Genomic DNA, 288,358 nt, shown 5'->3' on the forward strand with positions numbered 1-288,358 from the left:
AAAAGTGGAGAACCAAAACACATCTATTATATCTTCATCATGGACCAATGAGAGTTTAAAGGTGTTTAACAGCCAGTGCAAAGCTTTCTGGAAAGAAACAGTAACACAGAAGTAACAAAACTATTTGAAGGACAGCCAGACCATCTGACTCTGTCAACACTTCAGTTTCTCCTTGACAGTGACATGTTTGTGATGGCAGGTAGGTTGGTCACAACAATCAACAGCATGTTGGTTATCAAAAAAATATATATAACTTTGCAGGGGTAATAATGTTAGAGTGAGATTATCCTGCATGTTGTAATGTCACAATATATTAAATGATTTTATACATAGTGGCTATATTTTTGAAATGAATATAAACATTTATGGATTGATCCCAATGAATGTAAGTGCCTCACTGTAACCCAGATTTATTTAGTTTAATTTCATTCAGGATGATTGGACACTCATTTCTACATGTTGACCTTGTGTTACTGGATCATTCCTGCCATTATCATGTTCTTTTGCAGGATCCCCAGAGACTGATCTCAGTTCAGATTGAAGATGCTGTGTCACTGATATTCACAACACCATCAATTCAATATGAACCAGAATGGCAGAGCATCTTTTTTAATAACAGATTATATTTTCATAGCAGAACATTTCAATGTAAATTGACTGTAGCTTTAAAAGTAACATGAATAATAACAGTTCTGTGTTTCTACTTTCTCCCAGCATGATGGAGACTCTGAAGTGTCTGCAGAGGAGAAAGAGGAGGGCAGTCCTGGGTTTATCACTGTCCTGAGACCTGCCAGGAGTCACAGAGAGGAATCAGAGATGCTTACATGAGCAGCTTTCCTTCATGCTGGAAGCAATTAATATAATGCATTCGTGATATTATGCATACACAATTCTGACAATCCACTGTAATAATTTAGAAAATATTATCTCAAATATAATTTCAGTTCTGGGTCATTAGTATTGTTTATCAAATTCAAATAAACAGACCGGTAAAATTAATAAATCAAATCTTAACAGTTCAGGAATTCACTTACTAGTGTAAATTACAGTATTCCTGTGTTATGGATTAAAGCATTAAAATTGCAGGTAATTGGAGGTTCTTCACATTACGTAAAGCAGGTAAGAAGAGGTTATGAGACCATGAGGACTTCTGAAAGAGAGGAAAGATGTCATTCATCTGCTGTTTCCTGGTACTTTTCTGTCTGGTACAGATGAAATTGACTGTATTTAAGCAGTTACAGTGTAATCAGTACTGCACCTCATGTGATCATCTGACTGTCAGAGTGAGTATACATCATTGAATTAACCAATACCTTGCTCAGCATTGCATCACCTCTGGAGCAAAAATCAGAAAGTAACAATTTCATTGCAACTTAAATTTTAAAGTTGCATTTTTTTTATGATTGAAATAAATGTATTATTACAGATGATCTTGGAATGAATTATTTGGCCAGATGATCTGGACGATGATGATGATGAAGAGGAGTGCAGCCTTGAAGACAAATGTAGAGTTTCTGGATAAATGAGGACCACTGTTGCCAAGTTACATTATTATTATTATTATTTTTACCTAGGAAATTCATATTTACAATAATTCAAAGAGCATGGCAGCATTATATTACATCTTGTAAAAAGGGACATAATAGATATCATTTAATGCATTAACTAACATGAAGCAACAATGAACAATATATTTTATTAGACTTTGTTCATGTTAATTAAAGAAAATGTTTATATTCATTTTCAGTGTATTAACTAATGTTAACAAATATACAAACTTTGATTGGAAAATGTATTAATAAATGAAGAGTTTATTTGCAAATACAGATAACTCCATTTTTATGAATTCTCACAAATCATGTTTTTTTTTTTTTTTTTTTTTATTGTGCATTCCAAGTAATAACAATCAAACTGCAGTTGGGCTGTTTTGATTAAGTAATGATAAATCTAAAAAATACAGGTAAATTAAAAAATTAAAATTCATTGAAAGTATGTTTTATATATATATATATATATATATATATATATATATATATATATATATATATATATATATATATAATTAAAAGTTTGTTTTTTAGCAAAAGCATATAACTCCAACAGTCTTTTTTTTTGTTTTGCAAAAGCAGATAACTCCACATTTCATGTTTCATAGTTAAACAAAACCCAAGTAATTGCATTTAAAAAACTCTCAAACACACATGTGCACACAAACAAACCCACCCACCCACGCGCGCACGCACACATGCACACACACACACACAGCTCTCTCTCGCTCTCTCTCTCTCAAACACACACACACACAGATCGGCACACAAGTACACACACACGCATGTGCGCGCACATACATACAAGCAAAAGGACAATCAATTTTTCAGCATGTAAGTCGTGTATGGTGTACAAGGACTTACAGGAGTCGAAATCATAAATCCTCGATCCCTTTTAGTGAGCTTTGATAAAACTTCCCTCAGCTAGCGCGTCTTTTTGAAGTGACTAGAAGCCTTGTCACCTGACCTGAATACTGCGCGCTGATTCGCTAAAACGGACTTATCGGTTTCTGTCATAAACAGTAATGGACACAGCGACCCCATAGGCCAATTTCACACTTCCGGGTTTTTGGCTTCCGGAACGATCCACGCAGTGTAAAAGCTTTTCCGGTTACAGTGATAGATAGCCTCGATCAAAACCAGCTCGGGAATCAAAGTCGTTTTACGAATTAAATGTCATGAAAATTTTTGAACGTTCTTGGTAAATTATTGGTGAGACTACAGAGCTCTCATTAAGAGCTAAATTTAATAAATAATTTGAAGTGATGGCGGTTAAACTGGTTGTTCTTCGTGTATGTTTGGCGCGGCTGTGCATTATCGCGCTCCATGTGCTGTACAGACGGTGCCTGCGTCTCAACGTGCACACTATCCATCCTAAATAGTAGTCTATGTGTAATATTAAGTGCTATTTAGGGTGGATAGTATGCACATTGGGATGTATAGAGTGCTTTTAGCGACGTGCTGGGGAAATGATCAGCTGGAAGCTCCCTTATCACGCAAGATCCTCTGATTCGTGAAGCAGGACCACTCGCACCCTGATATTTCTGGATATAAACCTTACAGTCTGATAAACACTTCAGTCTCTCACTCATTTTCCTGTCGTCATTATCTTAAAGTGTGTATTATGCACAGTATTATTGTGCTGTTGCAACATTAATGCAAAGACTGATAGTTGTACAATGTGGTGTTGGAAATTAATTAGGTCTTAGTTTAATCATTTTAATCGATCAGGATTAGTTATAACATGCTTGAATGTGGGATGATGCCATATGAGATTACATGCTATATATATATATATATATATATTTAAAACATATTAAACTCACGACAATATTATGTATGTCGATGTTATATCCCCCATTAAAGTATATATTGGGAGTTTTTTTTTTTTTTTTTATTAAAAAATTATATAATGTTCGTCGTACGTAATGCGATCGGGGAAATTGCTGAATGAGTAGCTGCGTAGCCTTTACTGTATGACAGCTGGTAATATAATCCACACGCCGGTAAATTCAACGGTCTTAGCGGCCGTACAAGCTACAAACCAGTAGAAAATAATTTCTTTGTAGATTATACAAAAGCGACTTGGAAAACAGACAAAACAGAAAAGGTAAGAAGCGATATTTGAGAAAAGAGCATATCAATCTAATAGCCGTAGACGCATAGCGGAACTAACTTTACACTGCATCACGTGATTTCCGATTCTTGTGAAAAAGGCCCATTGGAACTCAATTGAGTCAAGTGAAGCCCATTTTTTGCGATTTTTAGCACTTCCCTTTCTGACACAGACTCACACTAAGCTTGATGACGTCAGCAACCTGTCTGACAGATGTAAATCTTCTAGTAGCTGTGCGTGAAAACTGCCATCGTTAATCTTGCAGAGACGGCAAGCTTGAGCGGTTCTTTGGCGTGAGTGAGCAGGAGTAAGTATTCTGATTAATTATTTTGTATATCATTTTAAAATGTAAAGCCAGTACGCCATATTAAGATAATCTCCCCGATTGTCTGCGAGCTTCTCCTCCTGTCTGTACGGTAATTTCTCTACTGTGCGACAGAGAGTCGAGTGGTTATGACGCAATCGTTAGCTTATTTTTACAAAAACTGTTTCTATGGGGCCATAATGTAACATAGAAGGTAATGGAGCCCTTTATACATTGTCGTGTATCTTTGGAAATAAATAATGGACAAATGGAGTCTTTAAACGCCTCAGGTGTAAAGTTATTCGCTGTCAAAGTGACGCCAAAATGAATGGGAGTCAATGGGGATGCTAACGCAAGTGAAGTTCTGCTACAAGATGGCGGCACCCGGCCGACTTCAACTTCCGGTCGACTTCCTTGGGCACTGGTTTCTGGAGAAGGGCGCTTGTCGGCTTCTGCTGTAAAACGTGAACTTGCGATGCCTGAAAGTGGGCAAAACCGGCTCTTCTGACAAAATGGATTTAGGGTACAGAACGTGCTATATATGGAGAATAATGCACAGCACTTAGTTCATTTTTTTTAAAAATGGCGTTTATCGGTTTTTGCAAATGAACTCTTCAAATGTTGGGATTAACTAAGATTAATAAATGCTGTGTTTGTTTGTTCATGTCTGAAGGGATAGTTTACCCAAAAATGAAAATTCTGCCATCATTGACATTATTACATTATTTATTTTTCTAAACCAACTTGAGGGCAAGAGAAGAAGTTGAAGAATAATAGAAGTAATTTTTGAGTGAACTATCACTTTAAAAAATGTAGTTAATAATGTAAACAAATTAAACCTTACTGTAAAGTGAACCAATGTCTTTTAAATGAGAAGTACATATTGCACTTTTTTAATGTAATGTTTATTTTGAATTTTAAAATAAAAATATATTTGACAAATATCCATAATCTTTTGAATGAACATATCGTGAATGTTATCTCATAAAAGCCTAGTCATATGGAAAAATAAGGTGTTAGATGGGATGAAATCTCCACGTCATAAACATGAAATCCCGGACACCGGATCTTGTCAAAAGAAGATGGAAAATGACTGCTTCACAACATCGTGTGATGATAAAAACCTTGAAATTAAGACATTCTCTTATCTCCTACCCGTGAAGACAAACATCCCTTTAGACCACACAATCATAAGAGTTAACAGCAAAATAAAAAAAATGAGAAGTAATTTAAAATATAAAATATAAAATGACATCAATTAATAATAATAATGAAATGATTAAAAGATAAAATGGAAAATGATGTAAATCAATAATATTATAAATAAATGATAAATCAATGACAACTACATAAATGACTAATGATTATAAATGATTATGAAATTAAACATAAAAACAAAAAAAATAATCTTTAAAATAAGAAAATAAAAGACCATATGGTTGAGTTCTTAAAGTAAAACAGGTTATTGGAAACCCTTATCCTTCAAGTGTTACGTTATTGAACTACACTGATCAAAATTAATATCAATAAATCATCAGATCATGTATTTTTAGTGATTAAGGTATTATATCTTATATTAATATATATTATATTTCACATTTAGCTGATGATTAATACAGTATTCAGATATTTCAAATATTCATCATTAATTCAAATCTGATCTCAAATTAATTTGATGCGTTTTATTATTTAAGCAGAAACACCTGAAAAATCACATGAATTATGACAATAACATGTTCTTCATGAATCATGTTTGTGAAAGACACTTTTCAACTGAAAGATAATTTTGACAGTAATAGAGATTGATGTGACACTACTATAAAAACTGATTTCCATCAGAGTAGAGGCAGAGAAAAGAACAGATACACACACACACACAAACACACACACACACACACACACACACACACACCTGACTCACACATTTATTCTGACATGATATTTCAGTGACAGTATTAACCCTTTCACACGTAAGTTTCAAATATTCTGTCTGACCCCCCAGAGTTTTTTAAGGCGACCGTTATTTAGAACATATCGCTTTATGGTTTCCATGGTGACACGTCATTGCTTGTTACGTGACACACCGCAGCACTGTATGAATGATGATCCGCTTTCATTTAATTTTTCCTTTTTTATTCAAAATATTCACAAATTTGTTAACTATAGAATGAAATATGTAATATTCCGATTGCCAAATATGTGCAAGTGTATGTGTTTTGCAACCCTCTACCGCACGCATTATGATAAATTTATAAAAAAAAATATTTGACTCTTTTTCTTTTCTTAGAATGGCTTAACTTGAAGTGCTGTAAAAAAAATTTTGGAAAAAAATATTATTTTAAGATACTTTATGATATGTTGCCATATGGCAACAACGCGCAATAGTGGAAATAACTTAAAATAAGTGTAAGTGTATATAGGCTAGTTCATTTTTTCTCAGAAATGTTGTTTGTATTGAATAAATTGGTGCTATTATAAGCTTTAGCAGTAAATATAAACAACGCCTTATACTTATTTTCCAACATCTTGTGCTTTTATTTATGAAATTTATTCTTTTGCTGAATAATGATTTATATTCTTTGAATTTCAATACATTTTTCGTGAATATTATTTAAATTGCAAATGTAGACAAAACAAATCTAATACTGTTCATCATGTATCATAAAATATTGACATAAAACCAAAAATATTGTAGCCTAGTTCATGAAAATTCAACATTACGCAATCTTACGAGAGGAAGGTTATGAACATGAACCCCCCATAATCCTTGAAACTTCACCTTTTTTCTGTATGAAACTTCAAAAAGCATTTTTTTTTTCAGAGGTGAGACACATGTAGACATCACATTTGGTGCTCTTCACCCTAACAATACACTTACAGCCACTTGCACCTGCCTTTTTGAGATACCATGGTAGGACAGTGGTAGATCTGGGCCAGTATATTGGCTGTGATGGCAGATCTCTGATGTTGATTTAATACATAATATAAATGCCATGGCAGTCCTTAACATACGACTAATCAACATTATATCACTAGCATTAATGTTGTTATTTACATCTTAACAGACTGCAGCTAACTTTTGCTAGCTATCTAACCTATTATAATAATGCCATTCCATTATTGCGCAGTGTTGCCATATGGCCATATGTAAATGTGACATGGGCGGGTCCTTGTTTGTTACTGACGTTTTAGTTTGCTTTCAGCAACTACATACAAGAGACGGCAGTCTGTCAGAAAATTGCGCCACAGAAAAAAATTGCATGTCATGTGACTTAACCAAAGCACATCATTGGCTAAACTAAGGTCTTCTCTTACCAACAAAAAAACGAGAATGTTCTGTTAAAGAAACAGTGGCAAGGAAATGAACACAAAGTGTATGTTGCCATATGGCAACACTATGTGGTAGAGGGTTAATCACGTTAGATGAGCCATATGCTCGATGGGCGCCGCCATGTTAGTTTGCGCCGCACAGAGAATCGGATCTGTTGGATTTACAACCCGTGAATTTATCCACTTCTCCCGAAATACATGAAAGTAAGTGAGTCGGTGAACAGGGGAAGAATAGAGTAAGCTTTAAAGTTACTTTCATAATGTGTATCTGATAAGAATTAAACGTGTCGTCTAATTACAATGGAAAGGGTTGTTATTTCCGCTTCTATAGACATCATTGTGTATTTTACAAACTCTAAATATATTGTTTTGTTAGTACTCATATGTATTTAAATGTCTGAAACCTAAAATAAACATTATTTGGTTGAAAACACTGCATGTATGTAATATATGAAAAGCGCTGTGCACGTCCGTCTCTGGTTTAGCACCAATCAAAGCGCGCACGCACATTTGAATTTGGCAGTTGATCACGTGATGCACTGAACGTTCTAATCACACCGGTGTGATTGTATGCTCCAGGGACCAGCCAAGACTGATCACACTGGTGTGATCGTACGTGTCAAAGGGTTAATGTAATAAGGAGACTCTATAACATCTCACTGTTACTGATTCATCATGAGCTCAAAGCATTATGGGTAGAGTCTCTACAGTCTGTTCTGATTCATCAACACAGTTTCACTGATGAGCCATAATAAACCCTAAACCCAGGATAGAGCGGTTGAGTGAATGTGGTCTGGACTGTGTGGATGAGGATCATTGTGTCTCCAGAGACGCTGTAGAAGGACAGAGTTCCTGCACTGTGATCCACAAACACTCCTATTCTACTGCTGATGGGCTTTACAGGGAGTTCAGTCTGTATCTTATTGTGTATGAATGAGTAACTGGAGGAAGAGCAGATCAAACTCCAGGACTGATCATTAGATCCAAACACACACTCATAGCCCCATCCCTTCCTGCTGATGCTCTTATATGACACTGATATATACACATCTTCTCCACTCCACTCAATCTCCCAGTAACAGCGTCGATCACACACACTCTCTACACACAACACCTGAGGAAGATCAAATCTGTCTGGATGATCAGGATACAACTGCAGTGTGCCAGTGCGTGTAATCACTCTGTTGCTCTCAGACAGGAGGAGGTCTTTATTCACTGTGTTCAGATCCAGAGTGAGCTGATGGGAATCTGATGGAGATCAAACACATCACAATCAGGAATTATCAATCTATCTGATCTTTAATCTACACTATGAAAATGATTTGGTCTGCTTGTTAAATATATGTAATTAAAATATGTTAAAACCACACAATTATGAACATTTTGTCCTAATTTAAAGGTCCCGTTCTTCGTGATCCCATGTTTCAAACTTTAGTTAGTGTGTAATGTTGTAGTTAGAGTATAAATAAAATCTGTAAAATTTTAAAGCTCAAAGTTCAATGCCAAGCGAGATATTTTATTTAACAGAAGTCGCCTACATCGAACGGCCAGTTTGGACTACATCCCTCTACTTCCTTCTTTAATGACGTCACTAAAACAGTTTTTTGACTAACCTCCGCCCACTGGAATACACAAGAGTTGCGTTTGTAGAGTGTGTTTGTCGCCATGTCGTCGAAACGCTGTTATTTTCATCCCACAGTCCAATCACCGGGTCTGATTCCGGCTCAAATTGATAGGGTAAAATCAAAGACATGTTTACAATAACACTGAGCGTGTGCATCTCCACGTTATGGTAAGAGGCGTGACCTTTCCGGGCACGGTGCGCTCAGAGCTGTCGAATCACAACACAGGAACCGCTGGCACAATCAGAACTCGTTACGTATTTCTGAAGGGGGGACTTCATAGAACAAGGAAGTCATCAGCCCGTTTTTATGACAGTGGAAACAGATAAGTAAATTATGTGAAAAATCTTTTTTACACGCGAATTACAGAAACTTTCTATCCCAAGTTCAGATCTGACTAATTAATTCAGGGTTTTTCACAAATTCGTATTACAGAAGCAAATCTGAACTTGATTTAGGATTCTTATCCTATCTTACAGAATCTCATCTGTAGTTCAGACATCTTAAAGCTCTATCAGTTCAGAAATCAACTCTCAGGTGTCTGCCAATCAATAAATGATGTGCTTGATAGAAAAAGTTTTGATAATGTTGATAGAAAAGGCAAAGTCTATCACTGTATTTCATTTATCAGTGTTCTGTCAAAGTGATGATCTACCTCTTTGAAAACTATATCATTTTTAAAGTTAACACCTAATTCATGCAAGACACTGATATCACTTTCATGAGTTTCTCAGTGAATTAATATTTTACTTCCATTAAATTTCCTTAGAACTATTAAAAAGTTAAAAAACATTAAAAAAAAATAAAAGTTTTGTCCTTAATTCATGGGATTCAGGCTTTAAAGCTATTTAAATTATCCTTTTTATTTGCCTTCTGCAGTTTCCAACAAGAATGTTTGGTTACGATGTAACCTTTTTTTCTCTGAGTGAAGAGACTATCTCTCCATTACATATTCCATATGTATGGGAATTTGATTCTCCATATTTGGTAACGTGGATACTCTTTAAGACAATCCGGCTGTGCCGGTCACGCCCTAATTAGTGCCCTATAAAACACTCATAGTGGCGTGCATTCATTGCTATCCTTTGATCGGAACTGTTCCCAGAGTTACCTTGAGGTGGAGAGATAGTCTCTTTACTCAAGGTTACATCATAACCGAAAGTTCTCTATCGTATCGAGACTATCTTTCCATTACATATTCCATATGTATGGGAAACTCTGTAAGACACCCCACGAAGGGACGGTGCAGCGACCAATGAACTATTTACAATATTTACATATTTGCAAACTTGAGCCAGGCGCCGATGCTACCAGAGGCTCACCTCCCCTGACTTATTCAGGAATGGAGGGCAGAGACCTTGCTAATGCACAAATGACTATTCATCTGGACCTTAAGACCAGTTTAGATGGCATGTTCCTTTCTAGTTGCTCCCAGCATCAACTCCCCAAAGGAGGGGCTAACTGCAACATTCAGTCTATAAAACTTAGTGAAAGTGGAGAAAACCACGTGGCTGCCTCTCAGATTTCCTTCAAAGAGGCTCCCCACCACAAAGCCCATGAGGTAGCAAGACTTCGAGTCAATTGTGCCCTCAGTCCTGGCAGTGATGGTCCATCATGAAATGATGCTTTCGATAGTGGCTTGCTTTGACACTCTGGTTTAAAACATACAAACATCTGATCCGTTTGTATAATTGCCTTAGTCCACTGTAAATATATCGACAGTGTCCTCACTGGGCAAATTAGTGACTTCCTTCTTCCCGTTTCCTCGTGTTCTTGTGGGAGACAGAGTGTGTGAAGTTCGACGGACTGGTTGAGGTGTAGATCAGACAGCACTTTAGGCAGAAAAGCTGGGTTGGGTCGCAATATAACTCCTGCACCCTCTGGCATAAATCTACAGCAGCTTTCATGCACTGATAGCGTAGGAGTTCCCCAATCCTTTTGGCAGAGGTTATTGCCAGGAGGAAGGCAGTCTTTAAGGACAGCAATTTTAGGTCTGCAGATTCAAGGGGCTCAAATGGGGGTTGCTGAAATACACTTAGGACTCGATCTAAGTCCCACTGAGGTACAACACGCCTAGTACTGCTTGCTGTACATCTTAGCGCACCTTTGAGAAATTAAGAAATTAGGCTAACACAGCTCTCTGATAGTTTGTAATTCCCCACTCGAGCAGCCTTAATTGCAGCCACGATACCTCTGAGAGTGGAAGCCGATTTGCCTGCATCCAACTGTTCCTGCAGAAACTGTAGGATATCACGGGCTGTAGATGTGGAAGGATTTATATTGTGCCCCTCGCACCAGGATTGAAACATACCCCACCTAAATGAATAGGCTGCCCTTGTAGAGGGAGCACAAGCTTCTTCCAGTGTCTTAACCACTCTGTCTGATAATCCCATAGCAACTAACCCAGCCCTCTCAGGGGCCACGCCCAAAGCTTGAGACCCTGAGGGAAGGGGTGGAACAATTTGCCCTGTGCCTGGGATAGTAGATCCCTCCTGATTGGGAGTTCTCATGGTGTCGCGTGAAGGAGGGGTGGAATGTCTGAGAACCATATTATCTGAGGCCAATTTTGCATAATACTGCCCTAAGTGACAGAAACTGCTTCTGAGCCCATACCCACAGTTTGTGTGCCAATCGACATAGTACAGGAGATCCGAGGCCCCCTTGTCTGTTGACATAAGCTGCCGCTACAGTACTGTCTGTCTGGACTAGTACATGATACCCCCGAAGACGTGGCCAGAAGTGTTGAAGCGTGAGATGTACTGCCTTAAATTCTAGCACATTGACGTGCTGACTTGTCCAGTGACTGCTCCAGCATCCTTTTGATGCCCCATCCTGCATGGACTGCCCCCCAGCCTAGCTGGGAAGCATCCGTTGACACCAGCTGTTGATGGCATACTGGCCCCATAAGAATGAGACAGATTGGGTAGAACCACAGCCATAAGACCCATTAGGCGAAGACACAGTCCCCAGGTAACTCTCCTTCCTACTCGGAATTGAGAGATGCGCTCTTTTATTGCCTGTTGTCTTTCTAAGGTTAAAGTCACAATTGTTTTCCTGGAGTCTAAAATCAGCCCCAAAAACTGTGTGACCTGTGATGGCTCCAGCCTTCTCTTCTGCATATTTATGCAAATACCCAAGCTTTGGATATGATTTACAAGGACAGACATATGCTGCCTGCACATTTCTTTCGTCTGGGCACAAACCAACCAATCGTCTAGATAGTTCAGAACCCTGATACCTACACGACGAAGAGGTGCCAGGACAGCATCCATACACCTTGTGAATGTCCGGGGGGCCAAGGCAATGCCGAAAGGGAGGACTCTCAACTCGTAGGTCCTGTCTCTGAACCGGAATCTCAGAAACTGCCAATGACCTTTCCAGATTGGTATCTGAAAACAGGAGTCTTTGAGGTCTAAAGTGGCAAACCAATCGCCTTTGTTCATTGCTCGTCGTACCCTTGGAACTGTGAGCATTTCGCATTTCAGAGGTCGAAGATACTTGTTTAGACCCCTGAGGTCCAAGATTGGGCGTAGACCCCCATCTCGTTTGGGTATGAGGAAATAACAAGAGAAAAACCCAGTTTGATGGTCACTTTTTTCCACCTCCCTGATGGCCCCTTTTTAGATGAGACCAATTATCTCTGCCCACAGAATCTCTCTGTGGTGAGGGTTTATGACTGTTGGCCGTGGAGGAATTCTTGTCACAGGAGGTACACTGGAAAATTGCAACCGGTACCCCTGAGTCATAGTCGAAAAGACCCAGGGGCTTGGTTTCAGGGCTGCCCATGCTGCGACCCTTGCTGATTGGGAGCTGGGGCAGCCTGAGGCCAATACACCATCAGGAGCGAGATGGTGGGTGCCACTGATACCCTCCACCATCTCTCTTCTTATATTTTTTAGCCCTTCCCCTTCAAGATGCCTCCAGCTGAGACCTCAGATCCATGGGACCCCACTGAGACTGATCTGGGGAATGCCTAGGCTGAGTCTGTTTTGGTCTGAAGCTTCTACGCTGACCAAGTGTGCTAGAAAACTCCTTAGCATAACGGCAGGCCTCCTGGGCCTGCTGTAGCATACGGAGAGCATCTGGTCCGAACATGGCAGAAGGATCGACGGGCAGTCAAGAGAGACAATCACGATCCTCCTGCTGGAGTCTTGATTGTAACAGCCACAAGTGACGCCTTGCTACCCAAAAAGCTGACATGGATTTTCCTGCTGCCTCTGCCTGTTCTTCCATAATTACAGCTATCACAGAGGAGACTTGCTTAATCTCATCCAATCCAGTTGACAAATCCTCCTCATCTTGAGTCTTCCGACTCAGCTCTCGCAGATATAATGAAAGAATGGCACCTGTGTTCGCTAATTTAGTCTGAACTGCCATGGCTTTATGCATTTTAGATAACAAACCATCCATTATTCTGCAGTTTTTACGGAGACCGCCAACCTTGCCCAAAACCAATTTGTTGGAAGATCATGTATTGGTCTATTAAGGGCAAAGACCCACAACTGATTTTTTCTGCACCGGACACATTCACCAGCTTTCTGCTAGTCCCTGACCACCTGTGAGGGGCTGTTGGTGTGCCAAATTGTAAAAGTCTGTGAGAAGGGGGACTTTGACTGGACCAGGCTGAGCCTCCACCTCCTCTTCAAATTTTGAGAGAGGGTTGGACAGATTCACTGGCATAGGGATATCTAACGCTTTGTCTGCTCTACCAATGATATCCTTTAATCTAGCAGCCATAGATGTTTCTGCTACTGCTGCTTCAGCTGGTCTCTCCTCCACAAAATCATCCTCCTCATCTGAGGGGAACAGATTAAGGACATCCACATCATCATCTTCTGCTGCCTCAGAGGGGAAAAGATCTCCCATCTGAGAACTTGTCTGAGACGAGCCCTCACTGGGAGGGTCACTTCTCATACGTTTAACTTGAAGAGAAGTATGAGACTGTGGCTGTTTGGTTCCAAAGAAATGCAAACGAGCCTCTCTTGTATGCAAGGGCATAATAAAACAGTCCATGCATGTTGAGGGATCCTCACGAGCCTTAAATGCATGATCATATCCCAGACATGCAATACATGTATCATGCCCATCTTCAACAGGCAGAGCAACAGCACACGTCCTGCAGATATGAGTGCTGCTTGCCATTTTTTTATAATTTTTTTCCCTGCTGGAATTTCGCGATTTCTTGACTGTACCCGCTCTGACGTCGCCCAGGAAAATCTGAGAATGTTTACACCCTGTTGTAGAATCACTTTGCAGCACACCAGAGACACTGAGTATTAGATGACAGAAGTTCGCTGAGATCTTACTACGGACAGTAAAAAAACCAGGCTGCTCCTAGGCGTGTTAGCTTCCGCCACCGCATGCAATACGCCTCCCAGAGCACTATAATCAGTGTAACATATGAGAAACTTACAACAACCATCCCGAGAGACTGCCCGAAGACAGACGCCCAACCTTACGGTAAGTTGATTAAATGTTGAACGAAGTATAGAGCTTCCACATCCTGCACCAAAGTGGAGATCAAAGAAGCAATGAATGCACGCCACTATGAGTGTTTTATAGGGCACTAATTAAACACTGGCACAGCCGGATTGTCTTAAAGAGTATCCATGTCACCAAATATGGAGAATCAAATTCCCATACATATGGAACATGTAATGGAGAGATAGTCTCGATACGATAAAGAACACCTGGCTGCAGATTGGGGGCGGGGCTATATGTGTCGCCTCGCCCTACACATACTCTGATTGGTTCAGTAGTCTTTCATAGAGATTCATGATAGAAAATGTGTTGAAAAAGATAGAAAAAGTTGGTCTAGGTCAGAGCAGTGCATGAATTAATGAGCAAATGTCATCAATCTAGTTAGAAAACTGTAAAAGGGAGGTGTGCTGCACAAATAAGATCTAGAGCACACTTAATCTGAGACAAATTCAGCTGTTTTTTCTTAATGTAACTTGCTGTCAGTATCACTGAATCACTGAGTTGTTACTCCAAGTTAAATCTTCTAGAATAAATCAGTTGAATTCACAAAGGAATCATTCAATGTTATTTATTGTGAATGAGTTGATTTAAAAGATTCAGTCAGAATGTGATGTTTTCTAACTTTAATGTTGGTTGCACCTGAAACAGAAGTAAAACATCGCTTATTCAAGGACATTCATTTATTGCATGATGTTAAGCTGAATTTATGAACTGTTTGCTGAAATAACCACAGCATTAACAGTGTTAAATGTGATGGTCTATTTCCCTCATGCTTTTGTTTCTTAGTCTCCATGTTGCTTATTGTTTGTATATTATTTTATCCATTAAAAAACCTACATAGTTCTGCACCTCAGCCTGCTTTCTCCAGACGTTACACCTACTTCATTTTACAAGACCAGCTTTTTCAGAGCAAAACAAAATGGTACAAACTTTATACTAATGTTCTTTGTCACCATTAACATTTTCAACTCAAAGGAGCAAGAGGAGGAGAGGAGCAAGTTGGTTCAAATAAAGTGGCCATTTCCAATCTTTAATGGAGTTTCACGAGTTCACACTTCCAAATAATCAGATAATAATGTGTAATATATGTGTATTTGGCAACTGTCCGAGGAGAGGACTCTGAGCTTGGTATTTGTCCCAAACCCAGAGTATTGCCCCCATATTTCAGGTTATGGAAGTAAGGTGAGTGTGAGGAGACGGGGTGGTGGAGGGATGCTGAAAAACTGTTGAGGAATATGAGTGAATCAAATGTGTTCATATATATATGCCTTCACTCATGATGATTGGGTAGATATGTTGATTAATAATTGTTGACAGCTGGCTAAAATGAGGTAGTGATTAGTCAGATTATTTGAATGTTGTTGAAGATTTGCGAAGCAATCATGAAAATGTTATTCTGCTGTTGAATCGCTGTGGTAATTTTAACCACCGACTCTTCACATCCTCATCCTTTGGGAGTGTTTACAAAGAGAATTTGCTTTGCTGAGCAGAAAACAGCATCTTCTCAACATGTACATGTATACAACACAAACAGTTACAGTGTTTGAGTGTGTGTGTGTGTGTGTGTGTGGACTTACATTTGTGCATTCCTGCTCTAATCCTGATCTCTCCTCCATGATCCACACTAGAAAACACACACAGTGTCACATTCACACCCAGACACAAGTAAGTTTTTTAGATTTCTGAGGTAATTTCTGAATTTTCTGTTAAAATTCATCAAAATGGTAGTGAAAATATAATGTGGAATTAGGTGGAAATGTCCTAACAGTAGGAAAACACAAGCGTATACCCAGACAGCATGGTAACATTGATACACTGTTGAGTTTTGATCCAAACCATCACTTTAGTTGAGATTGACATTTCAATGTTTAAAGTGTGTAGGATCAGCATTGAAATTGTGATGAAAGTCGACAGAACACATGGGTGGAGACCAGTGCTTTAAGTGGCCTAAAAGAGGTGCCGGTACTCTATTATAGCCTATATATTTATATATATAATTTTTTTTTTTTTTTTGATGACTCTTTTCATCCCCTGAGGTAACAACAACTATATTGAAGAGGTTTTATATACAGCAGTCAACAGACAACCTTATAAAAAATAATAAATCCTTTTATTAGTTTGTGGATTTGCTTGAGCTAGAAAGAGCTACTGAACATAAACAAGATGTGCGAAAGGATTTTGAAAAAATTACCCATAGAAAGAGCTACTGAACATAAATAAAATGTGCAAAAGGGTATCGAATTTTTTTTAACAAAATGTACATAAAACAAATTATAAAACATAACATAACCATAGAACAGTAGCTGCAGCGATATCATTCTGGCTTGGAGGGGCCCACATGGAAAGTACCTATGTGGATATATGCGCATATATGAAGCCTATATGCAGTGTATATGCACATATATGCTGCATATATGCACATATATGATAATATATATGCTGCATATATGTTGCATATATGCGTAGCCTATATGCCACATATAGGCAAAATTGAGGTGCATATACAGGAAATATAGGTCTCCTGTATTGCTTCTTGATATCCACATATAAGCCCTATACATACAAGATATGTCTTCTATATTAGCTAATGGCAGGATCTGGTCATTTTGTAGCTCATATCTCATTTTTGACTGTCATACATGATGCCTAGCTCATACTTTCTAATAAATTAATTAACGAAACAAATTATGCAAGAACTTATGTATGTGCGAACACGTGAAATTGGTATCACATGTAATTGTCATGTTATGGAATTTAACTATGGCAATATATTAACATGATATATTAACTATGATATCTACACGTTTTCCAGAAACATTTACAAGGTCAATTCTTTCTTGTATGAAGATAGTGGAAAAGAAGGAAGTGTATAACAAAATATATGTAACATATATATATATGTGTACATATATGTGTACATATGTATATATGTACATATAATATAGGAAAACGGCCAATTTTATATATTTCACGTATATTAAAAACCTATATCAAAACCTATATTGAAACATATATGTTTATATAGGTTTTTTCCATGTGGGGGTGTCAGCCAGCGAGTCATCTGATTCTGACCGTGTTCATTTAGTACTCAAGAGTCTGAAGCCAGGAGAGCATATTAAGTGTTGTTCACTGTATTTGTATTTTTACCGAGCCCAGTCCTCCATACAAAATAGAAGTATCTAAAAATAAAATATCTAAAAACAAATAAATTGTTATTCATCTGGTGCACTAAACCAACAACAACCAAAAAAAAAAAAAAATGAATTACAGGCACAAGCATAGACAGAGTTTTGATTTATAACATGTTTTTGCAGCGTTGAGCAATGTAGCCAATCACAGAAATATCTTTTGATTTCTTGAACACAGTGAACACAGGGGTTTTTGCTCAGTGCTGCATTCTGCTGGGAATCCTCAAATTATAACAAATTGTAGACATTATGAAAGATTAATTGTGCAGTCAGCTTCATTGATTATAACATAGTTTTGTGAGATTGTAATGCACCGATGTCAGCTTTTTAGGGATTATAAAGGGAGAGCTCTTTGTGCGCATTCTGCCAATGCCAAACAATGTACATTTTATATAGCCGATGCTTGCTTTTATGGTAAATTAACAGTGGTTTGTGAATGTTTATGCTTTAATAACTATAACAATTAATAACAACTTTTCTGCCTCATTCAGAAGATGTGTGTACGCACACAAATTTGTTCTTAACCATGTTTTAATGTTGATGAATTCAGAGTATTCTAAATTAGAGACCTCCTGTCTAAGGTAAGTAATTTACATAAAACTAGGGCTGACCGATATATCGCATACGATTGTTACGCACATTTCATCAGTAAAGCCGGTTCCCTGATTACTGCTAAATCGCCATCACCTGCTTTCAAATGGAGCGGCATTTCATAGACAGAGCCATAGATCACTGACAAGCCACGCAATATCGCGTTCATTATTGAAGGCGATTCATCTGCGATAATGAACGTGATATTGCGTGGTGATGGCAATTTAGCGGTAATCAGGGAACCGGCTTTACTGACGAAATGCACGTGACAATCACATGCGATATATCGGTCAGCCCTACATAAAACACACCCAAACCATGTCCATATAAGGGCTTTCCGAACACTCATTTCTTTCGTCACTCTCAGCAAACATGATGCTCTACAAGGATGGATTCATGCAACAAGATCCTCAAGCCATCTGCCCCCAAGAATATGTGATTTTGTAGGTTGTAAACACATTATATATATATTTTTCAATATTTTTGCAAAGTGATTTTGAACTATAAAAGCGGTCAAGACCTGCTAATAACAACTTTAGCTGTGTGTTTACTGGAAAATAATTGCACACCTTAGAATGTTAGTCAACCAATCCGATTCAAGCATTGAATATCTCTAAAGTATAACTAAAGCTAAGCTTGTTACAAAACTCTTCCAGCTTGACATACTTGAGTTTGTCCAGTCTGTAGTTTGGATGGTTGAGTTTATCGGAGAGAAGCTTGACTCCTGAATCTCCTGGGTGATTGTAGCTCAGATCCAGCTCTTTCAGGTGTGAGGGGTTTGAATTTAGAGCTGAAGACACATAACCACAACCTTCCTCTGTCACCATACAGCCAGACAGCCTACAAACACACACAGCAACAGCAAACATGACATTAGTTTGACAATCAGATCAGTCACAATTACACACTGACCTGTGCACTTTGCATTTGCAGGTATTTTCTGGAGATACAGTCACAAAACTAACAAAAGTGTCTGTGGAACTGAACTAGAGTAAAAGTATTAATTTACTTTTATTAATGTAGTGAAGTCAACAGACATTTATACTTGTGTCTATTATAGAATTTTCAATCATTTATATCTATTTCAGCCATTCAGTAGGCATTATTTATGTTTAACCATTTAAAAAAAAATAATAATCTCCCGTTATTTCCAGTGGCTACTTTTTTTTCTTTCTTTTTTTCAAATGTCATGGTTTTAATTGAAAATACAGTTTCAACGCAACATTTCAGAATGTATATTTATCGAAATACCTTCATAATTTGATAGTCAAAATAAGCCATATGTCATTCTCTCAGCCATGCATTGTTAGAATTCTTAAAAATATTGCCATCCAACTGACAAGTGACACCATTTCATATAATTGCCATTTGAGGTGTGGTGGTAATTTTGGACCTTGGCTAAGATGCTATGGGTGTCTCGCACACACCCACTAAATGGTGTTACCCGTTTGTACAGCTTTCCTGTAGCTCAGTGGTTAGAGCATGGCACTAACAATGCCAAGGTCATGGGTTCGATCCCAGGGATTGCACATACTCAGATACAAATGTATAGTATAATGCAATGTAAGTCGCTTTGGATAAAAGCGTCTGCCAAATGCATAAATGTAAATGTAAATGTATGTCTGAAGCAATCCGTGCATTAAATACATTTATTTGAAATACAGCATTTTGCAGTATCTTTAGTAATTGTTTCAGGCCATGTCATGATTTCCACCATCATCCCCACCCTAAACACATCTTTTGAGACACTTATCAGGTTGAGGAATGCAGATATTATTGGAGGGGGAGGGCCTGCAAATTTTGTTTTGTCTCTTGTTCTGGCAATTCATTGAGAACAGATGTCACATTTTGTGAACTTTTATTTATTGTGATTTCATGGAAATCTGTTTACCTCAGTATCAGTAATTGACAGTTTAGACTCTTCAGTCCATCAGAAAGAAGCTTCACTCCTGAATCCTGCAGGTCATTGTTACTCAGGTCCAGCTCTCCCAGGAACATGTCTGAGGATTGTAGAGCTGAAGACAAACTCTTACAGGCATGAGCGGTGAGATTACAGGACTGTAGCCTGTGTAGAGTACAAAATGAAGTTATATAATGGGTTTATCAGGTAGGGTTCTGAAGTACAGATGACCTTTGACTTTATCTTTGACTGTAGTGATGTAGGTGAGGAAATCAAAACCATCAGATATATTCAATGATTATTGAATTTAAGAATTTAAGGCTATAAAACAAAATGTCTTCCTTTAGATGATATAAGTGTAAAATGCTTCAATGATTCAACTCTTCATAAAGCATCAAACCAGGGCAGTTTACTCACTATTTTATGTAAAGATCAGATGATTCAGTCGATGATCCAGATTATCAAATCTGGATTACCAGTGCTCTGAATGGAACTACATATCATAATGTAGGCCACTAGTTATATAAAGAATAACAGGTAAAACAGTTATCATTGGGTCACTTGAAGGTTACTTTAGCATCCTGTTACATTTTCAAGTCTAATGACTGATATTTTGTTGTGCACTACCAACCCTGTGATACTACAGCATGAAATCCAACAGTATTGTGACAATCAGGAATGCAGAACAATGTTAAAAACATGCAAAGTGCAGAAGTTATTAGCTAGTGTATTATTTAGACTCACTGACATCAACAAACAGCACATGAAACTCATCAATGGTAACAATCAATTAAAAGCTTTATGCTGCAGTGCATGCTGGGTAACAGCATAGTACAAAACTCATTCATGGCTCCCAGCATGCACTGCATCAATAATAATGATGAAGCTGAATTGTCTTTTTTTCTGCTTTTATTTTTGCTGTCATTTTTCTTGTGACTTTTTAAGAGCTTGTTTTGTGATGTTGAGTTGATCGTTTTATCTGAATATTTTGTTGATTGTCACCATTGTTGTGGTTTGTATGATGACTGTTTATATCTAAATGTGTAAGGTTTAAAAAATATATTTGTACAAATTAATCACCTTGTCTAATTTTGAATGCATCACACTAATATTTTTATTACAAACAACTGCATTTTACAAATTTTCACATTTAATACAACAACCACTCTTCTATTTGCTTTATCATCAAACTACAAAACAGCACACACTAAATTCATATATGTGATCATGTTTTGAAAGTGGAGTGATTGTTGTCAGTGTTTCTTACTGGGCTGATCTGGATTCTTTAACCACAGGCAGCAGCTTCTGAAGAACTTCATCTGCTGTATTTTGTTCTCCAATAAACTGTTTTAGATCAAAAACATCCATTATCTGCTCTGATGTCAGCAACACATAAACCAGAGCTGACCACTGTGAATAGGAGAGTTTGGTTTCTTTTATTTCTCCATATTTCAGATAACGTTGGATCTCCTGCATCAGTGAATCATCACCCAGTTCATTCAGACAGTGGAACAGATTAATGGATCTCTCTGGAGAGTGAATCTCCCTGATCTTCTGTTTGATGTACTGAACTGTTTCCTCTTTGTTGTAGGAGCAGCTTCCTGTCTGTGTCAGTAGTTCTCGTAAGAGAGTCTGATTGGACGCCAATGAAAGACCCAGAAGAAAACGCAGGAAAAGATCCAGATCTCCATTCTTTCTCTTTAAGGCCTTATTTACAGCTATCTGATGTAGCTCAGATAATGAAACATATTTCCTCTGATTTATAATTTTAGAAAAGAGACTTTGTTTAGCTTTCTCAAACACATTTCTTTTCTTGTTTGTACAGTAAATGTGTACATATAGAGCTGCCAGATTTTCCTGGATGCTCAGATGAACAAAGCAGAAGACTTTCCCCTGATACAAGCCCAACTCCTCTCTGAAGATCTGAGTGCACAATCCTGAGTACACTGATGCTTCTGTCACATCAATGCCACATTCTCTCAGGTCTTCCTCATAGAAGATCAGGTTGCCTTTCATAAGCTGCTGAAAAGCCAGTTTCCCCAGTTTGAGAATCAGGTCTTCATCTTTCACTTTCTTCTCATAGTCCTTCTCATGTTTGATGTTGGACTGAATGATCAGGAAGTGTGTGTACATTTGAGTGAGAGTCTTGGGAATCTCTCCTCTCTCTGCTTCACTCAACATCTTCTCTAGAACAGTGGCTGAGATCCAGCAGAACACTGGGATGTGGCACATGATGTGGAGGCTCCTTGATGACTTTAGGTGTGAGATGATCCTGTCGGCCAGACTCTGATCACGGATTCTCTTCCTGAAGTATTCCTCCTTCTGTGGCTCACTGAAGCCTCGTACCTCTGTCACTTGATGGACACACTCAGACGGGACGAGATCAGCTGCTGCTGGTCTGGAGGTGATCCAGATGAGAGCAGAGGGAAGCATATTCCCTACAATGAGGTTCATCAGCAGCTCATCCACTGAGGCCGATTCAGATATATTACACAGTTTCACTTTGCTCTTGAAGTTCAGAGACAGACGACACTCATCCAGACCATCAAAGATGAACAACACTTTATATTCATCACTGGATATTTCCATTTCTTTGGTTTCAGTGAAAAAGACATGAAGAAGATCTGAAAGACTGAGTGTTTTGTCCTTCATCAAGTTGAGCTCTCTGAAAGGAAGTGGAAATATGAGCTGGACATCCTGATTCTCTTTCCTTTCAGCCCAGTCCAGGATGAACTTCTGCACAGAGACTGTTTTTCCAATGCCAGCGACTCCCTTTGTGAGCACAGTTCTGATGGGTTTGTCTTGTCCAGGTAAAGGTCTAAAGATGTCACTACATTTGATCGGTGTGTCCTCGGTTTCTGCTCTCCTGGATTGTATCTCAATCTGTCTCACCTCATGCTCATTATTGATCTCTCCACTCTCACTCTCTGTGATGTAGAGTTCAGTGTAGATCTCATTCAGGAGTGTTGGGTTTCCCTGCTTTGCTGTTCCTTCATTCAGACACTGAAACTTCTTCCTCAGGTTTGATCTAAATGTGTTGAGGCTGGAGGCTTTATTACTGTAAAATAAAATCTCCACATTATTACATGGTTTAATAAGCACAATGCCTAGTTCTGTATCATATATTCTAATTTAAATATCTGTTATAGAAATGTTTACCTGAGGCCAGTCTGTGTATCTCCACTCCTTAAACGTACTGAACGACCCTTAGACATCTTCATAGACACAAAGCTGGACTCTGATTCTCTCTGATTCTGGTTCTGATCTCCTCTGATGAACTGAGCTAAAACAGAGGGAGATTAATGTGAATACTTCAAACCACTGTGTTCATCAACTGAATTATTTACTTAATAAAGAAATCACTTTAAAGTGTGTGTTACATAATAAAGATAAAAACACCCACAAAAAAGCACAACCATGTAATCTCTTGTAGAAAATACATGATAATAAAACATGACATACTATAATCATATTTTTATAGAAATGTTTACCTGAGGCCAGTCAGTGTATCTCCACTCTTAAAGTTTTCTGGCTGATCCATAGACATGTCACTCTTCATAGACACACAGCTGGACTCTGGTTCTGATCTCTTCTGATGAACTGAGCTAAAACAGAGAGAGATTAATGTGAATACTTTAAATTACTGTATTTAACCACTCAATTATTTATCACTTGAACATTTACAGTCTACAAGTTACAGGTTAAAGAGCACCTCTACAACCATTTCCTTCCATATATAGGCCTGTGTGTGTGTGTGTGTGTGTGTGTGTGTGTGTGTGTGTGTGTGTGTGTGTGTGTGTGTGTGTGTTACATTATAAAGTAAACATAAAAATACCCACAAAAAACAGCACAGCAACAATATTGTAATGAAGGGTCGGTAGAGAGTGGATCCATTTGCAGCTTTTATTAAAAATACAATAATGCAGCAGGGCAAAGACAATACCGTGGTCAGGGACAGGCTAGAGGTCAGGGCTGGCGGCAGATAACAGAATCAGGTCACAGGCAATGGTCGTGGCAGGCGGCAAGCAAACAGAGTCCAGGCAGAGATCAGGGCAGGTGGCAACGGATCAGGCAGAGATAAACAGTAACAGAGAATCAGTCCATAGAATAAACGCTCAGAAATGATCACCTAGGCAAATCAAGACTTCGCGAGGTATGAGAGCGTGAGCGTCTCTTAAATAGTGTGTGAGTGACATGGTGCAGGTGCATGTGTAATCAGTCCCAGGAATGAGGGCCTATGGGAAACGGAGTCCAAATGGTGACAGTCAGAATTCTGGTGATGGCTCCCTCCGGTGGCCCGGAGGATGAGTCGAGGGAACCTCATTCATGACAAATATAATCTCTTGTAGAAAATACATGATAATATAAAATGCCATACATGTCACTCTTCATAGACACACAGCTGGACTCTGGTTCTGATCTATTCTGATGAACTGAGCTAAAACAGAACATCCTTTATGATTACAATCATCTTAAAATAATAATAATAATAATAAAAAGCACTTAAGGAGGCAAATTCTTATCAATAAATGTTACATTTTCTTTTTTTCTTTTTTTGTAGACAGTCATTTCATCTAAAACATTAAAAGATTAATGTTAGTCAAAGTACCTGCATCCTGGAAAACAATCTTCATTTCTGGTTCTGTGTGTGTCATCCATGATGGATCTGATCAGGAAGTGACAAACAATCATAAAAACTAAAGTAATCGAGTAGCCATGTAAAGACAATAACTAAATCAGCATATTATCATCTCAAAAATATTGCAAGAATGAAATGATTTTCAATTCAATAAATTTATTGCCATCAACACAATAAATTTATTGAATTGAAAATCATTTCATTCTTGCAATATTTTTGAGATGATAATATGCTGATTTAGTTATTGTCTTTACATGGCTACTGAAACTCAGGTCTGACTCCAAAATCACACCAAGATTCCTGGATTGATTTTTAGTTGTTTGACCCCTAGAGTGAAGGTATGCATTCACTTTGAGAACTTCATCTTTGTCTCCAGTCAAGACTTAGAGAAACTTGTTCATGCTTTCATCACCAGCAGGGTGGATTATCGTAATGGGCTCCTCACTGGCCTTCCTAAAAAGACCATAAGACAGCTGCAACTCATACAGAACGCTGCTGCCAGGATTCTGAGCAGAACCCGAAAACATGAACACATCACACCAGTCCTCAGGTCCTTGCACTGGCTTCCAATTGCATTTAGAATTGATTTTAAAGTACTGTTACTTGTTTATAAATCACTCAATGGCCTAGGACCTCAATACATTGCAGATATGCTCACAGAATATAAACCTAACATATCACTAAGATCAATAGGATCACATCAGTTAGAAATACCAAGGGTTCACTCAAAGCAAGAAGAGTCTGCTTTTAGCTGTTACGCCAGCCGCAACTGAACCAGCTTCCAGAAGAGATCAGGTGATCACATTCAAATCCAGACTCAAAACATATCTTTTTATCTATGCATTTACTGATTGAGCACTGTGCTATGTCCAAACTGATTGCACTTTATTTTATACGTGTTATCTTTTTATTCTTTTAATTATTTTTCTTGTTTTTATTTAATTTTTAATGCATTTTATATCAATCTTTTATGCATCATCTTTTTATTTCTGACTTAATGCATTTTAAATCTCGCTGTCTGGTTGAAAGAACTGGGAGAATTAGGAAGTAAGCACTTGTTATCTCTGGATGGAGCTCTGACAGAGTTAGTCCATGAAGATTTGTCTGTAAGGGTACTGTTTAAACGCACAGCTACCTGACAAATATTTTTAGATTTATCCCTCTGCATGAGGAAGATCCATTTAGATCCGCTCTGATGGACAACAAAAAACTCCCTGGAACTTTCTATAACTCTTCCATCCAGATAGCGGTATTCTCTGTTTTTACTGTTATTTTTTATTTCTTATGCATTCCATTTTTATTATTATGTATTTGGTTCTTCTTTATGTAAAATATGTAAAGTGAATTACCATTGTGCATGAAATGTGCTATACAAATAAAATTGCCTTGCCTAAAAATACCCACAAAAAGCACAAGAAGAATGTAATCTCTTGTAGAAAATACATGATAATATAAATTGCCTTACTCTAATCATTTTTATAGAAATGTTTACCTGAGGCCAGTCCGTGTATCTCCACTATTAAACTTTACTGGCTGATCCATAGATGCGTCACTCTTCATAGACACACAGCTGGACTCTGGTTCTGATCTCTTCTGATGAACTGAGCTAAAACACAGAGAGATTAATGTGAATACTTCAAATGTATTTAACCACTCAATTATTTATCACTTAAACATTTACAGGCTACAAGTTACAGGTTAAAGAGCACCTCTACAACCATTTCCTTCCATATATAGGCCTACAATATGTGTGTGTGTGTGTGTGTGTGTGTGTGTGTGTGTGTGTGTGTGTGTGTGTGTGTGTGTGTGTGTGTTACGTTATAAAGTAAACATAAAAATACTCACAAAAAAATCACAACAAGCATGTAATCTCTTGTAGAAAATACAGATAATATAAAATTTCATACTATAATCATATTTTTATAGAAATGTTATACCTGAGGCCAGTCCGTGTATCTCCACTCTTAAACTTTACTGGCTGATCCATAGACATGTCACTCTTCATAGACACACAGCTGGACTCTGGTTCTGATCTCTTCTGATGAACTGAGCTAAAACAGAACATCCTTTATGATTACAATCATCTTAAAAAAAACAAATAATAATAATAATAAAAAGCACTTAAGGAGGCAAATTCTTATCAATAAATGTTACATTTTCTTTTTTTCTTTTTTTGTAGACAGTCATTTCATCTAAAACATTAAAAGATTAATGTTAGTCAAAGTACCTGCATCCTGGAAAATAATCTTCATTTCTGGTTCTGTGTGTGTCATCCATGATGGATCTGATCAGGAAGTGACAAACAATCAAAAAAACTAAAGTAATCGAACAGCCTTTATAACTCAGCTGAATGATCTTGATAGCTGGAGAAACAGATCACGATCACTCAAACACATAAGGTTAGTCAAATAAACACAAATGATCTTTAGACTTTTGAAGAATCACAGTCTGCAGAAGCACCTACAACGGGGACATTTTAGGATGAAAAATATCATACCGATTCACAGAAATCCTACAGCTTTTCCATCGACTAGCAATTCCTGCTTAAACTTTTATAAACGACTCTATTACAGTTTTAAACATATTCTGTCTGGTTAATGATCAATTCTGGCTGTTTAAAATGGCGAAACATCAAAAAGATTTGCTTTCACTTTCATTTATGACGAGGTGAGGTGACTAGTAGAGGGCGTGGCCAGGTAGGTAGTTGGAGTATGAGAAGCCAAACGCACCAAATGTAGGACGAGACAGCGCGGTTTCACAGAGCTCGCGCCGCGCTAACATGTCATCTGCGCGGTTCAATGGACCGAGCCGCGCGAGCGACACTGCATTCGCGCGCGGTGGGCTTCATGTGTGAGACGAGAGCCCAGCGAACGCTTTTACAGACTATCCATGTGGACAGATTCATTGTGCTGCTGTCTGCAGGGTTTTCCTGCTGCTTCACACGCGTCATTTACTCCAAGATCCATTCATAGCGAGACTGATCACGATCCACAGGGAAAACTGGAGTCCATGATGTTTATGTAACCGAGTGGATAATTAGGATGGTGTACGGGGTGGGGCATATGTTTACTTCGCTCTATAAATGGTGCAAAGTTCGGCAGGTGGCGTGACTTCCTGACGTTTGATTCTTTTCCGTCTCCTTCCGGTGTTGTGATCCTGAAGCGCCATAGCGAGAGAGAACCCCTCCCGATGCAAGACGGTGAGCGCGTGGGTGGTATACGATAGTAAGCAAGTTGGTGATGCCGTGTTTGCAGCGACGAACTGTATCATGCAGTGTTTTTAGTCTACTCTACTGCGCCACGTTTCTAGTCCACTGTTGGATTACGGCAGAGATCTTCCTTTGTGGATTTCTATGTATATGGACCTTTGATGTCTAGGCCCTGCTGTTTTGCTTATTTTGTTTTTCGTATGTTTTATGTTGATTGTTATAAATTTATGTTTGGTTTGAACTGATTTTTGTTTTCTACTATTTTGTTAATTAAGTTTTGACTGTACCAACCGCTAGAAGGTCTATTTGTGTGCATAAAAGGGGAGTTTTTAACCCATTTTTCTATCTTCCAGGAGCCAGCCTGTGGGGGAGTGCAATCTTTGGGGTCACCTGGGTCTTTCCTCCACTGCATGTGGCATGAGGTTTCCCGCACTGCATGGGTATTGAGAGTGTAGAGTTATTTGTATTATCCACTACACCCTTTGTAAATTTGTTGGTTGTGTACATCTGTGCACGTATGGTGTGTGCTCTTGAGGTTGTGGGTCTTTGGCCTAGTGACTTCTCTGTTCTTCCCGCAGGCTTGGTTAACTTTATATCTACAAATCAGGGGGGACTGTTTTAATAATTTAAAGTCTAGACATTTTTAAATTGTGATCCTCCCTCTTTTTGGGGTTTACAGATGTTTTGCTTAAAGATTTCAGTACTGCTTGTTAATAAAGATTTTTGTATTTGAAGGTCACGTCTCTGTTCTTTATTTATTAGCGATAGAACTTGTGTTGCTGTTAAGTTATGTCCGTGGGTACCAAGGCCCCGGTGGCGTAGTCGGACCAACTGTGATTCTATACCTGGCTCCGGGTTACATTTATATGAAGCATTTTATTTGTGTGTTCGAGAACTGACTCGTGTATGATCTTCTCATTTATCGAGTTATTTTATACCGTTTTTATAGTAACTTCTCATCGTTTGCATTCTTCTTTTTGTTTTGTTCTTTGTCTGTTTTGAATTCATCATCATGACCTGAAGGTCGTCATCTTTATGATTGTGCAGGGTGAGGGCATTTTTGATCATTTTGATTTGTATTTAAGTTAAATGATTTTAAATAATAAGTATTAAAAAACAAACACAAACATCCGTCACCGAACTGAACTCATGTGGAAAGATTGAACTTTTCAAGGAGCCAAATCATCTTTTTAACAATGCTGTGATTTTGAAAACTTTGTAGAAATTGCATGACTTTATACGAGGATGAGACGCCCCGTCCTGACCAGCATCATGTGACACAGCTGTCAGTGGCGGCCGAGAGATTTCAGCAATAAAACTGACCTTATTTACAGCAACTGTGTGTGTGTGTGTGAGAGAGAGAACACCAAAAATTATAAAGATCCAAATACTAGTTTACAGCATCATCCAGGTGTTTTATGTATTTTCATTTTTAGAAATGTGTAGAAATATTTTACCAAGAGTCAACCAAATGTACGAGCAGATTGGCATTGATCATGTGACCTTCGATGAAACATTCTGAAATCACACTGGATAACATGATCATCATCACTCATGGTCTATACAGAAAAATATGGAAATGACTGTAAACTTCTGAAAACAACTGCATTAGCTTAGGAAATAGAGTTCAGTTTATTACAAAGTGTTTATTGAATTTACAGATTTTAGTAATTAGAGTAATTAAAACTTATTTAATAAGCTAAGGATGTTTTCCTTGCTTTATTTTTTTAAATTATTATTAAATGCTTGGAAAAAAACAGTAACAATAATTATCATCGTCGTATCATAACATTAACAATAAGCCAGTGTATGGTCTCGGCTTTATTTAATTTTCTTATATTTATTGAAGAAAATATCAAAAACAAATATTAATAAAATACAACATTTCAAATAAGAATTCTTGCTTGTAAAATTCAAATAGTTTTTTGTTTGAGGGCAATATTGATTAATAGAACACTTCACTTCGTTTTTAAATGCTATAAAACATATTTTCCCCCTGAAAAGCATAAGCTTTTTGAAGAATACAGAAACCAGAAGTACGTTCAAGGCGATATTTTGCTTATAAAGCATATACAGTTGTATTTTTTTCATCTGGTATCGTTTAAAGCCCTTTGAAGCTGCATTAAAACTAATTTTGACCTTCAACCGTCTGGAGGCCAGTGAAGTCCACTATATGGAGATAAATCCTGGAATGTTTTTATCAAAAACTTTCATTTCTTTTCGACTTAAGAAAGACATGAACATCCTATATGACATGGAGGTGAGTAAATGATCAGGAAATTTTTATTTGAAAGTGAACTAATCCTTTAAAGACATTTAGAAGTTTGCCTCACACTTTCTGTTTTGCAACCAATGCAGATCTAGAGTTCCATCATAGGTCTAAGCTGTGGGTTCTTCAGTGTACAGACGTTACTGGAGTGGAGTGGTGGAGAAGTTGAAGGAGAAATACTCCCAGTGGACTTCTAGAGACATCTCGAACCCTAGATTTCATTTTGAGGTTGTTACCGAAGATTACAAGTATCTTCTCCACTTCTGTGCCCTGTAAGTGAACTCTTACTTTCAGTTCCCAAAGCTGAACACAGACAGAGATCTTTTCAGGACTGACACTTGAGTGAGTAACACATTTCAACTCTAGGGGGCAGCACTCTCTAACATCACAAGATTTAATTCTCCACAAGTCACTAATATATCAGATTATTTGAATAAAATAAGTATTAATAATCTCTCTTGTTTCCATCATGAACTCTGGGACAGCGATGAGCTGCTGGAGATCTTTCAGGTGGACTGTTCTCCTGAGCAGCGCAGAGCGATGTTTGACGCTGCAGACACTCATCAGTGCGGCGCCATCAACTTTGAGGGGTTTCTTCAGGTTATTAACTTTTACATTATGAATTTTTGCAGAATTCTTTAACATCTATATGTCAGTTTGACTAGTAAGTGCAGATCAGAAGTATTCAGCAGATGTTTGTTTGGTCTCTCTCTTTTAGCTGATGAACAATATGAACTTGAGGACTCCTGTACCGAGGCCTACTGGGATTGAAGAGAACAGAGATGAGATTATGGTGGCATTGTCTGATGTAGCAGAAGCTCACTTCACATATTTATCTCACCCACTGATCCTCAACGCTCGCACAAACCTTCTTCTTGTTTATTGATGAAGAAACTTGGAGAGAAAAGTTATGAAATTTAATTTTTTTGGAGACAAACCAATGATGGCAAAACTGTTTTATTTTCTTCTGAAGGTATACTGTAAAACATGATATGATCATGAGCATGGCCACATATATTTTTACATTACTTCAACCCATCAAAATAATTTACGCAATTTTTATAAGTTTTACGAGATTAAACTCTTTTAATTAAGCTCTTTTTTCAAGTCTGTTTAATATAACTTAAGTTGAATTGACTAGCAAAGCTGATATAATTATTAAAAATGTAAGGCAGCAACTGAACTTAAGTTTTTAAGTTTAAATGTGGAAATATTTTATTTTGTGATTATTATTTGACATCACAGTTGTCAGTTTTCATTTTTGTAAATATACTGTAGTAGTGATCAAAAGTCTTCTAATTTAAATAATTTATATATTGTGCATTACTTTTCAAAAGTATTTTTAAAAGAAATTAATACTTTTATTACTACTTACAAGTTTTAATATTGATCAAAACTTGACAGTAAAGACATTTACAATATTACAAAATATTTCTAATTGAAATAATTTATCAAAGTATACTGAATGTATCATGTTTTCCACAAAAAAGTTTAAGCAGCACAACTGTTTTCAACATTCATAATAAGAAAAAATTTCATTAAGAAAATGTCAATGAATGTAACTCTGCATGCTTGCCTCGCTGTGCTATTAAATGAAAGATAAAATAAGATTTTTGATTCTTACTTATTCTAATTTCTTAAATCCCAAGACTTGATCTTTTAGTCTATGCTTTGTAGCAGACCTCCTATCCAATAAATCATATTAAGTTTTGTGCTTTGTTACTTCTGATATGACAATGTCACGGAGGCGACACCATCTGCCACACACTCCTTCACAGTCACCATAATTATAACTGGACACACCTGCTAATCACCTCACCATATATGAGCAGCCCTCTTCACTCACCTCATTGTCTGGTCTCGTTGATACTCACCTGTTCACATACCGGACTCTCCATGTTCCTGACCCATCTTCATCGGCTGCTTCATTCTCCAGACTGCAACTCATCCTCTCCTGTGAAGACAAAGAGACTGTTACTGAAAAGATAAGTTCCAGCAAACCATCTCTCTCTCATCAACTCACCTGCATAATGCATCTGTCCTCTGCTACCATTGTAAATATACTTTGTGAAAGATCATACCCATGTTGTCTTCTGTACATGACAGAAACAAAGTCTTAGCTTTCAAATTTCCTTCCATTTTATTATGAAATTCCAACAGTAATCACAGTTTTGGCGCTCTTTAATGTGTGACAGATCACCGTTCAGTTCAAGCGAAGCAGCAGCGAGAAGCACATGTGAACCGATCATCTCTTCTGCTTTACTACTAGCTACAGAATTAAATAAACATGAATGAACATCAGAAGGAATGTTAAATAATAAGAAATCCATATCATGTCTCATGTAATCAGTTTTTCAACCATGTCAAAACATCAATAAAACAGCTTGTGAATCAGGGGTGCCCAATCCTGTTCCTGGAGATCTACCTTCCTGCACAGTTCAGCTCTAACCATGATCAAACACAACTGAACAGACTAATTAAGTTCTTCATGAGCACTTGATAATTACAGACAGGTGTGTTGGATCTGAATAAAATACTGTGTTTTCATAGTAAAAATTTGGTGATTGTTTGATTGTTGAACACAACTTACTGAATGAATTATTTACCATAAGCGAGTCTCTTTGAACTTCACTAAATTTAATGTATGTGTGGAACTCAAACCAGCAACAGATAAGAGAGCAATGATCTAAATCAGACTGTACTTTGCTGTTTGGTGATCATGCAACATCAGGACAAATTTACTGTATCAAAGTCATGTGTCAGAGGTGAATATATGCAGGTTGTTTTAGGTTTCTTCTTATCATGTAAGCCCATGTTATCATTTTGAGAAAACTAATGAAAAACAGAAAATAAAAATATTACACATGACTGTGCTATTTATCAAAAATAATTCTGAATGAACAATATATGTTAAATATGGTCTGAAAAATCATTTGGAGGGAGGTCTGGAAATTTGGGTCTGGAAAAGTATGGAATTTTGAAATGGAAAATGTATAGGAACCCTGTCATTAAAATGTATTGTCACATGTCAAATTCATGGGACAATAACTTCAAAATGTTACAGTAAAAAGGTCTAAATGTTTGCATGGTGATAACCAATGACACTAGGAATACACCCCCAGTGAAACTTTCAACACACTATCAAGAACAGCTGAGATATAGCGCCTCCATATGGGTCAATAATGCAATGGCTCTTTCAACTGTCACATGTCAACTTCATGGGACCATAACTTCAAAACGGTACAGTATAAATGTCTGAAAATTGCATGCTGATAGATAAGAACACTGGGTATAAGCCACTAGTGAAGCTCAATCAATTCAATTCACATTTATTTGTATAGCGCTTTTCACAATAAATATTGTTTCAAAGCAGCTTTACAGAAAATGCATGTTTCTATGTTACAAAACCAGAATAGTCTCTAATAATAGATAATATCAGAAAGTACAGTTAAGATCAAATTATAGCATTTACAAATATCATATATGCATTTAAGCAAAATTTGTGTGAATTTTAAAGCAATGATAATGTGATCATTTGGTATGATGGTCCAGATCTGATGTCATCTGGAGTCCTCACAGGGGTATCTTCATCTTTTCATAGGTGTTGGTCATCTGAAGTCTTCATTAGAGTCTGGATCTGGCGTAATCTCTAGTTACTTCAGGATAGGCATTCCGAAACGCAGATAGAGAATAATTAGCGTAGCTGCTGTTCATAATTCAAACAAAGATAATCATTTGAGTTAAATCTGATATAACTGGAGTACAAGGATTGAGATGCTTTAATGAGATGTCTTTAATAGTTTAAACTGGGAGGGCGTGCCTGAGCCCTGAACAGTGTCAAGAGGGCTATTCCAGAGTTTAGGAGCCAAATGTGAAAACGCTCTACTCTACCTCCCCTTTTATGTAGGCCTGCCGGCCCTAACCCGAACCCAACCCATAACTTAACATAATCTTGAAGCTAAATGGTCAGAAAATGCAGTAGGTGACTCAATGTTTTATGTACCAAATGATACAATAAAAAAGTGATGAAGTGATGCAAAAAGAAGTGATGTGAGTGCTTAGTATGCGAGAAAAAAAAATGGAGCAAGAGATGCAGGGGGAGTGGCTTTATTGCATCAGATACATGTCACTTTACTCACAGCTGATTGGTCCAGTTTGGTTTTGCGATCTCTAAACCAGAATAAAACCTGCTCCGGAGCAGGTTAGGCATGTTGTGTAAGTTACCATAGCAATGAAGACCGCTTAAAACCAGTCCAACTTCTTGAGCCCAAAAAAACTTACCTGGAAAGAAACTGAAAATAAACTTAAAAATAAAACTAAAGACATGAAACCTTACTGTAAAGTGTTACCAATGACTTTTATATGAGAAGTATGTGTTGCACTTTAATGTTTATTTTGAATTTTAAAATAAAAAGTATATTTGACATTAAATATCCATACTCTTTTGTTACAGAATGAACATGAATTGAATATTATCTCATAAAAGCCTACAGTCAAATGGAAACACTATAATGTTACATTAGTGAACTACATTGATCAAAAATAATATAAATAATCAGATCATGTATTTTTTAGTAATTAAGGTATTATTAAATGTCAGAAATGGATCATATTTCACATGCAGTTGATGAATCATAGTATTCAGACATTTCAAATATTCATCAATTAAAATCTGATCTCAAGTTAATTTGTCATGTTTTATTATTTGAGCAGAAACACTAGAGAATAATCGCATGAATTATGACAATAACATGTTCTTCATGAATCATGTTTGTGAAAGACACTTTTCAACTGAAGGTAATTTTGACAGTAATAAGAGATTGATGTGTCTCTTACACATTTATTCTGACGTGATATTTCACTGACAGTATTAATGTAATGAATAGACTCTATAACATCTCACTGTCACTGATTCATCATGAGCTCAAAGCATTATGGGTAGAGTCTTTCTACAGTCTGTTCTGATTCATCTACACAGTTTCACTGATGATTCATAATAATAAACCCAAAACCCAGGATAGAGCGGTTGAGTGAATGTGGTCTGGACTGTGTGGATGAGGATCATTGTGTCTCCAGAGACGCTGTAGAAGGACAGAGTTCCTGCACTGTGATCCACAAACACTCCTGTTCTATAGTGATCCTCTTCATTCACTACTGTTCTCCTGCTGCTGATGGGCTTTACAGGGAGATCAGTCTTTATCTTATTATGCCAGAATGAGTAACTGGAGGAAGAGCAGGTCAAACTCCAGGACTGATCATTATATCCAAACCAACACTCATAACCCCGTCCCTTCCTGCTGATGTTCTTATATGACACTGATATATGCACATGTCCACTCCACTCAATCTCCCAGTAACAGCGTCGATCACACACACTCTCTCTACACAACACCTGATGATAATTAAATCTGTCTGAATGATCAGGATACGACTGTGGTGTGACAGTGCGTGTAATCACTCTTTTGCTCTCAGACAGAAGGAGGAGTTTATTCACTGTGTTCAGATCCAGAGTGAGCCGATGGGAATCTGATGGAGAAAAAACACATCACAATCAGGAATTATCAATCTGTCTGATCTTTAATCTACACTGTGAAAATGATTTCTGCTGCTTGTTAAATGTACTTAATTAGTCAAAACCACACAGTTATGAACATTTTGTCCTAATTTAATTGTGTAAAATCCAGTTAAATATGTGAAACTGAAGTTCATCCATTTGTGTTGAATGAACTGAAACTGGGCAGGGGATTTTTAGTTCCCAGCATGCTTTGCAATCGTCTGGATCTATTACAGAAACTTAAGTTCAGGTCTGACAAATTAATTTAGGATTTTTCACAAATTCGTATTACAGAAGCAAATCTGAACTTGATTTATTATTCTTATCCTGTCATACAGAATCTCATCTGTGGTTCGGAAATCTTAAAGCTCCAATGATGCGCTTGATAGAAAAGTCGAAGTCTATCACTGTTTTTGATGGTCTGTAATTATTTATCAGTGTTTTCTCGTCAAAGTAATGAACTACCCCTTTAAAAGCATTATCATTTTTAAAGTTAACACCCAATTCATGCAAGACACTGATATCACTTTCATGAGTTTCTTAGTGAATTAATTTTACTTCCATTAAAATTCCTTAGAACTATTAAAAAGTTCAAAAACATATTTAAAGGTGCCCTAGAATTAAAAATTGAATTTACCTTGGCATAGTTAAATAACAAGAGTTCAGTACATGGAAATGACATACAGTGAGTCTCAAACTCCATTGCTTCCTCCTTCTTATATAAATCTCATTTGTTTAAAAGACCTCCGAAGAACAGGCGAATCTCAACATAACACCGACTGTTATGTAACAGTCAGGATCATTAATATGTATGACCCCAATATTTGCATATGCCAGCCCATGTTCAAGGCATTACACAAGGGCAGCCAGTATTAACGTCTGGATCTGTGCACAGCTGAATCATCAGACTAGATAAGCAAGCAAGAACAATAGCGAAAAATGGCAGATGGAGTGATAATAACTGACATGATCCATGATTACATGATATTTTTAGTGATATTTGTAAATTGTCTTTCTAAATGTTTCGTTAGCATGTTGCTAATGTACTGTTAAATGTGGTTAAAGTTACCATCATTTCTTACTATATTCACGGAGACAAGAGTGTCGCTATTTTCATTTTTTAAACACTTGCAGTCTGTATAATTCATAAACAACTTCATTCTTTATAAATCTCTCCAACAGTACAGTGTGTAATGTTAGCTTTAGCCACGGAGCATAGCCTCAAATTCATTCAGAATCAAATGTAAACATCCAAATAAATACTATACTTACGCGATTAGACATGCTGCAAGACGAACACTTTGTAAATATCCATTTTGAGGGTTATATTAGCTGTGTAAACTTTGTTTATGCACTGTTCAAGGCAAGCGCGAGCTCCGTGGGCGGGGAGCAGGAGAATTTAAAGGGGCCGCGCAGCCTGAATCGGCGCATATTTAATGACGCCCCAAAACAGGCAGTTCAAAAAATTAATAAAAAAAAAATCTATGGGGTATTTTGAGCTGAAACTTCACAGACACATTCAGGGGACACCTTAGACTTATATTACATCTTTTAAAAAGACGTTCTACGGCACCTTTAAAGAGAAAAAAGCTTTGTCCTTAATTTATGGGATCCAGGCTTTAAAGCTATTTTTTAAATTATCCTTTTTATTTGCCTTCTGCAGTTTCCCACAAGAACACATACACATGTTCATAATTGGTCTACGTGAGAGCAGTGCATGAATTAATGAGCAAATGTCATCAATCCAGTTATAAAACTAAAAGAGAGGTGTGCTGCACAAATAAGATCTAGAGCACACTTACTAAAACAGTACTTATTCAAGGACCTGCATTTATTGCATGCTGTTAAGCTGAATTTACAAACTGTTTGCTGAAATAACCACAACATTAACAGTTGTTGAATGTGATGGTCTGTTTCCCTCATGCTTTTGTTTATTAGTCTCCATGTTGCTTATTGTTTGTATATTAGTTTCTTTATTAAAAAACCCTACGTAGATCCGTATCTCAGCCTGCTTTCTCCAGACGTTACACCTACTTCATTTTACTGGACCAGCTTTTTCAGAGCAAAACGAAATGGTACAAACCAACTTCACACTCATGTTATTTGTCACCATTAACATTTTCAACTCAAATCCCACCCAATCCTAGGATCATCACCACCCAGTAGAAAATATATACATTCATAATTATAATGATCAAAATAATAATGATTCTGAGGAGCAAGTTGGTCCAAATAAAGTGGCTATTGTCCAATCTTTAATGGTGTTTTGTAAATCTCATTTAGACCTCACAGAGATTTGAAAAGCAATCATTTAAATCATTAAAAAGAGAATTTGCTTTTGCAGAGCAGAAAACAGTGTCTTCAACATGTACGTTGAGAAGACGCACAAGCCAGCTACAGTGTTTGAATGTACGTGTGTGTGTGTGTGTGTTTGTGTACTTACATTTGCGTATTCCTGCTCTAATCCTGATCTCTCCTCCATGATCCACACTAGAAAACACACACAGTGTCACATTCACACACAGACACAAGTTTTCAAGTTTTTTAGATTTCTGAGGTAATTTTTGAATTTTCTGTTAAAATTCATCAAAATGGTAGTGAATATATGAGGTAGAATTAGGTGGAAATGTCCTAACAGTAGGAAAACACAAGTGTATACTTTGCACTTGGGACAACCCTTGTTGTGTTTTTATATTTGCACATTAACTGTTTTCTTCTCACTTCAGATGTTGGAACAATAAACATCCAGGCCACAGCATCCAAAGTGGAAACTTCTATTAAATCATGACTCTGTAATGCTGGAGACCGTGATGATGGAAAGAGAATAGGATCCAGAAGTTCAAAGATCATGCAGAGATCTACTGATGTATCCCAGAGGATTGATTTATGGTCTATTTAATGTCCTGATGCAGTCGTATCCAGGATGCATTGTTCTGTTTTATAAAACATTTCATTATATTCTACCATTCAATGGTTCAGAATGTATAAAATGTTTACAGCAAGGATGCATCAAATTGATCAAAGATTATGTTCATTTAAATAATGTGTTTGGATAATACTTGAGACATGCAAGTTAAATTCTTTATTCTTTATTCTCTTTCTATTGTAGACCAAACACACACATACACAAACCCATATATATTCCTGCATATGTATATGCACAATGTGTTGTGTACAGCCTGGATAAAAATTAGCATTGTGTTAAGAACAAATAAACCTCCAATAGATGAAGCTGATTGGATTACTGTGTTTTGACCAACACCCCCTTAAGGAGAGCTAGAAATCAGTGAAATCAGTCACTTTTTCAATCATACTAAATAAGTTGGGGAACTATTTTAATTAAATCTCGCTGCGGCTCCGTCGCGGCCACCTGGATCTTCGTCATCTCTCCACCACCTCGGCTCTTCAGCTGTGCGGTGGGCTCCATCCTCGCCGTCATTGCTTCCTGTCATCCCCTTGTTACCATCTGGACTCCATCCATCATGGCTCCTCCCTCCAGCAATGCCACCGTGGAGCACAGTTCTGGCTGTGGCCTGGGTCACCACCTGCCTGTTCCTGTTCAAGGCCATCACCTGTCCATCACCACCTCGTGCACCACCCTGGACTTTTTGTTTCCGCCCACTCCCGGTTGGCCGTCCTCCTCCAGAACCACCACCTGCTTCATCTGCTGACCTGCCTGCTTTTGCCATCCTGCCACCTCCCCTTCTCTCCAGTCCTTCTTCACATCCTCATCCTCCTCCAGAACCTCCATCATCTATCATTCTGTATGTCTTCATCTTTCCACGGCGCAAAGACACGCCTTCCCGGAGGGGGCGTAATGTCACGGTTCTGTTCAGTTAGTTTCCTTTTCACTGAGTTTTAGTTTGATATCTTCAGTCACATGTGTTTCCTTTGTCCATGGTAACTGATTGTGGCGGGAAACAAGACACTCATCACGTTCCTCACAGCTGTTCGTCAGTATTAGTTAATTCATCTGTGTATTTAGTTCTCTTGTTTCTGTTAATTTGTTGTCGGGTCTTGTCTATGTATGGATGTGTGTTATGTTCCGGTTCCTATGCCTGTGGATTTATTAAAGACTGCCTTATCTTCATTCCCTTCTTGTTTGTGTGAGATCTACCAACACAGTCTGTGACAAGCACATCACCACACGTCACTCCTGGATAACTGAAAATGTGCAAAGAGGCGGGACATGGTTGGAACTGCCAGAGGTGTAAAAAGTACCTGAAAACCAGAGTACAGATACCTTACATCGAAAATGACTCCACTATAAGTTACAAAGTCACCAATTCCAATTCCACCAATTTACTCATGCTGAAAATAAGAAACAACTGATTTGTAAGATGAGAAATCAAGTTTATTTTCTAAAATCAAAATAAAACTGAACACATTGATATTGCAATAAATCAAGGTCGACAACTTTTTAAACGTCTACAAACTCTCAAGTCTCAGTTAAGCTCAAGTGCACAAAGAGGCCATAAGAAAACTAATATCCTTGAAAAAGTTCTTGTCAATATAGTGAATAAATAAAACGATGTTAAGTCAAATTAAATAGTCAAAGTCTACTGTATGTGCTGGTTTGTGCCTCATCACCAGCTGCAGTCATTTCCTCATCTCAAAAATCAAACACCTGTGATCAGCAACTACCTGCTAATGCACTCACATTCACGTAAAGTATCCTTGTTGACAAGTTTGGGTGAGTAAAAGCAAAGCGTACAAGATACACCCTTAGATGGTGATATCGCTTCTTTATATCAGAAACAAACTGCTGCAGAAAAAGTTAGGTGCCATGAAAAATGTAGTGTGTAATTGCATTACTCATCACAAATGTAGTGGAGTAAAAAGTACATTTACTTGTTCAAAAATGTAGTCAAGAAGAGAGTAAAAGTTGCCAATATCTTTAATACTCAGTACAACTACAAAGTAGCCAAAAAGATACTTGAGTACAGTAACTAATTACACTTACTCAAATACTTTACACTTCTTCTGAATGATCTGCTCTCCATCATCGTTCTTCAAGAAATTATGCAACCTGAGCAGTGCTTATTTTGTAAACCTGTATATGATAGTATATATCTAACAAACAAATGAGCCCAAATCCAAAGTACAATTTTAATATGCATGTAAGTTAGGATCCATCCACTGCTCAAAACACCAGAGTTTTTGCTCAGTGCTGCATTCTGCTGGTGAATCCTCAAATCAGAATCAGAATCAGAATCAGAAAGAGCTTTATTGCCAGGTATGTTGTTTACACATACTAGGAATTTGTTTTAGTGACAGAAGCTCCACAGTGCAACAGAGTGACAGCGACAAGACAAGACACGTAATAAAGAGAATAAAATAATAATATACAAATTTACAAGATAGACAAAGTGCAAAAAAAGCAAAAAACAATATATAATATAGACAATTTGTATGTACAGTTAGGTGTGCAAATTTGAAATATAAATAAGCGTTTTAAGTAAATAATGTGTAATAGTGTTGTGTGTTCCGTGTTTGTCAAGTGTTCATGAGATGGATTGCTTGAGGGAAGAAACTGTTCCTGTGTCTGGTCGTTCTGGTGCTCAGAGCTCTGTAGCGTCGACCAGATGGCAACAGTTCAAAGAGGGAGTGTGCTGGATGTGAGGGGTCCAGAGTGATCTTCTTTGCCCTTTTTCTCACTCTGGAGACAGCCAGCTGTTCAACCTCCAGTCTGTAAGCAGACTCGTCACCGTTCTGGATGAGGCCGATCAGTGTGGTGTCATCCACAAACTTCAGGAGCTTGACAAAGGAGTCTTTAGAGGTGCAGTCGTTGTACAGGGAGAAGAGCAGTGGGGAGAGAACACAGCCCTGAGGGGCGCCGGTGCTGATGGTGAGGGTGCTGGATGAGAATTTTCCCAGCCTCACTAGCTGCTGCCTGTCTGTCAGGAAGCTGGTGATCCACTGACAGACAGAGGTGGGCATGGAGAGCTGAGTTAGTTTGGGCTGGAGGAGTGATGGGATGATGGTGTTAAAAGCAGAACTGAAGTCCACAAACAGGATCCTCACATAGGTCCCTGGTCTGTCCAGATGCTGGAGAACATAATGCAGTCCCATATTGACTGCATCATCCACAGACTTGTTTGCTCGGTAAGCAAACTGCAGGGGGTCCAGTAAGGGTCCAGTGATGTCCTTCAGATAAGCCAGAACCAGTCTTTCAAATGACTTCATGGCCACAGACATTAGAGCCACAGGTCTGTAGTCATTTAGTCCAGTAATTTTGGGTTTCTTTGGGACGGGGATGATGGTGGAGCGTTTGAAGCATGAGGGGACTTTGCACAGCTCCAGTGATCTGTTGAAGATCTGTGTGAAGATGGGGGCCAGCTGGTCAGCGCAGGTTTTCAGACAGGCTGGTGAAACACTGTCTGGGCCTGTTGCCTTTCTTCTCTTGTTCTTTCTGAAGACCTGGCACATGTCATCTTCACTGAACTGAAGTGGAGGAGTGGGGGAGAGGGGGGTTGTTGGAGGTGTGAATGGTGATTTTGAGGTATGAGATGAACTAGACAGTGATCAGAGACCCCCAAAGCTGCCCGTGAGACAGAGTGATATGCATCCTTTATTGCTGTGTAACAATGGTCTATTGGTATATTACTGTCTCTGGTGGGACAAGTAAAGCCGAGTTCAGACTGCACGATTTTAGCCCCGATTTTGGCTCGCTGACAGGTTTTGAGAAATCGCCGACAAATGCCCAAAATCACAGGCAAATCGGTTCTCGTTCACGCGAGTGACAATCACACAGTGTGAATGAGCAAAGACGCGATCTGAGAGAATCGCCGACTAGTCGCCAACACCCGTGAGATATTTGGCATGCTAAATATCTGGACCTGTCGGCGATTCAAAATCCTTCTGTGTGTGAAAAGTGTTCTGACTGAAAACTAGATCGGCGATGACTAACAGCCAATGAGAGAGCAAGATACAGAGCAGCGGGGAGTTCGGGGAGGAGTTATAGACCAAAATATCAGCAAGCATGGCTTCGTACACACATAAACATTACAATTCTATCATACAGAAGCAAAGCACAAACATTTGCTTGACCATCCGCAACAGCAGCACATTGAAAAGTTATGTATTTAGCTCCAACTGTCATTGCAGAACACACAATCCTTGTTCTTCGCGTCTCCCCAAACATTTCCTCCTCCATATTCTTCTTTTCTTTGTATTGTTTTCGCTGCAAATCAGCGCACAGGCAATTTGTATTTCAAGCTTCATGCGGGCTACTATTTTTAATAATAATCCCACCGTGTGTCTCAATCAGCTCCCTAGTTCAGTAGTCAGGGCACTAATCAGAGTATCAGCCACATTCGCTTTCATTATGTACTGATTCACTACCTAGGGAGCTAGGGAGCTGATTGAGACGCAGGGCCAGTCTCACGTGAGAACTCTGGTCTTGCGCGCGTTGTTTCCTTGTCAGGTCTCGCGTGTGTTTGGTTGTGAAATGTAGTTTGCGTGCCAGACAGAGAGTTGTCGGCGATTCTTCCTATTGTAAAGTCATGCAATGTGAAACCTTCTGTCGCCGATCAATCGTGCAGTTTGAACACAGCAGCGACTGAATGCTGGCCAAGATAGTCATGCAGTGTGAAAAGAACAGTGACCCGACTACTTTGAAAATCGTGTTCACAGAGAGAGAATCGCTTTATTAAAGTCCCCGAGAATGATTAAAACAGAGTCCGGGTGTTGTTACTCGCTCTCTGTGATCATATCAGCGAGTAACTGTAAAGCCGAGCTCACGTGCGCTTGCGGAGGAATGTAGACGCTCACCAGAATGAACGAGCAAAACTCCCGCGGCGAATAGAGCGGTTTGCAGTTAATGAAGAGTGTTTCAAGATCTGGACAGCACATCTTCTTTAACACAGTTAAATCTGAACACCACCTTTCGTTGATGTAAAAGCACGTCCCGCCACAGCATGATTTCCCCGTTGATTCTGCGTCGTGATCTGATCTAAACAGCTGAAAGCCCGGCAGGCTTAAACACGCTGTCCGGAATGGCGTCGTTCAGCCAGGTTTCCGTGAAGCACAGAGCAGCCAAGTTCGAAAAATCCTTATTTGTCCGGGAGAGCAGAAGGAGTTTGTCTGTTTTGTTGGGCAGAGAGCGGAGATTCACCAGATGGATGCTAGGCAGCGGTGTTCTTAATCTGCGCTGTCTGAGCTTCACGAGGGCGCCGGCGACTACAACATTCAACAAAACGTCTGAATAATCGAAATCCGGTAAAAGATTTTGTGGTGTGTACTGCTGAATGTTCAGCAGTTCATCCCTGGTAAAACTGATTGTGTTTGAAAAACAGGAAAAACTAACAAAAACAGTACAAACACTGAAGAGCTAAGCACTGTGGCTGCTATGCGCGGCGCCATCTTGTTCGAAAGTTAATTATAACAAAGTGTAGACATTATAAATGATTCATTGTTCAGTCAGCTTCATTGATTATAACGAAGTTTTGTGAGATTGCAGTGAACTCAGATGTCAGCTTTTTTATAAAGGGAGAGATCTTTGTGTACATTCTGCCATGCCAAACCATGTACACATAGCCTATGCTTGCTTTTATGTTAAATTAACAATGGTTTGTGAATGTTTATTCTTTATTAACAAATAAAGTATTGGAAGCGTTATAGATTGTGGCTAGGTGACACTTCAAACTATTTCATGTATTTCAAGGACATATATACTGAAAAAATATATTAATACATTTATGCAGGTGGGAGCTGGACAAAACATGAATGTTGTGTTGTGGAGAAGGTAACATATCTGTCCCGCTTAGGTCAGGTACAGAGGCACCATAGATTTGCACTGAACAAGCCTAAATAGACAGAGATTTCGATGAGCATTTGCGAATACCTTCATCTGTCCTTCTTCAGGTCAAGTCACATATTTATGAATGTGATTTTTGCATTTCACATTTTTTCATAAATTTAGAATTCATTTAAGAGCAAATGTTGATGAATCATGATTTGTTTGTGTAAACATTCGTACGCAGATTTCACACACAAATTTTTGCATATGCATGCTTAGTGAATGAGACCCCTTGTTTCATTCATAAATGAATCAGTGTTTTATTATAAATATTGTGATGTTGAGCCACACAAAATCCCTGCAAAGGAAATTCCTTCACTGCGACAGCCCTAAGAAAAAGTGTATGTTTTCCACAGAAAATAAAACATAATTATATGGTAAAATCATGGAAATAATTTGTAATTTTAACCTGTTGTTTGTTAGATTATTTGTGTGATCATTTTCTTTGTGGGTTTTAGTTGTTTTGTTGTAGGTTGTAAGGACATTTGATATCATTTTTCAATATTTTTGCAAAGTGATATTGAACTGTAAAAGCGGTCAAGACCTGCTTAGAACAACTGTAGCTGTGTGTTTACTGGAAAGTAACTGCACACCTTAGAACGTTTGTCAACCAATCAGATTCAAGCATTGAATATCTCCAAGTATAACTAAAGCTAAGCTTGTTACAAAATTCCTCCAGCTTGACATACTTGAGTTTGTCCAGTCTGTAGTTTGGATGGTTGAGTTTGTCAGAGAGCAGCTTGACTCCTGAATCTCCTGGGTGATTGTAGCTCAGATCCAGCTCTCTCAGGTGTGAGGGGTTTGAACTCAGAGCTGAAGAAACATAACCACAGCCTTCCTCTGTCACCATACAGCCAGAGAGCCTACAAACACACACAGCAACAGCAAACATGATATTAGTTTGACAATCAGATCAGTCACTATCAAACACTTTTGCATTTGCAGGTATTTTCTGTAAATTCAGTCACAAAATTAACAAAAGTGTCTGTGGAAATGTACTAGAGTAAAGGTATTCATTTACTTTTATTAAGGTAGTAAATTTAACAGACATTTATACTTGTGTGCATTATATATATTTTTCAATCATTTATATCTATTTCAGCCATTCAGTAGGCATCATATATGTTTAACCATTTAAGAAACTTAAATAACCTAACTTTTTTCAAATTTCATTGTTTTTTTCAATTGAAAATACAGTTTATGTGATTCATTCAATTTTTAATTGAATATGATGACAACAAAATTGACAAAGTCCTTTGAGGGAATTTGTGCATATTTTACAATAAAATATTATTTATAAATAGTTCAAATGCAGTGAATTCTAGTTGCTAATAAAATCTTTATTCATTTCTCTTAAATACCTTTAAAAACTTTATTAAATAACTTTTAAATTTAAAATAAATAAAGCTTTTTTTTTTTTAGCAGAAAACCACAGAGAGCTAATAACAAATAGTGACACAAATTAATGCTTCACAATTGCTTAGAAGACAAAATTGGAAAAATGGAAAAATTGGAAAAAAGTTTTTTTTTGTTTTTTTTGTTTTTTTCACGTCCATGTTATAAGTGGCCCAAACTCCCTTGCAGGAGTTTGCAGTATTTACTGTGAATTGAGCTGCTCTGAAATGCTGAAAACAGGATCACGAGATTCTTGTGTGTAAATGAATACAGAGCCTTGCTTGAGCCAAAGTCCAACATTTCAGACATGCAACATTTCAGACTGTATATTTATAAAAATACATAGCAACCTTCATAATTTGATAATCATAATAAACCATATCCCATTCTCTCAGCCATGCATTGTTAGAATTCTTAAAAGAAGGCCATCCAACTGACAGATAACACCATTTCATATAATTGCCATTTGGGGTGTGGTGGTAATTTTGGACTTTGGCTAAGATGCTATGGGTGTCTCGCACACAGCCTAGATTGTGTTACCAGTTTGTATGTCGGAAGCAATCCATGCATTTAATAAATGTATTTGAAACACATAATTTTGCAGTATCTTTAGTAACTATTTCAGGCCATGTCATGATTTCCATCATCATACTGTCCACTCATCTCCCCACCCTAAACAATGTTTTGAGTCACTTATCATTTTTTTAGAATGCAAACATTAGGGGGGGGGGGGAAGAGATCACATTCCTGCAAATTTGGTTTTGTCTCTTGTTATGGCAATTAATTGAGAGCAGATGTCACATATAGTGACAAAATTTAATGGTCATTTATTGTGATTTCATGGAAAAGCATTAACCTCAGTATCTGCAGTTGACAGTTTGGAGTCTTCAGTCCATCAGAAAGAAGCTTCACTCCTGAATCCTGCAGGTCATTGTTACTCAGGTCCAGCTCTCTCAGGAACATGTTTGAGGATTGTAGAGCTGAAGACAAACTCTTACAGGACTGAGCGGTGAGATTACAGAACTGTAGCCTGTGTAGTGTACAAAACAAACATTCATATAATGGGTTTATCAGGTAGGGTTCTGAAGCACAGATGACCTTTGACAGTATCTTTGACTGTAGTGATGCAGGTGAGGCAATCAAAACCATCAGATATATTCAATGATTATTGAATTTAACCTCTTAACCCGCACTGGCCCGTGGGCGGGCCGCAGTGTGACGTCATAACGTTTACACTTAATTTTCTAACACATTTGGCATTAATATAACTCCATATATGGTACCATTTGAAAGCTTAGATTCTCAGCTTTACGTAGAATATAATGACTTTTGTTTTTATGTTACACAAAGTAATAAATTAAAGTTTAAATATATAGTCATCCCACATCGCCCCCCTGCTGTGATGAGGGGGAAGAAATATGAATATGAATATGTATTTTATATGCTTTTCACAAAACGGATAAGTCACATGTCATAAGAAAGCTCTCATTCTCAGGAATTCAGCTATATAGTTTATTATAATGTTTTAACATAGTAGTTCCAATTATCTTCGAAATAAACACACATTGAAATATGATCACTGCGATCACTGATTATCTACAGTAAAATCAGCCACAAACTCTATATCATCTTTTACCTTAGGATGTCTTCTTTCAAATAAGCTAATTTACATTTCTGTGAGCTTTTGTTGCTAAATAATCCACTGTTGAGTCGGCGTATGTCTGCAATGAGAAAATCCCCTCAAATGATGAAACCGGACCTCTATCAGATCTTCATACCATATGCCAAACTTGCCTGAGTCCTGGGATGATGCGGATGATATACAAATCAGGCACAGCCATGAAGAGGAAGTTGTCAGCATTAAAAAGAGATGTCAATCAACTTCATAGTCCAATCAGTTGCTGAGATATTCGACAAATCATTGTCCTCGAAACTGACGCACGCACTGCTGCCCTGCGAGTCTGAGGCAAAACGCGACTTACAACAGGACATGTTTTGAAGAAAGATTTCCGAGTGGATATAAAATTTGTGTATCGTTTTGGTTTCTAAAATGGTATATGAAGAGGACTGTGCACCAGTGACACGGAATGAAGCGGTTTGGAACAACTTTAAAAGTGAAAGTATGATGCTGCTCTTGCCAGGAGCGCTCTAATGGAAACGAGATCAGCCATCAATGGTTCCTTTGGTCGAGAGAGAGACTGCATTTGACAGGTAAGCTCTTATATTTCTACATGTACAAGGCTAATACATATTTCTTGATATAATTATTATTTAGAAGTGGGAAAACACAGCAAATAAGCAGTTATTTGACAAAACATGTAGAAACAGTGTCTTGTATAATCAACGCTGCATGCGCAACAGCCTACTCATGCAAACTCAAATAAAATTATGCAGTTGTAGTAAATCTGCATGTTGATGTTGTGAATTGTATATTATTACAAATACAACAACCAGAGGTGTCAAGTAACGAAGTACAAATACTTCGTTACCTTACTTAAGTAGAAATTTCGGGTATCTATACTTTACTGGAGTAATTATTTTTCAGACGACTTTTTACTTCTACTCCTTACATTTTCACGCAATTATCTGTACTTTCTACTCCTTACATTTTAAAAATAGCCTCGTTACTCCTATTTCATTTCGGCTTGTTTTCATTCCGGCTTGAAAAAAAAACTATCCAGGTAAATCGCGCCATCCGGATAGAGTGGATTTGATTGTGGTTGGATGAGAATAAACATATACAATTCTGATACCCTATTGGATTGTACGCAATCCATCACACCTGCACGTCACAAATCACGTCACACTCCAGCAAGGACAACAGAGTTGGGGGTCGTTACTCGAAAAAGATTATTTCTTAAAAGTTATTATTTCTCTACTACTGGCTCATTTAGGCTATCAAACGGGTGCTTTCTCTTCGTCCTCTGCAAATTAAGCTAGGTAGTTCGGTAGAGAGACGTTTGAATAAATTAGCGTATACACCGGTTTTTAAACTTTTTTTTTAACGCAACCCTTTTTATTTATGTGACCCATAGTCATATACAACCATGTAGCTAAACAAGCCAAAACTAATTAATATAAAACGAAACTGAAGGTAAACCTGCGTTGCTCTCATGGTGTTATACCTCTCTCTTTCGGTGAAGTGGAGCAGTGCTCTTGCTGAATGGCACGGATTGCACTATGGACTATTGTTCCTTTTATATGTTTTTTTTTAAACTGTATTTTATTTTTTGTAACGAACAAGCTGCGATGTCACGTTTCCAGTGCTTTGTTGTGTGCGCGTGAGGCGCGGGCGCGATCAAACAGCTGTCTTTGCAGGGGACTTGCCTCATCGTCATGGCAACGGTTCGTGGCCAGGTCAGATTACGTCAGACCCTGCGTTCCATTCGGAGGGGCTCATCCCTATGCCCTAATCCCTTCAAAGGGTTTACCCTCCAGAGTGAGATCTTCGAAGGGATGAAGGGTGTAACTTAGAGGTCAAAAATACTCCTTTTTTGGAACGCACTTCTGCGTCATCTTAACGAGACAGTCAAGGAGGATAGATTGCGCAAGCTGCGCCCTTTGTTTAACGTTAGTTTCTTTATTTATTTTTGGTTTATCGCACCATAATGTATATTGTGTCTATGTATTTGAAACATTTGAATGGACTGATAAAGGGAGCTGTAAAGTATTTTTGTTGAAGTACAATGTCGTTTTGACCATAATAATGTACTAAATCTAACTCGTATAAATATTAAAGTAGTAGCCTATAGAAAAATACTATACATACATTTATAGGTAAAATCGAACTCCGAGCCTCCTGTACCCATTCTGTGTCGACAAACAACTTCACTGTGCAAAGGATCATGGGGGTCTGAAGTGTCCATCAGTTATACCCTTTGAAATCCTTCATTCCGAAGGGCCCTTTAAAGTGGCCAGTTTTGAACACTTCGGTTTGGAACGACCCTTCAATATGGCGGCCATGATTGTTTTCACTCCGAAGTGCCCTTCGGAGGGCGATATATCCCATTTGGAACGCACCGAGAGTTTGTTGCCGTTTGTTGGATGCTCAGACGACCAAACAAACGCCGATTAAACATGTTCAGTCTGGTAAAAACAGACTCCAACCAACGCCTACACCTATCCAACAAACTCTAACAGACAAGTTTGTTGGCGTTTGTCGGTGCGGTGTGAACTGAAACAGCTGAAAACTTTGGCGGGTTGGCGGGTGTTAATGTCAAGCCCTGATTGTTACTAAGCCTGCCCTGGGTACACCAAAACTACCCACATTTTTCTTGTCCGCTGCCCTCACAGATTCCTGCAGTTAAGCTTGGATGTACATTTACATTCCAATAAAGGTTATTGATGACATTTTGAGGAGGTGGAGTGCACAATAGACCCCTGTGACACGGCCTAAGCTTTTGTCCATTACTTTTACTTTTATACTTTAAGTAGTTTTAAAACCAGTACTTTTACACTTTTACTTGAGTAAAAAGCTTGAGTTGATACTTCAACTTCTACAGAAGTATTTTTAAACCCTAGTATCTATACTTCTACTTGAGTATTGAATGTGAATACTTTTGACACCGTTGACAACAACTAAGTATGAGCATAAACACTGGTTTCTTCGTTTCAGATTGTGAAATGGATCACCAGCACACCATGGCACAGACGGGCTCACATCAGCTGGAAGCAGGTCAGATGAAGGTGACGCACAAGACCACATATCCAAGTGATGCACAGCAGTGAAATAATATATATGTGGTGGATGTGAACACTGTTCTAAACTGCAATGACTACATTTGATAAGTTATAGAGTCTTGTGTCTCCTGAAAGGAAAATTAAATAAAAGTATAGTGGGTCTCATTCTTTTATCACATTTTTCATTTTACTTGTTCTGAATGTCAGAGACAAAGATCAAGGTCTCTACTTTGTCCTACTCAATACTCTGTATTGTGATTAGTACAGAGGCACCCTAGATTTGCACTGAACAAGCCTAAATAGACAGAGAGATATCGATTGAGCATTTGCGAATACCTTCATCTGTCCTTCTTCAGGTCAAGTCACATATTTATAATTGTGATTTTTGCATTTCACATTTTTTTCATAAATTTAGAATTCATTTAAGAGCTAATGTTGATGAATCATGGTTTGTTTGTGAAAACATTCGTATGCAGATTTCACACACAAATTTTTGCGTATGCATGCTTAGTGAATGTGTGTCCTTTCCACATAAACGAATCAGTGTTTTATTATAAATATTGTGATGTTGAGCCACACAAAATCCCTGCAAAGGAAATTCCTTCACTGCGACAGCCATAGGAGAAAGTGTGTCCTTTCCACAGAAAAAAAAAAAAAATTGTGGTAAAATTATGGAAATAATTTGTAAATTTTATCCTGTTGTTTGTAAGATTATTTGCTTGATCATTTTCTTTGTGGGTTTTAGTTGTTTTGTTGTAGGTTGTAAGGACATTTGATATCATTTTTCAATATTTTTGCAATGTGATATTGAACTGTAATAGGGGTCAAGACCTGCTTAGAACAACTGTAGCTGTGTGTTTACTGGAAAATAATTGCACACCTTAGAATGTTGGTCAACCAATCAGATTCAAGCATTGAATATCTCCAAGTATAACTAAAACTAAGCTTGTTACAAAACTCCTCCAGCTTGACTTACTTGAGTTTGTCCAGTCTGTAGTTTGGATGGTTGAGTTTGTCAGAGAGCAGCTTGACTCCTGAATCTCCTGGGTGATTGTAGCTCAGATCCAGCTCTCTCAGGTGTGAGGGATTTGAACTCAGAGCTGAAGACAAATAACCACAGCCTTTCTCTGTCACCATACAGCCAGAGAGCCTACAAACACACACAGCAATAGCAAACATGATATTAGTTTGACAATCAGATCAGTCACTATCAAACACTTTTGCATTTGCAGGTATTTTCTGTAAATTCAGTCACAAAAATTAAGCGTCAGCGTTAGTTCAGGCAGGCCTCGTAGTCAAGCTCCGCTATCAGCTGATTCTCAAATTTCAACCCCACCCATATCAGCTGATCCAATTTCTATGGACTCCATTGACAACTCTAAAATAAGGCGCATTACTTAAACGCAGCTTCCGTCTCTCTGCCTGCTTGGCTGCTTCCGCTGCACGCTGCTTGCAACCCACCTCCTCCCCAGCTCCTCAAACTTGTGTATAACTTAATCAGTGTCATTCTGTTGTCATTGATGCTCTGTTCTAAATAGGGGGATTTTCTGCTGCTCTCCTAGTTAAAAAATGGGAGGTTGTCCCCAGAAGCTGCTGCTGTTCCCAGTCTTGGCTTTCATGGAGCTCATGAAAGGACGGGGAATTTAGAACAGAGCCATACCGCCAAATTGTAACTTTAGCAAATATGCCAATAAAAAATTGACTAAATTTTGTCTCTTGTAATTTTTGACTTAAGTGGTCCTGACTGAATTAACAAAAGTGTCTGTGGAAATGTACTAGAGTAAACATATTCATTTACTTTTATTAATGTAGTAAATTCAACAGACATTTATACTCGTGTGCTTTATCGAATTTTTTTTTCAATCATTTATATCTATTTCAGCATTTCAGTAGGCATTATTTATGTTTAACCATTTAAAAAATGTAACCTACTTTTTTCAAATGTCATTGTTGTTTTTTTTCCAATAGAAAATACACTATGTGATTCATTCAATTTTTAATCGAAAAATTGACAAAGTCCTTTGAGGGAATTTGTGCATATTTTATAATAAAATATTATTTACAATTAGTTCAAATGCAGTGAATTCTAGTTGCTAATAAATTATTTATTAATTCCTCTTAAATACCTTTAAAAACTTCATTACATAACTTTTAATTTAAAATATCTAAAGCTTTTTTTTCTTTTTTTTTTAGTAGAAAACCACAGGGAGCTAAAAACAAATAGTGACACACATTAATGCTTCACAAGACAAAATTGGAAAATTGGAAAAATTGGAAAAATGTGACCTGATCCAGCAAAATGAGTCAGTGACCCAAATTTCAAAATTGAGATTTTGGTATCAAGATGAGACAATAAGCTTTAAAATATCCTAGTCAAAGTCATACCTTGAATGGTTTTAAAGATATACCCATTTGAATTATGGTCGTCTGCCCTCTTTTTCCAATTGAAAACCTGAGAAAATCGCTTTTAAAGTTTTTTGCCCGTTTTTTTGTTGATATCTTTCAAAATCCATTGCATTTAAAGGGATAAACTATTTATTTTACAACTTAATTTGACCAAAGACATTTTTAGATATATAAATGCTATTAAATGTCCCCACAATGTAATATAAACCTGAGTTCACCTACATTGTGGGGACCAGCCAGCGGTAAATGGATTTATAAACATACTAAATTATGTTTTTGTGAGAAAGTAAAAGTGTGCACAGTTTCCTGTGATGGGTAGGTTTACGGGTAGTGTAGGGGTATAGAAAATACAGTTTGTATAGTATAAAATGCATTACGCCCATAGGCGAGGAAATGGTCAAGCACCCACGGAAAAATACGAGATATTCTCCACTGATTTTAACCAATATAAAAAAATCGATTGGATCTTTTAGACACGATCCCTGTTTTATAGTTTATTTAAGGCCGTTTCTACTGCGATATTTTAATGGCAAACGTCGAGAGAGCATCCAAGTGATGCGTGAGCACAAATGGTCTAGATCAGATGCATGTGCACGCTCAAACTCAAACTCTTCTTGCATCAGATATCAGCGAGAGCTTGACTCGCGACAACACTCGTGAAAAGTGTGCTTTTGGGTCGAAATTGTCATCTTGCTGCACGGATATAATGCAAATAAAACATCCAGTTTATGTTGATTTGAGTTAAATAAGAAGTGAACTGGTGCTGAAACAAGTTGTTTTTGAAATCATGCCGAGGAATGTTATGGCTTGTGTAAGTTAGTCTTCAGACATCGCTTGACTCTTCTGTCCAGGGAAATCACTAGCAAAATGCACACAAACATGATATACAAACATTTATGATAATTCGAGCACGGCTGGACCTCTCACTCTAATGACAAATATTCTACCACGAGACCATTAGGAAATACGAAAATTGAGCGCGTATTTATCTAAATCTAGATGTAATGGGGGGGGGGGGGGGGGTGGGGTCTGCGGTCTGGGCACCCACCAGCAGAAACATAAATTGGCGCCTATGATTACGCCTATGGAAAATCCCCACAATTCACAAAAACCTAACATGTGTGTGTGTGTGTGTGTGAGTGAGTGAGAGAGAGAGAGAGAGAGAGAGAGAAAGAGAGAGGCCATAGACAGACGTGTCTCGTAAATGAAATCTTCATCAAATGGCAGAAAACACGGCTCTCCATCGTTGAGTTTACACCCTTTACACCAAAAGTTTTTGGCTAACTTGACATCTCGATCACCGCTAACTGATTCACAACTAGACATTGAGGAGATCTGCTACCTTGTTTACACAGAGCGCGCGCTAGTCTGACAGGAGGATGGCTTGACCGATTGCGTGCCTGTCAGTCGAAAAGGGGCTTCGGATTGATAAAAATCAGCGTTTATGTCAGTGTGTTTACATTTCTAAGCTTTTTGATTGGTTCTATACAACGTGTAACACCATATTTGGAGAGCAGAGATGTTTCAGGGGATACCGGGAAATGCTCATAAGTGATGAGAGGAGTTCCATGTCAAATTTAATAGCCATTTAAATACCTTTACTCAATTATCTGGACTACGAAACTTTGGAAGATTATTTTTGAAAGTCTGTTCTTTGAAATTAGCTTAATTAGCTCGATTTTTTCATTGTTTTTTCACATTATTGGTCCATATCTTAAAATAGAATGTTGCGACTTCCAACTCATGTCGCCAGAGCGGGTCACAAATGTTTATTTTTTTTTCACGTACATATTATAAGTGGCCCAAAAATTTGCCGTTCTACTGACAGATATCACCATTTCATTTAATTTTTGCTGTCGTTTTTCTTGTGACTTTTTAACAGCTTGTTTTGTGATGTTGAGTTGATCTGTTTATCTGAATTTTTTGTTGTCACCATTGCTGAGGTTTGTATGATGGGTGTTTATATCTAAATGTGTAATGTTTTAAAAAAAAAATGCATGGTCTAAAGCGCACGCCTTAAGTGCACTTAGGGTGTGTCTGAATCTGTTTTTGCTAGTTTAACGACGGGAAAAATGGCCCCATTCTCCTAATAAGTCATGGGTGTGTTTTTGGCGTAACGTGCAATATACCAATCAGAGGGCGATCTCCCATTCTCTTTAAAAGCTAGTTGCGCTCGCACCATGGCGTATTTGCTATTTACAAGGCTTTCCAGGCAGAAATACTAAATGCTTCTCTAGTGAGGAAACAGATCTGCTCGTGTTCGTGAAAATGATAACTATTTCTATTTCTATCACAACAACAGCATTTAACATTAAATACCACTAACACTCTTCTATTTGCCTTATTATCAAACTACAAAACAGCACATGCTAAATACATAAATGAGATCATGTTGTGAAAGTGGAGTGATTGTTGTCAGTGTTTCTTACTGAGCTGATCTGGATTCTTTAACCACAGGCAGCAGCTTCTGAAGAACTTCATCTGCTGTATTTTCTTCTCCAATAAACTGTTTTAGATAAAAAACATCCATCGTCTGCTCTGATGTCAGCAACACATAAACCAGAGCTGACCACTGTGAAGAGGAGAGTTTGGTTTCTCTTATTTTTCCAGATGTCAGATAACGTTGGATCTCCTGCATCAGTAAATCATCTCCCAGTTCATTCAGACAGTGGAACAGATTGATGGATCTCTCTGGTGAGAGATTCTCCGTGATCTTCTGTTTGATGTACTGAACTGTTTCCTCGTTGTAGGAGCAGCTTCCTGTCTGTTTCAGTAGTTTTCGTAAGAGAGTCTGATTGGACTTCAATGAGAGGCCCAGAAGGAAACGCAGGAAAAGGTCCAGATGTCCATTCTTACTCTGTAAAGTCTCATCCACAGCTCTCTGATGTAGCTTAGATAATGAATAATATTTCTTCTGGTTTGAAATTTTAGAAAAGAGATTTTGTTTGGCTTTTTCAAACACATTTCTTTTCTTGTTTGTACAGTAAATGTGTGCATATAGAGCTGCTAGATGTTCCTGGATGCTCAGATGAACAAAGCAGAAGACTTTCCCCTGATGCAAACCCAACTCCTCTCTGAAGATCTGAGTGCACAATCCTGAGTACACTGATGCTTCTGTCACATCAATACCACACTCTCTCAGGTCTTCCTCATAGAAGATCAGGTTTCCTTTCACAAGCTGCCGAAAAGCCAGATTCCCCAGTTTGAGAATCATGTCTTCATCTTTCACTTTCTTCTTATAGTCCTTCTCATGTTTGATGTTGGTCTGAATGATCAGGAAGTGTGTGTACATTTGAGTGAGTGTCTTGGGAATCTCTCCTCTCTCTGCTTCACTCAACATCTTCTCTAGAACAGTGGCTGAGATCCAGCAGAACACTGGGATGTGACACATAATAAAGAGGCTCCTTGATGACTTCAGGTGTGAGATGACTGTATTGGCCAGACTCTGATCACTGATTTTCTTCCTGAAGTATTCCTCCTTCTGTGGCTCATTGAATCCTCGTACCTCTGTCACTCGATGGACACACTCAGAGGGGACGAGATCAGCTGCTGCTGGTCTGGAGGTGATCCAGATGAGAGCAGAGGGAAGCAGATTCCCAACAATGAGGTTCATCAGCAGCTCGTCCACTGAGGCTGATTCAGATATATTACACAGTTTCACTTTGCTCTTAAAGTTCACAGACAGACGACACTCATCCAGACCATCAAAGATGAACAGCACTTTATATTCATCACTAGATATTTCCATTTCTTTTGTTTCAGGGAAAAAGACATGAAGAAGATCTGAAAGACTGAGTGTTTTGTCCTTCATCAAGTTGAGCTCTCTGAAAGGAAGTGGAAATATGAGCTGGATGTCCTGATTCTCTTTCCCTTCAGCCCAGTCCAGGATGAACTTCTGCACAGAGACTGTTTTTCCAATGCCAGCGACTCCCTTTGTCAGCACAGTTCTGATGGGTTTGTCTTGTCCAGGTAAAGGTCTAAAGATGTCATTGCATTTGATTGGTGTGTCCTCTGTTGCTTCTCTCCTGGATTGTGTCTCAATCTGTCTCACCTCATGCTCATTATTGATCTCTCCACTTTCACTCTCTGTGATGTAGAGCTCTGTGTAGATCTCATTCAGGAGTGTTGCGTTTCCCTGCGTTGCTGTTCCTTCATTCAGACACTGAAACTTCTTCCTCAGGTTTGATCTAAATGTGTTGAGGCTGGAGGCTTTATGACTGTAAAATCAAAACTCCACATTATTACATGGTTTAATGAATCATATATTCAAATTCAAATATCTGTTATAGAAATGTTTTACCTGAGGCCAGTCTGTGAATTTCCACTCTTTATATGTATTGGCTGATCTATAGACATGTCACTCTTCATAGACACACAGCTGGGCTCTGGTCCTGATCTCCTCTGATGAACTGAGCTAAAACAGAGGGAGATTAATGTGAATACTTAAAATTACTGTATTCATCAACTCAATTATTTATATATAATTAAAGAAATCACTTTAAAGTGTGTTTGTTACACTATAAAATATAGATAAATACCCACCAAAAAGCACAAGAAGAATGTAATAACTTACATTCTACTAAAATACATGACAACATAAAATGCCATAATATAGCCATATTTTTATAGAAATGATATACCTGAGGCCAGTCTGTGTATCTCCACTCTTAAAATGTATTGGATGACCCATAGACGCATCACTCTTCATAGACACACAGCTGGACTCTGGTTCTGATCTCTTCTGAAGAACTGAGCTAAAACAGAGGGAGATTAATGTAAATATTTCAAATCACTCTATTAAGGGCCATACCCACCATTGAGGTCCGGACCTTGGTATTTTTTCGAGGTGTATATAATAAAAGTTGTGAAATAATTGCCTAATATCCTTTCTACTTTGGTGTTGCAAGGATATTGCAAAATGCCAAGATAACCAAATTATCATTTGAGCTGCCTCAGCAGTCTAACAGCTTTCGTCAATGTCAAAATGTTTTAGATGACCAATCAAATCAATGTAGGTGGGGTTTATGTTCACAGGCGCTGAACGCAAATTCCAGTGCAACGCTTCAGTTAACAGTTATGAACGATGTAAGTAGCTAAAGTAGCTTTAGCCTGTTTTACGATATAAATATTAAACGACTGACAGAAATACTCAGTGATGCAAACTAATAAGCTTTTGTCAAATTTCGCCATTTAGAATTATAATTTACGTTATTACTTTATACTAGGCATAAGATTAACAGTGCACATATTGTGAATGAATTTAGGAAGGTCTTTCAGGGTTGCCTGGAGAGGTATCCAAAGCTCATCAACTGACCACAGGGGTTCCTCAGAGTTCAGTTCTTGGACCCCTCCTCTTCTCCATTTACACTACATCACATGGACCCATCATACAGGCACATGGTTTCTCCAACCATTGCTATGCTGATGACACACAACTCTTCCTTTCATTCCAACTAGATGATCCCACAGTAGCTGCATGAATCTCAAGCTGTCTGGTGGACATCTCAGCATGGATGAAAGAACATCATCTGCAGCTCAACCTGGGAAAAACTGCCAATCCGACTCTAAATCACACTGTTAATTATTTCCCTGTTAAATAACAGGAAATTACTGGCAGCAGGGTTACCATTATTTTCCTGTTATTTTAACAGTTAATTCCTGTCAAAGGTGATACAGAGGATCTTTTCATCGACTGAGAAACCAAAGACTGTTAGTGAGTTTTTGAAATGAGCGTATGCGTAAGAACAGCCCCCCTCCTTCACAGCTCATTTTGAGGGAACGCCTCCCAAAACTCGTGCAGGAATATTGGAACACGAGTGTTTACCACCAGCATTCGCTGTGTCGTGTTAGTGGATTCATTATGTCGGACTCACAGCAGGTAACTCATAATCTGCAGTTGTTACTCCTGACAAAACATTGCATGCGGCGCCTGTGGAAAGTTACTGGAGCGCGCAGCCGCACACGTCTCTCACAAAGGAAGGTAATGGCAGTGATTGACAAGCCAGAGGGCCAATCGTTTACATGATCATCGCTGAACTGATGTTTTTAAAGGTGCCATCGAATTGAAAATTGATAGTTGAATAACAAGAGTTCAGTACATGGAAATGACATACAGTGAGTCTCAAACTCCATTGTTTCCTACTTCTTATATAAATCTCATTTGTTTAAAAGACCTCAGAAGAACAGGCGAATCTCAACATAACACCGACTGTTATGTAACAGTCAGGATCATTAATATGTACACCCCCAATATTTGCATATGCCAGCCCATGATCAAGCCATTAGACACGGGCAGGACATCTGGATGTGCACAGCTGAATCATCAGACTAGGTAAGCAAGCAAGGACAACAGCGAAAAATGGCAGATGGAGCGATAATAACTGACATGATTCATGATAACATGATATTTTTAGTGATATTTGCAAATTGTCTTTCTGAATGTTTCGTTAGCATATTGCTAATGTACTGTTAAATGTGGTTAAAGTTACCATCGTTTCTTACTGTATTCACGAAGACAAGAGCGTTGCTATTTTCATTATTAAACACTTGCAGCCTGTATAATGCATAAACACAGTGTAGCATTAGCCGTTAGCCACGGAGCACTATCAAACTCATTCAGAATCAAATGTAAACATCAAATTAAATCCAATACTCACATAATCCGATGTATGCATGCATGAGAGCTCGGGAGGGGGCAGAGAGCGCGCGATTTAAAGGGGCTGCAGCATGAATCGGCGCATTTCTAATTATGCCTCAAAATAGGCAGTTAAAAATATTAATTAAAAAAAAAATCTATGGGGTATTTTGACCTGCAACTTCAAAGACACATTCAGGGGACACCTTAGACTTATATTACATCTTGTAAAAAAACGTTTGATGGCACCTTTAAGGCCCTACCTCGTGCACAGATGATGTATATTAATATTATTCCTTTCAGTGCACCTAATAAATTGTCTTTTATCAGTTAGTAAAGACAGTTTCAAGTAATATTGCAAAAATGTATAAAACAAAATAACAACTGTGTCTTTCTTAAACTAGCAAAGACACTTGCATTTGGCTTTGCTCTGCGTTGGTGCAAGATAGGGCCCTAAACCTCAACATTTAATGTTCCCTGAACAGCTAAAATTCAACTAAAAAGACTCAAACCAAGGATATACACTGTGACTCCTGGTTACATACACAGCAAAATCCTGTGTTAAATTAACACTCAAAGTGTACATATGAGTCCATCTTGCTGGGTGTTAAAAATTAACACTGAAGCAGTGTTAAAGTTAATGAGATAATTGATGGATGATTGAGTGATGATTGACAATAAGTGGTGACCCCTGATGTTAATAAGCAGAATCATTGAAGAAGCAACAAGAGAAAAAGAGAGAGACACAACATCTACAACTGAATTCCAGCTATTAAACATTATTTAACTTATTATTAACCAGTTTGATTTGATTTCTGTCATACATCAACAAAAGTTCTTATTGAGAATTAACAGATGTTTAGATGTTAATGTTTTAATGAAAGTTTAGTTTGAAGTCACCATGATGGTGAAAAGCATTTCCTTTAGTTGGGCTCTTGACTCTATTTATTAACATTAATTTATCTCTGGTTGCTCCAACTTTGTGTTTGTAGAGCACATTTGTTATGGTCAGAGAAATTATAATCTGGGCTGTGTTTCCCATTAGTGATGTAAGCCAAAGGTTATTAATTTAGGTTTACAATGTTTTGGGAAGCACAGTCATAATGGTTTTGTTTTGATGATGATATTCTCTTAGTGAAATGGTCAGATTAATTGGTGACATCCAGTATTGACGGGTCATATAGACGTTATATTACTTCTTTCTAGTAAATCCAGAAGAGCTTTTATAATCTGAAGATTTAAAAAAATAAATAAATAACACACACACAGACATCAAGAATCAGCATATGACCCTCAACAATGGTGAAAATCAAACAAAGTGCTTCATGTTGCAGTGCATGATGGGAGCCACCAATCAAAACTCATCCATGGCTCCCATCATGCATTGCTGCATGAATAAATTATGCAGCTGAATTGTCCTGTAATTTTCGTAGATTGTTCATGTTTGCTTTTATTTTTCTGTTGTTTTGTTGTGACTAGGTTGTTTTGTGATGTTCAGAGTTGATCTGTTTGTCAGTATTTTGTATTTATTTATTGTCACCGTTCTTGAGAATCATATGCTGATTCTTGATGTCTGTGTGTGTTTAAACACTGAAGCTTCAGTTCATAATGTATTATTCTTAAAAAAAGGACATCCTGCTGTTGGATCTCAAACTGTAAAATCACAGGACTACAATCATTAATACTAAAGCTACACATCAAGCATATGGTCAGAGATTTAGACTATAATAGACATCAGGCCATGATGACAATATCATCATCAAATTATGTTGTGACTGGATCACATTTTCTCTGACTATAACAAATGTGATTTACAAACACAAAGTTGGAGCAATCAGAGAAAAAATTAATAATAAAAGGTAAAGAGTCAAGAGCCCAACTAAAGCAAACGCTGGCCTCTTTCATGGTGACTTGAAATGAAACATTCCATAAAACATTAATTAACACCTTTTTTCTCTCTTTCCTTCAATGATTCTGCTTAACATCAGGTGTCTCCACTAATTGTCAATTATTGCTCAATCATCAATCAATTATCTCATTAACTTTAACGCTGCTTCAGTGTTACTTTTTAAAACCCGGTAAGATGGACTCATATGTACACTTTGGGTGTTAATTTAACACTGGGGATTTTGCTGTGTATTAATAGGGTAATAAAAGGCTATTACACTCACGATAACAAACACATTTGCGCATGCACAGAAAACACAGCAAACTTTCTTATTTCTGTCTGTGGAACAGGCTATGCAAGATTATATTATAGAGGTGTTATTTAACAATGAGGTGTTAAATAACAAAAATGAAGTGTTATTTAACATATATTTCCTAAAATTAACAGTAAGGCGCAGTTATTAAAAATAACAGGTTAATCATGTTGAAATTTGGGTGTAAATTAACAGAAACATTTAACAGTTCATGATTTCAACATCCTGCTAGGTACATCCTCAATTACCCCATCAAATTCAGCCAAAAATCTTGGAGTAATCCTTGATGACCAACTGACCTTCAAAGACCACATTGCAAAGACAGCTTGGTCATGCATATTTGCACTACACAACATCAGGAAAATCAGGCCCTTTCTAACAGAACATGCAACGCAACTTCTCGTCCAGGCCCTGGTCATTTCTAGGCTTGATTACTGCAATGCTCTTCTGGCTGGACTGCCATCATGCATAATCAAACCTCTACAATTGATTCAGAATGCTGCAGCACGTCTCATCTTTAACAAGCCCAAAAGAGCCCACATCACGCCTCTCTTCATCTCTCTGCACTGGCTACCACTTGCTGCTCGCATCAATTCAAGGCATTGACGTTTGCTCACAGATCTACCACAGGCTCAGCACCCTCCTACTTCCACTCACTCTTACGAGTCTACATCCCACCAGAAGCCTACGCTCAGTAAATGAGCGAAGGCTCGTGGTACCATCACAGAGAGGCACAAAATCACTCTACAGGGCAGAGTTTCCCAAAAGCATCGTAAGCCTAAGTTGATTGTAGCTCCATTGGTTTCAATGGAGCTACGATCAACTTAAGCTTACGATGCTTTTGGGAAACGCAGCCCAGAACATTTTCGTTCAGTTCCTTGCTGGTGGAACAATCTTCCTTCCAATGCAGAATCCCTTGCAATATTCAAAAGACAGCTGAAAACTCATCTCTTTCGTGAGCAAATCCTCATCCTAAAAAAAAAAAAAAAAAAAAAAAAAAAATCCTTTGAGTTTCAGAGTATCAAATCCTTATGATACTCTGAGCACTGCCTAAAACTTGTATTGTGAGAACTTCTATTTGCACATGTCTATTTGCCTCATCATGACTATTCACTTGTTGTATTCCTCACTTGTAAGTCGCTTTGGATAAAAGCGTCTGCCAAATGAATAAATGTAAATGTAAATGCACAGCTGTCCTGGTAGATTTTAGTAAATTCACTAGTCTAATAAAATGACTCATAAAATGAAAATCAGTTGACCCTATGTTAACTTTCTTCACGGACAGATGAAAATGAAAAGACTGTCAGTCAGAGCTCAGCTTTGGCAAGGGAAGAGATACAGGTCAAGGTAAGGAGACTGAGAGAAAGAGAAAGAGAAAGAGAAAGAGAAAGAGAGAAGGTGATGGAGATGAGAGAGGAAGAGCAGGTACACCTATTGCCCACCGTGCCCAGGATGGGATTAGCGTTATTATAACATATTCCTAATTACCACAGAGATATATTTTCTTTGCAGTGGAAACTATAGGCTCAATTTAACACAAACACCTAGCATAAACACAGTGTGTATGGAAAGTGGACCCCCTTAAATTTTTCACTCTTTGTTATATTGCAGCCATTTGCTGAAATCATTTAAGTTCATTTTTTTCCTCATTAATGTACACACAGCACCCCATATTGACAGAAAAACACAGAATTGTTGACATTTTTGCAGATTTATTAAAAAAGAAAAACTGAAATATCACATGGTCCTAAGTATTCAGACCCTTTGCTCAGTATTTAGTAGAAGCACCCTTTTGATCTAATACAGCCATCAGTCTTTTTTGGGAAAGATGCAACAAGTTTTTCACACCTGGATTTGGGGATCCTCTGCCATTCCTCCTTGCAGATCCTCTCCAGTTCTGTCAGGTTGGATGGTAAACATTGGTGGACAGCCACTTTTAGGTCTATCCAGAGATGCTCAATTGGGTTTAAGTCAGGGCTCTGGCTGGGCCATTCAAGAACAGTCACGGAGTTGTTGTGAAGCCACTCCTTCATTATTTTAGCTGTGTGCTTAGGGTCATTGTCTTGTTGGAAGGTAAACCTTTGGCCCAGTCTGAGGTCCTGAGCACTCTGGAGAAGGTTTTCGTCCAGGATATCCCTGTACTTGGCCGCATTCATCTTTCCGTCGATTGCAACCAGTCGTCCTGTCCCTGCAGCTGAAAAACACCCCCACAGCATGATGCTGCCACCACCATGCTTCACTGTTGGGACTGTATTGGACAGGTGATGAGCAGTGCCTGGTTTTCTCCACACATACCGCTTAGAATTAAGGCCAAAAAGTTCTATCTTGGTCTCATCAGACCAGAGAATCTTATTTCTCACCATCTTAGCAAACTCCATGCAGGCTTTCATGTGTCTTGCACTGAGGAGAGGCTTCCGTCGGGCCACTCTGCCATAAAGCCCCGACTGGTGGAGGGCTGCAGTGATGGTTGACTTTCTACAACTTTCTCCCATCTCCCGACTGCATCTCTGGAGCTCAGTCACAGTGATCTTTGGGTTCTTCTTTACCTCTCTCACCAAGGCTCTTCTCCCCCGATAGCTCAGTTTGGCCGGACGGCTAGCTCTAGGAAGGGTTCTAGTCGTCCCAAACGTCTTCCATTTAAGGATTATGGAGGCCACTGTGCTCTTAGGAACCATAAGTGCAGCAGAAATTTTTTTGTAACCTTGGCCAGATCTTTGCCTTGCCACTAGACTTGTGCCGATATTCGGTAATGCAATAAATCGCGATAATGAATATGCACGATATTGTAATCATGGGCACTTAAGAATACCGTAAATAATAATTTATTACCAATTATTTTTTTATAATGCAATTAAGAATACTTTACCCATCACTCGTATAAAATGCACAACACCGCTGTATTCTGCGTCAAATGGACATGCGCTCAGATGTAAACAAGCCCATCGTGCACGAGAAGCACATGGCGGAAGGGCGGAACGAGTGAAGGAGACGTGCTGAATGAAAGTGCGCGTTCACTCTCTGACAGCAGAGGGCGCTGATGGAACAGCAGAGTGCAACGGTTACCACGGAAACCGCGCAAACAAAGCAACTGCGCTAGTGAAGTTTTTAAAATGCTTCAAACAGCCATTAATTTTTTTGTAATCTCAGTGTTGTTCATCACAGCACCAAAAACTGAATAATTAAAAAAGACTTAAAAGGATATTTATTTTCAGACCTAAACATTTTTATATTTTAATCTGGACTACAACATGCCCTAATGATTAGAAATGTTCTGATTATTTGTTATTGTTCAGTAAAACTTAAAGTCATACGGCTTCATTAGTTAACATGTTAATTCATTATTACCAAACTGACAATGAAAAATACTTATAAAGCATGAATTATTCTTAGTTAATGTTAATTTCTGTTAGTTACTGTTTAATAACATTACTCAAATCAAAAGAACTTATTTAATGGACCTGAGATAAAACTAACAATGATCAGTTGGGTTTCTAAACTAACATTAACAAAAAAATAAAACTTTCTGTAACATATGTAGCTGTTGCTCAATCTTAGTTAATGCATTACAATGAGACCTTATTGTAAAGTGTTATCTGTTGTTCTTTATAGCCTAATTCTTTTGCATTTTAATGTTTGAAAATTTCACTTTATATATATTTTTTGTAGTGTATTATTGTATTTAAACATTCAGAGTTGTTTCTGTTTTATTTCAAAAAGAGTTCTTAAACCTGTTAAACTATGACATTTTTTTTGCAACTTATTTTAATATCGTGATAATACCGTATACCGTGACAAAAGCTTCAGCAATTAATCGCAACATGAAAATTTGATACCATCACATGCCTACTTGCCACAATTCTGTCTTTAAGCTCTTCAGGCAGATCCTTTGACCTCATGATTCTCATTTGATCTGACATGCACTGTGGGCTGTAAGGTCTTATATAGACAGATGTGTGGCTTTCCTAATCAAGTCCAATAGTATAATCAAACACAGCTGGACTCAAATGAAGGTGTAGAACTATCTCAAGGATGATCAGAAGAAATGGACAGCACAGCAAAGGGTCTGAATACTTAGGACCATGTGATATTTCAGTTTTTCTTTTTTAATAAATCTGCAAAAATGTCAACAATTCTGTGTTTTTCTGTCAATATGGGGTGCTGTGTGTACATTAATGAGGAAAAAAATTAACTTAAATGATTTTAGAAAATGGCTGCAATATAACAAAGAGTGAAAAATGTAAGGGGGTCTGAATATATTGCCATAATATGGTTATTGAATAGGCCTAAATATATTTTAGTATATACAACAGTTAGTTCTGGTCCTTGAGTCTGTTTGAAAGAGGGACGTTAGAAGAACGCTGATATAATTTCACCAGTATTTCAACCAAAAGATCTGGGACTTTTCACCATTTGCACTTTACATACAAACTGACTGTCTAATGGTTACTTCAGTGCACAACAGCTCTGGTGTGACTTTGTTTGAAACTATTTTCACAAAATCAGATCAGTAAGTATCACCTCACTTTACCCACTTACACATATCAGGCTTGCTGAGATGATTGTTTTATGTCATGATCTGACACTGACATAAAGCAATCATGGCTGATAGACCGGGCAGAGAGTTATAGTTAATGGAGTCCAAAACAGGCACAACAGCTCTGGTGTGGCTTTGTTTGAAACTATTTTCACAAAATCAGATCAGTAAGTATCACCTCACTTTACCCACTTACACATATCAGGCTTGCTGAGATGATTGTTTTATGTCATGATCTGACACTGACATAAAGCAATCATGGCTGATAGACCGGGCAGAGAGTTATAGTTAATGGAGTCCAAAACAGGCACAACAGCTCTGGTGTGGCTTTGTTTGAAACTATTTACACAAAATCAGATCAGTAAGTATCACATTTGCAATCATGCCAATACTCAGAGAAATAGGAGTATACTTGTGTGATAGTACTTAACCTACACATATCAGGCTTGTTGAGATCGACAGTGATACAGGTGTTTAGCTGCAACACCGGTTATGTCACTTGCCAACCGCTGTTTTGAATTTTTTATAGTAATAATAATAATTTAGTTAGAAAATAGACATTACATTTAAAAACTGAATACGTCTGCTCAATTCAGTGAGCTGAACAAGAGTTGCAGCACAGATCAGCAGCAGTGAGTTTAAGTGAGTTTGTCATTGTACCGTTTTGTTGTTGTGTTTTTCATTAAGTATAATAATGAACCCACTCACCATTCAAGCAATTGCCACCTCCGAATTGCCTCTACTTCAAAAGTGAAAGTAATATGCACACAGGCATTCATAACGGGTGTGTGTGTTTTTTTTAATCAAATTTTGGAGGCATTTTTGCCCCAAGCCCCCATTAATTTCTGACCTTGATTATGATAATCCAAATTTAGTATTTACAATTAATTTGGCTGCAAAGAAACAGCACCATGAGATGGTCTGGTACGTGCACATGGCTGCATCACACCGGTTTCACCTTGTAAACAAACTTTGGAGTGTTGTCCGGAGCGCACATCTTTTGCACTTGCTCTGCTGTGCTGACTGAAACAAAGACTTTGAATTAAGGCATGAAAAGCAGCCGATTACAGTACGAAACATAACTGTTGTTCAGTTTAGATGCATATTGGGAGTTGTACTTTTTATTCCAATTGTAGATCTATTCATGAGAATTGATCGGGTCACTCGCACCAGTGCGCCTAAATATTTTTCACAGTCGCACACAGTTATTTTCAGGAGCAAATGCGAGTGAAAATAACTGTAGAGCCCTGCAAGGGCAACAAAAAAGCATTAATTCTGTTCCAAGCAATGCATATGCAAAGAAAGTTAGTGCGAATCGCAAAGCTCTCCTTTCCATTCTAGATGTTATAGTCAAACTGTCAAAGAGGAACATAGCACTGTGTGGTAACTGGACAGAAGAAAGTGAAGATAGCAACTTTAATCATTACCTCACATGGAAATCTTCATTCAACGCCACACTGAAACATCATCTTGAGACAGCACCAAAAAATGCCAAATACAGAGGACCAAGAATTCAAAATGAATTAATAGCATGCTGTGAAGCTGAGATTCAGGAGGACATAGTGAAGGAAATTTAAAAAGCCAGGTTTTTCACAGTCCTTGCTGATGAAACAATGGATGTGAGCGGGAATGAAAAACTGTCTGTCTGCATTCGCTACATCAGCCATAGCAATGGAGCTGAAATATGTAAAGTTCTTGGGTTTCTGTCCCCTTGTAAAACAAGATGCTGCATCTATTACAGAAGCCATCCTGTCACAGTTGGAGAAGTGGGGTCTGGAGATTTAATATCTCAGAGGGCAGGGCTATGATGGAGCCAGAACAATGAGTGGACATGTGAATGGAGTACAACAACGCATCAGAAAGCTCCAACCACGGGCACTATTCACACATTGGCAAAGTCACGCACTTAACCTTATCCATGGATGTTCTGACATCCCCCTCATAAGCACTCCTCATGGCTACCATTGAGAATGTTGCAGCATGTTTCTCTGAATCTGCTGTTAGGAGGAACATGTTACAAGAGCACCCACAAGGAAGCAAGGAAACACAGGCTACTGATAAAAAGAAAAACAGGAGGTATCCCACTCATGTCCGACACACGCTGGGGCTCCAGAGGGAAGACAGTAGTTGCTTTTCTGGATCACTTCAATGCAGCCCACTCTGCCCTCATAGAAACAGAATCAGGAACATCATCAAACTCCAACAAGGGCAGCAACCTTCGACACAGTGTAGTCATTTGACACAATTGTCACTGCTGTCACAACAAACAAAATTCTAGGCTATATCCAGCCACTGACTAAAGAGTTACAGTCAACAATTGTGGAGCTTACAACTGCCTACAATGAGGCCAGAAAGGTGGCTCATGTCATTTCTACACTAAGAAATAAGGAGGGCTTTTGTGAAATTTGAAGGAAAAAAAAAAAATTCAACAGAAATTGCCAATACCATTGATGTGGTTCCAGTAAAAAAAAGTGTGTGACCAATAGGCAGCAAAACATTGAGAGCACACCCTCACAGTCAATAGAAGAACATTACAGACTCAATCTGTTCTATCCTTTTATTGACCATGTGACAAGCCAGCTAAACACCAGGGGCCGTATACACAAAACATTTTAACTTACCACTAAGAGTTCTCCTAAATAGTAGTAAAAGTTCTTAGCTATAAGAGTTTTCTCTTAAAACCTATTCACAAAGCTGCTGAGACCAACTTTTACTAAGCAATAGACTGAAGTCTTAAGCTAAGAGTAAGGGCAGGGTTGACCTCGTTGCTATGGAGTAAACACACAGTGATTGGCTGATGGGGAAGGAGTCAGCGATTTAATCATAGAAATACTGTAGAATAAGGTGTCATGTTTCCATATTAAGATAAACTAGTATATACACTTAATTGTCCTTTCTTTCTTTCTTTCTTTCTTTCTTTCTTTCTTTATAAAGCACTTTCACACAACTACTGGTTGATGCAAAGTGCTGTACAATACAGGTAGAATAAAATGAATAAGATGACAAAACATTGAAACACAACATAATACAATTTGATTGGCTAGATAAAAGCTATTGACATAAGATGATTTTTAAGCCAGCATTTAAATACAGGCAAAGAAGGCACAGCTGTAATAGAAGCTGGTAAATTGTTCCATAGACTAGGACCAGCAACAGCGAAGGCTCGATCACTTCTGCAATGAAACCTAGATCTAGGAACAGTGAGGAGACCAAGATTACTGGATCATAGGGACCTATTTGGTTTATAAATAGAGATTGCCTCGGAGAGATATGGTGGGGCTTGATTGTGCAAGGATTTATAAACAAAAATTAATTTTAAAAATAATTCTAAATTTAACTGGTAACCAGTTTAGTGAAATAAGAATGGGCAAGATGTGGTTAAGCATTCATCTGCCTGAAATCAATCTTGCAGCAGCATTTTGGACCATCTGTAAACGCACTATAGAAATACTATGTCCGCCTCTTGCATGTCTGCATCTCAAGAGAATGCAAAATGCAAGCGACAAATTATGTTTTATAAACAAAGTTTGGGAGGAACACATTCAAACGGTCTTTCTAATCAGCTCGAGAGGAGGAATATATACAGAGATGAGAGCCGACTCGCCTATAGTTACTTTGACAGTTTTTTGCATCCCTCCGCCACACCGCTCCACACTCTTGGCTGGGGGTATGGGGAGCACTTTGGGTTTGGGCTAAATTCCAAGCTCAAATATGCTTATTATATTTTTTATTACTCTATTCAATCATTTGTAAGTGTGAACTCATGATAACCACTGCCACAGGTAATCTGACAAAATTTATTTGTTAAAGATTTTTTTGGCGTCTCATTGTAGATTCAAATCTATACATCAAATGTATTGCATTTATGAAGAAAAAGTTCAGTACCCAAGGCTCTGTTGCTATTCCCTCAATGGTGGGCCAAATCACAAACAGTCCTAATCCTAATGTCCTGACTTCTCCTAACATTTCACAGATTTAGGAGCTAGTTTTAATGCTAAAATGCTTTGTGAAATACTCTTAGAGCAAAAATGTAGGACTCCTAAAATTAGGACTGAGTTTCTCCTAAATCGGCAAGCTAGGAGCTACTTTTAGCTTTAAGATGTTTTGTGAATACGGCCCCAGGTTTGTAGAAAACTCTGAGCCAGTTATGCTTGCTGTGTACCTAATACCTTCAGCTTTGTCCAAACTTACAAAAGAAATGCCAGAAATGATGGTGTCATGGTACAGAGAAGATCTCCCTCAGCCAGAATCCATTGACTGAGAGTTTTACAGTTGGAAAGTAAAGAACCAACTTCAAACAGTGCTGGCATCAACAGCAAAAGAAACACTGAATCACATAGACTGCAGTACTACCCCAACATCCACTGTATCCTCTCCATCTACCTCACACAACCAGTGACCACCTGTTCATGTGAGAGGTCGTTCTCTGCATTGAGGCATCTGAAAACCTGGCTACGATCGAGCATGGGAAATGATAGGCTATCAGGAATGATGCATGTACATTAAAAAATATCTCAGGCGCTGGGATGCCTCTGGACACAGAAGGATTGCACTTGCGTTTGATTGAAATGTAACATTCATGCAAAATAAACCTTATTAAATCCTTATTCATTTTTTTTAAACATTTAATTTTTACAGCTATTCATGTTTGGAATATGTGATTGTGTAGTGTCAACAATAAACAAACTATATCTTCTGTATTTCCAGTTTGTAGTGTGGATCATTAATTGCAAAATTTAACCTGATTCTTGTGTTTAAGAATCTGTTATCTTGACAAATAATAGATGCTAATACCCACTGACATGGTTATAAATCTATATTGTTACCTGATCTCTAGGCCTTAAAACATCTTAAAATGCAAATATGTAGGTCAGGAAAATCAAAATTTTCTCGGGGGTGCATGCCCACGAACCCCCCTAGCAAGCTATATTTTGGGACCTCTGTATTTCTAAAACCATGCGTACGGCCCTGACTGTATTCAACATCTATTTTGTTTGTTTGTTTGTTTATTTAATATTTAACCCTCTACCGCATAGTGTTGCCATATGGCAACATACTCTTTGTGTTCATTTCCTTGCCACTATCTATTTAAGAGAACATTCTCGTTTTTTTTTTTGTTGGTAAGAGAAGACCTTAGTTTAGCCAATGATGTGCTTTGGTTAAGTCACATGACATGCATTTTTTTTTTCTGTGGCGCGATTTCTGACAGACTGCCGTCTCTTGTATGTAGTTGCTGAAAGCAAACTAAAACGTCAGTAACAAACAAGGACCCTCCCATGTCACATTCACAAAAAAATTGGTAACATCATCTCAGGTAAGGTATGATGACATATTCCCCTCTCAAAAAAGTTTTTATGAAATTATTTTTTGGTAAATCGATAAAATGTCTGTGTTGCCATATGGCAACACTGCGCAATAATGGAATGACATTATTATAATAAGTTAGATAGCAAAGGCCAGCTGCAGTCTGTTAAGCTGTAACAATAACAACATTAATGCTAGTGATATAATGTTGATTAGTCATATGTTAAGGACTGCCGTGGCATTTGTATTATGGATTAAATCAACATCAGAGACCTGCCACCACAGCCAGTATACTGGTCCAGACCTACCACTGGCCTACCATGGTGTCTCAAAAAGGCAGGTGCAAGTGGATGCAAGTGTATTGTTAGGGTGAAGTGCACCAAATGTGATGTGAACCTGTGTCTCACCTCTGAAAAAAAAAATGCTTTTTAAAGTTTCGTACAGAAAAAAGGTGAAGTTTCAAGGATTATGGGGGATTTATGTTCATAACCTTCCTCTCATAAGATTGCGTAATGTTGATTTTTAATGAACTGCAATGTTTTTGGTTTTATGTCAGTGTTTTATGATACATGATGAACAGTATTAGATTTGTTTTTAACTGTCTACATTTGCAATTTAAATAATATTCACAAAAAACGTAATGAAATTCAAAGAATATAAATAATTATTCAGCAAAAGGAGAATAGAATAAATAAAAGCCCAAGATGTTGGAAAATAAGTATAAGGTGTTGTTTATATTTACTGCTAAAGCTTATAATAGCACCAATTGATTCAATACAAACAACATTTCTGAGGAAAAATATTAACTATATACACTTATTCTAATTTACTTCCACTATTGTACGTTGTTGCCATATGGAAACATCTCATAAAGTACCTTAAAATAATATTTTTTTCCAAAAAATTTTTTTACAGCACTTTAAGTTAAGTTAAGAAAAAGAGTCAAATGTTTTTTTTTTTTTTTTATAGATTTATCATAATGCGTGCGGTAGAGGGTTAATTTTATATATATATATATATATATATATATATATATATATATATATATATATATATATATATATTTTTTTTTTTTTTTATTTATTATTTTTTTTTTTTTATAGAAATGTTTTACCTGAGGACAGTCCGTGTATCTCCACTCTTAAAATGTACTGGATGACCCATAGATGCGTCACTCTTCATAGACACACAGCTGGACTCTGGTTCTGATATCCTCTGATGAACTGAGCTAAAACAGAACATCCTTTATGATTACAATCATCTTAAGATAAGATCTCAAAAAACATGTTTTAATGAAAATCACTCAAACAGGCTTATTGTTATTAATAAATGTTAAATTTAAAAAAATGCATACAGAAAAATACATGTTACTTCATTTCCTCTATAACATTAAAGTATATTTAATGTGTTAGTGAAAGCACCTGCATCCTGGAAAACAATCTTCATTTCCGGATCTTTGTGCGTCATCCATAATGGATCTGAATAGGATCTCCACCGCTGACTGTAGACGGAAGTGACAAACAATCACAAAAACTAAAGTAATCAAACAGCCTTTATAACTCAGCTGAATGATCTTGAGAGCTGGAGAAATAGATCAGATCACTAAATACATAAGGTTAGTCATGTAAACACAAATGATCGTTAGACTTTTGATCACAGTAAGAAACACACAAGAGACGTTCATTTTTTTAGGATGAATAATAACATACCGATTCACAGAACTCCTACAGCTTTTCCATCGAGTAGCTACAAATATTTCCTGCCTAAACTTTTATAAACGACTCTATTACAGATTTAAATATATTCTGTCTGGTAAATGATCAATTCTTTCTGCATAAAATGGCGAAACATCATGAAGATTTACTTTCACTTGCATTTATGACGAGGTGAGGTGAGGTGACTACTAGTAGAGGGCGTGGCCAGGTAGGCAGTTAGACGGCTTTTTGAGCAGTCACCTGTAGCGAGTCCTGGAGGCGGGTCTTTTGGTGTGTTTAGGATTGTTCGTGATGCATCGCTTTTGAATCGCTCTCGCGGTACTCCGATGCATCTCGAACAAGCCTTTTGACTGTCAGGTGTCATGAGAAAACAGGCTCGTTTGTTTGAGACGCGCCTCGCCTGAAATGTAGGTGAGAGTGTGCTGCAGTGAGGGGAGGAGTGAAGAAAGAACAGGCAAGAAGCGCTAGGATTTTCAGGACAAGCTCTCTACTGCCACCGAGAAAATGCAGATCATATTCTTATACATTCATAAAACATTTGTTATATATAAATAAATAACTTATAAAACACATGATAGTGAATAATAATATAAACACAATTTTGCAGCCCCTCTCAGCTGCTGTAAAGCTGTTATAGTGTCTCGTGCTGTTTTCATTTGAATCAGATGCTGCAGCAGACATTTCGAAAACTTGTCGGGACAGCATTGTTTTTTAGTGTTGGTTGGTCACAATTGATTGGATTTCTGATTCATGGGTTTTTGTAAAAAAAAAAAAAAAAAATCCGAATGATTCACTTTGATTTCTAACGAAATTACTAAAATACCATTTAGGATTATTTATCTCACAAATAGTAATTTGAGAGGAACTTTAAATATATGTGTACAGTTCAAGTCACATGATGTTTGTTTACCTATAGACCACAAGAAATAATATCTGAATACAAAAGATCCAGTTCAGAAGTTTACATATGCTCGATTCTTTTTAATGGTGTGTGTTGTTACTGGATGATCAAAAGCTGCAAACATTCATTGAACAACACATTGAGAGCCAGTAGGTGTAAACTTTTGAACAGGGTGATTGGAAATTGTTCATATTTTATTTAAAGATCTTAGTTTTTAGTACTGCCCTGCAGAAGCTACATAAAATACTTTATTTTCCAGAAGACAAAAAACAAAACAAACAAAAAAATAATTTACCCCCAATCAACCAATCAACCTGTGCAAATGTTTACAGTTCCTTCTGGATCACTACATGTTTTCACCATTTGTAATAGTTGTGATTCCCTCAATCAGAATCAGAAAGAGCTTTATTGCAGGTATATTTACACATGAGGAATCTGCTTTAGTGACAGAAGCTCACAGCTCAAACTGAATGACAGTGACAAAACACAGATAATACAGAATAAGTGAATAGGAAATAATACACAAAAAAAAAAAAATTGTTTGTTGCCAGCGGGAGCATTAACTGTTCATGAGATGGATATCCTGAGGAAAGAAACTGCTGTTCTGGTGTTCAGTGCTCTGTAGTGCCAACCAGACATTAGTGTAAATTCAGATATTACTATATTTTGTGGACAATGAAACATTTTCAGTGGCTGAAATGATTTTGTAATTTATGATATCTCTTATTTATTTATTTTTATTATTGATATTTTGCAGATTCTGCAGGGTGTATGTAACTAATGACTTAAATGAATAGGCTACTACACAACAAATATGCTGATAAAATATTTTAGAGGTGAGAATAACTGAACAAAACTATTTTATTAGAATAGAAAAAGTTTTTAATTTATTTATTTTCAAGATTTTGCATGGCCTGGAACTCACAATTTTAAGATTTTATTATTATTATCATTTTCATTATTTTATTTATTTATTTATTCATTTTAAATGAAAAAAGTTTCCATGATCGTGGAAAATACAGATACGTCGCTTAAAATGTACTCAAGTAAAAGTACATAATTTTAAAATTACTTTAAAAAATACAATTTCTGATCAAAACTATTTAATTACAGTAACATGAGTGTTTGTAATTTGTTTCTTCACACCCCTGTATATGATTGACTTATACATGTCATCATCACTTGTAATGGCTATATTCAGCCGGCAGAGGGCAGCCTTCAACTGTTGTAAACACAGGCAGTCGTGTTGACTCTTTAATGCCTCTAGAGGTCTCCAGATAGCCTCAGATACAGCTCCCATTAAAATGCCCCTTTTTTAAGGTTTACATGCATGCAAGGTCAAAAAACACTTTTTGTTTTATCATAATTAAATTTCATCTCAGTTCTCAGTGATTCGTAAACAATTCGTAAGAAGCAGTTTGAAGAATCAGGGTGTGTCTCAATCAGTTCCCTAGCTCCCGAGCTCGTGAATCAGTATATCGTGTACACGAATTCGGGCACTGGTAAGGACAGTAAAAGATGCTGGTTCACTACACATTGGGACACTTATGACTCTGTTTCCGGCGACGTGACAACGTCCTCATTGTACAACATCACTACTGGTATTTATGAACAATAACAGAGCTGATATTTTCTGACATTACTTGTAATGTTATTTAAACTACATTATGATTAATTATTTGCTTGTTACTTATACGTGCAACATTTCAGCCGTGAATAAATTATAAGTGTTAGCTAGATTATGTTCATTACCTGTCTAGCGATGTATGTTTATGCTGAAATATAATAAAATAACGGTTTGTATTTTTAAAAACATCTATCGCGTATCGTTATGTGTAGTGAGTTGGCTCACGTGATTCAAGTTTCGCGCTTCAGAACTTCCGTTAAGGGAGCATAGTGAGCATCGATGCTCCCTGGTTTTCATGGTGCATTGTGGGACTTTTCAGGGAGCGAACGTTTCAGTGCCCTGGAAGGATTCTGCGAATGAGACAGCCCTTAAAATGGCCGACTCCCTGGTCAGTGCCCTGACTACTGACGTAGGGAGCTGATTGAGACACAGGGGGTCTCTCTCTAAACCCCTCCTTTCCGTGAGCATACACTGCTCTGATTGGTCAGATGGTCTAATCCTTTGTGATTGGTCTCCTGCGCTCACTGCGTGCCAGAAACGATACAACTTTTGCCATAACTGAATGACAGCTATCAATTAACAAGTCATTGTATTCAATGAACGAACGGAAATATAGCATCGATTTTACCATATCAATTCGAGCCAGAGTCCGACGATGAAACATCTGAAGTAGTCGATCAACCAGAAACTGAACGACTGAAGCAGGACGTTTCTATATGGTAAGTGTCACCTTAGTTTGCGTTATTTATAAGACGTGATAGGAGCATCACTGTTATACTTTATGTAGGTGCACCAGTGGGAACTGTATCAGAAGCTGAAAACCTCTAACCTGTTTACAGAGAGAATACTTCAACTAGTTAGTGCAGACTAGCTTCTTAACATTATAATACAGTTAGAGCTCCACTCTATTGTAAAAATAAAAATGCAGAGGAAAAAATCTGTTCGTTTTACAGTTATGTAAGCGAACCGAGCCCACAGCTATGTTGTAAACTCCAACGTTAGCCGAACACAAACATGAACAGCTGATAATGCATTACACTTTGTAAACATAAGTCATGCTAGATCCTTGATCATTACTCCAAGTAATAAGACAGGCAAGCTGCATTAATCAACACATTTTTAGACAATATTGGACAACATCTGAATAGCAGAACTACAGACACGTGAGTTAGCCGGTTAGCTGAGACAGACTAGGGCATAGGTCACTAACAGGCGGGCCGTGGTCCGGGTCCGGACCCAGAAGCTGTTGTACAGAGTCGGACATACAGCCAAAACAGAAGGTTATGATTTATAACCTGACGGGGCACTTCTATTTTAAGTCAAGTCACCTTTATTTATATAGCGCTTTTTACAATGCAGATTGTGTCAAAGCAGCTTTATAGTGATAACTGGTATACAATTTTGTCTGCACAGCAGCCCTTAAAGAAAATGGTGTCAGTATCCATCTTAAGTAAATTCAGTATTGATTCATTCCGATGTAAGAATCAATAGTTATTAATTTTGTTAATTTATCTATATCAGCACTGGAGTAAACAGTGATGTCATCATCCAGCTCAGTTCAGTTTGCATACAATGGTGTCAATGCAGGCAGATCAAAACACTGTAGAATATCAAATGTCAAGTTTTTTTTTTCTTCTATTTCAAAGGGATAGTTCACCCAAAAATGAAAATTTGATGATTATTTGCTAACCCCCAGCGCATCCAAGATGTACGTGACTTTGTTTCTTCAGTAGAACACAAATTCTATGATTTTTTACTCCAACCGTTGCAGTCTGTCATTTGTATAATGCATGACAATGGTAACAGAATCTATGAGAGTAAAAAAAAACATGCACAGACAAATCCAAATGAAACCCTGCGGCTCGTGATGACACATTGATGTCCTAAGACACGAAATGATTAGTTTGTGTGAGAAAACGAACAGTATTTATATCATTTTTTACCTCTAATACACCACTATGTCCAACTGCCTTGAGCGTGTGCCTGGCATCCGGTGTGTGAGGTGTGTACGTGCTTTGGCGTAGTTTAAACATAGAGCCTGTAGTACAACAGTTGTTATACAAATGGAAGTAAACCACTAAAAAAAACACTTTAATTGTTTAAATACACTTTAATACACACCTCACACACAGGATGCCGTTACTCTCATAGATTTTGTTGCCATTGACATGCATTATACGAATGACAGACTGCAACAGTTGGAGTTAAAAATCATCATTTGTGTTCTATTGAAGAAACAAAGTCATAAGCAGATAAACATCAAATTTTCATTTTTGGGTGAACTATCTGTTTAACTGGTGCAGCTTTTGTAGTCATTACGGTAGTGATTTAGTGGATGATGAAACACACAGACCAACTGCATGCGAGTTATGAGAGTTATGTAATTACCAGAATCTTAAGATGACAACACGTGACGTTATATTCGGAGCTGTTCATGTCCTTTTGGTCCTTTGACTGGGAATTATGCATTTCCATGGCACCACCATCAATGCCTAAATGAATCTACAGCGGTCAGGTGGTACAGCGGGCACATGGTACATGTGGGAGCTTTCAGAAAACTCCCAACTTACAAGCTGTAATTACGAGCTCTACGAGGACGTGAATGCTTTTTACAAGCTAGAATCTTGAAATTAGGAATTACGAGGCCGCGTGAATGCACCTTTAAGCAAAGGCAATAAACAATAAACACTGAGACTCTACACTGCAGACAGATGAGAGAGTTAGAGGCAACACATAAAAAGACAGTAGAAAGAAAAAGAAATACAGCGATACATGTAGAAAACAAAGGGAGATAAATAGACAACTGAGATGGAAAAGGAAGAGATACAGATGAGAGCGTGGGAGAAAGTTGAGAAAAAGAAGCGAGAGACGGAGAAAGCAAGACAGTGAGACTGAGAAAGAGAAAGAAAGGGAGAGAAAAATAAAGTAAGAACAAATGGCAGTCTCCAAAAAAAGAAAAGTGGACAGTGAAAATAGAGCATTTAATCCAGAATGGACTAACACATTCCTGTTCATACTTCCCACTGGGAGAACTAAGCCAGTGTCTCATAGGTTCAGAAACTGTGGCACTTATTAAAAGTGCCCATGTGAAATGCCATTATGAGACAAAACATAAAGGTTTTGAACAAACATACCCATTCAAATCTAAATTGGATGCGAGCAGCTATTGGCAGCCAATGCAAACTGATGAAGAGAGGTGTGACATGCGCTCTCTTCGGTTCGTTAAAGACCAGTCTTGCTGCAGCATTCTGGATCAGTTGTAGAGGCTTGACAGTGCATGCTGGAAGGCCAGCCAAGAGAGCATTACAATAGTCCAGTCAGGACAGAACAAGAGCTTGGACAAGAATTTGTGTGGAATGCTCCAATAGGAAAGGTGTAATCTTCCTAATGGTGTACAAGGCAAATCTGCAGGACAGGGCCATTGTAGCAACATGATCTGTCAATCGTCCATCACCAATAAACAATTGTCCATCACCACTCCAAGGTTCCTGGCTGTCCTGGAAGCAGTAATGGAGTTTAATTGAAAGGTTATGATGAAATGTTGGGTTGGTACCGACCACAAGCAGTTCCATTTTTGCAAGTTTGAGTTGAAGATGGTGGTCCTTCATCCAGGTAGAAATGGCGGTCAGGCAGGCTGCGATGAGACCAGCAACCGTCGGATCATCTGGTGGGAATGAGAGGTAGATTTGTGTGTCATCGGCATAACAGCGATATATATATTATACCCCAATAGCAAGAAGATGAAGATGAAGGACCTACCTGAGAGGTAAGACTTGAACCACTGGAGTGCGGTTCCTGAGATGCCCTTCGACATGAGGGTTGACAGGAAGATCTGGTGGTTAACGATGTCAAAAGCAGCAGACAGATCCAGCAAGATGAGTACTGATGATTTTGAAGTTGCTCGTGCCAGTCTCAGGGTGTCAGTGACTGAGAGCAAGGCAGTCTCAGTTGAGTGGCCACTCTTGAAGCCAGACTGGCGGTTGTCAAGGAGGTTGTTCTGTGTGAGATAAGTAGACAGTTGGTTGAATACAACTCTCTCAAGTGTCTTTGCAATGAAGGAAGAAGGGATACTGGTCTGTAGTTTTCTAAAAGTGCTAGATTCAGAGTGGGTTTTTTAAGCAGTTGTGTAATCCTAGCCTGCTTAAAAGCTGTAGGAAAGCTGTAGGAGGGCTTCACACAAGGGCTGCTGCATCCACTGCCGCGGTATACTGCACAGTTTTACCAACTTGATACAACGTTAGTTAGTTCAGCAGGCAACACCTTACTGACTTGGATCGAAATGAGAACAAATGCAACTTGCCACGTGAACACAGTAAACAAACTTCCTAACAACAACACAGAACTAAAATCAAACTAGAAATAACACAAAAACACTGACAATATGTAGATCCTCTTGTTGCTTGACTGCTAGCTGAAGCCGTGCATAAGGCATCATGTGCAGGCTTAGCTGTGCAAGAGTCCACTGACATGTGTGACAATGTTCAGCTGTTATTGTATGTCAGTTTTTTTTAACACAGACTAGAAAGCATTCTGTGAAGACATGTTAGGTGTCACTCACCTTCAGACCAGCACAAGAGGAGAAGACATCTACCTGGCCATTAAGGAGATGTTAACAAAGAGAGGAATAGAGCCAAAACTAGTGATTTCAATAACCACAGATGGAGCCCCTGCTATGATAGGAAGAGAGAAAGGAGCTGTAGCAAGACTGAAAAAGGACAATCCTGAGCTCTTAGCTTACCACTGCATCATTCATCAATCTGTCCTCTGTGCCTCCCTGTCAGATGAGCATGCTGAGGTGATGAATACAATGATGAAAATGATCAGTTTTCTCAGGGCATCCTCTTCCTACCAGCATTGCATGCTTAGGGAATTCCTCAGAGAGGTTGATGCCAATGCTGATGATCTTTTGCTGCACAGCAGTGTGAGATGGCTCAGCAAAAGGAAGGATGTTCGCGTGCTTTTGGACCATCAGTATGTCACATGTCTGTGTTTTTGCACCATGTTCTGTTTGTCACATGTCCTACTTTGTTTAGTTTTCCCACCATTAGTTAGTTGCCATGGTTTCTCATTTGATTAGTGTCCTCGTTTCAGCTGTGTCTTCTTCAGTATCTCATTAGTTCCTGTATATGTTCTCCTTGGTTTGTTCACTCTTTGTCCTGTCACTGTTGTATTTTGGATGTTTTTACCTGCCTTTTTGAGTTATTATTAAACTTTTGAGTTCTTTTGTTAACCTGCATCCTGCAAATGGTCCCTGAGACAGCTTTCCCGGGTTTGAGGAAGTAGCCCTATACATCTTGACCATGTTTGGCTCTACATACAACTGCGAGACAGCTTTCTCTACAATGAACATAATCAAAACTAAATATCATTCCAGGCTCACCAATGAGCACCTCCACATATGTATGGAAATGGCCCTGACTCCATTCAAGTCCAGGTTTAAAATCCTGGCAAGCAAAGCTAGAGCTCAATTCTCTCACTGAGCAAAAACTGCAGGAGTGGGATTTAAAGGTGCTAAAGAGGATGTTTTGTTTTATACAGTTTTGCAATATTACTTGAAACTGTCTTTACTAACTGATAAAAGACTATTTATTAGGTGCACTGAAAGGAATAATATTAATATACATCATCTGTGCACGAGGTAGGGCCTTAAAAACATGATCGCGTAAACGATTGGCCCTCTGGCTTGTCAATCACTGCCGTGACGTTCCTTGTGAGAGACGTGCGCAGATTGGCCCTCTGGCTTGTCAATCACTGCCATGACGTTCCTTGTGAGAGACGAGCACAGCTGCGTGCTCCAGTAACTTTCCACACTCCATAGGCGCCGCATGCAATGTTTTTGTCAGGAGACAGGAGTAACAACTGCAGATTATGAGTTACCTGCGGTGAGTCCGACATAATGAATCCACTAACACAACACAGCGAATGCCGGTGGTAAACACTTGTGTTCCAATACGAGTGTTTACGAGTTTTGGGAGGCGTTCCTTTGAAGGAGGGGGGTTGTTCTTACGCATGCGCTCATTTCAAAAACCTTTTGGAACCTCTTTGGATTCTCAGTCGACGAAAAAATCCTCTTTATCACCTTTAAGAGGGAAAGAAAGTAATACTCTAAAGCTGTTCAATTGTTAAGATGTGTTGAGATTTATTATGTAAAACTGGTTGACACTGTTGATTCAAGATGAGAAATTTTATTTATTTAAACTTTATTTTATTTTTCTGAAGTTAAGCACTTTATTTGAACATGCACAATTTCCACATTTTATTGATTTTCTCTTATTTTGAAATGTAGCCCTACTTTGATTTATTTAATGAGATAACATTATACATTTCTACAATCATACATATGTTCAGTCCTATGTTATGTGACAATAAATACTGTCAAGATGTTGATAACTACTAGGCTACTTAAATATATATCACACTAACTAGTCATTATGATCTTCTGGACCTTTGCTTCAAGAAATTTTCTAAAACTGGACCTCTTTAAAGTCCCTGTAAAGTCAATTCTGAGAATTCTTTCTAAACACTTTATAAATGTTACAAATGTATTGCTGAAACACATTACAAAGACTAAGAATTGTGTAATGCTTAAATGTAAAGTTAGAGCGTTAAACAGTTTTTCACCAAGTCTCTGTTCAGGATTTTTTGGGCGGAGCTAAAACGGGGGTCTGATGACGCACTTGGTCCACCGAGCATAGCCCCTCCCCTAACACTATATAACTGTCGATGACACACTGAGAGTGGCACCGCCTCTCAAGATTCAGCGAGTGAACCGCTGCAGAGTTAGTGTCATTACAGTCATACTAATGCCTTCGTCACACAAATGCATATTACATGGTTGTTATAATATACAATATGCTCGGTCTCCTTATTTAAATTTCCTAAAACAATGATATGAAGGATTCTAAAGTGATCGTTCAACAACCGTACGTGCCCACCAATGAGTGTAAGTTGCCGAGTTTGCTTATGTTATAAAACGTAGGTAGTCCACAGTAAGGCCCAATCCCAATTCTATTTTATACCCCTTCCCCTTCCCCTTCCCCCTACGCCTACCCCTTCTCCTTGCCCCTTGAAACAGAGTGTCAAGGGGTAGGGCTGAAAATATTCCCCTAAGAAATGGGACACCACTACTAGACCGTTACACGTCATCATAAGTTGTCACTAGCTCCTACGTCATAGATGCGCCGATGTTTATCACACACTTCTAATAAAGGCCAATTCACACCGCACCGACAACAGCCAACAAACGCCAACAAACGCGTCTGATGGAGTTTGTTGGATTGGTGTGATACCCCTGTTGGCGTTGGTCGGAGTCGGTTTTCACCCGACTGAACATGTTTAATCGGCGTTTGTCGGGTCGTGGAATGTCTGCGCGGTGTGAACAGTTTTCCAAAAGACGGCAACAAACTCTGACGTAATCTGACCTGGCCACAAACCGTTGCCATGACGATGAGGCAAGTCCCCTGCAAAGACAGCTGTTTGATCGCGCCCGCGCCTCACGCACACACAACAAAGCAGTGGAAACGTGACATCTCAGCTTGTTCGTTATAAAAAATAAAATACTGTTAAAAAAAATAAAATATACAAAAGGTACAATAGTCCATAGTGCAATCCGTGCCATTGAGCAAGAGAAGCTGCTCCACTTCACCGAAAGAGAGAGGTAACGTTAACCATAAGAGCAACGCAGGTTTACCTTCAGTTTCGTTTTTAATAATTCGTTTTGGCTTGTTTAGCTACATGGTTGTATATGCTTATGGGTCTCGTTAATAAAAAGGGTCGCGCCAAAAAAATTGTTTGTTGGTGCGGTGTGAATTGGCCTTTAAGATGCCATCGATAGCTGTAGTGATCTCTGCTGCTTGGGCGACAGCTATTTTTTTGCATTTGTCTTCAGTTCTTCGTAAGACAAAGGAGACGAGCCTGCGTGTTTCCTCAGGAGTCCCTGGTTGATACAGAACATACAATACTGATGAATAAGCACGCAAACTGAATGCACTTTTTGTTTATATCATGTAACGTACACGTATTTATGGACGTAACCACAACAAAACAATACATTAATCAGGCATGCGGCAAAAAGACAAGTTAGCTGCCACCGGATTTGAATTTATGTTGTCAAATCAACGCGGGTTTCAATAAAATATAAAAAAATATGTTGTGGAACTATCATAAAGTAAAAAACATTAGCGAACTTTTTTCATAGCGATTTTAACAAATCTTTTTTTCGGAGAACATAACCGTATACATGAACACAAGATTAAAGGCAACATAAAACAAGTGATTATTTATTACTAAAATACTGTTTACCGTAAAAAAAATACTTACATTTATGGGTCTCTCTGCTCGCTCGGTCGGCCATGTTGGAAATTTATCATACCCCTTCATCTGAAGTGTGGTCCCGAAAAATCTTCGTTTGAAGGGCTACCTGGCCCTTCCCCCTACCCCTTCTCCTCCAACCAAATGAGAATTGGGACACCCCTACCCCTTCACGTGAACACGCGAAACAAAGGGGAAGGGGAAAGGGGAAGGGGTAAGGGGTAGAATTGGGATTGGGCCTAACTCTACTAAAATTTGCAACCCTCTAACGTGATACTTTTTATATGCATCAGTATGTTTGACTCATTAGACTCAAGTCAGTTGAGGTTGCAGCTCTCACGAGTGGGTGTGGTTTCAGCGCTGACAGCGGACACGCCCCCAGCATTTGAGAGCAGAAAGCGCTGGCTATTTTTTCGAGATTTTGATGACTTATTTCATTTACTTTCAGATTTTTTTAATCATTCAGATTTGGCTGGGTGGTTAATAACACATTTTTCTGCGGTGTGACAAACTCAGAACACATACTTTAAAATGACTTTACAAGGACTTTAAATTTTAGTTGAATACTCCTGCTCTATATCATGTCACTGTTACTGATTCATCATGAGCTCAAAGCATTATGGGTAGAATCTCTCATCAGTCTGATTCATCAACACAGTTTCACTGATGATTCATAATAAACCCAAAACCCAGGATAGAGCGGTTGAGTGAATGTGGTCTGGACTGTGTGGATGAGGCTCATTGTGTTTCTGTAGATGCTGTAGAAGGACAGAGTTCCTGCACTGTGATCCACATACACTCCTATTCTCCTGCTGATGGACTCTACAGGGAGAACAGTCTCTATGTTATTGTGCCAGAATGTGTAACTGTCAGGATAGCAGGTCAAACTCCAGGACTGATCATTAGATCCAAACAAACACTCTTTGCCCACTCCCTTCCTGCTGATGCTCTTATATGACACTGATATATGCACGATATATCCACTCCACTCAATCTCCCAGTAACAGCGTCGATCACACACACTCTCTCTACACAACACTTGAGGATAATCAAATCTGTCTGGATGATCAGGATACGACTGAAGCTCTGTGTCAGTGTTAGTAATCACTGTGTTTCTCTCTGACAGGTGAAGGAGTTCATTCACTGTGTTCAGATCCAGAGTGAGCTGATGGGAATCTGATGGAGATAAAACACATCACAATCAGGAATTATCAATCTGTCCCATCTTTAATTTACACTGTAAAAATGATTTTTGCTGCTTGTTAAATGTACTTAAAATTTGTTGGTTTTTAAACCGCACAATTACTGTACATTCTGTGCTAATTTTATAGTGTAAAATCCACTTAAATTAACTGAAACTGGGCAGTGGATTTTTCATTCCCTGCATGCTTTGCAATCGTCTGGATCACATTTGCGTACTCCTGCTCTAATCCTGATCTCTCCTTCATGATCCACACTAAACACACACAGTGTCACATTCACACACTTTTTAGATTTCTGAGGCAATTTCTGAATTTTCTATTAAAATTCATCAAAATGGTAGTGAATGTATAATGTGTAATTAGGTGGAAATGTCCTAACAGTATGAAAACTAGGGCTGCACGATTAATCGCATGCTATTCTCACGCGCATTACGTCAGTAAAGCCGGTTCCCTGATTACCGCTAAATCGCCATCACCTGCTTTCAAATGAAGCGGCATTTAATAGACAGAGCCGTAGATCACTGAAAAGCCACGCAATATCGCGTTCATATCGCAGATGAATCGCCTGCGATAATGAACGCGATATTGCGTGGCTTGTCCGTGAACTACGGCTCCATCTATTAAAAGGCTCTCCGTTTAAAAACAGGTGATGGCGATTTAGCGGTAATCAGGGAACCGGCTTTACTGACGAAATGCGCGTGAGAATAGCATGCGATTAATCGTGCAGCCCTAATGAAAACACAAGCGTATACTTTGTACTAATACTAAAACACACACTAAAATATACATAATTGCACATTGCACATCAACACGGACATCGACGCAGAAGTATAAATGAAAACCGTCGTGTAGAAGTATAAATCAGCCTTGAGGACACCAGTGGGGTTGTCTTAAAGTTAAGACAATTTTTAGGATTTTTTCCGAGTTAGGATGCTTCTGTAATACCCTTTTCCTATCCGTAGTTAAGATAAGATAATGCCCTTAAAGAATTAATTCACTTCAGAATTCAAATTTCCTGATAATTTATTCATCCCTATGTCACCTAAGGTGTTCATGTCTTTCTTCAGTTGAAAAGCAATTAAGGTTTTTGCGGAAAACATTCCAGGATTTTTCTCCATATAGTGGACTTCACTGGGGTTCAACGGGTTGAAGGTCCAAATGTCAGTTTCAGTGCAGCTTCAAAGAGCTCTACATGGTCCCAGACGAGAAATAAGAGTCTTATATATACTTTTTAACCACACAAGCTCGTCTTGCACTGCTCTGCGATGCTCCACGCATTATGTAATCACTCTGGAAAGGTAACGCATGACGAAAGTACTGCGTTAGGGTGAAAAACTCCATCTCATTTTCTCTTCCAACATCAAAATTGCCGACATTGTTGTTTTACCTTCATTTGTACAGGCCGCTTGACTTAGTCTTTGCATGTTCGCTTTGTAAACACTGGATCGGTACTTCCACCTACGTCATGCGTGACCTTTCCAACATGATTACATAATGCGTGGAGCATCACAAAGTTAGTGCAGAGCTATTCGTTTAATTTATTTTATGGAATGCACACCTCGTGTAATAATCTAAAATACTGGCGAGTAATGTAAGTATAGTACTGTTCATGCACTACTGTCACTGTAGCCTAATATTTCACTGTAACAGTAGTCAAATCACTTATATGATACCCTAAACAATTAGCCAAGATTAAATGTTATAATACTATGCTACTATTGTTATTATTATTACCAGTCATTTTTTCTATTATTTTATTTTCAAGTAAATATGTTGCAATTAAAGCCTTACTGATCAATGTTGCAAAGTCATTGAGTGTGTGTGTGTGTGTGTGTGTGTGTGTGTGTGTGTGTGTGTGTGTGTGTGTGTGTGTGTGTGCGTGCGCGCACATGTTTTTGTGACACAAATGTGTTTAATTACATGGGTATGACATAGGTATTACAAGAAGAGGGTGACTTATGAGGACATTAACCCATGTCCCCACTTTTCAAAAAACTTATAGATCATACAAAATGCTTTTTTTTTTTTTTTTTTGAGAAAGTAAAAATGTGCAGAGTTTCCTGTGATGGTTAGGTTTAGGGGTGGGGTAGTGTAGGGCGATAAAAAATACAGTTTGTACAGTATAAAAACCATTACGCCTATGGAATTTCCCCACAATAACAAAAACAAACCTCTGTGTGTGTTCAGTTATGAAAAGAGTGAGTGAGTGAGTGAGTGAGTGAGTGTGTGTGAACTTGTATTGAACTTGTCCAGATGACCCCCCCACAAAGTACGTAATATACTGTAATCCTACCCTACACTATCCCTAAACCTAAACATAATTCTAAAATTCTTATATATAAGAATGTTTTAACATGTAAGTTTCAGTCAGTCCAACTGAAGGACCCCACTTAATATCTTAGGGAAGCCATTTGGACCCCACAAATTAATATAAACAAGGGTGTGTGTGTGCGTGTGTGCGTGTGTACTTACATTTGCGTACTCCTGCTCTAATCCTGATCTCTCCTCCGTGATCCACACTAGAAAACACACACAGTGTCACATTCACACACTTTTTAGATTTCTGAGGCAATTTCTGAATTTTCTATTAAAATTCATCAAAATGGTAGTGAATGTATAATGTGGAATTAGGGGGAAATGTCCTAACAGTATGAAAACACAAGCATATACTTTGTACTTGGGACAACCCTTGTTTTGTTTGCTTTACTCTACATTTACACATTAATTGTTGTTTTCTTCTCACGTTAGATGCTGGAACAAAAAATATCCAGGCCACAGCATCCAAAGGGGAAACTTTTATTAAATCAAGACTCTGTAATGCAAGAGACTGTGATGATGGAAAGAGGAGAAGATCCAGAAGTTCAGAGATCATGCAGAGATCTACTGATATATCTGAGATACGGTGGCCCAGTAGTGCACAACACAACGAAATTAAAAAAGCAAACATAAGTTCACAACACAACGAAATCGAGCCAAAACACAACGGAATAAAGCCACAACACAACGAAATCGAGCCACAACACAACAGAATAAAGCCACAACACAACGGAAATGCTCCCGACCACTAGGGGGCTCTCAGAGCTCGGTAAAGTTAGTTTTCCTTGCCACTGTTCTATAGAGTCGGCAGTAATATCACGATTAGTTTAAACAGTATGTAGCCACTGCATATCGACACAAAATATTAATTCAATATCACCTATGTGCAAAATAGCTTCATATTTATACTTGTGAATGATTTGACGCGCTACCACGGCGCATGATGAAGGGAACGTCAGCCAATCCCACCAAGTGGTATTTTTGTATTCATTAAAATTACTTTTAACATTTAAAAATGTTCAAATTCCAAAGCTTGTCAGTCTTACCAACAGGAACTAACAACCTTGCCAGAGGATGGCAAGCAGCAGCAAAAGATGTTCACATTTTTAGTATTTTTTTTTTTTCATGAGACTATACCAATCTTTTTTACACTTTTACACTGTAATTAGTTAATGATTAATACGTTAATAATGATAACAAGAATGAAGAGTGCATTTTTTTCCATCAACTGGCTCTTTTTTAACTTCATTAAAGGGGATCTATTAGGCAAAATTTACTATGTTGTTATAGAACATAATTATGTCCGCAGTGTGTGTACGCAGTGTGTGTGGAATTTCAAAAATATTTTTCTATGAATATGAGTGAATTCATTTATGTAGGTCTTTGGCAGCATGCATTTGGTCGTCAGTCCTCTTAGCAGCATTAGAAACAATAGTTTTCACTATCACCAAAACGCTGTCGCTTTATCAGTTCATTGCAATCTCACAAAGTTCCTTTATATTCAGTGAAGCTGCCAACAATGAACAATAGATCTCTTACTTACATTGTGTCTACACTTTTTTTGTTAATGAGAAGTTTCACAAGCTACCAGTGCTCAGCAAGAGTGCAACACATGCAACAATAGATGTTTCTTCAGAGCAAAGGTTCCCACACACGCATGCATCAGTCATCAGTCTGTCCCTGTCCACCAGCGTCTCATTTCCAGATGTCTTTATGCAGTCTCTCCACGCCAATTACTGAAACAAAACACAGGTGAACAGAGGGTGAACTCCTGTCCCAGGAGATAATAGCGGAGGGTGAGGACGGCCCACCTGATGGCCAAACACTCCTTCTCTATGGTGCTGTGCTGTACAAACTCTCTTTGAGAGCTTGCGACTAATATACAGCACCGGTCGTTCCTCTCCCTCTATCTCCTGGGACAGGACGGCGCCCAGCCCCTGTCCGATGCGTCAGTCTGCAACAAGAAGGGGAGAGAAAAACAGGAGAGTGCAAAAGTGGCCCGCCACATAGAGCAGCCTTCACTTGGGTGAAAGCCTGCTGACACAGCTCCGTCCACTGGACTGGATCTGGTGCTTCTCACTTTAGTGAGATTAGTCAGAGTAGAGGTCTACAAAGAGTACCCGAGACCCGAGGACCCGGGACCCGAACCGGGACCTGTCTATTACTTTGGTTCCCGGGTCTGTTTAACATTGTGTTTATACCCGAGCCGATCTGATTCTGGACCCTTACGGGTTCAGGTCTATATTTTAAATGGTCAGACGGGTCCGGGTCAGGTCCCAATCTTCGCTTCCGGGGTCTGTTTAACATTGTGTGTATACCCGACCCGATCTGATTCAGTCAGTGCTGTGTGTGTGTGTTTTGTAAACTGCTAAGTCGCATTTGTCATTGTGAATGCAAGTGGACTTTTAAAGCTGGAATAATGTGTGGATTAAGCATTTCAATCGGCAAGAGAGGAATAACATGGATGAACTTTCTTGGCAAGTGCATCACAGTCAGGTACAAGGGAGAAGGCTACTAACATTAGGTAAGACCAAACGTTTTATTTTCGTAACTTGTTTATTGACTTATTAATAGCAATTTGCTGTGGAATAGACCTATGTGCTGATTGGGTCCAGTCGGGTCTGTGTCTTCTCGCTGGGCTTTGGGTCCAGCTTTTAAATAATAGATGGGTCCGCGTCGGTTCCGGGTAGTACGTTTATGGCATTTCTCAGTTCTGCACAGGCCCGGGTCCAACTTTCAAAATAATAGTCGGGCCTTGGTTGGTTCTGTGTAGCACATTTACGGGTCTCTTCAGGTTCGGGTACAAATTTTTGGACCCGTGAAGACCTCTAAGTCAGAGGGCTGGTGAGGTCAGAATAATTAGGCCTTCAAACCTTCTATAATATCCCGCCAGCCCCAGGAACTGTCTCACCTCCATTTTGGTCTTAGGTCTCAGACAAGTTGCAACTGCTGCCGTCTTATTAATTTGGGGATGCACTTGTCCATAACTCAAGTGGAAACCCAGATACCTGACCCCCATGCGCCTAACTGCACACTTCTTTGGGTTGGCTGTGAGTCCGGCCATTCTCAGCACTCTCAGAACAGCCCTTAAATGCCTCCATCATGGAACACCTGTCAATAAAATGGTCCGGGTCCCCACAACGCCAACAGGCCGGACCAGAACTCCCCACTACCCTAGTGGCAGGAAGTGGGTTTAGTGATTGGCGTGGAGAGAGCGGGGAAGTGGACGCTGTATCGGTCTCAGCCATGGTGATCCCCGCCCCCCTGCGCGGAGCTCTTGGCCTGGCACCATAATCCTGTCCTGACACACCCAGCCCTCGGGGCAGCACTCGAGGAGGACCTGACAGATGGGACAGGTTGAGAAGAAGAGGGAGAAAAAAGGGGAAGAGAGAGACACAACTGGAAGGGATTCGGTGACCTCAGGGCACGCCACCATCTGATCCTCCGCCAGTTGGATTTTCTTTGGCAGACGAGTTATGAACTGCTCCAGTACCACACGATCAATGATGGTGCTGACATCACCTCCCTCAGCCAGTAGCCATTTGCGGCATGAGTCCCGGAGCTGTTGTGCCATCACAAAGGGTCAACCACTCTCGCCCAGTTCCAGCGATCGGAACTGCTGGCAGTGTTGTTCTGGGCTTCGGCCAACCCGCTGGATGATGGCTCTCTTGAGGTCGTCAAAGACCAGGAGGATCTGTAGAAACCGAAAGAAGAAATCCGCGCTACCAGTGCTCAGCCACAGTGCGACACATTCAACAAAAGTTGTGGCTTCTCCAGAGCAAAGGCTCCCAAACATGCATGCACGAGTCATCAGTCTGTCCATCTCCACCAGCGTCTCACTTCCAGATGGCTTTATGCTCCACATCAATGTTTCACAGGTGTTTCTCATTTGAACTTGACCCACTTACTCACCGCTCATCTCCCAACTCTCTCTCCCGCTGCAGACCTTGCGGAACCATGCCCCCCTTACCACAGTATTTAACCCCTTACCAGTCACCCCCACTTTTGACCAGGGAGAAAAAATGACATACCCAAAATAAAATGGTTGCTGCTCTAGACTACACACACCTCTAGACTACACACAAAACCAAGGTATCATTTGAAAGCTGACACTTTACAGTTTACTATGAAAGACTCAGAATTACTCTAGAAATTACCAATAGAGAGATAAAAAAAGCTCAAACACAATGGGTCATTTTTATTTTTTTCATAATAATTGTTTATGGAAATGAAAAATGCAAAAGGCAGATACATAGGGGCCTGGAAACATAAGCAAACTAAAGCCATATGTCTAATCAATATATGTTTAAAATTTGAAGGTGATACAAGCAAAAATGAATTTTTTACAACCATTTATTTCAGTGCATGTCTAGGCACCTTCCCAAAAAGGCCACTTGGAGATGCCAAAGGGACACTTGGTAACCACCTTTTACTGTGAAGTATAAGAAGTCTATTTGATAATTTCCATACATTTTATTATTCCAATATGACAAAGCACAATTTATATACTATATCTGGTATATTTTTTTTCCTCTTAAAAGTTTAGAAAAATGCAATCCAAGGATCATTTACATACAGCAATATACAGCAATAGCCAGCCTGTTGTTGCCCTGATGGCACATTTACACAATCTTAAATTTTTCTATTCAAATTCCAAGGATCATTTACACAAAGCAATTTACCATGATACTCACTCTATTGTTATCCTTACTGAACATTTACACCAGCAGCTAATGACCAAGACTGCAATAAAGACGCTAGATACAACACTCTCCTCCGAATAATCCACATTTTCTTCATCACTGCTTCGCATTTGTTCTTCCAATGCAGAAACAGGAGAAAACAACTTCTGTACACGACGCTGATCCATGTCTGACGAACGTATTACACGCGAGATTATGCTAGCAGTGCGAGTGCTAGTGGGCAGCAGGTGTGTTCCTTATATTTGCGTCACGCCATCGCGGCCGCGCGCGCTATATTTCCTGGAAGCAAGTTGTTACGCACACTAAACAACAATGTATTACACGCGAGATTATGCAAATCAACACATTGGCGTAATCGTTATTGCATAGGCTAACGTTACATGACAACACAATAGTTTGCCATTGCTGTCTTTTTACTTTTTTTCCCACTTACGTTTGCCTGTGCGTAATCACACGTCACTTGAAAGCGCCTGTCAACTTTTTTTTTTATACATGTATATGTGTCCAGTTTTCATCGGACATCTTCTGGGCTGTTCTCATTCATTTACAGACACTCTACTAAATACAGTGATACGTTATATTTCATTGAATAAAGCGCTAGATGTGGACAGTTCGTCGAATAAACATGACAGCGCACCCGTGAATAGCGCTTACAGGATGTAAACAATAGAAGATATATCGATTTTTATACCAGTTTGCATGCTTTTGGACAAATATTTACTATGGAAATCGTGTATTGGACTCTTCCCATGGAAAAAACGTCGATGTCACCATTATACTGCCAAACATTACAGTTCCACGACACAAAAAGGTAAGGACGCCCCCTCCCTTTTGTTGTCTTAGGAAATTGATCACGGTCATACAGAATAACAAAAAACTACTATAAAGTTATCTTGGTTGTATAATGCTTGTACAGGTTGAATCAGCATTCTTGTATCTTTCACACAACTTGATTTCATTCAACTTGATCATTTTACTTGATAAAATGTAAACAATGTCACACGTGAGGCCGTCGACGATGCGTGAACGTAAAGGGGTTAAGTTAGACTCCACTCTCTGCTCAAAATGCCATATTTTTTGTTCAGTGCTGAATTCTGCATGCTGGCAAATCCTAAAATTATAACAAAGTGTAGACATTATGAAAGATTCATTGTGCAGTCAGCTTCATTGATTATAACAGAGCTTTGTGAGATCACAAACTGAGATGTCTTTGTGTGCGTTCTGCCATGCCAAACCATGTACACGAAGCCTATGCTTGCTTTTATGTTAATTAACAGTGGTTTGTTAATGTTGATGCTTTAATAACAAATAATTTATTGGGAGCATTATAGGTTGTGGCTAGGTGACACTTTACTTTGAACTTTTTAATGTAAATTTTAAAGAACATATGCTGAAAAAAATACATATTTCACAAGTTCACACTTACAAATAAGTGACCCAGTGAAGAAAATATGGAAATAGTCATTTTTATCCTGTTTGTTAGATTATTTGCTTGGTCAGTTTCTTTGTGGGTTTTGTTTGTTTTGTTGTAGGTTGTAAGAACCTTTGATATAACTTTTTTTGTAAAAGAGGTAAAGACCTGCTTATAAGAACTTTAGCTGTGTGTTTACTGGAAAATAATTGCACACCTTAGAATTAATATTTCTGTAGTATAAGTATAAGTAGTATAAAACCTTTACAAAATTAATCCATCTCAACATACTTGAGTTTGTCCAGTTTGTAGTTTGGATGGTTGAGTTTATTGAAGAGTAGGTTGATTCCTGAATCTCCTGGGTGATTGTAGCTCAGATCCAGCTCTCTCAGGTGTGAGGGGTTTGAACTCAGAGCTGAAGACACATAACCACAGCCTTCCTCTGTCACCATACAGCCAGACAGCCTTCAAACACACACAGCAACAGCAAACATGACATTAGTTTGACAATCCGATCAGTCACAATTACACACTGACCTGTGCAGTTTGCATTTGCAGATATTTTCTGTAGATACAGTTACAACATTTACAAAAATATCTGTGTAAATGTACTGCAGTATAAGTATTCATTTACTTTTATTAATGTAGTGAAGACAACAGACTATTTATTAGGGGTTCAAGTGTGTAGCGCTGAAACCCTATTGTAATTGTTAAATTTTCCAAGGATCAGCATTCTCCCATAAAAGTGATTGGGCAGACCAAACCGTAAGTCGTAGAGACTTGAAAATTTGAGGGCTGGTAGTAAAACATCACCAAGGCTCGGCCTGACGGGACCGCTACAGCGGTCAAAAGTACGAAATGGCTCATAACTCCTGAACCGTTAGGCCCAAGCTCAAGTGTCTTATATTCATAGAATCCTTGGCTCAAGGTCAAGATGCATGATTCACATTTTCGGTTATTTTGGGTTTTTTGAAAAACCTACTTTTGCGAACTAGTCCTAGGTTTTTAACCAGATTGGAGGAAAACCAGTGCAGGGCAATTCTCTGGACTCTCCAAATCAATAATTATCAAAAAAAAGTTGAACTTTACCCATTGGGTCACTATAACATGGTCATTTGGAAAGTGGGTGTGGCTTAATATACCCAAAAGCCCATAAAACCTAAACAAAAACTCAGAACTTCACGGAATCAAGGGAGCACATGCAGCATATGACTCTAAAGAAGCATGCCAACTTTTATGGAGATCAGACCTTTGGTGGTGCTATAACTGTTAAAAAGGTTGTATTATATCAAGAAAATGCAATTACCCTGCCTCCTTGTGAAGATTTTGGATGTCTGTTGCTACACATTTGGCCAATGTATTAAATATTAGGCATTGCTTACAATATTATTGTTATTTATATTTGTTTGTTTCTAAGAAATGCATTATACTGAATGGCCAGAAATGTACAGTTATTGTTAGATATGTGTGTGTGCCTGTCCACGAGAAGGAGAAGCAGAACTGGACTGCAGCACACAGAAGTGTGTGCGGTTCTATGTGTTTGCTCAAGGACACAGAGAACTGTGGTTCTACTCCTAGAACCTTATAAGGACATCAGCCATCTTGGCTGAGTTTACTGGAGTTCAAGGACACAAAAGCCAGACAGCTTGCACCTGCAAGGCCTTGAGAAGGGTCTGGAAACTTTGGGAAAGTTACAACGTACGTCAATCAAGAAGATAACTCAACGTCTGTGATAAACAACTTGAGTATAAAAGACTGATGAGTTAATTGCCTCTTCGGATACAGATATGTCAGTACCCCCCGATGCCTAGAAGCCCAGAGCTGAGGACAAGAAACCCTAAGCTGAAGATGGGAAGCCCAGAGCTGACTACACCTTTGACTCAAGAGTGATTACTGTATTTTATATTTTAATGATGAAGTTTTATTTGCCTTTACATTTTTGTTTATTATAAAAAGTAGAAGTAACCAATTAAAGGAAGTTTAATTGATTACAAAAGCTGCCTACCTTGGCTAGATTTATAGTGTTTTAAGAATTTGAACAAGAACGTACCACAGAGGAGTCTTCTGACCAAATTGTAAGTAATTTAAAATGCTTATAATTTAGGCCAGACTCGACTTACTTTACCTAACCTGAGAATAATAAATAATAAGGTGTAAAAAACAAGGTGTAAAAATGCTGTATTTCTATGGCAAATCCCATGAAATGGCCGAAAGTGGTAAAATCGGGTGTGCACATGCGTCACGTGATTCTAAAGAAGCATGGAAACTTTTATGGACATTGGTGGTGCTTTAACTGCTATGAAGGTAAAAAAAAAGCCCGTATTATCCTTTGTGAAATTGCATTTAAATGACCGAAAAATGTTCTTTTTAGAACTTCACAAAATGAAGGGAGCATGTGCATGAGCATGATTCTAAAGAAGCATGCAAAGTTTTACAAAGATCGGGCCATAAGTTGAGCTGTTACACTTTAAAAGGTTAAAAAAACACCCAAAAAACACCACATTTCCATGATAAATGACCCGAAAATGCAAAAAGCGGTCTTTTTCCTGTCTGATGTACATGTTTGCAGGCTTGATAAAGATTTTGCAACCAGTAGCTCAAGCATCAAGTGCTGAGACCCTGTAGTTTTTTATTTATAGGCCTTTTTAAAGCCTTTTTTAAAAGGGGTTCAAACACATAACTAGTTCAAACACAGGGGTTCAAACACATAGCTTGAAACCCTAATCAGATTGCCAGACTGACAGACGCGAGAAGCGTGATTCGTCACTCCAGAGAACATGTCTCCACTGCTCTAGAGTCCAGTGGCGGCATGCTTTACACCACTGCATCCAACGCTTCGCATTGCACTTGGTGATGTAAGGCTTGGATGCAGCTGCTCGGCCATGGAAACCCATTCCATGAAGCTCTACACACTGTTCTTGAGCTAATCAGAAAGCCATACGAAGTTTGGAGGTCTCTAGCTACTGACTCTGCAGGAAGTTGTCGATTTCTGTGCACTGTGCGCCTCAGCATGCGCCTACCCCGCTCTGTGATTTTACATGGCCTACCACTTTGTGGCTGAGTTGCTGTTGTTCCCAATTGCTTCCACTTGTTATGATACCACTAACAGTTGACCATGGAATATTTAGTTGTGAGAAAATTTCACGAATGGACGAATGCACAGATGGCAACCTATCACGGTACCATGCCTGAATTCACTGAGCTCCTGAGAATGACCCATTCTTTCACAAACATTTGTAGAAGCAGTCTGCATTCCTAGGTGCTTGATTTTATACACCTGTGGCCATGAAGGTGATTAGAAACACCTGAATTCAATGATTTGAAGGGGTTTGGCAATAGAGTGTATATATCAACCATTCAGTAGGCATTATTAATGTTTAACTGTTTGAAAAACTTAAATAACATCAAGTCATTTCCAGTGACTACTTTTGTCAAATTTCATTGTTTTGAATTGAAAATATAGCTTATGTGAATCATTCAATTTTAAATTGAATATGATGAGACAAAAAACATTAACAAATTCCTTGAGGGAATGTGTGCATATTTTACAATAAAATATTATTGTAAAATAGTTCAAATGCAGTGAATTCTAGTTGCTAATTATTTATTCATTTGTCTTAAATACCTTTAAAAACTTTATTAAATAACTTTGAATATAAAATAACGAAAGCTTTTATTTTAACAGAAAACCACAGGGAGCAAATAACAAAAAACAAAAAACACAGTGACACACCTTAAAGCTTCACAATTGCTTAGAAGATTTATAAACAGTTCTTATTACAAAATTGGAAAAATGTTTGGCAGATGTTGTTTTTTCACGTCCATGTCATGAGTGATAGAAAACGAGCATGTCTTTCAGATGTGAAATCTATAAATGGCAAATGATCTTGAACTTACATGAAGCTGAATTGTTTCAGTTCTCCACATTGTAAACAACACCTAATTAATGTCATTTACATATAAAAGATCACCAGTCATCATCCACATCCTTTAATTTAGAATGGCGAGATGCAAGAATAGCTTAGATTTCTAAAAACCTGCAGTAATCTGACAAGGAAAAACGTGTACATCTGCTCAGACCCTGACGTGGTCCTAAGCACTTTTCCACGTTAAAGACCATTTTTATAAATACAAGCATTGGCATGGATTTATGCACACACACACACGCTAAGATCAAATCTGTGAGTACACTTTATAAATGAGGCCTCTTGTGTGTAAATGAATACAGTGCCCCGCTTCACTCTGAAACAGCCAACATTTCAGAATGTATATTTATAGAAATAAATAGCAACCTTCATAATTTGATAATCTAAATAAGCCATAGCCCATTCTTTCATCCATGCATTGTTAGAATTCATAAATAAATTGCCGTCCAACTGACAAGTAACACTGTTTCATATAATTGCCATTTGGGGTGTGGTGGTAATTTTGGACCTTGGCTAAGATGCTGAGGGTGTCTCACACACAGCCAATAGATGGCGCTACCAGTGTGTGTTAAATGAAACTTTTGAAACACAGCATTTTGCAGTATGTTTAGAAATTGTTTCAGGCCATGTAATTATTTCCATTATTATACTGTCCACTCATCTCCCCACCCTAAACAAATTTTCCAAGTCACTTATCTGGTTCAAAATCACATTCCTGCACATTTTGTTTTGTTCTCTTGTTCTGGCAATTCATTAAAAGCAGATGTCACATTTGATGACAAAATATAATGGTCATTTATTGATTTTATGGAAAACCATTTACCTCAGTATCTGCAGTTGACAGTTTGGAGTCTTCAGTCCATCAGAAAGAAGCTTCACTCCTGAATCCTGTAGGTCATTGTTGCTCAGGTCTAGTTCTCCCAGGAACATGTTTGAGGATTGTAGAGCTGAAGACAAACTCTTACAGGAATGAGCGGTGAGATTACAGAACTGTAGCCTGTATAGAGTACAAAACAAACAGTGATATAATGGGCTTATCAGGTAGGGTTTATAATCTGAAGCACAGATGACTTGTAAAATCTTTGACTGTAGTGATGTAAGGCAAGGCAAGGCAATTTTATTTGTATAGCACATTTCATACACAATGGTAATTCAAAGTGCTTTACATAAAGAAGAACCAAATACACAATAAAAATGGAACGCATAAGAAATAGAAATAACAGTAAAAACAGAGAATTCCGCTGTCTGGATGGAAGTCCTAGGAAGTTTCAGGGAGTTTTTTGTTGTCTGTCAAAAGCAGACCTAAATGGATCTATCGATCAGAGCGGATCTAAATGGATCTTCCTCACATGCCAGGACCGTTGCCTAGCTCTACCTGTTAAGGCACTTCGAACTGATACACAAAGTTTCAATCTCCCCTTTTGCCAAGACACCTCAAACTGCACCACACAGCCCCAATCCCCCTTTTGGAGATATTCTATTTTTAATTCACATTTATTTGTATAGCGCTTTTCACAATACATATCGTTTCAAAGCAGCTTTACAGAGAATGCATGTCAACATTACAGTATAGAGAATGCAGTTAGCAAATAATGTAATAATTTAGGCAATTAATTTACAATCACTGTTAGATAACTTAACTATGCAACACAGTTCAAATTTCCCCTTTGGAGAGGCAATCAAAACCATCAGATATACTCAATGATTATTGAATTTAAGAATTTAAGGCTATAAAACAAAATCAAATGGCTTCCTTTAGATTATACGTGTCACGATTCCAGTCTGTTCTGGACTACACTTCCCAGCATCCTCCCTGCCCATCAACTGCAATCACTCCACCAATCTGTAATCATCACATACAGCTGTAACTCATTATCTGGACTATAAAAGACTCTCATTCACATCTTCTCATTGCGAAGTCTTGTTTTACCACGGTTGCAATTCTGAGCATTGTTATTCTGTCTGACTGTCTGTCTGTTACCGATCCTGTTTGTTACCCGTTTACGATTCTCTGCCGCCTACCTTTGGACTGTGTATTGTTTCCTGACCTGTGAGTGATATCTGCCTGCCCTGATTCTCTGCCTGTACCTTGACTACGATTCTGCCTGTCCCTTACCATTCCTGTTTGCCCCTGTACGACCTTGCCTGTACGACTGTGCCCTTATCTATTAAAGATTGCTTTTGGATTCAAACCTGTTTAACGATTCAGTACAATATGAGTATAAAATGCTTCAATAATTCACCAACCTTTTTAAGCCCAAGATCCCTTTTTGAAAGACAAGATCTACCAGATTGTATTTAGTATTTTTTTCGTGGTCATTGTAGATTCTGATTTATTTGTTTATTTTTACAAGCAAATTGGCTGATTCCGATACTGGTTGCAGATATTTATTATTAATATTATTATAATAAACAAAAATACATAGCCGTTTCAAATGAGAGGAAACCACTGCTTTTTAATCACAATCCAAACAAAGATGCTATCACATTGCATTAGCAGTTGTTTTTTATTTGAATTAGATTTAATTTCAAGATGTAAAGCAAAAACAGAACGGTCTGACTTTATCTTTGTGAAATTATAAATGCTACACACAAAAAAAGCATGAAACAAAAACAGCAGGCTGAATGAGACGCAGATTCACTCTCTGACAGCAGGTGGTGCTTATGGAGCAGCAGTGATACAGCGTTTCCTTGGTTACCGCTGTAAACAAAGCTGAAATGCACTATTAATTAGCTACTGTATTAGGAGGTAAGAGGAAAATAAAATGCCATTGCCATCGAAATCTTCCTGAAGACTGATCTTCTTTTAGAGATGCATTCATATAAGCCCTCACCCCCAATTCAATATTTATAATTTCTTCCTATATTTCGAGCATTGTGAACAGTGAGCTGCTCTGCCCGCTACAGAATTTTCTCCTCTTCAGCGTCTCTGGCCTCTTGTTAACGGCCGTTTACAGACTCAGAAATAACGTGGGCTATTTACCTTTATCTATCTGTCTCCAGAAAATAACATAAAAATAAATACAAAAATACAGTACAAAGTCTGGAGAAATGTATTTTTGTACTCATATTTCTGTTATTTTCGCGAGCTACTGGAACAGTGATAAAGATTGACCAGTCGATCGCGATCGACGGGATGGCGACCACTGTTATAAAGCATCGAACCAGGGCAGTTTACCCACTATTTTATGTACAGATCAGATGATTCAGTCAATGATCCAGATGACCAAATCTGGATTCCCAGTGAATGGAATGGAACTGCATATCATAATGTAGGCTACTAGTTATATAAATAACAGGTATTGTGGGATACAAGGGTATTGTGGGATAAAAGCTTCATGCTGCAGTGCATGCTGGGTAATAGCATAATACAAAACTCATTCATGGCTCCCAGTATGCACTGCATCAATAATAAGTTATAAAGCTGATTTGTCTTACTATTTTCTGCTTTTATTTTATCTGTTTATCTGAAAATTTTGTTGATTGTCACCATTGTTGAAGTTTGTATGATGAGTGTTCATATCCAAATGTGTAATGTTTAAAAAAATTTTTGTACAAACAAGTCACCTTGTTTTTAATGCATCACACTAATATTTATCACAACAACTGCATTTAAGAGATCTTCACATTTAATACCACTACCACTCTTCTATTTGCTTTATCATCAAACTACAAAACAGCGCATGCTAAATTCATAAATTTGATCATGTTTTGAAAGTGGAGTGATTGTTGTCAGTATTTCTTACTGAGCTGATCTGGATTCTTTAACCACAGGCAGCAGCTTCTGAAGGACTTCATCTGCTGAATGTTGTTTTCCAATAAACTGTTTTAGATTGAAAACTTCCATCTTCTGCTCTGATGTCAGCAACACATAAACCAGAGCTGACCACTGTGAAGAGGAGAGTTTGGTTTCTCTTATTTTATTTGATTTTAGATAATCTTGGATCTCCTGCATCAGTGAATCACCCAGTTCATTCAGACAGTGGAACAGATTGCTGTTTCTCTCTGGTGAGTGATTCTTCATGATATTCTGTTTGATGTACTGAACTGTTTCCTCTTTGTTGTAGAAGCAGCTTCTTGTCTGTGTCAGTAGTTCTTGTAAGAGAGTCTGATTGGACTCCAATGAGAGACCCAGAAGGAAACGCAGGAAAAGGTCCAGATGTCCATTCTTACTCTGTAAAGCCTCACTCACAGCTCTCTGATGCAGCTCAGATAATGAAACATGTCCTGATGGGACAAAAAAGTACATAATCATAGACAACAGTCTTTGTGTGATTTGGTCAAACACATTTCTGTTCTCTTTTAAAAAGTAAATGTGTGCATATAGAGCTGCTAGATGTTCCTGAATGCTCAGATGAACAAAGTAGAAGATTTTCCCCTGATACAAGCCAAACTCCTCTCTGAAGATCTGTGTGCACAATCCTGAGTACACTGATGCTTCTGTCACATCAATGTCACACTCTCTCAGGTCTTCCTCATAGAAGATCAGGTTTCCTTTCACAAGCTGCTGAAAAGCCAGTTTCCCAAGTTTGAGAATCATGTCTTCATCTTTCACTTTCTTCTCATAGTCCTTCTTATGTTTGATGTTGGTCTGAATGATCAGGAAGTGTGTGTACATTTGAGTGAGAGTCTTGGGAATCTCTCCTCTCTTTGCTTCCCTCAACATCTTCTCTAAAACAGTGGCTGAGATCCAGCAGAACACTGGGATGTGGCACATGATGTGAAGGCTTCTTGATGACTTCAGGTGTGCGATGATCCTGTCGACCAGACTCTGATCACTGATTCTCTTCCTTAAGTATTCCTGCTTCTGTGGCTCATTGAAGCCTCGTACCTCTGTCACTCGATGGACACACTCAGAGGGGATGACATTAGCTGCTGCTGGTCTGGAGGTGATCCAGATGAGAGCAGAGGGAAGCAGATTCCCCACAATGAGGTTCATCAGCAGAATGTCCACTGAGGCTAAATCAGATATATTACACAGTTTCACTTTTCTCTTAAATTTCAGAGACAGACGACACTCATCCAGACCATCAAAGATGAACAACACTTTATACTCATCACTGGATATTTCAATTTCTTTGGTTTCAGGAAAAAAGGCATGAAGAAGATCTGAAAGACTGAGTGTTTTGTCTTTTATCAAGTTGAGCTCTCTGAAAGGAAGTGGAAATATGAGCTGGATGTCCCGATTCTCTTTCCCTTCAGCCCAGTCTAGGATGAACTTCTGCACAGAGACTGTTTTTCCAATGCCAGCGACTCCCTTTGTCAGCACAGTTCTGATGGGTTTGTCTTGTTCAGGTAAAGGTCTAAAGATGTCATTGCATTTGATCGGTGTGTCTTCTGCTGTTGCTCTCCTGGATTGTGTCTCAATCTGTCTCACCTCATGCTCATTATTGATCTCTCCACTTTCACTCTCTGTGATGTAGAGCTCTGTGTAGATCTCATTCAGGAGTGTAGGGTTTCCCTGCTTTGCTGTTCCTTCATTCAGACACTGAAACTTCTTCCTCAGGTCTGATCTAAATGTGTTGAGGCTGGAGGCTTTATGACTGTAAAATGGGTTACATGGGTTAATAAGCACAATGCCTAGTTCTGTATCATATAATCAAATTAAAATATCTGTTATAGGATTGTTATACCTGAGGCCAGTCTGTGTATCTCCACTCTTAAAGTTTACTGGATGATCCATAGATGCGTCACTCTTCATAGACACATAGCTGGACTCTGGTTCTGATATCTTCTGATTAACTGAGCTAAAACACAGAGATTAATGTGAATACAATAAATTACTGTATTCATCAACTCAATTATTTATTTTTCATTAAAGAAATCATTTTAAAGTGTGTTACATTATAAAAAAAATAACCACAAAAAAAGCACACAAATGTAATCTCTTGTAGAAAAGACATGATAACAGCAAAATGCCCAGTGTTAAATTAACACCCAAAGTGTACATTTGACTCCATCTTGCCAAGTGTTAAAAAGTAACACTGGTTCAGTGTTAAAGTTAATGAGATAATTGATTGATGATTGAGTGGTGATTGACAATTAGTAGTGACACCTGATGTTAATAAGCAGAATCATTAAAGAAACAACAAGAGAAAAAGTGAGAGACACATGACAACTTGTGACACTGCCACATAATGAACATGTTTTAACCGCTCTGTATATAACTGTATGTTTGTGTATCAGAGTTTTAATAGGTTTTACATGTTTCATTGTCCATTTTACTCCTCTTAAAAATGTGTGTGTGTGTCTTTAAGAACTGAGACCTCACCTGTCATGTGACCAATCACCTGACAGGTAGTAGGAAGTAGCCTCTCCCTATAAAAGGAGCAGTATGGCCTAAGATGGGGCCTGAAAACACTTAGGTCGAAAGCTGCCTGGATTGTGGAGTACTTTTGTTTGAACACTCGCTATTCCAGGACTTCATTCTTACACTTGCACTTTGGATTATTGCACATTGGATTGTATATACACGGGTGGACACATTGGACTATCAACACACAGAGTTTCTGTGGACTGTTTTAGGGTATGGAACTGATGGACTGTATGCTTTTACCAGTCTAAGGACTCTTTATATATCTTGTGTTGTTTTAGTTCAGTGTCATTTAGATTGGTGTAAATACATATCTGTTTCTTTTATATCTGCTGTTTTCTTGTCTTCATTTTAAACCCAACGTACAAATATTTTAAACAGTTCTCCTTTTAATTGTGTTACCTCTGCCAGTAAGGCTGAGCGTTACATATTGGTGGCCCGTACGGGGAACGATTATTCTTGAATTGTTTAGTTGGGTGATAAAAGGAGAAAATGGCGTATAAAAAACAGAATGTTCTTTCTAACACTGCTCCTTATACTAAATATCTGTATCAAACTTCTGAGAGTTTTAGTGATGGACAGAAATGCTGTTGTGAACAACTAAAAACAGAACTCGTTGCTCTTAAGGAAATTGTTTTAAAACTGGAGAAAAATTTTAATGATTCTGTGGAAAGTCATTTCAACCGGGAGATGTGTTTTAGAGAGGCTGTCGATGTGAAAATGCTGGGAATGGAGGATTATGTCAGGACTGTGGTGGAGACACTGGAGAAAGAGGTGAAGGATTGTTTGAGGAGAGACAAACAATTGGAGGAAAAACTGGAACAAGGATCTCCCGCTATACTCTGTGTCACTCCTGCACCCATCCCCAGCCCAGAGGCCATCCATTGTGCTCCTGCCACTCCTGCAACTCCTGTCTTCAACCTGTCTACAGCAAAACCAAACTCCACTTCATCCGGTAATGACAATGGTAACCCACCTTCTACAGAACCAGACACCAGAACCATCTACTCCAGTTTACCATTTTCCAAAGAGGAACTTCTGGAGGCCCAATCTAATGACACCGCCATTCTTCAACTAAAGGCTTCCTGCACTTCTCCAACCCCCCAACACCACGGACTGCAATTACACCAGGATATACTGTATCGGCGGGTCCAGAAAGGAAAGAAACACCTTCGGATGCGACCCGTCATACCTGGAGCATTGGTGCCCCAGCTCTTACAGCGCTTCCATCCTCACACCTCCGAAAAACATCACGGAAGGGTAAAGACTCTCCTGAGGGTTATGGAGGTCGCCTGGTGGCCGTCCATTCGGAGGGACGTCTGGCAGTTCATTGGTGAATGTGATCGCTGCCGGAAGAAGGAAAAGCGCAGGACAGCGAGGGGCCAACAGACATCACAACCGCCATATCATTATCATCACTCTTCAACAACCAACACGCTTCCTACTTTCTCAAAAAAGGCAGGAGCAAGGAGGTGCCAGGAAGGACCACACGCCAGGGCAACTGGGTCTAATGTGTACCAGGGAGGATCAGCGCTACCTGTCCCGGGTTACCCAGTCTGGTTTAGAGTCCCTCCTCTCTTCAGTGTCTCCTCTGCCTCCTCCGTTTACCATGTGCCTAGGTGGGAAGGCCTGGTTTTATGTAATTTATTTCAAAGACAATTTTATGCACATGGGGAGGGGTAACCCCACAATATGGAATATAACTGTGGCAAATTCTGAAAGGGTATGGACTTCTTTCCCTCAAATGCCGTAGGCTGGGGGGAGGGTCTATGTGACACTGCCACATAATGAACATGTTTTAACCGCTCTGTATATAACTGTATGTTTGTGTATCAGAGTTTTAATAGGTTTTACATGTTTCATTGTCCATTTTACTCCTCTTAAAAATGTGTGTGTGTGTCTTTAAGAACTGAGACCTCACCTGTCATGTGACCAATCACCTGACAGGTAGTAGGAAGTAGCCTCTCCCTATAAAAGGAGCAGTATGGCCTAAGATGGGGCCTGAAAACACTTAGGTCGAAAGCTGCCTGGATTGTGGAGTACTTTTGTTTGAACACTCGCTATTCCAGGACTTCATTCTTACACTTGCACTTTGGATTTTTGCACATTGGATTGTATATACACGGGTGGACACATTGGACTATCAACACACAGAGTTTCTGTGGACTGTTTTAGGGTATGGAACTGATGGACTGTATGCTTTTACCAGTCTAAGGACTCTTTATATATCTTGTGTTGTTTTATTTCAGTGTCATTTAGATTGGTGTAAATACATATCTGTTTCTTTTATATCTGCTGTTTTCTTGTCTTCATTTTAAACCCAACGTACAAATATTTTAAACAGTTCTCCTTTTAATTGTGTTACCTCTGCCAGTAAGGCTGAGCGTTACAAACTGACTTCCAGCCATTAAACATTATTATACTTATTATTAACCAGTTTGATTTTATTTCTGTCTTAAGCCGGGTTCACACTGTGCGATTTTGGCCACGATTTGGTCATCTGAGACAAATTTTGCAAATCCTAAAAGATTCCTATAATCCTAGCTTAAAATCTGTAGTCTTTGATCGCTAGTTTGACATGTTCACAGACAGCCGGTTAATGACCGTTGGGATCAAATTTTAACTCTGACGAAATTCTGGCAGTGTCAGAAGATTTGGGGCACAATCCTGCAGTGTGACTTCTCCTACGACGAACTTCAAATTGTCTTCGTTTTTCAAGACAAGCCGTGATCAAAATTAATGATAGAGATGTCTTTGTTAGCCACCATTTCAGTCCCGTGTGTAACGCAGCTCACTGTCATCGAATGTGTATGTTTTGATGATGTATATCTCCGGACAAGTTTTCATGCGCGTGTCCATTTTTAACGAGTCTTGACTGTCATGCAGTCTGACATAAATGACGGCTAAGATCCCACAGTGTGACATGAGGATGATGTTCGTACAGTCTGACAAGTAACCATCGTAAAGGACTATTATAAATCGCACAGTGTGCACCCGGCTTTACATCAACAAAAGTTCTTACTGAGAATTAACAGATGTTTAGATGTTAAAGTTTAAATGAAAGTTTAGTTTGAAGTCACCATGATGGTGAAAAGCATTTCCTTTAGTTGTAGAGCACATTTGTTATGGCCAGAGAAACTATGATCTGAGTTATATTTCCCTACAGTGTTCTGAGCCAAATTTGGTCAATTTAGGTTTACAATGCTTTGGGAAAGCACAGTCATAATGGTTATGTTTTCTCACTGTGAAATGGTCAGATTCATTGGTCATATAGATGTTATATTATTTCTTTCTAGTAAATCTGTTACCACTTGAAATCCAGAAAGAAGCTTTTATAATCTGAAGGTTTAACACACACACACACACACACACACACACACACACACACACACACACACACACACACACACACACACACACACATACCTACTTAACTACAATGTGAGGACGTATGACTGGATACCCTACCTTTAGGGACTACCCTTTCTGAAGGGTCTAGAGACTAAAGAAAGACATCACTGCGCTTCTGGAGAAGCCCTTATTACAGATATCACTTGATTTTATCAATAAAACACTTCCTTAAAGACCTGACACTTTACCTTCACATTGGGGACAGTATTTTATATGTCCAATTTGGGGACATACACAAACTCTGATCTAGTCATCCTTTGAGGACTGTGGAGATACACAGACTCTGGTTAAGGTACACTTTCAGGACTTTGTTGTAACTTGTAATTTTGTAAGTTATTTATCCTAAGAAGACACAGAAGTGTAATATTACAATTCAAAGTTTCAATACTGGGTACTGGAATCAAGCTAGAGCAGAGAAACTAGTGTGAGAGACTAAACTGGGCTTTTTAACTTCTTCAAGAGCACTGAAAATGGGTAGCATACATTTTCATTTGATTTGCAGCTTGAGATCGAGTGCCTTTGGATTGCTCAGTTGGGAAATGACAATTAACATTCAGAAATATTATTGATTCGACTGTATTGACTATCAGAGAACAAAAGATGAACTGAATTAAGCTGAATAATGACATTATTGTCTTCTGCAGAACTGTTTTACAACTCAAATATAAGTCATGTCAATTGTTACAATTTGCAACAGTTATTTTAAGGTGTTTTGAAGTTAACTGTATAGTATAACACACTTTAGAAATAAAGTTGTCTTGACTTCAAGGCAGAGAACACTTCCCTGACCACTGCCTGCATCCCTCTAGTTTATTTAGTATTGACTGCAAATAATCATTACCCCAAAAACATCTTAAGATGTTTTCCTCACCAGAGTCATCTCTGGCTACTCACTGGGGCCTTAAGACATTAGGCATGTTTTCTGCAAAATGTAATAATAGTCAAAAAACTATATGAATAAAAATAGTGATACACACACTCCGATAAAATGACTCTTTGGGGACTCTAGTCATACACACACTCCGATAAAATGACTCTTTGAGGACTCTAGTCATACACACACTCCGATAAAATGACTCTTTGAGGACTCTAGTCATACACACACTACGATAAAATGACTCTTTGGGGACTCTAGTCATACACACACTCCGATAAAATGACTCTTTGGGGACTCTAGTGATACACACACTCCGATAAAATGACTCTTTGGGGACTCTAGTCATACACACACTACGATAAAATGACTCTTTGGGGACTCTAGTGATACACACACTCCGATAAAATGACTCTTTGGGGACTCTAGTGATACACACAATCCGATAAAATGACTCTTTGGGGACTCTAGTGATACACACACTCCGATAAAATGACTCTTTGGGGACTCTAGTGATACACACAATCCGATAAAATGACTCTTTGGGGACTCTAGTGATACACACAATCCCATAAAATGACTCTTTGGGGACTCTAGTGATATACACAATCCCATAAAATGACTCTTTGGGGACTCTAGTGATACACACAATCCCATAAAATGACTCTTTGGGGACTCTAGTGATACACACAATCCGATAAAATGACTCTTTGGGGACTCTAGTGATACACACACTCCGATAAAATGACTCTTTGGGGACTCTAGTGATACACACAATCCGATAAAATGACTCTTTGGGGACTCTAGTGAGACACACAATCCGATAAAATGACTCTTTGGGGACTCTAGTGATACACACACTCCGATAAAATGACTCTTTGGGGACTCTAGTCATACACACACTCCGATAAAATGACTCTTTGGGGACTCTAGTGATACACACACTCCGATAAAATGACTCTTTGGGGACTCTAGTGAGACAAACTAATTAAATGAGTCTTTAATATTAACAATATCAACACATTGTGGAGAATAACAGAAATTCAAAAAGATTAGAAAAAAAAACAATTTACAAAGGACAACGATGCAAATGCAAAACTGGCACTAACTTGGAGGCTTCCGTACTTCCTCCATTCATCAGTCTTTAAATTCTCTCTAACTTCCTCCTTTACCTTCACCCTCCTCCTTCCCTTTACATTCACTCGCTCTTTTCATCCCCTTTACATTCGCTCCTCCCTCTTTTCATCCCCTTTACATTCGCTCCTCCCTCTTTTCCACAACCTTTACATTCACTCCCTCTTTTCATCCCCTTTACATTCGCTCCTCCCTCTTTTCACAACCTTTACATTCACTCCTCCCTCTTTTCCACAACCTTTACATTCGCTCCTCCCTCTTTTCACAACCTTTACATTCGCTCCTCCCTCTTTTCATCCCCTTTACATTCGCTCCTCCCTCTTTTCATCCCCTTTACATTCGCTCCTCCCTCTTTTCATCCCCTTTACATTCGCTCCTCCCTCTTTTCACAACCTTTACATTCGCTCCTCCCTCTTTTCATCCCCTTTACATTCGCTCCTCCCTCTTTTCCACAACCTTTACATTCGCTCCTCCCTCTTTTCACAACCTTTACATTCACTCCTCCCTCTTTTCATCCCCTTTACATTCGCTCCTCCCTCTTTTCACAACCTTTACATTCGCTCCTCCCTCTTTTCACAACCTTTACATTCACTCCTCCCTCTTTTCATCCCCTTTACATTCGCTCCTCCCTCTTTTCACCTTTTCATTCGCTCCTCCCTCTTTTCACCTTTACATTCGCTCCTCCCCCTTATCCCCTTTACCTCAACAATGAAAACGGAACATTGAAAATAGGGCTGGGCGATATATCGTATGCGATTGTCACGTGCATTTCGTCAGTAAAGCCGGTTCCCTGATTACCACTAAATCGCCATCACCTGCTTTCAAATGGAGCGCCATTTAATAGACAGAGCCGTAGATCACTGACAAGCTACGCAATATCGCCTTCATTATCGAAGGCGATTCATCTGCAATAATGAACGCGATATTGCGTAGCTTGTCAGTGATCTACGGCTCTGCCTATTAAATGCCGCTCCATTTGAAAGCAGGTGATGGCGATTTAGTGGTAATCAGGGAACCGGCTTTACTGACGAAATGCGCGTGACAATCGCATACGATATATCGCCCAGCCCTAATTGAAAATGAACTATTCTTTCTTCATTAGCGTTCTTATACTCTGTCTTTCTTGATGTAAAATATATTTATAAGAGCTAATATGGGATTATTTTACTTGGGATAAATGGTACAGATTAAAGAAAAGTATTTTTGATTAGTTTATGCAACATCGCAGTACAGTCTTCTGCTAACAACTTTAATGTACAGCATTTTCAATGAGCTGGTCACTAGTTGAGCCACTCTCTTCACACAAATAATACTTTTAACACTTTCCACATCATATTATATTTTTACAGTATTATTATATTTTTATATATATATATATATATATATATATATATATAATTTTTTTTTTTTTTTTTCAGTAAAGAAGTTATAAAAGGCACTGAAGTGTTTTTGTGTTTGTGCCTCCTCACAAACCACCCTTTCTTTTAAGAGTCGTGATCCTGTTCCGCACATAATTTTTCACACCAGTCCATGTTCGCTGCTTCAAAGCTTCTGGCTCTGCGTGAATGCATCTTTCACAGTCTTGCTTACCAGGAAATTTGCATGTCTTGATGAACTCCATCATGTGTCTCTCTACTGCTTTTACCTCATTGTCCTCCCATTTCTTTTTTGGAGCATTTGAAGAACCTATGGAATAATTAAAAATGTAATTCTCATAACAACTAAATCAGTGAGTATGACCAAATCATACATATGTCCTAATGTGTAGATTTTTCTGAATTTTGAAAAGCCTTTGGATGGCTATTGCTGCTTGGAGCTAATTTATGGTTATTTGATGATTATTGTGTGTGTAGTTTAGAGATTTTTCTTACCTTGATCCTCTTGTGAAACAGATTGATCAGATTGAACAGGTGGATCAGTCTCTGCTGGTGCTGTTGTCTGAGATACGTCACTGTAATCCTCCTCATCACTTGACATGGAATCACCTTGAGCCTCAAGTTGCTCTAAACAATTGATAAAAAAATCAACAGTTTATTGATTATACTTAGCATCTGTAACATATGATAATGTACAGTTTTTGCAAATATATACAGCACAGACACACACAGACCATTCAAGTATACTCATACCATTTGGGTCAATTTCAATGTTGTCAAGTTTCTTTCCTTTGAAGTCAGACAGTGTTCCTTTCTCCATGGCCATTAGGACTTTACTCATTTTTGCCAACTGCAGTGTCCCCTCTGGTAACCGGTAATACGGTGACGGTGATGAGGTCATCACAGAGGTGGACACAGCACAGGGTGGTGATGAAGAGGATGCATCAGTTGTGGACGTGACTAAGGATGACTGTAACAGTTTGAAAATATAATTTGAATAAAAACAAGGTCTACAAGCAAAAGAACTAAGGAAACTATTAATTAATATTAAAATAATTAGCTGTTAATGGACTGAGGTGTTGATCACAGAGTATTGTGATGATGTTGACATATTACTCACCAAACAATCTTTTTGTGATAGCTGTTTAGCAATCGTATTGCATTCATTTTCAATTTCTGCCCTGTTAAAACGTTCATAGCAATCTTCATGATGTTTTCTTAATTTTGCCAGTCTTGATTGAAACCGCTTCTGTGGATATATAAAGAAGTATTTAGCATAAAGGGTTAGTTCACCCAAAAATGAAAATATTGTCAATAATTACTCACCCTCATGTCGTTCCACACCCGTAAGACCTTTGTTCATCTTCAGAACACAAATTAAGATATTTTAGATTAAATCCGATGGCTCAGTGAGGCCTCTATTCAAAGCAATAACATTTCCTCTTTCAAGATCCATTAATGTACTAAAAAACATATTTATATCAGTTCATGTGAGTTCAGTAGTTCTACTTTAATATTATAAAGCAACGAGAATACTTTTTGTGCGCCAAACAAACAAAATAACGACTTCGACAATATAGTGATGGGCCGATTTCAAAACACTGCTTCGGAGCTTCACAAATCAAATCAGTGACTCGGCTCTCCTATCAAACGGCTAAACTGTTGAAATCATATGACTTTGGCGCTCCGAGTCACTGATTCAATAGGTTGTTTGCAATCACGTGGTTCTGGTGAAGCGCAAAATTCCGGTGGAGGGCAAGCAGTGAAAATTAGAATGGAAAAGATGGAGAAAAGTCCTTTCTGTGCTGGTTTAGAAAGGTTTAAACAGAAAATCACAACATATGTTGGCGATCCTTGTGTTATGAAGAGGAGAGACTTTTCCACTGAATTGAAAGACTTGATTGCCATCGAGGAGGCAGATATAGAGAATGTGAAGCTGCCGTCACGCCGCGTTCAGTTCTAGTCTGGTTTGTTTATATCGCGCTGCCTTTCTGCTAGTGAAGTCAAGTGCAGTATTTTAATTTTTGATTGTGAAAAATGTCGCCATTGTTGGTCATTTATGCTGAATCGAGAATTGTAATAGGAACTCACAGTATCGTTCGGGGAAAAAAAAAATGGACGGTAATACAATTTTCGCCTTGGTTGAGAAGGTGAGGAAAGACGACTTTTAGCAAATGTAATAATGTCACTAAATAAACCCACTGCCTTTCACTTAAAAAAAAACAAAAAAAACAAACATACTTTTGAGTTTTGTATTTGGTTTTTGTGCAATAATTAATTAACATTATGTTTGCGAGTATGATCACTCGCTTGTGAATGATTGTAACTTGCACACAGCCACTTCAAAACTGTTCACAAGCTTCTATGGGTTTGATTTTGGTCATTTGTTGAAATAAATACAAAAATACAGCGTGTCGGTGTCCGTCCCCTGATCGTGACCCTCCGATTCTCCTTATGGGGAAAGTGAATATTTACAAAAATAACATTAAAACTAGTTACATTTACACGCTTCCAACAAAGAAATGCATCATCTTCTGTCAGCTTGTTAAATATTTATTTTATTTGGACATTTTCTACCATACGACGGCTGAAAGCAGCAGCGCGTGACACTATTCTCGTGGTAACCAGATCAACATTGTAAACAATTCTACAAAACTGAAGGGAAAACACCCAATTATAATTAAATAGGATAAAATATCTTCTCCTCCCTGCAAACGATAGCATGTAGAATGTTAATATTTAACCGAGTCAAAAACAAAAGGTAAGTATCCATATTAATTTCAGTATCAGCAGATGCAAAACGCTATAAAAAGGCGACAACTTTTAACGTTAAAAAATGAAAAGTTATAAAAAACGGTATAAGTTATGTAAACGATATAAACACCTTCTGGGTTCTCGATTTTAACGATTTGAGCAACTATAAACAATGCAAAACCTTTTGAGTTTTTGATAGGATTCCTATATAGAAACATCACTCCCTGCCCTCCAGACTCATTCGCGCTGCTGCTGTGACGTCATGTGCAAACAACCCATTCATAAAGCTCCAAAGCAGTGTTTTGAAATCGGCCCATCACTATATTGTTGAAAAGTCGTTATTTTGTTTTTTTGGTGCACAAAAATATTCTCGTCACTTTATAATATTAGGGTTGAATCACTGTACTCACATGAACTGATTTAAATTTGTTTTTAGTACCTTTATGGTTCTTGAGAGAGGAAATGTCATTGCTTTGAATAGAGGCCTCACTGAGCCATCGGATTTAATTAAAAATATCTTAATTTGTGTTCTGAAGATGAATGAAGGTCTTACAGGTGTGGAACGGCATGAGGGTGAGTAATTAATGACATTATTTGAACTAACCTTTTAAACAAACATAAAATGTACATTAACAATATTGAAAATAAAATTGTGACAATAACTAGGTAACTAGCAGAGGTGGGTAGTAAGGCGCTACATTTACATTCCATAACTTTTGGTGCTTGAGCGGTTAATAAACAGAACTGCATGTGTCTAAAGAACACTGTAGCTGGAGCTACTTCTCTCTGTTTATGTCTATGACGAGTCACACAGATACTGTGCTTCTCCGCAGTGGTTCCTTCCAGACCGGGAAGGAACCAATTTAACTTTACAATTCTGACAGAATATTATTTTGTACCATTTGGAGCGTTTACACAAAGTGTGCTGGATGAAGTGGACACGCACCTACAATCAACTAAAAACAAACCTTCTAATGCATCCCATGGTCTGCCAGCGATAAAGATCTTTTCTAGTTGAACACCTGTGCATCAGCTGTTAGTAGTTGCCTGTGTTGAATAGGGTGTTCAGTATTTTGGGGGCGGAGCAATGAAGGGAGGGGTGTGGTTGTTTGGGTGTCGATTTCAAATATCAACAGTTTTTCCCAGAAATCATCTAATAGTTGCTGCATTATGAGATAGTTACCGTTTTTCTTGATGTTCTTGCTTTGCCTGACTGCTTATGTGGACCACTGCTGTTCACCTCGTCCAATCCAGGTGAAGAAACAGGAGCAGCACAATGAGGCTGGATGCCAGAAAAGGAACCAGTGAATATAAAAATCAGAAATGTTTGTATAGAACAGAAAAACTAGTAATTACTCTAGCTGTCCTACAGTAACTTTATCTATCACTCCTTTCCTTCTGTTAACACCCAGACACACTACTCACAAAAGAGTCAATAATATAGAATAATGATACAGATGTTTTAAAGTGGACTTACCGATCTCTGCGGACCCAAACTGATGGATGGCTTTTTATCAGAGGATTCAGTTGATGCTTGATTCAAAGGCTTGAGAAATATGAGACCACAATCACATGGTAACTAATCAGATAGTAAAAGATTATCCTGAATTACTGATCAATCTTTCTATCATTTTCTTGATAGTACCTTGACTCGCCATGGCCAATCTGAGTATTCGTGATTGAAAGTGATTTCTTCCCCTGGTAGAATGTCTCGCACAGCAAAGAGACACAGGTGAGGTTTCCTGCTCACTTCAAGGGTTCTCATTTTGCAAGTAGGATTTCTGTGTTCGTCATTTACAAGTCTTCCCAAGGAACCGTCTTCTTTAGATGCATCTATGCTATAAAGACATAAAATTATTACTCAATACTTGTAATCTTATATATGCTAGACAAGTAGAGTTATTTTTAAGTGGAAACCCACCGCTCTGCATAAGTTGTATGTCTCGTTTTTAATCTACCCGATTCAGACCATCAGCTGATCATCAGGACACAGCTCTATGAACTCAACCGAGTGTGTCAGGTTAAGGAGACAAACAGAATCTGCAGAGAGGAGGGTCTGAGAACCACGGATCTATCGGACAGTGTATGGCAACATCCTCTCAGCAGACAAATGCATCTAACATTCACCATTTTGTTCTCTTTTGGGAATACGGTTAAAAACGAATATTGATGACTCAAAGAAACTGCACTCAGCACCCTTCAAGTCAGTTCATGGTTGATTTTAAGTATTAAGGGTGTGTTCACACTTGGTATGTTTGTTTAGATTAAAACGAACCCTGGTGCCATTGCTCTTTTATGGCACTTTCTCACTGTGCGGTACGACTCAACTCGGCTCGGTTTGTTCTTCCACTGCAGTTAGTACCGCTTCAAAGTGATTGGGATTATAGTCTGATCATTACAGTTGTGCTGCCACCTCGTCTACTGACCACGATAGAGGCATTTCTTTTTTCAAGTTGCATGTGATGGTCATTTAAAGCAAGTCAATTAAAAAACACGAGACAGCAAACCCGCTAGAATTAAATCTTGCAGGTTTGCGATACAATATAGTGCCTCTACTACATCAATCCAACAGGTCTGTACTCACCACCAATTTCTGCCACACCACTGAAACTCAAACAGGAACGCGTTCTCGGCCTCAGTGTAGTGTTCAGCTCGGTCAAGACTCTCTTCTGAACTCAGAAGTTCACCTCTGTATTCAAGAGCAAAATCACCTCTGAAAAAAGCTCTAGTGGTGAAAACTCCACGCCCTGAAGAGGAGAAATGCATTAGATTCAGCAGTTTATTAAAAGTCAACTATCATTTTGATCATTACTTAAAGTTCTCTGCCATATGATGTACATTATATGTAAAAGGGAAATTACTGAATGAAAATAGTCAATAGCCAGGCAAATTTCTAAGTATGCTGTGCTTTTTATACATTACATTATACTTTAAAGTCTTAAAATTATATAGTTAAAATTTTTATACTCTTTCATACATAAGCAATATTATCTTGTCTTTATATAGTTTAGAATAGAGTGCTGCAGCGATGACGTATTTTTGCAGGTGATCCGGTAGTTCACACACCCCTGGTTCCCTCAACTAAAACCCTATATGTTGTTTTAACTGGCTTTTGTATTGCTGCAGAAACTAAGCTTAAGTTTGCCTATTAATACACCACAGTTGCAAAACTTCATCGTCCTCATGATTAAGCTTCAAGAAATCATCTAGAACATGTTTTTGTTATATTATTTTTAAAAGAAAATTCTGTGTTTAACATGCATCGCTTCTGGATAGTTTGTCTTTGTGGTGTATGGATGTTTATGGATGGTTTTTGGCTTTAGATAAAGAGTTTTTTTGTTGTTGATAAATGTGCCTCCAGGAACTGTAAAACTTTAAAAATCCATCTCCCTGTGTAATAAGTATAATGTTTTGCATTCTTATAATGTATGTTTGAATGGTTGTGTACAGTGTACATCCCTAAATCTACCTCTAAACACAACGAGGCTGTGAAAGTGACTAGTGAGTAGATGACTTTATCTGTTCAGGTGACGATTTTTAATGTCCCAGACAAACCTCTGTCTCCCATTTAGACACTTGTTAGCAACTGCCTTTAAAGTAAAAGCTTTTTTTTTTTTTTTAAATCACAAGAGGGTATTACTGATGTATATTGTGTCTTAGAAAAAAAAAAGTGAAAAAGCAGCCCTTACTTCAGGAATTTAACCAAAACCCAATAATAAAAAAAAAAAAAATTAAAAAAAACATTGATCATGTACATGATCATGCACAACGATATACTGATAGCTGCAAAAAAAATAATCACCTTATTGAAGGTCTAACGGGTATGGAACGGCATGAGGGTGAGTAATAAATGACATTATTTGAACTAACCCTATTATAAAAATGATCCATTGTCCTGGTTTACATACAAACCAATAACCACCTAAAAGTTCAGTTCACCCAAAAATGAAATTCTGTCATTAATTACTCTCCCTCATGTCGTTTCACACCCGTAAGACCTTCATTCATCTTCAGAACACAAATTAAGATATTTTTGATCAAATTCAATGGCTCAGTGAGGCCTGCATTGAGAGCAAAATCATTTCCTTTTTCAGTGTTCAGAAAGCTACTAAAGACATATTTAAAACAGATCATGTGACTACAGCAGTTCAATACTTTTTGTGTGCCCAAAATCACCCATCACTAGATATTATTGAATAAAGTGGTTATTTTGTTTTTCTGTGCACAAAAAAATATTCTCATCACTTCATAACATTAAGGTTGAACCACTGTAGTCACATGACTGTTTTAAATATGTCTTTAGTAGCTTTAGAGGTCTAACCGAGCCATCAGATTTTATCAAAAATATCTTAATTTGTGTTCTGAAGATGAATGAAGGTCTTACAGGTGTGGAACAACATGAGGGTGAGTAATTAATGACAGAAACTTCAATTTTGAGTGAACTAACCCTTTAAACTACAAGACTTTATTTGTAAAGCAGGTTATTCTGCATTAATGACATCAAGACCAAACCATTCGTGTATCTGGTTAGTCATAAATACTTGCCTTTATATTTGCTGATGAACTGCTCTTGAAGCCCAGGCTTATCAGCTCTACGGGTCATGTGATCCTCTGCATCCTGCAGAGGTGTTTTACGCCTTTTGCTTTTCAGCATTATTTCTGGAAAAAAAGAAATAAAAAGAAATATAAGGTGAATGGATTAAATAAGCATTTTAAAAATCTTTTTGATCTTACTGGAATTGTTCACCCAAAAATGTACATAATTATTGTACTAATCCTGTACTAAAATTGTACAAACCTGTGTTGTGTTTTTCTGTGGAACACTAAAGTTTATTTTTAAATGTAATACAGAGCTCTATGCAATGACAGCACATGTGACCAGTCTGAAACAGGCATTTAGATTAAAAAAAACAGCAATATCATTGATGCCAAAAACCATTGTGACCAGATGATTGATGTCAATCCATATTCATATTAATTTAAAAGCTACAGATTTTCAGTCAGTAACCTGATAGATTCATATGGACTATTTTGTCTGCTTTGGAGCTTGACACCCAGAATAAAAAATACAATAAAGTGTCTATGTACTGTCATTGTGCAAAAAAGCTCTGTGAAGATAAATAAAAAAACATGGATACTTTTGTGTTCCACTAAAAAAAAAAAGTGTAAATAATGTATTACATAAAATTAAAAATGACATCAAATAATAAAAAATGAAAATTAATTATTTCAAATTACAATACATACTGTTGACATTTTACAAAAAATGAGAAAAACAGGCTACCACTGATTAAATTGTAGAATCTAAAGAGATATTATATGAAATATAACAAAATTATATTTGCTGATCAATGCCTACAAATAAGCAATAAACTGTTTTTTTCCTTATTGCAAAAAAAAAATCAAATGAGAATCAAACTCAAATACAATCGAGAAATAAAACATTAACAGAAAATAATTTAACCACTAAAGTAAACATACATCTTACTAACTTTCATATTTCACAGTGTATTTTAGTTATCATGCATTTTCGGGACAACACTTGATCTCACCTCTCCAGCGTCCATTGATGGGGGTTGTCGTCTTTTTCGCGTCAAGCAATGCCATGTGATTGCATTTCCCGGGAAAACACATCCACAGCTGACGTGCGTGCATGACGTAGTTACGTATTTGGATTTCACGTTGAAATTGTGACTACATTTATTTGACCTAATAAATATTTTGGCAAACACCTAGATCTTTGTTTGATTTATTCACAGTACTGGTTCTTCAAACTTAAATAAAAAAATAAAAAATAAAATAAAAACGGAGGCGTACGTCTTTCTAATGGACAGAGCACATGATCACTTTTAAACGATCTCTTTGGAACACATATCTTAATTTTTACTAATTCTGTTTAATCAAATGTTTGAGTTAAAATCAGGGAGATGTGTGGATTATTTCGAGGCTCTAAAATAAACTTTAACGTGCACTTTATTAACAGCATTTTCTTTCAATTTTTTTTAATTTATGGTATTTTATATTAAATATAAAGGAAGGAAAAGCTGCTAGATCTTGTAAAAGTGCTTTAAAAACGCATATCCACGACAGATTATTCCATCATTTGAGCAGCACTCGTGATCTCTCCTCAGAGCTCATCTCACTCTGCACTCAAGCTGCTGCGCTGCTGCTGTGGGGGATGGGCGGGAGGCGCGCGCGCGATCAGAGGCCGGTGGGGGAAGGGCGGCGAGTCACTCAGTGTCACTGTCTGCAGCTCTCAGCTAGGGCTAGGGTTAGGGTTAGGGTTAGTGTTAGGGGAGCAGGGGTTTCACATCCAGTGCCTTTTAAAATCAAAGTATGAACAAAATAAATCTGTAAACAAACATGTAAACGTCCCAGCTTGAGTCATGATTCTTTTAAACACTTTTTATACTAAACACTGTAACTGCTCTCTCTCTCTCTGTTTGCTGTAACTGCTCTCCTATTATATATTCTCATTCATATGCATCCTTAAGATGTAAACCAGTATGTGCATTTCTTAAAACAGTTCATACAAATAACAGCACACAATGGATTACATGCAATAGCTTGTAACCAGCTCATAATCCTTATATCAGTGTCATCAAAATGACAAGTCCTTGTATCATTGTTCACAAAGACACTCTGACAGTATTTTCAGAAGTAATATGGATACGATTTTGATGTCAGTGATTGAAAATACACAAGACTGCACTTTATCTGTATGGCGTACATTTCAACAGTATGAACACGTCTCTCTAGACTGGATGAGACAGGATTCAGATATACTTTCTGGTGGTCTGTCAAAAAATTACAGTAGCTACAATGTCATGTGATATAATGACAGCCAGTGGCACAGATCCTCACCAAACCATCCATTCCAGCGTGATGAATATGATCCTCAACTGGATGGAACTGGAATAAATACTTTGACTGTTGCGATCATCCCAATCGGACTTATGATAGCTGCCTGAATTATGCTCTGTTCACTGTTGGACAGAGGAGAACTGATGACAAAGAAATGTTTCAAGGGTACCCCAAACAAGTGACGAACCTGGCTGGAACATGCTTGTTCAATGAACACTTGTCAGTGGTGTTGTCGATTACCTGAAAGTTTTCATCATCATTGTATGTGTGTTGTCTGCAGCAAGTTTCTGTATTTGGGTGAATATTTGCAGCAAGTGTGTTGTCAAACTGATCAAGATGTTTTGTTCATTTTTTCTGTTTGCATGTGTTTTCTTCAGTTGTGCGCGGTGATCTCTCTCAGCCACCGTAATATTTACTGTATAATGTAAAATGCAAGTAGACTGCAGTAACATAGCATTACATCAGTCTACAGTTTATGTAGTGAACAGTACATAGTGAACATTATCTGATTTCACACCTGTTCTGTCTACAAACACATCTCCCATCATTCGGCTCTTTTGACCCGTCTCGGCCTTAAGGTCATGACTGAGAGCATGATCTACAACAGTGGCTCTTATTTCCATCAGAAACATCTCAGTCTTGGCCTCTTCTTCCTCTTCCTCTGTTCTCCTCCGTACCCTTCCACCACACATCCTTACTCCTTCTTCTGTCTGTTGACTCTGTTTGTGTCCTTGTTGTTCATTCATGTTCAGAGTGTGTAACATTGTGTTGTGCTCTGTCTGTGCCTCCCAAATGAGATGGCATCTGAGATATTTTAGAGAACTGTTGAACATTGCTTGAATTACATTCCCCTTCATTATTGAAATTCAAAATTCATCCCTGAAATTTAATAATTCAGGACAAAAAAAGTCTAAAAGAAATGTATAGAAAATATGCTTGACAGTTTATGACTAGTTCAACCATTTTGCATTTAATGGCTTATGAAAATAAAAACTATTCGACACCTAGTATATTTTGATGAACATGACATAAGCAAGTGATAATGTAGGAAACATCTGACACTTGTACATCAAATGCATGAATGTACCAAAGCATTTGCAATTTGTTCAGGAGAATGAGAAACTGCATTTATGATGTGAACAAGAGACTATAATGTGGATGTTGAACAAGTAAGAATTTTAGTTGTGATTGGAGAAATGCACCAAAGTGAGAGAAACTGTTATATATAATATAATATAAAATATAAAATTATGATATTATATATAATATTAATTATTATAAATATCAAATATAAATATAAATTATTATATTATATATAAAATATAAAGAGAATGTTTGCTGTAACTGCTCCTATCTATATAATATTATAATATATTTTTTTCACATATCTTTATTATTTATTTTTTATGTTACTATTTGTGTACTGTACTTGTCTCTTGTCTCTGATACTAATGGAGGAACAGCAGAACGCAAAGTAGGAGAAAACACTTAAAGCAAATAAAATCACTCATAAAAGCAAGCGATTTTGAAGGTTTTCAAATCTTTTTGTTGCTTGTGTATTTTATTAAATAAACTCATATGTATAAATCATCATACTTGACGGATTAAAACAGTTGTCCCTCCGCTTTTGGGAGGAAATATGTATGTTTCATATTCACATGACGTAATGTCTGTCATCCCCGCGTCAAACTCGTTCGTACATTAATAAACTGTAGTTACAGTACGCGGATATAGTCTCCGTTAGGCGGGGGCGGGGCAGCGCGATCTTTACACGCACATTGATGCGAGAGCAAAACTCCGAGGATTAAAAGTTAATAATACATGCCAATATAAAGCATGAGAGCTCCTGCAAATGAGTCTATTTTTATTTAAACACAAATTATTGTGAATATTTCTCAAATTAAATGTGGATTATATGTCAATTCATTCATATTCATGATAGTTTTTGCCTCCGCCATCTTTATTGGTGACGTGTTGGTCTCTGATTGGTCAGATCACCAGTCCCGCGCTCGTAGTATCTTCCTGCGCTCTGATTGGTCAGAATCCCAAAAGTGTGTATCTTTCCGGAAGTGCAGTTCTCCTAGAGGGCGCTGTGTTATACACACTTTAGTGGGGGGGCATACACACTTTAAGTACACAAATCACATAAAAGTGAATTTTTGGGACAAATGAGATTTTAAGCCAGGAAACCATTTTAGAGCATGCTGAATGCCACTATATGGTCAAACAAATGAGGACATACAAAATGTCCCAAGTTTTTTTGGTGGTCCCCAGTTTACTGGTGTGTATCCTGGTGAATGTACCCAAAAGTGACATAAGTGACATAAGTGACATAAGTACACACGCACACGCACACGCACACGCACACACACACACACACACACACACTAACACACACACACACACATCAAGAATCAGCATATGACCCTCAACAATGGTGACAATCAAACAAAGTGCTTCATAGTGCATGATGTGAGCCACCAATCAAAACTCATCCATGGCTCCCATCATGCATTGCTGCATGAATAAATTATGCAGCTGAATTGACCTGATAGACTGTTTGTTTGCTTTTATTTTTCTGTTGTTTTGTTATGACAGTAGCTTGTTTTGTGATGTTCAGAGTTGATCTGTTTGTCAGTATTTTGTATTTATTTATCGTCACCATTCTTGAGAATCATATGCTGATTCTTGATGTCTGTGTGTGTTTATACACAGAAGCTTCAATGTATTTTTCTTAAAAAAAAAAAAGTTCATACTGCTGTTGGATCTCATGCTGTAAAATCACAGGACTACGATCATTAATATTAAAGCTACACATCAAGCACACAGTCAGAGATTCAGACTCTAATAGACATCAGGGCATCGCATGATGATAAAATCATCATCAAATTATGTTATGACCAGATCATATTTTCTCTGGCCATAACAAATGTGCTTTACAAACATAAAGTTGGAGGAGTCAGAGAAAAATATATAACAAAAGCAAAAGCATCAAGAGCCCAACTAAAGCAAACGCTGACCTCTTTCACGGTGACTTGAAATTAAACGTTCCATAAAACATTAATAGGTTGTTTGCAATCACGTGGTTCTGGTGACGCGCAAAATTCCGGTGGAGGGCAAGCAGTGAAAATTAGAATGGAAGAGATGGGGAAAAGTCCTTTCTTTCCTGGTTTAGAAAGGTATAAACAGAAAATCACAACATATGTTGGACGCGATCCTTATGTTATGAAGAGGAGCAACTTTTCCGCTGAATTAAAAGACTTTCCTGCCATCGAGGAGGCAGATATAGAGGATGTAAAGCTGCCGTCACGCCGCGTTCAGTTCTAGTTTGGGTTTGTTTTATAGCGCTGCCTTTCTACTAGTGAAGTTAGAGCAGTATTTTGATTTTCTGTCGTGATTGTGAAAAATGTCGCCATTGTAGGTCCTTTATGCTGAATCTAGAATTGTAATAGGAACTCACGATATCGTTCGTGGAAAAAAATGGACGGTAGTACAATTTTCACCTTGGTTGAGAAGGTGAGGGAAGACGACTAGCAAATGTAATAATGTCACTAAATAATGCCACTGCCTTTCACTCAAAATAATCACTTACTTTGCTGAGTTTTGTATTTGGTTTTTGTGTAATAATTAACATTATGTTTTAGAGTATGATCACTCGGCTTGTGAATGATTATAACTTGCACACAGCCACTTCAAAACTGTTCACGAGCTTCTATGGGTTTGATTTTGGTTGTCATTTGTTGAAATAATACAGCGTGTCTGTGTCCTGAACGTGACCCTCTGATTCTCCTCCGTGGTCATATGGGAAAGTGAATATTTACAAAGACAACATTAAAACTAGTTACATTTACACGCTTCCAACAAATAAATGCATTGACTTCTGTCAGCTTGTTGAACACATTTATTTTATTTGGACATTTTCTACCATATGATGGCTGAAGCAGCAGCGCGTCACACTGTTCTCATGGTAACCTGATCAACATTGTGAACAGAATTCTACAAAACTGAAGTGAAAATACCAAATTTTATTAAATAGTATAAAATATCTTCTCCTCCCTGCAAACGATAGCATGAAGAATGTGAATATTTAACCAAGTCAAAAAGGTAAGCTGGGGCCTGTACCATGAAGCTGGATTAGCTGGGGTTTAGGTACCATGAAAGTAACTTGCCTTTTAGCGGTGTTCATCGCCCTAGTAACTTAAGCTCCACAGCTAACCTGCTCCGGGGCAGGTTATGTTCTGGGTTAGAGATCTGAAACTGAAATTGGGCCAATCAGACATAAACTAAGTGACACTGACACACGCAACGCAATAAAGTCACTCCCCCAGTTTCTCTTCCTCTAAATTAAAGGTCATTATATAGTAAAAACAAATATTTAACGATGGAATTGTCTGGTTTTAATGATAATATAATTTATATATGATTTGTATAATTATATGTTCTATATTTTTATTAATCCTTTACACACACGCAAATTTAGTGTAACAGTAGTTATTAAGCACTTTCAATGAATATTAAAGGTGCTCTAAGCGAAGTCACGCGTTTTTAGACCAAAACATTTTTTGTCACATACAGCAAACATCTCCTCACTATCCGCTAGCTGCCTGTCCCCTGAACACACTGTAAAAAAAAAACGCGGTCTCTGTAATCGCCACAAGCTCCGAAAACGGCAACAAAAACAAACTGATGGACCACTTAACATAATAAACATGCTCCAGCCAATGACCGACAAGCAGCGTCAATACGCAAGCTACTTACATTTTAAATGCGCGTTCATGACTGTTTCAGGAAGCACGGAGGGGAGGGCCAGGAGGAGTAGGAGGGAGGGTCTAGCTAGCCTCTGTTTTGTTTGACAACACTTCGAACGTCAACAGGAAGTTACTCCACTCAGAATCGCTTAGAGAGCCATTAATATATATAGATCATATGTAATATAGGCCTAAGTAAGGAGTAAATATACTCTTTAAATATTACTACATGTGACCTTGTATGTTTAAGTCTCTATCGCTATATATTATCAACTAACTTTACAACTTTCACTTGCACTGATAGAGAAAGATCATTTCTTTTATTTGTCCTCTTTCACAGACAAGTATTTTCCATTAGTGCAAATGCATTTAAATTCTTCATTTTCAGCGAAAGAGTTTTGAATCGCGCTGGCTCTCTCGCGAGAAGTGAATCACAGTTTATTTCTCTTGCAAGGCCTGTGATTGGCTGTTTGCCACTGATGTCACAGATTCATATGCACGCGCTCCACAAACTCAGGATCAAAGCCCGAGTTGACAGAGAAAGTTGATGATCAGCATCATGGTACCAACAAAGCCGGATTAGAGTGGTTTGGTTTTGTCAACTCGAAACTAATCCTATAACCCTGAGTTTGTTCATCTACCATCATGGTACAGGCCCCAGGTATCCATATTCATTTAAGTATCAGCAGAAGCAAAACGCAATAAAAGGCGACAACTTTTAAAGTTAAAAAACGAAATAAGTTATAAAAAACGGTATAAGTTATGTAAACGATATAAACACCTTCTGGGTTCTCGATTTTATCGATTTGAGCAACCATAAATGCAAAACATGCAAATTTTTGATAGGATTCCTATATAGAAACATCACTCCCTGCCCTCCAGACTCATTCGTGCTGCTGCTGTGACGTCATGTGCAAACAACCTATTAACACCTTTTTTCTCTTTTTCCTTCAATGATTCTGCTTATTAACATCAGGTGTCACCACTAATTGTCAATCATCAGTCAATCATCAATCAGTTATCTCATTAACTTTAACACTGAACCAGTGTTACTTTTTAACACCCGGCAAGATGGACTCATATGTACACTTTGGGTGTTAATTTAACACTGGGCATTTTACTGTGTATAAAACATGTACTATAATCATATTTTTATAGAAATGTTTACCTGAGGCCAGTCTGTGTATTTTCACTCTTAAAATGTATTGGATGATCCATAGACGCATCACTCTTCATAGACACATAGCTGGACTCTGGTTTTGATCTCTTCTGTAGAACTGAGCTAAAACAGAGAGAGATCAATGTGAATACATCAAATTGCTATTCATCAACTCAATTATTTATTTATCATTAAAGAAATCACTTCAAAGTCTGTTACACTATAAGATAAAAATGCCCACAAACAGGGCCGTACACAGGGTGTCATACTTACTGAGGTCACAAAATAGGGTTAGCTAGGAGGGTTCAGGTGCATGCCCCCACAAGAAAATTGATTCCCCTGGTGTAAATATGTACATTTTAAAATGTTTGAGGGCCAAAAATCTTTGGTAACAATAGCTTTAAAACCACAGACAAAGATAATAAATCCAAAATGACAGGTTTAATGATAATTCCAACAGGCAGACGATCAGATGCAACACACATTAAATATAACGGTGAACGGACAAGGAGTGACTGAAAAGAAGGACTTATAGAGGGTATGCATCGATGCCCGCCAGAACGCACTCCCTCAGCTGGACTGAGTGGCAAAAGAACCTGCTGCGTGACTGGATTTAATAGGGGAAACTGAGAAAACATGAGTAAAAGAAACGATTACACTAAAGGTTGGGCTCAAAAGTGTTCCTTACAACTTGTTAAAAAAACCTAATCCATGGATATCCAGGAGTCGTGTTTCCTGACATTTATATGTGCCTGATTTCGACAGCGGGGAAATATATAAAGCAAATCTGCCTGTGAATATTTTATATAACTACAACATAGGTAGGTTTAAATCCGAGTAATCACTCATATTAATGTTTTATATATCATCATACTGTCTGGCCCTAAAACTTGTATAGTTTTTGTCAGTGTTTATTTAAAAACACCCAATTATGCAGAATATAAGATGGTAAATATTTAATTGATGAGTTGTCAACACAATATATAACAATTCAATATATACGGTATGATTTTACCTCACAATCCAACAATTTGACACAAAATGATAACTGCAAATCCATGTTTCTCTGCTGGAGTCCAGCTGTTTCTGTGAATTGCAGTGATTCATTTGCTTCTTTTTTCAGTAGCTTTCAGCAGTCTTAAATATACACCTCAGGTTTTGTGTACAAAGCTATTGTTACAACACAGAGGGTCGGAGACACGAGAAGTTTGGTAAAAGGTGTTTACTGAACAACCAGTTGATGCAATAGTGAAGCAGGTGAATAAATGGTGAACCTTCAGTTGAATGGAGTGTATAAGAGGAATGATATTGTTCTTTTTGTTTCATAGACGGTGAGCTGGCAGATCGCTGGTAACGTGGAGCAGAGGAGATGCTGGAGAACACACACGAAGACGAAGCACACAGAGGGAGAACTGGAAACAAGCTGGAGACAGGTAGTCGACTGGAGTCCTTAAGGTGAGCGTGAAGGTAAGACTTAATGCTAACGAGACCAGACAATGAGTGTGCAATTGTGCGAGTCCTTAGGCTTGTTTGAGATGCGCCTAGCCTCGCCTGAAGTTCAGCCGAGAGCAGGCGGCTGCAGTGAGGGGAGGAGTGAAAAAAGTGCAGGCAAGACGAACAGTTCTCTGTTCTCGTAGTGGATCAGAACCTACGAGATCAAAGGCGGATATCGCGGGATTCACACTCGTGCGCTGTGTTTCTGATAAACTGGATGTAATTTAAGTTCTGTTGCTTTTATATGAAAATAAACATAATGAACAATACACCCAAAGTACTTGTTATTTATTTCCATTCGAAAGATGTGTGTATCAATGATTTTTACTTTAATTATAGACATGTTTTTATATATTTTTTTATAAATGACAACGTTCGCATAACCCATAGAGAGATCACTGTGTCAGAGAGTTTGGGAATATTCACACATTATTTTTACACATAAAAACATGATATTAGAGTTTTAAAATCAAACATTTTAAAAGAGATCAATACATCACGGTTGTTTAAACCAATAAGCTTTAAGCTGTGTTGTCAGCAAGTCGTTTCCCATCGTGCTTTTGGTCAGCGCAGTCGGTGGAGAGCAACTGTGCTCGACTGCAGAATCCGACACGTCCGCCTCGCCCTCGCGAGAGGTTTTTGACACACGTCGGCATGACATCAGAGCAAGGCGGCCCACCCTCGGACACATTTCTAACCGGCATGCATCTCGCGGTGATCACCGGTGATCGGTTCTGCGCAGAATTTGCTCATCTCAAACAAGCCTCTTTATACTGCCGTTGATTGTGGTGATGATGAGGTGCAGGTGTGTGTGATCAGTATTCGGGTGAGGGAGTGCGATGTGATTGGGTGATTGTGGAGCCTGGCATGTCTGTGACAGCTATTTGTACAGTCAATCACAAAGCTCTTTCCCGTTTTGGATGTGTTTTGTGTGTTTTCCGCAACACTCATGCTGAAAACCAATGCTGCCATTCAGTCTTTTGCCACACAGTGGGCGTGACCGCAGTCCTAATGGTCGACGGTGATGTCACGTGCATACCCTCTATATATGAAACACAAACAAGGTAATGAGCAATACAGCTGATACAAATTAACTAATGATGAGGTAACGCAGGAGACAGTTGAATGGCGGGAATGTTAGACCCTATACCGACTAAGCTATTGAAAGAGATGCTTCCTGAGTTCATCGATCCTCTTCTTAATACCATTAATTCATCTTTTTTTACTAGGAAACGTACCGAAAACAGACTCTCTCTCACTCTGTTAAATCTAGACTAAAAACGCATCTCTTTAACCTGGCCTACACATAGCTAACACATTATCAATTTATATTTTCACATCTGTTAAAGGATTATTAGGCTTCATAAATTAGGTCAGCCGGAACCGGGAACACTTCCTATAACACCAGATGCACTCGTTACATCAGAAGAAGAATGGCATCTACGCTAGTATTAGTCTCTCTGTTTATCCCGAGGTTTACCGTAGTCAGCCGGAGACGGGCCGTATACAGATCAGATGGAGGACCTGTGCCTTGATTGAGTATCAGCAGAGATTGAGTCAACAAGATCATTCCCCCTGAAAGCCTCACCGACACGACAGCCAGTGGCACAGATTACCAATAAAACATCCATACTGGTGTGATGAATACTATCCTCAACTAGATGGAACTGGATTAAATATTTTGACTGTTGCGATCCCAATCGGACTTATGACCTGTAATGCTGCCAGAATCATAATCACGCACTGTTCGCTGTTGGCCAGAGGAGAACTGGCCCCCCAACTGAGCCTGGTATCTCCCAAGGTTTTTTTACTCTATTTTTGTTGCCTGTTTGTCACCTGATGGCACCTGTTGGAGTTTGGGTTACTTGCCGCTGTTGCCATGGCTTGCTTAGTTGGGGACACAATATTCAACAATGTTTTTTGATCTGCCTGCATTGACACCTTTGTATGCAAACTGAACTGAGCTGGATGATGATATCACCGTGTACTCCAGTGCTGATAGATAAACTAACTAAACTAATAACTATTGATTTTTTTTAAAAATGGAATCAATGCTGAATTTATTTAAGCTGGACAATGACACCGTTTTCTTTAAGAGCTGCTGTGCAGCCAAAATTATTTGCCTATTATCACTGTAAAGCTGCTTTGACACAATCTGCATTGTAAAAAGCGATATATAAATAAAGGTGACTTGACTTGACTTGACTACAAACAAAGGCAGGCATAATACATGTGAAAACAAACTGAAAGTCCATACAAACAGAAACTGAAATGAACAGACTGTGGCATTACAGGTAACACTTTACAATAGGGTCCCATTAGGTTATGTTAGTTAATGTAGGCTATTAACTAACTTTAGCAATGAGTAATACATTTTTACAGTAGTCATTATTCTTTGTTAATATTAGTTAATAAAAATGCAACTGTTGTTATTTCGTGTCAGTTCAGGTCCATTAAATAATATTAACAGATACAACTTTTAACTTTTAATAATGCATTAGTAAATGTTGAAATGAACAGCAACTAAGATGAATAAATGCTGTAGAACTATTGTATTAAAAAAAAAAAAAAAAAAAGTGTAAACGCAAATAAATGGCTTATTACGTCTTTAGGTAACCTGTTAAGTATTTTAAGTATTTGGTGCTGTGATGAACACCAAAGTAAAAACAAAAATCTGAATGGCTGTTTGAAATATGGCAGCTGCTTTGTTTATGGTGTTAGGGTAACGGTTGCATTTCTGTTGTTTCATCAGCGCCATCTACTTTCGGAGAGTGAATGTTATGAGCATTTTCATTCCTTCATTTGTTCTGTTGCTATGCTTCTCATCCGTTTTGGGCTTGTTTTAGAGTGCTCAATATGAGTGCATACACATTCATTATTATGCTTAATGGCATCATTAATATTTCTTATCTCTCCACATTGACAGTTATCCTATTTCAACTAAAAATAGCAAAATTAAACAAAAGTTTAGTTTACATCCCTAAATATTCCTGTTGGTCGTTTAACATTTCTATTGTAAAACAGCTGACAAATATTAAATGTTGAGTTTATCTCGCACTTTATGACCAAAGCATCGCAGTGGAATTCGTGATCAGCATTCAGCAGCTTCTGTGAACATAAAGCCCACCTACTTTGATTTGATTGGTCGTTTCAAACATTTTGACATTAATGAAAGTCGGTAATCTTGGCTTTGTGCAATATATCCGTGCAGCACCAAAGTAGAGTTAATATTAGGCAATTATTTCACAACCATTATTATATATACAAACCCGATTCCAAAAAAGTTGGGACACTGTACAATAAAATTGTGAATAAAAAAGGAATGCAATAATTTACAAATCTCATAAACTTATATTTTATTCACAATAGAATATAGATAACATATAAAATGATGAAAGTGAGACATTTTGAAATGTCATGCCAAATATTGGCTCATTTTGGATTTCATGAGAGCTACACATTCCAAAAGAGTTGGGACAGGTAGAAATAAGAGGCCGGAAAAGTTAAATGTACATATAAGGAACAGCTGGAGGACCAATCTTGATTGGGTATAAAAAGAGAAAATAATGGAGCAATTTCAGAAAGGAGTTTCTCAGAGAAAAATTGCAAAGAGTTTGAAGTCATCATCATCTACAGTTGTTACGTCTAAAGACGTATTCATTGTGTTGTCATGGGAGTGTGTGTTGGAGTTGGTTGTTTGTTTTTTCTCTCTCCTGTTTTTGTTTGTTTTTTCTCTCTCTTTTTTCCCTCTCGTTATGAGACAGGTGTTCCAATCAGATGGGTTCAGTCCGGTCGTGGGTGATTGGATGTTGACGAGAAGGAGTGAGGATATAAGATGTGGTGGAATACTGGAGAAGAGAGAGAGACTTCCTTTCATCGGGGCAAACACTTCCTCCCGTGGCCCAGACTCATTTGTTGTTGTAGTTCTTGTATATTGTGTATGAGTGAGTGAACTCAGTATTACAACTTAGGTGTGCTCTTTACCAGAGAGAGAATTGACGTTGTTTAATATTCTTTGATTTTGTTTGTTTTACGTTGCCTATGTTTGCTAACGTTTCATGTTCTTTTTTTCTTTAAGGGAATGTAGGGGGAGGGTGCCAGATTTTTGTTTGTACTTCTATCTTTTTCTCTTGGTTATGGCCAGGGAGGGAGAGAGGGAAGATTTATGTATTTTATTTGTGCGTTATCTTTGTCCAGGTAAGTTAGAAAATTATTGGGTTAGTTAGTTTGGGTTTTGTTTGTTATGTTGGCCTAGCCCTCCCCTGAAGTTTTGTTCCCAATCCCTTTGTTAACGTTCTGAGATTCTTTCAATTAAAAAAGAACTAATTTGAACTGGTGTTTGTGTTGATTCTGGGACGGGAGGTTGGATTGCCCTGGTTCTCTCTCCAAGACTTTTTTTTTTCCTTAGTTATTTTTATTTATTTTCTTATTTTGTTACTGGCTCCCCACCCCTAGACAGGTAGTTATGTAACAATTGGGGGCTCGTCTGTTTTTTTTTTTCTTGCCAATTTGTTTGTGACAATTGTGTTTATTGATTTGATAACTTGGAGATGTGTCTCTTGTTAGAGAATCCGGTATGAAACTTGCTGCTAAACACCATTTCAATCTGCTGGTAAGTACTCCTTTCTCTAAAAGTTTGTTTGAAAGTCTTTGAAATTTTGTGGGAGGGGCAGAGGCATTAATTGTAAGAGTATGGATTTTGATTTGGTAGAATTTTCTCTTAATCCTACGATAGAAGTTTATGATCGCTGTAGGAAGAAAGATTTAATTCTTATAGCTGATTTCTTTCATATTAACGTTCCAAAAGAGGCTACTAAACAAGTTATTAAGGAGCAGCTCTTTGATGGTTTCTGCTGGTATTATGCCTGATCCATCAGAAGCACCTGTTGAGGGGGAGGAGTCGTCCGAAGCCGGGGTGGGTACTTCGGAGGTTTTTCTCACTGCAGATGCTTCTGAATCGTGTAATGAAACTAAATTGGCTGTTAAGTTGAAAGAGTTGGATCTATTGATTAAGAAACAAGAGTGCGAGGCAGAGTTAATTAAACTACGCTTTGTTCAAGCCGAGACCGAGCGCGCTGTTAAACTGCGTCAGCTGGATTTACAAGCGAACGAGAAAATGAGTAAACCAACTTCCAGTTCCTCGTACTAAACTTCCTTCGGATACGACGCCGCCGGTAAGTCAACCATTTCCTGCCGAACATTCTGATTTTGATGCGAGCAGGTATGTTAAGCTGGTCCCTCCTTTTAAAGAGGCAGAGGTAGATTCCTACTTCATCGCATTTGAGCGTGTTGCGGTGAAGTTAAGGTGGCCTAAGGATATGTGGGCTTTAATGTTGCAATGCAACCTTATGGGAAAAGCCCAGGAAGTATGTGCTTCATTGCCTGTAGATCAATCGCTTGATTATGAGATCGTTAAAGCGGCAGTGTTACGGGCGTATGAATTAGTCCCAGAAGCCTATCGTCAAAAATTTAGGTCTCATTCAAAGTCTTTCAAACAAACTTGTGTAGAATTTGCTCGGGAAAAGAGGGTACTTTTTGAAAAGTGGTGTTTAGCCAGTCGAGTTGTTAACTTTGAGCAACTCCAGGAGTTGTTGTTACTGGAGGAGTTCAAGAATTGTATGCCGGAGGCTGTTGTAATATATTTGAATGAACAAAAAGTTAATTCTCTTTCTGATGCCGCTGTGTTAGCGGACGAATTTATTCTAACACATCGCCCTACACGTTCTGAGCGAACTAGCTCCCCCATGGTTAATGTAGCAAGGGAAGAGACTCGAGTGTTTCCTCAAACTTCGAGGCCGGGGAAGAATGTAAGGCCAGCCCGTCAGTTTACTTCGGGGCGGACAGTGGAGAACAGGGTCTGTTTCTTTTGTTTAGATCCTGGCCATTTAATTGCTGATTGCAAGGCCTGGAAGCAGAAAGCGGCTGCTAAAACTAAACATGTGGCTTTTGCTCAGTCTATATCTGAATCTGACTCGACCTATGGGCCGTTTATTCTGCATGGCATCGTATCACTTGTAAGTGGTTCTGACATAAAACCAGTTTTGATTTTGCGAGATACCGGGTCTGCTCAATCCTTTGTGTGTAAAGATGTCTTGCCCTTTTCTGATCAGTCCTATACAGGTAGAAATGTCTTGGTGCGAGGTATCGAGATGGGATGTGTTCAGGTTCCACTCCATAATGTTCACTTAAAATCTGATCTCGTTACAGGAGTTGTTGAGTTGGGTGTGCGCCCAAATCTACCTGTGGACGGGGTTGGTATAATTCTTGGGAATGATCTCGCTGGGGCTAACGTTTTCCCTTGCCCAGTGGTGGCTAATAGACCTGATGCCTGCCTCTTTCAGTCTGATTTGTCTGCTCAGTTTCCTACGGTGTTCCCAGCTTGTGCAGTAACAAGGTCGCAATTGAAGAAGTTCAACGATGTAATTGACATCTCTGACTCTTTCCTTGCTGTTAATTCTGAGTCTGAAAAAAATCCCTTGGTTGTAGAGGCAGAAGTAAAGTCTGGTTCAGAAATACCAATAACTGAGGGAGTTCATTTACAGGTGGGTCGAGATCAGTTGTCTCTAGCCCAGAAGGCTGATCCTACGCTGCAAAATTGTTCTGAGGTGGCAGTTAATGTAAATGAGATCTCTGAATTGAATACCGCTTATTATTGGGAGGAGGGAGTTCTCATGCGCAAATGGAGACCTCCGCATTCTGATGCGGCAGACTGGCAGGTGAGATATCAGATTGTGTTACCGACTGGGTATCGTTTGCAAGTTTTGAAACTGGCTCATGAACATCCTCTGTCAGGACATTTGGGAGTCACGAAAACGTTTCAGCGCGTTTCTAAATATTATTTCTGGCCCGGATTAAAATCTGCGGTATCAGATTTCTGCCGTTCGTGTGATACATGCCAGCGTGCAGGGAAGCCGAATCAAAAGATTCCTTTGGCACCTTTGTATCCCATTCCTGTGCTAAGTGAACCTTTTGAGAGATTGATTATTTTACCTCAAAAATATTTGCACAAACGCTTGCAGAGTTGGGAGTAACTCATAAAATGTCCAGTGCGTACCACCCAGAAACGCAGGGAGCTCTTGAAAGGTTTCATCAGACGTTAAAGTTTATGCTCCGTGCCTTCTGTGTGGAGACAGGTAAGGATTGGGTAGACGGGTTGCCGTTGTTAATGTTTGCCATCCGTTAGTCGGTTCAGGAATCTTTGGGCTTTAGTCCCGTTGAGCTCGTGTTTGGGCACACGGTTCGCGGGCCGCTAAAGCTCTTGAGTGAGCAGTTGTTAAAGAAGTCTAGTTCACCTGTGTCGGTTCTAGAGTATGTAAGCTCTTTTCGTGAGCATTTACATCAGGCATGTGCGTTCGCTAAAGCTCATCTGTCTTGCGTACAATCTAAAATGAAGAAGCGCTTTGACCAAAAAAAGTGTGTCGCGTAATTTTCAGGCGGGTGATTTAGTTCTTGTTCTACTTCCCATCCCTGATTCTACGTTTCAAGCGAAATTCTTTGGTCCTTATGCGATAGAAAAAAAGCTTAGCGAAACGGATTATGTGGTGGGCACACCAGACCGTAAGCGTAAGAGCCGGGTCTGTCACATCAATATGCTTAACACTCTCGGGTCGGCGGTCACGCCGGCGTGATCACCGCATTTTTTTTCTAACCAGTGTGAAAGAGACTAAAAATACTCTGTCAATGTTGCACATACAATTAAGAGTTATACACCATTTTAATCTGTGGAATATTTTCTTTTATTTGTGTACACTCAGAGTAAAAACAAAATGTTGTGATTTTTGCAAAATAAAGAAAACAAACATGATGCGTGATCTCTCCTCTCCCTCTGAACGAAGTCCAATCTGATAGTTCTCAGAAAATGAACTGTAACTTAGTGAATACTAATCACAAAAAAATAGACTTGTGTCTAAAAAAACATTGAAATGTCAGGTTTTAAATCGTGTAAGTGAAATCGAAAACAAACATTCTGTGTTTATGTAATCTGTATGAAAAGAGAGCCATGTCAGAAATCCGTGATTCAGCTCATTATCTGCTAATGCGGCCACGCCCACGGAGCGAGCGCTATTCAGACGCAAATTCAGTCAATACATGCATACATCGTCTCAATCGTGTATTTACTGTCTTGAAAAGTGTTTTGAATAGCCATAGTTAGCGATCTCTGGCCTCTGTTAGTTCGGTTATTTCCTGGATTGCCTATTCTTCTTTAGTGCTCAGGCATTTGTGGACAAAAGGGGCAGAGCGCCCTCCGGCTTCAAGTATGAATTGTAAACACAGTATCCAGCACTCATAGTAATGACAATAAATCCTGAATATTACTCCTCTGTATAGAAAATTGACAAACAAGAATCCATCAATATTTCTCCAAATGTGCATGCTTTTAAGCTAAAAGCCTATGAATTGCCATAGAGGTAACATAATTATTCAGACACTTTGCATCACAGAAATACATTATATTTTAAAGAATATAATAGAATACCATTATTTTAAATTGTAATAATATTTCACAGTGTTGCTGTTTTTTCTGTATGTTTGATATACACCATGAGCTTGAGACATGATCAATGTCTCACAGGTTTTTTCACAGCCTACCTGACTGAAAGAGCTCATTATTTATGCAGCTCATTAGAGCTCTTTATGCAATTCTTTTGTCTTCTCAGGTGAGAATCACCCATTATACATGAGGATTCACGCCTCCACGCATACTGTGTTTCTTGACCAAAGATGTTTTAGAAAATTTAAATCTCTCTATTGTTTTATATGAACAAGCAGGCAGCATAATTTTTACCTCATTTTGAAGCAAAAACTCTAGTCTACAACCTCAAATACCCAGAAGTCTTGTGAACAAAGATTTAATATATATTTTTTGGCCTTATTTCAGTGACTTAAGTTTTTTGTTTTTTCAATAACCACGCATAAACATTATTCCTTCAAAAACACAAACATGTACATACATGTTCCTCACATATTATTGTAGCCTAGTTTGTGCTGAATACAGTGTAATGACACTTTTTCCATTAATATGTTTATGAACAACTGAAAAAAGCACAAATGTCAGGGCATGTCAAAACTTCTCCAGGGCCCCAAAAATCCTCAGACCCCTGAGGGTTAAAACCTATCATGTGCGAGAGATGACACAGACTCCCTTGTCCTCAATGCTTGCTACTCCTATTTATGTGAGTGCTGAGCAGGTACAGGAGGATGGTGTGATGGAGGACTGTCAAGGCTGCGGGGTACGTTTGGAGAATTCCGTTGTTTTGAACAATTTAGATTCTCACCTAGAGCATTTGTCAGCATGCCAACGAGAGGATGTGGTGAGAGTGATACGAAAATACCCCTCTTTGTTCTCCGATGTTCCGGGGAGAACTACAGTCCTGTGTCATGATATTGATGTGGGTACTTCTTTACCTATAAAGCAACATCCGTACCGACTCAATCCAATGAAACGAACAGCAATGAAAAACGAGGTGGAGTATTTGCTGAAAAATGAGTTGGCTGTCCATAGTCAAAGTCCGTGGAGTTCTCCATGTCTGTTGGTTCAGAAACCAGACTCTTCCTTCCGTTTTTGCAAGGTTAATAGTGTGACCAAAGCAGACTCTTTTCCTTTACCTCGCATTGAAGATTGTGTGGATCGAATTGGTTCTGCCACTCATGTAACTAAACTAGATCTCCTTAAGGGGTACTGGCAGGTCCCTTTAACGGCCCGTGCTAGTGAAATATCTGCGTTCGTCACTCCTGATACCTTTCTGCAATATAATGTAATATATTAATAATAATAATAATATAATATAATGTTCGGGATGCGGAACGCTCCGGCGACTTTCCAGCGGCTGAGGGTTTTATCAGGAGTGACGAACTGCGAAGCATATCTGGATGATCTAGTTATTTATTCGAACAGTTGGGAGGATCATGTGACTCGTTTAGATCAAGTGTTCAGTCGGTTGGCTGAGGCTTCCTTTACTTTGAATCTTTCAAAATGCGAGTTTGCAAAAGCAGTGATCACGTATTTGGGTAAGATGGTAGGTCAGGGGCATGTGAAGCCCGTGATGGCCAAAGTGAGTGTAATCCTTGATTTTCCCATACCTGTGAATAAACGCAAACTTCGGAGGTTTTTGGGAATGGCGGGGTACTACCGCGGATTTTGTTATAATTTCGCAATGGTAGTGTCCCCACTGACTGACCTTCTTAGCACTTCAAGAAAATTTGACTGGAATGAAATGTGTGATAACGCTTTCTCTGCCGTGAAAGATTTATTGTGTAACGCGCCAGTTCTCTCAGCTCCTGATTTCGCACAGTCTTTTCAGTTGAGTGTTGATGCGAGTGCTGTTGGAGCTGGCGGAGTGCTGACGCAAGAGGATGACTCGGGGTTTGAGCATCCCGTGTGTTATTTTTCTAAGAAATTTTCTAATTGTCAGCGCAACTACAGCACTATTGAGAAGGAGGCGCTGGCCTTGGTACTGGTGTTGCGACACTTTGAAGTGTATTTGGGAGGTCATTGTAGCCCGATTAAAGTGTACACCGATCACAATCCATTAGTGTTTTTGTCACAAATGTCTAATTCCAACCAGCGTTTGATGCGGTGGTCACTTGTTTTGCAGGAGTACAACCTTGAAATTAAACATCGCAAGGGCTCAGACAATGTGGTCGCTGATGCGCTGTCCCGAGTGTGCGGAGCTGACGAGTGATGCGTTTTATTTATTTTTTTTGCATGGCAAAAAAAAACTTTAGTGATGGGGGTGTTACGTCTAAAGACGTATTCATTGTGTTGTAATGGGAGTGTGTGTTGGAGTTGGTTGTTTGTTTTTTCTCTCTCCTGTTTTTTTTTCCCTCTCGTTATGAGACAGGTGTTCCAATCAGATGGGTTCAGTCCGGTCGTGGGTGATTGGATGTTGACGAGAAGGAGTGAGGATATGAGATGTGGTGGAATACTGGAGAAGAGAGAGAGACTTCCTTTCATCGGGGCAAACACTTCCTCCCGTGGCCCAGACTCATTTGTTGTTGTAGTTCTTGTATATTGTGTATGAGTGAGTGAACTCAGTATTACAACTTAGGTGTGCTCTTTACCAGAGAGAGAATTGACGTTGTTTAATATTCTTTGATTTTGTTTGTTTTACGTTGCCTATGTTTGCTAACGTTTCATGTTCTTTTTTTCTTTAAGGGAATGTAGGGGGAGGGTGCCAGATTTTTGTTTGTACTTCTATCTTTTTCTCTTGGTTATGGCCAGGGAGGGAGAGAGGGAAGATTTATGTATTTTATTTGTGCGTTATCTTTGTCCAGGTAAGTTAGAAAATTATTGGGTTAGTTAGTTTGGGTTTTGTTTGTTATGTTGGCCTAGCCCTCCCCTGAAGTTTTGTTCCCAATCCCTTTGTTAACGTTCTGAGATTCTTTCAATTAAAAAAGAACTAATTTGAACTGGTGTTTGTGTTGATTCTGGGACGGGAGGTTGGATTGCCCTGGTTCTCTCTCCAAGACTTTTTTTTTCCTTAGTTATTTTTATTTATTTTCTTATTTTGTTACTGGCTCCCCACCCCTAGATGGGTAGTTATGTAACACAGTGCATAATATCATCCAAAGATTCAGAGAATCTGGAACAATCTCTGTGCGTAAGGGTCAAGGCCGGAAAACCATACTGGATGCCAGTGATCTTCGGGCCCTTAGACGGCACTGCATCACATACAGGAATGTTACTGTAATGGAAAACATTGTCGGTGAACACAATCCACCGTGCCATTCGCCGTTGCTGGTTAAAACTCTATAGGTCAAAAGAGAAGCCATATCTAAACATGATCCAGAAGCGCAGGCGTTTTCTCTGGGCCAAGGCTCATTTAAAATGGACTGTGGCAAAGTGGAAAACTGTTCTGTGGTCAGACGAATCAAAATTTTAAGTTCTTTTTGGAAAACTGGGACGCCATGTCATCCGGACTAAAGAGGACAAGGACAACCCAAGTTGTTATCAGCGCTCAGTTCAGAGGCCTGCATCTCTGATGGTATGGGGTTGCATGAGTGCGTGTGGCATGGGCAGCTTACACATCTGGAAAGGCACCATCAATGCTGAAAGGTATATCCAAGTTCTAGAACAACATGCTCCCATCCAGACGTTGTCTCTTTCAGGGAAGACCTTGCATTTTCCAACATGACAATGCCAGACCACATACTGCATCAATTACAACATCATGGCTGCGTAGAAGAAGGATCCGGGTACTGAAATGGCCAGCCTGCAGTCCAGATCTTTCACCCATAGAAAACATTTGACGCATCATAAAGAGGAAGATGCGACAAAGAAGACCTAAGACAGTTGAGCAACTAGAAGCCTGTATTAGACAAGAATGGGACAACATTCCTATTCCTAAACTTGAGCAACTTGTCCCCTCAGTCCCCAGACGTTTGCAGACTGTTATAAAAAGAAGAGGGGATGCCACACAGTAGTAAACATGGCCTTGTCCCAACTTTTTTGAGATGTATTGATGCCATGAAATTTAAAATCAACTTATTTTTTCCTTAAAATACTATAATCATACCGCCATACTATAATCATATTTTTATAGAAATGTTTACCTGAGGCCAGTCAGTGTATCTCCACTCTTAAACTCTATTGGATGATCCATAGACGTGTCACTCTTCATAGACACACAGCTGGACTCTGGTTCTGATCTCTTCTGATGAACTGAGCTAAAACAGAACATCCTTTATGATTACAATCATTTTAAGATAAGATCTCAAAAAAGCTTTTTTTTTAATGAAAAGCACTCAAGGAGGCTTATTCTTATCAATAAATGTGAAATAAATAAAAAAAATACAGAACAGAATTTCTGTAACAGTTGTTTCCTCTATAACATTAAATGATATTAGTATATAATGTATTATGTAATATATATAATGTATTAGTCAAAGTACCTGCATCCTGGAAAACAATCTTCATTTCTGGATGTTTGTGTGTCATCCATGATGGATCTGAACAGTTTGATCTCCACCGCTGCCTCTAGAAGGAAGTGACAATCACAAAAACTAAAGTAATCAAACATTACCTTCATAACTCTGCTGAATGATCTTGAGAGCTGGAGAAATAGATCACAATCACTCAAATACATACGGTTAGTAACATGTAAACACAAATGCTCTTTACGTCTGTTTCACTCCGTGTGCAGTGTGTATGCATTGCGTGTTGCAGTATGTATGCGATGCAGGAGCAGCACGTGCTATTGTGCTTTTACATATGCTGCGTTTGCAGTGCGCAACTGATCTGTGGCTTTATATCAAAAACACAACCTTTACTTATTTTTATTTCAAATCCAAAAGTTGTTACTGAACATGTCTTGTCAGCATTGTGATTCTCTTTGTACATATAGGCAACACTCTTTCATAGATGTCACGCTTAAAGGACAGTGGCTCTCCAGGACCGAGTTTGGACACCCCTGACCTAAGCATACTGAAATAAAAAAAAAATAATAAAAAAAAACTATAAAAAAATAAAAACATAAATAAAACTAAAAATGTACTTGGGGTAGGATGTAACATGCTTTATTGTTATTACAACTAACCCAGAGTCTTGAACTAGCTCACCTTACAGCTAACAGCCGAAACATTAGCACTAACAACTTGCATGAAAAATATCTACACAGACACACAATAAACATAATTTAACTTTGATGAGTTTAACAGGAATTGCCATAACAACAACAACAAAAAAAAAAAGGTAAAAAAATTACTTATATTGAAATTAGTTTTTCTCCTCTAAAATCTGCTGTCTGCCACAGGGCTCTACTTTCTCGCATGTGGAATAAGGACTAAACCAAGCATGTGTGAAGTAAACCAGTTGATTTGTAACTTGTTCCTGATTGGAAAAACTAGAAGTGTTACAACTAACCCATGTTACAATCATTCCCGGGGCCTGTACCATGAAGCCGGATTCGCTGGCTAGCCAGGTAAGTTCCAGATTAGTTTGCACCAGTCCTGGGTTTTAGGTACCATGAAAGTGACTTGGCTTTTAGCGGTGTTCATCGCCATAGAAACGTACGCTCTATGGCTAACCTGCTCCGGGACAGGTTATGTTCTGGGTTAGAGATCTCAAACCGATATTGTACCAGTCAGATGTGAGCAAAGTGATAGTGACACATCCAAAGCAGTAAAGTCACACCCCCAGTTTCTCTTCCTCCAAATTAAAGGTCACTATATAGTAAAAATAATATTTAATGATGAAATTGTCTGGCTTTAATGATAATTAGAATTATTTTATGATTTATATAATAATTATTTGATCTATATTATTAATAATCCATTACACACAAGCAATTTTAGTTTAACAGTTATTATTAAGCATTTAGTTTAAATTAATGTTAATATATGTAATATAAATAAGCTGAAGAATCAATAGATAACTCTTTAAAATGACTACATGTGACCTTACATGTTTGAGTCTCTATTGCTATATATTATCAACTATATAAACTAACTTCACAAGTTTCACTTGCACTGATAGATCAAGATCATTTCTTTTATTTGTCCTCTTTCATGGACTAGTATTTTCTTTAGTTTAAATGCATTTAAATTCTTCATTTTCTTCAATCTCTTAACCTTCAGCAAATAAATAAATAAAATAAAATAAAATAAAATTTGAATCGCGCTGGCTCACTCGCGAGAAGTGAATCAGAGTTGTAATTGGCTGTTTGCCACTGATGTCACTCATTCACGTGCACGCGCTCCACAAACTCAGGATGCCCGAGTTGACAGAGAAAGTTGATGATCAGCATCATAATGGTACTAACAAAGCCGGACTGGAGTGGTTTGGTTTTGTCAACTTGAAACTAAATTACCCTGTTCAACTACCATCATGGTACAGGCCCCTGGTCTCCACTACATTTAAACAATGTTTTATTCAATTAATTACTTTATATGTATCGTAATACTTTAGATTTAGCCTAATACGTTGCGAAGCAATGCAAAACATTTAAACACAGGCATATGTGTCACAAACATTTTAAATTAATACTTACAATAGACGAAAACAGACGAATTTCGTCTTTTCTTTCCCTTTTATCTTCATTCAAGAAATCCTGCAGGTCATAAATAAGTTTTGTTTTTCCACCTCCACGAAGAGACGAGTGAAATCCATTACGTGAAATATTTCCTTGTTTATCTTTACGAGGCAAGTTGTCGTTTTTACTTGTTTAGCCGAGGAAAAAAAGCCATGTGTTGACTTTGAAACGGAGTAGACTTTAAAGTTTTTCATCTATAGTTAAGTTTACTAGATTTTCGCGTCAATACATATTCATTTTAATGCGGACAATGCGCTTTCGCTTTAATTCAGCGCATGCAGCACAGCAAAAAATAGACTCGGTGCGGAAACGATCGCTGCAACTGGAACACTGCCGAACCACATCCGCGTGCTTTGTGAAAGCTTTAATCCGTTAACACATGGGCACGGAAAAATGGTAGCGGTACTATTGCAGAATCACAGTATGCAGAAACACACAAGAAACAATGTTCAATTTTTTTTAGGATAAAAAATATCATAGGTAAAGTGATTCACAGAACAGCTTTTCCATCGAGTTGCTACATCTCCTGCCTAAACTTTTATAAGCAATTTTATTACATATTTAAAGATTTTCTGATTGATAATTATCAATTCTGTCTGTTTGAAATGGCGTGACATCAGCTATAAAGATGAACTTTCACTTTCATTTATGATGAGGCATGTCATGGGTTACCAGATCCTGCAAAAATGTCCAGCACAAAACCGACTCCAAAAGTGCCAAAAGGAATTAAAACTAGCGCAATTTCAGTGTTGCCAAGTCTGTGGTTTTACCATGCAATGGGATACTGTTTAACTGTTGTTGCAGTCTTGATTCAATTACAGTTTATATTTAAAAAAGATAAAAAAATTAGCTATATACAAACCCCATTTCCAGAAGAGTTGGGAGTGGGACATTTTGTAAAATGCAGTAAAATTAAGAGTCTGTGATTTGTTAATTCTCTCAAACCTTTATTTAACTTACAAATGTATAAAGGAAAGATTGAATGTTCCAATGTTCCTGACAACTTCATTGCATTTATAACACATTTTGATTTTGATGGCTGCAACACATTCCACAAAAGTTGGGACAGAGCCATTTTTACCACTGTGTCACATCACCTTTCCTTTAAATAATAATTTTTTAATCATTTGGGAATTGAGGATACTAACTGTTGCAGTTTTGCAAGTAGAATTTTTAGCCAATCTCGCCTGATACAAGACATCTGCTTAACAGTCTGTGCTCATGGTTGTCTGATTCTCATTATAATGATGGACCATACAGTTTCAATAAGAGTCAGATCTGGACTGCAGGCAGGTCAGTCAAGCACATTTACTCTACGGTGTAATGTCTATGAAACCACTGATGTATCACATGCAGAATGAGGCCTGGCATTGTCTTGCTACCCAGGAAAGATGTCATCTTGATGGCAGTTTATGTCTCTGTATGATCCATATATATGCCTCCATGTCAATGGTACCTTCACACAAATGCAAGACACCCATGCCGTTTGCAGTGATGCATCCCCATAACCATGACAGATTGTTTGCTTTTGCACCTGTCGCTGATGAAAGTCTGTATGGTCCCTTTCGTCTTTGGGACTGAGAACTCAATGTCAGTTTTATCCAAAAACAAGCAGGAACCTGGACTCATCTGACCATAGCACACATTTCCACAGTCTTTTAGACCATCTGAGATGAGCTCGGGCCCAAAGAACTGGGCAGCGTCTCTGCATTTAACAGACGTATAGCTTTCTCCTTGTGTAACAGAGATTCAAGTTGCATTTCTTAATGCAGCGTCAGACTGTTGAGTGACAACTGTTTTCCAAAGTACTCCCAAGTCCATGTGTCTGTATTTAACACAGTAGCATGACAGTTACTAATGCAATGCCATCTGAGGGGTCAAAGGTCAGGCACATTCAACTGAGGTGTCCTAACTTGCCCTATACAGACTGAGGTTTCTCTGGATTCCCTGAATCTTTTTACAATATTATATATGGTAGATGGTGAAAGACATAAAATCTTTGCAGTCTTGCATTGAGAAATGTGATTTTTGAATTTTTTGACAAGTTTCTCAAAATATTTGGCACAAAGTGGTAAGCCATCTTTTCTTCCAAAGACTGAGAAGCTCTTTTACACCCAAACATGATACCCTCACTTATTACCAATTCACCTGCTAATTGTGGATTGTTTAAAAACAGTTTAACTTAAATATTATATAATCTTTTCACTTTTATTTTGCCTCTGTCCCAACTTTTTTGGAGTGTGTTGCAGCCACCAAAATTAAAAATTGTTTATATTCACAAAATACAATTATGTTGGTCAGTGAAAACATTGAATATCTTTTCTTTGTACTTTTGACAGTTAAAATCACAAATCACAGATCGTGGTATTTATTGTGCATTTTACAAAAGTCCCAACTTTTCTGGAAATGGGGTTTGTACCACATCTATACCACATTGCTATTATTGTGTAAAATTAATATTAAAGTACTTTTACAGAGCATAGTATGCTGCAACAATCCTTATCCTGATATAAAAATAGGCATGGCTGTGTTTCCAGTTTATTATTGTTACATGTGCCCTGGGTCCGTGCTCTATTTTCATTATATGGACTCCATTTCCCACAATCCCCCACCAAGGAACCAATCATGCACTCACACCTGGGGCACGTTCAAGCTCAAACCGGTGCGCAACATTTTGCTACGTTTTCCGGGTTGAACGACATGTTTCCTGGAAACGGTCTGCAACGGGTTTGAGATATGTTTTCTCTTGTTTGGTGGGTGTGTCAGAAATGTCAACCCAATCAGTGGCAAGATGTATATAAACCGCGCGGTATTAAAGAGACAGCTCGCACAATGGGTATTAATGTAACATAAAAATACTATACTTATATATTTTGCTATTGTATTGTGATGTGACACTTTAATAAACTTTTCTATAATCAGAGGAGAATAGTTGGTAAATATTACAATATCATATATATAGCATAACAACAGTGATCAGCAATATTTATAAGCCTAATACAAGCAATAAAAATAATATAGATCAACACAGTCACGGAGGTAAGAAGTGGATTATCCTTCACCTGAAATGTTTGTCTTTTCATCATGAAGTGCAAGTCAAATGTTGTATAACAATAATAGAAGTTTCCACAAATCCCTTCACTCGATTGGGATGTTCTCTTTTGTTCTGGGCGGCAAGTGCAGTAACTGTAACATCGGGCATATTTTGTAGTATTAAACACATATTTATACCGACTTCATCAGGCTCCGAAAATTCTTCACAAAGAACACAAAGAATGGCCTTCTCAGCTGCCATAGTTGCAACTCTTGCGTCATCAGAACAGGGTGTTCAACGCGCCACCGTTTCCGTTTAAAAAACGTTTTGCAACGTTTTGTCGGGGCTGAACGCAGCCCTGTTTCCCACTCGTGTTAATTAGTTGAATTATCTGAACCTGCTGTAACCCAGGTTAGATGAAGAGAAATTGAAGGGAATTATTTAATTTATTCACAGTTATTAACATCATATTTCTCTTAATAAAAGTTAGAAAGAAGTGTTGAAGTTATTAAAAACATTTAAAAAATTAGCAAATTTATCCCATTTAGTAGATGATTAACCAATGAGAGCTCTTTGTCATCGCGCGCACCCTGTGTGTCATCGAGCATGCGCAATAACAGAAGAGAGGAGTTGATGGAGAAAAGACTTGATCTGATCATCGTGATCCAACTTGATTAAATATAGATTTAAAAAAAATCCTCTTAATATCGTACAAACGTTTAAATTCATTTATTTTGAGGCATCCAGCATCTCAAGACGTCGATTGAACATTGTTGAGACGCATTTTACTCGTTCAAAGACGCCATTGCTGGTCACACGCGCATGTGATAGAGACACGCCTGTGTGAGAGAAAAAACGAACTCCCGAGTTCACCGACGCCATTGTAGGACACACACGAGCGTGTGAGAGACGCGCCTGTGAGCGAGTAAACTCATTTCATAGGCTGCGTCCGAAAACCTAGGTAGCTGTCTTGCTGCCTCGCTATCTTATAAGAGAATGACTTGTACGGCAGCATTTGTGCATGAAGGTACCTCTAGTGATGGGCAGATCGAGGCTTCATGAAACACTGAAGCAGTTGAATCAAATGTGCCGTGATGATTCGAGGCTTCGAAACAATCTGACACCCGTCTCCACGGTGACCCCTAGTGGTCAGAACAGTGCAAGAAAAAAAACCCAGGCCAAACATGCATTAAAATACCCTTTAACAAATGTATTACAAAATTTTTATTTAAAGTAAAATCAATTAAATGGAATGGACTATATGCACGGAGCGTTCTTTAGAACTTCCGCATTAATATAAGCCAGCTCGAAAACTTCCGGTGAGATGTAATTTGCTGGTGTGTTGAGCATCAGTAGTGTAATACTTAGTTTATAATCAGAATATAGTCACTTAAATAGTCAGGCATAGCATTAATTTAGTTATTCAAACGTAAGACAGCATAAAAAATAAATAAATAGACGTAACTCAATGTTCCTCCTCGGCTAAATTCAATTCGACCATTAGTTTTCACACTTTTATGTTAAAAAAAGCTTCAAAAATTAAATATTTATTGTGCACTTTAGTTAGATTAATTGAATAAAATGTGTGTTTTCACAAGTGTGCTGAAATCATTGATCTTGCACTGCACTGACTGACAGCTGCTGTGATTATAAAGAGAGAGCACGGTGCTCGCTTTCTGTGTAATTCACAATACAAGTTATTGTTTTTCATAAGATTTTGTGAGTATTTCATACTTCACATTGACAAAATGTTTTTTCAAACCTAGTTATTTTATAATGTTTAATATTTAGTCAAAAACGAAGTGAAAAACGTTTAGAGGAAATGGCTGATATGTGCGCAAATAAATGCTACTTTGCCGCCACCTGCTGGTTAAAGTGCTAATTACTGTCTTTTTTTATTTTTAAATAAGTGTTTTCTATCAAATGTTAAATTTCCTACATTTTTAAACGTTCGGTTTTACAATAGGGACAATCTCAGAAGGATGAACAAATAATGTTTGTGGTCATCGCATTAAAAATAACATTTGAAGTGCTGGGGAAAAAATGTGTGTGCGTGTCTAATTACAGACAGGGCATTTTTAAATAGTCCCAATAGCTTCGTCTTTATTGCAATCAATAAAACTGGTTTATTGGCAAATTAGGTAAATGTAATAACTGCATTAAAATATAAATACAACATTAAAAAGTCAACCATAGATGGTTTTGTGTCGATGTACAACGACTACAGAATGAACAGCTAACAGTTCACCGGAAGTGCTCGAGCTGGCTTAACCACAACCAGGAAGTAACCCGTGCATATAGTCCATTAACTAATCATCTAATAAGATTAAATATAGAGTGTCTGTATAATATGTTCTTTTATCAATTTTAAAGGCTTGTTTCTCTGTTCCATGGCTCAAGCTAAACAGGCCAATAAGAGATTAATAACTACCATTATTAATTTTAATTATTCTAATGTATAATTAAAACATCTACAAATGTATAAAACTGATTGGAGATCAGGTAAAACCATAGGGTAAAGCCCTAGACACTTGTTATATTTCTTAGTGAATCTGCATGATTCATGGGTTCACTTTATCATCGCCCTCTACCGGTGAACCATTGAAATTTCGAACTGTTTTGAAATGTCTCGAAACAGTGATGACGTTATGAAGCCTCGTTTACTAAAATCACGTGACTTTGGCAGTTTGATACACGCTCCGAATCACTGATTCGAAACAAAAGATTCTCTGAAGCTTCGGAGCTTCATGAAGCAGTGTTTCGCAATCGGCCATCACTAGGTACCTCACGAAATTGATTTCGGACAGACTTCTGAGGCAGCGTAATGATCTACAGCAATATAGCGCGAGCTTTGGTGAGAACTAAACAAATATTTAATTATTACAGTAGTAATTTCTCGATAGAAATGATATCAAAATTGAAATATGTTGATCAAAATCGTACATTTATACACAAACTGAGCAGCAAACGCAACCTTCGGACGCCATCTTTATTTTTCTAGCTCAACTGTCACAGAATGGAAAGCACAGGATTGTGGGATATCAAAGGCAGCTAAGGATACATCTATGCTTCCTTCAAAAATCGATCTGAGGAAGGTATCTCATGAGAGAGGAAGTGAAGCTAACATTGGATTCAGACGTGCCTTGATGCCTTCCTACCTTGAAATGTGTCCTCGGAAGGCAGCATTTTCCAGTTTTCGGACGCAGCCATAGAGTTCACTGACGCCATTGTTGGTCACGTGTAAAGACGCGCCTGTGTAAGAAAAAAAAGATTTGATTGAGAGGGCAGGTTTTTTTTCCTTCCTTGTGTTTTTTTTTTTTTCTTCTATTTTTTTCTTTTCTTCTAGTTTTTTCTTCTTCACTCTGCGGATTCGCAGAATTCGGAATTCCTGTGATCTTCTGTGAACTTCACAGTTGATGGCGAGCCAACCAAAACCTGCTACGGAGGAAAAAGGACGACACATCATAAAGAAGAGGACAATATCCTCTCTGACTATCATTCTTGCTTGGATAAAGCAAGACGCTTTCAACCTCAAGAACTATTAGATTCATTTCCTTGAGGGAATTTACTGAACAGAACGGGAAAAGAGAAAAAGAAACTGATCAGTACTACACAGAACACTTGATAGTATACCAGTAACCCATTTGATTAATATTGAAGTCGTTATTGGATTATCTGTGAGATTTTTGAGAAACATTAATTCTTCTGTTTTTTTAATTTTCTTTCTTTTTCTTTTCCTTCTTCTCTTTCTAATATTGAAGTGACCGGTCCGTGTATATTTTTGGGGTGAAAAGAGTGCACTCAAGGGAAATTTTCAAAGCCAATCTTTATTGTATATTGTTCATATGAAATTGTAATTTACTTGCTTTTGTTCTTTTGTAATTTTCAAATTATATTTCAAGATCAAATTATATTTCAAAAATCAAATTTAACTTTGTTGTCTGTCTGTTGTTTCTCACCACAACCCGCCACCTCCTTTACGATCCCTGAATCTTCTGATTAATTAATTTCAATCTTCTGATAAATTAAATTCAACTCAATCATTAAATTGTCAGCAAATCCTTTAAAGGGTGCTACACTGCTCCTTCTGAACTTTGTTAATAAAACATCATATTGATACATGTGAGAAATTTGTTTTCGTGATAGAAGCTTCCACAGCTCAAACAGTGACAAAAACCAGTTAATAAAAAGAATAAAAATAGAAAAAGTAAATAGGAAATATCAATATACAAAAATAGACAATACAAGGGACAAATGCAAGGAAACATATAAAAAAGTATGGTGTGTTAAATAAATGTATTAGTGTTGTGTTGCACATGTATGTTTATTGCCAGCGGGAGCATTAACTGTGCATGAGGTAGATGGCTAAGGAAAGAAACTGTTTGCCTGGCTGTTTTGATGTTTAGTGCTCTGTAGCAACAGTTTAAAGAGGAAGTGGCTCTGGTGTGAGGGGTCCAGAATGATTTTGCCAGCTCTTTTACTCACTCTGGATGAGTACATTTCTCAGAGAGTGAGGAGGGGTATGCCAATGATTCTTCCAGCAGTCCAGACTATCCGCTGCTGTCAGTTGTCATCAGTGTGAAAATATGGATCTCAAAGATCATACAGTCACTGCTGGAAAGGGTTAAAATATGCAGAAGATGCTGGAAAACCAAAGAATTTGCTGAACCTGGAGGATTTTTCTGAGGAACTGTGGGCATGAACAGGACAAACATGGAACTTATCATAAGTGTATGTAAACTTTTGAACTTCATTTGCTTCATTTGTGTAAATGATATTATATTTTGTGGACTATATGTAAAACATCTGTTATAATAAAACATATTTGTTGCAGTGCCAAAAAAAAAAATTTGTGTCCTAATTTTTTTAAAAATTTAAATTATTGATATTTTGCAGATTCTGCAAGTTGTGTGTAAATTATGACTTCAAATAGGCTACTATACAACAAAAAGTGTAATATGCTGACATATTTAGAATGGAGAATATCTGAGCAAAATTATTTAATATTTTACTAGAATAGTTACATATTTTTACATATACCTGCCACAAACAGAGGAAAAATAGCATAGTAAAAGTACAGATACATTGCTTAAAATGTACTCAAGTAAAAGTAAACAGTTTTCAAACTACTTTAAATAGTACAATACTTAACTGCAATAACTTGAGTGTTTGTAATTTGTTTCTTTACACTCCTGTATGATGGACTAGTACATGACATCATCATTTGTAATGACTAAGTTCAGCTGGCAGAGGGCAGCCTTCAACTGCTTCAGGCAGTCAGTTCAGAGAGGATGTGTTGACTCTTGAATGCCTCTAGAGGTCTCCAAATAACCTATTAACAAGAAACTTAAAATAAAACCTCAAAGGATCCTGTAATGACACAGAGCTCACTCTTAAATGTTATAGTGTGTATGTGGTGTGAAGTCAGAAGTCCAGAGTTTTGTGATCTTAAGGACCGTGAAGGATTGTATAAGGTTCCATTTGTGCCAAAATTATGTCGACATGCTGTCCGTCTATGCTATGTGTCGTCTCCGCTTACTCATGTCATCGGTCCTTGGCGTTTGACTTTGTCGTCTTGCGTGTCAATGCTGCATGTGTCATGACTATGTGTCGTCTTCCATGTCGTTGCTATGCGTCGTTTCCCTCTGTCATTACTGTGTCGTTGCTATGCGTCGTTACCCTCTGTCGTTACTATGTGTCGTCTTCCATGTCGTTGCTATGCGTCGTTACCCTCTGTCATTACTGTGTCGTCTTCCATGTCGTTACTATGTGTCGTTACCCTCTGTCATTACTGTGTCGTCTTCCATGTCGTTGCTATGCGTCGTTACCCTCTGTCGTTACTATGTGTCGTTTTCCATGTCGTTGCTATGCATCGTTACTATGTGTCGTCTTCCATGTCGTTGCTATGCGTTGTTACCCTCTGTCGTTACTATGTGTCGTCTTCCATGTCGTTGCTATGTGTCGTCTTCCATGTCGTTGCTATGCGTTGTTACCCTCTGTCGTTACTATGTGTCGTCTTCCATGTCGTTGCTATGCATCGTTACTATGTGTCGTCTTCCATGTCGTTGCTATACGTCGTTACTATGTGTCGTCTTCCATGTCGTTGCTATGCATCGTTACTATGTGTCGTCTTCCATGTCGTTGCTATACGTCGTTACTATGTGTCGTCTTCCATGTCGTTGCTATGCGTTGTTACCCTCTGTCGTTACTATGTGTCGTCTTCCATGTCGTTGCTATGTGTCGTCTTCCATGTCGTTGCTATGCGTTGTTACCCTCTGTCGTTACTATGTGTCGTCTTCCATGTCGTTGCTATGCGTCGTTACTATGTGTCGTCTTCCATGTCGTTGCTATACGTCGTTACTATGTGTCGTCTTCCATGTCGTTGCTATGCGTCGTTACTATGTGTCGTCTTCCATGTCGTTGCTATGCGTCGTTACTATGTGTCGTCTTCCATGTCGTTGCTATACGTCGTTACTATGTGTCGTCTTCCATGTCGTTGCTATGCGTCGTTACCCTCTGTCGTTACTATGTGTCGTCTTCCATGTCGTTGCTATGCGTCGTTACTATGTGTCGTCTTCCATGTCGTTGCTATGCGTCGTTACTATGTGTCGTCTTCCATGTCGTTGCTATGCGTCGTTACTATGTGTCGTCTTCCATGTCGTTGCTATGCGTCGGAATTGTTTGAAGAGTTGACTGTTTTGGGCAGACGCCTGGTTGCTGGATCTAAACCACTGGATGCGCTTAAATTCATCTGTGAAAAGGGATGGAATAAATTTTTCCAAATGTTTTTGTAGCATTGAGAGTGCTTCTCACTCTCCCCGTCACTGTGGGCTCTGGAGAACGCAGTTTCTCAAAGCTTAAACTGATAAAAATGATCTCCGAAGTACAAGTTAAACTCGAGGACGCAATCAAAGCGTTTGTCGCTGCGAAAGCCCGACGCGCACGCTTCTGAAATGTAGGTGTGTAAATGTGTATCAGTCAAGAAAAAATCGAAACCTCCAGTTTTGTGAGCTAAAAAGTTGTGTGCATATGTTTAGTTTTATTCTGTACACTATCTATTAGCCTATAAAACAAAGTATATGCAGCTGTTGCATTGTGTACCTTTTTCATCTTTTTGCAGAATGAAAAAAAAAAAACTCTGAAAACATGCTTGCACGTTTTTATTTTAGTGTAATTTCATAGATACATTTTTTTTTACATGCATCATAAGGATCCCTAATTTTGAATGTGAGGTGGAGGCGGCATGATCGTGATCTGCCTAGAGCGGCATTTGATCTTGCGCCGGCCCTGTGTACAGTATAAATAAAACTTACCATTTTACAAAAGGGAGGGAAACGACGCATAGCAACGACATGGAAGACGACACAGTAATGACAGAGGGTAACGACGCATAGCAACGACATGGAAGACGACACATAGTAACGACATGGAAGACGACACAGTAATGACAGAGGGAAACGACGCATAGCAACGACATGGAAGACGACACATAGTAACGACAGAGGGTAACGACGCATAGCAACGACATGGAAGACGACACATAGTAACGACAGAGGGTAACGACGCATAGCAACGACACAGTAACGACAGAGGGAAACGACGCATAGCAACGACATGGAAGACGACACATAGTAATGACAGAGGGTAACGACGCATAGCAACGACATGGAAGATGACACATAGTAACGACATGGAAGACGACACAGTAACGACAGAGGGTAACGACGCATAGCAACGACATGGAAGACGACACATAGTAACGACAGAGGGTAACGACGCATAGCAACGACACAGTAACGACAGAGGGAAACGACGCATAGCAACGACATGGAAGACGACACATAGTCATGACACATGCAGCATTGACACGCAAGACGACAAAGTCAAACGCCAAGGACTGATGACATGAGTAAGCGGAGACGACACATAGCATAGACGGACAGCATGTCGACATAATTTTGGCACAAATGGAACCTTATAGGATTGAGCGGAGTAAAGTTAGTTTTGTTTCGGATATTCGTCACACATTCAGCAATAAACGGCAATAACTCCAAAACGACACGCCCCCCCAAAATCTAAACGGTATTATCGTTAAAAGGGCAAAGCTAGTAATGTTTCACAAGCTTTCTTTTCATTATTTTTGCTCGATCTAACGAGCAATGACCCGCCAAAGCCGTCGCAATGTGAGTTACGGCGAGAAGACTCGCTCTTGGCTGAGCTGTAAGTTGGGGACCGTGGGGAAAGTGCAAGTTTTCTTCGTTTTTTGCTATAACTCGGTGAGTGGTGTTTTTCTAATAGCTCTTTTGTTAAAAGTCCTATAAACATGAGACCAGTGTCATTCAGTAAAAGGGGACAGGGGACAACTTTCACAACCTCTTTTTTACCCCTACTGGTGGAAAAGGGAACTGCATGTCCAAAATTAACTTTCTTTTTGTAATAGCTTTGTCCATCAGAGAGACAGAGACATCAAACCAGTGTCATTCAGTAAAAGGGGACAGGGGACAACTTTCACAACCTCTTTTTTACCCCTACTGGTGGAAAAGGAAATTGCATGTTCAAAATTAACTTTCTTTTTGTAATAGCTTTGTCCACCGGGGAGACAGAGACATCAAACTAGTTTCATTCAGTAGAGGGGGACAGGGGACAACTTTCACAACCTCTTTTTTTACCCCTACTGGTGAAAAGGGAACTGCAACTCAAAATTAACTTTCTTTTTGTAATAGTTTTGTCCATCAGAGAGACAGAGACATCAAACCAGTGTCATTCAGTAAAAGGGGACAGGGGACAACTTTCACAACCTCTTTTTTACCCCTACTGGTGGAAAAGGAAATTGCATGTTCAAAATTAACTTTCTTTTTGTAATAGCTTTGTCCACCGGGGAGACAGAGACATCAAACTAGTTTCATTCAGTAGAGGGGGACAGGGGACAACTTTCACACCCTCTTTTTTACCCCTACTGGTGGAAAAGGGAACTGCAACTCAAAATTAACTTTCTTTTTGTAATAGCTTTGTCCACCGGGGAGACAGAGACATCAAACTAGTTTCATTCAGTAGAGGGGGACAGGGGACAACTTTCACAACCTCTTTTTTACCCCTACTGGTGGAAAAGGGAACTGCAACTCAAAATTAACTTTCTTTTTGTAATAGCTTTGTCCATCAGAGAGACAGAGACATCAAACCAGTGTTATTCAGTAAAGGGGGACAGGGGACAACTTTCACAACATTTATTTTTACTCCTACTGGTGGAAAAGGGAACTGCATGTCCAAAATTAACTTTCTTTTTGTAATAGCTTTGTCCACCGGGGAGACAGAGACATCAAACTAGTTTCATTCAGTAGAGGGGGACAGGGGACAACTTTCACAACCTATTTTTTACCCCTACTGGTGGAAAAGGGAACTGCATGTCCAAAATTAACTTTCTTTTTGTAATAGCTTTGTTTATCAGTGAGATAGAGACATCAAACCAGTGTTATTCAGTAAAGGGGGACAGGGGACAAATTTCACAACCTCTTTTTTTACCCCTACTGGTGGAAAAGGGAACTGCATGTCTAATATTAACATTCTTTTTGTAATAGCTTTGTTCATCAGAGAGACAGAGACATCAAATCAGTGTCATTCAGTACAGGGGGACAGTAGACAACTTTCACAACCTCTTTTTTTACCCCTACTAGTGAAAAATGGAACTGCATGTACAGATTATACCTTATTTATATCCTTACAATGTCAAAATTTACATAATGCAGATTTTTGCTGTTAATACTGTAAAGCTGGCTTTAAACAATCTGTACTGTAAAAAAATGAAACATAAATAAAGGAGACTTGACTTGACCCTACTGGTTGAATATGGAACAGCACATAAAAATATGAATGCTGTTAATAGGTTCCCAGACCTCACCCCAAAAATTGTCAGGACAACAGCCATTTTGACAGAACTCGTGTTTATGCAAACATTCAACATAAAATGAAAACCATACAAAATTAAACAATATCTTTTTACATCTTTTGTCTCAAAGGATTTGGTAGTGTTTACTTACAGAAAGCACACAACCACAGTGCTCTTTTTAGTTTTCGTACACCTTTTTTGGTAATGTTGACACAGACTGCGTGGTACCATCTTGCACAGCTGCTGCACTGAATCTGGTGGGGGGAAATTGAAATAATGAAAATATATGATCTTTATTTACTTAATACAAAGTACTACAGAACATTTGCTTTAATGTCATTTCAAGGTTGACTCCATACTAATTATTTAATTATCTGCATACTAATTATATAAGTAGATGTAATAGTTTAACACATAAGATCTATGTCAAATAGCTTATCTAATAAGAATTGTTTCATAATAAAGGACACAAACCCATGTGTTCAGACCCACACGTCCAGCAGGAGACTCTTGTCCACAAAAGGAGCAATGATCCTTGGGGTTGAACACTGTAATTACATTCTCACAAATCAGTGTTCTATTTTAAATGCTCTAATTTTTTGATAGATAGATATATTTTAAAAAAATTAATTCATATTAAAATAATTTAATAACATTAAAAATTAAATTTCAGCCAGTAAGAACCTAAAACTGAAATGGCCTCTGATTACAAGACTATAAATATTCTTACATTATGGTCCAATGAAGGTGTATATTTAAGAAAACTGTGATAAGCTGTAATTAGCAACTTTGTTTTGTACTCTGGCCCTGTGAAAAAAAAAAAAAAAAAAAAATGATTACACTTCTTACTAAGTATATAAACTAATCAAGTGCTTACAAATCAATTGCAAATTAAATAATTAACTCCTGGTTTGTATATTGTATTCTCTTAACTGTTAATGTATTAATAGATTAATATATAGTGAGTTCTTCACTCATTGTCAGGGTATAAATCAAAATTTTATAATTAGGTCATATGTAAAGACTAAGATAATGCTTTTTATTCCTTGTAAACATCTAAATAAGTAAATATTTTTCACTTTACATTAGGTCATGGAAAATTATGACAATTTATTATGGTTAATACATTTGAACCAAAAAATAAAAATAAATCTTGACATTTAATATGAGCTTAGTTAGTGGTTTAGTCATGAAAGTCTCTCATTCACCGCTATAAAAGTTAACCCAACTATGAATACTTCCACTTTTGAGAACCCCAGAAATATGAAAAGGACCTACCCTAACCTAATCCAAAGTGCTAACATTTTGCGGTTAATAAGTTGTTAACAAAGCATAAAAAAACATCTAACTGTTCACATATGAGCTAATTAATTGAATGTAATTAATTAAAGTAATCTTGTTAATTACAGTAACAAGGAATTAAATCACTAATTGTACAGTATATAGCCTTATCTTAATATATTAATAATGTACATAATGAAATATATAAAATATGAATTAACTATATTTTGCAAATGATTTGTTGACTTTAGATCATTTTGTAGGAGGCTTGGCTTTTCATGCCCATATATGTAGTGAAAGAGCACTCATACTGAAAGATTTGTGCATGATTCTCATTAATGTGTGCTTAAAATACATACCTGATGCTTCTAGGATGGTTACTGCCATCTCCTTACGCAGCTCAGATAGGATATGCTGGCTAGAAGGTATCCTGATTTTAGATGGTGTCTCTGGAAATGACTCCACTACCTCCTTAGCCATCTGTTGGGTAACATAAATATCATTAAACAAACTTGCAAAATACATTAGCCATTAAAGAATAAGAAATTTAAATATTACACATTTGAGGTTATGCAAAAATTAGTGTTCTAAGGTTCTAAATTGTATAGCTACCTGCATGACATAAACACCACAGCTACAACTGTCTTTTTGAATGGTGTGCTTCAACACACCATGTGTCCATGCCACATCCACCCAGTCCGTCTTACCATACAGTATTTGCCGCATTTTGAAGTATGTTCTACACGTGAGAATTGTATATTATCAAATTTAGTTATATTAGTTCATATGATAATGTATTGTATGATAATTTAAAAAAGGGAATAATATAATACAATACCTGAATCTTTCGGCAGCAAGTTCGGATTCTTTAGCTTCATCTAACCCTTGGGGATCCACCACTAAAACCTTCTGTGATGTCCTATTGAGGTACTGTTAAAACATATAGTTTGGTTAGTTTTTCATATACATAAGTAATGAACTATGGTTTAACAATGGTTTTACACACCAGAAATTTCCAGTGGTTCTTGTTTACTTGCATAAATCCGATTATGGCGTCATATTTTTCAAAGTTGACCTTCAAACGAGTTGAAATATTATATTATATTATTGTACTTGTCCTTTTGACCTTTTCATTTTGCACAGAAGAACAACCGTAAAGTCTGACCTTTCGGAAACTGTGCCTGGACATGGCAGATCTCTCCCCAAACACAACAACACCGGCAGAGAAGTGGTTGAATAAAAAGATGTACTTTCCATAACCTTTGGAATTTAACAAGGTTTGGATGTAGCTTTCGATAACCTGAAAACATTTAGGAAAATTAAATTTATACCCTTACATCTCATTACAATAGTAGTGACATAGTATTTGTCAAATGTATCTTCACTCATTAGCCTACAAGTAGTGAAAGTTAAACTCAATGCACAATAGTGACTGTTTCACATTTAGTTAAAATATATGTATTAATTAATGGTATGCATAAAGCATTTGTCATTTTTATGATAATAAATATACACTTTCTGTCTATATTGTCCTTTCAAAAATAGCATTGGGCATCCTTTCACTTAAAACTATACCAGTACAAATATGAAAATACATCCTGAAATGTAGGTTCAGAATACCATGTAGTATTTACAGTGGTGGTTAATTTAAATCCTTACTATCTAACTGGATTATAAATATATAATATATCACTGCTTGGTAATGTATACTGTAAAAAATAAATGTAAAAAAAAAAATAGTAAAATACATGGCAGCAAAGTGTGCCAAACATTTACCATTAATGAAAATAACAGTTAAACATCATTAAAAAAGAAACACTCAGTGACTGGCAGAAGCATTTGCCAAACAAAAACTGTACAATTAAGGTAAAATATCCTAATTCATCTCCTAATTTTAAGTTAAAAAACTAAATAAAATATCCTAATTCATCTCCTAATTTTAAGTTAAAAAACAAAATAAAATATCCTAATTCATCTCCTAATTTTAAGTTAAAAAAAAACAAAAACACTAACAGATCTCTCTAGATGTCAGCATCTTTACTTATTACAAACCAGACTGACTTTCTTTAATATAAAACTTCTTAAGAATTAAATGAGGTTAAGATGTTGATGTTTTTGTTGTTGTTGTTGTTGTTTTAATAATAATAAAGTTTTAAAGTCACTGTTATGGAAGTGAGCATTTGCTTTACTTAGGCTCTTGACCCTTGACTTTTTAAATTATAATTTTTTTTCTGATTGTTATTTATTATTATTATTATTATTAATAAATTATATTTAGAAATTCTTTGGACAAGATGATGTAGACACAGACATCAAGATTCAGCGTATGAACAATGGTGACAATCCAACAAATATTCAGAACAACTATCACAAATCAAGGTACTAAAGCTCCCTTTTTCACCAGTAGGGGTACGAAAAGAGGTTGTGAATGTTGTCCCCTGTCCCCCTCTACTGAATGACACTGGTTTGATGTCTCTGTCTCACTGAGGGACAAAGCTATTACAAAAAGAAAGTTAATTTTGAGTTGCAGTTCCCTTTTCCACCAGTAGGGGTATAAAAGAGGTTGTGAAAGTTGTCCCCTGTCCCCCTCTACTGAATGACACTAGTTTGATGTCTCTGTCTCCCCGGTGGACAAAGCTATTACAAAAAGAAAGTTAATTTTGAACATGCAATTTCCTTTTCCACCAGTAGGGGTAAAAAATAAATGTTGTGAAAGTTGTCCCCTGTCCCCCTCTACTGAATGACACTGGTTTGATGTCTCTGTCTCTCTGATGGACAAAGCTATTACAAAAAGAATGTTAATATTAGACATGCAGTTCCCTTTTCCACCAGTAGGGGTAAAAAAGAGGTTGTGAAAGTTGTCCCCTGTCCCCTTTTACTGAATGACACTGGTTTGATGTCTCTGTCTCTCTGATAGACAAAGCTATTACAAAAAGAAAGTTAATTTTGAGTTGCAGTTCCCTTTTCCACCAGTAGGGGTAAAAAACAGGTTGTGAAAGTTGTCCCCCGTCCTCCTCTACTGAATGACACTAGTTTGATGTCTCTGTCTCCCCGGTGGACAAAGCTATTACAAAAAGAAAGTTAATTTTGAACATGCAATTTCCTTTTCCACCAGTAGGGGTAAAAAAGAGGTTGTGAAAGTTGTCCCCTGTCCCCCTCTACTGAATGACACTGGTTTGATGTCTCTGTCTCCCCGGTGGACAAAGCTATTACAAAAAGAAAGTTAATTTTGGACATGCAGTTCCCTTTTCCACCAGTAGGGGTAAAAAAGAGGTTGTGAAAGTTGTCCCCTGTCCCCTTTTACTGAATGACACTGGTCTCATGTTTATAGGACTTTTAACAAAAGAGCTATTAGAAAAACACCACTCACCGAGTTATAGCAAAAAACGAAGAAAACTTGCACTTTCCCCACGGTCCCCAACTTACAGCTCAGCCAAGAGCGAGTCTTCTCGCCGTAACTCACATTGCGACGGCTTTGGCGGGTCATTGCTCATTAGATCGAGCAAAAATAATGAAAAGAAAGCTTGTGAAACATTACTAGCTTTGCCCTTTTAACGATAATACCGTTTAGATTTTGGGGGGGCGTGTCGTTTTGGAGTTATTGCCGTTTATTGCTGAATGTGCGACGAATATCCAAAACAAAACTAACTTTACTCCGCTATAGGATTGTAGGGCGATAGAAGATCAGTTAAGTACACAGGAGCTAAACCATTTAGGGCCTTATAGGTCATTAGCAATACTTTATAATTGATACGGAACTTAATGGGTAACCAGTGTAGAGATGATAAGATTGGTGTTATATGATCATATTTTCTTGACCTGGTAAGAACTCTAGCAGCTGCATTTTGTACTAATTGTAGCTTATTTATTGAGGAAGCAGGACAACCAGCTAATAATGCATTACAGTAATCTAGTCGCAGAGGTGGAAAGTCCAGGGGTCAGAAAGTAAAAGTCCTGCCATATTTTTATTCCACCCACTGAAGCATTAATGAGATAATTAAGTGATTAATTGAGTGATGATTGACCATTATTGAAGACACCTGATGATAACAAGCAGAATCACTAAAGGAGAAAATCACAATTTTTAAGACACCATCACAGAGGTCAGGGTTTGCTTTAGTTGGGCTCGTGACCCTTCACTCTTTAATATTAGAATTTGTTTGGCTGCTGTAACTGAGTTATAACAGCCAGACAAGCAAAGAGAAAAGATGATCAGGTGGTGTTGGTTATGTTTTCACATAATCATTATTGGATCTGAATCACTGAACTCATTTAGAGCCCAATCTCTGTGTTAGATTTACATTGAGTAGCCTACAGCAGAAGATCAGCTTTATCAATATAATCTGAAGGATATCTTAAAAGTTGTTCTGATCCAAAAAAAAAAAAAATCCTTCTTTTAGGCACACACAGACATCAAGAATCAGTGTATGAATCTCAACAACGGTGACAAGCAACATATTCTGATAAACAGATCAACTCTGAACATTAGAAAACAAGCTTCTGAAAAGTCACAGAAAAACAGAAAAAAAAAATAAAATAGTGAGAATAAAGAAAATTACTAAGACAATTCAGCTCATAATTTATTCATGCAGCAATGCATGATGGGAGCCATGGATGAATTTTGATTGGTGGCTCCCAGAATGCACTGCAACATGCTTTATTATCCTCACCACTGTTGAGATTCACAGGCTGATTCTTGATCTATGTGTGTCTAAATAAGCCTTTTTTCTTTAGAACAAATTTTGATAAACCTTTGGATTATTTTGAAAAAACTGGAACTTCTGCTGTAGAATCACTGTGCTGCTGTAATCAATAATGTAAATCTAACACAGAGATTGGGCTCTAAATGAATTCAATGATTCAGGTCAAATAATGATTATGTGGAAACATAACCAACACCACCTGATCATCTCTTAACTTTGCTCGTCTGGTTGGTTTTAATGCAGTTACATCAGCTCAAACAAACTCTAATATTAAAAATTCAAGGGTCAAGAGCTCAACTAAAACAAATCCTGACCTCGATGATGGTAACTTAAAAACTGTGATTTTCTCCTTTAGCGAATGTCTTCAATAATGGTCAATCATCACTCAATTAATCACTTAATTATCTCATTAATGCTTCAGTGGGTGGAATAAAAATATGGCAGGACTTTTACTTTCTGACCCCTGGACTTTCCACCTCTGTCTAGTCGAGACGTCATGAAAGCATGAACTAACTTTTCTGCATCAGAAATAACATATTCCGTATCTTAGCAATGTTTCTGAGGTGGAAGAAGGGTGTTTTTGAAACATATGAAATATGATTTTCAAAGGACAAGTTGCCGTCTAATATAACACCTAGGTCTTTAACTGTCGAGGATGGAGTAACAGTACATCCTTCTAAATGCAGATTGTAGTCTGAGAGATTCTGTGTACAGGTTTTTGGCCCAATAATTAATACTTCAGTCTTATCTGAATTTAATAGAAGAAAATTACTAGTCATCCAATGTTTTACTTCTTTAACACACTCTGTCAGACTCTGTCTAATTCCATGTTTTCTTATAATATTGCCGAGTGGCAGCATGTATTGAAAATAGCAGAAGGCCTAACACTGATCCTTGTGGCACTCCATAATTTACTATCGTTATCTTAGATTTTTCACCATTTAAATAGACAAAATTGTGACGGTCTGAAATCATTCACATGAATTGCTCAAATTTCCAGAGACTAAAGTAAGATCTAGACATAGATACTATAGATACTATCTAGATACTATGTTTCTTGTAGCATCTACCCTAGTACCACTTCCATCATTAAGGCAAACAAGTGATCTCTCATCCATTAATTCTTCAACTAATTCTCCATTTTTATCTGTGTGATTACTTCCCCATAGATTATTATGTGCATTAAAATCTCTGCACCATATTTCTCTTCTGTTAACACTTGGTATTATATCTTGAAATATTTGCATTGATAACTTTTTGCATGGATTACAAAGATTTACTAGTTTTATGTTTCCTCTGGGACTATATCTATAACTTTATAACTATAACTATCTATACCTTCTATATGCTAGTGAATGAATGTTACACATCCTCCACCTTGTGATCCTATTCTATCACATCTAACTGAACCATACCCTAGCAAGACAAATTCCAAGTGTGGTCTTAACCATGACTCTTGAATACAAATAATATCAGGCACAACATCCATATCAGTTATGATCTTCTTAAAGGGTCATGAAACCCTAAACCAAAATTTCTGAGATTTTAACAGAGGTATGTGTGTTGAACACCATTGAAGACAATGTTAGCATCTGTTAGATTTAATAGTAGGGGGGAAATGGTTAAATTTTAGTTTTTATACGCTATTTTCGTCTTCCGGGTTTAAAATCTTCATCCTGTCCACGTCACAGGCTGTGACGTGGCAGAGCACGATAGTACTTTGATGACTCATCGGTGTTTCATAATTATTAACGAGACTGAGTTTTTTATCCAATGAGAAGACACTCTCTTAATTATTCATGACACCACGTGGATCTTTCCAATGACGAGGACGGTTAACGGCACTAAACAGCGAGAGAGACTGACTGACTGACGGTGTGTGTCCGTTGGCGCGGAGCGAGCGGGTAAGCGCGAGTGTATTCGGTTCATTCCTATGGAAGTTGAGCCGCGCGTAAGTTAAATGTGACGCTCAACTTCCATAGGAATGAATCTAAAAATGCTCTGGTCGCTTGCTCTGCTCCAGTCGACACGCAGCCTGACTGACTGAGCGTGTTGCAGGTTCGGCGCGTAGATCTATGCTATGAACGCAAGGTTTTTTTTTTAAGCATTTTTTTTTTTTCAAATATATGCATGTATAGTGTGTATATAAACAACTATATATTTTATAATGACTGTAATTACACATGTACATTAATATGTTTTAAATAGAATTACGATTACTGTAGGATATATGTAGCAGGGCATTCAGTAACTCTTGAAAAGACAAAAATAAAGTGTCAGTGTATTTCATTAGATTTTAACTTTTCCAGTTTTTAAAAAAAAATGTAGTATTTCCTCACGTTTTACCACTGATTTTTAGTGACAGTCGATATGCATGGGCTACTGGCGATGAGAGTTTCCCCTCTCCCCTCTCCCCTCTCCTCTTCCCTCTTCTCACAGCCACCACGCCCATTTAAGTTGCATTTTTCAAAAAGATTGTGAGCTAGACTTGAGCTGAAAGAGGGGGGTTTCATGACCCTTTAAACTCTTGCCCATTCACAAGTAAACTTCTGGCATTCCATTGGGTGATATGAAATACCATGATTATGTTAATTACCTTGAGACAATCCATCATAGTTGGTAGGGTTCAGCATCTCATGAATCATTTCAGCCTTAATATCTTTTATCCCCAGTAGCTCTTCAGCTCTGTCACTTTTTCTTTGCTGCTGCATTGCCACATTCACAATCTTACTGTTACGACCTTCTATTAATGCTGTTAAAAGTATATAAAAGAGTGTAACATGTTAGTGTTGAAGTTAACTAAGAAGAGAAAGAAAGAAAAATAAATAAATAAATGGGTTCAGTTACGTTACTGACAATTGTGTGGTGAGAAGAATCAGGCAGAGACGGATAAGAATTAAAGCTTTTTCTTTAGTATCTTGAGGAAAAATACAACCGATGGTATGTACAATACAGTGAATCCAGAAATAAATATTTTTAAAAATATATACAAATAATAAGCAAAACAAGGAACACATGAGGGAGGGAAAAAGAGAGCGGCGCTAAATCAAGGAAATCAACAAAACAAAACATATGCTAACTTTCATCATTTAAAGTACTAAACTAACAAAGAAAATAAAGCACCGTAATAATACAAATCGCCAACTAAACTATGCTAACTAGCAAACAAAAAGTACAAGGGGTAGCATCCGCTCCTTACCTAGTGTGTATAAACAAACTCATTTCCTAACATGTTGCATTGTGTAAGTCACGTGACATGCTAACTACCTCTCCTCTCTGAGTCCGGGAAGATCTTTGGAATGAATCAAGTCATCCAAAGTGAACGCCATCAGTTTACAGAAGTAAAACACAGAAGAAATCGCAAACTAAGAAAAATAAACCAAGAGCAAGTCAAACGAGAGAAAACGCGCCTCGCTGCTCTCGTCACTTCCAGAACTTTATACCAGGCAGGCGAGTTCGGATTGGCTCCCCGGGGGAAGGTGTCGACCCACTGAATGATGGTAATGATGATGATTGACGTACCAGTCAACCAATTGCGAACCTGAGAATTATGATAGTTGAGAAAAGAAAAAGAGAAACAACCAAAATACAATCGCAGCCGTAACACTTACATATGAACGCCACAAAGCTGATTTTATCTATAACTAGTGTATCCTCGTTAATCTTTTTACAACATGTGAAAATTTTTTGTTTGCTTTTGATTTTCTGAATGAGACGGAATTACAATTGACTGTCTTCCCACAGGCAGGTTTGTTTTACTTCCTACACATGTATCTCTAGATCTCGCTAGTTCACTTTCCTTGACCTTTTTAACTGCATCAGCATATGAAACTTGATTTATTTTATCTTGTACTTCTGTACCTCTCTTGTCTTTGAACAGGACAACCTCCATAAGCAGCACTGTTCTCCTCCACAGTTACAACATCTGTTTTTTGCATCTTTATCACATTTGCCATATTCATGTTCTCCCCCACATCTAGCACATCTTAATTTTCCTTTGCATTGTCCTGCAGTGTGTCCCATTCTCTGGCATTTAAAGCATCTCATCGGGGCAGGGATATACTCCCTAATAACTCAAGTATCCCATCAAACTCAAGGAGAACTGACAGGCTATCCTTTTTCACCCCATTTCTTATCATTTGTAATCTTGTAGCCTTCATCACTTTACCTCCTTTCACTTCCTGTATTATCTCTTCCATTGTTATTGCCACAGGTACATCATAAATAACGCCTTTAAGCTTAGCTGCGTTTCCTGGTATATGACCACTGATTCTCTCTCCATTCAGCATTTCTGCACGGAGGAACTTATTATCTCTTTGCAGCTTATCTTTAGAAAAAATCAGTAGCCTCCTGTTACTTAAGTATTTGGCAAACTTTATTTTTCCCATTTCTTTTTCAATAGCTTTTGTCAACTTTAGGGGATGAAAATGTACCCCTTCTCTTTTGAATGTTACCATAACTTTCCATTGCATTTCTTCATCCTCCCTCCTCACGCTTGACTTTGCAGCCTTTGTTTTTTTTCCCCATGTCACTCACCTCCAACCCTAAACTCGAACTGCCAGAGCTATTACTCCTATCTTTCCTTTTCGTTCACACATCCTGCCAAGGCATACCTTCACTGTCTCCATCCGTACTTTCACCCATGATAGTTGCATCCACGGTACAGTTGTTTCGTTTCCTCGCTCCTCCTTCCTCCATCCTATGACCTGGAAACCGATCGAGCTCAGCCATCTTGAAGGACATCTCAATTCTCTAATTGCACCATGAGGAGGCGAGGAACAAGGAGTGAGGAGGCTTCCCGAGGAGTCATGAGCGAGGATACACCATTGCATCCTTTGCGGAAATCTTTCTTGTCAAGAAACCTGATGCACGCATAAATTCTCCTCCCCTTTATATCCGTCACAATAATTTAAATGTATGCTTTAATGTATGCAGTTTAAATAAACTTTACATCTCACATATTTCAATGGGGCATCTTGCTTTATTAATATTTATTATATTTCTTTTAAAATAACCAAACTTTAATAATATGGGTAGATCCCTCGAGTGCAGCTGATGACGCTTTGAAGTGATGCTAAAGAGAGCGAGGATATATCATTTCACTTGATTAAATTCCTCCATCCTCACTTCTTTTCCTTGTGTCCTTCCCTTGCATCCTGAAGGGGTCGAGCTAAGACGCAAGGAAAGGAAGCGAGGAAAGGATTGCAAAGAATATGCAGCTCATATTCATACATTCATAAAACGATTTTTTGTAAGAAATATATATATATTTTAAAAAAACTTATAAAACACGTGCAGCTCCTTTTAGCTGCTGTGAAGCTGTCACTTGCCTTGTCCAAATATACACTAACAAGAAGCGACACTCAATAGAACGTTCCATTGAAACACCGGCGCCCAGCAGCAGCCCTGCATTTCATTTTGTAGTGAAAGCAACTTGGCAGTCCACTAGTTTCTATGGCAATATCAGCTGCTTTGTTAAAAAATAAAATGTACATTAAAGCTGAAATCCAACCTGAATGATAAAAATACAGAATAAAAGTGATCATCAAATCCTTTTTACAGTTTATTTTACACACTTTGCGTTTAAGACTTCCACTTTTTTTCACAAAACCTTTGCTCTGTAGAAACCCAGTCAGTTTGGGTTAAAATTCTTTAAAAGGCTTATAAACACTGAATTATTACCAACATATGAAATTAAATTAAGGACATGCATCATAAAAATTGGGAATGTTGAACAATAAATATATGAATATAAAAGCTTGATTTTGCAGTGTTGTATTTTAAAGCAAAATGTTCAAAAGTGTGAATTATGCAATAATGGACACAGAAACGCATCATGTATTATAAGATCATTATGTTTGTAGCGTGATCCATTAAAATGTACAATATAGCCTATTTCAATTCAGACCTAGATATTATTACTATTACTCCAGTGGGGCTGAAATATATTGTTCGCTGCAAACATGATGATCTTAAATTTATTCATTATAAATTTACTATTAATAAATGTGTAAAGTTGCATAAAATGGAAATACTCAATAAAGTGGGCTAACTACGTTACCTCAGATGGTTGTGGATTCCACAACTGGTAAAATAAAACATATATAAGATAATACAACATTTACTGTAGGAGCCATATAATTTACTGTGACTTAATTTAAAAAACTGTTCTAAAAACTGTTCTAAAAAACTGCTTCTGATTTGGCAGTGAAATTCACAGATTTTGGGAGCGTAAGATGTGAAGGATTCTATGCAAGATTCCTTTAATTCCTGAACTGTTTATGCTCTCAAACAGCAGTGGGCTGTGCTGGACATGTCGATTCACCACACACACATACACTTGCACATGATGAAATCATTGAATTGTATCTATTTATGTATGACTTGCAGTATATACAGTGGGTACGGAAAGTATTCAGACCCCCTTAAATTTTTGACTCTTTGTTATATTGCAGCCATTTGCTAAAATCATTTAAGTTCATTTTTTTCCTCATTAATGTACACACAGCACCCCATATTGACAGAAAACAGAATTGTTGACATTTTTGCAGATTTATTAAAAAGAAAAACTGAAATATCACATGGTCCTAAGTATTCAGACCCTTTGCTCAGTATTTAGTAGAAGCACCCTTTTGATCTAATACAGCCATGAGTCTTTTTGGGAAAGATGCAACAAGTTTTTCACACCTGGATTTGGGGATCCTCTGCCATTCCTCCTTGCAGATCCTCTCCAGTTCTGTCAGGTTGGATGGTAAACGTTGGTGCACAGCCATTTTTAGGTCTCTCTAGAGATGCTCAATTGGGTTTAAGTCAGGGCTCTGGCTGGGCCATTCAAGAACAGTCACAGAGTTGTTGTGAAGCCACTCCTTCATTATTTTAGCTGTGTGCTTAGGGTCATTGTCTTGTTTGAAGGTAAACCTTCGGCCCAGTCTGAGGTCCTGAGCACTCTGGAGAAGGTTTTCGTCCAGGATATCCCTGTACTTGGCCGCATTCATCTTTCCCTCGATTGCAACCAGTCGTCCTGTCCCTGCAGCTGAAAAACACCCCCACAGCATGATGCTGCCACCACCATGCTTCACTGTTGGGACTGTATTGGACAGGTGATGAGCAGTGCCTGGTTTTCTCCACACATACTGCTTAGAATTAAGGCCAAAAAGTTCTATCTTGGTCTCCTCAGACCAGAGAATCTTATTTCTCACCATCTTGGAGTCCTTCAGGCAGGCTTTCATGTGTCTTGCACTGAGGAGAGGCTTCCGTCGGGCCACTCTGCCATAAAGCCCCGACTGGTGGAGGGCTGAAGTGATGATTGACTTTCTACAACTTTCTCCCATCTCCTGACTGCATCTCTGGAGCTCAGCCACAGTGATCTTTGGGTTCTTCTTTACCTCTCTCACCAAGGCTCTTCTCCCCCGATAGCTCAGTTTGGCCGGACAGCCAGCTCTAGGAAGGGTTCTGGTCGTCCCAAACATCTTCCATTTAAGTATTATGGAGGCCACTGTGCTCTCAGGAACCTTAAGTGGAGCAGAAATTTTTTTGTAACCTTGGCCAGATCTGTGCCTTGCCACAATTCTGTCTCTGAGCTCTTCAGGTAGTTCCTTTGACCTCATGATTCTCATTTGCTCTGACATGCACTGTGAGCTGTAAGGTCTTATATAGACAGGTGTGTGGCTTTCCTAATCAAGTCCAATCAGTATAATCAAACACAGCTGGACTCAAATGAAGGTGTAGAACCATCTCAAGGATGATCAGAAGAAATGGACAGCACCTGAGTTAAATATATAAGTGTCACAGCAAAGGGTCTGAATACTTAGGACCATGTGATATTTCAGTTTTCCTTTTTTAATAAATCTGCAAAAATGTCAACAATTCTGTGTTTTTCTGTCAATATGGGGTGCTGTGTGTACATTAATGAGGGAAAAAAATTAAATGATTTTAGCAAATGGCTGCAATATAACAAAGAGTGAAAAAATTTAAGGGGGTCTGAATACTTTCCGTACCCACTGTAAATAATTTTATAGATGAGACTTTCTTTTTTCTTTTTTTTTATTAAAAAGATTTAATAAAATCATAAGTAAGTTTTATAATTATGACCTTTACCTTTTTTTTTAAATAATTTGATCACACTTTGAATATCAGGTAGGCTATTGTTTAATTCAGTAGCACTTTTCACGATTTTGCATGGTTGCAAACATAACATATACATTCAAATAGAAAGTAGTTGCATAAGTAAATATTTGTAATTATGACCAATAAAGAATACAAAATATAGTCAGTTTGAAATGGTGAAAGAAATTCACATACCTGATCAGAAGTTTTATTACATTTGTGTATTCCTAATGCGCTTCACTGTACCTATACTGTAATACACTTTTCCCATTAATGCTTCTTTACTGTCCCTTATTTGTACTTTGAAATATGGACTGCAGCCCTTACAGCTGTCAAAATATTATTGTCACAGACACGTCAGGCTCCAACATCCACCAATCACAGCGCACTTAATCACCGGAGTACTGATCACCGCCACCTGCACGTCATTATCACACTCATCAGCACCACTACAAAGAGCACTCACACACAGCACTCCATGTCCGGTCTCGTTCGCAGATACTCACATTGATGCTTACCTCAAAGGACTCCCTGATCTTTACTTACCTGTCTCCTGTGCATCCCGTTCTCCCAGTGTGTTCCTTGTCCATGTGTGAGTGCTCCTTTGTCTCCAGCGATCTCCAGCTCCAGCGATTCCAAAGACTCTAACTATCTCTATTCATCTCTATCATCAACATCATTACCATCACTACCATCACTTCACGTCTGCACTGCTGTTTCTGCTCACTGGTTCAAATAAAGACTACTTACTTGTACATCTCTGTGTCCGACCCCTCTGTAACGTAACAGAAGACCGGACCAACACCGCTGAACCAGTATGAGCCAACCGGATCCCTTCCAAGCACTTGTGGACGCGCTACGGCGCACTCTCACCGTCAATCCACCACCGCCACCTACAATCACCTCTCCTTCACCGGCGCCAGCAGTCACCACCGTCAATACGGTCATCTCTCCTTCTCCACTTGTTTACGCCAGTCCCATGGCCAAGCCAGTGCCCTACTCAGGATCGGCGAAGAACTGCAGTGGATTCCTCCTGCAGTGTGAACTGGTCCTGGAGATGCAGCCGCACCTGTACCCGACCGACACCTCCAAAATAGCGTTCCTCATCTCCCAACTAAGCGGCAAAGCATTAAAATGGGCAGACTCCATCTGGTCTCAACATGGTGCTGTAACTCAGTCGTATTCTGCCTTTATTTCCCATTTCCGGGAGGTGTTCGGAAAACCGATCTCTGACTCGTCTGCTGGTGAGAAACTCTATAATCTCAAACAAGGTTCAATGTCTATTTATGATTATGCTTTGCAATTCAGAACGCTTGCTGCTGTCAGTGGATGGAACGAACAGGCTTTGATTACCACCTTCCGCCAAGGATTGGAGCCTCGGGTGCGGCTGCATCTCGCTGCATACGAGGATTCCATCGGCTTAGAGAAGTTCATCCAGCTTGCCATCCACTGCGCCACTCGTATGCATGCGTGTCTTCAAGAACATCAGGGCCAGTCACTTTCTACCTCATTCCTCTGCCAGTCTGAACCCGTCAGCTCCCCAGAACCAGCCAACGAACCCATGGAAGTCGAAAATTCTCGTCTCACTCCCTCTGAGCACCAACGTCGGCTGACCCTGAACCTCTGCCTATACTGTGGTGCGCCTGGGCATGCAATCTCGGCATGCCCCACACGACCATCTCGTCCCATGGTGAGTGCTATTATTCCTTCACTACGTAAAATGAAACCACTCACCACTGTTGTGAACCTTACTGCTGCTGATATCTCACTTACAGTGGTTGCGCTCCTCGACTCAGGGTCAGCCGGCAACTTCATCTCAGGCGCCCTCTGCCGGCAACTCTGTCTCAAGACCTCTCCGTCTCCGACTATCTACCAGATCAACTCCATAACTGGCAAACCCCTCAGCCGTAAGCAAGTCCGTCGTGTGGTGGGACCCATCCAGCTACGAGTTGGACTACTTCACATGGAATCGATATATCTGCTGGTTCTGGAGGATTCCACCGCTGACGTGGTTCTAGGGCGGCCCTGGCTGGAGCAGCACAATCCCACCATCTCTTGGAGAACTGGCGAAATCCTGAAGTGGGGCGAAACCTGTTTCTCACATTGCTTCTCTGAACTTCCCATTCCACGAGCTCCTTCCAACAAACTTTCCATCTGTGTCACATCCATCGAGAGTCCTGTGGAGAAACGTTCCATCGACATCTTTGAGTGCTACGCCCCCTTCAGTGATGTTTTCTGCCCACAGAGAGCCTCTAAGCTGCCTCCACACCGGCCATGGGACTGTGCCATCGATCTGCTTCCGGGTGAACCAGTGCCTAAAGGTAAAATCTATCCACTATCCATCCCGGAGGAGAAGGCCATGGAGGAATACATCAAAGAGGCCCTCGATCAAGGTTACATCCGCCCGTCTACTTCCCCTGCTGCTTCAAGCTTCTTCTTCGTGGCAAAAAAGGAGGGAGGCTTGAGGCCCTGCATCGATTACCGCTCACTCAACAAGATCACAATTAAGTTCCGTTATCCCCTTCCTCTCGTCCCGGTGGCCCTGGAACATCTCCGTGGTGCCACTGTGTTCACGAAGTTGGACCTCCGCAGCGCGTACAACCTCATCTGGATACGCGAGGGGGACGAGTGGAAGACCGCCTTCATTATACCTACCGGCCACTACGAGTACCTCGTTATGCCGTATGGCCTGGTCAACGCCCCCTCCGTATTCCAGGACTTCATTCATGAGGTGCTCCGGGAGTTCCTCAACCGGTTCGTGTTGGTATAAATCGACGACATACTCATCTACTCCCGGAGCCTGGCCGAACATCGCCACCACGTTGTGGAGGTCCTCACCCGTCTTCTTCAATTCCATCTGTTCCTGAAAGCTGAGAATTGTTCCTTCCACCAGTCATCTGTACATTTCCTGGGCTATGTCATCGACCACAGTGGCATCCGGATGGACGAGAGGAAGGTGGAGTCTATCACCAACTGGCCTGAACCTTCCACCATCAAAGAACTACAGCGCTTCCTTGGATTTGCTAACTTCTACCGTCGATTCATCAAGAATTACAGCTCCATCACTCATCCTCTCACCAGTCTCCTCCGTCATAAGCCCAAGTCTCTGTCCTGGACTCCAGCTGCCACCAACGCCTTCAATCTCCTCAAGGAAGCCTTCACTACCGCTCCCCTCCTCATCCACCCCGATCCAGAGCTGCCCTTTATCGTGGAGGTGGACGCCTCTACCACCGGAGTGGGAGCGGTACTTTCGCAGCAGCAGGGGACACCAAGTAGGCTCCATCCATGCGCCTTCTTCTCCCGCAAGCTCAACCCAGCGGAGGTCAACTATGACATCGGTGACAGAGAACTTCTAGCTGTGAAGTTGGCTTTGGAAGAGTGGAGGCATTGGCTGGAGGGAGCCAAACATCCGTTTTTGGTCCTTACTGACCATAAGAACCTAGAATATCTCCGTGCTGCTAAAAGACTCCTATCTCCTATCGTCCAGGTTCAAAGAACGTGAAAGCTGATGCCCTCTCCCGTCTCCATGCTCCAGAAGAAAGGTCCGAAGAACCTGAGCCGATCATTCCAAGTTCCCTCATTGTCAGTCCTATCACGTGGTCGGAGGAGACCATACCCTCCTCCAATGCCTCCACGAACCCTCCGCCGGGTTGGCCACCAGGCTTGCTCTACATCACCCGGTCACGACGCACTCCAACCATCCATTCAGCCCACACGTCACTTGGCACTGGTCACCCGGGGGTCAATGAAACCCTCTCGTTGCTAAAAGAACGCTTCTGGTGGCCAAACATGGCAGTGGATGTCAGAAGGTACGTGCAGGGCTGCAGGGAGTGCGCCATCTCGAAGAGCCCACGCCATCTACCATCCGGCAAGCTCCATCCTCTGCCTGTTCCAAATCGACCCTGGTCACACCTAGGAGTCGATTTCATCACCGACCTTCCAGCATCTGATGGAAATACCTGCATCCTTGTAATCATCGATCATTTCTCCAAGTCATGTCGTCTAATCCCACTGAAAGGCTTAACTACTGCAATGGAAACTGCTGAGCTGCTATTCAACCATGTATTCCAGTACTTCGGAATTCCTGAAGATATTGTGTCCGATAGAGGACCGCAGTTCATAGTCTCGAGTGTGGAAAGCCTTCCATTCGCTCCTAGGTGTGGCCGTCAGTCTGACTTCTGGATACCACCCTCAGTCGAACAGGCAGACGGAAAGGAAGATCCAGGAGATCGGCCGCTTCCTCCGTACCTTCTGTCACGGCCACCAGAACTCTTGGAACCAGTACTTGGGTTGGGCCGAGTACGCGCAGAACTCCCTACGGCAACCGACTACAGGACTCACTCCTTTCCAGTGCATACTCGGTTACCAACCCCCACTGTTCCCCGGGGCAGCTGCTGAACCCCGCCTTCCACTCATCCTGGAGGACGGCGCAGCATACGAGGTTCACGAGATCTTGGACTCCCGGCGCCGTGGTGGTCAACTGGAGTACCTCGTGGACTGGGAAGGCTATGGCCCTGAAGAACGTTCCTGGGTTCCAAGAAACGACATCCTCGTTCCTAAACTGCTTCAAACCTTCCACGACAGCCACCCTGACCGACCTGCCCCGCGTGGAAGAGGATGTCCACCACAACGTCGGGGTCCTCGGCCCTCAGGAGCGGGCCGTGGAGGGGGGGTACTGTCACAGACACGTCAGGCTCCAACATCCACCAATCACAGCGCACTCAATCACCGGAGTACTGATCACCGCCACCTGCACGTCATTATCACACTCATCAGCACCACTACAAAGAGCACTCACACACAGCACTCCATGTCCGGTCTCGTTCGCAGATACTCACATTGATGCTTACCTCAAAGGACTCCCTGATCTTTACTTACCTGTCTCCTGTGCATCCCGTTCTCCCAGTGTGTTCCTTGTCCATGTGTGAGTGCTCCTTTGTCTCCAGCTCCAGCGATTCCAAAGACTCATTCATCTGAAAACAGAAAGGACTGTAACTATCTCTATTCATCTCTATCATCAACATCTTTACCATCACTTCACCTCTGCACTGCTGTTTCTGCTCACTGGTTCAAATAAAGATTACTTACTTGTACATCTCTGTGTCCGACCCCTCTGTAACGTAACAATTATGAATTATTAAATTAATTATTAAACTGATCCTGAGCAAAAAATAAAAATAAATAAAAATAAAACGTAGAAAGTTAAAATGTCAAATAAATCCAGAAACGTTTACTGCATGAAAAGTAAATGATTTTAATTTATGCGTCACATATAAATCCGCCAAATCATCTAATTGTGTTTTTGTCAGGAACAGTTGTGGTGCATTGAGAGTTGAAGCGCGCAGAGACAATCGGCAGTGGAATGTTACGGATGATTATATTTCATCCGCACACACGGAAACACAAGCAGTTCTGCGCGTTCATATTTTTTTCACAATTGTTTTAGTGTGTGCACAAGCATAAAACTAATGTGCCATTTATGAAATTGCTTCATGTTGCGTTAATGACAGATAATGTCACGTAAAAGAAAATAAAAACATTCTTGATATTTAAAGTTGCATCTAATGGTTTTATTTCTTCAAAAACTTTTCTTCAAAAAAGTTTAATGCACGTTCATGTTGTAATAGCAACAGGCCGTTTCACGCTTATTTTCACACACCACTTACTGTGTCTATATTAATAATTTTGTTGGCGATTCACAGTCTTTTATTCTATATAATTTGTGCAGTCATTAGTAGTTGTCATTAATAATGTCTGCGCGCTTATAGCTGTACTTGTAACAGTATAGAGAGAACACAAAGTAACCCCAGTTTTACGTAGTCTGTATATAGTGGTGGCGAAACATGCCCAGCGACAGCGACTTGGTTCCTGCATTCAATATACATATAAATCTGTTCCCATTGTCATCAATGATGTTCACTGGATAAGTAAGTTACTGGTATTCTGGGGCTGTCGGTAAAAGGCATATTCTAAAGCTGTAACTTTATTTATAAAGATTACTTTATTGTCTATTTGAAGCACACAATAATGATGCCATTAGCACACACTACAAGTTAATTTGGAATGCTATTGCAGATATAAAATCACTAAAAGTTTATCAGTATAATAATAATTTATGTTCAACACTCTTACAATGTAATTGAATTGCAATTCTAATGTCACCAAAATACATTTAAGTTTATGTTGAGTGAATTCTGCATTTCAAAACTTAAATACAAGAGCATATTTAAAGTGTACTAAACTTGGAATAATTCCACTTTAGCACAAACAAGTATATTTAATACAACTTTAGTTGAACTTAAGCACTGCTTTTTGACAACTAAAATGCATTTAGTACAAAATGAGTTGTTCCAGACTTTGCAGACTTTAAGTATACCAATTTATAGCATGCCACAAGTACATTTAATTATACTAAAGTACATACAAATAAATCGTGCTTAAGTGAAAAGTTTTTTCACTAAGGCATGTTCTTCATGAATCATGTTTGTGAAAGACACTTTTCAACTGAAGGTAATTTTGACAGTAATAATAGAGATTAATGAGACACTACAATAAAAACTGATTTCCATCTACAGTAGAGGCTGAGAAAAGAACAGATACACACACACTCATCATGACTCTCTCTCTCTCTGTCTCTCACACACACACACACACACACTGATCTGTCTACAGTATATTAGGATTTATCACACATTTATTCTGACATGATATTTCAGGATTAATGTAATAAAGAGACTCTATAACATCTCACTGTTACTGATTCATCATGAGCTCAAAGCATTATGGGTAGAATCTCTACAGTCTGATTCATCAACACAGTTTCACTGATGATTCATAACCAACATAAAACCCAGGATAGAGCGGTTGGGTGAATGTGGTCTGGACTGTGTGGATGAGGATCATTGTGTCTCCAGAGACACTGTAGAAGGACAGAGTTCCTGCACTGTGATCCACATACACTCCTGTTCTCCTGTTGATGGGCTTTACAGGGAGAAGAGTCTTTATGTTATTGTGCATGAATGAGTATCTGTCAGGAGAGCAGATAAAACTCCAGGACTGATCATTATATCCAAACCAACACTCATCACACCCTCTCTTCCTGCGGATGCTCTTATATGACACTGATATTGACACATCTCCGCTCCACTCAATCTCCCAGTAACAACGTTGACCACTCACACTCTCTCTACACAACACCTGAGGATTCAACCAATGATCAAATCTGTCTGGATGATCAGGATACGACTGAAGCTCTGTTCGAGTGTTAGTAATCACGGTGTTCCTCTCAGACAGATGGAGGTTTTCATTCACTGTGTTCAGATTCAGAGTGAACTGATGGGAATCTGAAGATAAAACATAAAACATATCACAATCAGGAATGATCAATCTGTCCCATCTTTTAATCACTTCTATTAATTACTTCTACACTGTAAAATGATTTTTCACATCTTATTAAATTAATTAGTTAAAACCACACAATTATGAACATTTTGTCCTAATTTAATTGTGTAAAATTCACTTAAATATGTAAAACTGAAGTTCATCCATTAGTGTTGAATGAACTGAAACTGGGCAGTGGCTTTTTAGTTCCCAGCATGCTTTGCAATCGTCTGGATCCATTACAGAAACTTTCTATCTTAAGTTCAGATCTGACAAATTAATTTAGGATTTTTCACAAATTTGTATAACAGAAGCAAATCTGAACTTGATTTAGGATTATTATCCTATCTTACAGAATCTCATCTGTAGTTCAGAAATCTTAAAGATCCATCAGTTCTGCTCAACTCTCAGGTCTGTTACCAATCAACCAATGATGTGCTTGATAGAAAAAGTTGAGATAATATTGATAGAAAAGGCAAATCACTGTATTTCATGTAGTCTGTGTCACGGGCACACAAGAACAAGATGTAGAGATCCAGTTGCAGCATTAGCATTTATTGGGGAATCCAGAAACGTAAATCCAAAACAGGCAAGGGGTCAAAATCCAGATAATCCAGACCACAAAACAATAGTGATGGCCGATTGCGAAACACTGCTTCATGAAGCTCCGAAGCTTCAGAGAATCTTTTGTTTCGAATCAGTGATTCGGAGCGTGTATCAAACTGCCAAAGTCACGTGATTTTAGTAAACGAGGCTTCATAACGTCATCACTGTTTCGAGACATTTCAAAACAGTTCGAAATTTCAATGGTTCACCGGTAGAGGGCGATGATAAAGTGAACCCATGAATCATGCAGATTCACTAAGAAATATAACAAGTGTCTAGGGCTTTACCCTATGGTTTTACCTGATCTCCAATCAGTTTTATACATTTGTAGATGTTTTAATTATACATTAGAATAATTAAAATTAATAATGGTAGTTATTAATCTCTTATTGGCCTGTTTAGCTTGAGCCATGGAACAGAGAAACAAGCCTTTAAAATTGATAAAAGAACATATTATACAGACACTCTATATTTAATCTTATTAGATGATTAGTTAATGGACTATATGCACGGGTTACTTCCTGGTTGTGGTTAAGCCAGCTCGAGCACTTCCGGTGAACTGTTAGCTGTTCATTCTGTAGTCGTTGTACATCGACACAAAACCATCTATGGTTGACTTTTTAATGTTGTATTTATATTTTAATGCAGTTATTACATTTACCTAATTTGCCAATAAACCAGTTTTATTGATTGCAATAAAGACGAAGCTATTGGGACTATTTAAAAATGCCCTGTCTGTAATTAGACACGCACACACATTTTTTCCCCAGCACTTCAAATGTTATTTTTAATGCGATGACCACAAACATTATTTGTTCATCCTTCTGAGATTGTCCCCATTGTAAAACCGAACGTTTAAAAATGTAGGAAATTTAACATTTGATAGAAAACACTTATTTAAAAATAAAAAAAGACAGTAATTAGCACTTTAACCAGCAGGTGGCGGCAAAGTAGCATTTATTTGCGCACATATCAGCCATTTCCTCTAAACGTTTTTCACTTCGTTTTTGACTAAATATTAAACATTATAAAATAACTAGGTTTGAAAAAACATTTTGTCAATGTGAAGTATGAAATACTCACAAAATCTTATGAAAAACAATAACTTGTATTGTGAATTACACAGAAAGCGAGCACCGTGCTCTCTCTTTATAATCACAGCAGCTGTCAGTCAGTGCAGTGCAAGATCAATGATTTCAGCACACTTGTGAAAACACACATTTTATTCAATTAATCTAACTAAAGTGCACAATAAATATTTAATTTTTGAAGCTTTTTTTAACATAAAAGTGTGAAAACTAATGGTCGAATTGAATTTAGCCGAGGAGGAACATTGAGTTACGTCTTTATTTATTTATTTTTTATGCTGTCTTACGTTTGAATAACTAAATTAATGCTATGCCTGACTATTTAAGTGACTATATTCTGATTATAAACTAAGTATTACACTACTGATGCTCAACACACCAGCAAATTACATCTCACCGGAAGTTTTCGAGCTGGCTTATATTAATGCGGAAGTTCTAAAGAACGCTCCGTGCATATAGTCCATTCCATTTAATTGATTTTACTTTAAATAAAAATTTTGTAATACATTTGTTAAAGGGTATTTTTAATGCATGTTTGGCCTGGGTTTTTTTTCTTGCACTGTTCTGACCACTAGGGGTCACCGTGGAGACGGTGTCAGATTGTTTCGAAGCCTCGAATCATCACGGCACATTTGATTCAACTGCTTCAGTGTTTCATGAAGCCTCGATCTGCCCATCACTACAAAACAACAAGCCAGAGATACAAAACAGTGCACGTAACAAATACAACAAACCACAACCAAGGACAGACACAACTGAGTATAAACAGACAGACACTAATGATGAAACACAAAACAGCTGAGTGCAATGAGTGGGATAATGAGTCCAGGAGTGAGTATGGGAATTGTAGTCCAAGGGGTGAAAACAAGAGTCCAGGATGGAGTGCCCTCTAGTGGCTGACTAGGGCACTCTCACTAGTGATCATGACATTAGCCCTCCTCAAAGGAGCGGCTACCAGACGCTCCACCAGACAACAAAACAAAAAACACCAAAACTCAGGAGGGAGGTGGACAGGAGGAGGATCAGGGGGAGGGATGGTGGGCCAGGACCAGAGCCCCCAACCGAAGGCCAGGGGGGAGCCGGTGGAACAGACCACGGGGGCTCTAAGAGGGTCGGGGTCCTGGCTGAATGCCAGGGCGGCACTGGAGGAACTGACCAGGGGGGTTCCCTGGGGTCTGGAGTCCTGGGCAGGGCTGGCGGCCTGGGCGGCGGCAGGGCAAGGCGCTTGGAGAACCCACAGACAACCTCTAGAGTGGTCTCCAGGCCTTGTCGGACGGAGGAAGCCCTTTTCCTCCTTCTCCTCCGCTTATGAGGGTGAGGCGGTGGCTCACCCAACATGGATTCACTGGCTAGGGCGGACTCGCTGGCTGGAGCGGGCTCTGGGGCGGACTCGCTGGCTGGAGTGGCCCCCAGGCCTTGAAGGATGGAAGAGGCCTTCTTCCTTCTCCCTTTACCGGAGTGAAGCTGAGGCTCAGTGCCCACCTCCTCTGAAGACTCTGGAGTGGACTTACAGGCAGGAACGGGCTCTGGCTGAGCGTGGGTTGCCCAACGGCTTCTGTGGGAGAGATAATGGACAAAGTGCCAAAAATCCAGGATCTGGAGCCCCTCCAACTCCCACTGAGGCAGAGGGTCGTCGAGGCATCCGTTAAATACCCCTTTAAGCGCCTCATCATTGTACCGCAGCCCTCTTGAAAATGTCCAGAAAAACTGGGCAAAACACCCTACCTCTCTCCCCTCCTGTCGCAGAGCCACCACTGCCCGAACTAGAGCCATCCGCTCTCCAATGGAGGCTGGGGGACTAATCCGAATACTCATGCTGCTGGATCTAGTATTTACGGTGGTTTGTTCTGTCACAGGCACACAAGAACAAGATGTAGAGATCCAGTTGCAGCATTAGCATTTATTGGGGAATCCAGAAACGTAAATCCAAAACAGGCAAGGGGTCAAAATCCAGAAAATCCAGATAATCCAGACCACAAAACAACAAGCCAGAGATACAAAACAGTGCACGTAACAAATACAACAAACCACAACCAAGGACAGACACAACTGAGTATAAATAGACAGACACTAATGATGAAACACAAAACAGCTGAGAGCAATGAGTGGGATAATGAGTCCAGGAGTGAGTATGGGAATTGTAGTCCAAGGGGTGAAAACAAGAGTCCATGATGGAGTGCCCTCTAGTGGCTGACTAGGGCACTCTCACTAGTGATCATGACAGTCTGTAATTATTTATTAGTGTCTTTTTTTCACAGTGATGAAAAACCCCTTTAAAAACAATATTTTTAAAGTTAACACCTAATTCATGCAAGACATTGATATCACTTTCATGAGTTTCTCAGTGAATTAATATTTTACTTCCATTAAAATTCCTCAAAACTATTAAAAAGTTCAAAAACATATTTAAAGAGAAAAAAGCTTTGTCCTTAATTCATGGGATCCAGGCTTTAAAGCTATTTTTTTTTTAATTATCCTTTTTATTTGCATTCTGCAGTTTCCCACAAGAACACCTAGCTGCAGATTGGGGGCGGGGCTGCATGTGTCGCCCCGCCCCACACATACTCTGATTGGCTCAGTCGTCTTTAGGAATAAATGATAGAAAATGTGTTCATAGTTGGTCTACAGTAAGTCAGAGCAGTGCATGGACTGATGAGTGAATGTCATCAATCCAGTAAGAAAACTATAAAAGATAGTGTTAATAATCTTAAAATTATGCCTTTCCAGAGCTCAAGGACGCTTTACAGTACATGTTGTATCACTGTGGTAATTTTAACCACCGACTCTTCACATCCTCATCCTTTGGGAGTGTTTACAAAGAGAATTTGCTTTTGCTGAGCAGAAAACAGCATCTTCTCAACATGTACATGTATACAACATTAACCAGTTACAGTGTTTGAGGGCAGGACAAAGTGGGTGAGTGAGTGAGTGTGTGTGTGTGTATAGACTTACATTTGTGCATTCCTGCTCTAATCCAGATCTCTCCTCCATGATCCACACTAGAAAACACACACAGTGTCACATTCACACACAGATGATTTCTGAGGTATTTTTTTAATTTTTGATTAAAATTCATCAAAATGGTAGTGAATATTTAGGTGGAATTAGGTGGAAATGTCCTAACAGTAGGAAAACACAAGCGTATACTTTGCACTTGGGACAACCCTTGTTGTGTTTTTATATTTACACATTAACTGTTGTTTTCTTCTCAATTTAGATGCTGGAACAAAAAACATTCAGGCCACAACATCGAAGTGGAAGCTTCTATTAAATCATGACTCTGTAATGCTGGAGACTGTGAAGATGGAAAGAGGAGAAGATCCAGAAGTTCAGAGATCATGCAGAGATCTACTGATGTATCCCAGAGGATTGATTTATGGTCTATTTAATGTTCTGATGCAGTTAGAATTGGTCATTGTTCTGTTTTATAAAACATTTCATTATATTCTATCGTTCAATAATTCTATAGTGTCAGCAAGATTTTTGTTTTGGGAAAAGAAAAACATGTATACAGCAAGGATGCATTAAATTGATCAAAGATTATGTTCATGTAAATAATGTGTTTGGATAATACTTGAGACATGCAAGTTAAATTATTTATTACTTTAAAATTTATTCTCTTTCTATTGTAGACCAAAACACACATACACAAACCCATATATATTCCTGTGTATATATGCGCAATGTGTTGTGTTCAGCCTGGATGAAAATTAGCATTGTGTTAAGAACAAATAATCCTACTTTAGATGAAGCTGATTGGATTACTGTGTTTTGACTGACACCCCTTGAGGAGAGCTAGAAATCAGGCCTCACTCAATTCAGTCGCTTTTCGTTCTGACTACATTAAGTTGGGAATCTATTTTACTGATGAAGTCACAGGGTAGCCCTGACAAGTTTCTGTGCGTGTAAGAGAGAGCGTGTGTGTGTGTCAGTACTGTATGTGTGCTTTTGCTTAGGTGAAAGCTGGAGAAATTAGAGCTGTCATGATAACTGCAATATTGTAATACAGCAATACTGACAAGCCAACCGCAGAGGATGGCAAGTAGCTGCAAAAGGCTATCCACAAGGCTATTCCACTCTTGTTTTACACTTTACACTTTCATGTTTGTGTAATTATTTAAATATAAATTAATAATGATAACAAGAATGAAGGGTGCACTTTTTTCCACCAGCTGTCTCTTTTTTACTTTATTAAAGTAACTCACTTTTATGTTGTTTTAGAACGTGATCATGTGTTGTTGAGCCGCTGAGGAATGTGCTACAATATGACATCACATTAGATCAGGCCCAGCCCATTTCTGCCAACAGACTCCGCCCTATTAGCTTAGCTCCTCCCCTGAGTGAGCTGTACACAGTCCGCCATGTTTATCTTTTTAATGTTTTATCATTTAACAGCAGAAATCAAATTTGAAATGTATTACTAAAGTTATTCAATCAGGAACAGCATTTATAGCAGTAGGTTACGATATATTACGCTGCTGTCACTTTAATACACAGATCTAATATACACATGTGATTTCTTTCCCTGCTGTTTACAGACATAACCAGAGTTGGGCAAGTTACTTCAAATATATAATACATTTGATAGTAATTACTTACATTACTGTCTCTGAGTTGTAATGTGCTACACTACTTTTTTTTAACTTAAATTTTTTGAGATAGCTTAACTTAATTTAAATATATTAATATAATTCACTAATTGTATTATTAATATGTTATTAATACCTCTCTACATATTCTGCGATTGTTTCAGAGCAGCCCATGTCATTTCTCATCACACTGTGTGAAATACAGACTGAATGGCAACTCAAAACACTCCACCGCATCAGTAACATAGTATACGCCAGGGGCAGCATTAGGGGTGGGCTAAGGGGGGTGGGCTAAGGGGGCTGGATCCCCAAATGTTTTTCCAAAAGCCCAGAATCTTTCAGGTTTGAGGCTCCTTAACAGTGCTGTCAAAATATGATTTTTCTAAACATATCTCTCTATTAAAATATGTTAAACAGTTCAATACCGCTTTTCTACAGTATCCATACACCTGCAGCGCTTTCTCTCTCTTCTCTCCAACAGTGAGTTCACGCACACTGCAGTTTTTCAGAGCCACGCCTCCTGTCATTCACTCAGAGCAGAGCCACGCCTCCTGTCACTCACTCAGAGCAGCGGCATGCCACGAGATGCTCTTTTGGTCTGTTTGAAGGGTTTTTGTTATGATATAACAACTAATATGACAATTTGGCACATTTGTCAGCTAAACATTCATTCAGTCCCATTAATTACCCTATGCTGCCATTGTTTCGTAATGAACCGAAAATTTAAAACATACATAGCCTAAATGTCTCTAACATTGTATTTTGCCAACAAACTAAAATCGAAACAGTGATATGGCTTAGTGACATTATAAAACGGCAAAATGCCCCCGGACCCCCCTAGAGGACGTACACAAAACATAGTTCTACAAATTCCACTGGGAAATAATGTACATTTAATGAACTTTACTCAACAATACTAAAAGTTCCTTTCATGTCAGTCAAGCTGTTAACAGAAAATTTTAATGTCATCGGACAAAACTGATTTGGGCTGAATGTTTACAATGTCTGGCTCCGCCCCTGCTATACGCCAACTACATCTCTCAGTTGACAAAGAAAACCAGTGCCACTAAAAAGGTTTTGATGGATGACAATTGTAATGAAGGTAAAGATGATTACAGTGACGTACAGGAGTTGTACACTAGGCATGTGCGAGTCCGTTATTACTGATGCACAAACAAACCATGTATGTGCGCTCGCGGCTCACTGATATTCCTGCATCTGTTGCTTTGTCTTGCCCACACTCTCGTCCAGCACATTCTTTCTCTTTTCTCTTCTCCGACCCTAAAGCTCTCTCGGTTATCTTAGTGTTAGCGTGGCATCGGTCCAGGTGTTTTTTCAAGTGCTATTTCTCGAAAGTTCCTTCAGTGCAGCACATAGATTGCAATATTGCACTTGACTATTACGTTCTTGTACGTTTCTCTGAAAATAATGGGAGTAGCTTGTAATACTCACATTGAGCGTAATGTTTCCCTCTACCAAACAACCTGACTTGCTCGAATGTAACTAGGCCTTATACTGTATCTGGTAACTATTGTGCACTAGCACCCTCAAGCGGCTCCTAGTGGAATTACCCTTGACCCAGACATCCCTCTTAATGTGGCCTGGTAACGTTTAGACTGTTACAAGCTATGTCCATCTAAATGTAAAATCCGTCTCTGCAATCATCTCAACCATCGAATTCCAGCAGCAGGAAATAGACATCAGCTGATTTTTTCTCTGGTGCTGGAATGTCTTGCGGTGTTGGTAAAAAATAACACCACTTAATTTCAAAATGTGTTGTTGTACTGTGCATTACTGAGATTGTAACAAGTATAATATTAGCCAAATTTAATTTTATGCGTTACTCCCAACACTGGACATAACCAACGGTGTTTATGTGAATTTTGCATAACCTTCTGTGTATTTGACAGTTTAAACACAAGACGAGAAAGATAAGTTAGTTTAATACTAACGAGACGTGCCGTCTGACAGACAGCTTTGTGTGTGTGTGCTTCAGATGTGTGCACTTGTTACACACAGAAGGGGATGGAGACACAGGTTAATAGTATAAGATGTTTACTGAACAACCAGAGAGTTATTGCAGAGTGCAGGTAAGTGAATGCAGATAAAGTTCTTAGCAGATAGCTATCAAGGCAGTGATACTTGTCTTGATCTTCACTCCAGGTTAAGGCAAATGCAGGCAGACGTGGAACAATGGAGACAGGGACCCACATGGAAAGAACCTATATGTGGATATATGCGCATATATGAAACCTATATGCAGTGTATATGCACATATATGTTGCATATATGCGTATATATGCCACATATAGGCAAAATTGAGGTGCATATATGTGCATATACAGGAAATATAGGTCTCCTGTATTGCTTCTTCATATCCACATATAAGCCCTATACATACAAGATATGTCTTCTATATAGTGGCAGGATCTGGTCATTTTGTAGCTCATATCTCATTTTTGACTGTCATACATGATGCCTAGCTCATATTTTCTATTATTAAGGCAAAAACTAAGAATTAACGAAAAAAAATATGCAAGAACTTATGTATGTGCGAATGTAGCAGTTATGTATTTAGACAATTATTTTGTGATTCCACTTGCCATGACCATATTTGGGGTTTCCTGCCGCCATGCTGACTTGGGGTGTTGACGCACTTTGCTGCTTCCCAGTCTGCATGAGACATCACAGCGGTAGGTCGCACAAAGTTTTTGCGGTGATTCAATTAAGGCCATGTTTCATGTAACAGCTGAATTCACATGATATATTTGTATGATTGTAATCCAAAACCCCTCTGTGATGTACATTCAGATGTTTCGTTGATTATTTTTCTTTACTTAAGTTACTTTTAATATCTCTCTTTCTCAGCGTTGTGCGTTGCTGCCGCATGCTGTTTGTATGCTGCACAAGTCCTCATATATTGCCATTTGTGTTATACAGAATAAAGTGAGGACCTGATGGCAAGATTTTTCGCAGTCTGTCTTTGATTACGACACAACGCAGAAAACGCACCGCTACACGAACACGTGAAATTGGTCCCACATGGAAAAAACCTATATAAACATATATGTTTCAATATAGGTTTTGATATAGGTTTTACATATATGTGACATATATAAAATTGGCCGTTTTCCTATATTATGTGTACATATATGTACATATATGGGTGTATATATATATATATATATATATATATATATATATATATATAATATATATATATATATAATATATATATGTGTACATATATGTGTGCATATATGTGTACATATGTGTGTGCATATATGGACATATATGTACATATAATATAGGAAAACGGCCAATTTTATATATGTCACATATATGTAAAACCTATATCAAAACCTATATTGAAACATATATGTTTATATAGGTTTTTTCCATGTGGGAATAAGCAAATGTTACTCAGCTCTTTTTACAAACAACACTGAGCGCACTGTAGGCCAATTACAATCTCTGACGATATCAAGCATTCTGTCATGTCGCAATCCCTCGCGCAGCATCGGATTCGCGAGCGCGCGCAGAGTTGGGCTCATTCCAGCCGCGGGTGCGCTGATGCGGTTATTTTTACTGATTTAAAATACATCGAACACACACATCGAATTCACAGTTCAGTCTTTTTGAAATTGTAGGTTTTGCTTGTCAAGTACTTTACTACAGAGCAAACAGGAAGGCTGCCCATCTCGCTCATTAACAGCAAACTGATTCTTCCATTCTTCTTACCTTTACTGCTGATGCTGCAACTCTTCTTGTTTGCATGTGTTCATTTTATGTTCCACATTTAGTTTTTCTCCTTTAAAGGATTAGTTCACTTTTAAATAAACTTTTCCTGATAATTTACTCACCCCAATGTCATCCAAGATGTCCATGTCTTTCTTTCTTCAGTCGAAAAGAAATTCAAGTTTTTGATGAAAACATTCCAGGATTTTTCTCCTTATAGTAGACTTCAATGGGCACCAAACGGTTGAAGGTCAAAATTAGTTTCACTGCAGCTTCAAATTGTTCAACACGATCCCAGATTAGACATAAGGGTCTTATCTAGTGTAACCATCGCTCTTTTTCTGAAAAAAATTGAAAATTATATAAGTTTTAACCAGAAATGCTCATCTTGAACTAGCTCTCTTCTTCTTCTTCTTTATTAGAATTCCAGCAGTGTAGACGCTGCTAAGCATATTACTGCCCTCCACAGGCCAAAGTTTTAACTAATTGTTATATACTATTGAACTAGCATATTGCATATAAAAATGAGTTCAAGCTTTGACCTGTGGAGGGCAGTAATATGCTTAGCAGCGTCTACAATGCTGGAATTCAAATAGAGGAGAAGAAGAGAGCTAGTTCAAAATGAGGATTTAAGGTTAAAACTTATATAATTTTCAATTTTTTTCAGAAAATTAGCAATAATTTCACTAGATAAGACCCTTATTTCTCATCTGGAATCGTGTAGAACAATTTGAAGCTGCAGTGAAACTAATTTTGACCTTCAACTGTTTGGTGCCCATTGAAGTCTACTATATGGAGAAAAATCCTGGAATATTTTCATCAAAAACTTTAATTTCTTTTCGACTGAAGAAAGAAAGACATGGACATCTTGGATGACATGGGGGTGAGTAAATTATCAGGAAAAGTTTATTTAAATGTGAACTAATCCTTTAATAACAAATTTGACCATTTTGAGACTTACATTTTTTTGAATTCTTCCTAAGCGCGCACTTGTGTTTTTTTCGTTAACTGAGTGATTGCGTCATTAGCCTACATTGCCTGATGTATGAAAATAATAAATACTCACCAAAATTATTTTATATGACAAATAAAGCATTATAGCTCATTTATATTTATTTAATTCACTTTAATTTAAATTTTAAAACAAAAATAAATTGTATGCTATAATTTTAATCGTCATATCACTCCGCATTTACATTCGTGACGGGCCGCAGGTTGAGAACCACTGCTCCACACCCATTCAAACGCTTACTGCGGTGAAGTGTCGCGTGACTCGCGCCCAATTACGTCAAAAGTATACACTCACTGGATGTCATGGCAACTGAATCACGGAGTAAAACTTTAAATATCTCGCCTTCACTTTAATTTCGGACCATCTCCAAAAAGACATAAAACACTAAACAAATGATTTGACATGCGTTTATCAAAGTAGGAAATCCAGACTTTTAATCCCTTACACAAAATGACTGCTGTTGAAATATGAAATGGAGGCGGGTCTGGATTGAATTCCCTCCGGGTCCGGATCCGGACCGCAGTCCGGACTTTGAGAAGTGCTGCTATAGTTGCTATCTGAAAAACGCTCGGTTCAAGTTATAGTGGCAATTAGGAACAAACTGTTCTTAAGCTGTAGTTGCCATTGGAAAACATTCTTTCTTAAAGCTATATTTACTATTGGGAAGTGGGAACACACTGTTCTTAAAGCTATAGTTTCCATTGGAAAACACACAGTCTTAAAGCTATAGTTGCATTGGAAAAACGTTTGTTCTGGAAGCTTGCTTTCAATGCTTCTAGTGTCATTTCTGCTACTATAAACACATGCTGCAGTAAGTTTATTCAGGTATATGCTATAAGCTGCTTTTTTTAGACTTTATGCTTTATTCTTCTTATGCTATTCAAGCATAGTGCATATTGCATACTATTTTATGCATTAGGCAACTGGATATGCTTCCTTGACCAGATTGCCACTAGTTAAAACTAGTCTGTGACTTTCAACATGCTTGTTGTATCAGATTTGCTGCCACTAGGGGTGTAAGCTTTCCCATTAGAGAAGAAAAGCCCATCCGAATTAGGATTGCAACATGCTTGTTGCAATAAAGGCTCAGTAACATGTTTGTTACTATTGCTGATTCATTTTTTGGCAGCATGCTTGCTGGCAAGGTGCACAACACTCAATTGGCAACACATTTGTTGCTATGCGCTTAGCAACATGCTTGTTGCAAGAATCATACCACCTCTGGCTGGATCATTTATGATGCTATGAGCAATTCACAGCTGTCCGCATTAATCATGCTCGCTTAAGGCTGCTAATTTACCTTCATCATTTATTACGGTTGGGGATGATTATTTTGGGGGAACTGTTTTATTGCTAAAGTTCTTTATCATTAATAATCTTTGACGATAGTGGTCTGACAGAAATATTGTTACTTGCAGAGTTATTACCACACAGCAATATCACACAGAGAAAAGTTTAAGGAATAAACAAAGGTAGTTTAACTCTGCTACTGGACACATGCACCAGATAAGTCTGAACGGGTTTAACTTGCGCATGTGTGAGGAAGCAATTTTGTATAGTAATTGCGATATAGATGATAATCAAAACCAAGCAGATGTTAGTATTTGGCAGAGTATGCAAGGCAGGCAAGAACTGTGAATTCTGGATTATTCTGGATAGGGGGCAGGGAGCAGCAACTCATTTGCATTTAAAGACACATGCATGAAAACATCATGTTCTTCCTTGCACTCAAAATGGGTATTTACAACATGCATAATAAATGCTTTCCTGTATGCTCAGTGGTTAGAGCATGGCACTAGCAATGCCAAGGTCATGGGTTCGATCCCAGGGATTGCACATACTCAGATACAAATGTATAGTATAATGCAATGTAAGTCGCTTTGGATAAAAGCGTCTGCCAAATGCATAAATGTAAATGATCTGTGGTTTATTTTAAAACTTCACAGACACATTCTGGGGACATCTTTGACTTAAATGATATCTTGTAAAAAAAAAAAAAAAAAAAAAATAATAATAATAATAATAAAAAGACTGTTCTAGAGACCAGCCCTCCCACAGGACCCGACGCAACAGAGTGTGGTGTGAGACAAGATTTGATAGTGAAGTGCGGGTGTGGGCAGTAAGGTACTTGTGTGTGTGTGTGTGGTTGTGGGACAATACAATTATTCACAGTACTCCCACAAAATAGAAATATCTAAAAATAAAACCTACAAATCAACTGTTATTCATCTGTTGCACTAAAGCAACAAGAACTAAAATAAAATAAAAACGATTTACAGGTGCAAGCATAAGCAGATTTTCTATTTATAACATGTTTTTGCAACGTTGAGCAATGTAGCCAATCACAGACATATCTGTTGATTTCTTGAACACAATGGCCAATCAGATGTATTTAAGTTAGAATCCACTCACTGCTCAAAAACGCCATAGTTTTTGCTCAGTGCTGCATTTTATTTTCTAATTACCTAATTGTTTTTATGAATTTATATGATCGAAAAACACAGTTCAAGTCAAGATGCATTATCCAAAAGCTAATTTATGAAAATCTTACAAACATCAATCACGTCACAACAGTCACACAGTCAGTTTTGTAACGTTAAATAGTTGAGAAAGGCAACGTGTGTGTAACAGTATTTTGGGCACATAAACTCTTAAAGTGACAGCAGTCAAATATTCCTGCTGCTGTCTTTCATGTTAATCAAAGAGCAAATATAAAACTTATAAAAATATAAAATATAAAACTTTGCATTGAAAAAAAGTTGATTTTCGTATATGTTGTCAATTATAGTTCTTATAGAAAAATGCAATCGGTGCATCTCTAATTTCTTCTAATAAATAGAGAGAATGTTCCCCTCTTGTGTGTCTGACCTGTTGTGGTATGTTAGCCATGATGTGGGGATGTATTATTAATTAATTTGTTAAAAGAGTGTTCCCCTTGTGTGTCTGACCCAGTCATTGGTCTGATCTACCCTGTTATTGTTACACAAATAAATGATTACTGAGTAAACCTGCCAAGTCTTTTTTATACAAGGAAAGTTTTCATCTATATAGATGACTTGACCTATTCTGCTACAGTGGCATAACAGATTGACAGCAGAGTATATCTTTGTAATTTTTGAATTTCATGTTATTCTGTTCATTCTATCATATTTGATAGTGGTCCTCTGAATGTTTTTCATTGGTGGAAAGATTCATACAGCCAGCTTCATTGATTATAACAAAGTTATAATCTGAGATTGCAGTAAACTGAGATGTCAGTTTTTTAGGGATTATAAAGGGAGAGCTCTTTGTGCACATTCTGCCATGCCAAACCATGCATGCATAGCCTATGTTTGCTTTTTATGTTAAATTAACAGTGGTTTGTGAATGTTGATGCTTTAACTCCCTGAGGTCCGAAAACGCGCCAACGCGTTTTGCAGGATTTTTTTCACATTGCAGCAAAACAGACTTAAAATACTCTGTCATTTCTTGTCATAGAGACATAAGTAATATATCAATTGAAACTATAGAATGTCTTCTTTTATTTATGTACGCTCAGAGTAAAAACACAATGTTGTGCTTTTTGTAAAATAAAGAAAACTAACATGATGCGTGATCTCTCCTCTCCCTCTGAACGAAGTCCAATCTGATAGTTCTCGGACAATGAACTGTAACTTATGAATACTAATGACAAAAAAAATTACACTTATGTCTAAAGAAACGTTGAAATGTCAGGTTTTAAATCGTTCAAGTCAAATTGAAAACAAACATTCTGTGTTTATGCAATCTGTATGAAAAGAGAGCCATGTCAGAAGTCCGAGATTCAGCTCATTACCCGCTAATGCGGCCACACCCACGGAGCCAGCGCTATTCAGACGCAAATTCAGAGGCAATACATGTATACATCGTCTCAATCATGTATTTATTGTCTTGAAAAGTGTTTATCTGGATGTTAAAGCCATGGTTAGCGATCTCTAGAAGACATGCCGTTAGTTCCTAGTTCCTTTTCTTCTTTATATGAATTTGTGGCCTGAAGGTGTACAGAGAGCGCCCTCCGGCTGCAAGTATGAATTGAAAACACCATTCCTGAAATGTCCTCTTCTTCTTTATATGAATTTGTGGCCTAAAGGTGTACAGAGCGCCCTCCGGCTGCAAGTATGAATTGAAAACACAGTTTCCAGCACTCATAGTGATGACAATAAATATTACTTATATATTAGTTTACATAAATATATAAGAATCCATCAATATTTCTCCAAATGTGCATGCTTTTAAGCTAAAAGCCTATACGAAATGCCATAGAGGTAACATAATTGTTCAGACACTTTGCATCACAGAAATACATTATATTTTAAAGAATATAATAAAATACCATTATTTTAAATTGTAATAATATTTCACAGTATTGCTGTTTATGATGAGCTGAGACATTATTATAGAGGGTTTTTTTCACAGCCTACCTGACTGAAAGGCCTCATTAATATGCAAGTCATTTCAGGTCATTATTATGTGATTCTTTTGTCTTCTCAGGTGTAAATGGCCCATTATTCATGAAAATTCACGCCTCCACGCATACTGTGTTTCTTGACAAAAAGTGTCTTACAAAAACTAAATCAATATATTGTTTTATATGAAGGAGTAGGCAGCATAATTTTTACATAATTCTGAAGCAAAAACTCTAGTCTACATCCTCCAATACGCAGAAGTCTTGTGAACACAGATTTAATATACTTTTTTTGGCCTTATTTCAGTGACTTAAGTTTTTTGTTTTTTCAATAACCACGCATAAACATTATTCCTTCAAAAATACAAACATGTACATACATGTTCCTCACATATTATTGTAGCCTAGTTTGTGTTGAATACAGTGTAATGACACTTTTGTCATTTATATGTTTATGAACAACTGAAAAAAGCACAAATGTCAGGGCATGTCAAAACTTCTCCAAGCCCCAAATCAGCCTCAGACTCCAGAGGGTTAAACCAAATAATTTATAGGAAGTGTTATAATTTGTGGCTAGGCGACACTTACTTTGGGAGAAAATAACATACCCATCCCTCTCAGGTCTCTACTCTTACCTACTCAATACTCTGTATTGTGACACCTTCCTTTCCTTCACAGCGGAGCATTTTCATTCATCCCAAACCCAAACTTAACATTAAAATCAGCTGAATAAGTGAGTGTTGTAAAATGCAGTCTACTGCTGCTAATCTGCGGGACATGGTTGATATTAAACAGTGTTATTAAAAGCTCATTAAGCCGCCAAAGAGACGCTGTTCACTAAGCGGCCACCTGTATACAGGTAAAGTATACTGTGGGCTTCAGATACGTGTATTTTTTTGTTGGTTTTGTTTGTAATTAGTTTTTCTTTGTTCTTATTTTATTGACTGTTTACTTGTCTTCTGTAGCCGTTTTGAAGACTTTTTACTTGCATTAATTAATCTGGTATTAGTTTTTGCTTAAGTATGGATAATTGTGAAATTTCACTGACATTTAAAATTACTCATATCATGAAATAAGACTTTGATCATATCACCCACCAATAATCGCATTAAATAATAATAAATTTTAATATTGACCAAAGTAATCGTGATTATGATTTTTGCCATAATCGAGCAGCTCTACTAAATAGACAGAGTATACATGTATATTGTATATATTTATATTGTATATATAAATATTTTATATAAAAATATAATATATTTTTTTATAAATATATACATTCAGTGTGTGTGTGTATTTATATATACATACTAAATATACACAGTACACATACAGATATATTTTGTAAACACAAACTTTATTTTGGATGCTATTAATCGTGATTAATCATTTGACAGCACTAATAGTGATATATTGTACAAACTCAACATAGTGCCCAGCCCTAGTAGTATTCTTTCAACATTTAAAAGTATTTCCCATGAAGGGCATCAACACTAGTCAACACATTGAATCAATGCCTTTGGTCTCTATGAAGTGAAGCTTCATCTTAAGTGTTACCCCAGTGATGCATTGCTTGTTGGTTGAGCCTTGTAAAGAGGCATACATAATTGCATACACTATTTCACATTTGAACTTCTTACGAAAACTTTTCCCCCTCATTCACAACATGTATGCACACAAATTTGTTCTTACAAACCATGTCCATATAAGGGCTTCCCAAACACTCTTTTCTTTTGTCACTCTCAGCAAACATAACGCTTTCTAAGGATGTGTTCACACAGCAATGTCCTCAAGCCATCCACCACCAAGAGTATGTGATTTTCACATTTTTTCGTAAATTTAGAATTAATTTTAAAGCAAATGTTACTGATGAATCATGATTTGTTTGTAAAAACGTCCATATGCAGATTCACACAAATTTTTGAATACACATGCTTAGTGAATGAGATCCCTTGTTTCATTCATAAATGAATCAGCATTTTTATTATAAATATTGTGATGTTAAGCCACACAAAATCCCTGAAAAGGGAAATTCCTTCCTAGGAGAATGTGTGTGCTTTCCACAGAAAATAAAACATATTTTTGTGGTAAAATCATGAAAATAATTTGTAATTTTTTTCCTGTTGTATGTTAGATTATTTGCTTGATCATTTTCTTTATGGGTTTTATGGGTTGTTTTGTTGTAGGTTGTAAGGACAGTTGATATAACTTTTCAATATTTCTGCAAAGTTAAAACTGTAAAAGCGGTCAAGACCTGCTTAGAACAACTGTAACTGTGTGTTTACTGGAAAATAATTGCACACCTTAGAATGTTGGTCAACCAATCATATTCAAGCATTGAATATCTCTGTAGTATAACTAAAGCTAAGCTTGTTACAAAACTCCTCCAGCTTGACTTACTTGAGTTTGTCCAGTCTGTAGTTTGGATGGTTGAGTTTTTCAGAGAGCAGCTTGACTCCTGAATCTCCTGGGTGATTGTAGCTCAGATCCAGCTCTCTCAGGTGTGAGGGGTTTGAACTCAGAGCTGAAGAAACATAACCACAGCCTTCCTCTGTCACCATACAGCCAGAGAGCCTACAAACACACACAGCAACAGCAAACATAATATTAGTTTGACAATTGGATCAGTCACTATCACACACTGACCTGTGCAGTTTGCATGTGCAGTTGTTTTCTGATGATTCAGTCACAAAATGATGTGACTGTTTAACCATTAAATATTGTTTAACCATTTAAAAAAAAAAAAAAAAAAAAAAACTTAAATAACCTCCTGTAATTTCCAGTGGCTACATTTTATTTTAAATTTCATTGTTTTCAATTGAAAATACAGTTTCCATGATTCATTCAATTTTAAATTTAATTTGATGACACAAAAAATATTTACAAATCCTCTGAGGGAATGTGTGCATATTTTACAATAAAACATTATTTACAAATAGTTCAAATGCAGTGAATTCTAGTTGCTAATAAATTATTTAAACCTTTAAAAACTTCATTAAATAACTTTTAATTTAAAATAAGCTTTTATTTTAGCAGGAAACCAGGGAGCTGATAACAAACAAACAGTGACACACCTTAATGCTTCACAATTGCTTAGAAGATATATAAACAGTTCTCATTAGAAAATTGGAAAATTGTTTGGCAGATATTGTTTTTTTTTGTTTGTTTTTTTTTCAAATCCACTAGATGGTGTTACCAGTTTGTATGTAAGAAGCAATCCATGCATTAAATGCATTTATTTGAAACACAGCATTTTGCAGTATCTTTAGTAATTGTTTCAGGCCATGTCATGATTTCCATCATCCACTCATCTTCCCACCCTAAATGAAATTTTCAAGTCACTTATCAGGTTGGGAAATGCAGATATTATGGGGAAAAAATCACATTCCTGCAAATTTTGTTTTGTCTCTTGTTCTGATAATTTATTGAGAGCAATAAATCATTGAGAAAATTTAATATTAATTTTTTGTGGTTTCATGGAAAACCCATTTACCTCAGTATCTGCAGTTGACAGTTTGGACTCTTCAGTCCATCAGAAAGAAAATCCACTCCTGAATCCTGCAAGTCATTGTTACTCAGGTCTAGCTCTCCCAGGAACATGTTTGAGGAGTGTAGAGCTGAAGACAAACTCTCACAGGAATGAGTGGTGAGATTACAGAACTGTAGCCTGTGTAGAGTATAAAACAAACAGTGATATAATGGGTTTATCAGGCAGGGTTCTGAAGCACAGATGACTTTTGACTGTATCTTTGACTGTAGTGATGTAGCTGAGGCAATCACACAGCCACTAGATGGCACTACCAGTTTGTTTGTCAGAAGAAATCCATGCATTAAATAGATTTATTAGAAACACAGCATTTTGCAGTATCTTTAGTAATTGTTTCAGGCCATTTTCCATCATCATACTGTCCACTCATCGTCCCACCCTGAACAAATTTTTCGAGTCACTTATGAGGTTGGAAAATGCAGACATTATGTGGGGAAAAAATCATATTCCTGCAAATTTTGTTTCTACTCTTGTTCTGGCAATTCATTGAGAGCAGATGTTACATTTAGTGACAAAATGTAATGTTAATTTTTTGTGGTTTCATGGAAAACCATTTACCTCAGTATCTGCAGTTGACAGTTTGGACTCTTCAGTCCATCAGAAAGAAGCTTCACTCCTGAATCCTGCAGGTCATTGTTACTCAGGTCCAGCTCTCTCAGGAACATGTTTGAGGATATTAGAGCTGAGGACAAACTCTCACAGGAATGAGTGGTGAGATTACAGGACTGTAGCCTGTGTAGAGTACAAAACAAACAGTGATATAATGGGTTTATCAGGTAAGGTTCTGAAGAACAGATGACTTTTGACTGCAGTGATGCAGGTGAGGCAATCAAAACCATCCAATATATTCAATGATTACTGCATTTAAAAATGTAAGGCTATAAAACAAAATTAAAATGCCTTCCTTTAGATTATATAAGTGTAAAATGCTTCAATAATTCAGTTCCTTATAAAGCATCGAACCAGGACAGTTTTCCCACTATTTTATGTACAGATCAGATGATTCAGTCGATGATCCAGATTACCAAATCTGGATTACAAGTGCTCTGAATGGAACTACACATCATAATGTAGGCCACTAGTTATATAAAGCATAACAGGTGAAACGGTTATCATGGGGTAACTTGAAGGTTATTCCAACATCCTGTTACATTTTCAAGTCTAATGACTGATATTTTGTTGTGCACTACCAACGCTGTGATACTACAGCATGAAATCCAGCAGTATTGTGATAATCAGGAATGTAGAACAATGTTAAAAACATGCAAAGTGCAGAAGTTATTAACTACTGTAATATTTAGACTCACAGACATCAACAAACAGCACATGAAACTCATCAATGGGAACAATCAATTAAAAGATTTATGCTGCAATGCATGCTGGGTAATAGCACAGTACAAAACTCATTCATCTCTCCCAGAATGCTCTGCATCAAAAATAAGTTATGAAGCTAATTTCTTACTATTTTTTTGCTTTTATTTTTGATGTCGTTTTTCTTGTGACCTTTTTAAGAGCTTGTTTTGTGATGTTGAGTTGATCTGTTCATCTGGATATTTTGTTAATTGTCACCATTATTGAGGTTTGTATTATGAGTGTTTATATCTAAATGTGTAATGTTTGAAATATATTTGTACAAACGAGTCAAGTTTCTCATTTTAATGCATCACACTAATATTTTTTATCACAACAACTGCATTTAACAGATTTTCACATTTAATACCACTAACACTCTTCTATTTGCTTCATCATCAAACTACAAAACAGCACACACTAAATTCATTAATGTGATCATGTTTTGAAAGTGGATTGATTGTTGTCAGTGTTTCTTACTGAGCTGATCTGGATTTTTTAACCACCGACTGCAGCTTCTGAAGAACTTCCTCTAATGTATGTTGTTTTTCAATAAAATCTTTTAGATTGAAAATTTTGATTGATTGGATGACCAACTGATGAGGCACAACATTTCATATAATGGCCATCTGGGGTATGGTGGTAATTTTGGACCTTAGCTAAGATGCTAAGAGTGTCTCGCACACACCCACTAGATGGTGTTACCAGTTTGAGTGTCAGAAGAAATCCATGCATTAAATACATTTATTTGAAAGACAGCATTTTGAAGTATCTTTAGTAATTGTTTCAGGCCATGTCATGATTTCAATCATCCCACCCTAAACAAATTTTTCAAGTCACTTATCAGGTTGGAAAATGCAGACATTATGGGAAAAAAATCACATTCCTGCCAGTTTAGTTTTGTCACTTGTTCTGGAAATGTATTGAGAGCAGATGTCACATTTAGTGACAAAATTTAATGTTATTTTTTTGTGGTTTCATGGAAAAAAAATTACCTCAGTATCTGCAGTTGACAGTTTGGACTCTTCAGTCCATCAGAAAGAAGCTTCACTCCTGAATCCTGCAGGTCACTGTTACTCAGGTCCAGCTCTCCCAGAAGCATGTTTGAGGATTGTAGAACTAAAGACAAACTCTTACAGGAATGAGTGGTGAGATTACAGGACTGTAGCCTGTGTAGAGTACAAAACAAACAAACAGTGATATAATGGGTTTATCAGGTAGGGTTCTGAAGAACAGATGACTTTTGACTGTAACTTTGACTGTAGTGGTGTAGCTGAGGCAATCAAAACCATCAGATATACAGTATTCAATGATTATCGAATTAAAGAATTTAAAGCTATAAAACAAAATTTAAAGTCCTCCTTTAGATTATATAATCTATACTTATATAATCTAAAGGAGGACTTTAAATTTTGTTTTATAGCTTTAAATTCTTTAATCAGGTAGGGTTCTGAAGAACAGATGACTTTTGACTGTAACTTTGACTGAAGTGGTGTAGCTGAGGCAATCAAAACCATCAGATATACAGTATTCAATGATTATTGAATTAAAGAATTTAAAGCTATAAAACAAAATTTAAAGTCCTCCTTTAGATTATATAAGTGTAAAATTCTTCAATAATTCAACTCTTCATTGAACCAGGGCAGTTTTCCCACTATTTTATGTAGATCAGATGATTCAGTCAATGATCCAGATTACTAAATCTGGATTACCAGTGCTCTGAATGGAACTACATATCATAATGTAGGCCAGTAGTTAAAGAATAACAGGTAAAACAGTTATCATGGGGTAACTTGAAGGTTACTTTAACATGCTGTTATATTTTCAAGTCTGATGACTGATATTTTGTTGTGCACTACCAACCCTGTGATACTACAGCATGAATTCCATCAGAATTGTGATAATCAGGAATGTAGAACAATGTTAAAAACATGCAAAACGCAGAAGTTATTAACTACTGTATTATTTAGACTCACAGATATCAACAAACATCACATGAAACTCATCAGTGGTAACAATCAATTAAAAGCTTTATGCTGCAGTGCATAAAATAGCACAGTACAAATCTCATTAATGGCTCCCAGCATGCACTGCATCAATAATAATTTATGGAGCTAATATGTTTTACTATTTTCCGCTTTTATTTTTGCTGTCCTTTTTCTTGTGACTTTTTAACAGCCTGTTTTGTGATGTTGAGTTGGTCTGTTTATCTGAATTTTTTGTTGTCACCATTGTTGAGGTTTGTATGATGAGTGTTTATATCTAAATGTGTAATGTTTGAAAAAAGAAATTGTACAAATGAGTCACCTTGGTCCCCATTTTCACAATTTAAGTGCATGGTCTAAAGCGCATGTCGCTGCTAGTTTATTGATGGGAGAAATGGTTGGCGCACCCGGCACATGATCTAAAAGGGTTGTCTCTATTCTCCTTATGAGTCATGGGTGTGTTTTTGACGTAACATGCAATAAACAAATCAGAGTGCCATCTCCCATTCTCTTTAAAGGCTAGTTCCACTCACGCCATGGCGTATTTGCTATTTACAATCTGAATGCTTCTCTAGCGAGGAAACGGATCTGTGTCAGGCTGAAACGAGCAAAAAACACTTGTGTTGTGCCTGGTGCCACATTGCAGTAGGTGTATGATAGGGTCTCCTCTCATTTTTAATGCATCACACTAATATTTGTATCAACAGCATTTAACAGATTTTCACATTTAATACCACTAACACTCTACTATTTGCTTTATCATCAAACTACAAAACAGTACATGCTAAATTCATAAATGTGATTGTTTTGAAAGAGGAGTGATTGTTGTCAGTGTTTCTTACTGAGCTGATCTGGATTCTTTAACCACAGGCAGCAGCTTCTGAAGAACTTCATCTGCTGTGTGTTTTTTTCCAAAAAACTCTTTTAGATTGAAAACTTCCATCTTCTTCTCTGATGTCAGCAACACATAAACCAGAGCTGACCACTGCGAAGAAGAGAGTTTGGTTTCTCTTATTTCTCCAGATTTCAGATAGCGTTGGATCTCCTGCATCAGTGAATTATCACCCAGTTCATTCAGACAGTGGAACAGATTGATGGATCTCTCTGGAGAGAGATTCTCCTTGATCTTCTGTTTGATGTACTGAACTGTTTCTTCTTTGTTGTAGGAGCAGCTTCCTGTCTGTGTCAGTAGTTCTCGTAAGAGAGTCTGATTGGACTCCAATGAGAGACCCAGAAGAAAACGCAGGAAAAGGTCTAGATGTCCATTCTTACTCTTTAAGACCTTATTTACAGCTCTCTGATGGAGCTCAGATAATGAATGATATTTTATCTGATTTAAAATTTTAGAAAAGAGACTTTGTTTGGTTTTCTCAAATACATTTCTATTCTTGTTTGTAAAGTAAATGTGTGCATATAGAGCTGCTAGATGTTCCTGGATGCTCAAATGAACAAAGCAGAAGACTTTTCCCTGATACCAGCCCAACTCCTCTCTGAAGATCTGAGTGCACAATCCTGAGTACACTGATGCTTCTGTCACATCAATGCCACACTCTCTCAGGTCTTCCTCATAGAAGATCAGGTTGCCTTTCACAAGCTGCTGAAAAGCCAGTTTCCCCAGTTTGAGAATCATGTCTTCATCTTTCACTTTCTTCTCATAGTCCTTCTTATGTTTGATGTTGGTCTGAATGATCAGGAAGTGTGTGTACATTTGAGTGAGAGTCTTGGGAATCTCTCCTCTCTCTGCTTCACTCAACATCTTCTCTAGAACAGTGGCTGAGATCCAGCAGAACACTGGGATGTGGCACATGATGTGGAGACTTCTTGATGACTTCAGGTGTCTGATGATTTTTTTGGCCAATTTCTTTTTACTAATTCTCTTCCTGAAGTATTCCTCCTTCTGTGGCTCATTGAATCCTCGTACCTCTGTCACTCGATGGACACACTCAGAGGGGACGAGATCAGCTGCTGCTAGTCTGGAGGTGATCCAGATGAGAGCAGAGGGAAGCAGATTCCCCGCAATAAGGTTCTTCAGCAGCTCGTCCACTGAGGCTGATTCAGATATATTACACAGTTTCACTTTGCTCTTAAAGTTCAGAGACAGACGACACTCATCCAGACCATCGAAGATGAACAACACTTTATATTCTTCACTGGATATTTCCATTTCTTTGGTTTCAGGGAAAAAGACATGAAGAAGATCTGAAAGACTGAGTGTTTTGTCCTTCATCAAGTTGAGCTCTCTGAAAGGAAGTGGAAATATGAGCTGGACGTCCTGATTCTCTTTCCCTTCAGCCCAGTCCAGGATGAACTTCTGCACAGAGACTGTTTTTCCAATGCCAGCGACTCCCTTTGTCAGCACAGTTCTGATGGGTTTGTCTTGTCCAGGTAGAGGTTTAACGATGTCATTGCATTTGATTGGTGTGTCCTCTGTTTCTGCTCTCCTGGATTGTGTCTCAATCTGTCTCACCTCATGCTCATTATTGATCTCTTCACCTTCACTCTCTGTGATGTAGAGCTCTGTGTAGATCTCATTCAGGAGTGTTGGGTTTCCCTGCTTTGCTGTTCCTTCATTCAGACACTGAAACTTCTTCTTCAGGTTTGATCTAAATGTGTTGAGGCTGTCGGCTTTATGGCTGTAAAATAAAATCTCCACATTATTACATGGTTTAATAAGCGCAATGCCTAGTTCTGTATCATATATTCAAATATCTGTTATAGAAATGTTTTACCTGAGACCAGTCCGTGTATCTTCACTCTTAAACTTTACTGGCTGATCCATAGACACATCACTCTTCATAGACACACAGCTGGACTCTGGTTCTGATCTCTTCTGATGAATTGAGCTAAAACAGATAGAAGTTAATGTTAATATTTCAAATTATTGTATTCATTAACTCATTTATTTATTTATAATTTAAAAAATCAATTTAAACGTTAAAGGGCACTTTATAATCATCTCCTTCCATATACAGTGGGTACAGAAAGTATTCAGACCCCCTTACATTTTTCACTCTTTGTTATATTGCAGCCATTTGCTAAAATCATTTAAGTTCATTTTTTTTCCTCATTAATGTACACACAGCACCCCATATTGACAGAAAAACACAGAATTGTTGACATTTTTGCAGATTTATTAAAAAAGAAAAACTGAAATATCACATGGTCCAAAGTATTCAGACCCTTTGCTGTGACACTCATATATTTAACTCAGGTGCTGTCCATTTCTTCTGATCATCCTTGAGATGGTTCTACACCTTCATTTGAGTCCAGCTGTGTTTGATTATACTGATTGGACTTGATTAGGAAAGCCACACACCTGTTTATATAGGACCTTACAGCTCACAGTGCATGTCAGAGCAAATTAGAATCATGAGGTCAAAGGAACTGCCTGAAGAGCTCAGAGACAGAAAGGCACAGATCTGGCCAAGGTTACAAAAAAAATTCTAAGAGCACAGTGTTCCTAAGAGCACAGTGGCCTCCATAATCCTTAAATGGAAGACGTTTGGGACGACCAGAACCTTTCCTAGAGCTGGCCGTCCGGCCAAACTGAGCTATCGGGGGAGAAGAGCCTTGGTGAGAGAGGTAAAGAAGAACCCAAAGATCACTGTGGGCTGAGCTCCAGAGATGCAGTCGGGAGATGGGAGAAAGTTGTAGAAAGTCAACCATTACTGCAGCCCTCCACCAGTCAGGGCTTTATGGCAGAGTGGCCCGACGGAAGCCTCTCCTCAGTGCAAGACACATGAAAGTCCGCATGGAGTTTGCTAAAAAACACCTGAAGGGTGTTTGAAAAACACCTGAAGGGTGTTTGGTGTCTGATGAGACCAAGATAGAACTTTTTGGCCTTAATTCTAAGCTGTATGTGTGGAGAAAACCAGGCACTGCTCATCACCTGTCCAATACAGTCCCAACAGTGAAGCATGGTGGTGGCAGCATCATGCTGTGGGGGTGTTTTTCAGCTGCAGGGACAGGACGACTGGTTGCAATCGAGGGAAAGATGAATGCGGCCAAGTACAGGGATATCCTGTACGAAAACCTTCTCCAGAGTGCTCAGGACCTCAGACTGGGCCAAAGGTTTACTTTCCAACAAGACAATGACCCTAAGCACACAGCTAAAATAAAGAAGGAGTGGCTTCACAACAACTCTGTGACTGTTCTTGAATGGCCCAGCCAGAGCCCTGACTTAAACCCAATTGAGCATCTCTGGAGAGACCTAAAAATGGCTGTCCACCAATGTTTACCATCCAACCTGACAGAACTGGAGAGGATCTGCAAGGAGGAATGGCAGAGGATTCCCAAATCCAGGTGTGAAAAACTTGTTGCATCTTTCCCAAAAAGACTGATGGCTGTATTAGATCAAAAGGGTGCTTCTACTAAATACTGAGCAAAGGGTCTGAATACTTAGGACCATGTGATATTTCAGTTTTTCTTTTTTAATAAATCTGCAAAAATGTCAACAATTCTGTGTTTTTCTGTCAATATGGGGTGCTGTGTGTACATTAATGAGGAAAAAAAATGAACTTAAATGATTTTAGCAAATGGCTGCAATATAACAATGAGTGAAAAATGTAAGGGGGTCTGAATACTTTACATACCCACTGTATGTGTGTGTGTGTGTATTCAATTATAAAGTAAAGATAAAAAAAGATAAATACCTACAAAGACAAAAAGCAAAAGAAGAATGTAATCTCTTCTAGAAAATATATGATAATATAAAATGCCATACTATAATTATATTTTTATAGAAATATACCTGAGGCCAGTCTGTGTATCTCCACTCATAAACTTTACTGGCTGATCCATAGACACGTCACTCTTCATAGACACACAGCTGGACTCTGGTTCTGATCTCTTCTGATGAACTGAGCTAAAACAGAACATCCTTTATGGTTTCAATCTTCTTAAGATAAGATCTCCAAAAAAAAATAATAAAAATAAATAAATAAAATAAAATAAAATAATAAAAAGTACTCAAGGAGGCTTATTGTTTTCAATACATTTTTTTTTTTTTTTTCTGTAGACAGTAATTTAATCTATAATATTAAAGGATATTTAATGTGTTAGTACCTGTGTCCTGGGAAATAATCTTCATTTCTGAATGTTTGTATGTCATCCATAATGGATCTGAACAGGAAGTGACAGACAATCACAAAAACTAAATAATCAAACAACCTTTATAACTGAATGATCTTGAGAGCTGGAGAAGATCATTCACTCAAACACATAAGGTCAGTCACATAAACACAAATGCACTTTAGACTTCTGAAGAATCACAATCTGCAGAAACACAAGAGACGTTGTTCATTTTTTTTCAGGATATCATACATACCGATTCACAGAAATCCTACAGCTTTTCCATTGAGTAGCTACACATCATTCCTGCCTAAACTTTTATAAACGACTCTATTACAGATTTAAAGATATTCTGTCTGTTAAATGATCGATTCTGTCTGTTAATGAGGAAACGACAACTCTAATGATTTACTTTCACTTGCATTTAGGACGAGACATGCCATGGGCTCCCAGAAAAACGTAAAACTATCAGCACAAAATCGACTTTTAGTTGGCCATTGGGTTATTTGGTTGCACAGATCTGGCAACCCTACTCTGTTTTATATCACAGTTGACAGCTGCAGGATTTACAAACAGCTTAAAATAAACATTTTGATTTATTCTGTTTATAATTTATTTGAATGATTTTATCTGTACTAATTTATGTACATATGTGCATAATTAACTACTTAATCTGATTTTTTTTTTTTTTTTTAGCCGGTAAAGTGGCTGGGGGTAGATTGTTCTCGCGTTCCGGGGGAGAAATGGGAACGCGGGGGCACCGCAATTAGACCGCAAAGGGCACTTTCACTTTCGCGATCAAAACTGTGTGCACGCCACTGGTTATCGTTAAGTTCTGGCTGCTAGATGCATGACTCACAGTTTCACTACCGCAATAGTTCGGTGTGATACTAAATTAATTAAAACTGATTTTGATGCCACTGTATAGTATTCTGTTTGCACCTTACTGTGTATCTTTAAGACGCTATTTTAATAATCGTTTCAGTGTTCGTTTAGGCTACTTCACTATGTCTCTCAATGTATATTGATAAGAATTATGATTTATAGCATGTCATTTAATTCAGTGATAGTGTGTAACCTATTGTTTTTTCTACATTTCTTTGTTTTAGCCTATATCAAGTGGATTAAAGTTTTGTTTTTTGGAAATCTGGAGTATTGCACCTCTTTTTAATGGAAGAGCTAGGAGGAGGAAGACAGTTTAACACACATGATATCACAGCCTACATGACGAAACACATTATGTAATATAATTTTATTTCAAGCGAATGAGGAAAATAAAGTGGGTTTAATCCAAGTAGCTTTAAAAGTTTTTAGAATTATAGAATAATCTGGCATCTTTCTGAAGACACTCTGTCTGCACTTGAGATGTTGAATGCTCTGTTGATTATTAAACACGTTTATTACAAAAGTAAAATGTTTAGCATACATTTACTGAACAGTGATTGATTAGCCTATATGTCAGTTGTCATCAATGTGAAAATATGGATCTTAAAGATTATACACTGCTGGGAAGGGTTAAAATATGCAGAAGATGCTGGAAAATGAAAGAATGTGTTGGACCTGGAGGATTTTTCTGAGGAACTGTGGGCAGAACAGGACAAACATGGGACTTATCATAAAAACCATCATGTAATGAAACATTACTGAGAATCAGTTAAGTGTATGTAAAAGTTTGAACTGCTTCATTTGTGTAAATGCAGATATTATTATATTTTGTGGACTTTATGTAAAACATCTGTTATAATAAATCATATTTGTTGCAGATTCTGCAAGGTGTGTGTAAATTATGACTTCAAATATGCTACTAAAAAACAAAGAGTGCAATGTGCTGATAAAATATTTTAGAGCTGAGAATAACTGAGCAGAATTATTTAATATTTTACTAGAATAGTTACATATTTTTGCCTACCACAAACAGAGGAAAAACAGCATAGCAAAAGTACAGATACATTGCTTAAAATTTACTCAAGTAAAAGTAAACAGTTTTCAAACTACTTTAAAAAGTACAATTTATGATTAAAAACTACTTAATTACAGTAACATGAGTGTTTGTAATGTGTTTCTTCACACTCCTGTATATAATTGACTTGTCCGTGACATCATCATTTGTAATGACTAAGTTCAGCTGGCAGAGGGCAGCCTTCAACTGCTTCAGGCAGTCAGTTCAGAGAGGATGTGTTGACTCTTAAATGCCTCTAGAGGTCTCCAGATAGCCTGTTAACAAGAAACATAAAATAAAACCTCAAAGCAGGATCCCGTAATCACTCTTAAATGTTATTGTGTGTGTGTGTGTGTGTGTGTGTGTGTGTGTGTGTGTGTGTGTGTGTGTGTGTGTGTGTGTGTGTGTGTGTGTGTGTGTGTGTGTGTGTGTGTGTGTGTGTGTGTGTGTGTGTGTGTGTGTGTGTGGCGTGTTAGATGTAGTAAGATGTCAGGTAAGTAGTATAGACTATTACTGTTTGAAAAGTTTTATATTTATAATTTTATATCTTGGTGACAGTTTATATCATGAAATAGTTATTTTGGCTGGAAATTGCAAGTGCATATTAATTGCACATTAAGAGTATTACAAATAAAAAAGTTCAGTCAGAACTGGAAATGATATTCTAGCATCAAATCATATTGGAAGAAAGGCAATTTGTGCTAATGACGGTGTGTAATGAATGCTAATGATGGAATATTAATACATATGAATCCATGATGAAGAAGAACGAAGTGGTGTATAACACGAGGCTTGTGATGTCACGTTTGTGTCCATGCCAGTCCTGCTTCACTCCTGACTGAAGTCCAATCTGTCACATTGCCTCAGTCTGCAGGGTACTGCCAATCGTTTACAGCTCACAATTTATTACACTATTAACTTTTACTGCCAGTCCACCTCTTCATACAACGAAGCAAGGCCACCGGAGCCTGAATCATAAAAATGAGATCTGTCATCTTCACAGAGCATGTGTAGCCCATGTGTGCATGTTTTAGGTTCATGCTTGACACTGTGTGGATCAAGTCTCATCATTAGTGATATACACAGTGGGAAAAAAAGGCCTACTGAAGGTATAATATGTATGGAGCCCCTAAAGTGACCTGCAAAAATAATACCTCTAATACCTCTGCCTTTAACACATCCTCTGTGAAAGCCGAGAATCTGCGCTGTGAAACGGGTGCTCAAATCTTGGATTTCTTTAGAGCAGTTTGTCTAGTATGAGGGTGAATCTAGCTACTTGTTCATTTGTCATTTATTAAAGCGTAAACCTCCTTTATATAACAATGCTTTCTAAAGTCCTTTATGTCTATGGCTCTGCACGCAATAAGCACTGTTAGAACTGAAGAAACAGCCTTTCTCCGTCACCTGTAAGGATGCGATTTTTGTGTACTAAACATTTTTGAAAAAAAACAAACAAATTTTTACTTTCCGCTGTATTGCTTTTCCATTGTTTTCCTTGTAAACATGCGCTGGACACCCAGAGGTGCTGTTGTTGCAGTCAGTGTTGCCAACTGCTTTCAATTAAAAGTAGCTAAAACTTGTAGCTAAATGTCTCTAGATGACATCATAATGGCAAATTCATTGATCTATATAAATATGAATATAGTTCAGTGGGCAAAATAAGAATCTAGACAAGGATTGTCCAAGAAGTTGCTAGATTTGTCCCTAAAATTTTGAAAAAAGTCTAAAAAGTGGCAAGGAAGTCACTAAATCTAGTGACAAAATTGCTAAATTCGGTATTTTGTCTTCATTTTCTGCTGTGAAACTCTGAAACAACGGCCTGGGTCAGTGTTGCCACCTTGTGGAACAACTGATTAGTGCAAAACAAATTCAATACTTTGTGTTTTTTTTTTTTTTTTTTTTTTTTTTTAACAATAACAATAATACAGAAGCAACACCAAAACAAAAACAACAACATTTTTTTTTATATATATATTCAATTATTTTTTTATTATATTAAATACAAATTTTCACAAATAGTCCAATTTCTTATTAGCAGATACTGAGTTCACATTGAACTAATTTTCCATTTCTCAGGCAAGACACATACAGTACACTATTCTGGTGACGATATTTGTGTATACTTATTGCATAAGTATGTATACTTTGGGCTTAAAGCGGGTTTTGAATGCTTCTTATACGCATGCGCGCTCACCCAGTGTTTGGTAGCTCAGACCTCATTAAGAATTTCTCCTGGCTGTGAGAGCTAATTAACCTAATTTGAGCAGCACCAGCACAGACACAGATGAACCCAAGGGCCTGCTCTGCGTTTTTCAAATTAAGAGGGCTTCACTTTTTCCAGTGTCTGCATGGAGTCATTAGGAGAAGGGTTTGTGGGAAAAAGAAACTGAACAGCGAGCAAGTCATATCAAAGCGCATCCCTAATTCAGTTGTATCTCGGCGAACACCACAAATTAATTCTGCTGCACATGCTTAATATGAGTAATTTTCCAATTCTTTAACTGTGAGGTCCAATCTGGTGCTGAATAATAAATGCTGACACAGGGGCTGGTTTAACATTAACACTCATTAGCAAATGGCACAAATCATTAAAACAAAGCCATGCTAACCTGTAATGTTAATAGGACACCATTTAGTGAGGTGACATGGAAGATTATGCCTCATTTATTTATATCATGGCCAGAATCTTTTAATGCATCAGATTTCATAAAGAGAAATGAGGTGTAGATGGGGGGGATTTCCAGCTGTCACTGTGCCATATTGCAGATGTCAGACAGACATCAGACACCCCCACCTGTCACTCTCATTTTTATGTTGAGCCCCTCTGTTTCCATGGCAACCACTATTTCCTTTTATCATTATTATTTTTTTCTTTTAATTATTTTTATTTACTCATTTATTGATTTGTTAGAAGATGGCAGGGAATGAATCACAGCTTTGTTTCTTGTTAAAATTTACTAGAAATCATGCACAATTTCATCTACCACTTTACACACACAAATTACAATAAAGTTTCATTTGTTAACATTAGGAAATGCATTAACTAAAATGAACAACGAGCAATACATTTGTTACTGTATTTATTCATTCATTGTTCACGTTAGTTCACAGTGCATTAACTAATGTTAAGAAATACAACTAAAAAAAAAGTTATAGAAGTTTAAGTTTATTATTATGAAAAATGCATAAAAATACTATTTTTAAATTTTATATGAAATATATATTTTTATTTATATGTTATATATATATTTTTATTTATATGTTTTACTCTAAAATTGTGAGAAAATCAAAACTAAAAATCTAAACAAGTTGTATTCCAAATTTGAGTTTGATAACTCAAAAAATTAGCTTTCAGTAAGATTTTGTTTGGGTGCAATACCAAACGCTTCCACTAGATGAAATTCGCTTCCCATTCATTTCAATACAAGTGTGACTGTGACCATTTAAACTTTTTGTTTGCATATTAAAGGGGTGGTTGATTATGATTTCACTTTTTAAACTTTAGTTAGTGTGTAATGTTGCTGTTTGAACATAAACAACATCTGCAAAGTTACGACGCTCAAAGTTCAATGCAAAGAGAGATATTTTCTTTTACAGAAATTGCTTTTTAAGGACTACAACAAACAGCTGGTAAGGACTACAATGAGCTTCTTCTTGGGTTAGTGACTTCACAAACCCCCAAATTTACATAAACCCCGCCCCCGAGAACACACAACAAAGGGGGCGGGGCCATGTTGGGCTGCTTTAGAGAAGAGGAAGAGTTGTTGTAGTAGAGTGTTGTTGACATGCCGTCATTTTACGCCGGACTGCTTCACAAACAATTCAACACAAAAGATGAACATGACGGCACATGCTAGTGGATGAGTTGAATCAACTCCACAGCAACTACATCAATTTATCCACTAACCATTCAGAAACGTCTAAAAGTTGTAACTTCTTCCTGAGTCTCTCCATCAGTGTCGACTCCGGTTTGAACAATGTAAGGCTGAACACTTTCCTCATTTTGGCTGCGTGAGATTCTCCAGCTTTGTTGTTGTTGAGCTGTTAAAGCTCCGCCCTCTTCTGGAGCAGCAGCTCATTTGCATTTAAAGGGACACACACAAAAACAGCGCGGAACACATTTCTTTCCAGTTTTGGCTATATCATGGCCCTAAACAGCCTACACAGCTCAGGTTGACCCAAGTTTGTGATGTTTTTTAGGCTTGCACTGAGTCTTCTAGAATGTTCCTGGAAGCACTAAATTAAATCAGACTATTCTATGGGAACATTGGTGCTTCCAGAAAACTCTTTAATGCTGCTTTTGCAACAGGGCTCTTAAGGAGAGCTGAGAAGCTAAACAGGATCCGGGGAGAGTGGAGACGCACAGACATAATAGATGGATCGCATGCTATTTATACAGGCTGGCTCGGAAAACTGAGCGTGAGAGGAGAGAAAATGAAGGGGAGTGAAGGAGGAAGAGAACATGTTGACTCGCGCTAATCTGTTTCATCTCTCCGTACACTCCCTGTGTGCTTTTCTCTTAAGCTGGAGAGGAAACCGCACAGGCTCATTTTCAATCTAAGAATCAAATCCTTACAATTACCTGTTCAATATTGGGTCATGCTGAGTGCAAATCCCCAGTATCCCCTCGACCAATAGGAAGCTGGCGCTGTAACCACCCCGACGAACAGAATTTGCTGTGTTAGCATAACAGTACAGAACTGTTCAGTCATTAAAAGTTAGTTTGTAGGCCATCATGGAAGGTTAATTCACTACGGGAATTTCTAATGGGTTTTTAGATCAATGGTTTTGGATTTGGGTGTATGGTTAACACTAGGCCTACTTGACGACACTTTCTCAGTTACATCTACTGTACCACAAAGATGTGAGTTTACAGACAAGTCCGGGGCCAGGTAAGTTTTCCAACTTTTTTTGTGAAAGATAAAAAATACTGCTAATAATTCAGGCAGTAAAGACATTTATAATGTTAAAAATGATGTATGCTTCAAATAAATGCAGTTCTTTTGAACTTTCTCTTCAACAAAGAATCCTGAAAAAATAAAAAATATTAAGCAATAATTGTTTTTCAACACTAATGATAAGAAGAAATATCATTTTGAGCAGCTAGAATGATTTCCGAAGGATCATGTGACACTGAAGACTGGAGTAATGATGCTGAAAATTCAGCTAAATTACATTTTACAGTATATTCACATAGAAAACAGTTAAAGGCACCATGAACTGCACTGTTTTATTGTTTTATAATGTTTCCTGGGGTGCACTTATAATGTAAGTATGATTTTTACATCAAAAATTGTCATCATTTACAAATAAAAGGCATTTTTCCTACCCTGATTTTAGCCCTCTGATTTGTATTGTATTGTAAACTTTATTGTCCCCCTTAGGGCAATTTGTTCTGCAGCATGATAGCACCACGTACAAGACAGACAAATACAGCACATTTATAGCACATTTAAAAAAAAACAAAAAAAAAAACGACCTCTTCCTATTTGAATAAAGCAAGTTGATAGCATATGGAACAAACAGAAAATTGAATCTGTTTGTCTTAGCTAGAGGGACCCTATACAAAGATCCTGAGGGGAGTGTCTGAAATGACTCATAAAGAGGGTGAGATGAGTCAGATATGATGTGATGCGCTTTCTTTATCACCTGAATATCAAACAAATCTGACAACCCAGGCAATTTCACACCCAATACTTTACTGCAGTTATTTAAAACCTTTGATAGAGAATTCTTCTGTTTGACCTTTAAAGAGGCAAACCAACAAATCGATTCAATATATGCCTTATAAAAAGCAATCATCAAAGTCATCAATATTAAATTTAGCTAGTTTCTGCAAACAATAAAGTCTTTGTTGGCTCATCATACACAATCTATCGGTATTCTCCGCAAAATTGAGTTTGTTATCGATAATAGTACCTAGGTACTTATAACTTTCGACCAGTTCAATCAAATGATTATCGACAATAGTACATGGAGCTGCTGTCTGATTTCGCCGCAGGTCCTTGTTTTTCTCAGCATTCAGAGGTAGACTAGTCTCTCGACACCAATTTGCAAAATACTCGACAATATGTGTTCCCTCCCTTCCTCACCAACCAACAAACTTACAATAACTGTGTCATCAGCAAACTTAAGACTGTACCGATTCTCAAGCTTTGTCACTCATTTGGATATAGGATATAGAGGAGAGGAGAGAGTACACACCCCTGTGGGGAGCCAATAGATGTAATTATAGGGCCTGACAAAACACAATTAATTCTTACCCTCTGAGACCTATTTGTAAGGAAGTCTAGTAACCAAGCAGCCATTCTTGCATCCGAAATGCAGATGAAAAATCTACAAATAATAGCCTTGCATGGTTACTACTACCCTCCAGATGTTTGTACAACAGGTCCAGTAAGGTCAGTGTTGCATCCTGCACACCTCTCCCCGCCCTGTAGGCAAATTGCATCGGATCAAGAAATGGTTTAGTTTTTTCCAATAATACCTCTTTTACTAATTTCTCAAATACCTTCATTACAAGTGAGGTCAAGGAGACAGGTCTATAATCTGTCAAGCCTTTAGGACAATTATTTTTTGCTACTGGAATAATGATCGACTGTTTCCAAAGTTTTGGTACATACTGAACCTCAAAAGACCAATTAAAAATATAAGTAAAGATTGGACCCAGTTCTTCTGCACACTGTTTCAGGACCCTATCTTATTCCATCCGGACCAGGACTCACTTTAATTTTACATTGTTTAAAAAGATTGACTACATTTCTACATTAAAAGAAACAAATAAACTTCCCTCTTGAGAGCAGTTATAGAACTCATGCCTCATGCCTCCATTCTGCTCTTCAATTCTAGCATAAAATGTATTAAAATCCTCTGCAAGGGCACTATCTCGCTCATAACCGGTTACTTTCACTGGTTTTCAACTTCCATTATTTAGGCCCGTCATTAATTTAAGACTATCCCATACTGAGCCCATACAGTTTGTTCTTCATTTAATCTCTACTTTTTCCTTATAACATATTTTGTTTCCTCCTAATTTCTTGTCTAATTAATTTCTGTACATTTTTAACTTCAAGCAAATCATTCATTTACAGTAAGATGATCTTTGTCTGTGTGTCAGCAAATTTACTGACACACAGACAAAGATCATCTGACTATACATGAATGATTAATATCAGATCAGGCATTAGAATGAACACAGTTACTGACATGTTGTTGCATTACTGTTGATTCCATATTGTAAAAGTCTGTTTGCAAAGCCTGCGCCAAAATGCGATTGATTTACCAAAGAATCCACAGTTAAATACTGAATATTTGTCATGATCACCAGTTGGAGTGTCCTGGTTAGCCACCAGAGGGCACTCCACCCACTGCCTCACCACTTCGGACTTCATTTCCCATAACCCACTTCCCGGACTCATTATTACTTCATTGCACCCAGCTATCTTGTATTATGTTATTAGTTTCCGTCTATTTATACTGAGTTTGTTTCTGCCTTTGTTGTTGAGTTTTAGCTATTGTTACATGCATGTCTGAGCACACTGGATTCTTGTTTCGCTGTTTCTTTGTTTTCTGGCTTCATGTGTGGACTGTTTATATGGTGTTTGACTATTGCCTGGATGACTACGATTTTGGATTACCCTTATTAAAGCTGCATTTGGATGTAACCCGCAAGTCTCAGTGCATACGTGACAACACTAATAAATACATCTCAACTGAGACATTCACATAGCATAAGGATCCTTTGAAAAGTAATGTTATTTTGTATCGCTCTTCTCTCATCTCACTAACACACCAGTGGGCGGGGCTAATGTTGCAATGTTCTGCAGAGGCGGAGTTTCAGTCATTCTCTGGGTATGGTGTCGATAAAAGCTTTTATTGGACTAACAAGGAAGTTTTCAGTCCTGAAACTTACAGTATATTCTTATAGTATGATGACCTCATATATATCAAAAGCTCAATGAAAGGTTAATTTCTCAATTCATGACCCCTTTAAAGGTCCACTGAAGTTCCTTGGAACACGCAGCATTATTTATTGTGTTGATGTAATTTCCAATGAAGCAGGAAGACAGGGCAGGACATAGCAAACAGCTCCTCTTCTTTTTAAATATCCAACAGTGTTTTGTTTATATCACAGTTCGGCCAGAGCCAGTGAAGCCTCAGTTTCCTCCTAATCTCTAACAATTTCTACTCCTAATCTCATCCATATTGCTTTAAATGACAGCATTCTGTGCAGAATTCAAATATGTCTGATACGTTTTGTTTTCTGTGCCGACTCGTGGATATGATCCGCTCTGTGCTGTTGTGTCTCTGGACCGGAGCATGCTGTGCTTGCGCTGGGCAGTTTGCATGACACTAAAGTGAAACCAGACTTCATTCGCCTCCATGCAAAGCATATTTACACTGTCTGAATCGTTCCCTATCCCCTTTATAGTGCACTATGTGCCATTCACCATGTAGAAACTATGACCGATTTCAGCCGCAGCTTCAGCGTCTATTTATAATATAGGGGGCGGGACTTCAGATTCTAGAGAGCATTTGATTGGACATAAAATCTGATGAGAAGCTGAAGTGCAGCATGATGTCATAAAAATCATTGATCCAACTGATGAGGTATGAATGTGTAATCTATGTTGTACAAAATGGGAAAGTATCTTCAAATAAAGGAGGACTGAGGTAAAATCTACAATGCCTGGTTTTTAAACATCATTTTCAAGAAGTAGTAACAATTTTATTCAATCTGTGGTAAATTTACTAAAAAAAAAAGTGAATGTGAAGGAGGAGAAGATTCAGATGTTACAGTTGAGATGGTGCCTTCATAACAAAGACATAAAAGTGAGCCTTACCTCATGAAGCATTTTCCCTAAAATGGTAAGATAAGCATGTGATATAAGCCTAATGTAGCATAAATAAAAAAGTGCTTAGGTTGTAAATTACTACAATTATTAATACATATTTCTTTCCATCCAGGCTGTGCCTCAAAGAAACAATCTGTTCTCCTGGACTTCCTCTTTTAATAGAAATCTGAGTGATGGCGCATGAACAGGAAATCTGCAGCAAGAACACCACAACAAAAGCAGCCGTCTCCAGTGTTTTCTCAGCAGAACAGATTTGTGGGGCTGTTTTCTTGTGCCCTCGGTGATGTTGTGACCAGGATGCACCTGCGTGTGGAAGCTGAGGTCGTTTAGGACACAAAGATCTGTTCCCCAGACCATCACTGCCACCGGCTCCCTATTTATACCCTCATTCTCTCTCTCACACCCACAGGGAAGGAAGCGAATCAAGGAAGCCTCGCTGTTCTTTCTCAAGGCCTTCAGCGGTGGATGAGCTCTCGCCCTCATCTACACCCCGGTAAGTTAAGGAAACAGCCACTGGCCCGTGTCTGCATAGCATATGGAGAATCACACCGGGAGGAAGTCAGTACAATACTCATTTCCAAGAGCTCAACAATCGCCTGCTAATAATGAAGGACACAATACATAAACAACCAGTGATTCCCAAGCCATTTCGTAAGCATTTGTACACAAACGCAGACACTTCGGTCATTCTCTCAAGGCACGGAACAGTCTGTTCCCTTTGGTTAAACATGTTTGTTAGAGATTTAGGACCAGATTGGTGGGGAAACAGAGGATAGGGAGGATCAATGTCCTGGCTTAAACCACAGCGCCTTGTTCTCCGTCTCGATGCTTTGATCGGGGCCGTATCTCTGTACCTGTGCTCTCGGATCCGTGTTATTCAATTACATTTGAGCTGATTCCAAATGAGAAAGAGAGAAGCCAAGAAAAAAAGTGCATTTTCATGCTGGCGCGGAAGAACGGTGTCTTGCCGTCTAACATTGATTTCCAATACGACAGTCCTAACATGTCCAGATACACTAAAACAGGGCAAGATTAGTCCAAACCGCCCTATCACGCTATTTGAAGCAAAGATCAGGGAATGCATTATCCATTATCTAAAAAAGCCACTTAAAGATTGTTGACCTTAATGGAAGAAATGCAGAGACAGTATGGAGTTTCTCTACAACATTTGCACTTAATTTGATTCAAGCTGTATATATATATATATATACACAAGGGGTGTAAAGGCCCCGTAAACTTCAAACGAAATCGAAGAACGAACTGATGTGACGTCATTTCAAACAAAATCAGGCCAAAACGAAGTTCGTTTTGTGTTCTTTTTGGAAGTTCAAAACATCTTGCCAAAGCGAACTTTCAGGAAAAGTTCGCTCCAGCTGCAAAACACCTGCGTACTACCATTGGTCAGTGACGATAACGTAATAGGTGGTGTGCGCCGAGGCTCCGCCTTCACTCGCGTGGAACGCGTCTCTGAATCATTTCGTGTGTTTGAGTTTGTCGAGGTAAGATCTCCGCGGGTGAAAACATGAACACACTGGATAGCCGCTTCATAGTACAAAATAAAGTTGTGCTTCTGATGAAATGAGGCACTAACACTGTTTTTCAAGTTTGATACTGTAAAGCTGCTTGATTTTAAGCAATCTATTGAATAAAGTGATATGAAGATGTTACGTGACTGGAGTGCTATTTTACAGAGCTCGTGCTAACATTCCCATGCTGTCATGATCAGATGCTTTTCTTATGTTTTCCATAATAAATGCTTGCTGTTTTCTCATTTTTGTTGTGTTTATTTTGTTTCTGAGAAGAAAGTGCACGGCACATATTTACATATTCATCTAACCGTCACTCTCAGCGGTGTGGGCGGTGTCAGATGTTCGTTTACAGTATATCGCTGGTCACGCATTTTGAAATTCGTTTTACCCCTAAACGAAGAACGAAAAAGAACTTGCAAGTATTTGTCCTGAACCATCATGGTACTGATGTCATATTTCAGTGCATACAAATACAGTCAGTCACAGGCGATCCACACTCCAATCCAGAAGGGGGCGTGTGGTAATGCAATGCTGTTTGCTAATAGTTAAAAGATCTATGCATAGATATGTTTATGTGTAATCTCTCAACCAGTGTTTCAACCGCGGAAAGATGATTTGTGTGTGTGTGTGTTGATTATTATATCTAAAAATAAAAATAGCAACTGAATGTAATAGTTTGGGCTCTGTTGTTAATTGTAACCTTTAATATTATAGTAATGTGCAAGAAAAGGCTTCCTGGATATAGTTTACAGCATTAGCGGAGATTTTTTTATCCTTAAGAAAATGTTAATTTATTTAAAGAGAGAGGCAATTTGTTCAATAAACCACTCTTTAATAAAAAAGAAGAAAAAAAGAAGCAATTCTATGTTTAGATTTCTCGTACCCATACCGAACCGTCATGTTTGTGTTGTGTTACACCCCTACAATGATTTTCTTCCCAAGTTGGTGACATCACAAACCCTAAAATTTACACTCAACAAAGGGGGCGGGGCCATGTTGGGCTGCTTTAGAGAAGAGGAAGAGTTGTTGTAGTAGAGTGTTGTTGTCATGCCGTCATTTTACACCAAACGAGGGTCAATTCAACACAAAAGATGAACATGACGGCACATGCTAGTGGATGAGTTGAATCAACTCCACAGCAACTACATCAATTTATCCACTAACCATTCAGAAACGTCTAAAAGTTGTAACTTCTTCCTGAGTCTCTCCATCAGTGTCGACTCCGGTTTGAACAATGTAAGGCTGAACACTTTCCTCATTTTGGCTGCGTGAGATTCTCCAGCTTTGTTGTTGTTGAGCTGTTAAAGCTCCGCCCTCTTCTGGAAAGGGGGGCGGGAGCAGCAGCTCATTTGCATTTAAAGGGACACACACAAAATCTGCGTGTTTTTGCTCTTACCCAAATTTGAGAAGCTATAATAAATGATCTGTGGAGGATTTTGAGCTGAAACTTCACAGACAAATTCTGGAGACACCAGAGACTTATATTACATCTTGTGAAAGGGGTGTTATAGGTTCCCTTTACTGTATCGTTGCTGAATAAAAGCATTAATTTCTTAAAAAAAGACAAACAAAAGTGCATATTAGTAATGTAACTATTAATAAAAGCATTAGAAAATACCATAGTATAATATATAACAAATTCAAACAATTCAGCTATTTCATTTGAATTTGACTATATTGACCAGTTTGAACACTTTTTGTCTAGTCAGTCATTTACTTGTCCTACAGCATATTTGAATTATCTCTATTTTGCAAAAACTGATTAATTGAATTATCAGTTGTTGTTTTTTCAGTGAATGACAGAGTGATTGAGAACAAAGTAGAGGTGTGGATTACTGAAGCACCTGCATTTAATGACCAGTTGAAATCCTCCCACAAACCTGAGCGGAGCGTGAGAAGACTGATCCAATCCTGCACAGATTTAGCTTAGATAATACTTCATCCTCAGACTGTGATCGAGTGGGAGTCAGACAGGAGAGAGAGAAACGAGGGAACTCTCAGCGGTGTTATGTAAACAGGCTCTTCTGTGCTTAAAAACGCACATTTTTATTCAATAAGAAAGTTGAAACACACATCTGGACATATTCCGTCTCAGAAGAAAAACTATCAATGACGTCCTTCTCATTCACTTGGCTTTTATTCACATTTCAAATATGCTAACGCTAGCAAGATCTTTACATTCCACTGTGTGCCTCGGAAAAACCAGACGTCTATCTGAGCGTTCAGACAGAATAATAATAATAATATTAATATTAATAAAAGCAGCATCCCAGTTTAAAATAGAAAGCCGTATGTGTCGAGTGTATGATAGTGTTCAATATCAGTGTGCTCGCACATCCTCATTTCATTAAAAATGAACTAGAACTTGATAAATAAAATTTAAAGATAGCCATAAAATCATCATTATCAACTGAAATATTCACACTGACAATAAAATCAGATAGAAAAGTGACTCAAGCCCACAGAGAACAAAAAGAAGTGAAATCCGTATGTGATTGTGTGTGCGTACATGTGTGTCCATGGGAATACACATCCATATCCCAGATAAAAAGGAAGAAATGGCTGCCGTCAGTCATGTTACTGTCCTCTGGTGGTCTTGTGTGCAAGTTCTGGCACCTGCGCCACCTTTCCTCCTCTAGGCTCCCGTTCGGCGGGTTTTGAGCCCGACCTCCGGCCGCCTCGGTCTCCTGTGTCTGTTTGCTGTGTTCTCACCCAGGGAGAGAGGAAGGATTATTACTGTGGGCTTTCAAAGGCATCCCAAGGTTGATGTGCTTTCTGAAACAGCGAGACGTACACCTGGAGGCGCTGCAGGTCTGTTGACCGCACCCCGAGCTTCTTCCAAAGCCATCAATAATTTAAACAACTCATGAAGAGGAGAAATAAAAACTGAAATAAAAAAAAGAACTTAAGATTCCACCAGTGAGCCACAATGTAAACATTTCCCTCTGCGGCCTGAGGGTGGCGCTATATCAACGCCTCAGGCTTCCTCTCTGTGTCCGTGTGCGTCTCTCGCGCTCTCACTGGTACTGGAGGTAATTCTTCAGAGACTGGGGCAAAGGCAACGTCTCGATCTCCTGCAGACGCTCTCGTCCCAGAGCCAGCCGCGCCGCGCGTCGACACAGGTCCATCAGAGGGAGCGGCTCCGCTGCGGAGAGAGGGAAAAGCAGCTGTTAGAAGTGTATTCAAATGGGGGCAATTCAAATGCACACAGATTCAAGACCAAAACAAATTCATCCAAAACAATGAACATTCTGCCATCATTTCAAGTTTCAAAAAGGACCCAAAATCACCAGAAAACTATCAAAAGTGGTCCATACAACTGCACAGAAGTGTGAGCTGGTAACTCCAGAACTGCTGAGAGACAATGAGGGAAATTTGATGAACATGAACAAATATTCAGACTGATTCCATGAATCAGATAAATTGATTCACTGAAAAGATACAACTCAAAAAAATGGTTTGTTCATGAATTGGACCTATTTATGAACAAATCAGTCAGACTGATTTTATTTAAACAGATCAACATTCACATGGATTCCATAAACCAGATCAAATAATAAAAAAAAAAAAAAAATTGTTTACGAATTGGACCAATTCATGAACAACTTTGAGACCAATTCTGTGAATCAGATCATTTGATTCACTGAAAATATCCAAAGAGAGATTTGTTTATTAATTGGACCAATACTTAACTTATTAAGTCTGTGAACTAGATCAGTTGATTCACTGAAAAATATCCAATTCAAAAGAATGATTTTTTCACAAATTGGATCATTTCATGAAAAAAATCATTCACATGGATTCTGTGAACCAGATCAATTGATTTATTGAAAATATCCAACTCAAAAGAATGATCTGTTTATGAATTGGACATTATGAACAAATCAATAAGACTGATTTTATTTAAAACAGACCAAATTATTCATTGAAAAGATCCAAAACAAAATAATGATTTTTTCATGAATTGGACCAATACTTAACTTATTAAGACCGATTCTGTGAACCAGATCAATTGATTCACTGAAAATATCCAACTCAAAAGAATGATTTGATTAAAAACTGTACAAATTTATGAACTAATAATTCAGAGCAATTCCATGAACCAGATCAGTTGATTCATTAAAAAGATTAATTCAAAAGAACTGATTTTATTTGAACGGATCAATTGATTCATTGAAAAGATCCAACTTGAAAGAATGATTTGTTCATGAATTGGACCAATACAACTTATTGAGAAAAATAGTTGATTCAGTTGATTCACTAAAAAAAGATCTGTACAACTGTACAAATTTATGAACCAATCATTCAGACCAACTGTGTGAAACAGAATCAGTTGATTAATTGAAAATGAATCCAACTCAAAAAAAAAAAAAAGATTTGTGTCCCTGGACCACAAAACCAGTCATAAGTTGCACGGGTATATTTGTAGCAATAGCCAATAATAAATTATATGGGTCAAAATTAACAAAATTATTATTCTTTTATGCCAAAAAACATTAGGATATTAAGTAAAGATCATGATCCAGGAAGATATTTTGTACATTTCCTACTGTAAATGTATCAAAAATGTATTTTTGTGTGTGGATATGCATTGCTAAGGACTTTTCTCATTTTTTTGCAACCTCAGATTCCAGATTTTCAAATAGTTGTATCTCGGCCAAATATTGTCCTATCCTAAAAAACCATGCATCAATGGAAAGATTATTATTTTAAGGTAAGCTGTTCCTTTAAAAGCAAGCCCAGTGCGTGCTCCAGTGTTTGTGTGTCCTGCTCCTCTACATAAGCTGACAGAGCAGTTCAATAATGGATGGATCTTGCCACCGGAGCCTGGTATCCATCACCAGAGCCGCTGCCTCACACAGGAGTGTGCCGCCACCCATCTGCTTTGAGTCAGACGCTGCTCCAGCCAAGATCTCATGCCGACAAACACGAAAACAGCCACGGATCCATCTGGACACAATGCCACCTCTCTACTGTTGACCATCAGGTCTTTATCAGGACTTGGGCTGATATGACTAATCAGATCAGAGTCAGAGCCCGTTCCCACCCGTCGGCCAATGAGAGACTGTGACAGGCTAATGGTTAGTAGTAAGTCTGTGAGACAAACAATAGTTAGGAATAGTTCTGCAGCTGCACTGGCACAATACAAGCACCCACACTGAATATTTATAGCTGTGATGGAGTCCCACACAGAACATGTCGTGAGTTATGTCTTCCTCCATCCTGCCAGCTCAACTGAAGGCATAAGTAATGCCCTCACTTAATGCAAATTTTCACCACAACAAATGAAACAATGGTTCCCGATAGAGCCCTTCACGCAGAGTGAAATGATTTAATGGCACAAAGCAATGGTATTACATGCTTAAGTAGTTGCTTGTCAAATTGAAATTTCGTGTTGTACTCAGTGAGCGTGAATGCTTTTGATGCACATTTTCACCAAACAGAATTTTCAGATTCAGCTTTCCCCCAGAAAATCCTGCCAACATCTAACACTCACTTAAAAGCGTCCGATAATGCAAAATTCACTTTTTGAACATAAATGTGTGTTGGCACTGTGTGAACAACCCTATAATGGTAAAAATCCCCATTAAACCTCAACAGTCTCACAGAACAATTGACGTCACGTCACATTGCTCAGGCCCCGCCCACGACTGCTGACGGACACTGTCATATTAGCATAGCCCCGCCCTGAGCGAGTTGTACACTGCCCGCCATTGTCTCGACAGCTGTAGCGTCTGGTAAGAGATTGAGGTGTTTTGTTGTTGGATGTAAGAGTGAACATAACAATCTTCATTTACTCCCGACATCTGAGCCGCTGAAGACGCAGTGGATTAGTTTGATTTTTGAAGAGAAGCCACAGATCTAATATACACATGTGATTTCTGTCCCTGCTGTTTACGTTCACAGACATAACCCACTGTTTATGTGAACTGTGTGTGTTTTTGACATAACCTTGTGTGTATTTGACAGTTTAAACACGATAAAATGTGAAAGAGAAGTTAGTTTAATACTCACGAGACGTGCCGTCTGACAGACAGCTTTCTGTGCGCGTGCTTCAGATGTGTGCGCTCAGAAAACCATAAATCAGAAGTTTAAACTGATATAGCTTTAAAACACATGCAGATAATAAACTTTCACGATGAAGAAGAACTGAAATGTCCGTAAGTGTGATCACGATATAGTTGATAATCAAAACCAAGCAGATCTTTTGTTAGATCTGGCAGAGTGTCTGAGGCATGAGCTGTACAGGCTCCACCCTCTTCTGGAAAGGGGGCGGGGAACAGCAGCTCATTTGCATTTAAAGGAACATGCACAAAAACAGCATGTTTTTGCATCCACTTGATAAAAAGAAGTATTATGTATAATAAATGATCTGTGGAGCTGAAACTTCACAGACACATTCTGGAGACACCAGAGACTTATGTCACAATCAAGCATTTGAGAGAGCGGAGTAAATGCATCAATTAACAATAATTATGTACTATTCAGTAGCTAATGAAGGATTTAATCAACCAAAGCTGAACGACAACATTACCTTCTGATAGCAGTAAACCACTACCTTCTAAATATATTTACTCAAGAGTCACAACACCAGTGAGTCCGGCACGTCTCATAAAGAGCCAGATGGCAAGTGTATACGGGATGCAGTGGGCGGCTGAGAGGAGACTGACAGTCAGGGTCAGAAGTGACAGATGGATCAGAGCATGGATATAGTGCTCTACTGCAGAAAAATGGAATAATTTCTCATTTCCAGCCCACGTCTGAAGACGCAGAGGCCAGAAAGCTCAAGGTTAGTGTGAAGACTGTAATCATGTCAGTGAAATACACGACACACGGTGACCTGTCACTCGCTGTGATCCTCAGGCTGCTTCCCGTCGCTCCTCAATCACATTACATGCCGCATACAGCAACAACTCATACTGATGGCAGTTAAACACAATAAATGCAATCACGCGGCTCGGATGTGATTCCATTGTGTGTGTTATCAGACTCTCAGAACAACCTAATAAAATGGCTGATACATGCTGGGAGATTTCGGTTTTCTTACACAGAAGCAGTGACACACACACACACACAGATAGCACATAACACTGCTATATATAACTACAGTATATGGTTAAATTGTAGGCCTAAAAACTTGTGTCAGCGCAAACCCTCTTTTGGCATGTACAAAAACTACTGTCAGGATTTATTAAAGACACGCAGTGAAATATTAGCGCTGAAAAGGCGTGGACTAGTGTTGTCAAAAGTACAGACTTCAGAAGTTTTAAAAATGTGATGCTTTGAGCGCTGTTGAGCAGATTCGTAAACACCTCTGATTGGCCATATGTCTGTGATTGGCTACAATGATCAATGCTTCAAAAACATGAGGCTCTTCACCGAGCGCTTACACATACCCCTTTTCCAGCAAGGCAGACTGAGTGCTGCTTCAGAGTTTCAAATCAGTTCTTTGTCCTTCGACACCCAAAGCACCCGCTTTGAAACAGGAGAAGTGGTTCGTAAGTGGCACCAAATCATTGCTGGTCTAGAAGTATGAACCGCTTGCGTCAGGGGCTGGGGTGGGGTTACCGTGACCGACAAGATAAACAGAAACTTGAGACCACCATTTTTTAAATAGCAGCTATTCGAGCTAATAGTAGCTTGATTGTAATCTCTGTGATGTAAGACCTGGCTCTCTAGCCTGTGGAAAGACAAACCGTTTCTTAGAAGGCTCGTCAGTCGAACCAACTCCGATCCAGCAATAGCACTAGCTCTGAACTAGCACCCGCTTTATGCTGGTAAAAAAAGGGGTTACAGATACACACGAGAGCGTTTCGATAGACGCCTGCTTTCAAACACTTTCATTTCCGCTTTCAAAATGCCTTTAAAACACTTCCGTGTGCTTTCAATTGCTCCCGTTCGTTGATCATTGTAGCCAATCACAAACGTATCTGTTGAGCGCATGAACATGACGGCCAATCAGAGGTGTTTACAAATCAGCTCAAAGCGTCACATTTTTAAAATTTCAGCTCTGACTTGGTACTGAAGTCACAGAAGCGTTTTTTTTCCCCCCTCGGCTGTAAGAGTTTCCCTTTCAGACGCAAAATTTGTGCATCGTCAGTTCATTACGTGCAGAACATTTCACTCCCATTGGTGCTCTTCTAGATTTGCGTTCTCACGCTAATTTGCCCTGTTTAGTAAATCTGGCTCTAAAATGATAAACGAGCTACAAAAAAAGGAACTTTTCACAGACTATGAAAAAGCATTTCCACAGTTATCAACATCGCAAAGTTTTTAATATCTTCCTTTTTAATAATTTGAATACACATTTATAGCACTATACTTAGTGTTATATCACCTTGTCAATAAATGACAGAAACTGAATTAGTGCAGGTGCAAGATGTACAAGATGTGGCGGTTGGTGTGTTGTATTTGTCCCGCCCCTCCTCCACTGTGATTGGACGGCTGGGTACAAAGTGACGGTGATGAGCGCTGCGTTTTACCCAAAGTTGAACATGCTTCAACTCTCGGAGACCAATAAAAAACACCAAGTGCTCAGAGTGAAATAGATGCTCAGCGCCTCTTTACGCTTCCGCCGTTTTAAAAACATGGTGCTCCCATTGAAAACAATTGGAAAAATACGCTACGCTTTAGTGGACACACAGCTTTACAATTGCTACTTTTCAAATGTTTGTTTGCAAAGATTTTAATCTGTTATACTAGTCACAGACCCAGACTTTCAATCTTCAAAGTGATGATTTGATTTTTTAAATGATGATTTGCGTGAAAAAATTACATTATTCATTACAGTTCAGGGATGTACATGTATATTAGTAGACAAATAAACTAATGAAATTGTGAAGAAGTTTACTTTATAAAAGTCCATAGTTAAGCTTGTGAGCGATGGCTCTCCGGTGACTGTGTCTATGCAAACCCTTCCGCTTTTCTCAACTAGCAATAATAAAACACAATGTCTCACATGTGCAAGCTCTTTTTCAAACTTCCATGTTTAACAAATCATCAAGCTCCAGCACTCGCACGTCTCTGACTCCTTCATCAGGCTCCTAATAAATGAGCTAGAAGAAAGAAGAGAGAGAACTGCATCTATTTCAGTCCGACACACTTTTACGATCATTATTACTGTGGTTGCGAGACAAGCGATGGGATACGTACAGTAAATATCAAAGCATCACATTTTGTAAAATCCAATTAATTCAGCCTCTTCAGTCAGCGGGTGTGCGGCAGTGGCAGGCAGCCTCGCTCAGGGGGGTCTGACACTCTCCACGACCCGCGGCAGGGCGGGAAAGGGAGGGCAGCGGCACATGGATCCTTCTGGAAGGCTTTGACTCAAGCTACAGAAAGAAGCCTGAGAGGAAACCTACGTGGAGATCAAACCCAGCGGTGTAATTCTATTAAATCATTGTGAACTGATTAATGTCTACGGCTGATTAATTGAAAGATCTGCGGCGGTCACGTCGAGGAGCCTGTGATCCTCCCACAGAATGAGCTTTTTGGCCGGTTTTTACAACATCGCACCCAAACCAACAGGATGAATACTTTCTGTTGTGGGTTTTGCGTTGTGGCTCAATCATCCCACCCTGAGCAACGCTTCATTAGCGTGAGATCTGAGATGTATTTTGAAAGCAGACTGAACAAAAAAGGCTGCTTTGGTAATGATGACGCTCAAGCGCAAATCATGTCCTGTTAGCTAAACCAGCCGTAACGCCCGGATAATTAGGTGTAGATGAGATTCTCTACCTTGCATTTAAAACGCTGTATTTTGTGGCTGCGGTCATGATGGAGGCTTCACTGCCCTTGAATGTGGTGACTCATAAAACTCACGTTCATTAATAATTCAGCTATGAAACAGGGGATTTTACTATACTTAGTCGGGTCAACTATTTGCCTAAGCCTAATGCTAGTGATACTTCAGAACATGAAGTTTAACAGCAGCTAAACAATGGGAATGTGCACGTGTCTGTGTTTGGTTTTGTGCTGTACAGCATGTAATCTGTCTCACAGCAGAGAGAGGACAAAATAAATCTGGTGAAACGTGCTGAACACACAGGCACTGAATATGAAAGCTTGTATGAAAAAAAGGTAATTGCGACTTATCTTCCAATTTCTTTTTTCTCACAATTGTGAGTTTATATCTCACAATTCTGACTTTTTTTCTTTTTGCGAGATATAAACACAATTGTGAGATATAAATTCAGAATTGTGAGTTATAAAGTCAGAATTGCGAGTTATAAAGTCAGAATTGCGAGTTATAAAGTCAGAATTGCGAGATATAAAATCAGAATTGTGAGTTATAAAGTCAGAATTGTGAGTTATAAAGTCAGAATTGTGAGTTATAAAGTCAGAATTGTGAGTTATAAAGTCAGAATTGTGAGTTATAAAGTCAGAATTGTGAGTTATAGTCAGAATTGCGAGATATAAAGTCAGAATTGTGAGTTATAAAGTCAGAATTGTGAGTTATAAAGTCAGAATTGTGAGTTATAGTCAGAATTGCGAGATATAAAGTCAGAATTGTGAGTTATAAAGTCAGAATTGTGAGTTATAAAGTCAGAATTGTGAGTTATAAAGTCAGAATTGTGAGTTATAAAGTCAGAATTGTGAGTTATAGTCAGAATTGTGAGTTATAAAGTCAGAATTGTGTGATATAAAGTCAGAATTGTGAGTTATAGTCAGAATTGTGAGTTATAAAGTCAGAATTGTGAGTTATAGTCAGAATTGTGAGTTATAAAGTCAGAATTGTGAGATATAAAGTCAGAATTGTGAGTTATAAAGTCAGAATTGTGAGTTATAAAGTCAGAATTGTGTGATATAAAGTCAGAATTGTGAGTTATAAAGTCAGAATTGTGAGTTATAAAGTCAGAATTGTGAGTTATAGTCAAATTGTGAGATATAAAGTCAGAATTGTGAGTTATAAAGTCAGAATTGTGAGTTATAGTCAGAATTGCGAGATATCAAGTCAGAATTGTGAGTTATAGTCAGAATTGCGAGATATAAAGTCAGAATTGTGTGATATAAAGTCAGAATTGTGAGTTATAAAGTCAGAATTGTGAGTTATAAAGTCAGAATTGTGAGTTATAGTCAGAATTGTGTTATAAAGTCAGAATTGTGAGTTATAAAGTCAGAATTGCGAAATATAAAGTCAGAATTGCGAGATATAAAGTCAGAATTGTGTGATATAAAGTCAGAATTGTGAGTTATAGTCAGAATTGTGTTATAAAGTCAGAATTGTGAGTTATAAAGTCAGAATTGCGAAATATAAAGTCAGAATTGTGAGATATGAAGTCAGAATTGCGAGATATAAAGTCAGAATTGTGAGATATAAAGTCAGAATTGTGAGATATAAAATCAGAATTGTGAGATATAAAGTCAGAATTGTGAGATATAAAGTCAGAATTGCGAGATATAAAGTCAGAATTGTGAGATATAAAGTCAGAATTGTGAGATATAAAGTCAGAATTGCGAGATATAAAGTCAGAATTGTGAGTTATAAAGTCAGAATTGTGAGTTATAGTCAAATTGCAAGATATAAAGTCAGAATTGTGAGTTATAAAATCAGAATTGTGAGATATAAAGTCAGAATTGTGAGTTATAGTCAAATTGTGAGATATAAAGTCAGAATTGTGAGTTATAAAGTCAGAATTGCAAGATATAAAGTCAGAATTGCGAGATATAAAGTCAGAATTGGGAGATATAAAGTCAGAATTGCAAGATATAAAGTCAGAATTGCGAGATATAAAGTCAGAATTGGGAGATATAAAGTCAGAATTGCGAGATATAAAGTCATAATTGCAAGATATAAAGTCATAATTGCGAGATATAAAGTCAGAATTGGGAGATATAAAGTCAGAATTGCAAGATATAAAGTCAGAATTGGGAGATATAAAGTCAGAATTGCGAGATATAAAGTCAGAATTGGGAGATATAAAGTCATAATTGCGAGATATAAAGTCAGAATTGGGAGATATAAAGTCAGAATTGCAAGATATAAAGTCATAATTGCGAGATATAGTCACAATTGCGAGTTATAAAGTTAGAATTGCGAGATAGAATGATTTCTGAAGGATCATGTGACACTGAAGACTGGAGTAATGATGCTGAAAATTCAGCTTTGATCACAGAAATAAATTACATTTTAAAATATATTAAAATAGAAAACCACTGATATAAATTGTAATAATATTTCACAATATTACTGATTTTGTTGTATTTTTGATCAAATAAATACAAGCTGGAGGAGCAGAAGAGACTTCTAGTACCAATGTTTCCCAACCTTTGACCAGTACTGTTTATTAGGCTGCTGTCACTTTACAACCAATGCACAGATACTGATGTTTACATTCACTTAAGACAAACACAACAGCGTTTACATGAATATTGACATTATTCTGTGTGTATCTGTCCATTCGAGAGCACGCTTTAGCACTCTTTTTAACATCAAACATGTCCCGTACTTAATTTTCTCATTCGTGCAGGTTTCTTTATTGCTCTAACATGTCAATAACTGTAAGCAGTCCTGTGTAGCACAGATACTGAAAAAATACATGATATAGCACAGTTTCACTTGATATCGTCCACAATATATTGTCATATCGCACAGTAATGTTACAGATGAACTGTAAGTGATATCAACCATGATTTTTAACACCGCTGTCTTTTCTAAGCTCTAAACAAAACGGGATTAAAAATGTAAATAGCGCTTTATTTCTGAGATAATAACTGGATATGAACTGAACATGCTGGATGAGGTCGTGAGGTCATTAGTCATTGGTCCCAGAAGCTGTAATTTTCCACTGGAAGTGCTCTTGAAAGGTCAGCGGTTATGCAGCGGGCTAGTCTTTTAAATCGCGGTCTCTCTGACTGCCTATGTCTACAGTTCCTCCCCTGAGGCGCTGATCTGTGCACAGATACACAGTGAGGTCAGCACTCCTGACCCCTGCCGCTTCAAAAGATGTGCACTCTCTGTGGGCACAGTGGACAGCAGAAAGAACAAATATCTCTAGCTCAACACACTCGTGTCGAAAGATGTACAAAACGCCAACATTTGCTCAGAAGACACCTAATGACTGAGCTATTATGATTCAATTAGTTAGAATCAATCGACCAGCTGACTACATCCAGTGATGGTGCTGTAGGGAATTTACATCAGCGAACAGATATGAAAATGTTTCAGACATTCCCGCTGAGAGCTGCAGAACAGAATCTTCCAGAATGCCAAAATTTTGCAAAGAAATCCTCAGAATAACAGCCGTTTGGAGACCATGTTTGGCTCGCTGTTTAAAACCCCAAAACACTTATTCTATAAAAAGTGAATTATTATTAAAGAGATAGTTTACCCAAAAATGAAAAATCTGTCATCATTTACTCACCCTCACGTCGTTTCAAACCTGTATGACATTTTTATTCTGTTTTGAAAGATATTGATGAGATATTTGTCCCTACAGTGTTGTTTTGGACCACATTGGCTATTATTGTATGGACAGAAAAGGTTCTTCAAAATATATTATTTTAAGAAGATTTAATTTTGGGTGAACTACCCCCTTACTAACTGAACCTAAACCATGGTTTATTTCTTCATCTCAGTGATCAGACCTGCAAACATTATTAAGCTCTTAAAGGGATAGTTCACCCAAAAATGAAAATTATCCCATGATTTACTCTTCCTCAAGCCATCCTAGGTGTATATGACTATCTTCTTTCTGATGAACACAATCAAAGACATATTGAAAAAATATCCTGGCTCTTCCATGCTTTATAATGGGAGTGAATGGGGGTCGAGATTTTGAAGCCCAAAAAAGCTCATCCATCCATCATTAAAGTGGTTCAGAGGGGTTCCTCAAAGGGGTTAATAAAGACCATCTGAAGCAAAACAATGGGTTTTTTGTAAGAAAAATATTCATATTTACAACTTTATAAACTGTAATAACTGGCTTACAATGGTAGTGAATGGGGCTCATGATTTTGAAGCCCAAAAAACCTCATCCATCCATCATAAAAGTGATCCATACAGCTACAGAGGGTTAATAAAGACCTTCTGAAGTGAAACGATGGGTTTATGTAAGAAAAATATCCATATTTAATTACTTTTATGATGGATGGATGCACATTTTTGGGCTTCAAAATCTCTGCCCCCAATTCACTCCCATTATAAAGCTTGGAAGAGCCAAGACATTTTTTAATATAACTCCGATTGTGTTCGTCTGAAAGAAGACAGCCATATACATCTAGGATGGCTTGAGTAAATCATGGGATAATTTTCATTTTTGGGTGAACTATCCCTTTAAGCAATATTAAAATGTCATTGTAAATCTGTTATTGCATTGTTTCACAGGGCCATTAAAGGCCATCAAATCCAAGACAAACTACTCGGATTCATTTCAGGCAGTGCGGATGTCCATCTACATGCAGAATGATCACCGAGTTTTCACACAGTTAGCAGAATGGACCTATAGCTGAATATTGATCGTGGAAGATGCCAGACGCCCATCCCTAGCCTCATTCCCTGTATCCGTCTGATGGAATTCAGCGCTCAACACTGCTGGAGTTTGGATGAGATCAAAGCTGGTGAATGCCAGAGTGGACGCAGCAGCTTTTGGAAGTCCAGGTAAACAGCTTTGTCATGATGACAGGGGGTGCAGAGGGCAGGGCACGGGGAAAAATAAACTCTCGAGAAGAAATGGATAGTTCTGTAATAGACAGATTCATCATAGGCTAGAAATGGGCTCCAACGGATGGCAGAGCCTCCTCTTTGGGAGCCCAGATAGGATGTTATGGATCCAGACTTAGAAAACTGACTAACTTGTAAAATGCGTTTCAGACAGCAGGGCCTCTTTAGTTTAAAACTGGAACTTTAATCAAAGACACACAGTACAAACATTACAAAGCAACTGAGATATACTTAAACACACACAGGCACACGAGCAGGAGCCAGATACACACCATACGCCTACAGATTCCCAACAGCACTCAGACAGAGTTGGAAACACAAGTTTATATTTCCCAGTAGCCTCTGAGCAATAGAGAAACACAGACAGATACGGAGATCCAAATGCGTCCTGAAGTTTCAATGACTAACCCACAAGGCTCTGTATGTAGATATATAGATATAATATGATTTAAAAAGATAGCTCACCCAAAAATGTCATCATGCACTCACCCTAATGTTGTTCCAAAGCTTTATGACTTACTTCCTTCTGTGGAACATCAAAGAGGACGCATAGAAATATGCCAGAGCTGTCTTTTTCTATTTCCCACAATGAAAGTGGATGGTGACCAGAAGCTGTCAACTTCCAAAAATGACAAGAAAGCACCATAACATTAAATGTCCACTATATTCCAAGCCATATATATCTCTGGTGTCCCCAGAATGTGTCTGTGAAGTTTCAGCTCAAAATACCCCACATATAATTTATTATAGCATGTTGTAAATGCCCATTTCTGTGGAAGGAAAAACATGCTGTTTTCGTGCATGAGTCTTTAAATGCAAATGAGCTGCTGCTCCCCGCCCCCTTTCCAGAAGAGGGTGGAGCCTTTACAGCTCTTGCCTCGATATTCTGCCAAAAACTAACAAAAACATCTGTTTGGTTTTGATTATCATCTCTATCATGATCACACTCAAGGACATTTCAGTTCTTCTTCATCATGAAAGTTTATTATCTGCATGTGTTTTAAAGATATATCATTTTAAACTTCTAATTTATGGTTTTCTGAGCGCACACATCTGAAGCACACGCACAGAAAGCTGTCTGTCAGACGGCACATCCTGTGAGTATTAAAGTAACTTCTCTTTCACGTTATGTCAAAAACACACACAGTTCACATAAACAGTGGGTTATGTCTGTGAACGTAAACAGCAGGGACAGAAATCGCATGTGTATATTAGATCTGTGGCTCATTCCCTTCAAAAATCAAACTAATCCACTGCGTCTTCAGCGGCTCAGATGTCGGGAGTAAATGAAGATTGTTATGTTCACTCTTACATCCAACAACAAAACACCTCAATCTCTTACCAGACATTCATGTCTACAGCTGATGGGACAAAGTGTACAACTCACTCAGGGCGGGGCTATGCTAATACGGCAGTGTTCGTCAGCAGTTGTGGGAGGGGCCTGAGCAATGTGACATGACGTCAACTTGTTCTGTTGAGGTTTAATGGGGATTAAAAAGAGGAGTGTGTGGATTTTTATCATTATAGACAACACACACTTATGTTCAAACACCAAGTAAAAGTGAATTTTGCATTATCGGTTCCCTTTAATGTAGGGTATAATTGAACAGTAATACATCAAGCAGACGTGATCACACTGCCTAATCAGAGAAACATTAGCACCATGACAGTCGTAATTCTAACTTCAAATATTCCAGATCAGCAAACCGTTAATGTGGCCCAGCAGGAGAATTGACTTTTAGACACTTAGATAATAGTCAATTTAAGACATAAATGAGTCACTACATGCTAATGTCTGCCGCAGGTAATGAATCACGGGCGTTCTCTCTCTCTGGACCTGTGGCTATAAATGAACAGAACCAGAAGCAAATTCAAAGCTTCCCACTTTCATTATTCTAAATCAGGAAACTCTGAATGATTCAGATATTAATTCTGCACCTCACTCATTAGCATTACAATTTTATTGCTTCCTTCCAGAGAGGGGTGGGCTAACTTAAAATAGCTTTTCCCTCTGAGAAACAAAGGTGAGTGTGGAACACCCGCTGCGGGAGCTCAGAGAGAGGAGCGAGAGATTCGTGTTTGTTTGCTTTAGGATTGTGTGTGAGTATGTGGATCAAAACGAGTCACCTTCAGCGTGTGTTGTGTCTCTCAGTCTCACTGTGGGACAAATATGTCTGGAGCGTCTCTCAGAAGCTATCTATATTCTGTCTTTAACATTTCTCATCTCTCTCCTCAACAGTTCTGGACTACCCAAGCCCAATATTAATTAATGAGAATTGAGGATTCCCACAAACCACAAGTCTGGGGCTCAAAAAGCTCTGTCAACATTTTCACAATAAATATATGTATATGTATAATAAACATTACTATTTTAAGTCTCTTTTGCTCATCAAGCCTGCATTTTTCTGATCAAAATTACAGAAAAATCTGTAAAATTGTGAAATATTATTGCAATTTAAAATAATGGTTTTCTATTTTAATATACCTTCAAATATAATTTATTTCTTTGATCAATTTTCAGCATCATTACTCCAGTCTTCAGTGTCACATGATCCTTCAAAAATCATTCTAATATGATGATTTATTATCAATGTTGGTTATTTTTTGGGGAAATATGAAAATTTGAAAAACATGTGATAAAAGGTTAAAGAACAGCATTTATTCAACATAGAAATCCTTTCTAACAATATACAACTTTACGATAATTTTTAACACATTCTTGCTGAATAAAGTATTAATTTCTTTCAAAAAAGAAAGAAAAAAAACTTTTGAATGGTAGTGTATATTGTTTTAAAAGATTTTATATTTTATATAAATGTTGTTCTTTTTATCCATCAAAGAATCTTGAAAAAAGTATCACAGGTTATAAAAAATATTTTTAAGAGAAATAGTACTGACCGATATTAAATATATTATAATATACTAAAATATAATAAAGTATATTAAACATTGCTTTCTTTACAATAAAAGGGTGATAATAATAATATTTTAAACATACATTTATTATATTTTAAAAAAATATTACAACGTAAAAGTCCATGAACACTTTGGCTTGAAAATGAGTGTTTGAAATTCTTGCAAAATCATCATAAGGTCATCGTTTTTGCTGTGCTCTGAACCGTCACCGCTATTAATAATGGACCACATTGGACCACTGCTGTTTCCTCTTCTGTTTTTGCTGCATTTGAGTGTTTCTTTCTGCATGATTAACCTTGGTAAACACTGTACACCAAATACCAGGGGAGAAAATCTTTAAAGCATTAAATTCAGATCAATACAAAAATAACTAAAGCTCTGGGTGGATTCTTCCACTTTGTACTGAACGCTTCACTTGCCTGCTTTTCCGCGAGCAATGTCGCACAATAGCAATGACTTTGGACCGTGAGAGAATGGGCAGCGTTTCGTGGAATCATGCATTATGCAGCACTAATGCATGTTTTATATGGTCGGTACGCATGAAGGCCCATGTGAGCCTCAGTGTGGTAATGGCTCCGGCTGAGATGGACAGTGAGGAGAGCGATACGGTCACCCTAGCCCTCGTATGCCCCATTTGCTGAGCCGTACTGTTCAAATACTGTTTAAGCATCACTATTAAGAGACCAGCAATAGCAAGATAATGCAAAGGTTAAAGGTTCAAATTGCAAGCATGTTCTGACCTCGAACAATTAACTGCCTACGGAGCATTTATAAACATCACAGTCTGGAATCTTTATCAATAAAACTACAATGAAGACATATAAAGCAACACAGAAAAAAACCATAACATCACATCATACAACCATATGTACACTCATGACTCAAACGCTGTTCCAAAACTTAATTATGCTGTCTTGTAAGATAATTAAGAATCTTAGATTAAGCCAAATTATAAGATAGTACTGTATATATCCTTTAAATATAAACTTTTGACAAATAAAATTGATGAATAAACTTTCATTCAATTCCAAAAAGTTTCAATAAAAATTGTTGTGTAATTAAAAAATGATTAATTTACCCAATGTGTTTTTATGCTTAAGAAAAATGTCTTAGAATTAGCTTAGCAACATGTTAATGTCGACCTCCATTAAAATAAAATGTCAAATCTCCTATGTCGTAGTGCATAGAGAAGGTATTAACTAAAACGATTGCAAATGATTTTTGTTAATTGAAACAAAGCTGAAATAAAAATATAAAATGTTATAGATGTGAATTTAAATGAACATTTGAAACAAAGTTTACTAAGGGTATGTTTACGCGACAAGGATGCACTAAAAACGTCCTTTGTGTTTTTGAGAAGTTTCATGTAAAGACGACAACATTGTCAAAACGCTGTATTCTGCTGCCAGGCCAGTAGATGGCGATGTCACTTTGTAAAGAAACACTACACAAATTAGCCTTTTTGTAGTTTACATAGGGACGATAAATGGTATAATTTTGAAAAACTTCCACTTTAAAACCCGTTTTCAAAAGTGTGCATTTACAGGGCCGAAAACGGCATTATCATGTAAATGAATGGCCAAAACGCGCACAAAAATTCATGTTTTTGGTTCAAAATGGTGGCGTGTAAATGCCCCCAATACTGAAATAAATATAAAGCATAATAGAAATATAAAAAAGTAATAAAAAAAGACAAAAGCACATGAGAAAATTAATAAAATTTAATTTAAATTGTACGGAAGAGGATTAGGGCCAAGCAATCAAAAATAAAATAAATAAATAAAACAGTCGAGATTAAAGTTGTTACATTTCGAGAAAAAACTTGTTAAATTTCAAGAAAAAAAGTCGAGATAAAATATTGAGAATAAAGTCATTCAATTAAGTGATAAAAGTCGTTAGATTACGAGAACAAATTCGTTAAAATATGAGAAAAAAGTTAAATTTTGAGAAAAAAAGTTGAGAGTTGAAAAGTTTGTTTCTCATAATTTAACGAGTTTGCTCTCAACATTTTATCTTGACTTTTTTCTCGAAATTTAACGGCATTTTTCTCATAATTTAACAAATTTGTTCTCGTAATTTAATGACTTTTTCTCGTAATTTAATGACTTTATTCTCAACATTTTATCTCGACTTTTTTCTCAAAATTTAATGACATTTTTCTCATAATTTAACGAATTTGTTCTCATAATTTAATGACTTTTTTCTCGTAATTTAATGACTTTATTCTCAACATTTTATTTAAACTTTTTTCTTGAAATTTAACGAGTTTTTTCTTGTAATTTAATGAGTGTATTCTCAACATTTTATCTTGACCTTTTTCTCGAAATTCAACAACTTTAATCTCGAGATGGTTTTATTTTTTATTATTGCTTGGCCCTAATCCTCTTCCGTAAAATTGAAATCTGAAAATATAAAAATAAAAGCTAGCTCAAAATATTAATATATACTAAAACAGTATATAAAGAATATTAAAATTACACTGCCAAAAAGTGGTTCCCTATGTAAAGCACTTCAAATTGCACTCATAATAGGTTCCTAAAATGCTCAGGATGTTCCTTTGAAAGTCAGCTGCCTATTTAGCTCAGTAAGTTTTGAAATAGTGCATAAAGTACACGGATGCATTAGACCAAATACTGCAGCAATCAGCAGAAGCCCGGCGGCACTGGCAGAGCAGGTCTGTGCAATATTACACATAATAAACGAAGCAACAAACCTCTACAAAACCCAGACAAGCTGTCAAGCGCTTACCACCTTGACATTTAGTGGCATTCACCGTGACAAACGGCTTACACATTAAATCTTTGAAACAACCATTTCTAAGCACACTAGTGGAGCTCTGTAGATGCAGCCGTTATCTGTGACCTTGCCATAGTAATGCACTGGGTTTGACAGTTCACGACAAATGTGTACATAGAGAAAAGTGATGATGCCCGCAGGAGGGAGTATCATTAGGGAAGGCCCTGCTGTATTAACATCTCTGTCAGGTGATTTGATTATTAGTGGTCAATTGAGCAATTGTGATCGGATGTGTGTCACTGCACGTTTAATATACAGCGCAAAATGTCCTTTCAGTCTAGATGCTGCAAACTTACGGATGTGCATGTTAAATTTTATTGTTAAAGTCATAGAGAGCAAGTCTAAAGTGCTTGTTTTGGCATGATGGTCCTTTCCTGCTGTCCGGGATGCATCAGAACCCATTAGAGTTTACACTGCAAGCACGAACCCTGTGGACCCTCATGATCCGATCACGGATTTTAAAACCAGATGTTAAGAGTCTGGAGAAGTATCCAGGAAGCTGTGCTGAAACACTGAGTTCTGACACAAAACAGGACGGTGTGTTTATCCGCGAGTGTGTGTTTCTGGGGGAAATGAGGATGTGACTGTGAGAGCCATATTGTTCTGAAGAGGATAATATGCTGCTTCATATTTGTGGGAATAACACAAAGACCTGAAACTCAAGACACTCTGCACCAGCATAACCCAAGAAAAACTAAATCTGTCAGTACATACCGAGAAAAAGAACACTTACAGCCAGATGTAGACAAGATTACGGCCCTGTTTACTCCTGGTATTTGGTCCAATGGATCACAAGTGGATGACACTAAATACAGGTGTAAAATGTTTTGAGTTTGTCCACTTTCACTCACTTCCAGAGGAAGTTGAAAACTCATTCGACCGGATTGCTTACAAAGTGTAGATGCTCATGTGTTTGAACAGCTACAAATCACTGTCTACTCTCAGCTACTGACCTAACTTTATCAGACATAAACTTTACGGGAAAAGCTCTAGCCAGATGGGATTTAAACTTTGTCGGCTGAAGATCCAAGTTTGGTTTGAAGATGAAAAAGTACCAAGCACAATGTTCTCTCTCCATTCCTGATTTCTAACACACACACAGTGTTCGGCTGGTCTTGAGGCTGTCAGAGCAGAAATGAAAGCTGATGCTCTCCATATGTTTTTCTGTCATCTCCGGGAGCGTTCATATGTCAATTTTGTGCGATGATGTTGTCCGTTAGATCTGAAAAACCCCATACATATCCCCTCCCATAGACCCTCCCCTTGAAGAAATCAGGACCGAAGTGGGTGAAAGTGGACAAAGTGGTCTTCCCTCGTCTACTTGTGATCCAGTCGAACAAAATGCATCTTAAAGGGGTCCTTGATTAGGTTTATGAAACGTCATTCATTCAGAAACATCCAGTTTCATTCTAAAAGTTGTAACTTCTTCCTGAGTCTCTCCATCAGTGTTGACTCCGGTTTGAACAATGTAAGGCTGAACACTTTCCTCATTTTGGCTGCGTGAGATTCTCCAGCTTTGTTGTTGTTGAGCTGTTAAAGCTCCGCCCTCCTCTGGAAAGGGGGCGGGAGCAGCAGCTCATTTGCATTTAAAGGGACACACACAAAATCGGCGTGTTTTTGCTCACACCAAAATAGAGGCAAATTTAACAAGCTATAATAAATTATCTGTGGGGGATTTTGAGCTGAAACTTCACAGACACATTCTGGGGACACCAGAGACTGATATTATATCTTGAGAAAAAAAGGGGGGGCATAATAGGTCACCTTTAACACCAGCTGTAAACAAGGCCAAAATGACGGGGACAGCACAATTAAGTCCTGATGCACAGGAGGAACACACAAAACAGTCTGGTTGAATTTACTAATTTGCATTTAAGTGTTTTATTCACGAAGCATCTGTAATCTGTTTTATTGCGAAAACTTCTGCATGCAAATTGCTTTCAGTAGAAAATTTTGGGGAGTCTTTGTACCTTTGTTCAATTTACATAATTTCTCTGTGCTAAAACAATGCAAAAGCGTGTTAGAATAAGCCTTGTTAATGATGGCTTCAAAATGAATTTCTCGCTCTGAAAAGAAGACACTGAATTTCAAATACATAAAGGTTAAATGTCTCACTTTCTCTTTCTTTCACACACACACACAGCTGAGCAACACTTTAGCACTGCAAAAAAAGCAGCACTCCTTTAAAGTTTATCATATGGTACAAAAAAAGTGAATGCGAAGTGAGAACACTGCATGCTGGGAAATAAATGCCATGTGTCTTGGCTCAGAGCTACAGCCCACAGATATTCCTTCCTTATTCCTCTCATATCATCCTTTCATCTGTTCTCTCCTCAGCTCAAACCAAAAAGATTTTTCCCTCCTAAAGACGTGAGTCATTCAAACTCAGATGCCATCGCTCCTCCGCCAGGCCTGTTTACAGATCACTTCGGTCTTTGTCTTTCACGTGGTGTGCAGATCCTCCTCTAGGGTAAGTTTAAATAAGTTCTGAGAGGCAAGAGACTACAAAGAAACAGGGAAGTGAGCAGAGGAACAAAACAGCACTTAAACGCATTTTACATATCAAAACAATGCCACGAGCTCTTACAGCCACACAGCATGACCATTAGCCAATCATTTACCAGTCACCAGTGAGAAAACACTCATGGAGCGGAAATATTATGTTAAATTAATCCTAAAAACAAAACACAGCTATAAAACTCAACTATAACCTGGTTGATTACACGTACAGTTCTTGGTAATTGTTATTGCACACAAATATGTGGTTAAGCTGTTAAGTCTGGAACTTACTTCCCTTATGCCAACGACTTCAGCAGTAAAACATAATTAATGCGCACTTTGATCAAAGTGGAATATATGCGATTGAAGTGTTTACATGCCTGCTTTCGGCGATTATAATCAGCATACGCCACATATTATAATATGATTATGAACGTAATTGCATTAATTTGATCAAAGTATTGCATTTATTTTGATTATTCTATGACTGATTTTTAAATTAAGTTTTAAATTTAGATTTTTTCTGTACATTTCTCATGAATATTGCATTACATACTTGAATTCCTAAACCACATTTTTCAATTTTCAATCATAGTCCATGCAGTTTTAATACATTATATTATTTTAGAGACTACACAGAATATTGCATGTTTAAAAATTCAGTTGTCACACCACTAGTTAAATGAACCACATATATATATATATATTTATATATATATATATATATATATATATATATATATATATATATATATATATATATATATATATATATATATATATATATATAAAAAAAACGATTTCGATTTTCGATTTCAAAATTAATAATCCTATTAATAATTAATAATAAAAGTCACACACAGACTGAGTAAAACAACAGTCTGGTCTATTACAGGACAAAGTGTACATACAACCTGTCACGTTTATTTCACATCATTTAATATTTACGCCCAAATGTAATTATATTACTGTTACTGAATGTGCTTGAAATGAAGGTAAAATAATTTCACACACTGGACCTTGTTAACGAAACATGAGCAGAATTAATTCCTGTGTAAATCCTTCACAAACCCATTCGTACATAAATTGTCTAGTTTTAAAAAAAGTCTAGTTTGTGTTCTGCTGGTGTGTCATCATGAATAAGACACAGTCTTGCATTTTGTTTGACTGAAGAGACAAGATTTTTCAGTCACGTTTTAGCATGTTACTCACTTGTGGCCTTGATATCAGTCATGTGACTTTATAACCAAAACAACGACTTCACTTTAAGTCACTTCTTCAAAACACAGCCCTCAGCTTTTGCTGCTTTGTATGGCACTATAATAATAAAGTTTGTACAACTTTTCTTGAGTTTATAACATGTCTATACAGATATATTTAGCTTACAGTGGAAGCAATAAACCGTTCTGCCAAGAGTGAGAGGAATTAAAAAATCTTATCTGTAATTGTGAAAGCAGAAGTGGGAGGAGACTTCTGATCACTCCCTCCTCATGTACATGACCAGATACGTGACTAACCCGCACACACATCTGTCAGATGGGCTCGGACTGCACTACACGTGTACTGAAAAACACTGGGAAACAGCATTAATGGACAACGGGAACGTGAAAGATAATGGTAAGACTGTCTGGACTTTTTTGGGGTAAATTTATTGTGAATTTTTGTTATATTTTATTTTATTTTCCACATTAGGTATAGACTGGCTGTGCAAAACTCTAAAAAATGCTGGGTTGTTTCAACCCATGGTTGGGTCAAATATGGACAAACCCAACTGTAGGGTTTAAAAATGTAATTTATAAAATTAAAGCAACAGTTGGGTTTGTCCATATTTGACCCAACCATGGGTTGAAACAACCCAACATTTTTTACAGTGTGGGAGAAATACTATTTAATTCGAGTTAAGTATTTTTATTTAGTAGTTGGGTTGAAAATGGACAAACCCAGTGGTTGGGTTAAATGTTTGCCTAATGTGCTGCTGGGTAGTTTTATTTAACTCAACTATTTTTTAAAAATGACTTAAAATGGCTTAAAATGAACCTAAAATAGGTTGGAAATTAAAAATCAGACACATAATTACTAGAGGCAACAATAATAATCAAAAGGTGAACATTTATTAATAAGCAATTTAATAAATTAATAAACATTAATAAATGTTAATTTCCAACATACTTTGGGTTCATTTTAAGTAAGCAATACAGTAATTTTTAAACAACAGTTGGGTTAAATAAAACTACCCAGCAAGTTGGGCAAACATTTAACCCAATCGCTGGGCTATAACAACCCAAATGCTGGGTTAAAACAACCCAACAGCAGGGTTAAAACAACCCAATTGCTGAGTTAAAACAACCGAATCGCTGGGTCAAGACAACCCAATCGCTGAGTTTAAACAACCCAATCACTGAGTTAAAACAACCCAATCGCTGAATTAAAACAACCCAATTGATGAGTTAAAACAACCAAATCACTGGGTCAAAACAACCCAATCGCTGAGTTAAAAACAACCCAATCACTGAGTTAAAACAACCCAATAGCTGAGTTAAAACAACCCAATCAATGAGTTAAAACAACCCAATCACTGGGTCAAGACAACCCAATCGCTGAGTTAAAACAACCCAATCACTGAGTTAAAACAACCCAATCGCTGAGTTAAAACAACCCAATCGCTGAGTTAAAACAACCCAATCGTTGAGTTAAAACAACCCAATCGCTGAGTTAAAACAATCCAATCGATGAGTTAAAACAACCCAATCGCTGGGTCAAGACAACCCAATCGCTGAGTTAAAACAACCCAATTGCTGAGTCAAGACAACTCAATCACTGGGTCAAGACAACCCAATCGCTGAGATAAAACAATCCAATCGCTGAGTTAAAACAACCCAATCACTGGGTTAAAACAACCCAATCGCTGAGTTAAAACAACCCAATCGATGGGTCAAGACAACCCAATCGCTGAGTTAAAACAACCCAATCGCTGGGTCAAGACAACCCAATCGCTGGGTCAAGACAACCCAATTGCGGAGTTAAAACAACCCAACTGCTGGGTTAAAACAACCGAACCGCTGAGTTAAAAGAACCTAATTGCTGGGTTTGTCCATTTTCAACCCAACTTGGGTTGTTTTTAACCCAGCATTTTTTAGAGTGCAGTATAAACTGAATATGCAGTTTGTCACTTTAAAATAGTTCAAAAATCTTCGGTTCAGTGTAAAAATGCAATAAAAAGGACAGGAGTCTGTTGCTTTTCAACATTGAAGAAAATGGTCTTTTCTCTCTCAAAATCTAATGTATTATTCCCAGCAGGCCCCGGTCATGCCACCCCTCCTCTGAGGCTGCTAATTGTGGGTCAGAAGCGGACAGGAAGAAGTTCAGTGGGCAACACGCTCCTGGGTGAGGATGCGTTCGACACATGGGGCGGAGCGGCCAGCGCCGCGGCACACGGAGAGTCAGAAGGCCGACAGCTGATGGTCGTGGATGCCTGTGGATGGGGCACAAACGAGCTCGTCCCTAAACAGGATAAACTGGAGCTATTCAACGCCCTATCGCTGTGTGAGCCGGGACCCCACGTCCTGCTCCTGGTCATTCCCTTACTGCACTTCAGCCACTCCGAGAAAGCAGTCATACAGAAACGCATGGAGATCCTCACAGAGGGCGCGTGGCGCCACACCATGGTCGTGTTCACGCTGGGCGACCGTCTGCGCAACTGCAGCATGCAGGACTACATCCAGACGTCCGGGAAGGATCTCCAGTGGCTGATGGAGAGGTGCAGATACAGGTACCACGTTCTTAACAACAAGACGCCGCAGGACAGACAGCAGGTCTCAGGTCTGCTGGACCGCGCGGAGGACATACTGATGGAGAACGGGGGATGGCACTTCTCCTTACACATGTACTGCCGGCTGGAAGAGGAATGGAGCCGGAGAGAGAGGGAAATGAAAGAGAGGATGCTAGAGATGCAAGATAGAGTGGGTAAAAACGGTCGAGGACTGGCTGGAGTTTCAAATCACAGTCGACAAGGTGGTCTGAACGTGAACGATAATCTACTGAAACTAGTTTATCACGGCTAACTGCTGCCAAACACAGTTACACTACATTACTGCTGTTTCGCAATGAACTCAGAGTGAACTCTATGTATGCTTTATGAAAATAAACAGTGCTTAACAAATTTATTAGACTTTATTAGACTCTAGTGGATTCAAAGATAGATCACACAAAAAGTTTAATCAAAATTGCAAATTGCGAGATATAAACTTACAATTCTGAGAAAAAAATGCCAGAATTGCGAAATTTAAGCGCAATTGCAAATTATAAAGTCAGAATTGCGATTTATAAAGTCAGAATTGAGAGATATAAAGTCACAATTTTGACTTTTTCTCACAATTTTGACTTTATAACTTATAATTGTGATTTTATATCAAGCAATTCTGACTTTATAACTCACAATTCTGACATTATATTACGCAATTTTGACTTTATTACTCATAAGTGTGAGTTTATATTACGCAATTCTGAGAAAAACAGTCAGAATTGTGAGATAAAATGTCACAATTCCCTTTTTTATTTTATTTTATGGTGGAAACAAGTTATCAATGCCAAAGGAGGCCATACAAAATAAAATATATATATATATATTTTTTGGTTATTATGTGTGAATAAAGACTATTTAGTTGTTTCAATAAATTATTTTTTGATGATAAATAATTACGTTTTTTGATGGATTCCTAAAATATTTGTTTGCTCTTTATTATGACAGGTGGTCTAAGGAATTTGTTAAGCACTGTGTATGTGTGTGTGTGTGTGTGTGTGTGTATATATATATATATAAAATGTAAAAAAAAAAAAATGTATGTCTTCAGTCCTGTAACTGCTCACTGTTTATTTTCATCTTTTTCTCATTTCATTTCACATTACATGGCATGACAAATGAATTATTGAAAGTACAAATATTTAATTTAGTATATCGGTAACACTTTACAATAAGGTTTCATTTGTTAACAAACTTTAACAATGAACTACAGCTTGTATTAATCTTAATACAACATTTGCTAATGCATCAAAAATTGCATTTGTTAACATTAGTTAATGCAGTGTGAACTTTTTTATTAACTAATATTATAACAAGGGTTAATAAAAACTGCCTTTTTTAGTCCATGTTAGTTAATGCATTAAGTAATGTTAACAAATGAGACTGTATAGTGTATAGTAATGTTACCAATATATAAATGAATGTTCATAAAAAATTATATAATAATGATCACCACCATCATCATTATTACTATTTTAAATAAATTATTTCATGTCGATTACCTACATTTTCACTACAACATTGTTATTTAAAACTTAATGTGAGTCGCTGTTGTTAAATTAAGCATATTATTGTAAATATTAGTTTTTTTTAAGATTTTAAGTGAAGTGTTATACGATATCAATAAGGAAACTGGTAAGGCAGTTCAAACTCAAAGATGAAACTTTACAACATCTTACATAATGCCACGAGGGGCAAAATCCTGTCTTATCTGACTCCCATTTCTTCATTTTAACACAATTGTGAATAAATGTGAATATCAAGGTTTCTTCTTAAGTGTTTTGTATTATTTGCTCGTTATATCGTGGCACAAAACCCTTTCAGTTCCTTTTACATATCCATTCATATTTTAATTTACAAGCTTTTCTCTTGGATTGTACAGGACGGTGTGTACAAGTGCTCACACGTGTCGTCATGATTCATTCATTTGATTAATTCATCTTAACACATGACGTCTCTTATCTCGTCTCTTACTCTCTCCGTGTACGCGCTCATATCTCTCACCTTTACCCCTCTTCATATCATCATATCCAGAGTTTTCCCAGCCCTCTTTCAAGTGACTGATGGCTGTGTCATCACAGCGCAGAGCCCGGAGCCGCCGCTTTAATTGATCCACAATTTGCACGTCATCTTAATCTGAGGAGGTGAGTTCCTTTAATGTGCTACTCAGGATGAGGCGTTTCATTTAACAGATCAAAGACGGAGAGCGAGCGGAACATTAGAGGCCCGGCGTTCAAAGCCAAACTCTCTCTCGGCGTCACGCGGTGTCAAACATCATCTCGTTTCGGTTGGGTAAACAAGCCTGAGTGGAATGATGAGAGAGACATCGAGCTGCACGAAGACAGACACGAACCCGCCGCCACAGATTCAGCCAATCACCCACATTTACATATGCTGATAGTTGCTAATTTATGTGTGTGAGTGTAATGCTCCCGCTGGCAGGCATGCTGTACTGTATGGGGACAGTAGAGAGACGTGCTGTCAGTGAAGAGTCTCTCTTTACAAAGGCGGTCAAACTTTACTAAGAGCTCTGAAGTTAAATAATGACATTGCATGGGTAGGTGAAGGCAGATAATGAAGCCATCATTAGAATAAACCACCTCTCAGCATTTGAACCTTCGCCATACCCCTTCACGACAGCAGTTCTGCTCAAGAGCACTTTTCAGTTGGCAGCATTTATCGCACTGTGGTCCAGCTAAACAACAGGTCAGTTCAGGAATGACTGGGAGGGTTTCTGTGTAATTAACAATACAGATGAATTGCATTCATTTTGGCTTGTACTTTTGCAAAGCAAACAGAATGTGTACATGATATACAAAGAGGACTGGAGGAATGGATGATGGCTGTACAGAGATGTTCCCATAGATTTTAGATCATATAGCAGAAGAGGAGGCAGAGAGAGAATCGATAATTCAGAGAGCAAAAATAAAGACAGCGAGAGAGAGTGACAGAGAGAGAGAGATCGGCACTCACCGACCTGGTGGAATAAAACCGGACTTTAAAATATTCCTTTCTGATTTAAAACTTATATTTGCAATTTTTTGGGGGGTAAAATAACATCTATTTTAATGGGGGTTGGGTGTAATAATATAATAATTTTTGCATACACTCTTGAGTGCGAGTCATCAGTCTTAAGACAAATTACGCTCGTATAAATAAACATTCTCTGAAAATAAGCATAAATATTTACATATCTCACAAATCTGCTTCTCAAGTACATGTGACATGTTTAAAGGATTTTAAACTAGAAAATAAACCAAACAAAGCTTAATTAAAAAATTCACTGTTGCAGTTTAAGATTGAAAACATTGAGGGTTTGAATGTGCAAAGTTTCTCATAGTTAATGAGGGAGATGCTAAAAAAGGCAGAACTGAACTGCATCAGTGATTCATCTATATGTTATATACATGCAACATGTCACCTTGAGGTTGTGTACACAGCCTTTGAGCAGATCAGTATCCAAGAGAGCCACAGAATAGCAAACATCTAGTGTGTAGGTGTAAGACTGAGCATCAGGATTTGAGAAGAAGAGTCATGCTAATGATCGGCACATCTACTGTGTCAATACATGTCAAAAAGATGCATTGCTACTGAAATCAGCCAACTCAAGTGTAAGAATAGCCATTCTCTTTAGAGCTAATTTTTCAGCTTATACATTTAACGGTACATGGATTCGTCCTGAACCGTCACGGTTCGGTGCATACAGCCAGACGACGAATAAAGTCAGTCACAGGCGATTCACACTGCAATCCAGAAGGGGGAACGTGTGGTAATGCAACACTGTTTGCTAACTGCCACAACAGGAAAAAGAGGACAAGAAGAAGAACAGATGATCTCTGCATAGATATGTTTACGTGTAATCTCTCAACCAGTGTTTCAACTGCAGAGAGACATCAATAAAACAGCTTGAGAATAATATCTCACATAGCACTACATTTACCTCAGGCAAGTCATTTAGTGTCCGCAGCATGTTAGTTCACTAGAGAAATGATCATTCATATCAAGTCACCACTCAATGTCCAGTGTAAAATCAGGGTTTTGAAACACAACATGCTCTTAAAGGTTGCTTCACACGCATATAAGGAGACGCACAGTGAACACAATGGAAGTCAAGGCCTGTATTTTGAGCTCTGTGGATAATAACGCTTAACATAATCCAAACGTCTACATGTCTGCGGTCACCCCATTCTCTCATTTGTGTGGTTAGGCTTACTGTTGGACAAGTGTAAGGATGAGAAACGACCAAATGTGATGAGCTGAAGTCAGTCAGGAACCAGCAGGCAGGCTTATTAACAGCCTCCACAGCTCAATCACTGAACATACTGTCTCTCTTGATTTTGTCTTCCCTCACTCTCCTCTCTCCCTTTGTCTCTGTCAGTGACTGAATGATGTCTGTTTCCACGGAAACTCCTTTAGGCAATTAGGTGTGCAAATATCACAGAGCGGTGCAGAAAGGACAAAACGTGCTGAAAAGTGGGGTGGGGAGGGAACAAAAGCAAGAATCAAAGAGTCAAACGTGGATCCGTTCTACTAGCCGGTGGCGCTGATTGCTGCATTGCCTGAAGTTAGCAGTCGCAATATCAAAAGCCAGAGTTTATAAAACTCTAAGGCTATATAAACAATAGCATGTGATTGATAAGGTTATTGTGACCGTTTGTAGGTGTAATAAATAGTTACTCTGTCATTTGTTGGGTTCGATCCAGAAGTGTGCATGAATAACGCTTGAGGCAACAGTGCAGCCGTGTCCAACTATTCAGCTTGGTAAAAGACCCGGCAGCTATACACTAAACAAACAGCTTCTGTCTACCCTTTGTTTTTCGACAAAACAAGCCTTCAAGGAGATTACCCAAGATGCTTAGTGAGCCAATGGTGGAGTTTTTGTGCAGCGCACACAGGCGGATAAGTCCCACAAACTGCACGGTCAGCAATTGTGAGGCAAAGTCTCATTTTGACATATTATGAGGCTGAGGTATTGAGCCAACCTTGGGTGCCCTAACATTCAGGGATGGCTGAGTAATGATATGCTTTAATAACACACTTTCATATCTGTCATACCCAAACATTTCCAGGACAGAAAAAAAAGACATCCAGTACCTACGTTGGACAGCTTGGTCTGTAAAAAAAAAACACTCAACAGTTTCCAAACGTCTTCTCTGATTACATTACGGAGGCATTCTGTGCATGTGTTTAACCTCCCCTTGACTTCACTGTGTGTGTGTGTGTTTGTGTGTGTGTGTGATTGTTGTAATGTAAGGATGAATGTAACAGCTGTGGGTGAGGCTGCAGCCTTATGGCGTTAGCTGAAACTTGATCCAGCAAACTAATCCTCTAATGACTGGCTCTCAATTAACACGGAGCCAAGCTGTTTGTCCTGAAAAGAGTAAAGACCATTTCTCTGTCCTCTCTTTACCTCTTTATCCATCTGTTTATTCCCTCTCTACTTATGCCAGGTGCTCTTCAATGGAATTGTGGATAGATGTTTACAGCAATGTCAATAAAGGATATAACATTTTTTTTAAGTAACTAACTAACTGATACTGACAGTCATTTACATACTAAGACACTTGGCAGAACTAACTAACTAACTAACTAACTAACTAACTAACTCACTCACTCACTCACTCACTCACTCACTCACTCACTCACTCACTCACTCACTCACTCACTCACTCACTCACTCACTCACTCACTCACTCACTCACTCACTCATACCAATTAATTTACATTCTAAGACACTTGGCACAACTAACTAAGTAACTAACTAACTAACTAGCTAACTAACTAACTCATACTGAGTCATTTACATTCTAAGACACTTGGCACAACTAACTAACTAACTAACTAACTAACTAACTCACTCATACTGAGTAATTTACATTCTAAGACACTTGTCACAACTAACTAGCTAACTAACTAACTCATACTGAGTCATTTACATTCTAAGACACTTGGCAGAACTAACTAGGTAACTAACTAACTAACTAACTAACTAACTAACTAACTAACTAACTAACTCATACTGAGTCATTTACATTCTAAGACACTTGGCAGACCTAACTAGCTAACTAACTAAGTAACTAACTCATACTGAGTCATTTACATTCTAAAACACTTGGCACAACTAACTAGGTAACTAACTAACTAACTAACTGATACTGACAGTCATTTACATTCTAAGAAACTTAGCACAACTAACTAGCTAACTAACTAATGCACTCAAACTGATTAATTTACATTCTAAGACACTTGGCACAACTAACTAACTAACTAACTCACACATACTGATTAATTTACATTCTAAGACACTTGGCACAAATAACTAGCTAACTAACTAACTCACTCACTCATACTGAGTCATTTACATTTTAAGACACTTGGCACAACTAACTAGCTAACTAACTAACTAACTCATACTGAGTCATTTACATTCTAAGACACTTGGCAGAACTAACTAGCTAGCTAACTAACTAACTAACTAACTCATAGTGAGTCATTTACATTCTAAGACACTTGGCACAACTAACTAGCTAACTAACTAACTAACTAACTAACTAACTAACTAACTAACTAACTAACTAACTCATACTGAGTCATTTACATTCTAAGACACTTGGCAGAACTAACTAGCTAGCTAACTAACTAACTAACTAACTCATAGTGAGTCATTTACATTCTAAAACACTTGGCACAACTAACTAGGTAACTAACTATCTAACTGATACTGACAGTCATTTACATTCTAAGACACTTAGCACAACTAACTAGCTAACTAACTAAATCACTCATACTGATTAAATTACATTCTAAGACACTTGGCAGAACTAACTAGCTAACTAACTAACTAACTAACTGATACTGACAGTCATTTACATTCTAAGACACTTGGCAGAACTAACTAACTAACTCACAACTAACTCACAACTAACTAACTAACTAACTGATACTGACAGTCATTTACATTCTAAGGCACTTGGCAGAACGAACTAACGAACTAACTAACTAGCTAGCTAACTAACTAACTAACTAACTAACTAACTAACTCATACTGAGTCATCTACATTCTAAGACACTTGGCAGAACTAACTAGCTAACTAACTAACTAACTAACTAACTGATACTGACAGTCATTTACATTCTAAGACACTTGGCAGAACGAACGAATTAACTAACTGACTAACTAACTAATTCACTAACTCATACTGATTAATTTACATTCTAAGACACTTGGCAGAACTAACTAACTAACTAACTAACTAACTAACTGATACTGACAGTCATTTACATTCTAAGACACTTGGCAGAACGAATGAATGAACTAACTGACTAACTAACTAACTAACTAACTCACTCACTCATACTGAGTCATTTACATTCTAAGACACTTGGCACAACTAACTAGTTAACTAACTAACTGAAACTGACGGTCATTTACATTCTAAGACACTTGGAACTAACTCATTTACTAAATAACAAAAATATATTGACACGAATTTACCTTCTAAGAGTCTTGGAATTAACTAACTGATACTAACTAATTATCTGTTACTGGCTTAACTTTTTCTTTAATTTATCTAAATGGGCATATTTTTTCTAATCATATACAAACACAGTGTGTCATCCATTTATGTAAAATACTTCAATCAATTAAGTGAAATAACAGCATTTCTCATATTAAATATATAAGATACAAATGTTCATGACACAACATGTTCATGACTTCAGCAAAGAAAGAAAACTGCTTTAGTTTAAACATTAAATGTAGTTGTGCTTGCTGGTATTCCTGGTATCGGTATTCCTTGAGTACCATGTAAATTCCAGGGTACGGATTGAGATAGTGAACATAATAACCGTTCAGTACCATGCTTTATGTAGATGTACAATGGTATCAGATAGTACTGTGGCACCATGCTACTCTTAAGGGAATAGATAGCATATCTGTCAGCTACAGGTTGTTGTACTGTGTCTAAAGATGCTTTGAACCATTACCAGATAAGCCTTAAGGCTATTATGAAATGTTAGATAATAGATGAAAGAGGAGAAATTACATGGTGGATAAGAGATAAAAAGAAGAAAATTTATAACAGGATGCCCCGACATCATAGATATCTGTGGCACTTTTATTTGTCCATTTTACAGGTGTTTATGATGTAGGATCCACACTGCATCCGTTAGCTCTGCTCACATGTGACACAGCAGGTGTCCCCACCCCACCTGCTGACTGACAGATGCTGACGGGCCAATTAAAAGGCATGACAGCATTGCTCTAACTCCCTTATCCAAATGCTCATTTCCCAAAAGCTTCTGGATTAAGACACAAAATCTGAGGCAGCTGCTGTCATCTGATGATTAGAGACAGAAGAGGAAAATAAACACACGTCTCTCTGTGCTGCATCCTAATATTCATACTATAACCAATATGCAAGATTAGACGTAATGTGGTGTCCTGAGTCATAGTATGTTGAATATGGTACGTAAAACATCATTAATGCTTTTTGGGCAAATATTGACTATTATAATTTTCTGGTGAACATCTTGACTATGCTGGTCCACCAGCTAGACCAGCACTAAACGAGTCTGGACCAGCATGAAAAATCTGGATTAAGCTGGTTTTTTTTTTTAGGATATGAGTATATAGAACAGCTTTCCTCTGTAAAAACGTTTAGTGTAGGTGTCTTAAGAGACTTAAACATCAAAGGGAAGAATATAATACAGCTTAGCAAACATAGCTTAGGTCTTAAGGAACAGATGTGGCCCAAACAGCACTACTGAGTCACACACACACACACAATCTCACTCAAGAGAGGCTGAGAGAACAGTAATCTCTCTGATAAAATGCAGACGACTCTGCTGACTTATTAGGCAAGTTTGCCACAGGCCAGAGACACCATGCAGTGCTAACCTACTGACCCACATAGCAGGCCTCTCCACTTAGCCAACCTGTCAGACACAGACAGTAAGATATCACTGTCCTGAAGACACATTACAGCTGAAATCATTGAAAAAAATAATTTCATAATTTAACTGAAATAAAATCAGCTTATTATGAGCAATATTTAAACCTCAAAAGGTAACTGAATAAAAAATATCCTTTTGTTTGTTTTATTTTATTAATAATAATTTTATTTTTTTAAATAATAAAAATGGCTTTATAATAAAGGTAAAATTGTATTGTTGTTAATAATAGTTTGTAATTTTTTATTATTATATGAAAAAGCAGATCTTATCTTATTATATCTCAATATAATGTAATGTAATGTAATATAATATAATATATAATACTAAAAATTATTATTGTTAACAATAACCATTTGTATTGTATTTCAATTTATATTATATTATATTATTAGACGTAAAATAACTGACAAAAAAAACAAATAAAAAAAATTATAAGAGACCACTGAATCCACTAATAAACATTTTTTTAAATGAAACATGCCTTTATAATACAATTTAAATTATGTTGTTTTTAATAATAATTTGTATTTTTTTATTATTATATTTTAAGCAGACGAACTGACAAAAGAGATCTTAATCCACTTTTTCACATAATATAATAATATGACAAATTATTATGTTAATAAAGATTACCATATGTATTATTAATAATAATATTAATAATAATAATAATAATTATTATTATTATTATTATTATAATAACCATTTTATTATATATATATATATATATATATATATATATATATATATATATATATATATATATATATATATATATATACACAGCGATTCTTCTACTTCTAATATATATATATATATATATATATATATATATATATATATATATATATATATATATATATATATATATATATATATATATATATATATATATATATATATATATTAGAAGTAGAAGAATCGCCAAAAAACAACAAAAAAAAGAGATAATTTGTATTTTTATTATTATAAGTAGACAAACTGACGAGAAAAGAGATCTTAATCCACTTTTTCACATAATATAATATAATATAATATAATATAATATAATATAATATAATATAATATAATATAATATAATATAATATAATATAATATAATATAACAATACTACAAATTATTATGTTAATAATAATAATAACCATTTGTATTTTATTATTTTATTATTTTATATATTATTAGAAGTAGAAAAACTGACAAAAAAACTAATAAAAATAATTAATAAGATATCTGAATCCACTTATACACAATTTTTAATTTTTAAAAATGCCTTTATACATTTTTTAAATTATATTGTTGTTAATACTAATTTGTAATTTTCTATTATTTTATTATTATTTTTATTATATTATTTTATATATTATTAGAAGTTGAAGACTTTTTCCACTCATTTTCAGTCTACATTCAAATAATAAAAATAGAAATAAAACATTCAAAAGGCACATTCTGTCAAAATAAATCAGCTTAATTTTTTGACGAAATTATGCAGCCCTATAAAACACACCATCAGACACATACACACACACACACTCACTTTCATTGCACATTTTTATATGGTCAAGCAGATCCGAGGGGACACTGGAACACTGCGTACGTCTCAGGCATTGTGTTTACATGACAGTCAGCCTTTGTCTCTTTCCTTGTTCGTCTCGATCTCAGACCCACGGTAATTATCTATGTAGCACTCGCTCTACATTCTCTGTATACCTGCCCTATTCTCATCCTCTCCGTCTCTGATGCTGAGACTGAGAGAGCGCGCTACTGGAATGGGAATATGGATCAGACGCTATTGTGTGATGAATCACAGCTAGAGCTAATTGGTGTTTTAATCCCTGACAATACAGGCACAGTGACAGCAGCCTTCTGCCAGTCAGAGAGAGAGAGAAAGCACAGAGACAGACAGAGGGTCTCCGCCAGTGTTACACGTTCACATTAGGGCGGCACATGTCAATTTCCCGCTCATTTCTTCTTTGGACGATGGCAATTAGTGCAAGTTTACATGCAGTAAAAAGGTTCTCTGTTCATCTTCCTCATTATGGATTGCATAAATGTGCTAGAAACAGACAGACAGGCTGGCTGACCTCAAAATTGCAAGGGACACCGACATCGCATCGAATAATGCAGCATGTACTGTAATACCGCAAACAGTGGCACTGTCTAACTGACCCGTGTCTGGAGCAGCCGAGTGGAAAGCCACTGTGGAGGGAATGCTGGGATGTGTGTCTTTTGAGAATCTGCAATATAAATATTTTGATAAGCGAATAGTCGAGGTCTAAACCAGTGTAAGTAATTTAAACAAAGCCCTGAATGATTAGGCTGTTATGCAGGTTAGTGTTGTCACAATACTGGAGATTCTAACTTCGATACAATACCTTGAAAAATATTGATATTCAATACTTTGATATACGAAGACACATGCTAATGGATGAGTTGAATCAACTCCACAGCAACTACATCAATTTATCCACTAACCATTCAGAAACGTCTATAAGTTGTAACTTCTTCCTGAGTCTCTCCATCAGTGTCGACTCCGGTTTGAACAATGTAAGGCTGAACACTTTCCTCATTTTGGCTGCGTGAGATTCTCCAGCTTTGTTGTTGTTGAGCTGTTAAAGCTCCGCCCTCTTCTGGAAAGGGGGCAGCTCATTTGCATTTAAAGGGACACACACAAAAACTGTGTGTTTTTGCTCACACCCAAATAGGGGAAAATTTGTCAAGCTATAATAAATGATCTGTGGGGGATTTTGAGCTGAAACTTCACAGACACATTCTGGAGACACCAGAGACTTATATTACATCTTGTGAAAGGGGCATTATAGGTCCCCTTTAAGTTTTTCAGGGATTTTCTCTTTGTCTTTTGTTCTTTGATTAACATGACAGACAGCAGCAGGTTTATTAGGCTGCTGTCACTTTAAGAGCTTATGCACAGATCCAACATACTGTTACACAACATGCATTTTCTCTCAACTATTTACATTCCAAAACTGGCTGTATTTACCTGAAAACTTGGCAAGATGGGCATTTTGTATATTTGACTGTTTAAGTGCAATAAGCCACAAAAAAGAAGTCAATTTGGTTCTCGCAAGCTGTTTGAGATTCGGCTTTATGTGTGCGACACTAATATAGATCAGTGGTGTGTGCGCTTTTGCTGTGAGTGCGAAACCTGTGGGAATGACTACAATTATGCACAATACAAGCATTATTCAACCGCAGACAAGTGAGTGAGAGGAGGAGAGAAGAAAAAGAGTATCGATACGGCAGAAAAAGAGTATTGGAACCGTTTCAAATATTTCAGTTTCGATACATATAGAAACACTAATGCAGGTATTATTTTGAGATATGCACACAGAATGGGTTCTTCCTGTTCAAAAACAACTGGACAAAGCAAAACAGAATGAACCCATCCTGACACATCTCTAGCATGTGCACTTGTGAGCGGTGGCGAGGCTTGATCAGGGCCAGCCCGCTGCTTTTCATTTGCAGTGCGATGAATCATAGCAGCAGTGATAAACACTATTCCACTGCTGTGCAGATAACTTCTCGGCGTGCTGTCACTCACACACACACGGTGCGCAGCAGAACAGACAGACGTGGGCTCCACCGAGGCAGAGAAGTGCCTTACTTCTTGCAGTCTTCTCGTTCTTTCTCACACAAAAACCTGCACACGCCTGCTCACGATTTGTACGCACACCCATAATCCGACACAAATAACTTTCCTTCCCACACTCACAAACACTCTCTGCGTTCCTGTTTTCACACAATCAGTGTTTTCAGGGTTCCCTCACAGATGCTCAAGTATTCTCGCAGAGTTCCTCTCACACATATATAGGCTATTCTCACTTGTATATAGGTAACATAACATTTTTGCTCACCAGCCAATTATTGGTTTTCCAAGCTAGCCATTCATCATTTTCACTGGCCCCAATTTTGACATTGATACCATGGGGAAAAAGTGCCATGTTTAGCAGGTTTATTAGGCTGCTGTCACTTTAAGACCTGATGCACTGATCCACTGTTACACATGCATTTTCTTTCTCAACTGTTTATGTTCACTTCAAACATAACTGACTGAGTTTGCGTGAATACTCACCAAGACCGCCATTTTGACATTATTTTGTTTGTATATGACTGTTTAAGTGCAATAAGCAGTGAAAAAGAACTCAATTTAGTACTGAGAGGAGGCTTTATGTGGCACACTTTGAGTGTGAGCACAAAATCTGCAGGAATGAGTACAATTATGTGCAATACGCACAATCCCACACTGAAATTCAAGCCCTATAACACGAACAATATTCATCTGGAGCAAATGAAACGAGGTGGTTTGTGTGTAGAATCTCTGTCAGAGAGATGAGAGAGAGAAAGAGGAGCTGGTATCATGTACTGTATCTACTCATAAAATTTTATTACATTTATAATGATCCCTTGATGGTTCTATATATGAAGCACCTGCAGAACCGTTTAAGGTTCTTCTAAGTAGGGCTGCACAACGATTAATCGTGATTAATCATTGTGCAGCCCTACTTCTAAGAATGTAGGTTTTGAGACACCATGCCTTAATTGCCATTAGTGTCTAAAATGTGTGCAGACTACTCAACCATGAAACACTATGATATGCTGTCCAATTATGCAGCTCAATAGATTTTGAAACACTGTTTATGATGTTAAAAATGATGTCTAAGTGTAACCCCTCACCTCAGGTCCTTGAGATCAGGAGAGTGAGGATTGGCTTCTACTAGATGGCCTTCGTTACACTCGCCCCCCAAACCTCACTCCCATCCGGGTCACGGCACCAATGTAACCCCTCACCTCAGGTCCTACTCGCCCTGCTCTGTGCGGGCCTCGTACCCAGGTCTCCGGCATGGGAGTCGGACGCTCCAACAAGGAGTCTAAATACTGTAGCCTCTAACGTCAGTCGGTACATAAGTAGGCAGCTGACTAGGTAATGAGGACACATTCTCTCTCCTTCTCTTGTTTACATTTTCTCTATCTCTCATTCCAACCCTAGACTCTTTAAACTCATAAGGATCTACTCTACGACCTCTTTACCACAGAGGAGTCGGATTCAGTCAGACAGCTCTGAGTGTGTGTAATGAAAGCATTGCTATTGTCCGCCGAGATTCGCTTGGAAGCATGCTTGCATATATATTAAAATTAAGCCTGGGGTTTAGACTGTGCTGCACATATCTTACATTTCACAGCTTACTTTTTCTGACCTCATCTTCCTCGCTGCATTCATTACCCATGATTCTTTCTCGAACCTGTCGCTCTCAGTCTCTTGCATACCAAGGAAAGGTTCTTAGCCCCCTGCACACGACTTAGAACGTGAGAAATACCTAAAACGTGTATATAAACCCACAATCCTCAGTGCAAATCTTAACACTACTTTGGAAAGCGTGAGCTTCCAAAAGCAGCCCTGCGATCCAGTCCAAAGTTGGACCTCTCGAGTTTCAAAGAATTTTCTCTCTTTCTCTCTCTCTCTCTCAAGCATTACATGTTGCTTTGCTCATTTCATACAATTTTCCAGCAAATAAAGACATGCTTAATAGAAGCTTTGAAAAGATTTCAAACGGACTTAGGACCACTTACTGAGCTGCTCTTTCCATCTGAAAGGGAGAAAGAGGGCTCTTTCAACTTCAGAGAGGGGGCTTTGAGAGTGTCCCACACTGCTCTCTGTACCCTGATACAGAAACATGCCAAGGAGGAGAAGACTCTGTTAAGAGACACTGAGGCCAAAGCAGACTAATCCATATAAACAGGGCTGAAATGACAGTGATAGGATTCTGCTTATGGACTTACTGGGTTGCTTATTAAAATATTACTTTGAAGTCAAGTACAATGACAGGTTTTATAAAGGAATATCATGCTTTTATTCCTTTTACACTGACAGTTCAACCAAAAGAGTGAAACGTCTACATACAATGGGATGTTTCATTTGTGATTATCATTGTTATTATGTAATTATCACCATCAACAATTTTAATTATTTATTAACATTGGTGCCTTTTAACATACAGCTGTTGCTGCTGTTTAATGACTCAATGCTGTGCATTACTGCACTTTTACTATGGTAAAACAAAGCCTATTGATGGGCCTTAATGCTTTCTTTCATCTTTTCATTTATTAAAGGGATAGTTTATCCAAAAATAAAAATTCTGTCATTATTTACCCACCTTCATGTCATTCCAATGACATATGACTTGCTTTCTTCTATGAAACACAAAATATATTTGTAAAAATATCCAGTGTTTTGTAAATACAATTAAAGTCAATCGGGTCCAAATTAATTTGGAAGAAAAGGTTCTTTAAAATATCTTCTTTTGTGTCATACAGGTTTGGACCAACATGAGGGTGAGTAAATGATGACAATTTTCGTGTACTGTCTCTTTAACTTAAAAATGGAGCAATCAGCTGCAGGTATGGAAGTTTGAACATGGTGTTTCTTTCATGGAGAAACAAAGCTAAACCTACCAGATGACTCTATGAATCTTTGTTCTGTAAGATGTGAGGAGAAAAACACCTTGAGTTTGTGCTATCAAATAAAGCTCAGAGGGTTACAAAAATATGCCTCTGGCTTTAAAATGCTGTTTCACACAAACTCTCTGGCTCACACACACACAAACACACACACCGTCTGCCTGGCAGGAGTGGATTAGAAAAGTGTTTCCAAAACACACGCTGAAGATGGGTGAAGGAGCGTTTCAAGCCTTTACAAACACAGAGGCTCAGTGTTTAGCCTTGTGAATAGCTTGACAGTTCAGAGGGCTTGAAACTAAAATATAATCACTTGCACAACACAGTATATGCACAATAAACACGTTTTCTGTGAATATCAAAATGAGACCTCTCCTCATTAGCCTTAATGCTGAGCCAGGTGTAGCATACAGCTAACTAGCAATTTTTGAGCCCTTCTGCCTCCACTACCATTGCGTTTTTCATTGTTTCTTACATTAATAATAAATATATCCCTGCAGCAATGCCCAAACACCCTGAGGGACACTGTGAGAGAAGAACTCCATCTCCTTACATTGTGGTCTTGTACTAAAAAGACAGACAGTACTCAGACAGTGACGTAGTCAGTACTCAGGCTACTTTGCTGGCTAACTACAACTGTACATTGAAAATACCAATGATCTATGGCGACATTTCATGCAGTGCTGACACAGAACACAATGTTGATGCAGCCAAACTAGCAAAGCATGACGTTAGCAAGGTCACTGCCAGGGAACGCAACTATAGTGATAAAATGTCTAGCTTGAATGGACTTTAAGTTTGTTTGAATAAAAGGCCTGCCAAATGAGTACTCTCCTGAGAGAAAAAAACAAACAAACAAACAAACAAAAAAACAACTTAAACCAGCCTAAGCTGGGTTGTTGATCTTCTAGCCTGGTCAAGCTGGTTTGTTGGCTGATTTCTAAAAGGGTCTGGGCACTTTCCAGCTGGCCATCCAGCTAAACTCCAGTTTGACCAGGCTGGGAGACCAGTTAGACCAGGGGTGTCCAATGCTGCTTCTGGAGGGCAACCATACTGCAGAATTGAGCTCCAGTCCTTATTAAACACACTTGAACAAGCTAATTGAGGTCTTCAGGATTACTAAAAACTTCCAAGAAAGTGCATTGGCCAAGTTGGAGCTCAAAATCTGAAGGACACTCCAGAAGCAGGATTGGACACCGCTAGGCTAGACCAGCTGAAGACCAGTTTGAACTGGCCGAGAGACCAGCTGAAGACCAGCAAACCAGCTTAGGCTTGTCATGGACATTTTACCCAAGTGTGATGGATTAGATTCATCTCGTGATCGCTCTTTCATAACAAAGGTATGAAGTCCAGTTCTGATTGTGCATGTTGTACTCCTGACACAAATTAGATTATTATAGATTGCTGGAGCATCTATATCATAAAACAGACACCGTAGATTGACAATAAACCCTTAGAACTTTCAAATTATGTATAATTTGTTACCATTCTTAAAATTTTTAGATAGTAGTCTATATAGTTAATGTATACCATGATAAACAAAGGGACGTCAGCCTGAGGTCAGGTCAGTATGTCTCAAGAGGTTAAGATATGTCGGCGCCGATAGCCTTGTGGGCAGCGCCAACATATAGCACCATACTTGGTCACATTCCCTAAAACAATCTTACAGTTCCTTAACCTTTACCACTACACCACACCATCCCAATTCAAGTAGGTTTACCAGACCTCCAAGCTGAAACCTTCATGTCAAGCAAGACTTTAAGTATCAAATAATCATTCAGCAATAACTCAACTCTGAAGAAAAGTGAATACTTACGATCTAGGCCATTGATGTAGCGCATGGTGATCTCACAGTGGCCCCACACTGCACTGACGATGGGGTACAGCTTTTTGCCCTTAAGGCCTCTGAAGGCCACTCCGAGATACTGTCCATCCACCATGAAGCTCAGTGTGCCCTCATCCATGTCCAGCACCACCATCAAGGCATCCGGCAGCACAAAGGCCTCCTCTGGCTCCAGGAAGCTTGGGTATGTTGGTGCAGAAGAAGCCGGACGGTTCTTACTGTTGTGGTAGAGCTTGTTACGTCCCAGGTCCCAGCCCCAGGACTCACCATCACTGCCAACTAAAGAGGTGTAACCCACCGAGTGCAACGGGGCATCTGACGTGGCCACGCCTACCACTGCATGCGTGCCTCGTTGCCTAGCAGGCCAATGGATCCTCCAAACATGGAGTCCTCGTGTGTATCCCACTCGTCCACGTATTCCATCGGTACTTTGGGCAACCGGGTGTCGATGGAAGGTGAGTTTGTCATCATCCTTGATGAAGATGTTAAGTGAGCGGTCATCTGAGTTCCAGGCGTGTCGGAGCTGCTGCTCATGTGGAGCAGGGGGCATGTCCAGGAGTAGGTCCAGTCGCGCTGGCTTGAAGAAATCCGGCCCTCTTAGTTCCCTCCTCAGGGGCCTGAAGGACGGCTCCCCTCGCACATCTACGGACTTGATGCTCCCCGAGATCTTCTGGCCCATGGCTTGGCTGGTTGGAAAGGGGAAGGGAGGAGGGGAAAGGGAAGGGGTGGCACGACACAGGGGCTGGGCTTCCGGGGTCCGCCGTTACCTCATCAAAGCGCCAAGACGTCAGCCTGAGGCCCCCAAACTCACGTCAGCGTCTGGTAGTGGTCAAAGTGCCAGCCTAGGAGAAAACACAACAACACACCATGTCATTAAAACAGTAATATCAGAGAGAACTTAGGCTCACTGTCAGTCCAAATCCGATTATTTGTGTATCCAATAGGAATCTGATTTAAAATTATTGTCGTCCACATTGGGTCTCCGTTATATTGTTATTCTGCTCATCTGGTACTTTGTAACAACACAACCTTGTTTCTGCAGTGACTTTCAACATGTTTCCTATAACAACGTATTATGTTTACGTTTTATACAGTGTTGCCAAGTCTGCGGTTTTCCCATGGAATTGGGCTACTTTAACACTGTTGCCGAGAGTTGTTTTCCATGTCCGCGGGTTGAAACAACCCCAAATAACATGATATTTAGTCCCTGGAATGTGAATTTTACCAGAGGAACCCTACCAAATTCGTGGATTTTACCCCCCAGAACACAATTTTTACCGGGCAACTTACATGGCATGAGAAAGTCACATAAACCATGTGAAATCTGATCAGAGCAGTCAGATTGAAACAGATTTCCAGAAATGCAAATTTGAATAGGATTTCAAACCATATATGAATGTAGCTCAAAACGAATTTGTAAAAAACACAATTCATGTGATTTTTGGCCATTCAGACTTGCCAAATCTGATCAGATTTCAATCGGATATGCACAAAAATTGGATTTGGACTGTTTGAACATAGCCAAAGAATCTGCGGGTTGGTTTTATGAGTGATTCTTCAACTATTAAGTGTGAATCTCAAAGGTGTTGAGGATAAAAATGTGAACAGAAATGAAGGAACAGCCCTGATCCTGATAAGACAAGAAGATAAGCCGAAAGAGAGGATCAGGGCTCGACTGCCAACCGCAGCCTGACAGCCTGTGAGAGACCGCCATGGGGACGAATGTAATAATGAGGGCCACGGGTGAGAACGAGACACCTTCTGTATGACATACAGAAACACCGAACATGCACATATTCACACATGACAAGACATGTCACCTCTAGCTCAAAAACAGTCCAGCTTATGTCAACACAGAGCAATACAGACCCACGCATATTGCGTTTTATAAATCGTATAAATGGTATTCATTCAAAACAGCTATAGCCTCTACAAACAAATCATCTGTAAATGGAAGGACCTGGTCTACTCTCTGACATTTCTAGAGATTCAATCACTTGGCAGATGTATTTTAATAAGGCACTTTTTTGAAAAAAGTGGCTATGAATAAATAAATAGAAAAATAAATAAATAACTTGAAGAAAATCTGAGTCGTGCTGCCCTATGCCAAACCTGCTGCCACAATACTAAGATGTGGGTGACTGCCAGAGCATTGCTAAGATATCTTGACTTGAGTGACATTTACAGTGTTGCTTTGCAATTTTTAGGAACTTCTGGGGGGTTTCTATGGTGTTGCTGTATTGTTGCAAGCTGACTCAAGTCAAAAAAGCCCTATATCCCAATGACATTCTCATCTCTAAATATGGTTCACGAGTTCAATGTCTATCATGAGTCAATTGGATTATTTTGGTCATTTGTCTGATTGTTTAGAAAAGTAATTTGTTTGTCTCCCCTCAACGAGATGCGTAATTTGAGGCATCATTGATGTCTAACACAAATGGCACACCGGACAAGTTACATGTTTCGGGAATGGGTTTGTTCAAATCAATAACCCTATAGCAATATAAAAAATGGAAGCACACTCTTAAAAATGAAGATTCTTTATTGGCCTCGATGGTTCCAAAAAGATCCTTTAGCATCAGTGGAACCTTTCTATTCCACAAAATGTTCCTTATAGTGGAAAAAGGCTCTTTAAGATTTTAAAAATGTTCTTCACACTAAGAAAAAAAAAAAAATTCTTTTAAGAGCCATTCTCTGAAACGTTATTTGAGGAAGCAAAAATGGTTCTTCTATGGCATCACTGTAAAAAACACCTTTTTGTAACCTTTGTTTTTAAGAGTGCATGCCAAAATAAAGCTTTATTTATTTCCGGGTTCCTGGGAGAAAGCGTGAGAGAAAGAAAAATACTCAAATGAGAGAGATTCAGTTTGCATCAGCCTCAATGTCACAAAAATACCTCCACATTAGGAGTGTTCCTGGAGTCTGGAGATGAGATATTGATGCATGAAACTCTAGCAGGAACTTCCTGCTACAGTAAGTGATGCAATGGTTTTTTTCCCCCTGAATAATAGAGTCTCATCCCGAGAAGGAGCTCTACAAAAAAGACAGCTAGGGGACGTTTACATAAACTGTGTTATTGTGTCCGCAGCATCTGTGCTGTTTGAGAAGTATGCGATCAATGCCAAGTATCTCAAAAAAAATGTGTGAGTTGATGAATGTTTATTTGTGAATAAAATCCTAAATGAAATCTGTGGATGGATTAGTTTTACGATATCTCTAATAACGTTTTGAAGCGTCAAAGTGGTAGCTGTCAACGGAGGGACAGAATGCGCTCAGATTTCATTAAAAAGATCTTCATTTGTGCTCTAAAGATGATTGAAAGTCTTATGGGTTTGGAATGACATGAGGGTGAGTAATTAATCACAGAATTTAAATTTTTGGGTGATCTAACCCTTTAATTATTATGAATCATCTAAACAAACTGACTTACTAAATGAATCGAACAAGAGATAGAAGAGTAGGGCTAGACAATGCAAAAAGAACAGGGAAGAGAACTTAATTCAGTATTCACATGCTGTCTGTGCAGCTCTGTGTGCATGCACAGAAAACAGTGTGCAAGTTACATCCTTGATGTTTAAACTGACAGGACTTAAAAACACATGCAAATGATAAACTTTGCAATTAATCACATGCATTCCAAAACACATCATGAATCAACCTACGATCCCTATACTTGACTATTGCAGATACAAACATTGCAATATCGATGCTAAAATGATATATTGTGCAGCCCCATAGAAGAGTATGTTGGATTTTTACCTCAGTTGGGCTGTTAGCGTGATTCAGTGTGACACAAAGCAGTGTTGTGTCATGTTACACTACTACTTGTTAGAGTAAAGCTCATTACTGGACAAGCTAAAGTACTATGAAAACAGCTCAGCTACACTACTAAAATATGTAGTTGTGTTAGTAGCTTTTAGTTACTCCCCAGCAGTGCTGGACAACACAATCTGTCAGACGATGACCAAGGTCACTAACACAAAGGAAAAAAGGTCACACATACTGTACAAGCACACAAACACACCTCAGACTAACTCAATATACATTAAGGTCACAGAGAAAGAGAGACAGGAAAAGAGAGAGCTGAATTCAGACGACAGGAAGGAGGGCGGCCAGACAGCCAGACAGTCAGAGCCCGGATTCCTGGGTAAGTGTTACTAATATTAAAGGAAAAATAAATGAGGTCATGTCATGAAAGAAGTGGGATAGAATGTGAATGTATGTCTGTGAGAGAGAGAATGAATGAAAAAAAGAGAGAGGCTGCTGCCCTAACTTGCCACTCACAGCTATCATAACGTGTGGTAGGAGTCAAGGTGTTCGGTTTTCCGTATCATATTTCAGAGCTGGAGAGTTTCACAGACGTGCAGAGCCACAGTAATGTGTTTCATTCCGGTTGTGTTTGTTTCGCACACGTCAGTTTAACTAACATTGCCTCACTCAAACCATTGTAGTCACTAATAACTGTAATGAACATCGATGCAAACATAATTACGCTGTTAGTCTGGGAGTTGTAGACAGACTTTTAAACACTATTCTCACATTAGGCAATTACATGAAGGCTTGTGAAACAAGGTCTGAGAAAAAAGAAACGTCTGAGGAGAAAAAAACTAAACGCTGATGAGACAACACAAAGCTTTTTACAGATCAATTCATTCCTTTAAGTACTGGATCAAGTTTGAAAATGTATAAAACTGAAACTGCATTAGGATGCCTCAAAAAAGTCAACTTCATGCCCATTCTCATGATGTATTTATACCTCTTGTACTATACTGACTAATTAATTTCAACTGTACAAGCTTACAGTAAAGAATGAACGAATGAACAGATGGATAGATGGAGAGACAAAATGAAAGATAGAATGATAAAATAATAGAAAGAACGATAGAACACTACATAGACTGATACGGACGGATGGACGGACAGATAGATAAATGAATGGATGGATGGATGACAGACAGACGGATGGAAAGACAAGACAGACAGATAGATATATAGACAGACAAACAAACAGATGGACGATGGATAGATAGATAGATAGATAGATAGATAGATAGATAGATAGATAGATAGATAGATAGATAGATAGATAGATAGATAGATAGACAACAGATGGACGACAGACAGACAGACAGATGGATGGATGGATGGATGGATGGATGGATGGATGGACGGACGGACGGACGGACGGACGGACGGACGGACGGACGGACGGACGGACGGACGGACGGACAGACAGACAGACAGACAGACAGACAGATATATAGATAGATAGATAGATAGATAGATAGATAGATAGATAGATAGACGAATGGATGATAGACGGATGGATAGACAGACAGACAGACAGATAGATAGATAGACGAATGGATGATAGATGGATAGACAGACAGACAGACGAATGGATGATAGATGGATAGACAGACAGACAGACAGACAGACAGACAGATAGATAGATAGATAGATAGATAGATAGACAGACGGATGGATAGACAGACAGACAGATAGAGATAGATAGATAGATAGATAGATAGATAGATAGATAGATAGATAGATAGATAGATAGATAGATAGATAGATAGATAGATAGATAGATAGATAGATAGATAGATAGATAGACAACAGATGGACGACAGACAGACAGATGGATGGATGGATGGATGGATGGATGGACGGACGGACAGATAGATAGATAGATAGACGAATGGATAGACAGACAGACAGACAGACAGACAGATAGATAGATAGATAGATAGACGAATGGATGATAGACGGATGGGTAGACAGATAGATAGATAGATAGATAGATAGATAGATAGATAGATAGATAGATAGATAGATAGATAGATAGACAGACGGATGGATAGACAGACAGTCATCTGGTCTGTTTCAGTGTGTCACAGCAGAGGGACTGAGTCACGCTGTAAGACGGTGACTGCTTGACTGTACCGTGTCTTTGGGCGTTAGACTGCTGATATAAAATGCAAACGTCAAGCTGAGAAGTGAAAAAAACATGCAGTACATCAATTACACTCACTCTCCTCAGGGGTAATGATCCCGAACCATATGAGACACGACTAATGTAACTATAACAACCTCATTCTAATGGACCGCTGATGTGCCGTCTCCATCTGCTTAGCCATGCGAGACCAGACTACATATAAAAGCGGTCTGCCAGGGCCGTACATCTCCACATGGGAAAATGTCCATCTGCGCTGACTTATCTGTTAGAAAAACAAAAGCACTCTGCTGGGATGGTGCTGCTATGCCTATAAGTCAAAGAGAAGCGAAGTACAAGGCAAAACAACCCGTAATTGTGTCCTATGGCTCTTCTGCGCTTGTGCTGCTGCGGCGTGATGTCTTCGATCAAGCCGAATGTGTCGTTTTAGGTTAATGGAATAAAGATGAAGAATAAGAGGAATATGGCCTTCAATCTGCAACATTCTTGGGTCATAACCCTCTTCCTCGATTTGCCGTTCCACTCTCAAGGATCTATTTGTTTTGCTTGTCCCATCATAAAAATAACATTCTTTGTTTTCAGGTCCACGTAATTGAATTTTCCGTCGCTGCGTTTCGTGTTTGGGCGAACGCCCCGGGAATCAAGTGCTTGTAGCTGTTCTGCATGACTAGAGGAATGATAATATCGCAGATCCCAGGCTGCCCACTTAAAAGGCCTGAATGCTGTTATATACGATATTTACATCTGTCCATGCAATCCAATTTGCCGAAAGACTTGGAGGACATTTACACTTAATTGCATGAAACGGCCAAGTGTAAATATACCCCAAACTGACAAAAATCAGTGATAACACACTCCCTGTCCTCTCAATTGCTTCAGTAACACACATCTGAATGTGTTGAGCGGCCCTGTGTGACGTGTTTCTGTGTGTTCACACTGTTTAGTCTACTGGCCTTTACTGTGTACATCCTCATCTAAATTTGTTTATGCTTCAGCACCCGTCAGACCCTCAGCAGGGCCTCTTCTCGCACGCTCTGTGGCACACGAGGGCTTGCGTTTCCCTTCAGGACGGTGGGGGGTCTGTGATAAAGAGAGCGCCTGGTGTCTGGCCCCTCGCCTGCGTTACCCTGGTCACCAGAGATGTGATGGACACACACACACCTATAGCTACCGGTGGCTTTGATGAGTGGGAACACACATTCGCCATCTGTTGTTTATCTTTGCATCCTCTCTCTCTCTCTATTTCATTGGAACATCTCTCTTTCCTCTGTGGCTAGTGTGGTTCATTTGCTCACACTTTCTGTCTCTTTTTTTCTTAACTCACCTCCCAGCTGGATAATCTAGTAAAAACCATTTTGAAAAAGCAGCTGTTCTGGATTGTTAGACCTTAGACCTTCAAATAGGACTGAAAGAGATGAGCAAAAAAATAATCATGATAACATTTTTCAGCAAGCAGATGTAAATTGAGACAGAGTTAAAATTAACCATTGGTCTTACTTCCATAATATTTAGATCATGTGAAAAGTATTTTTTAAATAGTATTTAATTATATTGCGTTACTCTTAATATATTTAATGTTGACATTAAAGGGGTCCTTGATCATGATTTTACTTTTTTAACTTTAGTTAGTGTGTAATGTTGCCGTTTGAGTATAAACAACATCTGCAAAGTTACGACACTCAAAGTTCAATGCAAAGAGAGATATTTTCTTTTACAGAAATCACTATTTTAGGACTACAACAAACGGCTGGTAGGGACTACAACAAGCTTCTTCCTGGGGTTGTGACATCACAAACACCAAAATTTACATAAACCCCGCCCCTGAGAACACACAATAAAGGGGGCGGGGCCATGTTGGGCTGCTTTAGAGAAGAGGAAGAGTTGTTGTAGTCGAGTGTTGTTGTCATGCCGTCATTTTACGCCGGACTGCTTCACAAACGAGGGTCAATTCAACACAAAAGATGAACATGACGGCACATGCTAGTGGATGAGTTGAATCAACTCCACAGCAACTACATCAATTTATCCACTAACCATTCAGAAACGTCCAGTTTCATTCATTGTTTAGTGGTTATAAACGTATATTTTGAGTTGAGCTGATAAATGGTCAGTGTGGCATGGGTCAAACGAGTAGTGCTGCTTTGTTCCACTTTTGCCGCGTTTTCCAATGTTTCTCATATGCACAGAAATGGCAGCATTCATCAGTTATTGTGTGACGATCTGCAACACACATGCACAGCAGTATTTGCATAGTGCATAAACATTATATATATAGTTTCAACCTGATAGATCATCTTGGTCAATCTGGTTAGAGCTGTTAGATCACCATAGTTCACCCAAAAATGAAAATTTTCAATCATACTTTCAAGTTGTTCCAAATCTCAAGGAGATATTTTGATTTTGCTGTACTGGGCGATCTGGGGCTTTAAAGCTTCAAAAAGGATGCAAATGCACCATAAACAGTATAAAAGCAGCCCATATAGCTTTTGCATCTTACAAATTTATATAACAAATTGTCTGAATAAAAAAGCCTTGAGTGACAAACACAAGGCTTTTGCATGCTCCTGAGAGTTCATTATTAGATCTGTGAATGAATCATCCTTTAAAGTTTAATATTATTTTATGAATAGTTTGAATTATTTATTTTAATTATTATTATTATTGGTGACCAAGCTTAGTGACTTCACGATCTGGTTACAGGAGAAAAAAGCTCACTGGGGGGAGATTTTCGGTGTATTTTCAGTAAATAACCAAATAAATCTCATTGTGTAATCAAATTTTATTACACAAATCTATTTTTTTGCCTTAAGATGACTTGGCATATACACTACCATTCAAAAGTTTGGGGTTAGCAATATTAATATATATATTAAGAAAATAATAGTTTTATTCAGCAAAGATGCATTAAATCAAAAGTGACTAAATCAAAAATATTTCTGTTTTTTACTATTCTTCAAAGATCTCCATATCTCTGGGATTGAACCATCAAGGGCCTTTAAAATGAAGATACCAAAAGGAAAGTTTGATAAGAACCAGAATCTAAAAGGATATTAATAGATCTTTCATTCTTATTGAGTTACAGGCATGCAAACTTGAGGCAAAACAACACACCAAGTGCTTTTTGCCATTTTTGAACGGTCACCGTTGGCATATAATGAAACAAAGATTGATAAAGTCAGCAGATTTTACTAATAGACCTACCAATCTCTGTGTAAAAATAAAATAATGGTGCTGACATCTATCTATAGTCATTTTTACACCCATCTAATTTGGCTCCAAATCTCAGGTGAAAATGGTCATTTTGACCCCCTCTACAAAATAGTGGATTACTCAGTGAATATACATCTGTGACATTTAATATGTTGGCTTTCATCACTATTTCTGTAAGAAAAAATAGTAACAAAATCAGAAATTTAAGCCGGGGACCTCTAGTTGAGTTGACACGGAATTACCCTACTGTTTTTTCTACATTTCTGTGTTCAAAAATATCTTACCAACCTTTTGAACAGTAGAGTAGTGCTTGAGTCACATGGTTCACTTTTGTAGCATACTTGAAAACCCTCAGTTCCCAAATAATTCTTTGAAATTTCCCCACTTTGCTCATCGTAAGAAGTAATTTCATGAGAAAAAAGTTCATTTTGATTCTATTCCTGGCCCAGAAAAAACCCAGCATACCATCTGTGAGTATGACCTGATGTTCCCATTTCAGTTTTGTCCATCTTTTCTCTCTGTCTTGTCTTCCTCCCCACCCTTATCAATCTCCCATCCCCTCTCATTCTGTCACTTACACATGCGGCAGATCAATAAAGCCGGTGTCCAGTACTCTATCATCTCAGTGGTTCGGAGGGCAGATGTCAGATGTCCCCCCTGCCTCTGTCCACCTACACAGTCCTAAATAAACCTCATGCAAACACGCAACCGCTACACACACACAAGCAAATGCTCTCACAACAGGCATCTGTTGCTGTTTTTCTGCTCAGAACATTCTGGAATAAAGAGCAGCCAATGGTGGGTTCAGTAATAAAAGTATGTGATGTTTGGGCATTGCACATGTGTGCGAGAGAGAGAGTTTTCCGTACGACATGTCCTGATGGGTGAGATGTGTTCTGAAGTGACACACAGGCAGACGAATCCAGTGATCGCCCTTGGAGGCTGTCACATCAAAGTGAAACCAGAGCCTATGAATACAGCCGGCACAGGATAAATGCGAACCTTACGCCATCGCTGCTTTCAATTAGAAGTCAGATATCTGTTTACAATGTACGTGCGGCTACTTGTGGCGGCAAAATCCCCGCTTGTCAAAGGCACGAGCCACGACACTTTACTACATTTAATTGAACCCATGCCTCATCTACATCTGAAATCACACAGAGCATGAATATAAAACATTACCAAATGAGAACAGAAAAGACAGCATATGAACATTCAGTACTTTGAAGTTTGAGTAACGTCAAGCGTGACATCAAGTTTCCTCAACGTTTCCTAACCAGAGAAAAGTAATTTTTCTGTCAACACTAAGTGCGTTAACATGCGCTTTAAAAGGACAATTTCAGCCAGACTAAAGTAACTCATCCTTTTAAAATGTCATGCAAATGCTTTAGTCAGACGGAAATCACACCATATTTGTGAAGTTGAACTAAAAGACCTAGATAATGTAACATGTAAACTAGGGATGCATGATATATCGGCCACCATATCGGTATCGGCCGATAAATGTTCAGTTTTAATGTTATCGTTATGGGCCCAATAAGAAAATTCGGCCGATATATGTTCAGTTTTAATGTTATAGTTATCGGCCCGACAAGAAGATTCGGCCGATATATGTTCAGTTTTAATGTTATAGTTATCAGCCCGACAAGAAGATTCGGCCGATATATGTTCAGTTTTAATGTTATCGTTATCGGCCCGATAAGAAGATTCGGCCGATATATGTTCAGTTTTAATGTTATCGTTATCGGCCCGACAAGAAGATTCGGCCGATATATGTTCAGTTTTAATGTTATCGTTATCGGCCCGATAAGAAGATTCGGCCGATATATGTTCAGTTTTAATGTTATCGTTATCGGCCCGATAAGAAGATTCGGCCGATATATGTTCAGTTTTAATGTTATCGTTATCGGCCACGATAAGAAGATTCGGCCGATATATGTTCAGTTTTAATGTTATCGTTATCGGCCACGATAAGAAGATTCGGCCGATATATGTTCAGTTTTAATGTTATCGTTATCGGCCCGACAAGAAGATTCGGCCGATATATGTTCAGTTTTAATGTTATCGTTATCGGCCCGATAAGAAGATTCGGCCGATATATGTTCAGTTTTAATGTTATCGTTATCGGCCCGATAAGAAGATTCGGCCGATATATGTTCAGTTTTAATGTTATCGTTATCGGCCCGATAAGAAGATTCGGCCGATAAATGTTCAGTTTTAATGTTATCGTTATGGGCCCAATAAGAAAATTCGGCCGATATATGTTCAGTTTTAATGTTATAGTTATCGGCCCGACAAGAAGATTCGGCCGATATATGTTCAGTTTTAATGTTATAGTTATCAGCCCGACAAGAAGATTCGGCCGATATATGTTCAGTTTTAATGTTATCGTTATCGGCCCGATAAGAAGATTCGGCCGATATATGTTCAGTTTTAATGTTATCGTTATCGGCCCGATAAGAAGATTCGGCCGATATATGTTCAGTTTTAATGTTATCGTTATCGGCCCGATAAGAAGATTCGGCCGATATATGTTCAGTTTTAATGTTATCGTTATCGGCCCGATAAGAAGATTCGGCCGATAAATGTTCAGTTTTAATGTTATCGTTATGGGCCCAATAAGAAAATTCGGCCGATATATGTTCAGTTTTAATGTTATAGTTATCGGCCCGACAAGAAGATTCGGCCGATATATGTTCAGTTTTAATGTTATAGTTATCAGCCCGACAAGAAGATTCGGCCGATATATGTTCAGTTTTAATGTTATCGTTATCGGCCCGATAAGAAGATTTGGCCGATATATGTTCAGTTTTAATGTTATCGTTATCGGCCCGATAAGAAGATTCGGCCGATATATGTTCAGTTTTAATGTTATCGTTATCGGCCCGATAAGAAGATTCGGCCGATATATGTTCAGTTTTAATGTTATCGTTATCGGCCCGATAAGAAGATTCGACCGATATATGTTCAGTTTTAATGTTATCGTTATCGGCCCGATAAGAAGATTCGACCGATATATGTTCAGTTTTAATGTTATCGTTATCGGCCACGATAAGAAGTTTTGGCCGATACATTAAAGCCGATAAATAATGGATTATTACTTCAGATGCGCACTATCCTACATTATGGTTTTGAATTGCTTGAAATATGATTGAAATCACTTCAAATAGGAAAATACTGCAACATTTGCTCTAAAAATATATACAAATTTAGATTTTTCTGCCAATATATCGTTTATTCGCTTCCAAATATAAAGAATTATCGGTTATCGGTATTGGCAAAAATGTACATATCGGTGCATCCCTAATGTAAACAACAAGTAAACATACTTATTGAAATGTTGCATGGTGTGAGATCCGACCGTAGCCAATCAGAACATATGTGGAGCAGGATTTTGGACCAATGGGATTTCATGATGTGTGGGGCTACCCAGCGAATCTCCACTGGAAAAGAAAGCTGACAAAATGTCCTGTCATCTGTTGAGCTTGTTTCTAGTTAAGGCACAAACGCAGATGATAAGGCAAAGAGCTTTAATCGTTTGTAGCTTGATGTTGACAATGATAAGGCAAAGATTACTTTCTTTACTGCAACAATACAAGCCAATGTCATAAACTACCTAAATAAACCCTGAGCAGGTTGCTTTGTACCAGAAATTAATTAAATGTAACATTTCCCAATATAAATCCCAGTATAAACCCTGATTCAATTTCTCTATGCCTACAAGTTTGTATTATAAACTACAACTAGATAACTCTACATGGAAGACTATGAAACATCTAAACCTTTTAAATGCTTGGGGTTGGTGAGATTTTTAAATGTTTTAGAAAACAAGTCTCGATAATACAATAATAGTAAAAATTGTGGAATATTATTACAATTTAAAATAACTCTTTTCAAATTATTAATTCTTCAAAAAAACTGTTGAATTTGGAATTTTTTAAATGGTAGTGTACGCAATAAAAATCTGACGGTCAATAAATGTATTTCATGTTAAGATGTTCCAAATATCTCCCATATAAATTTCTTTGTGCCATATTATTGTCATAAATTTCAAGTCTATATGAACTACCACAAATCAACTGGTAATAAAACTCCATTTAATAAATTACTGCCGACGTCAAGCATCTATTTGTCACCAGAAAGCCAATGAAACATCCCAAACCTTTATGATAGGGCTATGCTAAATCTGATTTTCATTAAAAAAAATTCCCTGTTAAGCTGTTCCAAATATCTCACAATATAATTTCCCATTCAATTTCCCTGTGCCTCAAGGCTCACAAGTCTTCAGGCGCTGCAGCGAAAACATCCGACTCAGGAAGAGTGTAAATATAAGACACAAGCATTGAAGTCCAGGCTTTCTGACAGCCCAAAAGCCATTTATCACTGTGACTAAAGTGTCCACCCCCAACCCAAAACCAGTAATCACACACATACACACACGGCCTTGTGGCAGATGTGGGAGCCCACCTCCTGTCCTTTCAAACCCTTAAGCAACACACACACACACACACACACACACACACACACACTCTTCTGGCACTAATCCAGTGGTCCTCTCCAAAGGAGGGACATTGAATGGTTAGGCAAATGGTTGTGTAGCTCTTCACACGGCTAACAGCTGAGCTTTAAGCTCTCCCAGAAGAGCCTCTCCCCACAGAGCAGCTCCAGTCAGCTCTTTCCAGCCCACTGCTCTCAGACAACACACTCACTGATTAAAGCAGTCCCACTGCCCTCGCCGTCCCACACACACACACACACACCCTATGCCCCCGTCCCACACCACACAATTACACATGGACACATGTGCACAGATCGCTCACAAAAAGTCCTATGGAAATCACCAAGGTTTTTGGACATGTTCCATAGAAAATGAATATGATAATCTTTCAGTATGCGGTGATACCACAGTGTTTTAGGACATAAATATCATGGTAATCTTTCAGCGCTATGAAAAATATCAAAGTTGCATGCTACCACGGTAAATGAATATGATAATCTTTAAGTATGATTAGGGCTGGGTGATTTTTCTGATTAATTCAAATATAATGTTTAGCCTCAATTTTATTATTTTTAAATCAAGAAATCGTGATCTTAAATAAAAATGTTAGCAAACGTTACAATTAGACAATGCAGCAATGATAACCGTTAAGAGATGGCGCACCTGATTAACCGCTCTTGTGTGACGCTCGATGAACACAGAACACGTCACTAGTCTTATGAGGCGTTCACACAGAGCGTGTTTTTCCATTCCAATGCGGCACTTTTTCATTGTTTTTCTATGTAAACACGTGTATGACCGCCACGCTCATGTCTTGCGTCTTTTGCAGCGGCCCACACATGACAGGGCATTCAAAAAACGCGGTGCTCAAGTTAAAATCAGTTTAACTTTTAAAAAGTGCCCATCTCGTTTTTTTCCTCATTCCACAGCTCGCGTGTGAACAAACCCTTTACCGGCTGTAAACTCAGAAATGCGTTGAAAAGACGGGACGCAGGTAGTGGAATGGGAAAAAATTAAATGCTTACTTATTAAATGCGAGTTGAACTTTTCTTTTATTTAAGCGTTGCGCGTTTAGAATTACAGATGCATCGATATTAAATTTCTCCACCGATACCGATAACAGATTAATATCTGCCGATACCGATAACGGTACCGATAGTTTGGGGTTTCTTTAAAATTAATGATAATTTAATTATAATTAATAAGTAATCATATTTTTAATTACTATATTTTGAAAGAAATGCAAATAAACACTTTATTCGCTCCATTTTATCAACATGTTTCAGAGTAACTGGCATTAATTTATAAACCTAAACACTCAAATTAATATTAACACACATTAACTAAATTCTAAAGATTAAATTAATATTTCTTAACTTTCTGAACGTTATTAATTCATATAATTACTATTAATATTGAACATCAAACTAATTTCTTAGCATTTCTTTACACAAAGCACAAATTCAGTGCATTTTCGTGCCCTCCTGATATATATCGGCCATGATTATCGGATTATATTTTATTTCTAAACAAAATTTCACTCTATCGGCCGATACCGATTATTAACCGATATATCGGTGCATCTCTATTTAGAATGCCGTTTCATGGGTGAGACGCTGCAAAAGACGTAAGACACGAGTGCAAAAGTTTGTATAACATTTGCCTTCATATTTCATGCATATCTTCTGCAAATGTTGATCACTTCAGGTGTGGTGCACTTGGAAAATAACTTTTTTTAACCAGATCGTTAATAAAGAGAATGTTATTTGAATCATACTGTAGTTAAGTTTTTAAGTTGACTAGTTAAACATTTAAAAAAAATCAAAATCGGTCTCAATTTTTTTTTTTTTTTGGTCATATCACCCAGCCCTAAGTACTATGGTATACCTATAACAAATTACCATGGTTTTAGCATGTTACTTTTTTTTTTTTTTTTTTTTAATAAAACCGTATATTATATTAGGACACATACCATGGTATATATTAAAACAAAATGAATGCCGCTATTGTTAACTAAAACTATTAAAAGGAGTTTGTTAATTGAGATAAATCTGAAATCAATGACATGAAATTATTAAAATCTTAAACTAAGTGAAATAAAATAGTTTATGATGCGTTAAAATGACTAAATAAATTAAAAGCTAAATAGAATATATTAAAAATTTTATTTTACAGTGTCATTGCTACACGTTACATTTAGTTACTGTAGTAATAACTATAAATTATGCATAATTACATGCAATTAGCCCTAAACCAAACCCTCAAACAACCTAACCCTAATCTACAGTAAGTACATGTAGTTAATTATTATTATTCAGTGCTTAAATGTATAATTACACTTTAACACGGACACAAATTAAGTATAACCAAAAAAAAACATAAAAATGAAATTGGAAAATATATAAATTCTATAACTATATAATACTATAACACTGACCAAATGATCGTCCTATTTTAGAATATTACAGTAATACAACAAAGTATATCTTTAAGTAAACTATAGTACAGAAAACCATGATGCTGTATACAGTGATGGCATCAGATAATAATACTATGGTACTTTAAAAATACACCTTGGTACTGAAATTCATGCATCATTCCAGGTACATTTTTTGTACTACACATCAAAACAGCACGGCATCTTCATGAGGTTTTTGACATGTACCATGATAATGCAAATGAACGTAGTAATCCTTCAGCACACAGTATTACCATGACATTTTAGTAGGCTATAATGACTTGTTTTACAAGCAATGTAAAAAAGTAGAGTGTTATCTGATATCATTACTGTACCATGACACCACCACAGTGCTTCTTTGTAAGAGATGCCCCACTGCCCTTAACACAAAACACACACACACACAGTGTGCTCCATAAACATTCCAGCGCTGGAAACACACAGCCACACGCGCGCAAACAGACGCATGCAAATCCATAAGCCGCGCGTGCACACAAACACGAGGGACACAATGAAAAGCATTCAAATCTGCTAAGATTCAGCCAGCGCTGTGGGAACGCTTCCTCCGAACACCAAACCAGAGACAAGCGATAGCAGAAGATCCAGCGTCCTCTATTCACCTTATCTGATCACAGCTGAGAAAACACTGCGAGTTCAGGTGGAAATACTGCACTTTCAAACCCAGACCGGGCGCCGATCCTACAACCCCACCGCAGCATTCGAGCTCTCGAACCCACTCCCTGGAGCGCAGATAGTATAGAAATCCCAGGTTTCGAAACATCCCGGGCAGCTGTATCATCCAACACAAAGAAAAGACTGTATCCTTCTTGAGTATCCGTGGATCAAACCTCAATTAGAGGATCAAACCACAACAGGGAATGCCCCAAGTGCACATGAGGTAACCCAAACAGCCCAAAGCAAGAAGGGAAGGAATAAAAGATCACAGGATAGTTTCTTCACACAAGTAAACACTCAAGCATGCCACATCAAGTTCTTCAAACAAGCACAGAAGCACGCTGCTTACACGGACCCTCTCGTGATGGTCGTCCCTCCTCGCGCCCCTGAAGGAAAGCCGCTGGAATAAAGGACGAAGGAGCTCCTCTCTTTGTGAGAAGGAGCGCACACTAGTTCTCTCTGAGTCTCCCTGCTGAGGAAGGAGAAAAGAAGCTTCTCCCCAGAGATGTAACCCCCCCCACCCCCTCCCTGAGGTTAATCCCTGCCGTGGCAGCCTCCGTCCCACTCCGCACTCCTTACTCTGTCCTGTGTCGCGGCTCCGGCTCCGAACTCCAGCTCGGCGGCCAGGAAGAGAGAGAAAGAGAAGGAGAGAGAGAAAGAAGGAGAGAGAGAGAGGACGGACGGACGGCAGTGCGAGCAGCAGCGTGAGAGCTGCCTCATGATGAAAGGCGATCCGCTGATCTCATCAAGCAGGGACAGCAGGCAAACAGAGAGAGAGGGAGGACACGCCCCTTACCCCACCCCCGACTCCTCATCCTCCTCCCCATGGGCTTTCACACTTTCGGCTCGGCCAATCAGCCGAGAGCTGCTCATAAACACACATGCTTCGAGTCTCCAGCCTGTTACTTCAGGCGCTCAGATATCTGTTTTGAAAGATAACCTGACTCCGGTTTGAGCGGCACCAGCGTTGTGAGGAGGAGGAATCGTGCTATTTTTGTGTTCATGGCTGACATGAAATATTCAATTTTAAAATATCTAAAGGAAAATATTTTCCCAGAGGAGGACAGGACATTTACTTTGTGATTTTAATCCTGTTCAAATTAAGAAATGGATTTGCCTCTGTAAAATTTACGGAGAACGTTATATAATGTTTTATGGTTAACTGGATAGGATTATATCTATATACTGCTGGTATGCAATATAACAATTAAATATAACAATTAAAGAAAATTAAATTAATTAAATTGAATCACTGAGAATAAATAAGGAACTTTTTTTAATCCTATACAAAAAATGTTTTATTTAAGGCTCACTGACGTGACGGATCATTTTTTTTGTTTAAAGGTATTATTATTAATAATAAAAAACAAAGATATGACATCCAAAGTATGTAAGGTAGTACAACTAGATCTTTTTTATTGAATTTTAAAGGTTTTAATTATATTTTGTTACATAAAAGCATTTTAAAGATGTTGAAGTGTCAAAAGGTCATTCGGTTTAACTGTCCAAAGGCCAATACAGCCATTTAATTTGTGATTAAAATATCTTAAAATGTAATAAATGTATATATTTTTTATTCTGGCATGATTTTATAACATCATATATCAACATAGTGCAAAATGACACTAAAATTATGTATAGAAGTTGTTGCTTTGTTATGAGAAAATGTCTGGAAAAATGAATTTCATTGATGTCATTCAGAGTAACCGATATAAAGGGACCATTTTAGATCAAGTCATGTGGTCATGTGACATCATTCAGACACCTGCAAAGGACCACATGGTCATGAAGCAAAGTTACTAATTTTTGATCATGTTTTCACTTGATCATACTCATGTCCCGAAACATCAGGTCATTCAGTGCAACCGCTATAAAACATGGAAAATGCTGTAATATTTTAAAAACTTGTAATAAATATAAAATGTTTCATTGATTAGATAGCTATATATCAGCCTGTTAGCATTGTTTGAAAATATCGTCATTCGGTAAAACCGAAATTTTGGTTAAACCGAATGACTTTTTTGTGACAAATTTTATCCATCTTGTAAAAAATGACAAAAGCAGTGATAATTGATTATAAAAACCACATAATCTCATAATCTCATTTAATAAAACATCATAATTAATTATATCTCCATTTGTTTTTTACACTTATTCATTGATGAGCCTTATAACACATATTACAACCATGATGATGAGACATTTCAATGCATTTCAGGATGCACACATCAGGACACGTGACTTTTTCCTGACTATAAATACCTGTAAATAAATAAAAAATAAAAAAACATAAAAAAAATGAATTAATTAATTAAAACTCAAAATTGTAAAATACAAAATAAATAAATAAACTGCTTTTCTTTTGTGCTTTTTGGCTTCCTCAAAAATTTCTCCAAATAATAACACTACGTCAAATAAGTAGTTATTTAGCATACATTTACATCTACTAAATCAGCATCTTAAACATAATAGATATTCTAATCAACTGGATATGAACTGCTGAAAAAAACTGCTTAGAGCAGCCTTTGGTCTGAATAACAACATTTTGGTGCTCAGACTTGATCCTTCCCCACTGTGCTACACTAACCCAACATCTTTAGGTCAAACATTTAACAGGCACGCTTCTCAGTCAAGCTCCAGATCTTGAATAAACACCATCTCCCTCCGTCCTGCAAGCCCTGTCAAACCCAAAACTCACTCAAATCCCTCTGAGACACCCTGAATGCACTCAGTCTTTCAGGGTGACGTGAATTTCCTGACCATTTCCTCCAAGGCCACACACACGAAAAAAACGAAAGGTCTGCAGCAGTAAAGAGGGAGCGAGTCGCCTTGTGCTACCCCCTCTCACCTTCTAGATGAAAACTCAATTAGCCTTTTCAAACATGCTGACCTGCTCTCTGAGGAAGCTCAGTCTGAAGGAAGCGCGAGTTACAGGGAAAACATACACAATCGTGTAGGATCAGCTGCAGCAGACATACTTTAGGGCCATTTACCTTTCCTCTAAATATACGAGCCAACTTGTTTAACAAAAACAAAACAAAATCCTCTGCCAACTGGAAAAGAAACATACTGAATGTCCACATAGAATGGGAGCAAATTAAAATGCAAATTTGACCAAACTTAGCCAAAACAATTTAAAAAAATTTGAAGCAGAGTGATGGACTTTGAAAGAACCTAGATAAAAAAATCAGACCAACAGTACTGTAGTTAGAGACAATTTCATGTTCTGTTCAATTATAGCGCCACCAGGTGGCTTTTTTGTGTGTGCCCCCATGCATAAGTGTGTAAAATTGGGTGAAAATATCTAATTTCGTTAAGGTATGGACATTTAAATGTACGAACACATAAAAAAAAATTACCCACACCTGTTTTTGATTGCATTTTTTTCCCACTTACTATCAAAATTTTGACATTTGGCCATTAGCATATAATCAACGACCTATGTTTCCGATTTTCCTACAGTGGTTTCGTCTCGATCGGACTAACGGTTTCGAAGATATTCACAAATGTTGTTTAAATGCTAAATCAGGCAAATGTTTGGTATCGTTGAAAAAAAGTGAAAATAAGTCAACCACATCCAAAGTGATAAGCATGTAAATATTTTTTTTCACCACTAGGTGGCGCTGGTCCGAAACTTTGCACCGATGACCCATACAGAGTTTTGTAATGATACATTAAAAATACAGCATTTTACTACAAAATTCAAAACGGCCAATATGGGAAAATTGGATATCATTCGACTTGGCATGATGCACCGAATTTAATGAAGATATGATTTTTGGACAACTCCGGACCAGTAGGTGGCGCTGTGCCTAAACGCAGCACGTAACATCAGGTCATGCTTGTGATGGTCTGAATACGAGCCTTACATCTACTCTCGTAAACACAACTTAAAATTTGTGCGCATATTTTTCGAAAATGGTTTGACAAATCAAATTAAATTTCGACAACTTTTTATCGGCATGGTGTGAAGATGATTTGGTAAAATTTTTGGCCTTGGAGAGTTCGAAAAAGTAGTTTTTTTTTTTTTAATTCAAAAAGTGGGAAAATTTTCATGCATCGAAACGTCTTGAGCCAAAATTCTCCAAAATTGGTATGATTAATGTTGGGACTGACCTCTATCCATATGCCAAATTTCATAACATTCCCGCAAATGGTTCAATGGGTGGCCATAGACTAGTTCGGAAGAAGAAACAACGGAAGAATAATAATAAGAAGAATGCCAACAGATACAATAGTTGCCTACGAACCTTCGGTGACTGGCCCCTAGTTAGTGTTGGTGTTTTTCTTGGATGCTTACTGGCCTTGTGTTTATCTTTTTTTGAAAGTCTATCTGCAAAGCGTACATCCGTTCACTGTGAAAAGTAACAGCACGCATATCGCCAACAAGCCACATGATTTGAGGCATCATGAAGCACAAATTGTGCAGGAAAGTCTGAAGAGTTACCCCATTAAAATCAAAACTTTAGTGGCTTTTAGTCAATGTGTGTTGGCTTTGAGGCTAATCTATATGCTAATGTACCCTTAAACATACTCTTTCAGCAGATACACGAAATAAACCAAACAGTCTTTCTCTTCCAGGAAATGCACCAAAAATATTGATGACTCATCCTGAATTTACTCATTTTGTTCAATTAAATTAATATAAACTTGTGATTAATTGACTAATGACCTAAATGAACGACTACTAGTCGACTGGAGAAATCTTTAGTCGGGGGCAGCCCTAAAAATTTCTGACCTCACCACTGAATTTATCGACCAAGTCTCTGGAACAAGGGGGGTTTTATTTGTGAAATGAAGTGTCGCTTCAAATTGCATTTTCCAACCAAACTCCCACCCATTACTCCAGCTTTATCTTTCATTGTCTTTCTCCTCGATCTGCTTTGACTGAGCGTTGTGGCCAGCTGTGTAAATTGGCTCCTCGTTTTCTGCTTCAGGGCATTTTAACACTTCTGGGCCAGCATGTGGTGGGGGAACAGGGGAGTTGGGAGGGACTTGTGTTAATCTACTGGACAATAGGGGAGACCCCCTTCCAGAGAGAGATAATGGCCCAGCGGCCCGGGAGGGGGCTCCATCTGAGAGGTATTTCTATAATAGAGGGGGCTTTGGAGTGGGAGGGGGGCCAGGCACACCTCCAGGTGACACACGCGTCACAAACAAAGCCATGCAATTTTCTGTGCACCAGTGTTGGAGGACGGAGAGTGAGGGGTGGAAATGAGGAGAGGAGAGGGGAGTTAAAAAGGCAGTTGCAAAACTGCCCCTGGACAGATGGCAAACACGCAAGCGAAGAGAATGAGAGAATGAGAATGAAAGAAAGAGTGACAGATATGATGACACATATTCATAAAGCAGACATTAACAAGCACACAAGCTTAAGATTACAATTACAGATCACAGGTACAGCACACACGCACACAGATGGATGGGTCCAGGAGGAAGCGACTGTATCGCCCAGCTCTTTGTGTATGACACAATAGCCGCTTACATCAGTGTGTGACGGCACATGGAAAACTCTGCCACCCCCCTCTATTCGGGCAAACAGACCAGCTGGATCCACACTGATATCATTCACCGCAAACACACACACACACACACACACACACACACACACACACACACACACACACACACACACACACACACACACACACACACACACACACACACATATACATACAAAATCATCTGCACAGAGAGATTTTATTCAGAACACACACAGACACACTCACACAGACACACATTTTTCCAAATTAAAATTTTGCTTCCAATATTAACTGTTGGAATTGCGAGATAAAAACTTGCAATTGCAAAAAAAAGTCAGAATTGTGTGATAAAAACTCGCAATTGTGAGAAAAAAGTCAGAATTGTGTGATATAAACTCGCAATTGTGAGAAAAAAGTCAGAATTGCAAGATATAAACTCGCAATTGCAAGAAAAAAGTCAGAATTGTGTGATATAAACTCGCAATTGTGAGAAAAAAGTCAGAATTGTAAGATATAAACTCGCAATTGCAAGAAAAAGTCAGAATTGTGTGATATAAACTCGCAATTGTGAGAAAAAAAAAGAATTGTAAGATATAAACTCCAAATTGCAAGAAAAGTCAGAATTGCGTGAAAAAAATTTGAATTGTGAGATTTAAACTCACAATTGTGTGATATAGTCGCAAATGCATGTTATAAAGTCAGAATTGTGATATAAATTCGCAATTGCATGAAAAAAGTCCGAATTGCAAGATATAAACTCCAAATTGCGAGAAAAAAGTCAGAATTTCGAGATATAAACTCCAAATTGCAAGAAAAAAAGTCAGAATTGCGAGATATAAACTCCAAATTGCAAGAAAAAAGTCAGAATTTTTAGAAAAAAAGTCAGAATTGCAAGAAGTCAAAATTGCGAGAAAAAAATCTGAATTGCGAGATTTAAACTCACAATTGTGTGATATAGTTGCAAATGCGTTTTATAAAGTCAGAATTGTGTGATATAAATTTGCAATTGCAAGAAAAGTCAGAATTGCGAGAAAATCTGAATTGCGAGATTTAAACTCACAATCGTGATATAGTTGCAAATGCGTGTTATAAAGTCAGAATTGTGTGATATAAACTCAGAATTGCAAGAAAAAAGTCAGAATTGCGAGAAAAAAATCTAAATTGCAAGAAATAAACTCGCAATTGCAAGAAAAAAGTCAGAATTGCGAGAAAAAAGTCAGAATTGCAAGATATAATTACACACACATTTTTCCAGATTAAAATGTTCCTTCCAATATTAACTGTAAGTATAATAGATAGATAGATAGATAGATAGATAGATAGATAGATAGATAGATAGATAGATAGATAGATAGATAGATAGATAGATAGATAGATAGATAGATAGATAGATAGATAGATAGATAGATAGATAGTGTGTAAAATAAAACAAATTTTATAGTACTTTCATAGCAAAAAATGAACAAACATGAATTAAGAATGAAAAACAGTATATTTATAAATGAAGATTAGCATTTATTAGACTGTTCATTGTTAGCTCATGATGCCGAACTCAACTAATGTTAACAAAGTGAACCTTATTGTGACTGTTTCCAACTAACTGAAATTCCTTTCTATTTCATCTGCTGACTAAACAATTAAAAATTGATGTCTGTACCTTTCTGTTTTCATCAGTCATGCTTCTATTGAACATGCTCTATTCTCCGTTGACAACAGCAGTCCCTTGCCACTCATTTAGATATGATGAATGTCCGCTGACTCTACAAAACATTTATAATCAATAGTGGTTCACTTAAAAATTTATCAAAACATATATATCATCAATATTGGTCCACCTCCAAACCGGATGGCTTACACATCTAATATTCTACAGTTTAAATCAAGCATTTACCATCCTTTTATGCAGACTTGAGTGTTGTACAGTTATACACACTTGGGTTTGGAAATTCAGCTTTCATAGAGATTATTCATCCCAGAGACTCAACATTTGAATCAGTTCACTGAACAGATTGACTTTATTATATTTTAGGTGAGAATCTTTTTGTGCATTAGTTAGTCATTGAATCATTCATTGAACCATTTGAAAACAAATTATTCATGACTAAAAATAATCAAAAATTCATATGCATTTCCCCCAGAAAAGTAACAACATCTCATTTTCTTCCATTTTATCTACTACTACATTCATCAAGCTGTAGAGAAAAGACATCCATATTAAGAGTTTCAATAACATCCTCACACAATTTTATTTGCGTATGATCATCGACTTTTGTTACACATTTGCATGTGTAACAAAAACTGTACGTGAATGACTCATGATTCATTCACCTAAAGGACTGAAATCAAAAACCACAGATTTGTTCACAAAGGAAATCCCACTATTTCATATCAAAGCAAACTTCAAGTGAACCGGATCCAGTTTGCACAACAATGTTCTGATGTGAAATCCCTATCCCTATTTAAAGCTTTTATATCGAACTGGACACTCATCCCGAGTGTCTGCGTAGAGGTTGTATTTCCTAATTTCCCAGAAATCGCAAGGATAAAGATTCACAATGTTTCCACAAAAGAGGAGTGTCTGTTAACAAAGTGGGCAAAGCAAACAATCTGACAGGATAAACATGCACAACATAGGCAGCCAACAAGCCAACCACCATTCAAAACATATACCTAAAAACAGACTTCAAAACACGCTCCAGACAACAAACACAGGACATTCCAAATAAAACTTCTCAGTACACAGTCACAGAAACCAATACGACAGACACACTCGAACCACAGACGGCACTCAAACACATGATGTCACCTTCCAATTACGAGAAACAAGCTAACCTAAACTCTGCTCGTACAAACACTGGTCTAAGAGATCTGGCAACAAGCGGCAATGCCTCATTTGATGTCTCTCTGAGTTTCGATCTGAGCGTGATGATTTTGCAGCTTCTTATCAATGACGTCTGGATGTGCAGAGTACGGCGTCAGGCTATAAATTTGGGAAGGGCACAGAATCAATGCCCTAAGTGGTGGAGAAGTGGCGCAGAGCTTAGATGGAAGGATGGGAGATAAAATAAATGATGCATTTGGCACAACAGCCTTCCTCCCTGCCAACATCTTTCCATCTCCTTCATCATTTCCTTATATTTCGGCCTCACTTTAATCCTCCATTTCAGGTTTAGCTTCTTCCCTACATGATGGTATTCAATTTCAGTTTCCCACCTCTGCCACCTGAGATCTCATACAGCCTTCAAATGATGTCGGAATGATGATGAGACAAGCAAAAAAAAAAAAACCTCAACGGCATATTTACCAGCTGAGGTATATGGATGCATGTTTTCACCACTGAATAAAAAAATAAAAAAGGGTGATTGCGAGAGTTACAAAGTCAGAATTGCGAGATATAAAGTCACAACTGCGAGAAAAGTCAGAATTGTGAGATATAAAAAATCCAGAATTGCGAGGGGAAAAAAAAGGAAAAAAATTGCGAGAAAAGTCAGAATCACGTGATGTAAAGTAGCAATTGTAAGATATTAACTTGCAGTTGCGAGAAAAAAAGTCAGAATTTCAAGAAAAAAAGTCAAAATTGCGAGAAAAAAGTCAGAATTGCGAAATATAAAGTCATAATTGTGAGAAAAAGAATTGCGATATATAAACGCAATTGCGATAAAAAGCCAGAATTGTGAGAAAAAAAAGTCAGATTTGCGAGAGTCAGAATTGCGATAAAAAAAGCCAGAATCACATGATGTAAAGTAGCAATTGTAAGATATTAACTTGCAATTGCGAGAAAAAAAGTCAGAATTTCAAGAAAAAAGTCAGAATCACATGATGTAAAGTAGCAATTGTAAGATATTAACTTGCAATTGTAAGAAAAAAAGTCAGAATCACGTGATATAAAGTCAGAATTGCTTGATATATACCCGCAATTGCGAGAAAAAAAGTCAGAATTGTGAGAAAAGTCAGAATTGCGAAATATAAACTTGCAATTGTGAGAAAAAATACAGAATAGCAAGAAAAATAGTTAGAATCGCATAATATAAAGTCGCAATTGCGAGAAAAAGTCAGAATTGTGTGAAAAAAGTCAGAATTGTGAGATATAAACTTGCAATTGCAAGAAAAATTCTTGCATTTCTGACTTTTTTCTCGCAATTGAGACTTTATATAACACAATTCTGACTTTTTTCCTCACAATTCTGATTTTTTAATTATTTGCAATTATCTTTTAGTTTTTTTATTCCGTGGCGGAAACAAGCTTCCATAGAGGTACACTACCATTTAATTTATTTATTTTGTTAATAGTACTTGTATTTAGCAAGTCACTGTTCTACGTCCAAACGAGACTTGGAAAGGCATTGAACGGGTTTGTGAACACACTAAATAACTATGACATTTCATTTGTGAAGAAAACTCAATGAATTGATCATCCATTTAATGAACAAACACTCACTGACAGACTGAACGCATGTTGTTCGTTCAGTTTGCCGTGCGAGTCAATCTTGTTCAACAAGGAAAGAAACAAGGAAAGAAAGGGGCAGAAGAATTATTAACGTAAAAATATTCAATTAAAATGACGTGAGGACATAATTGAAACATTTAAGCTAATATTGTTGTTTTATATACAGTAGTTTGACTAATGTCATGGCTAGCAGTTAATGGAGGGAGGATCGGATTTGTTCAAAACAAAGCAGAACTCCATTAGTAGATTTGAAGATGCATAAAAACACTAGTTTCAGTCACAGACAGGTTTTGGATGACTCAGATGAGTGAATTGCATGCAAATGAGTCACTGAACAAAATTTTTTGGTCCGAGTCCCTGGGATGAATGACTTTAGGGCTTGAAAATTAAAGTAGCAACATTTGATTGTAAAATTTTTCTAATACAAATTTTATTCCCAATTTTATCATCACATATGATTTCGGAACCCACAGCTTTCCAGGAAGAACTGAAGGCAGCATTAGCATTTTAATGCATGTCTTTTCTTTAGCTCTTTAACCTTTCACTTCCTGCCACAGGTCTGGTGGTTTGGTGTATTTCTGTACACACACACAAGAGTTTAC

The 288,358-nt window shown here is 38.1% G+C and overlaps 6 protein-coding genes across 16 annotated transcripts; 1 reads left to right on the forward strand and 5 right to left on the reverse strand.

Annotated features, from left to right (window-relative positions):
- Positions 1–3,134: 3,134 nt before the first annotated feature.
- LOC137003843 (protein NLRC3-like) lies at positions 3,135–28,583 on the reverse strand. The gene is made up of 11 exons (XM_067364101.1): positions 26,946–28,583; positions 26,656–26,769; positions 26,211–26,324; positions 24,689–24,745; positions 23,571–23,684; positions 23,312–23,362; positions 21,347–23,137; positions 20,071–20,244; positions 18,846–19,019; positions 15,978–16,024; positions 3,135–8,545 (listed from the first exon to the last, which is right to left on the reverse strand). The coding sequence occupies exons 1-11, from the start codon at positions 26,993–26,995 to the stop codon at positions 8,022–8,024; spliced, it is 3,210 nt and encodes a 1,069-aa protein (XP_067220202.1). The 5' UTR covers positions 26,996–28,583; the 3' UTR covers positions 3,135–8,021.
- A 5,713-nt stretch (positions 28,584–34,296) lies between these two features.
- Positions 34,297–79,085, reverse strand: LOC137003451 (NLR family CARD domain-containing protein 3-like). 2 transcript variants are annotated; one of them, XM_067363617.1, is made up of 11 exons: positions 79,081–79,085; positions 73,125–73,204; positions 72,818–72,931; positions 57,671–57,784; positions 57,331–57,444; positions 55,460–57,247; positions 51,601–51,774; positions 46,801–46,974; positions 45,239–45,412; positions 38,193–38,239; positions 34,297–35,721 (listed from the first exon to the last, which is right to left on the reverse strand). In XM_067363617.1, exons 2-11 carry the CDS (start codon positions 73,172–73,174, stop codon positions 35,162–35,164), a joined length of 3,309 nt encoding a protein of 1,102 aa, XP_067219718.1. In that variant the 5' UTR covers positions 73,175–73,204; positions 79,081–79,085; the 3' UTR covers positions 34,297–35,161. The 2 variants fall into 2 exon arrangements, with proteins under 2 accessions (XP_067219718.1, XP_067219717.1); XM_067363616.1 differs by lacking the exon at positions 79,081–79,085 and adding an exon at positions 73,413–73,528.
- On the reverse strand, positions 79,086–149,238 carry LOC137003452 (NLR family CARD domain-containing protein 3-like). Of its 6 annotated transcripts, XR_010891971.1 has the most exons (13): positions 142,929–143,281; positions 140,833–140,917; positions 140,494–140,607; positions 126,457–126,570; positions 103,448–103,561; positions 101,561–103,357; positions 98,638–98,811; positions 94,180–94,353; positions 87,931–87,977; positions 85,333–85,432; positions 80,505–80,533; positions 79,706–79,943; positions 79,086–79,610 (listed from the first exon to the last, which is right to left on the reverse strand). XR_010891971.1 is itself a non-coding variant. In XM_067363618.1 (11 exons), the coding sequence occupies exons 3-11, from the start codon at positions 140,880–140,882 to the stop codon at positions 84,906–84,908; spliced, it is 3,111 nt and encodes a 1,036-aa protein (XP_067219719.1). In that variant the 5' UTR covers positions 140,883–140,915; positions 142,929–142,988; positions 149,163–149,191; the 3' UTR covers positions 83,008–84,905. The 6 variants fall into 6 exon arrangements, 5 of the variants coding, with proteins under 5 accessions (XP_067219719.1, XP_067219720.1, XP_067219721.1 ...); XM_067363618.1 differs by lacking the exons at positions 79,086–79,610; positions 79,706–79,943; positions 80,505–80,533 and adding an exon at positions 149,163–149,191 and having other exon boundaries at positions 83,008–85,432; positions 140,833–140,915; positions 142,929–142,988; XM_067363619.1 differs by lacking the exons at positions 79,086–79,610; positions 79,706–79,943; positions 80,505–80,533; positions 142,929–143,281 and adding an exon at positions 149,163–149,238 and having other exon boundaries at positions 83,008–85,432; positions 140,833–140,915.
- Positions 149,239–176,787: 27,549 nt separating this feature from the next.
- LOC137002736 (NACHT, LRR and PYD domains-containing protein 3-like) lies at positions 176,788–205,049 on the reverse strand. Its single transcript, XM_067362577.1, has 11 exons — positions 205,022–205,049; positions 204,760–204,816; positions 204,446–204,559; positions 202,425–202,538; positions 200,538–202,328; positions 198,706–198,879; positions 196,919–197,092; positions 196,307–196,480; positions 195,214–195,387; positions 182,004–182,050; positions 176,788–177,320 (listed from the first exon to the last, which is right to left on the reverse strand). The coding sequence occupies exons 2-11, from the start codon at positions 204,807–204,809 to the stop codon at positions 176,788–176,790; spliced, it is 3,345 nt and encodes a 1,114-aa protein (XP_067218678.1). The 5' UTR covers positions 204,810–204,816; positions 205,022–205,049.
- Positions 205,050–219,212: 14,163 nt separating this feature from the next.
- spsb4a (splA/ryanodine receptor domain and SOCS box containing 4a) lies at positions 219,213–278,607 on the reverse strand. Of its 4 annotated transcripts, none has more exons than XM_067363043.1 (3): positions 278,406–278,607; positions 261,003–261,871; positions 219,213–220,233 (listed from the first exon to the last, which is right to left on the reverse strand). In XM_067363043.1, exons 2-3 carry the CDS (start codon positions 261,706–261,708, stop codon positions 220,106–220,108), a joined length of 834 nt encoding a protein of 277 aa, XP_067219144.1. In that variant the 5' UTR covers positions 261,709–261,871; positions 278,406–278,607; the 3' UTR covers positions 219,213–220,105. The 4 variants fall into 4 exon arrangements, with proteins under 4 accessions (XP_067219144.1, XP_067219142.1, XP_067219143.1 ...); XM_067363041.1 differs by lacking the exon at positions 278,406–278,607 and adding an exon at positions 278,182–278,388; XM_067363042.1 differs by lacking the exon at positions 278,406–278,607 and adding an exon at positions 278,176–278,388.
- zgc:136870 (uncharacterized protein LOC664693 homolog) lies at positions 241,176–245,863 on the forward strand. 2 transcript variants are annotated; one of them, XM_067363487.1, is made up of 2 exons: positions 241,176–241,578; positions 243,259–245,863. In XM_067363487.1, the coding sequence occupies exons 1-2, from the start codon at positions 241,452–241,454 to the stop codon at positions 244,020–244,022; spliced, it is 891 nt and encodes a 296-aa protein (XP_067219588.1). In that variant the 5' UTR covers positions 241,176–241,451; the 3' UTR covers positions 244,023–245,863. The 2 variants fall into 2 exon arrangements, with proteins under 2 accessions (XP_067219588.1, XP_067219589.1); XM_067363488.1 differs by having other exon boundaries at positions 241,492–241,578; positions 243,256–245,862.
- Positions 278,608–288,358: the final 9,751 nt, after the last annotated feature.

The sequence above is a fragment of the Chanodichthys erythropterus genome, chromosome 16 (genome assembly GCF_024489055.1).
Source record: "Chanodichthys erythropterus isolate Z2021 chromosome 16, ASM2448905v1, whole genome shotgun sequence".
Lineage (NCBI taxonomy): Eukaryota > Metazoa > Chordata > Actinopteri > Cypriniformes > Xenocyprididae > Chanodichthys > Chanodichthys erythropterus.

Coding starts and splice junctions, on each gene's coding strand:
- spsb4a (XM_067363043.1), bottom strand. CDS start 261,708: ATGGGCCAGAAGATCTCGGGGAGCATCAAGTCCGTAGATGTGCGAGGG. Junction 220,234..261,002: donor CTACATCAATGGCCTAGATC/GTAAGTATTCAC, acceptor CTCTCTCCGCAG/CGGAGCCGCTCCCTCTGATG.
- LOC137003452 (XM_067363619.1), bottom strand. CDS start 140,882: ATGGATGACACACAAACATCCAGAAATGAAGATTGTTTTCCAGGATGC. Junction 126,571..140,493: donor GATACACTGACTGGCCTCAG/GTAAACATTTCT, acceptor TCTCTGTTTTAG/CTCAGTTCTACAGAAGAGAT. Junction 103,562..126,456: donor AATACACAGACTGGCCTCAG/GTAAACATTTCT, acceptor TCTGTGTTTTAG/CTCAGTTAATCAGAAGATAT.
- LOC137003843 (XM_067364101.1), bottom strand. CDS start 26,995: ATGGATGACACACACAGAACCAGAAATGAAGATTATTTTCCAGGATGC. Junction 23,685..24,688: donor GATTGTTTTCCAGGATGCAG/GTACTTTGACTA, acceptor TCTCTGTTTTAG/CTCAGTTCATCAGAAGAGAT. Junction 8,546..15,977: donor TAGAGCAGGAATGCACAAAT/GTAAGTCCACAC, acceptor GATCTCCATCAG/ATTCCCATCAGCTCACTCTG.
- LOC137002736 (XM_067362577.1), bottom strand. CDS start 204,809: ATGGATGACATACAAACATTCAGAAATGAAGATTATTTCCCAGGACAC. Junction 202,539..204,445: donor GATACACAGACTGGCCTCAG/GTATATTTCTAT, acceptor TATCTGTTTTAG/CTCAATTCATCAGAAGAGAT. Junction 195,388..196,306: donor TGTCAACTGCAGATACTGAG/GTAAATGGGTTT, acceptor GTGTGTTTGTAG/GCTCTCTGGCTGTATGGTGA.
- LOC137003451 (XM_067363617.1), bottom strand. CDS start 73,174: ATGGATGACGCACAAAGATCCGGAAATGAAGATTGTTTTCCAGGATGC. Junction 72,932..73,124: donor GATTGTTTTCCAGGATGCAG/GTGCTTTCACTA, acceptor GTTCTGTTTTAG/CTCAGTTCATCAGAGGATAT. Junction 51,775..55,459: donor AAAGAATCCAGATCAGCTCA/GTAAGAAACACT, acceptor GTGTGTTTGTAG/GCTCTCTGGCTGTATGGTGA.
- zgc:136870 (XM_067363487.1), top strand. CDS start 241,452: ATGTACATGACCAGATACGTGACTAACCCGCACACACATCTGTCAGAT. Junction 241,579..243,258: donor CGGGAACGTGAAAGATAATG/GTAAGACTGTCT, acceptor TATTCCCAGCAG/GCCCCGGTCATGCCACCCCT.